At 53.0% G+C, this 220,599-nt stretch overlaps 8 protein-coding genes, 1 long non-coding RNA gene and 2 other non-coding genes across 31 annotated transcripts; 6 read left to right on the top strand and 5 right to left on the bottom strand.

Moving 5' to 3' along the window:
• Window positions 1-12,001: 12,001 nt before the first annotated feature.
• Window positions 12,002-25,016, top strand: QTRT1 (queuine tRNA-ribosyltransferase catalytic subunit 1). Its single transcript, XM_004311183.4, has 10 exons — window positions 12,002-12,281; window positions 12,524-12,592; window positions 12,688-12,826; window positions 19,185-19,263; window positions 19,416-19,531; window positions 22,686-22,824; window positions 23,058-23,133; window positions 23,236-23,345; window positions 23,433-23,520; window positions 23,610-25,016. The coding sequence occupies exons 1-10, from the start codon at window positions 12,039-12,041 to the stop codon at window positions 23,760-23,762; spliced, it is 1,212 nt and encodes a 403-aa protein (XP_004311231.1). The 5' UTR covers window positions 12,002-12,038; the 3' UTR covers window positions 23,763-25,016.
• An 815-nt stretch (window positions 25,017-25,831) lies between these two features.
• DNM2 (dynamin 2) lies at window positions 25,832-120,818 on the top strand. Of its 10 annotated transcripts, none has more exons than XM_073801894.1 (21): window positions 25,832-25,854; window positions 60,212-60,285; window positions 72,874-73,023; window positions 74,387-74,590; window positions 77,160-77,258; window positions 78,870-79,030; window positions 82,444-82,586; window positions 87,155-87,290; window positions 88,516-88,583; window positions 90,433-90,571; window positions 91,719-91,805; window positions 94,047-94,117; window positions 97,988-98,039; window positions 98,983-98,994; window positions 102,808-102,921; window positions 108,567-108,676; window positions 111,450-111,561; window positions 112,107-112,271; window positions 116,165-116,397; window positions 117,493-117,747; window positions 118,333-119,258. In XM_073801894.1, the coding sequence occupies exons 1-21, from the start codon at window positions 25,847-25,849 to the stop codon at window positions 118,400-118,402; spliced, it is 2,463 nt and encodes an 820-aa protein (XP_073657995.1). In that variant the 5' UTR covers window positions 25,832-25,846; the 3' UTR covers window positions 118,403-119,258. The 10 variants fall into 10 exon arrangements, with proteins under 10 accessions (XP_073657995.1, XP_033710209.1, XP_033710210.1 ...); XM_033854318.2 differs by lacking the exons at window positions 25,832-25,854; window positions 118,333-119,258 and adding exons at window positions 26,372-26,700; window positions 119,709-120,818; XM_033854319.2 differs by lacking the exons at window positions 25,832-25,854; window positions 90,433-90,571; window positions 118,333-119,258 and adding exons at window positions 26,372-26,700; window positions 89,197-89,335; window positions 119,709-120,818.
• On the bottom strand, window positions 67,698-67,770 carry TRNAG-UCC (transfer RNA glycine (anticodon UCC)). The gene has a single exon. It is a non-coding gene; the product is annotated as a tRNA-Gly (tRNA).
• Window positions 118,795-123,018, bottom strand: TMED1 (transmembrane p24 trafficking protein 1). Its single transcript, XM_033854321.2, has 4 exons — window positions 122,729-123,018; window positions 121,938-122,035; window positions 121,615-121,798; window positions 118,795-120,863 (listed from the first exon to the last, which is right to left on the bottom strand). The coding sequence occupies exons 1-4, from the start codon at window positions 122,909-122,911 to the stop codon at window positions 120,645-120,647; spliced, it is 684 nt and encodes a 227-aa protein (XP_033710212.1). The 5' UTR covers window positions 122,912-123,018; the 3' UTR covers window positions 118,795-120,644.
• Window positions 123,019-127,910: 4,892 nt separating this feature from the next.
• On the top strand, window positions 127,911-139,470 carry C3H19orf38 (chromosome 3 C19orf38 homolog). 4 transcript variants are annotated; one of them, XM_033854308.2, is made up of 8 exons: window positions 127,911-128,431; window positions 129,108-129,208; window positions 130,292-130,600; window positions 132,791-132,883; window positions 133,845-133,872; window positions 134,610-134,653; window positions 135,858-135,892; window positions 138,832-139,470. In XM_033854308.2, the coding sequence occupies exons 2-8, from the start codon at window positions 129,178-129,180 to the stop codon at window positions 138,976-138,978; spliced, it is 687 nt and encodes a 228-aa protein (XP_033710199.1). In that variant the 5' UTR covers window positions 127,911-128,431; window positions 129,108-129,177; the 3' UTR covers window positions 138,979-139,470. The 4 variants fall into 4 exon arrangements, with proteins under 4 accessions (XP_033710199.1, XP_033710198.1, XP_033710196.1 ...); XM_033854307.2 differs by having other exon boundaries at window positions 130,270-130,600; XM_033854305.2 differs by having other exon boundaries at window positions 127,911-129,208; window positions 130,270-130,600.
• Window positions 139,471-139,819: 349 nt separating this feature from the next.
• Window positions 139,820-182,610, top strand: CARM1 (coactivator associated arginine methyltransferase 1). 4 transcript variants are annotated; one of them, XM_033854291.2, is made up of 16 exons: window positions 140,642-141,318; window positions 165,534-165,659; window positions 167,955-168,061; window positions 169,010-169,114; window positions 170,978-171,088; window positions 172,160-172,337; window positions 174,519-174,609; window positions 174,791-174,872; window positions 179,044-179,129; window positions 179,329-179,418; window positions 179,864-180,001; window positions 180,092-180,181; window positions 180,278-180,390; window positions 180,544-180,621; window positions 180,859-180,927; window positions 181,090-182,610. In XM_033854291.2, exons 1-16 carry the CDS (start codon window positions 141,093-141,095, stop codon window positions 181,230-181,232), a joined length of 1,833 nt encoding a protein of 610 aa, XP_033710182.1. In that variant the 5' UTR covers window positions 140,642-141,092; the 3' UTR covers window positions 181,233-182,610. The 4 variants fall into 4 exon arrangements, with proteins under 4 accessions (XP_033710183.1, XP_033710182.1, XP_033710181.1 ...); XM_033854293.2 differs by lacking the exon at window positions 167,955-168,061 and adding an exon at window positions 148,830-149,002 and having other exon boundaries at window positions 141,223-141,318; XM_033854292.2 differs by lacking the exons at window positions 140,642-141,318; window positions 167,955-168,061 and adding an exon at window positions 139,820-139,946.
• On the bottom strand, window positions 145,149-145,221 carry TRNAE-UUC (transfer RNA glutamic acid (anticodon UUC)). The gene has a single exon. It is a non-coding gene; the product is annotated as a tRNA-Glu (tRNA).
• LOC141278163 (uncharacterized) lies at window positions 145,865-151,989 on the bottom strand. The gene is made up of 2 exons (XR_012330496.1): window positions 151,785-151,989; window positions 145,865-151,160 (listed from the first exon to the last, which is right to left on the bottom strand). It is a non-coding gene; the product is annotated as an uncharacterized lncRNA (long non-coding RNA).
• On the bottom strand, window positions 182,573-187,339 carry YIPF2 (Yip1 domain family member 2). 5 transcript variants are annotated; one of them, XM_073801900.1, is made up of 10 exons: window positions 187,245-187,339; window positions 187,029-187,089; window positions 186,103-186,257; window positions 185,934-186,014; window positions 184,917-185,004; window positions 183,538-183,654; window positions 183,281-183,447; window positions 183,021-183,203; window positions 182,802-182,933; window positions 182,573-182,705 (listed from the first exon to the last, which is right to left on the bottom strand). In XM_073801900.1, the coding sequence occupies exons 2-9, from the start codon at window positions 187,057-187,059 to the stop codon at window positions 182,820-182,822; spliced, it is 936 nt and encodes a 311-aa protein (XP_073658001.1). In that variant the 5' UTR covers window positions 187,060-187,089; window positions 187,245-187,339; the 3' UTR covers window positions 182,573-182,705; window positions 182,802-182,819. The 5 variants fall into 5 exon arrangements, with proteins under 5 accessions (XP_073658001.1, XP_073658002.1, XP_033710191.1 ...); XM_073801901.1 differs by having other exon boundaries at window positions 187,255-187,312; XM_033854300.2 differs by lacking the exon at window positions 187,245-187,339 and having other exon boundaries at window positions 182,573-182,722; window positions 187,029-187,238.
• Window positions 187,340-187,379: 40 nt separating this feature from the next.
• TIMM29 (translocase of inner mitochondrial membrane 29) lies at window positions 187,380-188,464 on the top strand. The gene is made up of 2 exons (XM_004311179.4): window positions 187,380-187,576; window positions 187,653-188,464. Exons 1-2 carry the CDS (start codon window positions 187,483-187,485, stop codon window positions 188,339-188,341), a joined length of 783 nt encoding a protein of 260 aa, XP_004311227.3. The 5' UTR covers window positions 187,380-187,482; the 3' UTR covers window positions 188,342-188,464.
• Window positions 188,465-188,607: 143 nt separating this feature from the next.
• On the top strand, window positions 188,608-218,310 carry LOC117311750 (GTPase HRas-like). Of its 2 annotated transcripts, XM_073801897.1 has the most exons (7): window positions 188,608-189,203; window positions 190,609-190,799; window positions 190,905-191,064; window positions 191,541-191,737; window positions 197,805-197,938; window positions 211,908-212,011; window positions 212,859-218,310. In XM_073801897.1, exons 1-7 carry the CDS (start codon window positions 189,132-189,134, stop codon window positions 212,886-212,888), a joined length of 888 nt encoding a protein of 295 aa, XP_073657998.1. In that variant the 5' UTR covers window positions 188,608-189,131; the 3' UTR covers window positions 212,889-218,310. The 2 variants fall into 2 exon arrangements, with proteins under 2 accessions (XP_073657998.1, XP_073657999.1); XM_073801898.1 differs by lacking the exons at window positions 211,908-212,011; window positions 212,859-218,310 and having other exon boundaries at window positions 191,541-191,591; window positions 197,805-199,937.
• The last annotated feature ends 2,289 nt before the right edge of the window (window positions 218,311-220,599 follow it).

The raw sequence follows: 220,599 nt of genomic DNA, 5'->3' as shown, positions 1-220,599 counted from the left end.
CGGGTGGCTTATCTTTGATCAGATGCCTATCTGAGTCTTTGCCACGGTCAGGACAAGTTTATTGCCAAAAAGAGGGCGTTAACTGGGAAGCAAGCAGGATTTCCCCTTGCCTCTTCCAGCTTCTGGTGGCTCCAGCCGTCCCTTGGCTCGTGACAGCATCGCACCAATCTCTGCCTCTGTCTTCACATGACATTTTCCTGTGAGTCTCTGCGTCTTAAATCTCCTCCCTTATATAAGGGCACCAGTCATTGGATTTGGGGCCCACCCTAGTCTAGGATGAGTTCATCCCAAGATCCTTAAAAACATCTACAAAGACCTTTCCAAGTAAGGTCACGTTCACAGATATCGGCTGTTAAGACTTGGAAATACTGTTTTGGGGGACAGTATTCGGCCCAGTACAAGGCTGGGTGAAGGTTTCATCTTCATTGATGCAGGCACAGCCCTGGGAGTTTGTCGGACACAGACAGGGTTACCGTAGTCAGGTCTGGACGCCACAGAGCCAGCAGCATCTTTGCAGCACAGGTAACTGTCCTGAGGAGACAGCTCGTGAGCCCAGATCCTTGGCACCCTGACTGTGCTCAGGGACCTCACTGGTGGTGATGCAGCTGGCCAACAACAGTATCCCAGCCCTCAGGACCACCCCAGGAAGCTGGGTTCAGGAAGATGTGGCTGACACCTTGAGCATGAAGAAGGCCTTGCTGCTGGTGCGTCACTCCTTCAAAGCTGACTGAGGCCTCCGCCCAGGCCTATTGCTCTCCAAGTCCAGGAGGCCAGCCTGGAGGAGGTCCTAGCAGAGCTGCTTCTCCCAGGGCCATGGTGGGCAACAGCTGGCTTATGAAGAGATGTCTTGGCCCACATGTTGCTGGAGGGTGGTGTCATGCGTCCTGGAGTCACCAGCAGAGAGCACCAGGAATATCAGCAGAAGGGTCGATGGCCCACAGCCTCAGCAAGTTGATCGGGACAGGGTGCTTGGTGGATAGGCCCTGGGGGTCAGTGACCTGGGACTGGGCACCACCCTGGAGGATGTCTTTGGAGGGAAGGTAAGAAGGGAGAAAGCACACGACTGACACCTCATGGCGGGTTGAGATGATGTCCCAGGGAGGGGCAGGGCCTTGCTGGGAATTTGAATTGATCCCAGGGAGAAGTATTGGGGATTAGAGACCTAGGATGAAAGGGGGCTTCTGAGCAGGAATGGGGGAGGCAAATCCAGGATTTGCGCCTCTAGATTTAGCAGTCACTGGGGCCCTGGTTGTCCCTGGGGTCCAGCCTGACCTGAAGTCACCACCCAGCTGCCCGACTACCCTGGCAGGGACCTCCGATCATCAACCAGTCTTGTGTAACCAACAGGGCTGGCCCTGCCCCTAGGGACCCAGGCCTGGACCTCTCTGCAGCTGGGCTGTCCAGCCTCAGGAGTCCATGTCCAGGTGTGAGCGCCACGCCGGCTCTTCCTTCCCTTTGCTGGCCTGTTCCAAGACCTCTGGACACAATTTTGGGCAACAGGGCAGCACGTGTTTTTGGCTGAGAGGCTCATTCTAACCCATCCCGGAATAAATGGAAACTTCATGTGCTCATTTGTTTCATTCACTCAACATGTATTTATTGGGTATTGCTTACGTATCAGTCCCGTACTGCAGGCTGGGAATGTGGCAGTGAACCTGGCCCCTGCCCTCATGGAGCTTCCAGGCACCAAGAGGGCCCTGTCCCAGCTGGGGCAGGGAGTGTCAGGAAAGGTTTTCTGTGTCTCAAGACAGTGTTGAGGGGGTGAGCCAAGGGTATGCCATGCCAAGGGAACAGATGGCTCAAACAATTCTCCTGAGAGGTGGGAATGGACTGCAAGGAGCTAAAGTCAGATGAGTGAGGCATTTGGGTTGCAAAAAGGAAAAAGTGTGGTTTGATGTAATCCTGGAGCCACCCAGTGCTGGGCCTTGACAGGCAGGCAGAGGTCTTCTAACCTTTATCCTGAGGACAATGGGGAGCCATGGAAAGATTCTGAGCTGGGAAGAACCCAGGCCGAGTGATGCTCAGGAACAGTCCCTTTGGCTACTGGGCGAAGAACATGTGTGTGGGAGAGGTGAAAATGGAGGCTGAGAGACCAGGAAAGAGGCTTGAGTTCTGGAACATCTGAGCTGAGGTTCAGAGTGATTTATGTGGCAAAAGTCCACTGGACTTGGTGAGGGATCAACTTCCAGACCCAAGAGGGGATAAAACTGAATATCCCAGACAGCTGACTGGGACCAAGAGATGCATTGCCTTGCCCCAGGACACAGGAAGGAGAGGGGTCCAGACTCACCAGCTCTCTGCTGTGCTGTGGGAAAACAAGCAGGAATGTTTAAGGAGTGGCCACAGAGGTCATTCCGCACAGGTCGCAAGTCCTGGCCCTGTGGCCTTCCCAATGTTTCCCAAAATGCTGGCATCCTGGCACCAGGTCTGTGGGGGCCGAGACTATGTCACAAGACAGCTCCCACCCCCAGCTGGATAAACCAGAGAAAATACCATCCAGGCTTCTGGGAGCCCTATTTCAACATCAGAGGTATTCAAACCCCCAACTCTCATCCAGAGGTTCTGGATTTTCCACTCCACGCCCAGAAACTCCTGCCCTTCTGGGTTCCTGGACCTTAGTACCCACTCCTTAAGGGCAGTCCCCTACGTCTAGTTCTGGGGGGACGGGGTACGCTGCGCAGTTGCGGGGACGCCAAGGAAGGGGAGGTTGGAGAATCTACTGAGAGTACCAACCCCGGTCACGCACCTGGAAAGGTACGCGGGCTTCCACTTGAGGGGCGCAGAAATCACCCGAGGACTCGCTTGTGCAAACACCACCCTTTCAAAAACGACGTCCTCCTTGCCCCTAGGACCGCCTCTTGGCGCACCGACGCTTCAACAGGGCCAATCAACAGGCCCCGCTCCGAATGGGTGCTTTTCACAGGCTCCGCCCCTTGACATCCTACGCTGTGTCATCGAGCCAGCGCTTCTAATTGGACAGTTTCTCAAGCTTCACCCATGGCCCCGCTCCTATGGGATGGGCACTTGCGCAAAGCGCGCCGCTTTTAATAGGCCGCTTCCGCAGGCTCCGCCCCGAGGGCGGCTGCCTCCCTGGTCTCCGGGCGACGTGCGCGGCTCTGTCCAGAGTGCTGAAGCCGCGCTCCTAGCGCTGCCTCAACGGGCGGTCTTGTGGCCCCCCCACAGCCCTCCCTGCTGAGAGGCGCCGAAACGGTAAAGGAGGTGCCACTGCACCCCACCTCCAACCCCGACTTTACCTCTGGTGATAGAAAAGGCTCCCTTCACTCCATGCTTCTATCTAGCTCAGAGGAACGCCGAAGTCCCCACCGCAAACCAGAGGCCTTTCAGGATCTCACGCTGTGACCTTGCCACACTCACCTTCCGCTCCTTCCTTCACTCCCTCCAGCCACACTGCTCTCCCTGATGCACTGCAAACGATCCAGATACATTCCCACCTCACAGAGCCTTCGCTCTCACTGTTCCCACTGCCTGAAATGCTCTCTCGGATCTCATTTGGCCCCTCCCTCATCTCCTTCAGGCCTTACCTCAAATCTCACCTTCTCAGTGAGTCTGGTCCTGACCACGCTACTTAAAATAGTCACCTCCCATCTCCTCTCCTTTCCTGCCCTCTTTATTCCCAACACTCATTACCACCCGAGACATGACGTGTTTTACAATTTTTTCTTGTTCACCCCTCCAGGGAATGGATTTTTGTCTGTTTTTTCACTGCTATGTTGCCCGCTGTGAGAACAGTGCCTGACACAGAGTGGGTGCTCCGTAATGTTTATTCATGTGTGTATGTTGGCATTTACTGTGTACCTTCATAATGACCCTCTACCCCAATTTAAAGATGAAGACACTGAGACTCACAGAGTGGCCATCGCCTGACTAAAGTCACCTGGCTTCTGAGTGGCAGAGCCTGAATCCCCTCTTCCACTTCCTCTGGCTGTAACCCCTTCGCGCCTGCTCTGTGCTGCAATCCCTAACACTGCCTTCTTCAGGAAAAGAAGCTGTATGAGAGGGCGGCTTCACAGGGCTCAGACAGGCCGAGATTTCAATTCCTGTTCCTGGATTACTACTCCTGTGACCAGGAGGGAGTTAGTAAATATCTCTGCCTCAATTACTTTATTCATAAAATGGAGATGATAATAGTACCCACCTCATTGTCCTGTGAGAGTCCAATAAGGCAGTGACAGCGTATGGCTTACCAGACACCAGACACACACTGGCACCTGCTCCATTAGTGTTGGCAGCGTTGGCTCTTAATCATCATAATTTTGGGGGAGAACGAAAAGAAATATTGGAAAATCAGGAGAATGAGGCTAGAAAAGCTATAGGAAGAATGTTTCAAGAAGGTGGGAGTGGGCTTCCCTGGTGGCGCAGTGGTTGAGAGTCCGCCTGTCGATGCAGGGGACACGGGTCCGTGCCCTGGTCCGGGAAGATCCCACACGCCGCGGAGCGGCTGGGCCCGTGCGCCACAACTACTGAGCCTGCGCTCTAGAGCCCGTACGAACCACAACTACTGAGCCTGCGCGCCACAACTACTGAAACCCGCCCGCCTAGAGCCCGTGCTCTGCAACAAGAGAAGCCACCACAATGAGAAAGCCGTGCACCGCAACAAAGAGTAGCTCCCGCTCCCCACAACTAGAGAAAGCCCATGCACGGCAACGAAGACCCAATGAAGCAAAAAATAAGTTAAATTAAATAAATTTTTTAAAAAAGGGAAAAAAACGCATGCTTTAAAAAAAATAATAATAACACAGAGTTACCAGAGTTCTCCTGTTAAGGGGGCAGGTGAAATGGCGTTGGAGAGGCTGTGCAGAAACAGGCACTTCCATATACTCCTTGCTGGTGAAGGTGCAAACGCCACAAACCCTATAGAGGGCATTGAATAGGATTTATTATTCTCTTTGACCTAGTCATCTAGCTGCTGGAAAATCTTCCTAAAGAAATACTTGCTGCCCTGTGAAATGACTTAAATACAAGATCATTCACTGCAGCCTTGTTTGTAGAAGCAAAAGATTACTCACAAGTGAGAATCAACAGGAGACCCCATAAGTGAGAGCTGGTCTACCCATACTTTGGAATACTAGACAACTTTTGAAAAAGAACAAGGATGGGAATTTCCTGGTGGTCCAGTGGTTGGGATGCCTCACTTTCACTCCAAGGGCCTGAGTTCAATCCCTGGTTGGGGAATTAAGATCCCACAAGCCATGCAGTGTGGCCAAATTTTTTAAAAATAAATTAATTAATTAAAAAAGAAAAAGAACAAGGAGACTATGTACTGACATGGGATGGCCTCCAAGGTGTACACAAGAAGGGAAGTGCATGCCCCACGGTTACTAGCAAGCCTCCTTTTGTGTATAAAGGGATAAAAGTAAGTATTTAACTTAATATTTGCTTCTGTTTGCATGAAAAAACACTAGAAGGACGCAAGAATCTGATAAAACATGTTACTAGGAAAGGCTGAGTTGGAAAGTGAGTGTGGGGGGGATGAGTTTGTTCACCTTTTGTACTTTCTGAATTTTTTATACATTCAGAAATGTGAAATATTACAAATACAGAAAAGTGCATAAAATACAAAAGTGCCGTTCATTGAACACTCTTGTAGTTACAACCTCCAAAGACCAATATTTTGTATTTTTGTTCCATATGAAGATTTTATATATATATATATATATATACACACACACACACACACACATATATTTTATTTTATTTTAAAATTTATTTATTTATTTATTTAGGCTGTGCCAGGTCTTAGTTACGGCATCTTAGTTAGTTCTTAGTTACGGGATCTTTCATTCGAGCTCTCAGTTGTGGCATGCATGCGGGATCTAGTTCCCTGACCAGGGATCGAACCCAGGCCCCCTGCACTGGGAGCACGGAGTCTTAGCCACTGCACCACGAGGGAAGTCCCAGTACATATATATTTTAAAAAGGAGTGTTCAGCTCAGCTGTGTTGAATTCTGCTGCCAAATCATCTGAGTAATGAAAGATGTCAGTAAATGGCTCAAACATCTGAAAATGTGTTCAATCTCAGCAGCATAAAATCATGGAATGCACATTAAAGCCAAAGGAGATGCCATTTCTCAGTCACCCGATCGGCAAAATTGAACAGTTCTATAAATATAGTTGGTGAAAACCTGATGAGGAAGCTTATCTACACTGCTGTTGTGGATGTCAATTGGTGTGATCACCTTGAAAAAAGTTGGTCCTGCCTTTTCAAGTTGAATATCCACCTGATCTAGGGTCCTGCAGTTCTATTCCTAGGATTCTTGCAGAAGTGTACAATGAGATGCACACACAAATACTCAGAGCAGCACTGTTTATAATAGCAAAACCAAACACACAAAACAAAAGCTGGGGACTTCCCTGGTGGTGCAGTGGTAAAGAATCTGCCTTACAACACAGGGGACGCTTCGATCCCTCGTCAGGGAACTAAGACCCCACATGCCGCGGGGCAACTAAGTCTGTGCCACAACTACTGAGCTCGCATGCCTCAACTAGAGAGCCCGAGTGCCGCAAACTACAGAGCCCATGCGCTCTGGAGCCTGTGCACCACAACGAAGAGCCTGCGTGCTACAACAAAAGATCCTGCATGCCTCAACGAAGATCCCGCATGCTGCAACTAAGACCGGACACAGCCAAAAATAAATAAATAAATAAATAAATAAATAAATAAATGATGAATAAATCTTTAAAAACAAAAACTGAAGAGTTCACAAGTCCATTGACTGAGAAATTATAAGTACATCGTGGTATATTTATACCAATACATAAAAAAGAAATGAATGGATCACAGCTACATACAACACAAATGAATTTTACAAACATACTTGTAAGGAACATTAAACAAATCACAGGGACTAGATGTGGCATAATATGATTTTATTAGTGGAATAGCTGTGGGACAGACGGCAATTTCTCCCATACCTCCTTTTTGCTATTGAGTTAAAAAAAAAACTACTATGAAACTTATACTAGAGTAAGTTGTAAGGGTTTTGAAATTTTTAGACAATTCCATGAGTCAGTGATCCATGACTAGTGGAAAATGACAGTTCAAACACTCTGTTAGTCTATGAAAGATTCCAGAAGATTAAAAAAAAAAAACTCCACCATTAGTATATTGAGATGAATCAACCCTAAACAAGACAACTGCAACAATAAAGTACATATTTTCTTTTATATGCTGAAAAATATGTAAGTATAGACAAGAGTGAATACTAAGGACTTCCCTGGTGCCGCAGTGGTTAAGAATCTGCCTGCCAATGCAGAGGACAGGGGTTCGAGCCCGGGTCGGGGAAGATCCCACATGCCGTGGAGCAATCGAGCCTGTGCGCCGTACTACTGAAGCCCCCCGTGCGTAGAGCCCGTGTCACCGAAATGGGAAGCCACCGAAATGAGAAGCCTGGGCACCGCAACGAAGAGTAGCCCCCCATTCGCCGCAACTAGAGAAAGCCGGTGCGCAGCAACGAAGACCCAACGCAGCAAAAAAAAAAAAAAGAAGAAGGAAAAGAAAAATGAATGCATACTAAACATCACTTAATATTAAGAGGTTAAAAAAAAATTAAGAGATGAGAACTATTTACATGGGACAGGCATGGGAAAGATAATTCACAGTATACATTTTATGTGTATTTTTTAAGCATGTATTATCTATTTTAAAAACTTAAATCTATTTAATTAAAATGGAATCATAAGTCAAGTTTATTAAATTCCTGAGTTCTCAAAAACTTCTTTGTATTTCATACATTTTTTGTTAGTGCACACGTTTTATTTACATATATATATTTACCATATACTGTGGTAAAATATAAATTTTACCATTTTAAACTTTTTTCATATTTTCTAAAAGATTTCTTTCCCCCCTTTTATTGAGATATAATTAACATATAATATAACACTGTACTAGTTTAGGTGTACAACATAATGATTTGACATATGTATATACTGCGAATATATTTAATTTTTTGAATGGGAAATAAAAACATAAAAAAATATTAAAAAGGTAATCGATCTCCTGCATGCTAGCTTGAGGAGCTTCACAGATCCACTTCTTAGTGAAATGTGAAAAGTATTATAAAACAATCATTTAAAGTCTCTGGAAATAATCTCAAGGGCATACAGTAAATGAGGAAACAACTATTGAAAAAAATCTATGAGTAAATTCGGCTAGACCAGGGAGCTGGTATTTGATATCTCCTACCTCCCTCCTTTATACCAGTTCAGCGAGATGGAAACTCCAGTCCAGACTGGAGTAACCAGTAGCAGGAGGTTGCTCCCCAGTCGGAGGGCTAACTTCTCAGGAAGGGCAGCAAGTCAGTATTTCTCATTCTACTCACAGCTACCTGTGTTGAGGCTTAGTTACAGACAAGTGCAGCTCTTCAAAGAGAGAATAACTGAGAATTTGCCAAAATTATGGAAAGACCACAATCCTCACATCCAAGAAGTCCAGGGAATCCCAAACAGGATAAATTAAAATTATTAGATACATCATGTGAAATTGCAAACTGGCAAAGATAAAGGAATAATTTTTAAAGGAAACCAGAAAGACAAAAACAGATCTCAAGAAATAGCATTTACATTTACATTACAATATCACTTACTATTTCTTAAGTGATAATAGAAGCCACAAGTGGAATAAATTCAATGTGCTAAGAGAAAATAATTGTCAACCTAGAATTCTATATTCGGTGAAACAATTTTTCAAGCACCAGGGCAAAATAAATTTCTTTTAGGTAAACAGAAATTTAGAAAGTTTATCAACACAGGGTTCTTATTATTGAAAAAAGTGTCAAAGAGGTACTTCTGACAAACAGAAATTGATCTGAGATCTGTGAGTAGAAGTTATAAGCAAAGATATTGCTATATATGTGAATATATTTATAAACATTGATTGCGTAAAACAACAAGAACAACAATAACGCCAAATTTGTGAGGAAAAAAACCCCGGTCAAGATATCAAACACTGGACAGACAAGCCTTCTGAGTTCTGAGTTCAACTGTCTAGAAACCTTAAGTTGATTGGGACCATGGTAAAGGTAAAAATCTATAATTTGTTAAGTATGCCACTTAAAATTGCTAGAGCATCTACCACAAAAATATAAAGTGCACAGAAGTTTCATAAAATAAGAGGGAAAATGAATTGAGAAAATTTTTTTTGATTGATTCAAAAGAAGGCAAGAGAGATAGGAAAGAAAAAACAAATATAAGAACCCACAGAAGCTACAAGAATAGAAAGCCTGTAAAAAGATGGTATCAGATCCATTATAAATGTATATTGGTAACCATTATAAATGTAAATCGACTAAACTTATCAATAAAAGGCAAAGATCATTGGAACGGTGGAAAAGTACAAAAATCCAGCTTTTTGTTGTTTTCTAAATATACACAAACGAGACAGAAAATTTCTAAATAGTGGGATATACAAAAATATTTAAGGGTTATCATAACATGAAAGTAATTGGGGAGGTTATTTTATTTTATTATTTATTTATTTATAAAAATATAAAAATATTTATCTATTTATTGGCTGCATAGGGTCTTAATTGCGGCACGTGTGATCTCTCGTTGTGTCTCACGGGCTCTTCGTTGCGGTGAGTGGGCTTCTCTCTAGTTGTGGAGCACTGGCTCCAGAGTGTGTGGGCTCAGTAGTTGCGGCGCACGGGCTTAGTTGCCCCGCGGCATGTGGGTTCTTAGTTCCCTGACCAGGGATCGAACCCTCGTCTCCTGCACTGGAAGGCGGATTCTTAACCACAGGACCACCAGGGAAGTCCCCTGGAGTAGTTTTTTTTTTTTTTAATTTATTTAACGTATTTATTTTTGGTTGCGTTGGGTCTTCATTGCTGTGTGCGGGCTTTCTCTAGTTGCGGCGAGCGGGGGCTATTCTTCGTTGCGGTGCGGGGGCTTCTCATTGCGGTGACTTCTCTTGTTGCAGATCACGGGCTCTAGGTGCGTGGGCTTCAGTAGTTGTGGCTCGCTAGTTCTAGAGCACAGGCTCAGTAGTTGCAGCACACGGGCTTAGTTGCTCCGTGGCATGTGGGATCTTCCCGGACCAGGGCTCAAACCCATGTGCCCTGCATTGGCAGGTGGATTATTTAACCACTGAGCCACCAGGGAAGTCCCTGGAGTAGTTATTTTAATATCAAATAAAAAGATATACACGGGCTTCCCTGGTGGTGCAGTGGTTGAGAGTCCGCCTGCCGATGCAGGGGACACGGGTTCGTGCCCCGGTCCGGGAAGATCCCACATGCCACGGAGCGGCTGGGCCCGTGAGCCATGGCCGCTGAGCCTGCGCGTCCGGAGCCTGTGCTCCGCAACGGGAGAGGCCACAACAGTGAGAGGCCCGCGTACCGCAAAAAAAAAAAAAAAAAAAAAAAAAAAGAATACCATGACCAAGCTGGATTTATTTCAGGAATGGAAATAAAATGTATATAATAAATTAGAAAGTAAATATTATATGATTGGACTTTCTTTTCTTTTCATTGTTTTTTTTTTTTTTTTTTGGCCTCCTCCAAATCACAGCCTGGCCAGTAGTGACACTAATCTCTCCAAACCTTTAGGCCTTTTTTAAGTTCAGTCCCAGAGGTGGAGGGCATGAGCTGGTACTACTGAGAAGGGGAAGACGGAGGTAGGTAGGCAAGCTTGGGAGGACAATCATGAATTCTGCTTTAGACATGTGGAGTTTGGATGTCTACAGATGCCCACTGGGGGTGTCAAGGAGGCATCTCTCAAGAGGAGATGGGAGTTCAGGAGAGAAGACTATGCTGAGAATAAAAATTTGGGTATTGTCAATGTATAGAGGGTTTTTAAAAAAAATTAATTTGTTTATCTTATTCATTTATTTTTGGCTGCTTTGCCTCTTCATTGATGCACGCTGCAGTTCTCTCTAGTTACAACGAGCGGGGGCTACTCTTCGTTGTGGTACAAGGGCTTCTCATTGCGGTGGCTTCTCTTATTGCAGAGCACAAGGCTCTAGGCGCGCAGGCTTCAGTAGTTGTGGCTCGCGGGCTCCAGAGTGCAGGCTCAGTAGTTGCGGTGCACGGACTTAGTTACTCCGTGGCATGTGGGATCTTCCCAGACCAGTGCTGGAACCTGTGTCCCCTGCATTGGCAGGCAGATTCTTAACCACTGCACCACCGGGGAAGTCCTGTATAGAGGTTTTTAAAAGCATCATATCAATTACAGGATATGTGATATACAGTCATCAGTGGTGGAGGGTTTTTAAGATTGGGGGAGTCAGGAGCAACTGACGGTGAAAATATGAGCCAGTGTGGGAATATCAGATGAGTGTTGCTGACAATGGCAATAGCAAGTTCAAAGGCTCTGAGGTGGGCTTCATTGGTGGGCGCTTTCCAGACGTGGACTCAGTGAGGACTCCACCACACTGAGAAACTGGTAGCATTAGCCCAAGGCTTCTAGGTCAGGCTCTTGCTGAGATCAGCCGGGCTTTCGGCGGGTGGTCCCGAAAGGAAGGCTTCTGGGGCAAACGCGCCCTCTGCTGGCCAGGTCAGATATCAGCTCCATTTCCAACCATAAGATTATTAAAGTATTAATATATATCTATACTGTTATTATTATTATTAGTGGGTTAGGACCCAGGTTGTATCCCTGGTCGGGGAACTAGGATCCCGCAAGCTGAGAGGGGCGGCCAAAAAAAAAATTGACAAAAGATTACGTCAGGCACTGTGTAAAAATCTATATACATCCATCCTGTCATTCAGTATTCGCAACGTCCCTATGTCTAGATACTATTATTCGGCCCATTTGATGGAAGATAAAATTATAGCTAGAGAGGCTTTTACTTCGAGGAATTGTCAGGAACGGGCCTCCAAACCAAGACAATTTTAATGTTTCGCAGCAGTGTGCTGCCTGTGGGAACTAACTGGGCGCAGCGCAGAGACAAGCTCGCAGACGTCCGTTTCCATGGTTCATCTGACGCTCTCCCTAAGCTTCGGCCCGCGTCGCGCGCCACGTGACCTCAGCCAACATGGCGCCGCCCAGGGTGTTCCACGGACCACGTGGTTCCGGCAGGCAAGATGGCGGCAGTTGTCAGCCCGACATCCCTGGAGTCGGCTCCGCGCATCATGAGACTGGTGGCCGAGTGTAGCCGCTCTAGGGCCCGGGCAGGGGAGCTGCGGCTGCCACATGGGCCGGTGGCTACTCCAGTGTTCATGCCAGTGGGCACGCAGGCCACCATGAAGGGCATCACGGCCGAGCAACTGGACGCGTTGGGCTGCCGCATCTGCCTGGGCAACACCTACCATTTGGGTCTGAGGCCGGTGGGTGGGCTGTGCCCCGGGCTGGGCGGCGGTGAAGCGTGGGGGAGCCCAGGAGATTCCCTAGACCCGGGCACGCCTCCTAAACTCTATCGACAAAACGCATATCGAGAGTCCCGGATGGCTCAGGCCTTGTGCTGGGCGTGAGGAACCAGCGAGGATGGAAGTTGGCCAACCCTGTCGCCCCAATATGAGCCCCAAGGGTTGCCCTCACCCCTAGCCTGACCCTTCTTCCCCCACCCCAGGGCCCTGAGCTGATCCAGAAAGCCCGCGGTCTCCACGGCTTTATGAATTGGCCGCACAACCTGCTGACGGTAAGGCGGGGTCAGCGCCGGGATCCGAGAGCCCTCCTTGGGCGTGGATATTCCCAGTCCCGTTCTTGTCAGCCCTGCGGTGGGGTTTCCCTCAGGACAGCGGCGGCTTCCAGATGGTGTCCCTGGTGTCCCTGTCCGAAGTGACGGAGGAGGGCGTCCGCTTCCGCTCCCCTTACGATGGTGACGAGACCCTTCTGAGCCCCGAGAGATCCGTGGAGATCCAGAACGCGCTGGGTGAGCGGATACCGGGGAGCCGCCCCTTCCCCTGCCTTTCGGAGGTGGAGGTGAGGCGGGCCTGCTCTTTTCGTGCTGCTCGGCTTTGGGCAAGTCACTCCCCCTCCCTGAGCCTCACCTGAGGGGATAGTTCACAAAAATGACGATGTAATGTCAGTAAATCTCTTATCACAATGCCTGACATGTATTAGTAGCTTTTCGTATTATCTTTCTTGTTACTGTTTCTCTTAAATAGTAAATTAGCTGGGCAAAGATATGTTGAAATAATGGGGGCAACAAGGGAGGTATCGGGGAGGCTTTAGACCCCTCCCATCTCCATCAATATCCCCTATTCCTTGATAAGGACAATTAACATTTCTCAATCTCATAAAGTGCTATGAAAACAGGTTCAAAACTTCCCATCTTCCAAACAGACTGGTGCTTTTAGACCCCTCTATGTACAGATTCTGTGGCTTCTGCTTATAGCAATGGGCCTGGGTGCTGGTGCCGTACCATCCGTGGAACTTACAGTCCAAAAGGGAGACAGGCATTGGTGAAAACATCTTAATTAGAAAGGCAGAAAAAAGAGAAAAAAAAAACCCCAAAAAACAGTGCAGGTAGAGTGCATTGTATATTTCCATTTGTATTGGGAAAAAAAACCCCAAATCCCAAACACATGATTTGCTTACGGTATCTCAGGAAAGAAAAATAAGAAACTAGTATAGGTTCTCGGAGGGAAGGGAACTGAAGAGCTGGGTAGACAGGGAGCATTTAAATTCTTTTCCTTTTTAAAAAATTGGGATATAATTGACATGCAATAAACCGCACATATTTAAAGTGTACCCTCTGGTACGTTTTGACACATGTATACACCCATGAAACCTTCACCATAATCAAGATAGTGAACATGTCCATCACCCCTAAAGGGTTACTTGTGCCCCTTTGTAATCCTTCCCTTGGTGGGCAAGAGACTTTTCACCAAATATCCTGTTGTATTTTTTTAAATTGGGGGTGCATTTAACATTTTGAATAATTATATATTATTATTAAAATAAGTTATTAGGGAATTCCCTGGTGGTCCAGTGGTTAGGACTCTGTGCTTCCACTGCAGGGGGCACGGGTTCGATCCCTGGTCAGGGAACTAAGATCCTGCAAGCCACATGGTGCAGCCAAAAAAAAAAAAAAAATTTGTTTTAAAGGCACAAATAGATATAAGGTTGGGACCCTGACTGTGAAGGCCAAGTACATGGGACTTTTGGCATGATTCAGTCTGTAGGCTCAGGGAATGTTGCCCTAGGCCTAAAACCTATATGGATGAGGAGGAATAAACTAGATGTCCAAAGGGGCGAAGTATGTTCTGGAAAGAGGAAGCAACCAGTGCAAAGGACCTGAAGCAGGACCAAGACTGGCATGGCTGGAGCTGAGTGGGTTAGGGGGAGTGTGTGTGTGTGTGTGTGTGTGTGTGTGTGTGTGTGTGTGTGTGTGTGTGTGTAGGGTGAGGACAGGGAGGTGTTGGGGACAGGTCCTACAGGACCTTGTGAGTTTTGGTTTGTCCTTTAAAGAAAAAACTTGAACAAGAAAACATTTTGTATATATTTCTATATAAAGATGTGTGCAGGAAACAGTGGTCTTCCCATGCCTATATTCTATCCATCTCTTTCACAAGTCACCACTGTTTCTAGTTTCTTATGTATTCTTCCAGAGTTTATGTAAATACAAGCAAGTTCAAATCTATTCTTATTTTTTCCATGATGAGAGCATGCTATTTATGGCACATTCTTCTGTACCTTGCATTTTTATTAATTTTGGAAAATTTCAAGTGTATGCCAAAATAGACACAATCCCATTGACCTGTCACCCAGCTTCAGCAATCACCAGGTCACAGCCATTATGTTTCATTAGTATCATAGCGCACTTTGCTTCTCCCATGTTATTTTCTGTGGGAATTTGCCTAAGATTGGTGTTACGTTTCATAGAATTGTCCAGTAAATCCCCCTGGGCCTGGAGTTTTGTTGTGGTAAGGTTTTTAATGATGAATTCGATTTATTTGATGAATTCGATTATAATGATGAATTCGATTATTTATTTTGATTTGGCTATTCAGATTTTGTGTTTCATTTTGGGTCAGATTTGATAAGTTGGATTTTTCAAGGAATTTGGCCATTCCTTGAACTTTATTTCAACTTTCTTGGCATAAAGTTGATCATTAATATTCTCTTATTAACCTCTTAATGTTATAGTGCCTGTAGTGATGTCTTCTTTTTCATTCCTGATGTTAAAAACTTGTGATCTCTTCTTTCTTGGTGTCTGTTACGGGTTTATTGATTTTGAGTTTGTTGATCTTTTCCAAAAACCAACTTCTGGCTTATTCATTTTCTTCATTTGTTGGTTTTCTGTTTTGTTGACTTCTTTGTTTTTTTTTTTAAATGGCTTTATTGAGATATGATATACAGACAATTCACCCATTTAAAATGTACAGGTTGGGACTTCCCTGGAAGTCCAGTGGTTAAGACTCCATGCTACCAATGCAGTGGGCACAGGTGTGATCCCTGGTCGGGGAACTAAGATCCCACATGCTGCACAGTGTGGCCAAAGATAAAAAAAAAGAAGATCAAAAATAAATAAATAAATAAATATAAAATGTACAGTTCAGTGGTTTTCAGTGTATTCACAGAGTTGTACAACCATCACTACAATCTAATTTCAGAACACTTTTATCACCCCAAAAAGAAATCTTGTATCCATTATCAATCACTCCCTATTCCACCCTCCTCCAGTCCTATGTAATCTACTTTCTGTCTCTATAGATTCGTGTATTCTAGACATTTTATGTAAATGAAATCATACAATAGGAGGTCTTTGTGAATGGCTTCTTTTACTTAACATAATGTTTTTCAGGTTCAGCTATGTTGTAGTATGCATCAGTACTTTATTCCTTTTTATAGCCAAATAACATACTAGTTAATAGAAATGCTTCATTGATTTTATTTTATTTTTTGATAGTTGCAATCTTATGTATCTTGTCTATTTTTAAATTTTTCGCTAGTTTTGCATTGGTTTTCTTTTTCTAGTTTCTTAGTCTCCGTAGATCATCTGTATTATATCAAACCGAATCTCAGACGTCCTACCACTTCACCTCTAAGTATTTTAATTTTTATCTCCAAAACATAGTTTTTTAAAAAAATTTATTCACTATTTTTGGCTGTGTTGGGTTTTCGTTGCTGTGCACGGCTTTCTCTAGTTGCGGTGAGCGTGGGCTACTCTTCGTTGCAGTGCACAGGCTTCTCATTGCAGTGGCTTCTCTTGTTGCGGAGCACGGGCTCTAGGCACGCAGGCTTCAGTAGTTGTGGCTCACGGGCTTTAGTAGCTGTGGCTCGCGGGCTAGAGCGCAGGCTCAGTAGTTGCAGCACACGGGCTTAGTTGCTCCACGGCATGTGGGATCTTCTTTGACCAGGGCTCGAACCCGTGTCCCCTGCATTGGCAGGTGGATTCTTAACCACTGCACCACGAGGGAAGACCCATAGTTCCTTTTTTTTTTTTTTAAACATAATCACAATACCATCATCCCACCTACAAACAATTAACAATAATTCATTAACATCATCAAATATCTGGCCAGTGTTCAACGTTCCAGTCATTTCATAAATGTCAGTTTTTCTTACAGTGTGTTTACTTCAGGATCCAAATAATGTGCAGATACTGCAGTTGTTTGAAAGATCTCTTCTCTTTTAATATATTATATATATTACATATCATATAGTTTTGCCTTCCAATTCCATTTTTTTTTTAGCAATTTGCTTTTTCTTTTTGCTTCTTTTTTTTCATTAAATTTTTTTTTTTTTTTTTTGGCCGAGCCGAGCAGCTTGTGGGATCTTAGTTCCCCAACCAGGGATGGAATCCATGCCCCCTGCAGTGGAAGCCCAGAGTCGTAATGATTGGACTGCCAGGGGATGCCCCAGCAATTTGCTTCTTCTTTTTTTAAAAAAGATTTATTTATTTATTTATTTATTTATTTATTGTGGCTGTGTCGGGTCTTAGTTGTGGCACGCAGGATCTTTCGTTGAGGCGCACGGGCTTCTCTATAGTTGTGGTGCACGGGTTCCAGAGCGTGTGGGTTCAGTAGTTGCAGTACACAGGCTCTCTAGTTGTGGTGCGTGGGCTCAGTAGTTGTGGTGCATGGGCTTAGTTGCCCCGCGGCATGTGGGATCTTAGTTCCCTGACCAGGGATCGAACCCACGTCCCCTGAATTGGAAGGCAGATTCTTAACCACTGGACCACCAGGGAAGTCCCAGCAATTTGCTTCTTGAAGAAACTGGTTCCTTTGCCCTATAGTGTTTCACCGGGTCTGAATTTTGCTGGTTGCATCCCCTGGGTGTCGTGTAATAGTTTTCCTCCACCCTCTAGATTTCCTGTAGGTTGGTACTTGGATCTAGAGGTTAGAGCCAGATTCAAGTCCTTCTTCCTTTTGGCAAGAAGTCTTCACAGTGTGTCTGTCCATCAGGGGGCATCTGATGTCTGCCTGTCTCTCCCAGTGAGCTGTCATGCTCCTCCCCAGGAACCATTATTAGGAATTGCAAACTGGTGATGTTCCAATTCTGTCATCCTTTCTTCATTTATTAGCCAGATTACTTCTGTAAAGAGAAACATTTCTCACCTACTCCTGGGAGAGCAAGCAGTTTAGTTCACACAGGAAGAGTGGGATTCATTCTTTTCCCTCATTTACTAGTTTTTATGGGTTGATTACGTAGCATCTTCTAGCAATGATCAACTAATGTTTAGTTTTTTAGGATCACCATGCACTCATGAGTTTAAATGTATTTGATACATTTCAATCAATTGCAGTTAAAATCCTTATTGCTACTCAAATCGCCCCATCTTTGGCTAGTGTGGTACACTGTGCTTTTTTTCTATAATGATACATCTTGGCAATATTTCCTTGCGATTTCTAACCTATAAGTCCACAGTCTCTAATCTGAAATTCTTGTGGCCAGATAGGTGTCAGAATTCAGAATTCTCACATTTTAGAAAGATAATAAAGGGTACATACCATTTATTACACAGTACCTCAATTGAGTCTGGGGCAGTACCCTGTGGTATTACACTTCACTTTTTTTTGTTTTTTTCGGTACACGGGCCTCTCACTCTCGTGGCCTCTCCCGTTGCGGAGCACAGACTCCAGATGCACAGGCTCAGCGGCCACGGCTCACGGGCCCAGCTGCTCCGCGGCATGTGGGATCCTCCCAGACCAGGGAACGAACCTGTGTCCCCTGAATCGGCAGGCGGACTCTCAACCACTGCGCCACCAGGGAAGCCCACTTCTTTTTTTTCAATTAAAAAAAATTGTGTTAAAATACACATAACATAAAATTTACCATCTTAACCATTTGTTTTTTCTTTTTTTTGGCTGCACTGTGCAGCATGCCGGATCTTAGTTCCCTGACCAGGGATCAAACCCATACCCCCTGCAGTGGAAGTGCAGAGTCTTAACCACTGGACTGCCAGGGAAGTCCCTACACTTCACATTTATTGCATTAACACTTATGAACCTTCACAGTAAATTAGGTTTTTAAAAAGATGACAACTGTTGGGCTTCCTTGGTGGCGCAGTGGTTGAGAGTCCACCTGCCGGTGCAGGGGACGCGGGTTCGTGCCCCAGTCTGGGAGGATCCCGCGAGCCGCGGAGCAGCTGGGCCCGTGGGCCATGGCCGCTGGGCCTGCGCGTCCGGAGCCTGTGCTCCGCGACGGGAGAGGCCACAGCGGTGAGAGGCCCGCGTACCGGAAAAAAAAAAAAAAAAAAGATGACAACTGTCTCAGGTTTTGCTGCCAAATGAGGATGCCATAAGCATAAGAAAAATCCTATGATTTTGAGAAGTTTCTGGATTTTGGAATTGTGGGAAAGAACCTTCCATGAAGGCCTGGACCATGGTTTACTTAACTAGACCCCTGTGACACTTGGACTCCCATCTTGCTATTACCCAACACACTGTGAAGAATCACTTGCTACACATGTCACTTGGTTCTTGAAGGGTAAATCTGCAGAGGTGGGATTTTTGTTTTTGGCTGCACCGCACAGGTTGTGAGGTTTCAGTTCTCCAACCAGGGATTGAACCCGGGCCCTCGGCAGTGAAAGCGCCGAGTCCTAACCACTGGACCGCCAGGGAATCCCTGAGGTGGGATTTTATTCTACAGTAGTACCAGGGCAGGGTTTTAGCTGGGGGGTGGCAAGATCAGATGTGCATTTTGAAAAGCTTCCTCTGGTTGCTGTATAAGCAGATTGGGGGTTAAATGGGAGTCAGCAAGACCTGGAGAGGTACCTGGGGTCCAGCTTGTCCTCAACGTGGGGGCTTTCCCAGTGACTGTGTTCCTGTCTCACTCTCCAGGCTCAGACATCATCATGCAGCTGGATGATGTGGTCAGCAGCACTGTGACAGGGCCACGTGTGGAAGAGGCCATGTACAGGTGTGTGTGTGTGTGTGTGTGTGTGTGTGTGTGTGTGTGTGTGTGTGTGTGTTCGGAGAGGGAGGGGGAGAGGGAGAGGATCCTGGTCCTGCAGCCTTTTCTCCCTACTCCTCACCAAGTCCCTATGGCTTACAACCAGGGTCCTCTTTCAGATCAATCCGCTGGCTGGACCGGTGCATTGCAGCCCATCAGCGGCCGGACAAACAGAACCTCTTCGCCATCATCCAGGGTGGGCTGGATGCGGATCTCCGGGCCACCTGCCTCGAAGGTAAAGCTATGTGCCAACAGGACCAGGGCTTTTCCATTGCAGAGAGCCCCACGTTGGCCTGGCATGCGATGGTGCTGAGAGAGTTGGAGGTTTTTTTGTTTTTGTTTTTGGCTGTGCTGCGGCTTGTGGGATCTTAGTTCCCCAACCAGGGACTGAACCCAGGCCCTCGGCAGTGAAAGTGTGGAGTCCTAACCACTGGACCGCCAGGGAGTTCCCAAGAGTGATTATTATGTGTTGTTGTTTTTTTTTAATAGTTTCCTTGTTTTTTTTGATGTGGGTTGCTTTGTTTTTGTTTTGTTTTTGTTTTTGTTTTTTTTTTTGCGGTACGCGGGCCTCTCACTGTTGTGGCCTCTCCCGTTGCGGAGCCCAGGCTCCGGATGCACAGGCTCAACAGCCATGGCTCACGGGCCCAGCTGCTCCGCGGCATGTGGGATCTTCCTGGACCGGGGCACGAACCCGTGTCCGCTGCATCGGCAGGCGGACTCTCAACCACTGCGCCACCAGGGAGGCCCCTGATGTGGGTTGCTTTGAATTTTATTTTTTTCTGATGTTAATATTGCAACACCTGTTTTTATTTATTATTTTTTCTCTCTTTTTAAATTTTTATTTATTTATTTTTTTGGTTGCATTGGGTCTTCATTGCTGCATGCAGGCTTTTCTCTAGTTGTGGCGTGCAAGGGCTACTCTTTGTTGCAGTGCATGTGCTTCTCATTGCGGTGGCTTCTCTTGTTTCAGAGTACAGGCTCTAGGCGCACAGGCTTCAGTAGTTGCAGCATGTGGGCTCAGTAGTTGGGGCGCGTGGGTTCAGTAGTTATGACTTGTGGGCTCTAGAGTGCAGGCTCAGTAGTTGTGCGGCACGGGCTTAGTTGCTCCGCGGCATGTGGGATCTTCCTGGACCAGCAATCGATCCCGTGTCTCCTGCATTGGCAGACAGATTCTTAACCACTCCGCCACCAGGGAAGTCCAAGAGTGGTTATTAATTAACAAAAGAGCACTCTAGGTGGAAGGAACAGCTGAAGCAAAGGCCCTCAGGCAACATGGAGCAGAGTGTGTTTGGAGAATAAAAATTCCAATAGCTATCAATTTTCGGGTGTTCACCAGGCACTATGCCAGACGCTGGTCATGGACTGACCCATTGAGGTTTCATAAAGATCCTGTAAGGTGGGAACTACCAGGTTCCCAAGGTTATAGGAGGGGAAACTGAGGCACAGAGCTGTTAAGTTACTTACACCCAGCCACACAGCGTGCATGTTGCAGAGCTGGAATTTGAACCCAGACCTTGGGCTCTGGAACCTACAGCATTAACAGATACATGGAGCTGCTCCATCCCTGGGGAGTGAGACATGCAGTCAGTCAGGAGCAAGGGGTTGGGCCCGAGGCATTGTGCTGATGGTGGAGGCCCTGGGACAGCACACCGAGGTGCTGGGGAGCCGTGGAAGGCTGTTGAGTGGGAGAGTGGGAGAAAAATCCCAGTGAGATAGGAAGCGTAAGGCCCATAGAGGAAGCTGGAGTAGTTGCCCAGGGGGAGGGTGACAGTGAGGCCTGAACCAAGACCGTGGTCATGGAGACAAAGTGGAGGCAGAGATGGGGGCTCAAAGGCAGTGAGGTGTCACGGACAAGACTCTGGGTTCTGGAGTCCACACAGCTGGATCCAACCCCCTGATCTGTTGCCTCACGGCTGTGCATCCTTAGGCTAGTGGTTTGGCCTCTCTGAGCCTCACTTTCTTCCTCTGTAAAATGGGAGCATACTCCCAATGTCATGGGATCGAAGTGAGGAATAAATGGGAAAATTTGTTCAAGGTGTCCCACCTGCACCTGGCATCAGTGTATGCTGTTGTGAAGACTGTCCTGTTGTAATTCCTTTTGTCCTCAAACTGCCCACCACCCCCAGTCTCCACCCCCACCCCGGTCCAGTAAGTCTTTTTAATGGAGACCCACAGTCAGAAGTACATTTCGTGTCATGGCTCTGGATGCGTGCACATATATGAGAGTGGAAACCAAGGCTTCCTGAAGCATTTACCATTATACACGAGAGAATCTTTGATACAATATTTTCTATTCTCATTTGAAAAAAAAAACAACAGCAACAACCCTGATCTCATCCCATCAAATCAAATTCATTTCTCAGCCACCTGCAGTTTGACAAGCACTGTCCCGGTGGTGCTTCTCAGTGCTCTGAGTCTCGCCTGCACCAGAACCCCCCAGGCTCTCCCTATGACTGGGTCAGAGTCTGGGGCCAGGGCGGACCTGGGAAGCTGCATTTGAACAACTCATCCCCAGTTGGTTCTGCTGCTCACTCCGGCTTCAAAACCCAGCCCCAGACCAGGCCTGCTTTGTCAATGCTGTGGCCTCCCCCCTAGTTGAACTGGGCAGCTGGGGCCAGAGATAAGTCTTGGTTTTGAGGCTAGACCTGGGTTCGAATCCAGCCTCTGGCATATGTGGCCTGGGGCCAGTGGTTTAAGCTCTGCATGCCTCAACCACAGTGCAGATCTGCAGCTCCTGCCCTGCAATTCTGGAGCCTAATTGCCCACTTCTGTTTTTTCTTTTTCTGGTCTTACTGCGAGGCATGTGGGATCTTAGCTCCCTGACCAGGAATCGAACCTGCACCCCCTGCAGTGGAAGTGCAGATCCCTAACCACTGGACCGCCCAGGAATTCCCCTGCCCACTTCTAATATCCAAAACACGCAAGAATTTGCAATTCATTTGGTGGCAAGATCAGACTTACTGACCCCAGTTTGTTAGGAGTCTTTACACATTTTGTTGTCAAAATGTTACAGCGTTTGATGACAGGCTGTTCTTCAGCATGTAGGATGTTCACTGTTCTAAAACCTAGAAAATTTTGAAACACATCTGGCTTCATCTTAGGTTTCAGCTAAGGGAGTGTGGGCCCTGGGCCTCTCTCCTGAGGATTGAAGAAGAAGCCCTGACATGCAGCAGGCATTCTATAAACGGTAGCTGAGATCACCAGCAGCCCCCAGACACACATACACCACACATACACTCTCTCTCTCTCTCTCTGTCACATTTTCTTTTCCTGATGGCCTGTGGAGGTCTGGGCAGGGTCTGCCCTGAGGGTGAGGAGGAAGAAGAGGAGGAGACTGTGGCCTATTTCCTTTTTTCTGATCACCGCTGACCTTGCCTCTGCACCCCTAGAGATGACCAAGAGAGACGTGCCAGGCTTCGCCATCGGGGGCCTGAGCGGGGGTGAGAGCAAGGGCCAGTTCTGGAGGATGGTGGCGCTGAGCACCTCAAGGCTGCCTAAGGACAAGCCCCGATACCTGATGGGGGTCGGGTATGTGGAGGAGAGGGGAGATAGCCCTGCCTACGGGGAGGGGATTCCTGGGAACCCCTGCCTCTGGGGGTCGGGGAGGGGGAAGGACACAGCCCTGCTTGGGAGGGAACTGAGGAGGACATGGCCCTCTGCTGGGGGTGGTTCTGAGGGTGCCATTCTTGGGGATGGGGGCCCTGGGTATGTGACCAGGGCTTGAGGTTCTCTGCTCCCCTCCCCCACGGCCCCACCCCCAGCTATGCCACTGATCTGGTGGTCTGCGTGGCTCTCGGATGCGACATGTTTGACTGCGTCTTCCCCACACGGACAGCGGTGAGGCCCTTGGCAGGGGAGAGACCGGAGAGGGATTGCGGGGGCCAAGGAGGGGGGGAAGACCTGGTTGACCCACCTTCCGCTCCCCCTGTCCACCCCCAGCGCTTTGGCTCTGCCCTGGTGCCCACGGGGAACCTGCCGCTGAAGAAGAAACAGTATGAGAAAGACTTCCGCCCCATAGACCCAGAGTGTGCCTGTCCCACCTGCCAAAAGTAGGGGAGGATGGAGCCTGGGGGCAGGGGGAGGGCAGGGAGGGGGGCAGGACCCGGCACTGCTGACCCCCCTCCTTCTGTCCCCAGGCACAGCCGGGCCTTCCTGCACACACTGCTCCATAGCGACAACACCGCGGCCCTGCACCACCTCACTGTCCACAACATCGCCTATCAGGTGGGCCTGTAGCTGGGAGGGGTGAGGCAAGGGGGATGGGGGTCTCCCCTATGCTGGTGGCTGATTGCTGACCCCCCTCCCCACTGCAGCTGCGGCTGATGAGCGCTGTACGCGCCAGCATTGTGGAGAAGCGCTTCCCCGACTTCGTGAGGGACTTTATGTGCACCATGTATGGGGACCCCACCCTCTGTCCCTCCTGGGCCACTGAAGCCCTGGCCTCTGTGGGAATCACACTGGGATGACCCCGCTTGGGGGAGGGAGGGAGGGAGGGGATGGGAGATATTGAAGGATTTTTTTTTTTTTTTAAATTATAACATAGAGTGTGTCCGTGTCTTCTTGGGGAGGTGGCCTGTCTAGGTTCCCTTCCTGGTCTGAGTGTCACTGGGGCCCATGTCACCCCCACCCCCAACTGATAATAACAACAAGTAACCATAGCAGCAGCTGTTATCTGGAAACTGAGCATGTAGGAAGTGCTCAGAGTGGGAGCTGCATTCCTTTCCTGTGGCTCAGGCCCCCCAGCCATCCTGGGGGTGGGGAAACAGGTCCAGAGAGGGGGAAGTCACTTGCCAAGGTCACCATCAAGGAAGAAGCACCTGGGCTCCAAAGCTCTGGTTCTTGACCTTGACTCTTCAGACTTAATCTAGTTGTCAGTAAACACAGTGATAATAACATGTGTGATCTAGAAGGTGCTTATACTGTGCCTGGCACTGTTCTAAATGGTCGTCAAGTGTATTTAATTCTTGCAACTTTATGGTTCCCCATTTTACAGATGAGGAAACTGAGAAATGAAGTCACTTGGTCATTATCACCCAGCAAATAAACAGGCCTAGGATCTAATCCAGATATGGCCAATTACAGAGCTGGTGGTGCTCTTAGAAGCTACAGTTTTTTAAACTGAAAAAGTAACACTTGTAGGATCTACAATTCAAATATCATAATTATCAATTTGTGTATTCTTCCATAAATTTTCCATGTGTACATTTTTTCATGAATGTCAGCATCCTATACATGCAGTTCTGTACCTTGCTTTTTTCCCTTCTCTTAGTGTATCTCAAATTGTTTACACGTCAGTACATGAAAACTTCCTCAATCTTGTTTACAGATGCTGCATAGTATTTATTTAATGAGCTCTATGGATGAGCAGTTAGGGTGTTTCCAGGTTTCTGTGATCGTGGTCAAGGCTGCAGTGCCAACCATTGTCAGTCTTTTTGCCTATCTCTGAGACTAATAGTTTTGGGTCATGGAGCAGGCATATACCTTTGGCCACTCTGCCATCCTCCTACTCCTTCTTTCTCCATTCCCCTGTTACCACCCCGCTCTGTCAGACTACTTCCCCACCTCCTTTGCTGCTAGCTCCTTACTGGGCTGTCTCTCTGGCCTATCTATGCCCAGCGTAATCAAATCATTTGTCTTAAAATTGTTCCACCTATTCCCGGCCTCTTTTCCAAGTGGTCAAGAGTTCCCAGTTCCCAGAACCCCCAACGTTACCTGCAAAATAACGTGTTTTTTCCTGGGGAAAGGGTCCGTTGAGTTTCATCGGGTACTCGAAAAGATCCAGGGGCTTCCCTGGAAGAATCTGCCTGCCAATGCAGGGAACACGGTTCGAACCCTGGTCCGGGAAGATCCCACGTGCTGCGAAGCAACTAAGCAACTAACAACTACTGAGCCTGTGCTCTAGAGCCCGCCAGCCACAACTACTGAGCCCGCGTGCCACAACCACTGAAGCCCGCATGCCTAGAGCCCATGTTCTGCAACAAGAGAAGCCACTGCAATGAGAAGCCCACGCACTGCAACGAAGAGTAGCCCCTGCTCGCTGCGACTAGAGAAAGCCCACACGCAGTGAAGACCCAACACAGACAAAAATAAAAAATAAATAAATTTATTTTTTAAAAAAAGATCCAAGATGCGTTGAAGTTCAAGAGGCAGGGGAACAACGTTGCAGCGTTAGCCGCATCAAGACAGGCGTGAGCGGAAGGTATTCCTAGAGGAGAGCACAGCGTTTGCAAGGGCATGGAGACGTCTTAATAGGAATGAAAGTGGGAGCCAGCGAGGCCGTGCTAGACTGCCTCTCCCTAGGAACCATTAACAGCCTGACTCTCACCTTCAAAGTGCATTGGGACCCCGCGCAGGGAGCTGATTTGCAAGCCCGGGCCCGAGACGCATTCTGGGACTTTTAGTTTTCTCTAGAGCCCAGAAACTCACAAGTGAGGATCGCCACTGCATCCTACCAGGAGGTGGCGCGCGTTGGCGAGTACTGCGGGCCTACCCTCTGCTCCGGAAGACTCCAGTAGTCACGACAATCACAAGAACGGGAGGAGGTTCTTTGATGGACAGGTACAGTTTTCAATCAGAGTCAAGATTCGGAGGTTAAGTCCCACTCTCTTGATTTGTTGGCTGATGAAACGGGGTGATATTTATATAAACCAATGGGAAATTTTTAGGGAACTAGGTAGCGTCAAGTGACAGACCGTGGTTAAGAACCGATCCCTAGTATCATTGGCCAGCTTTGTTGACTGGCGGTCTCCCTGCCAATAAGATTGGCGGATGTTCCTGCTATCTTGGAACTGCCCCTAATAGGCGGGGCCAAAATGCCTTTTCCCGAAACACCGCCTCCGGGCCTGGATAACTCGCTTCCCGCCGCTATTGGCTTCTAGCACAATAGCGACAGTTCTTTTGTCCAATGAGTCCGAGAGAAGGTCCCCAGGGGGAAGACTTATTTGGCCGTAGGCCCGTGCTTCGCTTTCATTGGCTTGTGTGCACGAGTGACAGCGCAGCCGACCAATCGGGGGGTGGCGCGAGAGCTTTGGGTGCAGCCCCAGGGCCCGGGCGGGAGGTCGCTTGGGTCGGGTGTTGCCTGAGAACCGGATGAGGCGGCGACCGTGAGGCCGAGCCGGGAGCGGGCGTCGCGCCGAGGCCCGGGCGGGCGGGGAGCAACGGCCGCGGACGCCGCGGGGCCGCATCGTCGAGGGCCAGGGGCGGGCGGGGAGCGCTGGGCTCTCGGGCCGGGGCCGCCGGCGCCATGGGCAACCGCGGGATGGAAGAGCTGATCCCGCTGGTCAACAAGCTGCAGGATGCCTTCAGCTCCATCGGCCAGAGCTGCCACCTGGACCTGCCGCAGATCGCCGTGGTGGGCGGCCAGAGCGCCGGCAAGAGCTCGGTGCTCGAGAACTTCGTGGGCCGGTGAGCGAGCGGGGCGGCGACAGCGGGCAGGCGGCGGCCTAGGGCGCGGAGGGCGGACCGGGAATGGCGCGTCCTGCGCCGCCGGCGTAACTGCGGCGCTTGCGTGCCCGCGACGGGGACGGGGACAGGGAGGCGGGCCCTGTGGGACGCCCTGGGCGGAGGGCTCCCTGCCGGGGCTGGGGGGCGTGGGCCAGGAGGTGCGGTGAACCCCCGCCGACTCTCTGGCCCCCGGCTGTAGTGGGTGAATTATGCCATCTGGTTGTCTGTGGGTCAGGGATAGGTTCCCCTTCTCTGTCCGAAACCTGTCACCTAGATATCTATTGGGCCGATCCCTGCGGTCTGGCTGGCTGTTCATTTATCTGGAGCAGTTTCTGTCGTCTGGTTGGCTGTCTCTCTGTCCTGGATAGGTTTCCCCGCCGCCACCATTTGGCTATCCATCTGTCCAGTACCGCAGGGCAGCCCCCTGCTGCCTGGCTAGCTATCCAGAATGACCTGTCCTGTCTGGTTGCCCATCCGTGCCCTTCCCAGACTTTAACACTTAGCTATTCCTCTGTTGGGTTACCCACCTGGCCTCTGCTGTCTGTCTGACTGGCTGGCTGGACCTAGGAGACCCTGTTGTCTGGCTCTCCTGGGCTGACTCTTCAACTTGGTGCCTGGTGAACGCTGGCTCCTCTCTTCCAAGTGGACCCTTTTGTCTGTCTGTCCTGGTGTCTGTCCTTCTCCTAATCTGCCTGTCAGTGCACTAGCCGTCACCTCTGTGGCAGGGGGTGGTGGGAGCAAGCAGAGGAGAAGGGAGCTGAAGGATGAGACCTGAACTCCTTTCTATTGGAAGTAGGACCCCAGGGGGAACTTCCTCCAGGAGTCTCTCCTGGCCCATGTCAGGGTGCCTCCGGGGCCTTGGAACATAGGGTCCAAACCCCAAGCTAAAGCCTGAAAATTGGGGGCCCTCCTTGGATCCTGGGAAGGAACTTCTTGCCTGATCAGGTTGTGGTGGCAAGAGCTGGTATACAGCCTTCCCTAGGCAGCCCTGAGAAGCCTCAGATTGCCCATCTGTCCAGTGGACAAATTCCACTCTCTGGGCTGTTTCCAGGATTCAGGAAGCTAATGGATGCAAATGGACCCTGTGGCCACTGAGGGCGGTTGGTTCTCCCCTCTCCCTTCCCCCACCTCTTGTCCTTCTGCCTCCCAGATGGGTGGCCACTTCTGCATTCTGGGAAGGACTCCATTTGTGACTGTGGCTGCCAAATAATAACGTCATAGTCATCATTATTATTATTGTTGTTATCAATGTTAAGAGATAATGTTCATCCAGCAGGCCCCAAGCTGAGTTGTTTCTTGGTTCAGCTCAGAAAAGACTTGCTATTTGCCCAAGGCCACCAGGCTGGCACTCAGTGGAGCCCAGCTGGGCACCCAGCCCCGCCCCTGCCTTCCCAGAGGCCTGGGGTTTTGCTCCCAGCAGCACGAATTTCCTCCTTTGCTGCTTTGTCTCTGGCTCAATGCCCTCTGTCTACTGTGGCGGAAAGGTGTGTACTTGGGATCAGCGCTGCGTGGGTTGAGCCTCGGGCTGGGCTGTGGGCCCCCTGCTTGGCCATCTTCCCGTCTGCCCAGGCTTCCGGTGAGCGTCTGTAAAGCTCTGTCCATTTCACCTGCCTTGTGACCTCGCACAGATTGTTTGACCTCTTTGAGCCTTAGTTTCCCCTCTGAAAAATGGGGCGATGGACCCTCAACAAGACTGTTGGAAGGATGCAGTGACATGGTGTGTTGAAAGTGCTCACTTAGCATGGTGCCTGGCACACAGTAGGTGTACTTGGATGGGGCTGTTACTCCCCAGGCTGGTTCCTTACGTATCGACAACAAAGGCTAGTCAGAATTGAAAGTGCTCTTCAGTTACACACTGGACTTCATTTAAGCCTTATGAGACTGGCACTGCTGTGATCCCATTTTCTAGAGCAGAAAACTGAGGCTCAGAGAGCTGCGCATTCTTGCTCGAGGTTGTTCAGTGAGGGATTGAGGGCTCTGGGTTGGAGACCCCGGGTCTCTCTCCCATCCCCACCTCTTCTCGGGCCCCCTGCCCTTCACCTTTCCCTCCCACCCACCCTGGCATCTGGCAACGGCCAACTGCTATTGAGCTGGCTCCTGTGGCAACCTCCTCCTAGAGCCTGCAGCGTGACGTCGGTCGTTAAGCGCATTAATTCAGGGCCCGAGAGCCAAAGCTGTAAAAAGGCCTCTCTTTGGGTATGGGGTGCTCAGACAGGAGCCAACTTCTTTTTATTTCTGGAGTGTGGGTAAGGCTTCTCAGCTACAAAGCCCTGCCATAGGGGGATGGCAGGCAGGCCTCGCTTTGAGTCCCACTGCCTGCTTCTTTTTGTGACTTTGGCTAAACTGTGCTGCAGCTGAAGACCCTTTTCCTCCCTTGCGCCCTGGACCCACACAGAGGGTTTCCCGGCTGGTTTCAAGGAACAAACAGGAGAGCATATCAAGCTCTGTGCCTTGGGGGCAGCACGGGCTGCTCTGTTTCCTTGCCTCCTCCTTGTGGCTTTTCTAAGAACTTGATCCGAGAGTGAGAATAGCCCAGATAGCCCAGCCCCGTACCAGGGGTTGCAGGTCCATGGCCACGGGGGCCGAAGCCTGCTTGCTCCGTCTTTTTTTTCACCAGCATGGAGTTTAAAATGTTTTGTTTTGTTTTTTATAAATTTATTTACTTTATTATTTTTGGCTGCGTTGGGTCTTCGTTGCTGCACGCGGGCTTTCTCTAGTTGCGGCGAGCGGGGGCTACTCTTCCTTGCCGTGCGCGGGCTTCTCACTGCAGTGGCTTCTCTAGTTGCAGAGCACGGGCTCTAGGCGCGCGGGCTTCTGTAGTTGTGACGCGCAGGCTTCAGTAGTTGTGGCTCATGGGATCTAGAGTGCAGGCTCAGTAGTTGTGGCGCACGGGCTTAGTTGCTCTGCGGCATGTGGGATCTTCCCGGACCAGGGCTCGAACCTGTGTCCCCTACGTTGACAGGCAGATTCTTAACCACTGCGCCACCAGGGGAGCCCTAAAATGTTTTGTTTTTAATTAGCTGTCAACATTTAAAAGTGAGATTTTGCATCAAAATCAGATTTTGGTCATGCTAGCAAAAACCCCAAAGATGTTTAGGGTTTAGTGGTGTAGAGCACAGGCTCTGGGCCCTAGGCCTGGCTCTAGCATGTTTGGCTGTGTGACTATGGCCCGATTCCTTTTCCGTAAAATGGGGTGATTACTAGGCCCTCTCTGCAGGACAGGGTGAGCTAACGTGTGTTGAGTGCATGGACCCTGTACCCGTGGCTGCTGCTGTTATAATCATCGTATTCTGGCCTCCCTGGGCCTGTGCCTGGCACCAACTGCCTGGGTCTCAGAGGCAGCAGCCACTGGCTGCCCCATCAGACTAGGAGTGGCCCCTTGAGCTGCCAGAGTCCCCACTACTCCCTAGTGCTTGCCCAGGCCCATTTCATATTTGTCCGGAGCCTCCTGGCCCCGGAAACCTTTAAGGTTAAGGCCCAGGGCTTGTCCTGCCCTGTACCAGCAGATAGACCTGTGGCCCTAAAGAGAGGGGAGGATGTGGCTCCCTGGTGACCCTTGTCATTTAGCCTCAGGGTCTGGCAAAGGGAAGGGCTGTAGAAATATTCCCTTGGGAAAAGAGCAGGAAGGGGAGGCAGAGGTTGAGGCCTCCAGCTTGGAGTCTCCCAGTCTTGGACTTGATCCTGTCAGTCTTTGTCTTCCGAGCCTCAGTTTCCCCTCCTGGGAAATGGGGCTCTTAACATTACCTCCTCATGGGCCCCATTCAGGCCACCAGGTTGGGTGTGTTTCACCTCTTAGGGCATTGAGGGTGGAGTGAGGATTAAATGAGTCTCGGAAGAGTGTCTGGTGTGAAAAAGCACTTAAAAGGTAAAAGGTCAGGCATTTTTCATTCGTTCATTGAAAAGTGTTTTCTGAGCATGTTCACTCTGTGCCCGGTTCTGTTCTAGGGCTGCAGACACAGCCCTGAGCAAGATACCAAAGCCCCTGCCCTGGGGGAGCTGACCTTCCAGCAGGATGCAGATAAAGAAGAAACAAGGTAGAAGATAACCGTTTTATGGAAAAAAAAGAGAAGATTATGGAGAGGGCAGGGGGAGGTTATAGGTTTAAATGGAGGGTCAGGGAAGGCCTCCATGGGAAGGTGACATTTGAACAGAGACTTAAGAGGTGAGGGAGGACCTGTGGAGATCTGTGGGAAGAGCGTCCCAGGCTGTGGGAACAGCCAGGGCAAAGGCCCTGAGGTGGGAGTGTGCCTGGAACACGGTATAGTGGGCGAGTGGGGGGAGGTGAGGTGAGGGGGGTACTGGGGTGGGGCGGGGTGCAGGCCACGTGGAGACTTGGAGGCCAGGGAGGGCCCTGGGTAGAGGGAGAGCTGCTGGTGGCACTGTTGTGATCCTTCTGGATCTGGTTCTGGGCAAGCTGAGGGCTCTTGCCTTTGATGTGCAGCTCCGCCTCGGCGCTCTCAGTGAGTAGTGGCTGTGAGCACATGTAGGGCCCGGTGCCATTTTTCTTTTGACAAGAAGCAGCTACCCACGGACTCTACCGTTTCCAGCTGCGTTTCCATTTGGTCTCGGGTGATGGGTCCCTGCAGGGAGACGTAGCTGTATCATGGGGCCGCTGCGGGGCACACAGTGGGTACTGGATGAATGCGTGTCAGATGACCGTTGGCTCACGTCCCTGCCAGACTGAGGGGTGGGCACATGGCTTGCTCTTTGGGCTGGTTTGTCCCTTAACAGCTCTTCGGTGTTCAAATGACAGCTGCTGTTTCCATGGTCCTTCGTTTCAGGCAAAGCCGAAGGGCCTTTGCCTGTGTGATCTGTAGTACCCAGGCCAGCCGGAGCAGGGAGAGTCCAGAGGCACCTGTGGGAAGGTGGCATCCATCAGCTGAATGACCTCACTTCTTGGGCCTCAGTTTCTTTGTCTGGAAAGCGGGGTTCATGATGGTTCCTCTCTCCTGGGAGCGGGCTGAGCATTCGAATGAGCTAATCCTTGTGAAACATTAGACCTGTGCATTTTGTATAGCCCTGGGTCAGGACTCTGAAGATCAGTTGTTCATTTCTCTTTCCTTAAAGAAAAGGAATTCATGATTGTTAATATAAGTAACGCCTCATTTTAGCACAGACACTCATTGAGCACCTGTCAGTGTACTTTGAGCTCTGGGGATGCAGCTGGAACCAGCTGGTGAACCAGGTCCTGAAATGCTTGTGGGAGCCCGTTCCTGCTGTTTCTCAGTGGGAATGGTGACTGGCCATGAGAGTTTTTTTATGCTCATTCAGCATATGATGGTGGGAAATTGGGAGCAAAAAAGGCCCAACAGTATCGAATTGACTAGACAATGTGTCCAGACAACCAACTACGAAATAACTACTCAGAGTGATCTAGAAGAGAATTGAATGACCCAGAAAGCCTGTGCAAGACCTGTTAGGGCCCAGACCAAATGGACGTGTGAGCCCATCTTATTCCAAACAGTTGTATTTTCATAGTAAAAAGCCTGGAAAAATGTACAGCTTCGAACCCCACATGTGGGTTGTCTCCCCACATAATTCTTTATTCGTTTTGGCTCATTTGGGGATTATGTTTATAACCAGGAAGACAGATTTCTCCAGAGCTCAGCTCTGGGCTGCCCAAATGCTTTTCAGAGTTATTTGTCTGGGGATAATGGCCCTTGCTAGGTACACGGATTGAAATCCTCTGGTAAAAAGTCCAGTTCATTGTGGGTGAGGGCAGAGGATGGCCTCGTGGACAGTTCCAGATTTGGAGTTTTCAAAGGTAGTGCGGGCAGAAAACGCTGGGCATGGCATGGAACCCTGTGTCTCTCCGGTGTTTGCATTTGGTTCAGAGCCACATCTGCCAAGGTTTTGCCCGATTTGAATGAAAATGCCGAAATTACAGGCCCCTCAGCTGCAGAAAGAAATGGGGACGTCGGCTAACCCTTAATTTACTGGGGTTGCCAACCGCATACTGTAATTAAGCCCTTATTGTTAGAGCTTTGGAAAAATGCAAGCCAATAATGAGATATTTATAGTCCATTAGCCCCAGTCCGAATAAAGAAAAAAATTACCCTGCCTCCGAGGCAAAATGGCACTAGAGAGAAAAGGCTCCTGCTTCCAGGTACATTGGGGTTCCTGTTAGTATTGGCAGTGAGGTCCCTGCTAGATGCTGGGGATTTTCCCCTTTGGAGTCACCCTCACCTTGAACAGGGAGCTGGGTGGCCCTTTCGGTTTCACCTGCTGCTGGATGTTTATAACACAGTAAGAGCTGATGTTTGTGGAGAGTCACTGTGTGTCGTGCCCCAGGGACTTATGTCTAAAATCTGACCACATGGTCCCAGCCATCCTTGGGGGCAGATACTGCCCTTAGCATCCCTGCTTCACAGGTAGGGAAACTGAGGCCTCAGAGGTGGACTGGCTTGAAGTCACATAGGGAGGAGGGCAGGAGCGGGCCCTGAGCCGGGCCTGTCTCCTCCAGAGACCACTGCCCAGGGATAGTGGGGTTGGGAAGTTGTGGCCATGGCTTTTGGCTGTCAGGTCAGTAGTGGACACTACGGTGCTTGTATCTGGGGCTGGGGCCGAGGTGACGGATGGAGCGATTTCTGGCTTTCCGGATCCTTGAGGTTAACTCTGTGTCTGACAGCATGCCGGGTGCTGGGGACCCAGCGGGGACCGAGATGGACAGAGGTCAGCAGAATGGTTAAATGAGCAGTGACATTCTGAAGATGGAGAAGTGCAGTGAAAACGATGGGGAGAGTGAGAGAGTGGTTGGGCAGGGGCTGCTTCAGACGGGGTGGTCAGGGCGGGCCTGCAATGGAGCCAGCCCCTTGCAGACGCCAGAGAAGGGTGTCCCAGGCAGAGGGCTCCACAGGTGCCCCCTTCAGATATGGAAAGGGACCTGAGTCGAAGGCAAGACCACTGGGCCCATGGGGGTCAGGAAACTGCCTGTCAGATGCCTATTTTTCCTAAGTTTTTGTTTGTGTTTTTTTGTGGTTTTTTTTGCGGTACGCGGGCCTCTCACTGCTGTGGCCTCTCCCGTTGCGGAGCACAGGCTCCGGACGCGCAGGCTCAGCGGCCATGGCTCACGGGCCCAGCCGCTCCGTGGCATGTGGGATCTTCCCGACCGGGGCATGAACCCGTGTCCCTTGCATCGGCAGGCGGACTCTCAACCACTGCGCCACCAGGGAAGCCCCCTAATTTTAATTACATAAGTAGAACACTGAAGACTGAGTTCTCGGAAAAAGGGAAACCATGACAGATGAAGGATACATTGCCCACCCTGTCCCTTCCTTCCAGCTCCATGTGGAAGCACCATTGTCAGTTTGGCATATATCCTGTCAGAGCCCTCTCGTGTTTACGTACATATGGACACGCTGGTACCTATAGAAAATACACAGCACTATTCGGGGTTGCTTCTTTTGGGGGTACATCTTCTTTCCAGAACTGGGACTACCCTGTTTATATCGTTCAGAAACTTGTTTTCCAACCACGCAGCACATCCTAGGGGTCCTGCTTCGTCGAAATGTTTGTAACTGCTGCTTGGAGCTTCCTGACCCTCCCAGAGCAGTAAGAATGGAGGTGGGGGGCCAGCAGGAGTCACTGCGGCTGTCCCGGTGAGAGAGGACAGTGCTGTCTCACGTGCTGCTTGCCAGGATCCATGCTGGGACCTGGGTACAAGGCGCCTCACCTACTTCGAGGCCAGTGCTTGATCTCCGTCTACTGACGAGGAAACTGAGTCACAGAGGTTTGCCCAAGTGGCCAGAGTTGAACCCAGAGCCTCGGCCTTCATGGGTGGCCCCCTTCCCCCAGGCCTGCTGTCCTGTACCTGAAGTAGCATCCTCACCCCTGGCTCCGTTGGATTTTCCAGCCTCCCTTTTCCCCTTGGCTCCAGCTTCACAGGGTCCAGTTTTCCCTCCCTCTGCACTGCATTTGTACCTCAGAAGTTTCTGGAACAAAGCCGGGTGTTGAGGAATAAGTGAAGCCCTTGTGGGGATTTTTGCAGTGCCCATTGGGGTGCCCGGTGCCATGGCTCAGCTGCTCGAGTTGCCTCCTCTGGTGGCGATTGGGGGGCGGCTCTGGTCTTCCTGTCACACTGAATGGACTTTCCTTGCCCTTGACATACTCACCGTGTGCTAGGCACTGAGTGCTGTCTGTACGTCCCCTCAGCTTGGCCCCATTTTACAGATGAGGCAGTTGAGGGGCAGAAATGGGGCAGGCGGTGAGGGTGAGGCTCTGAGCCCCATCCTTACCCACTTGTTCACTCTACCTGAGAGGCCCTAGAGGTCCTTCTCTGAGGAGGTACTTTCCAGTGAGAAGGGAGTGGAGGCATGTGGGAGACGGCGGCCCCATAGGGAGCCTTGGGGTGGGAATGGTGGTCAGGGAATGCTTCTTGGAGGAGGCAGTAGGTCTTTCTGTCTAGACGAGGACAGGCAGCAGCTGCCTGGAAGCAGGTAGGTGACTGCTACACGAGGACCTTTGTGCCCTCCTGCCTGGCTGTGGGCCCTGGCTCGAGGCTCATGGCCTGTTACACAGGGTGCTTTCTTGTTGTTGTCACGGCTGCATAGTACTCCATGGTACAAAGCCACCTTTGTTTGTTCACCAGCCTCTTGGTGGTGATGGATGCTCAGGCTGTGTCTAGTCACCCACTCCCAGGATTTGCACGTGGACATGGGACACCTGTGTAGAACACGTGTCTACACAGAGGAGGACATGGGGAGATGGATGGCCAGCACTGGGTGTGTGGCCCTCCCCTCCCTGGGTGTGGAGGCCAGGATGCTGCCCGGCAGCTGTTCACCTGGGTTGAATGAGTGGACTTGGGATTGGCCAAAGAGTCCATCCCAGGGCTCCCACATCAGCGTGTCCTCGCCACGCTTCACCCGTCCTGACCCCTTCCACGACCTGGACCAGTGCAGCTGCCTCTGCCCTGGTCCCCTGGCACCCGCCCTGCCTCCCCCACCGCCCACAGTGTCCACAGGGTACCTGTGAACACCTGAGTCTGGGCATGTCCCTCTTCTGCCCACCACGCTCTGCGGCCCCCACACTTGGGCTAAAAGTCCAAGTCCTCCACTGGCCCCCCAACACCCCCGCCCTCGCCTGCTCCCACTGCCCCCCAAGCTCATCCCGCCGGCCGCACAGCCTCCTGGCCGCCCCTGAACCCCCCAGACTCACGCCTACTCGGGGCCTTTCTCTTCCTTTCTCCACATCTCCTCTTTGTCCAGAGTTCTCCACACCCTGCCCCTCTCTCCTTGGGTCCCTGCTCAAACCTTACCCCTCTGAGAGGCCGTCCCTGACCTACCCTGGTTCACACAGGGCCCTGGCACTCAGACCGCGTGCCTAGATGTGTTTTCTTCAGAGCTCATCTTAGGACCGGAAACTGTTTTGTGTGTTGTTTTCTCCCCACCCCGCGGACGGCAGGTCCGCAAGGGCAGGGATCTTCGAGCGTTCCTCGCCATTCTGGCACAGGGTAGGAGCACGCATATTTGTTCCGTGAAGGTACCTTAAGACCAAACTTGGATTAATTTCACTGCACAGATGTCCACTGAGAAGGGGACCAGCGGACAGCCCTGTGACTTGCCTTTAGGGGCTCATAGCCCACCTGGGTTGTGTGGGACTGAGAATAGAAGAGGGTTTTGGGGTGCTCCAGGGGGGACAGAAGCAAGTGTATCCTTTTTATGGGGAGGGCTGTGATTTGCCCTTTGGGCACAGGGTAATAACAGTAACACGCTAAGACCTCGGGGCCGGCCAGGCATGGCTGTCTCTCTGGACCGGCTTCCTGGCTGTGAGATGGGGCCGAGCAGGGCCCCCTCCCTGGGCTGAGGTGACTGAGGTCCTGCACAGCTTCCAGTGAGCCATCCCTTCCGACTCTTGCTTCTTGCCTGGGTACCAGGCAGCCACTCTGTCTGGGCGCTCGCACACTCTCTCAACGGGGACCCGAGGTCTGAAGGCAGCTTCCCTCCCACCCCCACCCCCCTGCCCGAGGATACCCAAGTGCCTGCTTGGACCAAGAACCAAGGAGAGGAAGCTGCTGGGGTCATCGCTTCTGAGTCCTGGCAGCCCATTAGTGTCCGTCACGGGGAGATGCCCAGTGCCAGACCCCTCCCCAGACCAACTTGAAACTCCCAGGGGGATTCCAGTCAAATGCCACAGCATGGAGAACCATGCTCTGTTTGTTCTGGGAGACCTCCTTTGCCTAAACTTGAACCCGCTTGGATCACAGACCCATAACGTGTGGACAGGTGGCCAGCAGAGCTGCCCAGGGCCCCGATGACACCCTGATGCCCAGACGGAGGAGGAGGACGAGGCACCCTGGAGACTCTGCCCCATGACACGTTTTCCCAGCCATAAGAGTCTCTAGGGACTGGCAGGCCAGCAGGCGAGCACAGCAGGCAGGAACAGTCCCAGCTGGGGTTACGTCTGCTTGCCGGGTGATACGCCCTGGCACAGCCAGGCCAGCCCTGGAGGAAGCCCCGGGGTGGACTGGGGACACAGCCCCTACTGTCCCAGCCACGGGGCCTCTGTCTTCTGTGCTCATGGCCAGGATCCTTCTGGAGGGTCACAGCCTGCTTGCCTACAAGGCCCTCAGCAGGCCCTGCAGCCAGGGAGCCAGTGGCTTTGAGGATGATACCCTCAGAGTTGTTCTTTTCTGGCTGGTGGGGCGATGGAGTCCCAGGGATCTATAAGTCAAGATCAGGGGGCTGTGAGCCGCCCACTCAGCTTGAGAGAGGCTGCCTGTGGTTTGGGCTGACACGTCTCCTCATCTTGCGACACTTACCCTCGTCTAGGCGGAAGCCATTCAGGAGGAAGCCCGGCTCCAGCGGCCTCTGCCCTAGTGGCATCTCCCGGTGGCACTGCCTGGCGCAGGTTGACAGCAACTCAGAGCAGGCCACTTTCTGAGGTGGGGAGGCCCCCACCTGGAATACGCTCCTGGCAAAAGGATGTCCTAGCTTGATTTTTTTTAAATTAATTTTTATTGGAGTGTAGCTGCTTTACAATGTTGTGTTAGTTTCTGCTGTACAGCAAAATGAATCAGCTATACATATGCATATATCCGCTCTTTTTGGATTTCCTTCCCATTTAGGTCACCACGGTGCATTAAGTAGAGTTAACATAGTGCTATACAGTATGTTCTCATTAGTTATCTATTTTATACATAGTATCAATAGTGTATATGTGTCAATCCCAATCTCCCAATTCCTCCCACCCTCCCCTTCCCCCTTGGTATCCATACATTTGTTCTCTACATCTCTGTCTCTATTTCTGCTTTGCAAATATCTGTGCTATATTTCTAGATTCCACATATATGCATTAATATACGATATTTGTTTTTCTCTTTCTGACTTACTTCACTCTGTGTGACAGTCTCTAGGTCCATCTAGCTTGATTTTTAATTACAAGAGTTCTTGGACTGTTTACTCGCTGTAAAATACAGTTCTCTCCTATAGGAAGAGTAAGGTGGAGGTTCTTCTTGCCTTTTGCTTGGGACCACCTTCATCAGCTTGTAGCTCTTCTCAGATTCTTTTTCTTTATTTTTTTTATGTGTGAATGCCCCCCCACCACCACATTAAATGCCAGGATTAAGTCTGTCTTTTTGTTTGGTTTTGGTTTTGTGTTCTTCTTTTTTTTTTGACCGTGCCGTGCAGCTTGCGGGATCTTAGTTCCTGACCAGGGATTGAACCCAGGCCCTGGTAGTGAGAGCTCTGAGTCCTAACCACTGGACCGCCAGGGAATTCCCAGGTCTTATCTTTGATAGTCCAAAATCTCGCTGGAATGTGTCATGCCTCACGCCAAGTTCTTTGCTATTTAGTGTCTTGAGGGGTTTTTGCCTTTGTTTTGTTTCTTTAAGACATTTTTTATGCTGGCATAACTTTAGATTTACAGAAAGTAAGCAAGCTGTAAACATACAGGAAAGTTATGGGGATAGCACAGAGAGCTCGCGTATACTCTTCACCCGTCTTTACCTAAGGTTAACCTCTTACCTTGCCGTGGTGTATTTCTCACAGCTAAGAAATTAACCTTGGCATATTATCATTATTAACGAAAGCCAGAATTGATTCACATTTCTGCAGTTGTCCCCAATACGTCCTTTTTCTGTCCCAGGACCCCATCCAGGATCCCACATCGCATTGGGTCATCCCGTCTCCTTAGCTTCCGCCCAGCTATGACAGCGCCACAGCCTTTGCTTTTCATGACCTTGGTTTTTTTTTTTTTTTTTTTTGTGGTAAGCGCGCCTCTCACTGTTGTGGCCTCTCCCGCTGCGGAGCACAGACTCCGGATGTGCAGGCTCAGCGGCCATGGCTCACAGGCCCAGCTGCTCTGTGGCATGTGGGATCTTCCCGGACCGGGGCACGAACCCGTGTCCCCTGCATTGGCAGGCGGACTCTCAACCACTGCGCCACCAGGGTAGCCCTCATGACCTTGGTATTTTATAGACTGTCCCGCAATTTGGGTTTATCTGGTATTTTCTCATGGTTTGAGTGGGGCTGTGGGTTGTGGGGAAGAGGACCACAAAGATGAGGTACTCTTCTCACATCCTATCCGTGGTCCGTGATATCAATAAAGCTTCCCGTGGGTGATGTTGACCTTGATCTTTTGGGTGAGATGGCATGTCTGTCAGCTTTCCTTGCCACAAAGTTACTTTTTTTCTCCTTTTTGTACACTATCCCTTGGAAGCGTTGAAGATTCTTTTTTTTTTTTGGCTGTATTGGGTCTTCGTTGATGTGCGTGGGCTTTCTCTAGTTGCGGTGAGCAGGGGCTACTCTTCGTTGCGGTGCACAGGCTTCTCATTACGGTGGCTTCTCTTGTTGCGGAGCACGGGCTCTAGGTGCGCGGGCTTCAGTAGTTGCAGCATGCGGGCTCAGTAGTTATGAATTCCAGGCTCTAGAGCACAGGCTCAGTAGTAGTGGCACATGGGCTTAGTTGCTCCGCGGCATGTGGGATCTTCCCGGACCAGGGATCGAACCCGTGTCCCCTACATTGGCAGGTGGATTCTTAACCACTGTGCCACCAGGGAAGTCCGAGTGTTCTTTTTAATATAATTGTTTGAATAGGTGGTATTTCCAACATGGAACCAAGTTCAAAAATATCAGAAAGAATGGAGAGAGAGAAGCTTGCTTCCTGTCCTCCTACTTCTACAGCCATGGCTAACCACCCTCGCTCCTCTCCTGCGTCCTCCCAGTTTCTCAATGCAAATGGAAGCAAATACGAATGTGTGTGTATCCACTTCCCTCTCCCGCCCAGCTTAACACCCTGTTGTGAACGATGAGATTGTCACTTAACAGTATTTCTTGGAGATCTTAGTGTATCAGAACACAGAGCATGCTCATTTTTGTGGGTTTTTTCCCCCCACCCTAGAGGTATAAAATTTACATATAGTGAACACACAAAGAGTTACCACCACAAACAATATATAGAACACTCTTATCACCCTCCAAAATCCCCTGTGTCCTTTTGCAGTCACCCCCCCCCCCGCCCCGCCCCACTCCATTCTATCGTTTTGCCTTTTCCAGAATGTCATATAAATAGACTCATGCAGCCTTTTGAGTCTGGCTTGTTTCATTCTGCATAACACCTTTGAGAGCCATCCAAGGCTGTGTGCCTTGATAGTTTGATCCTTTTTGTTGCTGAGGAGCATTTCATGGTGTGTCTGGATCACTGGCTGTTGAAGTGTTCACCCACTGAAGGATGCTGACGGATGCTGGGTTGTCTCCAGTTCTGGGTGCTTATGATCAATGCTGATACAAATATTTATCTGCACGTTTCTGTGTGCCTTATAACTGTGATGCATTTTGAGAGATTTTGAATTAATTAAGTTTTTAAAATTTGGCTGTGCCACGCGTCTTGCGGGATCCTAGTTCCCCAACCAGGGATCGAACCCGGCCCCAGCAGTGAAAGAGCCAAGTCCTAACCACTGGACCACCAGGGAATTCCTTGTTCTTTTTCAGAATTGTTTTGGCCAGTCTAGTTTCTTTACCTTTACATGTAAATTTTAGAATCAGCTTGTTGGTTTCTGCAAAAATGATACTTGTGCCTTGGTACATGGAGAGCTTTGCTATTAGTTGTTTTTTTTAAAAAAATAAATTTATTTATTTTTTATTTATTTATTTTTGGCTGCGTTGGGTCTTTGTTGCTGTGCGCGGGCTTTCTCTAGTTGTGGCGAGTGGGGGCTACTCTTCGTTGCGGTGCACGGGCTTTTCATTGCAGTGGCTTCTCTTGTTGCAGAGCATGGGCTCTAGGTGTGCGGGCTTCAGTGATTGTGGCACACGGGCTTCAGTAGTTGTGGCTCGAGGGTTCTAGAGTGCAGGCTCAGTAGTTGTGGCGCATGGGCTTAGTTGCTCCGCGGCATGTGGGATCATCCCGGACCAGGGCTTGAACCCGTGTCCCCTCCATTGGAAGGCGGATTCTTAACCACTGCGCCCCCAGGGAAGTCCCGCTATTAGTTTTTGTAACCGTTATTATTCCCTCTAACATGGGTGCTGACCTGGACCATTGCAGTCACTTCCTGCTAGGTCCTGCACCTTCTGACTCCACTCACCCCCCCCACCCCAGGCAGTTCTTCCTACAGTGGTGGGAGGGGGCCTTTTAAGAAGGTGCCCCTCCTCTGCTCAGAACCCAACATGGCTCCTAGTTCCCTCAGTGTAAAGGCTAAAGTCCTTGGAAGTTACCTGGTGGCCTAGCGGTTAGGATTCTGGGCTTTCACTACCGTGGCCTGGGTTCAATCCCTGGTCAGGGAACTGAGATCCTGCAAGCTGCATGGTGCGGCCAAAAAAGTCGTCATTATCACCCAGAAGGCCCTGCATGATATCCTTACCCTCCTCCCCCTGCCCCATCACCTGTCTCCCCTCACCTCCTCCTATTCCTCTCTTTCTTGCTCTGTTCCAGCCACACAGGGCCCCACACTATTCCTCAAACATGTTAGACACAGTCCAACCTCAGGACCTTTGCGTGTGCTATTACCTCTGCCTGGAAAGCTCCTTCCCTCAGATAGCCGTGTGGCTCGTGTATCATCTCTATTGGGCCTCTGCTCAAATTGTTTCCTCCTCAAGAGGCCCTCCCTGGCCACCCTGCTAAAATGTCCCCACCCTATTACAACATCCTCTTGCTCTGCTTATTTTTTCCTGGAAGCACTTGTCACTCCGCGTCCTTGTCCTACCTGTTTATTTGGTTTATTATCCTACCACCCAGTAGTAGGTGAGTGCCCTGATGGCGTGGCCTTGCTCCTAGGTGTGTGCCAGCCCCTTGTACTGTGCCTGGCGTGTATTAGATGCTCTCGAAATCCATCTCCCTTTCTGTGTAAACTCACCCATCTGCGTCTCCATCACGAAGTGGGACCCACTCAGCAAAGGTAGCAGAGCCTGTTCGGTGCCAAGCTCTGACCCCAGCCGCTGCTCAGCTGGGGCCAAACAGAGCTGGTCACCACTTGGAGTTAGACTGGTTTGTGTGGGTCAGCAGAAGTTCTTTTTTTTTTTTTTTAAATAAATTTATTTGTTTGTTTTTATCTTTGGCTGCGTTGGGTCTTCGTTGCTGCACGCAGGCTTTCTCTAGTTGCGGCAAGCGGGGGCTGCTCTTCGTTGCGGTGCGCGGGCTTCTCATTGTCATGGCTCTCTTGTTGCGGAGCACGGGCTCTAGGCGCGCAGGCTTCAGTAGTTGTGGCTTGCAGGCTCTAGAGTGCAGGCTCAGTAGTTGTGGCGCACAGGCTTAGTTGCTCCGCGGCATGTGGGATCTTCCCGGGTCAGGGCTCGAACCCGTGTCCCTTGCATTGGCAGGCAGATTCTTAACCACTGTGCCACCAGGGAAGCCCAGCAGTTCTTTTGTTTGTTTGTTTTTTGGCTGCTCTGGGTCTTCGTTGCTGCATGTGAGCTTTCTCTAGTTGCGGTGAGCGGGGGCTACTCTTCGTTGTGGTGCGCAGGCTTCTCATTGCGGTGGCTTCTCTTGTTTTGGAGCACAGGCTCTAGGCACGCGGGCTTCAGTAGTTGTGGCTCGCGGGCTCTAGAGCGCAGGCTCAGTAGTTGTGGCGCACGGGCTTAGTTGCCCTGCGACATGTGGGATCTTCCCAGACCAGGGATCAAACCCATGTCCCCTGCATTGGCAGGCAGATTCTTAACCACTGGACCACCAGGGAAGTCCCTCAGCAGTAGTTTTTTATCTTAAAGCTTTTTAAGATGGACTTTTCCCCTTGTTGGTACATAGGTGGCTCTTGTGCTTTCTGTTCTAAAATGACATCTTTACTGAGATATAATTCACAGACCATAAAATTCATCCTTTTAAAGGGTACTATCCGGCTGATTTTAGTGTATTCAGAGTTGTGCAGTGATCACCAGTATCTAATTTCGGAACATTTTCATGTCCCCAAAAGAAACTGTGCCCATTAGGCAGTCAAGTCACTCCCCAACCCCAGCTCCTGGCAGCTGCTCATCTACTTTCTGTCTATGAATTTGTCTGCTCTGGACATTTCATACGAATGAAATCATATGCTCTGTAGCTGTTTGTGTCTGGCTGCTTTCACTTTGCATTAATGTGTTCAAGGTTCATCCTTGCTATAGCATCTATCAGAACTTCATTCCTTTTTATGGCTGCATAACATTCCACTCTATGGTTATGCCACCTTATGTTTATCCAGTCCTCACCTGATGGACATTTGGGGTGTTTCCACTTTTTGGCTCTTAGGAATAATGCTGCTGTGAACATTTTTGGACAAAGTTTTGTGGGCGCATATGCATTCATTTCTTCTGGGTATGTACCTAGGAGTGGAATTGCTGAGTCATATGGTAATCCTTGTGTTTAACCTTGAGAAACCCCCAGACAGTTTTCCATAGTGACTGCATCATTTTACGCGCTCACCAGCATTGTAGGAGAGTGCTGGTTTCTCCACATCCTCATTAACACTTGTTATTATCTGTCTTTTTGAATTCAGCTTCCTAGTGGGTGTGAAGTGGTATTTTGCTCATCATGGGTTGTTTTTTTTTCTTATTTTCCTAATGGCTAACGGTAAGCTTTTCATGTGCTTATTGTCCGTTTGTATATCTTCTACAGAGAAATGTCTATTCAAATCCTTTGTCCATTTTTAAAAAACATTTATTTATTTATGGCTGTGTTGGGTCTTTGTTGCTGCACTCGAGCTTTCTCTAGTTGCAGTGAGCGGGGGCTACTCTTCATTGCGGCGCGCGGGCTTCTCATTGCGGTGGCTTCTCTTGTTGCGGAGCATGGGCTCTAGGTGCACAGGCTTCAGTAGTTGTGGCACGCGGGCTCAGTAATTGTGGCTTGTGGGCTCCAGAGCACAGGCTCAGTGGTTGTGGCGCACGGGCCTAGTTGTTCTGTGGCGTGTGGTATCTCCCTGGACCAGGGCTTGAACCCGCGTCCCCTGCATTGGCAGGTGGATTCTTAACCCCTGCGCCACCAGGGAGGTCCCCCTTTGTCCATTTTTAAATTGGGTTATTTGTCTTTTCATTTGTTGGTTTGCAAAAGTTCTTTACATCTGGTATCAAGAACAGCCCTTTATGAGATAAATGATTTGCAGATATTTTCTCCCATTATGTGGGTTGTCTTTGCACTTTCTTGTGTCCTTTGAAGCAGAAAAGTTTTAAATTTTGATGAACTCCTGTCTTTTCTTTCTTTTTTCACCTATGCTTTTGGTGTCATATCCAAGAAGCCATTGACCAATCCATGAAGATTTACTCCTATATTTTCTTTTATTTATTTATTTTTTTAAATTTTTATTTATTTATTTATTTTGCGTTATGCGGGCCTCTCACTGTTGTGGCCTCTCCCATTGCGGAGCACAGGCTCCGGACGCGCAGGCTCAGCGGCCATGGCTCACGGGCCTAGCTGCTCCGCGGCATGTGGGATCTACCCGGACCGGGGCACGAACCCGTGTCCCCTGCATCAGCAGACGGACTCTCAACCACTGCGCCACCAGGGAAGCCCGTATATTTTCTTTTAAATATTTTGTAGTTTTAGCTCTTACATTGAGCTAAATTGAGCTAAATTCAATTACATTGAATTAACTTTTATATATGGTGTGGGGTAGAAGTCCAATGTCATACTTTTGCTTATAGCTATCCAGTTGTCCCAGCACCAGTTGTTGAACATTCTTTACTCATTGAATAGTTTTGGCACCTTGGGTTAAAAATCAGTTGGGGAATTACCTGGCAGTCCAGCGGTTAGAGCTCCACGCTTCCACTGCAGGGAGGCACGGGTTCGATCCTTGCTTGGAGAACTAAGATCCCGTATGCCGCAGCACAGCCAAAAAAATAAAATAATAAAATAAATCAGTTGGCCATAAATGCAAGAGTATATTTCTGGACTCTCAAATCTATTCCAGTGATGTTTATGTCTACCCAAATTCTAGTACCCCACAGTCTTCATTTCTGTACCTTTGCAGTAAGTTTTGAAATTGGGTAGCGTGAGTCTTCCAACTGTGTTCTTCTTTTTCAAGCTTGTTTTGGCTATCCTGAGTTCTTTGCATTTCCATGTGAATTTTAGGGTCAGCTTATCACTTATTGCAAAAAATGCTGTTGAGATTTTGAGGAGGATTGCATTGAATCTCTAGATCAATTCGGGGAGTACTGCTATCTTAACAGTATTAAGTCTTCCAGGGAGGAGGGATAAATTAGGCGATTGGGATTAACATATACATACTACTACATATAAGATAGATAATTAATAAGGACCTACTGTATAGGGCAGGGAACTCTACCCAATGCTCTGTAATGACCTATATGGGAAAAGAATCTAAAAAAAAGAGCGGATATATGTATATTTATAACTGATTCACTGCTGATTCACTGATTCACTGCCTGAAACTAACACAACATTGTAAATCAACTATAATTAAAAAAAAAAAAGTCTTCCAATCTGTGAACACAAGCTGTCTTTTCGTTTATTAGGGCTTTAATTTATTTCAACAGTGTTTTTTAGTTTTCAATGTAAACGTTTTGTGCTTCCTTTGTTAAACTTATTTCTAAGTATTTTATTCTTTTCGATGCTATTATAAATGAAATTGTCCCCTTAATTTCATTTTCAGATTGTTCACTGCTGGTATGTAATAATATAACTGATTTTTGTATATTGATCTTGCATCCTGCAACCTTGCTAAATTTATTACCTCTAATTTTAAAAAATTTTGCGATTTCCCAGCGTCTTCTATAGACGTGATCATGTCATCTGTGAATGGTTTTCCTTCTTCCTTTGGATGCCTTATTTCTTTTTCTCCCTGACTGCTCTGGCTGGACCCTCCAGTACAATGTTGAGTAGAAATGAGGGTGGGCATCCTTGTGTTGTTCCTGATCTTAGAGGGAAAACTTTGAGTGTTTCGCCGTTAAGTATGATGTTAACTGTGGGTTTTGTGCAGATGTCCTTTATCAAGGTGAGAAAGTTCCCTTCTATTCATAATTTGTTGACTGTTTTTATCATGAAAGGGTGTTGGATTTTATCAAATGCTTTTTCTGCATCTGTTGAGATAAGCATACAGTTTTGTCACTTACTGTATTAATATGGTGTATTGTATTGATCGATCTTTCCCAATTTTGGACCAACATTGCATTCCTGGAATAAATATCACTTGACTATTGCACGTAATTTTTTTTTTTAATTTGGGTGCGCTGCACGGCTTGTGGGATCTTAGTTCCCTGACGAGGGATTGAACCTGGTCCCCCAGTAGTGAGAACGTGGAGTCCTAACACTGGACCACCAGGGAATTCCTGCACATAATTTTTTTTTTAGGTTGTTGGGTTTGGTTTAATAGTTTTGGTTGTTGATTTGTGTGTGTGTGTCTTTGTTCATAAAAGATGATGGATTTGTGGTTTTCTTGTGATATTTTTGTCTGGCTTTGGTATCAGGGTAACGCTGACCTCATAGAATGAGTTAGAAAGTGTCCTGGTTCGGGCTTCCCTGGTGGCGCACTGGTTGAGAGTCCGTCTGCTGATGCAGGGGACACGGGTTCGTGCCCCGGTCCGGGGGAATCCCGCATGCCGCGGAGCGGCTGGGCCCATGGGCCGCTGAGCCTGCACGTCCGGAGCCTGTGCTCCGCAGCGGGAGACGCCACAGAGGTGAGAGACCCGTGTACCGCAAAAACAAAAACAAAAACAAACAAACGAAAAAACTGTCCTGGTTTAGGGGAAGAGTTTGTGAAAGACTGGTATTAATTCTTTCCATATTTGTTAGAATTTACCTGTGAAGCCACTTGAGCCAGGCTTTTCTTTGTGGGAAGATTTTAAAAAATTAATTAATTTTATTTTTGGCTGTGTTGGGTCCCTGTTGCTGTGCGTGGGTTTTCTTTTAGTTGCAGTGAGTGGGGTCTACTCTTCGTTGCGGTGCGCGGTCTTCTCATCGCAGTGGCTTCTCTTGTTGCGGAGCACGGGCTCCAGGCGCGCAGGCTTCAGTAGTTGTGGCGCATGGGCTTAATTGCTCTGCGGCACATGGGATCTTCCAAGACCGGGGCTGGAACCCGGGTTCCCTGCATTGGCAGGTGGATTCTTAACCACTGTGCCACCAGGGAAGCCCTGTGGGAAGATTTTTGATCAGGAATTCAATCTCTTGTTATAGGTCTATTCATTTTTTTTTTTTGAGTCAGTTTCAGTAGTTTGTGTCTCTCTAGCAGTTTGTCCATTTCATATAGGTTATTTGATTTGTTAGCATAGTATTTCCTTGTAATCCTTTTTATTTCTGTAAGGGCTAGTAATATCCACTTTTTTTTTTTATATCCACTTTTTTTATTCTTAGTTTTAGTAATTTGAGTCTTCTCTCTTTTTTTCTTAGCTAACGTAGCTAAAGGTTTGTTAGTTTTGTGGATCTTTTCAAAGGACCAACTTTGATCTTACTGATTTTCTGTATTTTTCTATTCTCGATTTCATTTATATCCTCTCTGATCTTTATTGTTTTCCCTGTCTGTTCACTGTGGGTTTGGTTTGCTCTTCTTTTTCCAGTTTCTTAAGTGGAAGATTAATTTTTGATTTGAAATCTTTCTTCTTTTTTTATTTTTATTTTTTATTTTTTTTTCTTCTTCAGCTAAGACAGCAAAAGATATTATTTATTGTTACATGTTACATTCAGCCACAACTGAGAATAGAACTAGTCCAGTATGTCAAAGGTCCAGGGCAAAGGGCCAAAAGGGGCCGTTTTGATACGAGCAAGGTGGGTCTCTCAAAGGCGGTCGAGGCGATCAGAATGGCCATCGATGTTCCAGATCCACTGAGACAAATTCTAGACAGTAGGCAAGCAGTCCAACAATTTGTACCAGCGTCCCTGGCCTCTGGCTTCCCTTGTTTCTGCTCCTGTGGCTTCCATGGGTGTACAAGTTTACTTGGACCTCTGCCTCATCTTTCTTCTTTTGCGCTTCAGCCTGCGCATTCGCTTCTTCCTCCACTTCGCTCTCATGGCGCGGAGGTTTCTCCGAAGATGGCGCTAAGGCTGAGAGCTTTCTTCTTTTTTTAGAAAAATTTTAAAATTGTTTTTAATTTTAAAAATTTTATGAAGCTTTATTGAGGTATAATTGATATATAGAAATCTGCAATCTCCTTCTTTAATATATAGGAGCTTACATCTATAAATTTCCCTCTGACCTGCTTTAGTTGTATCCTATAAGATTTGGTATGTTGTACTTTAATTTTCATTCATCTTAAAGTATTTTTCTAATTTCCCTTGTGATTTCTTCTTTGACTCATTCGCTGTTCAGGAATGTATTGTTTAATTTCCACATGTTTGTGAATGTCTCAAACTTTCCTTCTGTTACTGTTTTCTAACTTGACTCCATTGTGGTCAGAGAACCTACTTCGTATGATTTCATTCAGTCCTTTCACAGTTAATGAGTCCTGTTTTATGACCTCAAATATGGCCTATCCTGGAGAGAATGTTCCATGTGCCTTTGATAAGAATGTGTATTCTGTTCTTGCTGGGTGGAGTGCTCTATACATGCCTTCAGGTCTTGTTGGTTTATGGTGGTGTTCATGTTTTCCGTTTCCTTGTTGATCTTTTGTCCATTGTTCTATCATTTTTTGTTTGTTTGTTTTTTTGGCTGCCTCATGCAGCTTGCGGGATCTTAGTTCCCTGACTGGGGATTGAACCCAGGCCCCACGCAGTGAAAACGTGGAGTCCTAACCACTGGACCGCCAGGGAAGTCCCGATCCATTATTGAAGGTGGGGTATTGATGTCTCCAACTATTATCGTTGACTCGGCTGTATTTCCCTTGCCCTGTGCTTTCTTTACGGCTGTGTAGTATTCCTCAGTCCCACTAAATCCGGTCACTCTCCTGCATGAGTTTTTTTTGTTTGTTTTTGTTTTTTAAGTAGAAGTATAGTTGATTTACAATGTTGTATTAGTTTCAGGTATACAGCAAAGTGATTCAGTTATACATATAGTATATATTCTTCTCCAGATTCTTTTCCATTAGAGGTTATTACAAGATATTGAATATAGTTCCCTGTTCCTTGTTGTTTATCTGTTTCCTATAGTAGTGTGTGTATGTTAATCCCAAACTCCTAATTTATCCCCCCCCCACCCTGACCCCTCTCTCCTCTTTGGTAACCATAAGATTGTTTTCCGAATGAGCTTTTAGGTTGTTTCCAGTTTTCTCCTCCTGACAGAGCCTTGGGGGTCGACCAGCTTGCACATCTGCTAGGCTCAGGGCTGATCCCTGGAAGGGGGCTGCTGTGTTGGAGAGGGAGCAGATATAGGATCATCTTGCCAGAGACCTTCTGGGGGTACCAAGGAGGGTCTGTGGTGCCAGGGGGTGACACCCCCCCTCCATCCGCATCACCCTTGTGAACTGTCCTGTGGAACAGGGCCCTACGTGTGCCGGGCATTGGGCTTCATGTGACTTGTCCTAGTCCTGCCAATGACCTGACGGGGTGGGCACTGTTATTAGGTCCATTTTACAGATGGAGAAACTGAGGCCCGGGGAAGTCCTGACCTTCACCCAGGTCCCACAGCAAGGCTGTGGCTGAGCTATCTGGCTGCAGACTGTGCTCTGCACCACCACACTTGGCTCTCCTGTCTCCCCAGGCAGCCGTGCCTGACTGTCCTGCCTTCAGCATTCAGGGCTCCTTTCCATCTTCGTTTCCGGATGTGTGGTATAGTGACTGGGATGGTGCCTGACAGTGGGGACAGGAACGAGTCCAGCTGGATGGGTGCCTCAGTGGTTGGGGAAGAGGGGTGTGCTGTTAGCTGTGAGGCTTTGGTCTAGGTGATGACCTAACCTCTCTCGCCTCAGTTTCCCCATTAGAGAAACGGCGTGGGTGAGAGTGTCCGTGAGAGTGAAACAGGGACTTGCGTGTGCAGAGGCCAGCTCAGGGCCTGCATGTCGTACCCCAGAGATGCCAGCCGGGCTTGCTGTTTGCTCCTCAGCAGGCATTTACTGAGCACTTGCTGTGTGCCAGACACCGGCAGTGAACAAAGCAGACAGGCATCCCTGTCCTCACGGGGCTGACGGTCTGCGGCGGAGGACCAGTGAGCAGGAAGGAAGCGTGGAGGGGTGCAGAGCCCGGCCCGGGGAGGTGGTGAGGGCAGCCTCTCCCAGGAGGTGCCGTCCGGCCAGCGTCCGAAGGAAGAGTGGAGGGCGCTCTGGCGTGTCTGGTGGCAGAGCAGCCCAGGTGGAGGCCTCAGCCAGCAGGGCCTTGAGGTGGGAGAGGAGGGAATGGTAGGGAGCAGTGGGGCGCTGGTTCAGGCAGGGCCTTGTGGGCTGCGGGGAGGCCACAGATTTTGTCCCAGGGTGTGCGGGAAGCTACAGGTGGGTTTTAAGCACGTGACGGGCGGTTTGAAAAGCTCTCCCTGGCTGCTGGGCTAAGAACATACGGGGCCGGGAGAGGGAGACGTGGGTGGGGGAGTGTGGCTGTGACCCAGGGGACTTAGCCTAAGGATGTTGGGACCAAGCAGGAGAGAAGGGGATGCATCTGGGTCTGTTGAAGGCAGTGGCGACAGGATTTGCTGAGAGGTGGGCCCTAGGAGGTGGGAAAGAGACCACCCAGGGAAGGGCGGGAAGCCCGTCCTGTCTCGTGTGTCCCTGTGCCCCTGGTCTGCCTTGAGGGTTCCTCACAGTGTGACACCCCATCATGCTGGCAGAGGCTCTGGGAAGGAGACGGGGTGCGGAGGGGGTGCACTTATCCCCAGAGGCCAATGCCCACCCTCTTGCTTGAAGGAAGCCTGCAAGGAGGAAGGCTCTGGAATGCTGGCAGTGGGCTGGGGCGCTGCCTGGCTTTCCTTTCCACGTATTTACCAACACCCTGCCCCTGCGTTCGGTTGGGCCCCTCTGGGTGGCGATGTATACAGAGCTAGAAATCCACATGTGGCTGACCCACCGTCCAGGGGCTACAGATTCACGGCGAGCGCCCACCACCTCCCCAGCACCTGCGATGTCTCCTCCCTCGCCCAGCACATCCCATTTTACGGGTGAGGACACCGAGCCCAGAACATGAGTGACTTTGCTGCCAAGGTCGCACGGCCAACACTGCGCAAGTCAGGCCACCTGCTGCAGTGTAGAGCTGTGAGGAGGTGTCAGAGGGACGCCCGCGAGGGTGGAGTTGAGAGCTCAGCTCCCCAAAAACTGGTGGTTTCCCCATCACGCTTGAAAATGTGGCTTGGCTGACCAGTTGCTTTGGAGCCTCAGTACAAATGGAAAGTTATGAATTAGTGGGAATTCCCTGGTGGTCCAGTGGTTAGGACTCTGTGCTTCCACTGCCCAGGGCCCCCACAAAACGCACGGTGTGGCCGGAAGAAAAAAAAACGTTAAAGTTACAAATTAATACTTGCCTGTTATAAAAGTTATTTAAAAAGTTATAAAAGACCAAAATCCAAATCACATTGGAGACTGTAAGAAACAGAAGGTTTTCTATTCTCACTCCATAGACGACCTCCATGAAGGGCTCAGGGTGTCACCTCCAAACTTACTGTCCCTACACAGGCAGGAAAAAAAAATGGAGGACACAAACGGTTCTGCATGTCACGCTTTGCTTTCAGCACTACGGCCTGGATTGCTCCCTGGGCCAGTTCCAAGCTTGATTTAGCCAATTGCCTGCTGACGGACCTCTAGGTTGTTAATGGGTTTCACTCTGGAAAGTACTGCCGCAGGGAGTGGCCGTCCTTGCAGACCCACTCAGGAGAATGAAAACCCGGTGACGTGGGGCAGGAAGGGTCAGAAGAGGACAGTCAGGCCTCTCAGAGGAGGTGGCATCTGAGTTGAGTCCTGAGTGACCAGAGGAAGCCAGGATTATGGAGAGGCTCCAGGGAGAAGGTCATTCCAGGCAGAGAATGAGCATGTGCAAAGGCCCTGATGCAGGAATTGCTTCGGCCTGCTTGCTGTACCTTGACCACCAGTGTGGCCAGAGGGAGTGCGCGAAGTGAAGGTAGGGGTGAGGGAAGGGAGGTGATGGGGTGATTGCCCAGGGCCTCGGAAGCCACAGGGAGCACTTTGGAGCAGAGGAGGGATGTGATCTCATATTGTGTTGAGTTTTTCTTCGACTGCATGGGGCAGATGGTCTCTTTTGGGCACCGTGGTAAGAACTTTTGCAAACCTTCCACTCTACCTTACCTCACTTAACAGATGAGGAATCTGAGGCACAAAGATGTCACCCCACCTGCACAGGTTGTCCAGAAAGGATTCCAGCCGGGGTCTGAAAGGCCCAGAGCCAGGGCTGCTGTATACTGTGGGCCACTTCCTGCTTTTGCTCCTGGCCTGGCTGCCAGATGAGACCACAGAGCAAGTGACCCTATGGCTGAGTGCCTGGCGAACCTGCAGGATTCCTGAGCAGGGAGGAGCCTGCTGGGAATTTTGTGAAGGGTGACACCTGGAAGTGAGATGATGAAAGCCGGCGGGGGGCACCCACAACCTATCCCATCGTCCCATCGTCATCCGAGCCTCAGTCTCCTCATCTGTACAATGGCAGGTTTGGTCCTTCGTCCCACAAGCATTGGTCCCCTGCCTCGTGCCAGGCAGAGGACCCTTTCCCCGTGAGGCTGCCACTCTTCTAATGGGCGGGTAGGTGGGAAGGGATAAACCACAGCCATGTGAACAAATCAGTAAACCAGAAGGGGGCGGTTATGAGTAGAAGTGAGAATTGAGCAGGATGGTGGGTGACAGCGGGGAGCTGCTCCATATCAGGGGGTGGGCGCAGGGAGGAGACCGTTTGGCCAGGAGTTGCCAGCTGGCCTTGTGAATGCTGCAGGGAGAGGGTTCCAGGTCTAGGGAGCAGCCCGTGCAAAGGCCCTGAGGCACACTGTGCCTGGTGTGTTTGGAGAACATGGAGGAGGCCAGTGTGGCAGGAACTAAGTCATTGAGGGGAGAAAAGGAGGAGGTGAGGGCAGGGAGGTGACTGGAAAGATCACACAGGGCGGGTCACATGGGCCACAGGGAGGACTTGAGCTTTTTTTTTTTTTTTTTCCCCCTTGGCCAAACTTCATGGCGTGCAGGGTCTTAGTTCCCCTGTCAGGGATCAGACCCGTGCCCCCTGCAGTGGAAGTGCGGGGTCTTAACCACTGGACCACCAGGGAAGTCCTCAGGCTTGGGCTTTTAACCTGAGTGAGGTAGTAGCCCTGGGAGGGCTCTGAACAGAGTGGGTCATGCCCTGACTTGTGGTGGGCAGCCTGAGAGGCAGCCACTGCACTGGTCCAGGCAAGCGCTGGTGGGCCAGGCTGAAGGCCTTGGATGTGGAGAAAAGTAGGCCCATTCAGGCTCCATTTGGAGGTGGAATCTGCAGGACTTGCCGCCTGGCGGGGTGGGGGATGGGAGACAGGAGGACCCCCTGGTCTGTGGTCTGAGTCGGGGCATAATCACCGTACCTGGCCCTTGGGGGGACCACAAGGACACTGTGGCACATGCTAGGGACACTGAGTGCAGGCTGGGCTCCAGGTAGCCGATGGTTACTGTTGGATGGTATCGAGAGGGGATGTGGACGAGGCAGGGACCAGGGCAGGGACCAAGGGCGTGTGCACAGGCCGGATGTTGTGGCCTTGGAGACTGAGCGATGATGACCTCTGCTTCTGTTCTAGCAAAATTACAGAGGAGGGGCTTCCCCGGTGGCGCAGTGGTTGAGAGTCCGCCTGCTGATGCAGGGGACACGGGTTCGTGCCCCGGTCCGGGAGGATCCCACATGTCGCGGAGTGGCTGGGCCCGTGAGCCATGGCCGCTGAGCCTGCGCGTCCAGAGCCTAAAAAAAAAAAAAAAAAACTACGGAGGAGTCCCCCCAGGCAGGTGGGGGTGACTGGGGGCTCTGACTCATTGGTGTCCCACCCAGGTTCCCATCCTGATTCTGCTCCTTCCTTGCTGAGTGGCTTTTGCAGGTCTCGAAACTGAGCCTTAGTCTACCCATCTGTGAAATGGGCGTATTGACCCTGGCATCATTCCTTTGGCGTTGCTAGGGGGTTTACTGAGATGTTACCTAAAATGGGGTTAGAGCTGGGCCGGGTGGGTGGCCAGGGTTCCCTGTATGGACTCTTGTGAGAGCCTGAGAGAGTCAGGCCAGACATGACCCTGGGGCACATGCTTCTGCCCAGGGGCTCTTGCTGTGGCTGGCATTGTGTGTGGTCTCCCAGCCCCACTGAGGCTTTGGGTGACCCTTGAGGAATTGATGAGGAGGAGGGGATCCCAGCGTGGGGCCCTTGCCTGGGCCCTCACAGGCTCTGGCTTTGGGCTGACTCATCCTCTGCCGGCTTTTGTGTTTGTTTTCCCTCTCCTGGGGTTTTAGTCTCCATTGTTCCTGCATCTCTACCCTCCTGGGGACTGCAAGTCAAAGTGCTCCTGGAGAGGCCTTGTGCTCCATTCAGAAGACAGTAAATAAACAGCCTGGGCTTCTGAGTGGCCCACGGTGCCACCTCCTGTTGCGCCCTTCCCCTCCCTGCCCCCTACTGCCTTTCCCGGAGCCCTCATCACCTTCTAGGGAGAGGCAGCCCATTTTAGAGCCTGGAAACTGAGGCTCCAAGAGGGTGAAGTGACTTTTGCCAGGTCACGTATCCCAGTGGATGGGCGGCGTCCTCCCATCCCACAGGTGGCTGGGCCAGTGCCCAGAGAGGACAGAGACCTGCCCAGGGTGGGAGCAGATCTGGGCTTTGAAGCCAGGCCATCTGGCTCCAGCGTCCACGTTCCTTCTGTCCATTCAACATTTAATGAGCACCTGCTGTATGACAGGCTCTGTTCTAGGTGCTGGAGATCCAGTGGTGACCAGTTTAGGTGAAGAGGTCCCATCCTGACACAGGACTAGACCTCCACTGGAGGCCAAGTTGGTGGTAGTGGGAAGGGGCATGCATCTGGGAGGGAGAGGTGCGATCCGCTGCATCTGCAGAGCCTGAGAGGAAGGCAGAGGGAACAGCCCTTGCAAAGGCTTGGAGGCCAGCAGTGCAGGGAACAACCCAGAGGCTGGGGCCGGTGGGTGGGGGGCGGCTACCAGGGGGCAGCCCTGGGGGGGTGGTGGGATGGGCAGGTGGGGGACCCTGTCAAACCTGGGATTGGTCATGTGACCTCTGCAGGAGGGAGGCTTGGAGGCCCAGGTCTCTGTTTTAGGAGGATGACCACATATAGCCTGAGAGGAGGATGGGTCAGAAGCCTGGGACCAGGGGTGGGCCCAATGGCTTAGAGGCCAGGGATGGTGCTTAAATGACCATAGTTAACACTTATTGAGCACTTACTGTGTACCAGGGAGCAGAATAAACCCCAGATCCTGTTCTGGGGAGCTGACATGGGGGTGGTGAGGGGCAGACAAGAAGCAGATAAGTGACATACAAGGGGTTAGTGCTTTGGAGAAAAATGAGGCACGGGAGGAAGATGGGGGGGCGGGTGGAGCAGTGAATGAGGGTGGGAGAAATCTCCCTAGGGAGGTGTCGTTTGAGCCAGAGCTGTGGGGCGCAAGTCATGGGCGGCCTGTTTTGCTACCTAGCTGCCCTCTGAGGTGAGAGGAGTTTCCCCATTACTAACTAGGAAACCCAGATCAGAGAGGCTGGGAAGCTGGCCCAAGGTCACACAGCATGCAGGGCCACCTCGGGGCACAGTGGCCCTTGTAGCAGCTGGGAAGAGAGAGGAGGGGGTGGGCACTTTGAGTCAGAGGGAGGGACTTGGTGACCAGTGGAGTGTGGGTGGGGTCAGGGAGGAGGAAGCTGATGACTGAGGCTTGAAAGTCGCCTCCTGATAAGTGGACAGTCAGTGTTGCGGGCAGAGCTGCTTGAGGGAGGCGGTCTCCTTCCACCACCCAGGCCAGGAGGGCCCCAAGAGTGCTCCTGCTGCTGCGTGCCAGGAAACCCTGTGGGTGGGCCTTACGGCACAGCCGGGCAGGAGCCTCCTTACTGAGCCCCTCCGAGATTTCTGGGGGGCTGCTTTTCAGGGACTGTTGAGGCTGAGGGTGGGTGTTGCAGTCCGGCGGCTTCTGGATACACGTCCCAGCCCAAGTCGCAGCCTTCCCCTGCGAGGGCCCAGAGCTCTCATCACTCTGGCCCTCGTGTTCTTCTGAGGCTCGCATTGTCTGTTGTGTGTGGTGTCACCATCGTGCTCACGGTGCCTGGGCCTCCTGGACATACCCCGAGCAGTCACAGGACAGCACGTGTCAACACCAGTGGCGGAAAGCCTGGTCCTTGCCGGGGAGATGCCTGTAGCTTCCATGGCGGACATGCAGGCCCAGAGGCCGGGGGCCTTGGTGGTCAGAAGCTCAGACCCCATGGGTTTCAGTCTACACTCCTGCCACCCCTGGTTGCCAAGTGACCGTGGGCAGTTGCCCAACCTCTGGGCCTAGTGACCTCCGTAAAATGGAGCTCACAGACCACCTTGTTGGATCTTGTCATGGTTAAATGAACCCATTTAGGGGCACGGAAAGTTCTCAGCGTTTTGCCTGGCATACAGTGAGCTCTCGACAACTGTTAGCTACTCTTAAAAAAATTGTTTTTTGGAGTCAGTAATCCATGCGGATGATGCAGAATTCAGAGATGTTCCAAAACAGTGCAGTGCCTCTCCCCCACCCTAACCCCCTGCAACAGGCCCCAGCCACCCTGGGCTCTGTGTTGAGGCTTTTTATTTACTTACAAAACACACTGTTCCACACGTTTTGTTTTCCGCACTTAATACACCCAGAAGGAAATTCCATGTCAGGAGATAAAAAGCTCTTTTTTGTTGTTGTTTTTGGGTGTGTGTGTGTGTGTACATGTGTGTGTGGCTGCACAGTGACACGAATGGGCCATAATATAATTAGTCTCCCCCATGGGCTTTAAAGTTCTTTACATCTGAGCTATTACTGGGAAACTAGTAAGATTATAATGTGTTTTTTTTTTTTTTTTGCGGTACGCAGGTGTCTCACTGTTGTGGCCTCTCCCATTGCGGAGCACAGGCTCCGGACACGCAGGCTCAGCGGCCATGGCTCACGGGCCCAGCCGCTCTGCAGCATGTGGGATTTTCCCGGACCGGGGCACGAACCCACGTCCCCTGCATCCGCAGGCGGACTCTCAACCACTGCGCCACCAGGGAAGCCCAGATTATAATGTTTTTGTGGGCAAATTTTAATGGAGTGCTTGCTTTCTCTGTGCTTTGTATCTGAAGTCTTCACGAGTGCGTGTTCCTGGGCCTCCTTGTGCTTGTGAGCTTGAGATTGAACTTAGATATGGTAAATTGTCCTAATCTTACATGTACACCTTCATTTTAAAAATAAATGCATGCACTGGTCAGATCAAGATAGAGGGCGTTGTCATCACCCCACAAAGTCCCCTCCTGCCCTGTCTAGTCAGTTCCACCAGAGGGGACCAACTGCTCTGATTTCTATCAGCAGAAACTAGTTTTGCCTGTTCAGGGTTAGGTCTGCCCTGTGACTCAGCAAGAGAAACAAGGGCATATGTCAACAAAAGGCATGGATGAGAATGTTCATAGCAGCTTTATTTGTAATGGCCCCGAGCTGGAAAGACAACCCCTCGCTCCCCACCAAAAGCCGCATCAGCTTGCGAGCAGATGAACAGACTGTGGACCATCCACGCAGTGGCTCACGGGTCAGCTAGGAAAAGGAACCGGCCCTGATCACACACGACAGCGTGGAGGAGCCGCATGGGCGGGACATTGGGGATTCCATTCACATGCTGCTCCTGTCTTGTTTGGTCACTGACCAAAGCCCTCTTACCCCCATGATGTGTCTTCTTTGTCCCCACCCACACCGTCTCACGTGGTTCCTGTCAGGAGGTTGGCACTGGTGTCCCCAGCACCTCCAAGGTGCTCAGTACGTGTGAGTAATACTTGAGTGAACAAGCTTGTGACCTTGGCCAGGTCACAAATCCTTGCTGCTCCTCAGTCTCCTCACCTGCCAAATGGGAGAATGGGAGTCACGCTCAGGGCTTCACGCAGGTGTGAAGTACTCCGAGCAGGGCAGGGTTCTTTGTCATCCTCAGGAATGTGGCTCCATGGGGAGCATCTGAGGCCTGTGGAGGGTTGACCATGCCTGCCGCCAGGGGCTGTGGGCTTTATCCCCCCTGGGGCTTATGTGTGCCCTTGGGGCGTTCTTCCCTCTGTGTGCAGTTGCCTACTGCCTGCCTCTTGGCTCCCACCCTCACCCCTGAAGCTGCCAGAGGGGTCTTTTATTTTATTTATTTTTTATTGTTTTTATTTTTTGGCCGTGCCACATGGCATGTGGGATCTTAGTTCCCCGACCAGGGATCGAATTCGTGTCCCCTGCATTGGAAGCGCAGAGTCTTAACCACTGGACCACCACCAGGGAAGTCCCCGGAGGGGTCTTTTAAAGCCACATACCTTTAAAAGCACACAGGGTTATGATCTGACTGTCCCTTAACAGTGACAGCAAGTGGCCTTGCTCTAAGAATGACGACCAGCCTTCTCCCCGTGACCTCCAGCACCACCGTCACCCCACCCCTCTCTGGGCCCGTTCACTTGTCCACTCCAGCGCCCCACTCTGCTGCTCACAGCGGCACCCCCATAGGACCTCCAGAGCCGATCTGCCCCTGGGATGTCCCTCATCTCACAGGCCGACCTGCTGCGTGGTCACTGCCGTGTCCCTGTGCCCAGCCAGAGGAGGCGCTGCATAAGCGTGGTGGGACCGCCCACAGGCCGATGGGGCGCGACCCTCATAGTGCTTGGCGTGCGGTGAGGGCGCGCCTCCTCCCTCATTCCGCCCACTGGGCTAACAGGTTCCCAGGGGTTCCGACGCCCAGCCCATGCTGAGAACCAGCAACCTCCCCTGGGGCTCTCTCTGGTGTTCCCGATACAGGTAGGGTGCCCCTGAGACACTGGTTGTCACAGTTCCGGGGAGTGGTGTGGCACCAAGGATGCTTGCCTGTATGAAACACACCTGCCCAGTGTTCTGCACAAATTTCAGATAATCCGAATGTTTATCTGGGTGCAAAACTTGTTTAAAATTCCCTGAGCCCAGAACCTTGCTCCATTTTACATGGAACAACAAAGAATCCTTTGCCTGGCTTTGGTGATCTCTGAAAATGTTGCTTCTTTTGTGCCTGCCTGGACCCCTGCTCTTTTGCTTTCCTTTTTTTTTTTTTGGCCGCGCCCATGCGGCTTGTGGGATCTTAGTTCCCCCACCAGGGATCTAACCTGGGCCTTCAGCAGTGAAAACGCGGAGTCCTAACCACTGGACTGCCAGGGAATTCCCTTGCTTTCCTTTCTTAATGGTCCAGGGTGGCTCCCGGCTTTCCCACTTTGCATGAATCCAGGTGTATTAGTGTAAGTCAGTGCAGGTAGTGCCTGTGTATTTCCATAGTGAAATACATAGCATATATATATATTTTTATTAAACAGATTTATTGAGGGCTCATTTACATGCTAGGAAATTCACCCATTTCAAATGCAGTGATTTTTAGTAAATGTATAGTAAGTATTAGTAAACAGCACTGCAGTCCAGCTTTAGGACATTTCCATCACTCCAGAAAGCTTCTCTGCTCTCAGTTTCCCACCCCTGGGGCAACCACTGATCCACTCCACGCCTCTATCGATTTGTCCTTTTGGGACATGAAACACATCGTGTTTTGTCATTAAATATTTTCCTTTTATTTTAGTCTTTATATCATATGTATGGCATTATATTACTTTTAAAAATGTAGGTGGGAAATGTACTGATCTGGGGACTTCCCCGGGCAGTCCAGTGGTTAAGACTCCGCACTTGCACCGCAGGGGACGTGGGTTCAATCCCTGGTCAGGGAACTAAGATCCTGCATGCCACACGGTGTGGCAAAAAAAAAAAAAAAAAGAAGAAGAAGAAGAAATGTACTGATCTCTTTTGGGTCTGGGGGTTCAAATATTTGGCAGGGAAAGGGCTCTTTGGGCATGCTGGGTCTGGAGCATAGCCAGCTGGAGGGAAATGGTTCCGTTTGTCGCTAACCTCCAATCCAGCCCCTCCCCAATTCCTCTGTGGCCTCAAGACCCTCCAAGGCCAGAGCGTTCCCGGGTACCCTGCTGGGGTTGGTGTCTTTGCTGAGATCACCCAGATTGCAAGAGGGGATTGCTCCACTCCATGTGGCCACACTTCCTGCCCCCCCTGCAAGCTGGCCTCGTGAGTAATTTCTGACCCTTTCCCCCTCCCACAGGGACTTCCTTCCCCGAGGTTCAGGAATCGTCACTCGGCGGCCTCTCATCCTGCAGCTCATCTTCTCAAAAACAGGTACGATGGGGTGGCTTGTAGCCCAAACAGGAAGCGAACGTGGATGCGGTGCCCAGCGGGAGCCAGGGGCCTTCTGATGAGTCTCGGGTCCTAGGCTGCCATTTGGGTTTGAATTCACTTTTTCCTTGTATGCAGGGAAGTTGAAGCACAGTTCATTGAGCACCTCCACCCGCCCCCAGCATCCTCAGCTGTGACCAGGCCATCAGGTGCCATATTTCTGGCTCTGTCGTACATGACACGTTTTTGCTGAACACTTTCAGAATCAATAGCAGACACTGTGACACGTCAACCCGAAATGCTTCAGTGCATCTCCCTTTGCAATAAGGACACTCTCTTACACTCACAGAACCACACCCAAGAAAAGTCATCATTTCTGCCTGTTATCTTACACCCAGTCCATACTCATGTTGCCAATTGTCCCCCAGATATCTTCCCTGGCTGGTTCTACAGCTGCTCTGATCAGTCCCACACTACCCTTCATTGTCGTGTCTCCTCTTTTCATTAGAGCAGCATCCCCACCGTTTCTTTTTTTTTTTCCCCCACCGTTTCTTTTTAAACTACAACACTGACTTTTGGGAGAGACCCAGCCTGTTGAATATAGAGTGGCCCACATGTAGATTTTTTTCTGTCTTTCCCTCGGCGGCCTCCGTTCTTCCCACACAATTCTGACATAACATGGGCATCTCTCCCAGCTTGAAACCCACTTGGCTTCCTTGTAAAGCATCTCAGGTCAGAGGCTGGAAGGGGAGAGGGGAGCCGTTGGGGGTGGGGCCTCTCTTCTCTCCAGAGCCCTCAGGGGGTCTCCATGCTGCTTCCCCACTGACCTGGAATGTCAGCCATGGTCGGTTCCGCACTCGCTGTGCCAGCGTCACCACAGGCCATGTTAAACACCCCCACTCGGGGAAGGCAGCTGACATATTCCCATTTTACAGATTGGGAAACTGAGGTTTAACCAGGTTACCTGCCTTTCACCTGGGATGAGTACCCAGGTGGGGTCAGACCTCAGACTCCACTCTCAGCTGGTTCTAGTCCCTTCATCTCACCTTCATCCTCCGGGCCTTCACCCAATCCACCTGCAGGAGGGCAGGACACCAGTGAGAGACGGCAGTTGATTGGTCCAGCGCCCGCCACGGGCAAGCCAATAGGCTGCCTCCTCTGGGTTCAGGTGTCCAATCAGCTGTGCCAGGAAGGGCAGCGACAGGGCCGCAGGTTTTCAGATGTCAGCGGGGTCAGAGTCACATAGGGCTTGGCCTATTGGGTTTCTGTTTCACATTCAGTAGGTTGGTGGGGGGTGGAGGGGTGAGAATCTGCATTTTTAATGAGTTCCCAGGTCATGCTGATGCTTTTGGGAAAACCTCTGCCCTGGTGGGTGGCGGCTGAGAGCTAATACTGCCCAGGTTCAGATCCTGGCTTTGTAGCTTACTGGCTGTCTGGTCCCTGGGGAGGGACTGCTGCTCACAGCTGTGTTTCCTGTCTGGACAGTGAAGATAATAATAGTACTGCCTTTGTCGGTTGCCATGAAGACCGTATTATTCAGTACACGTACAGCCCGTAGAACAGTAGTGGTACCATCCCATTGGCTGTGGGTCTGTGCTTGCTGCCAGCCTGTTTGGGGACAGCTTGCTGTTTGGGGAACAGGTTGGCTGGCTTCCTGCAACAGAAGGTCCGTGGCATTGTCGTGGCGGGAGGGCTCCCCCATCACCTCCCCAGTGGCTGTCACCCAGCAATAATCCAGTGAGGACTTGCTGCATGCCGCAAGCTAGCGCAGGGCTGGGGCACAGTGGTGAGCAGGACCAGGGGTGCTGCCACCACCTGTCACCTTAACTCTTGGTACTTCTTTTGGTGCTGAGGGACAGTGTAGGGGGAGACTTGGGTTGAGAGCAGGAGGGAGACACATAGACATGGCCCTCACCAGATGCGAATATGTGTGGTGCTGGTGGGGTGACGCAGTCCATCGGTTGGGAGCATCACAGGGCTTCTTGGAGGAAGTGATGTTTGAGCCGAGGCTGACAGGTGCTTTGGGGTGTGTTGGGGGAGGGGAAACTCTCCCTCCTAGCAGAGAGTGGTACGCGTGAAGACCGTGAGGCAGCGAGGCCCAGTGTGGCCTGCTGGAGGAACTGAAATTCCTTCTGCTGGGGGAGAGAAGAGAAGCACATGACAAGTGACAGCCCTGTGGGAGCACATCTGCCCAACGCCTGCCCCGATGATGCTGAAATCTCCATTCCTGCCACCCCACTTTACAGAGGAGGGAACTGAAGCTTCCAAGCCCCTTGCCTGAGGGCACATGGGAGGGCCATCTTGAAAGCCAAGGCTTAAACTCATTCTGGGGGAGTGTGGCCTTAGGCCGAGGTGTGGTTTGATCAGATCCTGTGGCCACTGGTGGAGAAGAGACCACAGGGACCAGCTCTGGGGCAGGGGGACCCAGAAAGTAGGGATGGGGTGGCATCCTTGGAGATGGAGACATATAGTTGGATCCTGTTGGGCTGGGCCTGGGGGTGTGGGGTGGGGGAGAGGGGTCCAGGGTGTCCCACGTGGGAGTGCTTCTTGCTGTGTCCCAGCTTGCACAGTCTCCCGCCACCGACCATGGCATTCCCAGTCTCTCTTTTTTTTGGCTGCGTTGGATCTTCGATGCTGCGTGCGGGCTTTCCCTAGTTGCGGCGAGCGGGTGCTACTTTCTTGTGGTGCGCGGGCTTCTCATTGCGGTGGCTTCTCTTGTGGAGCACAGGCTCTAGGTGCGTGGGCTTCAGTAGTTGTGGCATGCGGGCTCAGTAGTTGTGGCACACAGACTCTAGAGCGCAGGCTCAGTAGCTGTGGCGCACGGGCTTAGTTGCTCCGCAGCATGTGGGATCTTCCCGGACCAGGGATCAAACCCGTGTCCCCTGCATCGGCAGATGGATTTTTAACCACTGCGCTCCAGGGAAGTCCCTTCCTAGTCTCTTGATGTCCCAAGCAGATGTGAGCTGGGCCTTGGCCAGATGCCAGGGAGGCAGCGTGAGCACTCTGAGGGTCCCGGCCCTTCCTAAGCTCAGCCTGTTGGGTGCGGCACACGCGGGGTTGCTGTGGTCCAGCTGAGAGGGGAAAGCACAGGGGATTGTGGGAGAGTATACCAGACACTGGATCTACTTTGGGCCAGGGGCCCGGGGAGAATATTCTAGGCAGGGCAACAGCTGTGTTGTGAAGCTGTGAGGTGAGGCTGGGGAGGGCCTGGGAGGCAGGTGGCACATCCTGGCAGGTGTGATAAGGGGTTCAGGCGTTGGGAACCCGAGTGGCATTCAGGGTGTGTAGAGACCGGCTTAGCCCATTGGCTGCCTTGTGGAGGAGGGATGGACAGGCGCAGGAGTGCGGGTGGGGAGGCTAGGGAGAGGTTGGCCTGGAGCCAGGTGAGAGGTGTTGGGGCCTGGCCCAGGGCCGTGCTGTGCTGGCGAGGGCAGAGTCTACAGTGATCTCGAGGTGGGGAGCCCAGGTGACAGGCACCAAGGCACCAGGGCTGAGGGTGACACTGATAAGAGGGAGGAAGCTGAGCGCAGTGTGGGACTTGGTGATGGCTGGGGCTTTAGAGCTTTCTAGGGGCTACACGGGGCTGCATTGCTCCTAGAGATTAAAGTTTTGTTCAGGTGGTTCTCAGGGACAGGACTCCAGAGCCAGGCTGCCACTCCTTCCTATCCGCGACCTCGGGCAAGTAACTTCCCTCTCTGTGCCTCGGCCTCCTCGTCTGTGGAATGGGGTGGTAGTGGTGACTCCCTCGTGGCCCTGGCACCCCATGAGTCTGTGGTGTGGCTGTCGCCTCCTGTAGGGTCTGGAGTCCCTGGTACCATAAGTTCCTAATTCTCTGACTTCGGCAGCGCCCAGTGGCGCCCTGCTTCTCCTCGTCCAGGTAGGTCTCAGTGAGCCATTACTTTTAATTGGCTTAGTTTAAAAATTACGTTAGACCGCAGCCACCAGGAAGTTTGGTGGCTCACGGGGGAACCCTGCTCCTCCTTGGGAACCACCCCTGGACCTCGTAAACCCTGGGTGCTGGGGACTGTTCTTGTGTGGAATGTGCACGAGCCTCCCCTCCCAGCCTTGACCTTGGCCTGTGCTCACAGGAGCCAGAGAGGGGATGTCAGGGCTTGGCTCTCAGCCTCCTTGAGGCTTCGTGGCTCCCACGGGGCCTTGCTGGCCTCTGGGACCTCACCTCCTCCTGGTGCCACAATCTTCCTCTTCATCCTCAGGACCAGCTCGATTGTTCCCACCTCTGGACCTTCACCCTCACTGTGCGTCCCGCCTGGACCACCCTGCCCCATCCTCCTCCTCCCCTGGGTGAGCCCCACCCCAGTCACTGCTGCCTTAGTTCTTCTACAGCGTGCGTTATGAGGCACCGTCCTGTTCTCGTATTTCCTTTTTTTATTCCCTTAATACATATTTATTTATTTGTGCCGGGTCTTAGTTGTGGCATGCGGGATCTTCGTTGCCTCATGCAGGATCTTTGTTGCCACATGCGGGTTCCTTTAGTTGCAGCATGCGGGATCTTCACTTGCAGCATGCAGGATCTAGTTCCCTGACCAGGGATTGAACCCGGGCCCCCTGCATTGGGAGTGCGGAGACTTAACCACTGGACCACCAGGGGAGTCCCTTGTATTTTCTTTCTTTCTTTCTTTTTTAAATTAATTAATTCATTAATTATCTATCTATCTATTTATTTATTTATTCTTGGCTGCGTTGGGTCCTTGTTGGTGCGCGTGGGCTTTCTCTACTTGCGATGAGCGGGGGCTACTCTATTGCGGTGCGCGGGCTTCTCATTGCGGTGACTTCTCTTGCTGCTGAGCACGGGCTCTAGGCACGCGGGCTCAGTAGTTGCGGCACGTGGGCTCTAGGGCACGCAGGCTTCAGTAGTTGTGCCACACGGGCTTAGTTGCTCCGCAGCATGTGGGATCTTCCCGGACCAGGGCTTGAAGCTGTGTCCCGTGCATTGGCAGGCAGACTCTTACCACTGTGCCCCCAGGGAAGCCCCCCTCGTATTTTCTTGATGGTCTCTCTCTCTCTCTCCCCGTGCCTCAACATCAGTGCCACCAGAGCAGGGCCGCTGACCTGCTTTGTCCATCGCTCTCCCCTGTGCCCAGCATGGGGCCTGGCACCCAGTAGGTGCTCCGTCATCATGGGACAGGTGGCTAGCCATGCTCTTAAGGGCGGCTGCTGGGCTCCTTCTCTCCCGTGGGAGAGTATCCACGACTGTGTGTGCAGCACCTTTCCCTGGCCAGCCTGGCCCTGGCAGGGCCCTTTCTATAAAGCCTATAGACCCTGCCACGGTCGGGGTGTGGGCTTGTGTCTGCATAAGGAAACCAAGCTGGGAGCTGGTGAGGGTCAGGTGGGAGCCGGTCAGGATGGCAGGCTGGCACTGTCACCTTCTCCAGTGTGTGTTTTTTCCCACACCAACAGCCAGTTCTCCAGTTGTCAGTGGACACTGGTCCGGTGTGCTCCAGTTTAACTCAGTTCTGACACTCCCTACCTGGAGGCAGCATCACATCCCACAGGTCAAGGGGTCAGTCTCACCAGACTGTACCCCTGTACCTGCTTCAGATGCCGATCCCAGGTCCAAGCTGTCACCTGTGCTTCTGACCGCCCGACTCCAGATCAGAGGTTCCTGTGAGCCCCTCCTTGGGTTCAATCGATTTTCCAGAGTGGTCCACAGAACTCAGAGAAACATTTTACTCCCCAGATTCCCGGTTTATTATAAAAAGATATGTATAACTCAGGAAGAGCCAGGTGGAAGAGATGCATGAGGCAAGTTATGCGGAAGGGACAAGGAGCTTCTGCGCCCTCTCCGAGCTCGCTGCTCCCTCGGTCCCTGCACCTGCTCACCAACCTGGAAGCTCTCTGAACGCCATCCTTTTGGGGCTTTCTGGAGGATGTAGGGAATGGTTGATTAAATCATTCCCATTAGTGCTTGATTCAACCTTCAGCCTCTGTTTCCTCCCCGGAGGTCAAGGGGTGGGACTGAAGTTTCCAACCTTCTAATCACAGCTGGCTGGTTTCCCCGATAACCAGCCCCCATCCTTAGGTGCATTCCACGTCACCTCATTAACATAAACTTAGGTATGACTGAGAGGGGCTTATTATGAATATCACTCTTATCACTAGAACATTCCAAGGATTTTAGAAGCTCTGTGTCAGAAGTGGAGGGAAGACCAAATACATATTTCTTATTATAAATCGTAATGTCATACCTTCCCAGTGGCCAGAACGTGTCCTAGGATGGGAGGTGTTCACGACTTGTCTCAGATCTGGGGGTGGGGGTGGGGGTTGAGGACCACACAGACTCGGAGATGCCACGGGCTTTGCCCCCTTCCTGCTCAGCTGAAAGCTCTGAAGAGTTCCTCAAGTCTGGATCCCTTCGGTTGTGTGGTGCGCAGGGTCGCCCAGGTGTCTCTGAGCCCCAGGTTGTTCCTCCTGGGCTGTGTCGGCCAGACCAGCATGCTTGTTGACAGGTTGGGGAAGGCAGACCCCCATCTCCACTGCCCGGGGTCGGCCTGGTTGTTCTGCTCTTCGTTGGGTTGAGAATGGAGAAGGGATGGGACGTGCTCCCAAAGGTCAGGACAGAACCGTCACACACACCCCTGAAGCACCGAAACCCCAGGGAGCATCGGAAGTTGCCCTAAGCCCGGCAGCTGAGCTATCTGCATGCTGTCTCTGGGCCTGGCACTGTTTGATTGCTTTATCACATCGCTAACCCTGGGCTCTGTGTTGTCCTGTTTCACTGTGGGGAAACTGAGGCGCTCCCACCTCCCTCTCATCTTCCTGTCACCTCCCCAAGTCGTGCTGTGGTGCCTGACTTGTGTTCTCCAGGCCTGTTTTTTTTAAAAAATTTTTAAAAAGGGGCTGTTTTTTTAAAAAATTCGTTTTTTTAATGCTTTATCAAGTTTAAGCATTCTGTATTTTTTTTTCCTTATCAATTTATTGATTTTATTTATTTTTGGCTGCATTGGGTCTTCGTTGCTGCACGTGGGCTTTTTCTAGTTGCGGCAAGCGGGGGCTCCTCTTCATTGTGGGCACATGCTTCTCGTTGCAGTGGCTTCTTTTGTTTCGGAGCACGGGCTCTAGGCGTGTGGGCTTCAGTAGTTGTGGCACACGGGCTCAGTAGTTGTGGCTTGTGGTCTCTAGAGTGCAGGCTCAGTAGTTGTGGCGCACGGGCTTAGTTGCTCTGCGGCACGTGGGATCTTCCCGGACCAGGGCTCAAACCCGTGTCCCCTGCATTGGCAGGTGGATTCTTAACCACTGCGCCACCAGGGAAGCCCCCGTATTCTTAAAGATATCCAGTAAATGTTTTCTTCTTAATACACATCTCTCCTATCTTTTTCTTCTTTCTATATCCTTGGTCCTTTTTCTTTTTTCTTTTTTTTGGGGGGGGGCGCGCCACTCGGCTTATGGGATCTTAGTTCCCCGACCAGGGCTTGAACCCGGGCCCCCTGCAGTGGAAGCACAGAGTCCTAACCACTGGACCACCAGGGAAGTCCTGAGGGCACCTTCTTGAAGGGCATGCCTGGGAGATGCCCGAGGCGGGGTGTTGGCTACTGAACACAATGGGGACCCACATGGGAGTCATGGGGTGGGGGAAGTCCTCCTACACTTTGGCACCTAATGCTTTGTAACAGGCCACCTAGTAATTAAGTTTTATTAAGCAGTTACTATGCACCAGGCACCGTGGAGTACAAAGACCAAAACCAAGTCCCTCGCAGTCCCTTCTTGCAGCTCTGACTTTAGCAGGGGACACACAAGCACAAGGTGGGTCAGTGTGAGGAGTGCCGCGAAGGGCCGGCTGGTCTGGGTGGGCCTCCCCAAGCAGCGTTGTTTAGAGCCAAGACCTGAAGGAGGCAGGGAACAAGTCCTGGGCGGAGGGCAGAACCTCCTTTTAGAAAAAAACTGCAAGTGCGTTCACTGACCCCATGGGACGCGGGTGGGATGCCCTGCAGTGGCTAAGGGTGGCTGGCTCTTCGGAGTTGGCAGCTCAGCTGCTCGCCGAGGGCCCGCTTTATCCTTGACTCCTGCTGTGCCCTGGGCTGGTCCCGTGGAGCCTCCGGGGACTGATCACATGTGGCTGGCCCTCCTTCCAGGGAAGCCTGCTGCCGGGCTCCAGTGGGGTGCCTGTGTGGCCGTCGAAATGCTGTGGCAGGGCCCAGGGACCTGAGGGACTGGCTTTGTTATCTGAGCACAAGGAAAGGAAGGTTTGAAAACGCTGCAGCTGCTCTGGGGATGGATGCAGCGGGGTCCGGGGACCAGGGCAGGCAGAGCTGGTGGTGGCTCGACCTGGGCTGCTGGGGATGAGTTGAGAGGGCGCTCTCCAGGCATTGCAGGCCCGTAGCTCAGCCTCAAGGCCCCTGAATTATTCTTTGAGACCGTACATCGTTAAAAAAAATCACCTCCCCCATCCAAGCACTTACAGGGCTGTGGAAACCCAGGCTAAACACTCCGCCTATTTTTCTTTTTTTTTTTTCTTTTCTTTTTTTGGCGGTACGCAGGCCTCTCACTGCTGTGGCCTCTCCCGTTGCGGAGCACAGGTTCCGGACGCGCAGGCTCAGCGGCCATGGCTCACGGGCCCAGCTGCTCCGCGGCATGCGGGATCTTCCCGGACCGGGGCACGAACCCGCGTCCCCTGCATCAGCAGGCAGACTCTCAACCACTGCGCCACCAGGGAAGCCCATGTCATATTTTAATTTTCCTCACGGGGAAACTGAGACACAGAGGGGGAGCCTGGCCAGTGGGCATCCCCCCCACCTTCTCTCCATCTCCTGTAGACTCCCCTGTGTCCAGAGCATCCTCAGGGCATGGGGAAAGGTGTCCACTTCAGAAAGATCACGCGGCCGTGAGGTAGGCCAGGGCTGAGTCGGGCAGGCCGCCCCTCCAGGAGACGCCTCCTAGTTCCTGGTACGTTGAGTCTCTCTTCTGAGCGCCTCTGGCACTTGCTGTGACATGCTTGTGCCGAGTCCATCTTCCTCGTCAGACCAGGACCCTGGCTCTGGGCTGGACCTGTGCCGTCAAGAAGTGCATTGGGAAGGAGGGAGGGAGGGGGAGATAGCAGGTGGTCCCATCAGACCCTGTTCCTGTCTAGTCTCCCGTACATCCAGCTTGGTGGCCGTGGTGGTGCTGGGCCACCTCACGGAAGCTGGAGCAGGGACCATGCTACCTTTCCGGCAGTCATTTTAGTTGTAAACGTAATTACAGCGCACCTACTGTGTGCTCAGAGTACTGTGCCCCGGGGACACAGAACAACACAGATTCAGATCCCTGCCCCGTGGGGCGGACCTTCTCCTGGGGATCAGAGAAAATACATAGGCTGACCAGGTAAACCATATTAGAAGGTGGCAGGTACTTGGACGATCCTAAGGAAGGGAAGGGGGAAAGAGACTGAGGAGGTTTGTCATCTCACTTTGGGGTCAGAGCAGGCCTCATGGAGAAGGAGAGGTGACATTCAAGCAGAAACCTAGAGGGGGAGAGGGAGGGACCCGTAAGGGTATCTGTAGGTAGAGAGAAGAGTCAGTGCAAAGGCCCTGAGGCAGGAGTGGAGGGCTTGGAGTGTGAGAAACCAGGCAAGCCAGTGTAGCTGGAGGGGAGGGAGTTGGGGTCAGAAGCTGGGGGGAAGGAAATTTTATAGTGACATGTGGTGAAGACTTCAGCTCTTTTTTTGGGGGTGGGGGGCCGCACCGTGTGGCTTGTGGGATCTTAGTTCCCAGACCGGGGATCGAACCTGCACCCTTTGCATTGGAAGCGCGGAATCTTCACCCCTGGACCACCAGGGAAGTCCCAAGACTGGCTTTTATTGGGGTGAGGTGGGAGCTGTGGAGGGTTTCAAGGAGCAGAGGCTGAGGTCTGGCTTTAAGAGGGTCAGTGCTTGTGGGCGGAGAGGAAGGAGGGTTGGCAGAACCTTTCTTAGTTGGTATGAGCCTGGAATCTAGCCCATGGTTCCAAAGTGACGAGGAGCCCAGTAAAGAAGGCAGGTTGTGAGGGATGGGCCTGGCGGAATCCTTGACCTTCCTGTTAGGCACAGAGGGTATGGCTTCTGCTGTCCACTGACCCTCTGGGGAAGAAGTTGTGGCTCTCCAGCACCATCTCCTGCACATCTTTCAGTCACACAAAGGCACAAAGGGTCTGGCAGAAGGGAAGGCTGCCACACACACTAGGCTCTGGGAGGCTACAGCTGGCAGGTCCTGGTCCCATGAACACAATCCAGGGTGACCTGGCTCTGCCAGGGGAGGAGGTCCAAGATGCACAGTGGGGTTCCAGGTGGCATGGAGTCAGGGAAGGCTCCCTGGAAGAGGCAACAGGCAGGCCGGCCTGGCAGGGCAGAGGTTTGCAAGGGACAGGGCGTGTCCTGGTCCGCAGCCCCTTTCCCATCCTCCATTCCCCTGCACTCTAGGAAGGGGGATGGTACCTTGCAAGTGCTGAGCCCAGGGCCTTGAGCTGGAAGAGAGCTGAGGTTTTCTGTGTGGGTTGGAGGACGTTCCATTTTTGGTGGCTGCTGCAGGAAGAGCAGTGGAGTATTTCCTCTTGTCCCTGTGGAGGGCTGGAGCACGACCGTCCTTGGGAACTGGGTCAGCTGAAGGGGTTGGGGTGGTTGGTCCTGTACCCTCCAGCCAGCGTCTTCATTGCCTTGCTCCCGAGTGGCCAGCGCCCACATTGGGTAAGATCCTCAGTGATCTGAGCGCGGAGTCCCCCTGACCCCCGCAGCAGAGGTTAGAGAGGTGAAGAGCCTGTCTGTGGCCTCACAGAGGCCATGTGACTCGAGAGCCGCCATCTGGAGACAGATTATCTGAACTCCAAATCCCAGCTCCGCCACTGAGCTTGAGCCAGCTTGTGTCACCTCTCTGGCCTCAGTTTCCCTGTCTGTGATATGGGCATTATGGAGGTGCCTACCTGCTAAGGTGCTCACTTGTGAGGAGCAAATGGGACCACATGCAGGGCCTGGCCAGAGCAAGCAAGGCCTGACTGTTGGCCATAGTTTGTTTGGTTATGGTGATGGGATGGCGAACCTCTTTGCATTCATTTCTGTCTGCTGTGTTCCACGTCTGGGTAGAGATTCCTCACCTGCCTGGCCTTTCTCTGTCTCAGGGGTCTTTCTCCCTCCTTTCTTCTGCTGCAGCTGATGGTAACACTGTGCTGTGATTTATGTAGCCAGGTCTCCTCCTGGTGGACATTGAGGCAATTTCTAGTCTTTTACCGTGAGAAACAGCGCTACAACGCTGTTTGCAACATCTTTGCATCTCTGCCATGGACCAGTTCTTTAGGCTGTTTGCCAGTGAGACTTACTTCCCTCTTTTTAGCATCACTTGCAGGAGCCATGCTCTCTGGGCCTAGAAGGTCCCCCATCCCCAACATATACTGTGAAAATTCAAACGCATGGAAAAGTCAGGAATTGTACAGCGAATGCCTGTAGACTCAGCACCTGTGTCCTGCGATGAACGTTTTTTCTTCCTGCTTTATCCACATTGTGCTTTGGATTTCTCTGCCTTGATGATAGGACCAGCACTGTCGTTAGTCACTTTTATTTCCCTTCATCTCAGTGTCAGTAACGGCTTTCAGACACCCCGGGCTCAGAAGGCCTGAAGAAGCCAGAAAACTTTTCTCTTGAGGGGTTCACGTCTAGGTTGGGGGGCCCCATGAACAGCCAGGAGGGGAGGAGGGGCAGCGAGATGGGCTTTGGTGAGGCCAGTGGTGCTGCCTGTTCCCCATCCTGTGCGGGTGCCTTGGGGAAGGAGGACAGTGAGTCCCAGGGACATGCACCGGGGATCTCACCTGGCTAGAGGGAGCTGGCGGCTCAGGACCCCACCAGGGCAGCGGCTTGCGGCCCTTTTGACTGAGATTCTGCATCACGACCCAGGACCATCTCATGTAATATAAAACCGAAGCAGAAGCTTCGTCAAACGTACATCACTGCACTCTGGGTGATGCATGCTTATCCTTCGTATCCTGTTCATCAGAAAAAAAGGATAAGTGCTGGTCACATCCACCTGTTGGTTGTTGTCTTTTGTTTTTTGTGGGGTTTTTTTTGTTTTGTTTTTGCTGTACGCGGGCCTCACTGCTGTGGCCTCTGCTGTTGGCCACAGCATGGCCTCACTGCTGTTGTGGAGCGCAGGCTCCGGACGCGCAGACTCAGCGGCCATGGCTCACGGGCCCAGCCGCTCCGCGGCATGTGGGATCTTCCCGGACCGGGGCACGAACCCGTGTCCCCTGCATCGGCAGGCGGACTCTTAACCACTGCAGCACCAGGGAAAGCCCTTTGTTTTGGTTTTGATTTTTTTTTATACTCATAATATGTCATGACGTGTTGTTTTGCAAAATGTTTCATGAAAATGTCCGTTCCACAGAGTCAGGATTTTTGCCAGTTTTGTACCTTGTGGAATCCCTGAGGTCTAGAAGGGGGGCATGGTCTATAGGAGGGCCCCCCTCAAATACTTGTCAAGAGAATTAATCTGTTGCTCCCCAGATTCCTGGAAGGCCTGTAACTGATTCTTCACTTGCTCTGCTTGGCAAAGCACCTGTCCCAGAAGGCCCTCTGTTCCCCCACGCACAGCGAGACCGCTTCTCTTTCTCATTTGAGCATCTTTCTTCCCTCTTCAGAATATGCCGAGTTTTTGCACTGCAAGTCCAAAAAGTTTACAGACTTTGATGAAGTCCGGCAGGAGATTGAAGCCGAGACCGACAGGGTCACGGGGACCAACAAAGGCATCTCCCCAGTGCCCATCAACCTGCGGGTCTACTCACCACACGGTAGGCAACAGGGACCCCTCACATACGGGGGCAGCGGAAGGCGGGTCGGGTCGGCCTCACTCTCAAGAATATGGCCCCTCCCATTTCTCTTTACACACAACACAGCCCTCTGGATCCGTATCTTCCCACGTCTGATCTCAGCTCTAAGAAAAACAGCATGCCAGGGAGACTGTCAGGAATGGTGGAGTCTGGGGTGAATTGCAGCTCGTACGCTCCTTTTAAAGGGGCAGCCACGGCTCGGCTCCCAGGTGAATGGTGGCCACACAGTGATGCCAGCCCAAGGCAGCCAGGTCTTCTGGTTCTTCAAGAGGAGCCAGAGAGCCAGATTTTTCTGCATAACGTCCCGATTTTAAAACTGCATCATTTAAACAAAGCAAGCAGCCTGTAGCCATGTATACCCTCTGACCCAGAGGCATGGATTGCTAACTTAAATGGTATTTGGTGAATATCGCAGCTGACTCCTAACACCTCAGTATGGGTTCTTTGTGATGCGTTTATTTATTTATTTATTGGCCGGGCCATGTGGCTTGCAGGATATTACTTCCCCAACCAGGGATTGAACCCACGCCTTCGGCAGTGAAAGCGCAGAGTTCTAACCACTGGACCGCCAGGGAATTCCCAGTTTATTTATTTTTGAACAAATGATGCCTGTACATGGCTCATATTCAAGTTATAAAAGGGTATATCCAGCGAAAACCTACCTTGCCCCCCCAAATTACAAATATATTTCATGTTCTTGAAATGATACATCATGCCTATGTGGGCAGTTATGAACATGTATGTATATATTGTGTATGTGTGTTTCACAACTTTTACTCAAATCGTAGCATGGTATAAAAGTCGTTGATGCCTCTTTTTTGTATGAGTGCATCTCAAGAGTGTGTTTCTTACCGGAGTATCATCTTTTTGTTTTTAATAGTTCCTTGGTATTGGCTGAATCGATGGGCTGAAATTTATTCAGCCATTGAGAATAATTCTAGTCTGCAAACGCAAATGTCCAGATTTAAAACTGTGTCGCTGATAATAACTGTAAATGGAGTATAACCTTAAAAAATTGTGAATCACTATATTATATACCTGTAACTTATATAATATTGTATTTCAACTATATTTCAGTAAAAAAAAGTAGTCACTTCATTAAAGAAACAAAGTTGTCTCACTGAAATAGAGTACAGGAGGGTGTCTGTAAGATGGGATTCCTAGGAGGGAGTTATGGGGTCAAAAGGTGGGATCCAGTTGGAGCGCAGGAGAAATCCTGAGGCCTGACCCCCAGCACTTGGAGAAGTGGGCCAGGTCCCTGCAGGGCTGTGCGTGCCTCCCTTGCCCTGGCTCTGACAGCCTCTCCCTCTGCTTTCCCTCCCAGTGTTGAACCTGACCCTCATCGACCTCCCGGGCATCACCAAGGTGCCTGTGGGGGACCAGCCCCCAGACATTGAGTACCAGATCAAGGACATGATCCTGCAGTTCATCAGCCGGGAGAGCAGCCTCATCCTCGCCGTGACGCCCGCCAACATGGACCTGGCCAACTCGGATGCCCTCAAGCTGGCCAAGGAGGTCGACCCCCAAGGTACCCCCCCGAGCCCCACGGCAGCAGCTCCCTCTTCCCGGCGCCTTGGAGCATCACGACTTGCCCCACATCCTCGATTCCACGTCACTGGCATTCTCTTTGGCGCACAGCCTCCCCAGGAAAAGGCCTGGGACACAGAATTTCCCATGAGGGCCAGCAGTTCCGGGAGGCATCCCTTGGGAGGCCAGTGTGTGGCAGTTGGCATTGCTCCTTGGAAAGCTGGTCCCTGCTTCGCCTGTGCAGAAAGCTAGTCCAGGGGGGTGGGAAGAGGGCAGCCCTCCTTGGACACAGATGCGAGTCCAAATCCCACCTCTAGAAGTTCCTCTTCCTCCCTGAGGTTTGGTCCCTCCTGTCGAAATGGCAACAGCGGTCCTAACTTGTAGAGCTGTCAAGAGGACTGGAGGTCTCTCCATCACTGTTCGGGGGGTCTGGCAGGGAAGATGAAAGGATGACGAGTTAATGAAGCCAGTTGGGGCAGGAGAGAGTGGTGGAGACTGGGGCATCTCTGGCCCAGGGCCTTCGTTCAGTAAATGTCAGTTAAGCCCCGGCTACATGCCAGGCTCTGTTTCGGCCTTGGGAACCCGGCACGGGACAAAGTTGAGAGGGGCCCCCTGCCACCAGCGAGCTGATATTCCAGTGGGAGCGACAGAATCCCCCACTGGAAATAAGCAAGTGGAATAACTTCTGGTAGTGGTAAGCACTGGATGGAAATAGAACCCACTGAGAGAGGCTGGGGTGGAAGGGGGTGCAGTCACAGGCCTCTGAAGATGTGAGGTTCTGGGCAAGATCAGAATGAGAAAAAGAGGCAAAACCCAGGAAAATGGACAGTGGGTGCTAAAGAGCAGGGGTGCCCAGGACACAGCAGGGGGGCCGGTGTGGCCAGAGCAGAGTGAGCTAAAGGGAGGGCGCGGGAGCGAGGGCTGAGAGGGGCCAGGGCCAGTCGAGCAGGCCCCATGGACTGCGGTGGGGAGCTGGGTGTGCTCTGAGAGCGGCGGGGGGTTAGCAGAGTACGACACATACCGAAATACATTCTCCAAATTGTCCGCTGACTGCCTGGATCCCACAGTGTTTTGGAAGGAGTTGGGGACCAGTGTGGAGTTGGGGGAGACAGGCTCTGTTGCTCACGCTCCCTAGTTTGTAGGCCTGGGGGACAGTCGGCGAAGGGGGCTCCTTTCCCGCCGGGACTGTGAGCTCCTCAAAGCTCAGGGCTCTGGCAGCTCTTCCCCAGGGTCATCCAGGTGTGCTTTCCTGGGTGGGGCCACCCCTGCCCACAGCGCCCCGCTCAAGCCTTCCTGTCCCCCTAGTCCAGTCCCAGGAAATAGTGTGTGACCGTGACTGCAGAGGCTAGATCAGGCAGTGAGGATGTGTGCTTGAAAACAGTTAAGTGAACTTGATGCTGGCATTCTTCCAGAAAAAAGTGGCTTTCTAACTTTGAAAGTATTCCTGATAATTATCCCCAAAATGTCACCATTGTAAAATGTAGGACCTAACATGTGACGGCTCCTCTCCCCCTGCAGATACTGGTGGCCACACTTGGCAAATATTCTTTCAGAGTTTGTTCTTCCACGTAAAGTTACATTTTTAGAAATGGGATGGTCTTTCCTTATTTTTCTGTAGTGGTGTGTGTTTGCCTATTACCACAGGGACATAGGTCCATAGCCATCCACCATGCAGCCCACTGCTGTCTTTGTTTTGTTCTTGAACATTTGGGTTGTTTCTGAGCTTTTAGGAACAGTGCTTCAGTGAGATTGGACATTTCTAATAAAGTAGATGCCCCCAGACCCCCTCCCCAGTCATATCTCTCTACCTTGGGCTGCCTCTACCCTCCCCAAGCTTTGTGGGTGCTTGCACACACGCGCGCGCACACACACACACACACACACACACACACACACACACACACACACACACACACACACACACACACACACACACACACACACACACACACACACACACACACACACACACACACACACACACACACACACACACACACACACACACACACACACACACACACACCATGCATGGCTAGAACAGAGGGGCCCTAAGGCACCAGCATGGGCAGTTGATCGATCTGCAGGGTTCCCTCGATTCTGGGCAACTTGGGACGAAGAGGAATTCCATGGGGTGGTTTCCAGTGTGGAATTTTGGCCATTCAGATGAGAGGTAACCCTAGAAAGAATTGTCACGGGTTAGTGTGTTACGTTGCATGCCACTCAGCACAGCATGGAGATTCTGACCTGGGGTCCAAGTTCGATGAGGTTGCCCCCTGATGCTGCAGCAAGACACCGTCGCTGGTCGTACCAGTGATGACGGTAGCCAGCATTTATTGATTGAACATTGGCCACATGCCAGGTTTATCCTCATGGACGACCCCCTGAGATTGGTGCGTTACTGCCTTCATTTGACATGAGGGAAACTAGGGTCCAGGCAGGTGATGTTATGGTTTGTCCCAGGTCACATGGCCTGGAAGTGGGGGGATCCAGCTGGGCCCCAGGTGGCCCGGGGTCGCCAGCCCGTGCTCCTTCCTCATGGTGCCCTCTGACCTCTGTGCTCTTTTCAGGCCTGCGGACCATCGGCGTCATCACCAAGCTCGACCTAATGGACGAAGGCACTGACGCCAGGGACATCCTGGAGAACAAGCTGCTCCCCTTGAGAAGAGGTGCGGCCCGGGAGGGCCTGGGAGCTACAGGGCAGGGGAGGGCAGGCAAGATGGGTGGGCTCGAGCAGCAGGAGAGCTGGTGCACCTTTGCTTTTGGAAAATGATTTGTTTTTGTTATCTTTACTGAAACCCCAGCAAATGCTCACAGATACATTCACCATCCCATTTCCCCACTGCCCAGAAGTAACTGCTTTTCTGTTCCATTGTAGAGCCTTTCTTCTTTTTTTCTGCCCGAGTGAACACAGGTAGCTTTTTCTTCTGATTTGCGTGCATTTTTCAGTTACACAGTGAATGCCTACTCACTTTGGCAACAGAAAACAAGTGTCCAGAAGAAGGAAACAAATCATCCACAGCGCAGCTTGTCCCCCTATTTAATACTCTGTGGTTCTCCTTCCCAGGAGTTCCCGAGGGTTTGTAACTTTTCTTAATGTTCAATACTTGCTTTCAAACATTCTCTCGAGTGGAGAGAAAAGTGCAAGGAGAACCACTGGCCCAGCCTCGCTGCTAATCACATACAGCTAACCTTCAATGTCCCCAATATCCTCTCCTGTTGTTCTTTCCTCCCTTGGGGGATCACGAAGCAAATCCTAGGCATCCTATCATTTGACACATAAATACCTACGATTCTGTTCAAACAGCTCCTCCTCCGACCCCTTTATCTGTACTGCTTCACTTGGGATCTGGCCATTGTAGTTCCCTATAAACCAGTCATTTGATCTAGACAGAGGCTGATGAGGCTCGTGTTTAAGTTTAGTTTCAGATATTCTGACAAGAGTAGCCCAAGTATTTTTATTTTCAGTAAAATGAGAATAGCAAACATGTATTAAGTACCTGTTACATATCAGGCACGGTTCTGCACTGTTGGTGTGGAAGAACCCATTTAATCCCCGTAACAATCCAATGCAGTGTCTCTGTGCTCATCCCCATTTTATGGATGAAGAAACGGAGGCACCGAGAGGCTAAATCCCTTGCCCCAGCTCGCAAAGCTGGCAGGTGGCGGAGCTGGTTTGGAACGCCAGCTCTCCAGCGCCACACCGCCTGGTGACCTGCTTTTCCATTTCACTTAGCAAAATAGCAGAATGTGTCCCTGTGAACATTCCCTTGAAGGCGAATACTCTTCAAGATGACTGTAAAAGCTCCCGTGGGGTCCCTCCTATGGGGGTACATGGACCATTACTCAGACCCCATTTGTTGGACGCTTAGGTTGGTTCCTGTTTTTCACTGTGGCACAGTGTAGAATAGGTATTAATATCCAGCAAGATTAGCTGTCCCCCATTGCCCTTAATTTTGAAGGTTTTTTTTTCCGTTTCTAAAGCTCGGATTGTGGAATTCATCTTCTCCAGAGCTTTTCTCTGTCCAGCCTCTCACACCATGCTGAATATAACTTCTTCCTCCAAACACTTGGCGTTGCTTTTCAGGACTGTACTCGGTGTTTGCATTCCCCGTGTTGCTTCTGAGTAATGCGTATGGCTTGTCACCTCCTCTGTGAGTGACTTATAGGGCAAGATCCATGTCTACACCCGCACACTGCCCGGTCCCGTGGAAAAAAGGGGACATCTGGGCTCCTTGGCTTGCCTGGCACTGCCCTGACCTGACCCTCTCTCCCCACAGGCTACATTGGCGTGGTGAACCGCAGCCAGAAGGACATTGAGGGCAAGAAGGACATCCGCGCAGCGCTGGCGGCAGAGAGGAAGTTCTTCCTCTCCCACCCGGCCTACCGGCACATGGCAGACCGCATGGGCACCCCACACCTGCAGAAGACTCTGAATCAGGTACGGCAAGTGTTTTGTGCAGTTGCTCAGGCTGCGCACTGCACAACAGCTGCCATGCACAGCGCCATTGGCCTTGGTCTAGAGCAGCACTTGTTTTAGCAAAATGGGTTCAGTGAACATTTGACTCAGGGCCTGGAGAAGAGTGGGTGTTCAGTAAGTCTGTACTGGTACTCTTACTACCATCACTACTATTGTTACCATTATTTTATTTTTATTTTTTAAAAAAATTTTATTGAGGTATATAGTCGCTTTACAATGTTGGGTTAATTTCTGCTGTACAGCAAAGTGGTTCAGTTATACATATATATATTCTTTTTCATATTCTTTTCCATTATGGTCTGTCACAGGATATTGACTACAGTTCCCTGGGCTATACAGTAGGACCCTGTTGTTTATTACCATTATTTTAATTACCACCGTAATTACTTAGTCACGTACCCAGAAGTTTGCATACAGTTCCTGACACTGATGACCTGGGTTACGAATGCCTCGCCTGAACCAACACCGGGTGGCTAGCAGCGCTCGACAGTAGCCAAGTGGGAGGACTTCGGAGTCTGGCCTTCCTTGGTGCAAAGCCCAGCCCCGCCTCTCCGAGCCTCCCCGACCATCAGGCGGGAATCATCCGCATCCCTGCCCCCAGGGCTGGCGTCTGCTCCATGAAATGCAGCACAGAGCAAATGCCAGCAACTCTGGTATCTCACTGCTTTTCTAGTGTTATTTTTTCCCACAGGTAGTATATTCACAGGGCTCATAAAAAAACCCAGTGTTTATAAGTATATAGTGGGGGGGCTTCCCTGGTGGCGCAGTGGTTGAGAGTCCGCCTGCCGATGCAGGGGACACGGGTTCGTGCCCCGGTCCGGGAGGATCCCACATGCCGCGGAGCGGCTGGGCCCGTGAGCCATGGCCGCTGAGCCTGCGCGTCCGGAGCCTGTTGCTCCGCAACGGGAGAGGCCACAACAGTGAGAGGCCCGCGTACCGCAAAAAAAAAAAAAAGTATATAGTGAAGCACCCCCATCTGCCCCTGCTTCCCACCCCTAGGGCACCACTGTTAACACCACCTGAGTTTCTTTCTGTTCATAAAAGCAAAAAGGACTTTTGAGAATCACATTTCTCTTTCTTGCATAGTCATGGATAACCGCCCCTTGGTTTTTGTTTTTTTTTTTTTTTTGCTCAGCAGTATCTCCTGGAGCTCTGTCCCTACAGAAAAAGCTTCCTCACTCTTTTTCGTGGCCCTGTAGTAGTCCCTGAACACATGGGTCTTAGTCTGTTTAAGCAGGCTCTTTTTGGAAGGCTGGTTTCTGATGTTCCTAGTCAGTAAAAGGCTGCTGTTTAGTAACATCGTTTTGCATGTGTGCCACTTTCTACGAGAGTAAAATCCCTAATGTGGGATTATGTAGCTATATCTTAGCAGGCAGTGTGGTCCTTAGTGGCCCCGGGGTTACGAGGAATTCCCCCTCAGTGCTATATGGTAGCATCTCGGATGGGGCAGGGCCCGACAGCCTGAGTCCTTCATGACTGCAGTGGGACACAGTGGCAACGTGGGAGCTGGGCCCTGTCCTTAGGGAAGGGATGTTTCTAATTGGGGGCACCAGGTGGGGGCACCAGGTAGAGGCACAGTCGAGTGTTAGGCAGTGATGGGGCCGGGAAGAGAGCTGGCGCAGAGCAGGAAGGCAGAGCAGGCAGCTCAGCAGAACAAAGAGGGAAGTAAGTGTCTGGTGGGAGGGGCCCTCCAGGAAAGGAAGCAGCGGTCTGCCTGGGCAGGGGGTGGAGGGAGAGGAAGGGAAGTAAAACTCCCTGCCAGTGCCTGGGGCCCCCTCTGAGAGCCGCAGGTGAGCAGCCCAGCTCCACATCCTGGTCCCCCCACCCCTCCTTTGCCTCACGAGCTAAATGGGGCCACTGTAACGCCCCAGGATGCTGTCGGGGGCCGGAGTGGACTGCCACCCTTAGGGACCAGCAGCTCCCACAGGGAGGGGCCCCAGCTCACATAGGGCTTTGGGGTGACCATCAGATTTATTCCGCGGAGTGTGAGGCTCCTTCATGTGTTTTTTTCTAGCTTGATGGAGAGTTTGTCATTTCTTTTGTTTTGTAGGACAGATGTGGCCACAAAACACTGCTTTGCACTTTGTGGGTTTTAGCTGATGTCATGGCTATTATTCTTTTCTTCCCTTCTCTCTTTCTCTTTTATCATAGCATTAAAAAAAGTCAGACAGTGCAAATATAGTGAATGTCCCATTTCCTCCCATCCCGCGATGGCTCTCTTCCCCTGAGGCGGCCAGTGTCACCACTTCCTGGGCTTCCTTCTCGAGACGCTAGACACTGATGTGTCTGTACCACCAGCCTTCCTTTTCCTCCTGCTTCTCTTTTCCTTCTTTTCCTTTTCCGCCTTCCTTTTCACCACCTGAACAGTTAAGATATTTACCCACTGCTCTGTAACTAGCTTTTTCTTGAACGACCCATCTTGAGGCTCATTGCCTAACTTTTTCTGCACTGCTGCCCCCTTTTAAAATTTGTGAATAAGGAACAAATCCCCGTGGTTCAAAGGCAGAACAATAGGGCTTCCCTGGTGGCGCAGTGGTTGAGAGTCCGCCTGCCGATGCAGGGGACACAGGTTCGTGCCCCGGTCCGGGAAGATCCCACATGCCACGGAGCGGCTGGGCCCGTGAGCCGTGGCCGCTGAGCCTGCGCGTCTGGAGCCTGTGCTCCGCAATGGGAGAGGCCACAACAGTGAGAGGTCCGCGTACCGCAAAAAACAAAACAAAACAAAACAAAACAAAAACAAAAGGCAGAACAATAGAGGAAAAGGGGGCTGCAGGGAAGGGTCCTTCCACCCACCTGGTCCATTCTGCCCTTCTCTTGTGAACCATCCTTCACTCTGTTCGTGCAAATGAAAATGTGTTCTTACTTTCTCCCCGTCTTTACAGAGGGGAGCACATCATAGGTGTCTTCCGTGCCTTTTTTGGCAAACTGTTTCTGTTGTAGTTTGTAGGGCCCGTCCCCGTATCTGTACGTTCCCCCAGCATTCTGCAGAGTGGATGCACCATCGCCCGTCTGACAGTCCTTCCGTACCTGGGTCCTGCGTTGGCTTCTAGGCTTTTTCCCCCCCCCCCCCACCGAGTGGCACTTGTGGGAGGCTGTTCCCAGTCAGCACTTGGGTCCTGCTGCCTGGTCCTTGCGAACAGTTGCGTGTACTCTTTGGTGTGACAGCCTGGTTGATCTGCCCTCCCAAGGCCCCGTGGGCTTTTTGCAGCATCTCGAGCTGTGGACGGAGCTGTGCCACCTCTCCCTGCCTCTCACGCCAGTGTGACTCCAGCTGGATGTTTCTGTTGGACCCTCGAGGCTGGGGGTGGAGCGGGCCCGCCCCTTCTCAGCATCCTGCCTGTGCTGACCTCTGACCTCTAGCCTCTCTCCTGCAGCAACTGACCAACCACATCCGGGAGTCACTGCCGGCCCTGCGTAGCAAGCTGCAGAGCCAGCTGCTGTCCCTGGAGAAGGAGGTGGAGGAGTACAAGAACTTCCGGCCCGACGACCCCACGCGCAAGACCAAAGCCCTGCTGCAGTATGTGCCCCTCCCCCCGCCTGGCGCTCCGGGGCCTCCACCTGGCCTCAGGCTCCCCCACTCATCCGTCCGTCTGTTCGTTCAACAAACACTTGGCCAGAGCCCCCTGTGTGCTAGGCCGTGTCTTGAGCACTGGGGTCTCCCCAGTGTGCTGGGCAGACACACCATATGCTCAGAACGGGGAGGGGGGAAAGGATGAGGCAAGATAAATAGATGAGAACATGTGTACTCTGTGAAATGGCCAAGTATCGAAGTAGGGAAGGGGCTAGAGAGTGCCAGGGTAGTTATAGAGGTGCCATTTAAAATAAAGTGGCCAGTGAAGGCCCCCCTGAGACAGTGAGAGTCGGGAAGAGACCTGAAGAGGTGAGGAAGGGGGCCACGCAGAGTCCTGGGGTTGGGGGCCCGGCCAGTGCAAAGGCCCTGAGGCAGGATTTCATCCAGCATGTCGGAGAAGGCCCATATGGCTGGAGCAGAGTGAGCGAGGGGAGAGTGGGAGGAAGGGAGGGCGGGGAGGGAACAGGGTAGAGCCTACAGGGCCTTGTAGACCATGGGGAGGGCTTTGGTTTTTGCTCTGAGGTGGGAGCCATGGAGGGTTCTGAGCATTGGCAGGACGTGGCCTGACTCAGGAATTCACGGGCGCCCTCTGGCGGCTGCAGGGAGGACAGACATGGGGGGAGGGAGCCGAGCCATGCGTCAGCTACTTCTGCTTGCTTTCTTGGAATCCTCACCCTGACTCTAAGAAGGTGCTCCCGGCAGCCACCCAGCTGTGAGTCGGAGGAGTGGGTGTGCCCCGTGATCTCAGCTTCTCACCCGGGTCTTCTCCTGCCTCCGCACTCCAGGTGTCTGCCCTGCCGGGGACCCTTAGCTGGCTTGGCTAGAATGGGATCCAGAAGCTCCTTGGCACCTCAGATGGCAGATGGTGCCGCGTACAAGACCCCTCCCAGAGGGACACTGTCCTGTGTGGCCGTTATAGCCCTGACGTCCCCCTACCCTCTCTGCCAAGTGGCACTGCACACTGGTTGGATCGGGGGTGAGAATGCTTTTAACATCAGACGGCCTCAGCCCATTCCGAAAAGCTTTCTGCAGCGCCAGCGCTGGCCCCTTGCAGGCTTTAGGAGATCTGGTGTAGCGCGTGCTGCAGAGGCCACGGCCTGGGGCTAAACCTGGGCCTGATGGGCAACCACAGGCAGGTGGCCACACCCCTCTGAGCCTCATTTTCTTCGCCCCTAAAATGACGACCGCAGCCCGCAGCGGCTCTCAACGTCACGTGGCCATTGGGGAATCTTGTGAAGACGCTTTTGGGGCCCTTGGCGGGGCGGGCCAGGGGACACCCTCCACGACAGCACCCATCCCCCAAGGTTCGTGTCATCTTTCACCAGTGCCCTGAGGCCCGGCCCGGGCCCGGGTGGTTTTGACATCACAGCCGAGGTGCACTGCTATCATCTGTGGCCCCTCAGCGAGGGCTGGTGTTCCTTCTTTAGCGTCTTATCTGCAATCCCAGATCCTCCTGCAGGCTGTGGGCCACACAGACCAGCAGTCAGCAGAGGCCCTTGCTTCTTCCTTCCCTGCTGGCGGGCGTCCCTTTGAATGGCTTGTTGCGTGACCTCCTCCTCGGCCTTTATTATAAAATTGACTGCCTTCACGTGTACAGAGGGTGAAAACTTCCCCTCCCTCCTCTGCACCACGGTTCCTGTCTCCAGGCTCTTGTCTTACCAGAGAATGAGAACAGTGGCATCAGACTAGCCCCCAGTTCTGCTCTCTCGCAGCTGATGGAAGTGGCATCGAGAGCCTTCCATTTCCCACGGCCGCCTGGAGTATCCCATACGCTCTTCCCGTGACCCCATGCCCATAGGGGACATTCGGGTATTTTTTTGCTTCTTCGATAGATGCTTCTCAAATTCATTGTTGAGCTCACAAGCGAGGATTCCGCAGGGCAGACTCCTAAAAGAGGGATCACTAGCTTGAGGAGAAATTGAATTTGAATCAGTAGCGCTTCCGTGGCCTCCAGGGGGCCCCATGCCCGCTGGCCCTCCCGGCCTCGTTCTGGGCACCCCCTCAGGTCCCACACAGGTATATATGGTATGTGGCTCACTTGGAGCCAGTGATAGGAAAGCTAACTGTCTACTTTAATCATCCTCGTTACCATGATCGATTGTTCTGGGTCGAGCTTTTTCCTCCCAGGCACAGCTTGGTCCTTGCTCCATGTCGGGGAACCAAGTTATACAATGACCTTCACCTCAGCTCCATCCTGTGCATAGAACACAGATCACTTAAAACCCTGGCAGGTTTTTTTCCCCAAGCAGAGGTGATCGGGGACATTTTTCAAACCAGCCCTTGTCCCTCAGCTTTTGTGTTTTGTGCCTGGATCTCTCTCCTTCTAGAACTAGGATCAGGAATGCACGTTCCCTAGACGTGCAGTTGTGGCTCTAAACTCAGGACCATTCATCTCTAGGGACCGCTGGTCAGTTTTAGATATCTTACCTGCCCTGTACCTTGGTGTATTTATTTGCTGTGGCTGCAGCAAAGTACCACGAACTGGGTGGCTTAAACTGAAATAGAAGTTTATTGGGAATTCCCTGGCGGTCCAGTGGTTAGGACTCTGTGCTCTCACTGCCGAGGGCTTGGGTTCAATCCCTGGTCAGAGAAGTAAGATCCCACAAGCCCCGCAGTGTGTCCAAAAAAAAAAAAAAAAAAGAAAGAAAGAAAAAGAAATGTATTGTCTCATAGTTATGTACACTGAGTGTCCAAAATCAGGGTGTTGGCAGGGTTGCTTTCTTCTGTGGACTTCGAGTGGCTTGCTGGCAACTTTGGGGTTCCCAATCTCTGTCTTATCTTCACATGCCGTTCTCCCTGTGTTGTGTGTCCAAATTTCCCCTTTTTCTAAGGACACCAGTCACAGTGGCTTAGGGGCCCACCCTTCTCCAGTATGACCCCATCTTAACTAATGACATCTGCAAAGACTCTTGTTTCCAAATAAGATCACATTCTGAGGTCCTGGAGGTCAGGACATCAACATGAATTTTGGGGGGGACACAATTTAACTCATGACACTTGGTAAGTATGCTCTCTGCGTGCAGCACGGACTCCAGGGCCCCTGGGAGGCTGATGCTCACGCATGCTGCGTCTTTTCCCTTCCGAGTCTGGCGGCAGCTGGCGTGGTCTTCATCCCGCTGCCTAAACCACTCCCTGCTCCGTACTCTGTCCTTGCTGTAGTGCTCAGCCTTTTACGACCTTGGCCCTGATTTGGCCACCGTTCAAGGTCCCCATTCCAGGTGCAGCATTAACGTAGGCCTTTTTGTGTCTCTGGGAAGGAAGTCAAGCGTGGGCGCTGTCTGCTTCACGTGGGCAGAGAGCTTCTGGGGATCTGGGACGCCCTGTGCGTGACCCCCTGGGTGTTCTGGAAGAACCCCATCCATTGGTGGCCGAGGCTGGCCGCCCTGGCAGCTTGCAGGCATCAGCTGTATTTGCCCGTAAGAGCCGGGCTTCTCTGTGCCAGGGAACTGCCAGCTCCCTGCTGCCAGCCCAGTGCGGGGCTGGTCCCGATTGGAGCAGCTCCTCTTCTGGGGAACCTCCACACAGTACTTGAGGAGATCCAGAATTGGGGGAATGGAAATGAGGAAATGATTCAGACAGACAGTGCAAGGGACTGGGGAAAATAATTAGAAATGCTAAAGAAGACCAAAACACTGATAAATATCTTGGTTCTTTACTGTTCACTTCTTCACAGCACTAATCAGCAATACTCTGAGACACTGTTTTTTTAAGGGCTGGGCTGGATTCTAAGGGGCCACGCGTGGCGTTTACCACATTTCATCAATTAGGTGTGCACTTAAAAAAATTTTTTTTTAACTTCTCAAACCAGATGATTCAGATGAATTACCATTAATTGGCAACATTTTTCTTTTTGGCGGGTGTCCAGGGCCATTAGTGCATTTGGGGACCAATGCCTGCTTTGAGTTGATGAAATCTAGAAACTCCTTAAATCCTTATTACAGTGACCCTGTGTGGAAGTGCTGTTACAACCAACCCACTTTGCAGATGAAGAAACTGAGGCTCAGAGGGCAGAGCCACCTGTCCAAGGCCTCTCAGCCCATCAGTGGTGGAGTCCTGACCCAAACAGACTGGGAGGTGGCGGGAACCAGTGGAAGCCACCTGAATTGTGTGCAGGGGCTCCCTTTTCACGTTATGGTCCTGCTGGATCAGGCCAAACCTCAGGGCAGAGATTGCTAAACTGTGACCCCCGACACACACCCCGCACCTCCCTCTTGCCATCTGCAAAATGGGAGTAATAACTGCCCCCCCCCGAGCCCCCAACTCAATGAATGAATAGTCGTAGCAGGCCTATAGAGCGGGCCTGGTGTGTAGCAAGTGCTTGCCACTGGCTGCTCCTGGATTTTGTCTGGTTTTGCTGCTAAAAAATAAAAAGATGGGCGTTCCCTGGTGGCCTAGTGGTTAGGATACAGTGCTTTCACTGCGGAGGAAAGTAAGCCACGGCTTGACCAGGGACGTAATTCCGGAGCTGTGTTAAAACCTCTGCTTTGACCTTCGGGTCTTCTGTTTCCTCATAGGATGGTCCAGCAGTTTGGGGTGGACTTCGAAAAGAGGATCGAGGGCTCCGGAGACCAAGTGGACACGCTAGAGCTCTCCGGGGGTGCCCGGATCAATCGCATCTTCCACGAGCGGTTTCCCTTCGAGCTGGTGAAGGTAGCGCTGCCCGGCCAGGCCCTCTGGTCAGCCTTGACCCTTCTGCTCAGTCCACCTTGAACCCGGCCTCCTCCCAGGCCACGAGGTCTCGAGCTCCCACTTCCAGGCCCGGGCCTCCTTCCCTGAGCTTAGAGATTTCCAGCAGAGCTGTAGGAAAAGTTCCATTTTCTTCCTCTGAATACATGTTCTTTGCAAAGTACATAGAAAATATAGGTAAACTCACACGGGAAAATGTCCCCAGCATGTGGTTGAAAGGGAGAAAGCAGATTATGGAGCCAGCATGTACAACAGAACATACAGATGATAGTTACAACATCCTTCATATGAAATCATACACGCATGTCTAGATGTGTGTCTTTTTGCAGAGACAGACCTGCAAGAATATTCACAAAATGTCAGCTCTGGGTGCTGGGATTGGAGGTTTTCTTTTTGTTTTAATTGCTTGAAGTTTTATACTTTTTTACAGTGAGCACGTGCCATCTTTGTAAAAACCAGTCATGTTCTTTTCAATAGAAGAGCAACAGCTAAAAGGAAAAAAACACCCATAATCCTAACACCTACAGACAACGCCTCTTAGCACCTGGATGTGTGTCCTTTGAGAATTATTTCTGTGCAAATGCAGGCAAAAAGCCTCCCTGCGTCCACAAACACAGTACATATATTCATCCACACCAGTGTGTGCATATGTATTTTTAAAAAAATTAATTATGCACCTTTGTATTCTTTTTTTTTTTCAAATGATTTGCCATCTTTCCAAACTAGTAGATACATTTCATGCGTTGTCAATGGCAGAGCACTATCTTATTTTATGACTGTCCCATCGTTCATTTAACCAGTCTCCCATTTCGCGGCATTTAGGTTCTTTGCACATTTTTCAGCAGTTATGGCTGGTTTTGTGAATGTAGCTAATCCTTGATTAATTCCTCAAGATAAATTCCTAGAGCTCTTAAAAACGACCTTGTGACAGTATAGGTATGTTTTGATTTTTACTGTCACATAGCCCGGAAGAAAGTTTGAGTTGATTTTCCTTCCAAGAGAGCAAGAGTGTTAGTTTCAGAGCATCCTTGCTGAAACTGAGTTTCAATGTTCTTGAAAATTCTGACCAATTAAACATTCTGCCCTGTGAATGTAAATGGTACACAGGAGGTGACATTCCCTCGCTACAGACCTGATGTGGCGGTGCCTCAGGCACCTCCTTGCATGTGTTTGGTTTGTCTCTTCTCAGATGGAGTTCGACGAGAAGGACTTAAGACGGGAGATCAGCTACGCCATTAAGAATATCCACGGAGTCAGGCAAGTTCCACGGGGGGAGGCGCCGTGTTCCCTTCACCTCCATGGTGCCACCCTGCAGCGAGTCAGTCCCCACAATCCTTGGGGTGCCCCAACTGTGGGGGGGCCTGGAGAGGGCTCTGGGATGGTTTGCAGTAGCTGTCAGTCTCTCCCTCTGGGTCTCCAAAGGCACTCGAGGGTGGATGTGCTTAGTTCTGTGTGGATCTGTCGTAAGCCCTGCGGCTGTCCGCTGCCCTTGGGTTAAACACGGGTTAAAGGGCCCAGTTACCGTGGTCAGCCAAGTCAGAAAGCTCACTGCAGATTTGCCCTGGGGGGTGGGGAGGAAGTCAGACCCAAGGCACGATTGCAGGAGCCCCAGCGTTTGTCCCCGTCATGGGTGCCCCGGACTCCTCCTGGGTCCCCACCGTTTTGCTCCCGCCCTCCACGCTTGTGTCGCCGTGGGATCCTCACATCGCCCTGGGGGGGTTCCAGGTAGCGGACGCGGGCGTCCGACCCCCAGACTTGCTGCAACCTTGGCTCTCTCGGGAACCCAGCCCGTGCCTATGAAATCGCTGACCGTGCTTTGTTTCTCTCTGACTTATCTCCCTGCCCCCTCCCCGGGTACGGATGGTTTTAGGACCGGGCTCTTCACCCCGGACTTGGCATTCGAGGCCATTGTGAAAAAGCAGGTCGTCAAGCTGAAAGAGCCCTGTCTGAAATGTGTCGACCTGGTTATCCAGGAGCTAATCAATACAGTTAGGCAGTGTACCAGTAAGGTATTGGACCCTCGGCAGGGTGACTCCTGGCCTTGTGGAAACGGGGCTGTGGGAGTTTGGTATCAGGCTCCCGATGGCTGCTTGGCCTTTGCCCCGCTGGTCCCCCTCCCTCCCCCTCCCAGATTGCCTCAGTTTCCAAGAACGTGGCCTCTACCCAGAGGCTGGGGCAGAAGCGTTTTGGCCTGGGTGCAGCCTGGGGGTGCCAGGCCTCCAGATTCCAGACTGGTGGGCAGGGCTCCCTGGGACCCTGATACCAAGCTTAGCATGTGTCTGATGGGGGTCTTGCTGGGCTGTCGCTTTGCTGTCTTCTGGGAAGCAGAGAGGGACCTCGCGTCACCTGCTGGAGGCCAAGCTCCCTGAACCTCCCTGCCCCTCACAAATGCCTTCTTGACAAATGCCTGGCACCCTCAGGCTGTCCCGGAGCCAGCCACTTCTCTGTCCCCAAGGCGCCGTGAAAGGCCCAAACGCCAACGGCCTGAGGAGTGCTCGGCCCTGGGCTCGCCCCTAACAGCCTCCACCAGCTCCCGCAGGAGCAGTGCTGTCCCCAGGCAGTGGCCCTCGACCCCCGGCCTGGTTCCCGGGGCAGCACGTGTTGGCCAAGGTGCTGAAGCGCTTCCTAGTGGCCAGTTTGTGCTTGCACGTCCCCCATGGCCGTGGAGCTCTGGGTCGGCCTTCCAAGGCAGGAGTTTCTGCTTCATCCTTCTGTTCTCAGTCTGGAAAAGCCCACATTTGCTTCTTAAGCTTCTTCGATTGGAAAAGGGAAGGGAAAGAAACCCAGGTGGTTTGGAGATGTTCGTCCTAGAGCCCATTGTCACAGATACGAAAAGGCAAGGCCTCCCCAAACCTTTAGCTGTTCGTAGGCTGACTCCCACCCGTAGCACTTTTGTAATTAAACCCCAGACTGAGCCCACCCCTTGGACCCAGGTCGCCTCTTGATCCGAAGCAGCTTCCGGGGCAAATGCGGGCGCAGGCTCCTCCATGCATGTCACTAACCAGCTGACTCTCGTTTCTTCTTTCTCTGTCTCCCGTCCCGCGTGTGTGGCCTGCACTGCCCCCTGGGTGTCTTTTTACCTCATCCCGCCCTCCGCATGACCCAGGACGGGGCTCTTCACCCCCGACATGGCCTTTGAAGCCATTGTGAAAAAACAGATTGTAAAACTCAAAGAGCCGAGTTTGAAGTGTGTTGATCTCGTGGTCTCAGAACTGGCCACGGTCATTAAAAAGTGTGCTGAGAAGGTAACAGAAGGTTTCATTATTATCACCTATGCCTCTGTCCCCCATCTCCTCTTTCCCATCGTGAGTCTTAACCCAAGCATCTGGGAAACTCTGCCTCGGCAGGAACCCCCTTCCGTGGGCCAGTGGTCGCTTGGAGACATCTCAACTTTGCCTTGGCTGACACAAGGGGGTGGGCCAGTCGCACTTGGGTTCCACCTTTGCATCTTGGGCCTCTGACGGGGATGGAAGGCCTTTGATGTCGCCAGATGCACTTACTAAGCAGGCAGCAGGGATGAGTGTCCATGCCCATCCCTGGAACGCTTTGAGAAAGGTGGTTTCCAAACTGCCACCAACGCGGTGAAACGCTTCGCCCGTGTGCTGGTCTGCGTGTTCTTACATCACAAGGCATCTGAGAATTTTTCAGAGTTCCTTGGCGGTCCAGTGGTTAGGACTCTGCAGTTCAGGTTTTGACCCCTGGTCGGGGAACTAAGATCTCACAAGCCGTGTGGTGTAGCCAAAAAAGAAAATGGAATTTTTCCTCTAGTGATTTTGACCATTGGCTCAATTTTTCCCAACTCGTGGTCTTTCCCCAAACCATGGAAGGTGGGCTTCTGTGCGTTGGGTTGGTTGCTGCTGCAAAGGCTGGGGCAGTGGGGGTGCCAGAGGAGTGGATCCCAAAGATGAGATGATTAGGAGCAGTTTCCCACCCCCCCGCAAGGGAGTCCCTCCGAGGTCGATGGCCCAGATGCTGGCCCTCCCCCTATGCTAGAACGGGCGTTGCTGCGCACTCCTGAGCTGTGCTCAGGCCCTCGCCCTGGCGGCCCAGGGGCTTTAATTACACTGTGTCCTTGCTCTCACCCAGCACTTCAAGGGAGGGGGGTGGCTGTCACCCGCTTTCTCCACTTTCTGCCACTTTCCACCTCCGAGACGCATTCTCGAAAAGCACCTCTGCTTGTGTGCGGACACCCTCTCGGTCTCTCCGGCCCACCGTCCCCTCACCGTCCCCTTCCTGTCTCCCGGCTGGAGCAGCTCTGAGACAGGAGCGGGGTGGGGAACCGGTGGGCACACTCCACGCCACCCCCCCCTCCTCCCATGTTCTCCGTTTGGCTCACTTTGCTGCCCAAGCCACGAGGACCCAGCCGACGCCGCCACTCTGCTCTCCCTCCAGCTCAGCTCCTACCCCCGGTTGCGAGAGGAGACCGAACGAATCGTCACCACTTACATCCGGGAACGGGAGGGGAGGACCAAGGACCAGGTACTGGCTTTTTGTTTCATTCTTCAGATACAGTTTATGTGCAGTAGATCTTGGTCGTGCAGTGTGAGTTTTTTTTGTTTGTTTGTTTTTTGCGGTACGCGGGCCTCTCACCGTTGTGGCCTCTCCCGTTGTGGAGCACAGGCTCCGGACGCGCAGGCTCAGCGGCCATGGCTCACGGGCCCAGCCGCTCCGCGGCATGTGGGATCTTCCCGGACTGGGGCGCGAACCCGTGTCCCCTGTATCATACGGCAGGCGGACTCTCAACCACTGCGCCACCAGGGAAGCCCTGTGGTAGCCTTTTGATCCTGTGTCCCATGCATTCAGGACTCATCCCTGTTGTTTGTGGTGTAGCCAAAGTGTGTCTCTTAGGACTGCCAAGTAGTGTTTCATGGTGCACGTGGACCACAGCCTGCTTATCCATTCACCCACCAGAACATGTTTGAGTGCTTTCTGTGTTTTCACACTGTCTTATGAAGACTGCATAAGCATACCCAAAGGTAGAGAGTGAGATGCCCCACACAGCCACAGTTCAAGTCTCACCTGTCACCTGCTCAGCCCAGGGCTGTCATCCTGCCTTCATGTGGCCCGACACCTGGTTTGGGTTATTTCCCCCACGGTGGTCCACTGTGTTCTCTCTCTCTCTCTCTCTCTTTTTTTTTTTTTTAAATTGAAGTATAGTTGATTTCCAGTGTGTGCCAATCTCTGCAGTACAGCAAAGAGACTCAGTTATGCACATATAGATTTGTTTTATATATATATATATATTATTTTCCATTGTGGTTTATCCCAGGAGATTGGCCACTGTTTATTCAAACTGGAACCGAAACAAGCCCACCTGTTGTATTTGGTTGTGAGATCACCTTGTTTAGAACAGCTCCTCTCCCCTTGACATTGACGGAGAAGAAACTTACTCATTTGTCCTTCACAGGGTCCCCCATTCCCTCGAAGCTTCTGTAACCTGGAAGTTTTGTGAAAAGCTTGAGAGATTCTAATTTGTTTTGTTGTCATGGTTGGCAAGAATGCTACTGTCCCTTCCATACACACCAGAGCCCCCGGTTGCCCCACTGTTGTCATGGCTGGGCTCTGGGGCAACAGGACTCAGACCTTTTAAACCAGTGACAGTGTCTCCCGTGGACGGAGCACCCCAGCATTTTCCAACAGCCCCCCAAGATCCGAGTGCCTGGCCCGCTTTATGCTTGAGGGTTCAGAGGCACAGTGAAGTGACAGGGCTGTTTAAGGGCCCGTGTCTTATCTGAGACGACATCCTGGCTGGCTGGTGTGTGCCTTTGTGCCCGTGTGTTTCATTTTAATGTCCTTACCTGGCCAAATTACTTTTGCCAGTTTTTTGTTTGTTTTTAATTTTACCTAAGTATAGTTTTTCTGTTTTTTTTTTTTAATTTTATTTATTTTTGGCTGCGTTGGGTCTTCGTTGCTGTGTGCGGACTTTCTCTAGTTGCGGCGAGCGGGCGTTACTCTTCGTTGCGGTGCGCGGGCTTCTTATTGTGGTGGCTTCTCTTGTTGCAGAGCATGGGCTGTAGGCACGCAGGCTCAGTAGTTGTGGCTCGCGGGCTCTAGAGCAGGCTCAGTAGTTGTGGTGCACGGGCTTAGTTGCTCTGCAGCATGTGGGATCTTCCCAGACTAGGGATCGAACCCGTGTCCCCTGCATTGGCAGGTGGATTCTTAACCACTGCGCCACTAGGGAAGTCCTTCACTGAAGTATAGTTGATTTACAATGTTGTTTAATTTCTGCTGTACAGGAAAGTGATTCAGTTCTCCATGTATATACGTTCTTTTTCATATTCTTTTCTGTTATGGTTTATCACAGGATATTCAATAGTTTCCACCTTTGCCGTTTTAATGAGGCACTTATAGCATGCCAGGCACTACTCTCAACGGGACATATTGTGACCTACGTAAGCCTTTGCAGTGAGGCCTTACTGCCCTACTCCAGGCCTCGGAGGCCGCACTTGTGGCTACCACATTGGGCTGCCTCACTCTGCTCTTTTGGCCCAGTCTTTCTCACTTGTGAGGCCTTGGTGTCTGGAAGCACCCACGCCCCCTTCCCCCTGCAGATGGACCCCAGGATATGGGAAGGAGTGGGTGGGTGATCCCTCTTCTAACTGGGAAACAGTGTGGTTGTTCCGGGGCACCCCCTGCTGGCGGGTGCGGGAAGTGCTCTGGCAGCAGCCCCTCCCTGCCACGCTGGGCTCTGTTCTCACCATGACCCCCGCTTTCCCCCAGATTCTTCTTCTGATCGATATCGAGCAGTCCTACATCAACACGAACCACGAAGACTTCATTGGATTTGCCAAGTATGTACTTTTCAAGATAGCGGCTGGTGGGGTGGCATGAGTGTCCACCCTCAGAGCCACTCCTTGAGAAAGGCGGTCAAGTTGGGATTCCGCTGCTGGGCCGGGGCACGAAGGTCTCTCTGTCATGGGTCCCCAGGTGAAGCACGGGGCCATCGGAGAGCATCTGGAAGCTTTGCTGGGTAGCAGCGACCCCCCAGCCTCCTTGTCCCCAATGCACCTCCTGTGGGGCACCCCCATGGTTAGTTTAAGGAGGAAAGGGCGGTCCAGTGGTCAGAGACTTCAAGAAAGGGCAAGGCTAACTAGCGTTCACTGCTTCCTTTCCTGCAGGGCTTCTCAGAGCCTTTCGTAGACTCAGTGCAGCTTTCCCAGTCTCCCCCACGTGCACTGGGCCCTTTCACTGAGCCTCTCAGGGGCTCAGGGCTCCAGGGGCTGCTCTTGGGGAAGTGCTGCCAGGATTTGCATGGCTTCTGTCCATATGCTGTAGATTTAAAACTAGAACCTTCCACGGCACCCGGATAAGGGGCCAGAAGAGCAGGGCGCTGATTTCAGCAGGATATAAATATAAATGCTGGTGGCCTCCAGTGTCACCCGCTGATGCCATCAGCCCCCCGCCTCGGTGAGTATCACACAGATTGTTCTGATGGCTCGCGAAGGTCCTCTTTCCGGAGCCTGATAGAATAACAGGCGGTTGGTAGCCAGCGTCCTTGTATTTGTTTAGCCGGTATCGCTGGTGTGCTTTCATTGCACCAGGCCCTGTGATAACAGCAGTGAGCAGGCCCAGACCCAGGTCCCCACCCTGAAAGGAAGGTCCTGCGCCAGGGACAGAGCTGCCCCCAGGCAGTTAAGACACAGTGTGGTCAGTGCCGGGGTGGGGCTGTCCACCGCCCGTGGGAGTCCGGAGGGTGGCCTTGTGGCCTGGCCTTGGGGGTGCAGGGAGGAAGGGGCTAGCAGGCTGGGCATGAGGGTCTTCCCGTCCAGGGTCTCTGCTGGCTGAGTACTCAGCTCTTCTGTGCTGGACACGTGGTTGGTGAGTGGAATGAATGAATGAGTGAACGAATGAATGGGGGGCATGATTAGAAGCTGCTGCCCCAGCCCAGGTGAGCTGAGGGCCCCGGCCGGACTGTCCCCGCTGTGGGGAAGGCTGAGGGGCCCTGGCCGGGCACTGCCCCTCAGGCTGGGCTCGCAGCCCCACTTGCTCCTGCTCCCCCAGCAGCTGGGTGTGTGGGGCCTGGAAACGCCGGTCCCCCTTTTCACGTTGCTGCTGTTTTCCTCACCTTGATGTCTCTGCTTCTCACACTTCATCCACAGTTCCTTCTCACAATCTCTCCTGTTTTTCCTTTGACCACTCCACTCTTTCCTCTGGATTCCTGGGCCTTCCCACTTCCCCCAGCTGTTACTATACTGAGCAGCTGGTGACCGGGTGGGTATTGCCTGCTGTGTGCCTTTTCCCTAGTGTGTGAACGGGGGACGCCCTGGCTGGGGGCGGGGCCCAGGGTGCCAGGCTCCACCCGGCCCAGGCCCAGGCCCAGGCCCCGGCCCTGGGTGGGATGTCGCAGGGGCCCCCGGAATAGCCACGGAGCACTGCCTTTGTCCTAGGACGGTGAACAAGCCAGACTTGGGCCTTGCCTTTTCAGAACCCCGAGGCTGAGAACCCACACGCTGTCGTTAAGCCAGTTCTCATAAGGAGGATGACAGTGGGAAAGGAAGGCAGGTGGAGGGGCTGTGGGAGAGGGCAGTGAGGGATGAGGCTTGGAGAGACCTTCCCAAGGAAGTCATGACAGCCAGGCGGTGGGGCCGGAGCGGAGCGGGGTCAGAGAGCACTGGAGACAGGGAAGGAAGGCTGAGAAGCCGGAGCATGAAGGCCAAGGCAAGGTGGAGGGGTGAGGTCACGGCCTCGTCACAGGAGGGCCTCAGGCCAAGGGGAGCACTTTGGATTTTCCCCCCAGCACACACCACACACACACACACACACACACACCACACACACACCACACAGACAGACACACACACACACCACACACACAGAGACACAGACACACACACACATGGGCACACCATACTCACACAGACACACACACACGCGCACACCCCACACACACACACCACCACCCCCACACACATGCGCACACCACACACACACACACACAGACACATGCGTACACCACACACACACACCACATACACACACCACACACACACACCACACACACACACACATACACACACAGACACACATACACACACCACACACACCACACACATAGACACAGACACACCACACACACAGACACAGACATACACACGCGCACACCACACACAGACACACATACACATGCGTACACCACACACACACAGACACACACACACACACACACACACACACACACACACACACAAAGGAGGCAAGGGAAAGAGGGGCTGCGAGTCATGTGTGAGACCCAGGAAGCCCTTAGGAGGTAGAGCATCTGGGACCTCACCAGACCCAGACATCACTGTGAGTGGCTTAGCTCTGTGTCCTTCAGACACTATTGATCCACCTCCTTGCTGTGCATAGAAGTTCTGGGGTGTTTTCTCACTGCCCTCAAAACACTAAAAACAAGGCCCAGAGAAAAAGTCCTTGTAGTGAATATATTGATCTTAGGGAAATCAGTGGATAAATTCCACTTCCATTCTTTTCTTTTTTTCCTGAGCCACACGGCATGTGGGAATCTTAGTTCCCTGACCAGAGATTGAACCCATGCCCCCTGCAGTGGATGCGCGGAATCTTAACCACTGGACCGGCAGGGAAGTCCCTCATTTCCATTCTTAATGTTCCACCGTTTACTGATCTAGGAACCGAAGCCTACTTCCTTAACATACATACACACACACACACACACACACACACACACACACACACACTACCTTATCCAACAACCAGCTTGAACTTAAGCCTACTTCCTTAACATACACACACACACACACACACACACACACACTACCTTATCCAACAACCAGCTTGAACTTTAAGGTAAAATCCCAGAGGCATTCAGTAAAGGGATTAAACAAGATATTTTGCCTTTTCATGTTGTTTCAAAAGTTCCAGCTAAAACAATATGATAAGAAAAGACAATATGACCCCTAAGTAACAGGAGTTAACAGTTGGTTGCCGGTGGTGATAATGATGGTCCGAGTAGAAAATATATTAGGACAAACAAGGGAGCTGAGTAGGTGCCCACGTACAAAATAAAGGAGACTTCGTCTGTCTGTTGTGAACTAGCCAGGAAACAACATAGATGAAGAAGTAAAGAGATCTGGGACTATAGGTAAATAAGGGGCCTTGCAGAAACACATTGACCTTGACTGTCCTCTGACTTGGGTCAGGAGCCATCCAAGATGAGTAGCGTTTTCATGGCGAGCAGCTGTCCCATAGCCTCATCTCCCAGTCTGGATGGCCCTGTGGTCAGAGCCGCTCTGGGCCTCGTGCCCGGGCCAGGATGGGAGGAGAAAGCGGGAAGAAGCCTCAAGTTTGAGCCCCCAAACACTGAAGGTTACTCTGAAGCCAGCATGGCTACCTCCCAGCCACTTGGGAATCCAGCTTCCCATGCCCCCTCTTGGAAGTACCAGGACCCAGTGACTCCTAGAAATAGCTGGCGCTCTCAGGAGTGGCCGAGATCAGGGATGAGAAGTCAGGGTTTAATTTGGTATCTCGTTCGTTCCATGAGCCCGCTCTCTTTCCCTTGGGCAGCCCTTCGTACACGGGGGGCTTCTCTCTGCCTCTGCCCTTGGCCCGCACTCAGGAGAGAACCCCACCTGGGCCACGAGGGCCTCTTGCTCCTCGTCCCTCATGGGCTTCCTGCCGCATGAGCTCTCTCTGTGCTTTGGTTTCAGCGCCCAGCAGAGGAGCACCCAGCTGAACAAGAAGAGAGCCATCCCCAACCAGGTAACTGCCCACCCCTGCACCCTCCGCGGCCCGCAGCTCCACCCTCGGGGGTGGGAGGGCACTAAGGGACCACCAAGCCCAGCGATGGCACCTGGCTCATAGCATGTCCCGCCAGAAACCCCCACCCCCACCCCTCCAGCCTCTCAAATCCACTTAGGTTTTAATATTTTGGGAAACCGGTCTTTGAGCGGCAGCTCTGGCAGGGCCTAGGGGGCAGATTTGCAGAAGGCCCTGTCTGACATCCAAGGCCACGGCTAGAACTTGACACTAAGGAGGGGGGCAGCCCAGTCCCTCTGGTGTCTGCAGCCACATTGGGTTCCCGGGCCCAGCCCTGGAGACTCGGAGCCTGGGGGGAGGCTGGTTGTGACAGGCAGGTCTGGGGAGCCTGGGGATGCTTTGATCCCCATACCTGGGGAAACCCAGAGCTGTATGGGGGGTTCTCCACCTTGATGTCATGCCCCAGCCAGAGGCCTTGTGAAGTAAGAACAGCTTTATATAGGCCAGTATTAGGTGCCCTTTTTTTTTTTTTTCCTGCTTAAGAAAACACATCATCTTTGCAAAAATTTCTGCCGGTGTCCCCTGCCTTCTCCACATCGGGCGGGGGTGGGGATGGGGGCTCTGCTCTTTATCTTGCACGATGACAGAGCCCTCTGGAAAAGAAGGGTGTAACCACTGCATGATTTTTTTTTGCGCTTGCCATAGGTAATACATATATTGTTGCTTTTTCATTTCGGGAGATGATAATGAATTAAATATTAACACCATGAATATAATTAATAGCATGTAATTTTTTTTTCTTTTGCTGTTTTCTCCCCCTGCTCTTCTCTCTCCTCATTTTTGTGCCTTTCCTGCTTTTTCTCCATCCCCTCATGTCCCTTACGTCTCTTTTCCTCCGCCTGCTCTTCTTTGATTTCCCCACAACCCTAACTTTGCATTTTCAAAGGGGGAGATCTTGGTAAGTACTCACTTAGTGTGGTAGCAAACATTAGAGAACTTGGTAGTGGTGGAGACCATGCCACCCCATAATATCCCCTCCCCCCGCCCCCGCCAAAAATAAATAAATAAATAACAGAACAACTAAAAATCCAGCTAACCTTTAAAAACCTCTGCCGTGGCTGCCGCCTGCCAGGCTTCGTGTTGCCCTGGGCTAAGCTGACTCACACAGACACTAACCTGACCACTGCCCCCATCTGGCGCCCACCCCTCCAGCCCATTCCTGACACGGTTTCCTAGTTTCCTGTAGGTCAGGGATGGCAAATACTCAGCTAACACCCCAGGCCTTTCTCCCTTCACCTCCCTGGCCGGGGATGATTTTGCTCAAGCCCTGCAAGAGCTTATTCTTGCCACTGCCACCACTCTGTCTCCAGACAACACCATGCAGAAATTTTCCCCTCCTGCACTCAAGGCAGACATTCTTAATTGATCCAGCACTCTTTTCCTTGTACCTCTCTCCTGTCCTGTGCCCCTGGCAGACATCACTAATTGATCCTGGCATTTTTGTTTCCTAAGCATTTCACTACTCCCCATTCCGTGGCAGATGTGACTAACTGGTCAAGGAATTTTTTCCCCCATGTGATAGCTTTGCACGTGATACCCCTACTGTACCCGTGACAGACATTGATCAGGAGACTCTCTCCTGGATGCTGCCACTATCCTCCTGCCTCCATAGCAGATACGATGATTGATTAGGCTGTTCTGTTGCACTTGCCCCGTCCCTTTGCCAATGGCAAACATCACTAATTGATCCTAGTGTCCTTTCCCACAGTGCCCAGAATTCTCACCACAGTGCTATCCATTGATTGGCGAATGGTATTTGCCATCCCTGTTTTAGGTAACACCTCCTCTCTGTGTGTGGCCCAGCCCAGCCCGGCAGGGAGCAGGCAATGCCCACTTCTGAGAGTTGAGCTCTTTTCAAGGTGATTGCCTTTGGGCAGCTGGCTTCCGCCCCAGCTCTCCACCTTGGAGACCATGGCCTGCGCCACCAGCCCTAACCGAGGCCTCCTTCTCCCGGGTTCTCTCCCCCAACACTGGGCGGGCCCTACTGCTGCCCTCTGGCAGGGATCTTCTGGTGACCCCGGGATCTTTCCAGTAGCTGAGCTGAACCCCTAACAGGACCTGGAAGATGCAGAAGAGGCCAAAGCTTGCCATGGTTGGGGGCGGTTGCGGGAGGAATGGATCGTCCTTGGGCCCATGGTTCCCACTTTCCCATGTGTCACCCCAATCCCCTTTGAATGGTTTCTTTCCTCCAAACAGCCCAGAGGCATGTTTCTCCCCACACCCACACCCTGAGAAGTTTAGTCATTCTTTTCCTGCCAGATTCCACACCCCTAGCCACGAAGCCCAGCCCTGCTGTGTGCGTGGCTGTGGCTCCTGGGTCTTCCAGCCATGGTTTCCATCCCTGCCCAGGCGACTCACCCAGGGAGGAGGAGGTGGGCCCCAGCTGCGTCACTTCTCCTGGCAGCCCTTCCTCCCTCCCCCAGCATGCCTGCCCCCCGGAGCACGGGAACTCCGCCTGCCTCTTCTATCTCCCCAGCTGACCCTATTCCCGCCGCCCCTGCCCGCCTTTTCTAAGCCCAGTCCCTTGGGCACAAATCTGGCTTTTGGATGAGAAGGCCCGACCACTCCTTTTCCTCTAGACTCAGCGCCTGTGTCTGCCACCGGCAGCTTGCCCCTCCCCAGGGCGGGATTTTGTCTCTGAATCCCCTTGGGCTCCCATACAGGCAGCTCTCTGGGTGGCTCAAGGGCAGAGGGACCTGAGGAGGGCAGTGCTTCTCCAGGCCTAGCTAGCAACCTCCTGCCCCAAGGCTCAGAGGTGCCATTTCCAGCAGGGCCGCATGCCCTGGAGCATGACAAGGGCCCCATCTGCTAGCTTTGACCTCTACCTGACCCAGGGTGGAGGCAGGCGAGCCAGCTCGGCCACCAAGGGGTGGCGGTGGGGGGCACATCTGCCCCCTTGGGAACGAGGCTGGGCCTGGAAGCGTGGAGGCCTTGCCATGTGAGGACTTCTTCTCTGGGGAGCACCCAACACACACAGCCTCCCCCCTGCCCCTGGCTGTCGATCAATGACTGAAGTTTAGAAGCACCCACTTTAGACCTGGACTAAGACAAGGCAGGCCCTACCCTGCCCCTGGGGGAGCGAGGAACAGGAGGGGACAGGCACCCACGCAGCTCTGGAGATGCAGGGGCTCCTTCCGCCCCCGGCCTGACCACCCGTCCCACTTTGCCCGGGACTGAGGGCATTCCCAGGACTTTGAGGACTAAGCCTAGGGACCTCCTGGACAAGCCAGGGCGGGTCGGTCACCCTGCTGCCAGGACTGAGACCATGACCTCGTTGGGGCTGACAGTCTCTGCCTGCTGCCTGACGGCCACAAGACTCCCAGGTGCTGTCTCGTCATCTCAGGGAGGGAGAAGCCTTAGCACGGGCTGCCAGGTGGCATTTCAACGGTGGCACAGCCTGGGCAGGGACTTCTATGTGGTGCAGAGGTCCCTGGCCGCTCTGTGGCCGTCTCTGCCTTCCTGGTCTCTGAGACTTAAGAGCTCATTTCCAGCCACAGGCGGGTGGTGGCCCTGTGAAGATTTGGTGTGCCCGGGGGCAGGACAGAGTAGACAGGATGAAGGCCCTCTTGAGCCGCATCCACTAGGGAGGCATGTGGGCCCCAGAGGCAGCCCCAAAGCCCTACCCCACCCTGGGGGTACAGCGCCAGCCCTTCCCCGCTGTCCATGGCCACTGGCAGCCCACCTCCTGCAGCTTAGCCCAGTTTGTCGCTGCCTTGGCCCCGGGTGTCCCTGCCTGCGCAGACTCGTGCTTCCCGCCACCCCGGGATCCCCAGTCCAGAGTGGTGGGAGGCTCCATCCCACAAGCGCCTCCATGGCCCGGGGAACATGGGAGTGTGGCCTCCCCCAGGCTACCTGCGTTTAGCTGTCAGGTGAGTCCCCCACGCAGGCCTGGGTTCCGTCTCCTGCTCAGATGACAGCAGTGGCCAGACGAGCCCCATATAGGGGGTCTCACAGCCCAGAACCCGGATGTGCCAGTCAGAGAAAAAGCCAGAGTGGGGCATGATCCTTGGCGGGTCCCCTGGGCTCAAACTTTTGTCCCCAGCCCTCTGGGTGGAGGAGTCTCTTCATCCTCGTATTCTGAAAAGAGCCTGTGGGGAGGGGAGCCCTGGGGCGGGGGCTGGCCTCGACTCCTGGTCAGAGCAGGTCCCTGTGCCCACCGAGCGCCTGCCTGGGTGAGCCGGGCAGCAGAATCAAGCCTCTGCCCGTTGCCTGGGCGACTCCTCCAGCTCTACATCCACAGCCGCCTTCCACAGGGCACGAGGGGCAGGGCCCAAGGGTGTCGCTGGTACCGCGTCTCACCAAAACAAGTGTGATTCCTTCAGTCACATCCAACGTGACATGCCCCCCCCCCCACAAGCCTGGGATGCCCTCCTCTGGGCCCCTTCCAGCTGGGAGTACCTTTTGCCACCTGTGCTAATTCAACCTAACACCAAGCGCAGAGGGGCTCCCCAGGGACCCAGTTCCCAATCACCCTGGGGACTGTGAGTGAGTCCACGTCTGCCCACCCGAGGGCCCCACGTTGGTCTCCGTTGGGAAGTGCTTGGGGCAAGGTGGCCTGGAATCGGGGTGCCTGGCTTTGGGCTGGAGGTGTCTCTGCCGTGGTCCCCGTTTTCCCGCCTTGCTAGGGGCGAGGGTGCTGGCCACCGCGCTGGGGCAGGCCGGGCTGGGTGGTGGCCGCTGTCCCCTGCTGAGCCCCGCCCTCCCCCCCCAGGTGATCCGCAGGGGCTGGCTGACCATCAACAACATCAGCCTGATGAAGGGCGGCTCCAAGGAGTACTGGTTTGTGCTGACGGCCGAGTCACTGTCCTGGTACAAGGATGAGGAGGTGAGTGGCTGGCAGGGGTGGGACGGTTGGGCAATGGTGGGTCGTGCTCTCCACACCTCCCTCCTCTGGGTGGCGCTCCCTCAACTTACTGCTCGTTCGGGAAAGGCTCCCTGAGCGCCACCATACCCCGAAGCTTACCATTAGGATGGTATCAGCCAGGGCCGCAGGGTGTCCAAAGGCACTGTGCATCATATCCGAGCCCCTCACGGCCCCCCGTGCGGTCGTGCCTCGTGGGGGCTGGGCTCCCTGAGGAGGAAAGGGGCACGGGGGAGGCTCCAAACTGATCCCACCCTTCAAAATCATGGCAAGGTGGAGGCTTTCAGAGGGGGCACGGCCGGGGGTCGGGGACTCAGGTTCACGCTGAGGCTGCTGGGGTTCCATTTTCTACAGCTAACCCAGGCTCAGCCAGGCCCTTAGCCTCTCTGGGCCTCAGTTTCCCCATCCGTGAAGTGAGGTAGAACGGCCCTTGCATCTTTGAGGTGCTCCGTCACGGTGTCTGTCTTGAGATCATTCCACATGTGCTTGGCCTCCTCAGAAGGATGAGGGAGGCCTCTGGGAACAGCACCAGGAATAATAAGCACAGGGGGTGGTGTTGCACGTTGCCTCGTGCCATGGTCTCCCTGAGCCTGTGGACGGGGCTGTGAGTGAGTGCACCCCTGTTCCCTGGCCCAGCGGGCAGCCCCACCGGGTGTTGCCATGCAGGTCCCTCCTCCGCCTCGGCCCATCCTCCCGTCCTGAGTGGCCCATTTCGTGGCTTAGTTCTCTTAACAGAACGACAGTACTGTGGCTTAGTGGCCTGGGAGTGAAGCCACTCCTCTGGTGTGACTGCCTGTTGCCACTCTGACACAGGCTTCCAGGGGCCACCAGCGAGGGCCAGTGTGTTTCTCTGGGCTGCCCTGTGAGAGATAACACAGGCGCTCCCTGTCGTCAAGGTGGTGTTAGGTGGCTCTCGATTTGTGTCTGTGACAGAGGTCCCAAATGAAGGCACTTACAGAGGTGGTCTGTTTCTTGCCCGCCCGGCGAGCTTGGCAGCCCTGTGCCGTGAGGCTGGCCAGGGCCCTGGCTCCGCCTCCCCCATGGCCATCGTAACACATAGCTCCTCCTCGTGGTCCAGGATGGCTGCCCCGTGCCCATCACCACGTGGCCACAGGAGGGAAGGAGGTGCCTGACAAGGAAGGCACACGCATCCCTCTGCACACATGCTCTGGGATCTTTGCTTCCGCTCTGTGCTTTGCCCACATGGGATGGCACAGCCTCCAGCCCGGCCCAGGTGCCCCCAGAGGAGAGGCCGGGCTTCTCTGGTCGCCCCTGGAGCTGCCCTACCTGGCTCTCCCCCCTTGGGGTTTTGGGGTGACCCCCACACCTGGGGCTTCACCGGCAGCTGACCCCATCCCGGGACAGGCAGGCCTGTGCCCAACCATGTGTATTTCCACCCAGGCTCAGAGACAAGACAGGTAGAACTCTGTTGGCGCCCCTGGGTAGCCCTGTCTTGTTTATGAAGCCCCTGCCCTGTGCCAGCCTCACTGGCTGGGAGAGCCTGCCGTGGTCCCACACGGAGAGCATTGTCTTCTTCCTCCTCCTCAGTAGATACTCACATTCCTTTTGTCAGGGAAGGAAACTGAGGTTCTGAGCAGTGACTTGCCCCCATGTCACGGCGTGGGGAAGTGTCCCCATGCGGTGGGTACAGAACACAGGCTCCCTGACCCGAGGCACCTCAGCCCCACACCTGGACCACTCCCCACTGCCCAGGCAGGAAGCGGTTCCCACAAGTGGCGGGTGTTTAAGAGTAGAATGTCATCATCCCACTCCCCGTGAGGCCAGAGCTCACCGCTGGAATGTCGTGAAGGCTTGGGAGCCCCGAGTCCCCCAAGGGACCTTGTCTGGGTGGCTGCTTCTAAACTGGGGTTGTCCAGGACCCTGGCGCCTTCCTGGGTCGAGATGCAGAGGGAGGGTGGGTGGGACTGGGCATTTCTCAAGGAACCTGCGTGGCCAGATCCGCTCCTCAAAATGGCCGGGGTGCAGTGTGGGTGGGGATGACGCTTGCACTTTTTCTCCCTCTCTTTCCTCCCCCGCAGTCTGAAGCTCAGTCTGCTCTGTGCTGCATCAGCTGTCAGATAAGCTGAGAGCTGGTTCGCACCTTTGGGCTTTGGGGGTCTCCGGGGCAGGAATGCCGGGCCTCGGGCGGTTGGAGAGGGGGCTTCTGGGCCCAAACCCTAGCCTGGCGATTCGCTGTATGGCATCATCGGGAGCTCAGTTTTTGACTTAAGGAGGGGCCCTTCGTTTCTTCTTCATCTAGGGGTTGAAAGCAGGAGCCCCAGACCCTCCCTCGGGGCCCCAGAGCAGAGGCAGGGGCAGTGCTGGGAGGAGGGTCGAGCGCCGCCGGCGGTAATGAGAACCAGCAGACCTGTGAATGGGGCCCTGTGTACACCCCAGACACAGAGCTGCCTGAGATTGGGGAGGGGCAGTCGCGAAATCCTGTCTGTCTGTCTGTCCGTCCCCCGCCCTCCCCCCTCCCCGCCAAGTTAGGATCCCAGCAAGGGCCCTGAAAATCACACAACAGGGTGGCCACCCCCGGGGTCAGGCCACCATCGTAGAGAAGCCTCAGAGAGAGGCAAGACACCATATTTCTTTATTAAAAAAAATAAACAAGAGGAGGTGGTTACTGGAGGGTAGGAATAGGAGACTGATTCCACCAGAGCCCCCGACCCCTCAGCCGGTGTCGGGGCTCTCTTTGCCTCTGCCCGGCGCCTCTTTTCCTCCCCGGCGCCCGCCCCCGCCCAAGCCCTTCTTCTTTATTCCAGAATCTTCTGTCCAGGCCTCCAGCCTGTGGGGAGGAGGGCGGTGGGCAGTGGCACTCACCTCCTGGTCTGCCTCGCTGCGTGGGTGGCAGCAAGTTTGGGTGGGGGGCCCATCCTGACGCGCCGCTCGCCCGAGCCCAGCCTAACCAATGTGCAGACTACTGTACACATTCAGAGCCCCCTGAACAGGTAGTCTGAACACTGGGTTGGCGGGGCCGGCTGTCTGTCCTGCGGGCCCCCTGGGCAGCAGCAGGGCCACAGCGCCCCAGCACCTCCGAGCAGGCGAGGAAGCCACTGGTCCGCCCGCGACGATCTGCTTCGTCTCTTCTGACGTGGCACGGCCGGGGCCAGCGCGCATCTGGAGAAAGTTGTGGGTTTTCAGGAAATCCTAAGGAGGCGGGGTGGGGGGGCGGGGGGAGGGCGGGGGGGTTGGGAGGGAGGGTTTGGGTCCGTGGCCTCTGTGTGCAGGAGAAGGTCTCTTTGGGGGTGGGGGCGGGGTACATGCACGCCTCCGTGTCTGTGTGGTGTGTGTTTGTGTCGTGCGTGTGTGTTTGTGTGTGTGTGTGTGTGTGTGTGTGTGTGTGTGTGTGTGTAGAGAGAGAGTGTGTATGCGTGCGTGCGGGCAGCATCAGGAAGGCAGCCTCTGTGCTCTGGGCGGAATCACGCTATAAACACTTCCAGATGTGGTGTCTCACTCGGGGCCCAAAAGGACTGTGACTCAGTTACTTGGCCTTAGCCGGCCAACTGGAAGCTTCCTGCCTCATGACATGATAGGGTGGGAGCAGCAGAGGCTCTTCACAAACTTCCGGGCCGGGAACTCCTGCCCTGGCCCTTTCTAAAGCCCCCCGCCCAAATTCTTCCCTGAGAGGTTGGAGGGCCCCGGGCTCCGCATTCCCTGGCCTGCCTGTACCCTCCTCCCCTGCCCTGGCTTCCAGCATGAATGGGGTTCCCACCTCCTTGGCTCCTCTCCTTGCCCAGAACCCGGTGGACTGACTGACCCTGGAGCATAAGAGTGACAGACAGACAGACAAAAGAAAACCCCTGGCGCCTCGCAAGCACCAGCTCTGGGGTGGGCATGTGCTGGGGACTTTCACAGTGTCCGTCCTCACCTTGCACCAGGAGGACGAGACTCCTACCCATCTTTGACAGCTGAGGAAACTGAGGCAGACAGGGGCAGTGACTTGCCCAAGGGCACATGGCTGGGGAGGGGCCAGGCCCAGCTGAGCTTCTCGCCTCAGTCAGGACTGAGCCCACGCACCGAGCCTGCCACTCGCTCCTGCCTCCCGTTGAGTAGTCCTGAAACTCCAAGTGGCCCTCCACCCTCTGGGAGGGCCCCTGGGCCCCTTCCCCGCCACCACTGTGGCTGCTGTTGATTTGGGGAGGAACCGCCACGTTGGGTTTTGTTCTGAGGCCTTCCGGAGGTCAGGGGTAGGATGGGTGAAAGGAAGTGAGCTGCTGTGTGAGGGGGGCAGGTCTCTCTTCTCCACAGATGCCCAGGAGGTCAAAGACCAGGAGGGCCGTGGGGAGAACCTGGCTTCTGAAGTCCCACCGCGGCCCAGTCCACCCGCTGCGTGGCCCAGGGCGGCCCACTTCCCTCTCTGAGCGCGATGCTTCCCTGGCAGGGATGCGTGAGAGGGCTCCATGAGCTGCTGGATAAGCAGCATTTCCCATCAGCCCTTGAGAGCTGCTGTGGGTCGAGTGGGAGTCGGGGAGGGGTGGGGGGGTACCCTGATGCTGTGCTTTGGTTTCCTGGTGTAGAAAACCCAGTGAATGCACTGCCACCTCCTCCCCCCGCCCCCAGTAAAGGTTAATAGCAATGCATCTGCACGGGCCTAGGCGTATCGTAGGTGCTTAGCTAACAGGAGGTGGGCTGCGGAGTGGGACTCCCAGCTCGGAGACTCACCAGGCCCGTGCCCTTGACCAAGGGACGCGTCCTCTCTGAGCTGCTTTCCCCAGCAGCCGTCAGGACTGCCATGCCCAGCACTCGGTTGGCACTTTCTGAACAGGGCCACCCCGGCCATCAGCTCACGGGGGCCTCGCTTTCCAGCTCCCTCCCCCGCCCCCACTGCCTGCCCCTCTGTGCCTCTGTCTGTCTCTTTCTCTCGAAAATGGGATCATATTGGTAACTCACTTGCAGGCTCGTCGTGAAGAAGTAGTCATGTTAATGGTTTCATTCACTCAGTGGTTGGAATCTGGGTAGAGTCAGAGTTGGCCAGTTTTGAGCATCCACTGTGTGTCAGCAGTAAACCAAACAGACAGGAGTCTCCACCCCCCGAGGACCCAATGAGTCGGTCTAGGTGACCCTAGGTCAATAAGCAAGAAATGCGGGGTGGCGGGGGAGACTTCTCTGGTCCAGTGGTTGGGACTCCGTGCTCTCACTGCCGAGGACGTGGGTTTGATCCCTGGTCAGGGAACTAAGACCCTGTAAGCCGCGCAGCACAGCCAAAAAAAAAAAAAAAAAAGATACGTGGTGTGTTGTGTTACATGAGGGGAAGCGCCAAGGGGAAAAGTAGGGGGAGAGTTTGGGGTGGGGTCAGGGCAGGCCTCTCCTGGAGGGTCCCTCTGTACAAAAGAGGCAAGGAGGGCACCAGGCCGGTGTTGGCGGGGGTGGGGGGGGCATGCTAGGTGCAAAGGCCCTGGGGTAGGAGCCCGCTTGGGATGTTCAGAGGCTAGCGTGGCTGGGGCAGGTAAGCGAGGGGGAGGGCGGTGCCAGACTAGCTCACCCGAGGAAAAGCAGCATGGGAGGCGTCAGGTGTTGGCGGTGGTCCTCCTGGTAGAGTCCAGCCCAGGGCAGCCTCAGGGCCTCAGTTAAACAGCCCAGGGTGACCCCTCCCCTTTCACCCTCAGGAGAAAGAGAAGAAGTACATGCTGCCTCTGGACAACCTCAAAATCCGCGACGTGGAGAAGGGCTTCATGTCCAACAAGCACGTCTTCGCCATCTTCAACACGGAGCAGAGGTGAGTGCCCCCGACCCCGACCCCCATCCCCCAAGGTCCCAGGGAGACCAATGGCCCTCGTTCAATCATTCTTCAGTGTCCACCGAGCACTTGCTGTGAACAGTCCCTACCCTGGGGTCTCACATTCCAGAAAGGGTGTCAGTCAAGAAACAGAAAAGTGCTTCTGTGGGGTGGTCAGCGGGGTGGGGAGGCTGAAACAATGCAAGAGCCGTGGAGGGTTCTGAGCAGAGGAGGGATGGGACCTGGCTCTGGTGCTCACCGGCGCCCCCTGGTGGCCACGAGGGGAACAGGCTGAGGAGGCGAGCGTGGGAGACGAGGGAGGAGACGCCTGCACTGGCCCAGGTGGGAGATGGTAGGGCTGGACCCAAGTGGGGCTGAGGACATAGAGGAGGAAGGGGTGGATTCCAGTAGAGCGACTGAACTCCTGGCGGGTGTGGGTATGAGAGCAAGAAAGGTGTCGCTGAGGGACTGAGCTGCCATTGGCTGACATGGGGAAGGCAGAGGCAGAGTAGGCTCGGGGCCAGTCGGAGTCTGGGTTGGGGTGATGCTGAGGGAGAGGGGCCTGTGAGACACCACGTGGGGCACAGGGGAGCCAGCTGGGTAAGTATGAGAGACTGGTGTTCAGGAGTGCGCTCCGGGCAGGAACGTGAATTTGGGGAGTTGTTGTTGTGTGGAGGTGTTTCAAGTCTAATGGGATGAGATTCCCTGGGCCAGTATAACAGAGAAGAGAAGGGCCCAGGAGGCTCTCAGTAAACCCACGCCAAGGGGCGTTGGTGGGAGACTTTAGCAAAAGCAAAGATACTTCTCTCAGCTCAGGAAGAGACCCAGTTGGCAGGAGGTCTGAGAGCAGGCGGAAGGGCTGAGCATGGACCCAGGAGGGCCCCTGCCCAGACTCACACCCTCATCCAGGGAACCCCCAAGTCTGGGGTCAGCTGTCAGCCAGGGCCTGATGGTTCTTCATGACTGGCCAGCAGGCAGTGACATCCTCCCTCTTGGCCCCAGGACCACCTTCCCCACTGCCCATCCACACGCACCAGATCCAGCTGAGCCACCTGTTTTGTGCAAGAATCGTTCTATCCTGCTTTGCTCTGGGCTGGCCTAAAACTCTTGAGACCCACTTTGACCATCAGCTGGCTCCAAAAACCTTTATAACCCTTTTAGGCTCATCTCTCCCTACCCCCCACCTCCCCTGCCTAAGAAACCCTAGGGTGTGTGGGAGACCCTGGGTTCTGCGATGGGACAGGCCTGCTGGGAAGCTCTTCCTGGCTGTGTAACGCCAGACAGCCATCCCACCTCCCTGGCCCTGTGATCCCCTGTGCAGCGGGCGGTGGCGAGGGGGGCGGTGAAGATATTACCTAATGTATCATTTAGTGGTGAGTTCGGGAAACCCAGATTGATAGTAGCAGAAACAAGATAGAAGTTGGGGTTTTTTATGTAAATCAAGTCCAGACTTTACCATCTGGTGCAGGTTGGACAACCCCACAGGCATCCAGGCCCAGGCCCTCCTTCTTATTTCTCAGCTCCCCTCCTCTTTGTCCAAGATGGCTGCTCAAACTCCAGCCATCATGATGATGTTCCAGGCAGCAGGAAGGAGGAGGAGCAACAAAGACATGCTCCCTTTCCCTGCTCTCAGCTCCTTCCAGAAGTCTCAGGGCAGCCACTCACTGACTGCTGGTTGGCCTGAGCACTGTTGTGAGGCCATCCGTGCCTAACCTCAGACCCAGATCTCACTCGAAGACTTTGGGACAGCTTGGCCGTCTCAGTCACACCTGCCCTGTGGGACAGGATGGCATGCGTGTAGCATGGATCCTGGCCTATATATGGAGAACACTGCCCATAAACACTGGTTAGTGTCTGTCCGTTGTTCCCCCAGCCTTTTGGCTCTGCACCTTCCGCTCACAGACCCACATTTGCCCAGCAGTTCACAAGCCTTTGCTGGGAGTTTCAGTCCTGCCCTGGCCAGTTCCACCTCCCTCCCAGGAATCGGGGCACATGCTGGACCTTTACTGTCCAAGGCAGCAGCCACTGGCCACATGTGACTGTTTATTTATTTTTATTAATTTTTATTGGAGTTTAGTTGTTTTACAATGTTGTGTTAGTTTCTGCTCTACAGCAGAGTGAATCAGCTATACGTATACATACATTCCCTCTTTTTTTGGATTTCCACATGTGACTATTTAAATGTAAATTGATGGAAATAAAATAAAAATTTACATTCACTTTCTCGGCCACGCTGGCCCCATTCCTGACGCTCAGAAAGAAGCCACCTGTGGCTCGTGGCTGCTGCGTCAGGCCAGAACGTTCTTTTGGATGATGCGGCTGTAGCTTCTCTAGAAAACACCTTGACGGGAGCTCCCCAACTGGCGGAGGGTGTCGTGGGTCACTGCCCACTTCTGGAGGGGTCGTTGGCAGCCTTTGGCTCCCCCAGGAGAGCATAAAGGAGGGGATGGGCAGTTCCCAGGGGAAGGAGAGGAGTAGCTGAGCCCACAAACAAAACACTGCAGATGCCGCTAGATGCAGACTCTTGCTGAGCACACGCCCTGCTCTCGGCACGGTTTTGGGTGTTACAGGCACGAATTCACGGTACCTCCATCAGCCCAACGGGGTGCAGGGGCTGCTGCCATCCTGGGGCCTCTGGTCACGAGTGCCCCCGGTCAGGGGTGAATCCTGGTCAGTCAGGCCAACCCCAGGGCCTGAGCTCCAGCTCACTGCACCCACCGGGCCCACGGGCAGGGTCAAGCATGCGCCTTTCCCTCCCTCCCTCTCACCGCAGGAACGTCTACAAGGACCTGCGGCAGATTGAGCTGGCCTGTGACTCCCAGGAGGACGTGGACAGCTGGAAGGCCTCATTCCTCCGAGCCGGGGTCTACCCTGAGAAGGACCAGGTGAGGAGCGCCCTGCCCGGCCGGCACACCTTGGGCTGAGCTGACCCCACCTGGGAGAAGGGCGGCCAGCATCTCACGGGATGGGTCATTTCAGGCTGTGTTTGCCAGCACTCTCTGAGGGCATGTAGCCCATACCCTCTTGAGCAGACAAAGCAGAAAGGGCTGGGGAGGGTTCTGTCATCGGCGCCCAGAAGGTTCTCCAACTAAAGTCAAGGACAGGGACACACGTGGACCAGGATCCTGTCTGCTTTGTTCTCTCTCCTTTTTTCCTGTCCTTGAGGCGGAGTGAACATGGCCCCCAAATTAACATGTTCCAATCCCCAGGTGAGAGGCACTAGCCCATCTTTGGACTGTGGTCACCCCCAGGTCCGGGCAGCTCAGCCCAGGGGCAGGCAGGGCCACGTGGTGCCAACGCGGCCATGAGGGGCCAGCCCCAGAGGGTCAGCTGCGGGTGGGGTAGGGCAAGCAATCCCCAGAGGAGGGGTGCTCCCCACGCTGGACTCAGGCTGCAGTCACCCCTCATGGCCTCCCCTCCCCGCTTGCAGGCAGAAAATGAGGACGGAGCCCAGGAGAACACCTTCTCCATGGACCCGCAGCTGGAGCGGCAGGTGGAGACCATTCGCAACCTGGTGGACTCCTATGTGGCCATCATCAACAAGTCCATCCGTGACCTCATGCCAAAGACCATCATGCACCTCATGATCAACAATGTGAGTGCCTGCCCCTCCAGGTCCCCCTTCCCCCAAGACGGGGCGGCCACAGCCAGATTTGGGCTGATCACAGTCTGTATAAAATCAGAAATGAGAGTGAGGGCTTCCCTGGTGGCGCAGTGGTTGAGAGTCCGCCTGCCGATGCAGGGGACACGGGTTCGTGCCCCGGTCTGGGAAGTTCTCACATGCCGCGGAGCGGCTGGGCCCGTGAGCCATGGCCGCTGAGCCTGCGCGTCCAGAGCCTGTGGTCTGCAACGGGAGAGGCCACAAAAGTGAGAGGTCCACATACCACAAAAAAAAAAAAAATGAGAGTGAGTCTCACCACCTTTTAAACATCACAGTCAGGATCCTCAGCCTCTCTTGGGAAATGAGAAGGTACAGACACATGGGGCTCACACCCCCGTTTAATCGGGTCATTGAAGCTATCACCACGCTTGTGCATTTGCTCTAAAGTTTTCCAGCCTTACAGTAACCCTGGGAGAGGGCCTGCTATCATCCCCATTTTATAGACAGGAAAACAGAGGCCCAGAGAGGTCAAGAAGCCTGACCCAAGTCACTCAGAAGAGTGAGGGGTGGGATTCAAACCCAGGCTGAGTCTGTCCCCAGCTGTGACCTCCTGGTGGCCTGCAGCCCGGCCTGCCTTCACCCCAGGGTGTTACCTGCTACCTCCGGGGCTCCTGAACCTCTCAGGGTATCAGGCTTCTCTTCGGTGAAATGCAGCTGTACTGATGTCTCCTGCTCCAGGCTGCTGGGAGGGTTCAGGCCTTGGGCTCAGCACTAGGCACTCAGAAAGCTATGTAACCCAGGTTCAGTTTATGTTGTGACTGTAAAACCTCTAAATACGACAGAGTCTAAAGCAAAAATCCCATGTCCCTTCCCTTTCACTCCGTTCTTCCCAGTCTCTTCTTCAGTGGTGGTCAGTGTTAAGTTTCATGGGTGTCCTAGTACCTTGTTCACGTATAGATGGGATTTGCTGCAGCTATGAACTTTTAAATTCATGTATGCTTTGACCCAGCAGTTCTCCTTGTAAAAACGGAAGGGAAATTATCTATTTGTCTATCTGTAATATGCCTAGAAATCTGGAAGTTTGTACAAGGACCTAGTGACCAGTTGCTCCCTAGAGGGAGAACTCAGGGGGCCTAAGGAGGCCAGAGTGGACAAAGGAGTTTCCACTGTATCTTTAGGTTATATTTTATTTTCCCTTTTACTCATTTTTCAGAATTTAAATGTTTGACTAGCTAGTGTATTTACGTGGTTCGCAAATGAAAAACTATCCAGCACTGTCATCTTTGTATGTGTTGAAAGTTCGAGAAAATTCATCCATCCATATATGTATTTTTTTATGTTCTTTTCCATTATAGTTTATTATAGGATATTTAATATAGTTCCCTGCAGTATACAGTAGAACATTGTTGTTTATTTTATATATAGTAGTTTGTGTCTGCTAATCCCAAACTCCTAATTTATCCATCCCTCCACCCTTTCCCCCTTTGGTAACCATAAGTTTGTTTTCTGTGTCTATGAGTCTGTTTCTGTCTTATAAATGAATTCATTTTGTATCATATTTTATTGTTTTTTGTTTTTTTTTGTGGTACGTGGGCCTCTCACTGTTGTGGCCTCTCCCGTTGCGGAGCACAGGCTCTGGACGCGCAGGCTCAGCGGCCATGGCTCACGGGCCCAGCCGCCCCGCGGCATGTGGGATCTTCCCGGACTGGGGCACGAACCCGTGTCCCCTGCATCGGCAGGCGGACTCTCAACCACTGCGCCACCAGGGAAGCCCAGTATCATATTTTAGATTCCACATATAAGTGATACCATATCCATTCTTCTTTATGGCTGAGTAGTGTTCCATTGTATATATGTACCACATTTTCTTTATCCATTCATCTCTCGATGGGCACTTGGGTTCCTTCCATGTCTTGGCTATTGTAAATAGTGCTGCTGTGAACATAGGGGTGCATGTATCTTTTCCAGTTATAGTTTTGTCTGGGCATATGCCCAGGAGTGGGATTGCTGGGTCATATGGTAATTCCATTTTTAGTTTTTTAAGGAACTTCCATACTGTTTTCCATAGTGGCTGCACCAATTTACATTCCCACCCACAGTGTAGGAGGGTTCTTTTTCTCCACACTCTCTCCAGCATTTATTATTTGTAGACATTTTGATGATGGCCATTCTGACTGGTGTGAGGTATACTTCATTGTAGTCTTAATTTGCACTTCTCTTATAATTAGCGATCAACATCCATTTTTTAAAATTAATTTATTTATTTATTTTTGGCTGCGTTGGGTCTTTGTTGCTGCGTGTGGGCTTTCTCTAGTTGCAGCGAGTGGGGGCTGCTCTTCATTGCGGTGCGCATGCTTCTCATTGCGGTGGCTTCTCTTGTTGCGGAGCACAGGCTCCAGGCACGCGGGCTTCAGTAGTTGTGGCTCGCAGGCTCTAGAACGCAGGCTCAGTAGTCGTGGCACACAGGCTTAGTTGCTCCGCAGCATGTGGGATATTCCTGACAAGGGCTTGAACCCATGTGCCCTGCATTGGCAGGCAGATTCTTAACCACTGCGCCACCAGGGAAGTCCCCGACATCCATTCTTAAAAGGACAATTGTAGAAGGAGACTTCTCTTATGAGATCTCATACATCCATTGAATTGATATTTCAGTCTCAAAACCACTCTTGCCCTTAATGGGGAAGCTCTGGAAGCATCCCCTCCAAAATCAAGAACAAGTTGGCTATTTCCACTTTTATTTAATCTTCTTGTAGGGTGACTAGGCAATGAAGTTAGACAAGAAAGATTATTTATTTATTTATGGCTGTGTTGGGTCTTGGTTACAGTGCACGGGCTTCTCATTGCAGTGGCTTCTCTTCGTTGCAGAGCACGGTCTCTAGGCGTGCGGGCTTCGTTAGTTGTGGCACGCAGTCTCAATAGTTGTGGCTCGCAGACTCTAGAGCGCAGGCTCAGTAATTGTAGTGCAGGAGCCCAGCTGCTCTGCGGCATGTGGGATCTTCCCGGACCAGGGATCAAACCCATGTCCCCTGCATTGGCAGGCGGATTCTTAACCACTGCGCCACCAGGGAAATCCCAAGAAAAATAATTTAAAGCTGTGAACGTCAAAAAGAATAGGAAAAACTGTTTGTATGTAAACATGAACATGTATACTTAGAAACCCCAAGAAAAGTAACTGAGGGATTTCCCTGGTGGCACAGTGGATAAGAATCCGCCTGCCAATGCAGGGGACGTTGGTTCGAGCCTTGGTCCGGGAAGATCCCACATGCTCTGGAGCAACTAAGCCCGTGCATCACAACTTCTGAGCCTGATCTCTAGAGCCCGCGAGCCACAACTACTAGAGCCCGTGCTCCATTAGAGAAGCCACCGCAATGAGAAGCCCACGCACCTCAACAAAGCGTAGCCCCTGCTCGCCACAACTAGGGAAAAGCCCACACACAGTGACGAAGACCCAATGCAGCCAAAAAAAAAAAGATATAATGGGAGAAAAGATAGCAATAAAAGAGATAAGATTCAGGAATTCCCTGGCATTCTAGTGGTTAGGACTCCGCATTTTCACTGCCAAGGACCTGGGTTCAATACCTGGTCCAGGGACCAAGATCCCGCAAGCCATGTGGAAGGAAAAAAAGAAAAAAGATAAGATTCTAGGAATAAGTTTCACAAGAATCTGATGAAATGGGTTGGAAGAACACTTGCAAGCACCCCTGAGGGACTCGGGAGACAACTGAGTGGAGAGCTCACCTCCTTGTAAGTATCTCCCACGTTCTGCAGTCAGGTGAAAGACGAAGCCCCGCCCAGCATGCTGGGTGCTCTTCTGGCCCTTCGCAAGGCTGGCTGAGCTCTTGGCTGGTGTGGTGGGAAGCCCTGACCTCTCCAACCCTTGTCCTCAGACGAAGGCCTTCATCCACCATGAGCTGCTGGCGTACCTGTACTCATCGGCGGACCAGAGCAGCCTCATGGAGGAGTCGGCTGACCAGGCCCAGCGGCGGGACGACATGCTGCGCATGTACCACGCGCTCAAGGAGGCGCTCAGCATCATCGGGGACATCAGCACCAGCACAGTGTCCACACCCGTGCCCCCGCCCGTTGATGACACCTGGCTCCAGAGCACCAGCAGCCACAGGTCTGCGAGGCCTGGTCGCCTGCAGGCTGCAGAGGCTGCTGCCTGCGGGATCCCAGCTCCACCCCCTGCCACGCCCCCATGTGTCCATCAGGGCACAACCCACGGGTGGGCGGGGTGCGGGGGCCCCCGACCACCGATGGCTCAGCACCCAGGGCTAGCCACAGTGTGGGACTGCCTCCTCGCCTAGGCCTGAAGGGACTGGAGACAGAGGGTTAAAGGCCTGCCTGTCTCCTGGTGCCTTCCATTGGTTAAGCCCCAAACAGAAGCCAGAGAGGGCAAGGGGCCTGGGCAACCCCGGCCATACGGGTGAGCCTCCTGGGGCATAGAGCATAGCTGAGAATGGCGGGCGGGGGGGAACTGGAGGGACACGTGGAGGGTGTAACCAGCATCCCCCGCCCTGTCCACCCTGGAGCTGAGATGGAAATAAGGCCCTGGCATGGGCAAGTCAGAGCAGTGGGCAGGGACATCTAACCAGTGACAGGACAGATAGTGGGAGGAGAGAGGATTGGTCAGGGAAATCTCAGAAGGTGCCAGCCCTCCTGAGCCCTTGGGGAGCCTTGGAGTTCCTCGGGGAGAGGGCACAGCAACCAGCCTGAGGGGCATCAAGTGCTTGGCCCCAGAGGGGAGCCTTGGGCAGGGTGGGGGGGGGGCACCTGGGACAGAGGCCTTTGGGCCCTGCAGCCTCTGGAGGCATTTGGACCTGATCTGAAGGGCAGGGCTGGGCTCTGAAAGGATCTTTGGCTATAGAGGGGGGATTAGAGGAGCGGGGGAGGCCCGAATGGGGCCAGTGAGAGGGGAATGCCCACGGGAACGAGGCCAGAGGGAAGCAGGAGCCCTTCGCAGCTGAGGACAGGTGCTGCGCCCTGGCTCAGGTCTTGGGGCTGGACGGAGGGGCCCAGTGTATCTGCGCTGCCCCACACCCAGGACCGGGCAGTCACCTGCATCTGGCTGGGTGGTAGCTGGTGCCAGCCCATGTTACAGAGGAGGCCACCGTGGCCAGCACCCCACGCCCCGCCTCGGGCTTCCGCGGCCACACGGATGCGGCCAGTGCTGCCACCCCCCATCTTCAGCTCACACCCTCTCCTTCCTCCACAGCCCCACTCCGCAGCGCCGGCCTGTGTCCAGCATGCACCCCCCAGGCCGGCCCCCAGCAGTGAGGGGCCCCACCCCGGGGCCCCCCCTGATTCCTGTGCCGGTGGGGGCAGCAGCCTCCTTCTCAGCGCCCCCCATCCCATCCCGGCCCGGACCCCACCCCAGCGTGTTTGCCAACAATGACCCCTTCTCAGCCCCGCCTCAGATCCCATCTCGGCCAGCTCGGATTCCACCCGGCATCCCCCCTGGAGTGCCCAGGTAAGGCTGGACCCCCTCGCTGCCTGCCACCTAGAGCCACCAGCCTGTGCCCTGCAGGGAGCAGAGGAGTCACTGGCATCCCCATTGGGCTGGTGGGGAAACTGAGACTCAGAGAGGCCAAATTCACGGAGTGGTGGAGTCAGGGTGACTCCCAGGCTCTCGGGCCTGTCCTCTTTGTGAGCAAATGGGCCCACCACGTAGCTTGGGTCCCCTCCCACGGGGCCCCTTCCGGTTTTCACCTGTCCCCTTTCTGAGGATACGCACGTCAGTCACTGCGCCCGCCCCAGCCCTGCCTCTCCCCACCCTGCAGGCCAGGGTCTTTCCTCCCTACTTCTCCTGTGAGTAACCTGAGGTCCAGGGCGGGCGGGGGACTTGCCCAGGGTCACAGAGTAAGGGAGTAATGGCAGGGGTACTGATGTCCAGGCTTGGCACACTCCTTTCCAGCACCCGAGCAGCCTTTAGAGGAGCAGCCAGCTTCGGGCAGCAGCCTGGGGCAGCGGTGGTGGGGCCTGGGTCCTCCTCCTTGCCCTGCTTCCGGCCTCACTGCCCTCTCCCCTTCCCCGTCTATCTCTATTCTCTTTGCAGCAGAAGACCCCCTGCTGCGCCCAGCCGGCCTACCATTATCCGCCCAGCCGAGCCATCCCTGCTCGACTAGGCTGCGGGCAGCATGTTCTCGGGGGTCCTCGAGCAGGACCCTCGGTGCAGGAGCTTCGGTGGTCCGGGCCCATCCACCGCCACCCCTGGCCTTCCAGTCCCCACGCGGGACCAGGCTCCCTGCAGGCAGCCCCTGACTCTTCCCTAACCCTGGCCCCAGTCAGGGGCTGGCCTGGCCCCCATCCCCAGCTGGACACAGCACTGAATGGAGGGGCCCTGGAGCCCCAGGATGAGGGGAGCCGGGGTGTTGCACTTTGGGGGATGGGGTCTCAGGTAGCAGAGGAGGCAGCTGCGTCCTGAGTGCCATCTTGAATGAGGGGTCCAGGCTGGGGTGGCGGTGCTCACCCAGGGGCTTCTCTGGCCAGGAAAGCCTGAGTAGGCCAGGCTTTCTAGAAACGGCACCGAGGGTGTCCATACCCCCAGTCCTTGCTGGGGCACAAGGAGTGTGTCTGCTTCTCAGCAGTGGGAGCTCCCAGCGGCGAGCCAGGCCCAGTGGGCCCAGCGCTACCCGCCCGCCCAAGTTGTACATATTCCTTCCTTGGCCGTATTAACTGCACGGCCCAGCCTCGGCTGCCGGAGGTGCCTTTCCCAGGTCCGGAACACTCGGCCCGGCCAACCTCGCTCTCTCCTCCCTGGGCCATCTCCTCCTCCTGGGTCCCCGGGGCAGCCTGGGCTCAGGGCTGAGTGGGTGGGGAAGCTTCGGGGGCCTCTGGGCTCCCACTCAGGCCTCCCCCACGGGTCGGGCCCAGGTGGCCTCTCTGTGAGCAGACCTTCTCGCTCGCTCGGTTTGACCACTGTAAGTGCCTGCACTCTGTATCCTATTAATAAACTAAAATAAAGGGAAGACGCTTCTGGTGGCTGCTGTGTGGGCCTTTTGTGTTGACCTTCAGGCTGAGGACGGGGGCTGCTGGCCTTCCCCCTTCCCCCTTCACCCCCAACGGCACTGCTCTTGGGGAGAGGGTTCACTTCTGGAGGGGAGAGCTTTTACTTGCCTTAACACTTCAGGAGTAGGAGCAGACATTCACACAGCCACACACACAGGCCTGGCTGTCCCCCCACCTGCACCCCAGACGGCACTGGTTACAGAGGCCAGGACGGGGGCCTGCGGCAGGCGTTGCAGTTACTGAGGGGAGAGGGCCTCCTGGCCCTGCGCCCCAGACTGTGCCGCAGTCAGGCCCCCTCCCCACCCGCAGTCTCCTGAGGACTTTCCCCAGAGGCCCCCTTCGCCCTCTTCGGGGCACAGGCCTTCCAGCCCAGCCGGGGACACAGTTAAGCTTTGCTTTTTCTGATTTTTCTCTTGTGCCCAGGCGACCACCTCCATCGGTTCCTGCCCGACCTTTCTTCTGAGCTTCGTGGGAGACCCCTCCCGCCTGCCTGGCTGCCCCCTTGGGGGCAGGTCTGTCCCGGCTGGTGTCCCTGAGCCCCAATCACCAGGCTCTGTGATTTTTCTGACCATAATTTATTGACTCTGGTGCCCAGGCCAGACTGCCCTTTGTTCCATGAGGCTCCTGTGCGGGCCTTGGCCGAGGCCACCCCTCAGCCCTGTCTGGGGCCCCTGCAGGGACAGCGGGAGGGGCAGGTGGTCTTGGAGGCCCCGCTCCTGGAGTTCTGTTACCAGACCTCACACCCAGCCTGCCCCCAGCTGGGCCGAGGGGCCGGGCCCCTTCCTGTCAATAAAGTGACTGTTCTCGCAAGAACACTGCGGCCACGTCTCCTTCCCGGCCCCTAGCACGAGCAGGCCACCCCCAGCAGTAGCACAGCCCTCAGGCGGAGCCACAAGGAGAAGAAGGGAGGCATGGCATCCCACAGCAAGCCCCTTCCTACCGGGACCTGGCTTGGAGAGCCAGTGGGGAGGGAAGGGGGAGTTTGCTTCCTGGGCCCCGTCCGTACCGCGTAGGGCTGGCGCAGGCTGGAAGGCTCCGGCTAAGGCACGTTTTACAGTAGGGGACAGAGGCAGGGCCAGAAAACGCAAGGGTTGCATTCGAACGCTGCAGTGCCCCCCCATGCACAATTTCCGGGTGCTAAGCCACCCCTCCTGGAGCGTCCATGTCTGCAAGCCAGCTGGTATTCCCTACCCAGCCCCTGAAGGGAGGAGATGCAGGGGGACCCACACCTCAGGCCCGAACTGCACAACCTCCCCTCCCGTAGAAAACTAAGCTGGGGAAGGGACCCCACCCCCGACTAAGTCTCACACGCATGCGCCTTGCTGCTCTTCCTTTCGCCTGTTCTTCCACGGCAGTGGGCTACGTAGGCACGGGCCGCTTGTCTTGAAAGAAGCGCTTGAGCGTGCAGACTTGCAGCACAGCCACGAGCAGCAACACAGCCACGTTCACAGCAGACCAGAAGTTGACCCGCTCCAGGTTGCCCTCTTGCAGGTTGCGGTCACGTGCCTCAAAGGCCCGCAGCAGAGTCAGCATTTGGATGCTGCGCTCAAGCCGGATCCTCATGGTCTCGATGGACTCCTATGGCACAGAAGGAGAAGGAGGTCAAGGTTTTGTCCTGCAGAACGGGGTGAGAGTTCATGTTTGGGGGGAGAGGGAGAGGCAGCTGAGAGCACAGACTCAGTGGCCAGGCTGCCTGAGTCTAAATCCCTCTGCCACTCAATGGCTGTGTGACCATAAGCAAGTAAATAACCTCTCTGGGCCTCAGTTTCCTCCTCAGAATTAAACCTCAGAGTTGCCATGAGAATTGAAGGCCTAATTTTGTTTTTGGCCGTACCGCATGGCTTGCGGGACCTCGGTTCCCCAACCAGGGATCAAACCCCGGCCCCTGGCAGTGGAAGCTTGGAGTCCTAACCACTGGACTGCCAGGGAAATTCCTGAGTGCCTAATTAAGTATAAAGAACATATTAGTGGTTAATAAATAGCAGTAGGTGAAGCCAGACTGCTTGGGTTCAGATATTGGCTCTGTCAGTTGCTGGCTGTGTGGCCTTAGAAGAGTTACTTAGCCCTCTTGTGCATCAGTTTCCCCAACTGTAAAATGGGGGATAATTAGAGCACACTCCCTACATATAAGGTGGTTATGGAGATTTAATAAGTTATTTAAGCCCTTAGAACAAGGTTTACACCTAGAAATGTTCTACTGTTACTAGGTTGGGGGCACCAGTATGTAGGAAAGGCAGGGTCAGGCCAAGGCGGACCCCAGTCAAGGTGAGAGGGTAGGGTCCAATGCCAGAGATCTGGGAGGAGTGGCCCCAGCTTGGCCTGGGCGCACCTTGATGTCCTCCATCTTGACATCCAGCATCTCCTCGGGCTCCACAGCCTCTGCCCAACCCTCCACCTCCTCATCATCCTGCAGGCTGTCAAAGATGAGTTCAAAGAACACCAGCTTCTCTGAGATGGTGCTGAAGGAGTTGTCAAAGCACAGCTTGTAATCCCCGGCCTCCGTGGGCTCCACCCTGGGCAGACAGACACACAGACATGACCCTGAGTGGCCGGCCAGCCAGACTTTTCAAGGCAGGCAGGGTGGTAACCCGAGGCCGCTGGTGAGGGGCAGGGCTGTAACTGAACCTGGGCAGCCAGCAGGACTTAACTCACGTGTGCACACCGTCTGCCTTGCGGGACTCACTGACCAGCAGCACTCCCTGAGGGCTCTCCAGAGTGAAATCCACGTCCAGCCCAGCACCTCCGATCACCTGGGGGGCAGGTAAGAGCGGGTGGAGGGCTAGGGGTAGGCCAAGGGCACCTGCCAGAGAAGGCCAGGGCTCGGCCGACCCGCACAGACCCGTACCGACCACCACCAGGGGCCTACCTGAGCTCCGACACCTACACCTGCAAGCCAGTCCCGCCCCTCTCCCGTGCCTCTGGCCGCGCCCCTTGCCTTGGCTCCGCCCCCATTGATTTGATGGCCTCAGGACCGGCTCTTTTATCTGGTCACGCCCCCCCTAGAGACCACGTCCCGGCTTGGCCACACCCCAAATGAGATGACGGAGCCCAGCCTTCTTCTCTTAGCCCAACCCCCGAGAAATTCTCAGGTTGGCCACGCCCTTTCTTGTACAGCATTCTGGTCTCGCCTTGCAACTCCCGCAATCGACCAAACCCTTTTGGCCACGCCCACCCTTGAGGGTCCTGCCTTCTGAAGGGCTCCCTCGTTCTCCCGATGGCCCCTCCTCTCCGCTGCCCCACTCTAGCCCCGCCTTCTTCCATTCCCATCTCTTCCGCTCCCACGCGCTGTCCCCGCCCCCTCCGCTTAGCTCTCCCTGGCTCCGCCCCCGCGCTCCTACGCACGGGCTCCTCCTCCTTCCCTCTTCAATGCATGCATTGCTTGGTCTGTATGGCCACGCCCTCTCTCCCTGGCTCCGCTCGCTCTACGGCCCGGGACACTCTACCTGGTACTCAATCTCAAGGCTTGCATTGGCCGGCGCGGACTGATAGAAACATTGCTTCCGCCCCGCAGGCAGTAGGAACGTGAACTCGCCGTCCTGGATCGGCGGGGGCCCTGCCCCTCCCACCCCCACTGGCGGCAATAGTAGCCACAGGGCCAAGGCTAAGGCCGCGCCGGCCGCCATCATCCGGGTCACCCTCTGGTCTGCTAATAGGTCGCGGTTCCTTTAAAGAGTTAGCCCTGCCCCCTCTGCTACTCGGCGGGACTCATTGGCAGCCGCTTCTGCCCGTTGTCCGAAGCCCGCGGAGCCAGGAGTGAAGGACCCCCTGAGAGCATAGCTGCCCGAATGAATGACTGATGCGCCTGAAAACACTCGACTTTCTACAGACGTTTTCTTTGCAAAGTCTCCACTTCTAGTCTCAAATGCTGGTGGGGGGGGCAAAAGTACAAAAGTAAGACACGATGGTACATTCTTCTCAGGCAAAAGTTAAGACAACTGTAGTGGAGGTGGCCGGGTCTTTCCTGCGGTTTTCCCAGAGTACCCCGCGCGCGACGAGGATTGTGCGATCCAGCCTGGGTGTAGCGGATCGGAAATAGAGATAGGGCATGGCCCTGCACGCGACCCGTAGGGCTCGTCTAGAAAGGGTCAGCTAGGGTGGGCGGAGACCCTTTTATGTTAACGTGGGGGGCGACTTGTGCCAGGTCTGTGAGTTTGGTCCCGGGTCGGATGCCTAACCACTCATTCCTTGGCGCCTTAGAACCGTCACTTTATCAGTGTCCTCGTTTGTGAATTAGAGGTGATGAGAATTGAGATGAGACCTGGTCTATAGTGAGCGCCCCGCATTTCTTGCATATAGTTAGCACGGCGGCTTGGCCCCGCCCTGCACCCCAATGGCCTCAAACTCGAGGGCTAGAAGGTAAACAGTGATTGAAGTAGCCCAGGGTAAGAAGAATAACAGCCGAGGTGCTTAGCGTCAGAAGAGAAGAGAGGAGAAGAGACTGTGGGTTTGGGAGGCAGGTTGCCTAGTTCAAAGCACGCCTCACGCTTTACTTGAGGCATCACTCTGCTGAGCCTCACTTTTCACATCCATAAAAGGGTTGTGGGGACTTCCCTGGTGGCTCAGTGGTTAAGACTCGGCGCTCCCAGTGCAGGGGGCCCGGGTTCCATCCCTGGTCAGGGAACTAGATCCCACGTGCATGCTGCAACTAAGAGTTTGCGTGCCGCAACTAAGGAGCCCACCTGCCGCAACTAAGACCTGGCGCAACCAAATACATATTTAAAGAAAAGGCGGGGGCGGGTGATACTAGTCCTCCTTCACTGGGCTGTTGTGAAGATTAAGTGAGATGCTTGTTTAGTGCATGGCATATCATAGGCCCTTAGTAAATATTATCCGTTATATTCCAGGTTTATCGCCCTTCCTTGGGCATGCCGCCAATTAACCTCTCCCTCAGTCTGGCTTAGATGATTTGGAGGCGACCTAAGCAGATAATCAAAGATGTCGCTGGAGAAGTGGACTCTGGTGATTCCATCTAAACATAAGAAAAATGCTCAGATGGAAATTCTGAGTCTTTCAAGATAGGCCTGAGAGAGGTTGGCAGGTGGTGGTAATTACTCTTCGAATACAGCTGGTGGCTGTCAACTGTTTTTGGCGTTTGGAGAGCTTGGGGAAGTAACACTTTGTAATGTCAAAGTTTATGTATGATCACGCTTCGTACTCCTTTTCGTTCCAAGTTCGTCTATCATTCAGACTCACTACTTGGACATTTTGAAGTAGTTGTGGAGAACGAGTGATAACTTTTTTTTTTAATGAGATGAATTTCACATTGCATTAGATTAATAATTTTAAGTGAACAACCCAGTGGAGTGGCATTTAGTATGTTCACAATGTTGTGCAGCCACTACTTCTACCCACTTCCAAAACATTTCATCAGCCTAGAAGGAGACCCTGTACCCATTAAGCAATTATTCCTCATTCCCCCTTCACCCCAGCTTCTGGCAACCAATCTTCCTCTATGGAATTAGCAATTCTGGGTATTTCATATAAATGGGATGTGTCTGGCTTCTTTCACTTAGCATGTTTTTAATGTTCATAATATCAGTATTTAATTCCTTTTTATAGCTGAGTAGTATTCCATTGTGTGGGTATCTGTTGGACACTTGGGTTGTTTCCACCTTTTGGCTGTCGTGAGTAGTGCTGCTAAGAACATGGTATTTTGAGTATCTACCTTCAGTTCTTTATGGTGTATTCCTAGGAGTGAAATTGCTGGGTCATATGGTAATTCTATGCTTAACTGTTTGAGGAACTGCCGAACTTTCCCACAGTGGCTGCACCGTTTTACATTCCCACCAACCATGTACGAGGGTCCCAATTTTTCCACATCCTCATCAACACTTGTTATTTTCTATTTTATTTTTAGTATGTCCCTCCTAATGGATGTGAAGTGGTATCTCATAGTGGTTTGTTTGTTTCTTTTTGGGGGATGAAGCCATTTTATTGAGGGGCATCGGGAGAGGGCCTTAGAGCTGGGAGGACAGTGATATCTGACATCCTTCTCCCGGCCCTGGGATCTTCTCAGCTTCACAGTCTCTGAAAGCTCATAGTGATTTTGGTTTTTTGGGTTTTTTGGCTGTGCCAAACAGCTTGTGGGATCTCAGTTCCCCGACCAGGAATTGAACCCTGGCAACAACAGGGAAAGCCCGGAATCCTAACCACTAGGCCACCGGGGAACTCCCGAAAGCTCATGGTGGTTTTGATTTGCATTTTCCTAATGATATTGAGCATCCTTTCATGTGCTCATTGGCCACTTGTATATCTTCTTTGGAAAAATGTTTGTTCAAGTCTTTTGTACATTTTTAAATTGGGGTGGTGTTGATTCATATATTATGGAATGGAAAAGGAAGAAAGAAAAACAATGAAAAACCTCTCCCACTCTTTGCCAGTCTCTGCTGGGGCACATCCATACTTCACCTGTTTATAACTCTGCCTTAGTCTTCTCTTCCTGTTTGCACCAAGTTTAGAAATCAGCCAGAGATGAAAGGGTAGGGTCTTCTCAGGTCTTTTCTGAGCATTTGTCCTGCCCTGGGCATGCACATTGCTCTCTAAGTTACCCAGTGTGTATGGGTACTTTTGAATGCCTTAATTACCCAAAGAAACTCTCGCCCCAGCTTTTCCTCCCAGCTTTTGGTAAGTCAGTTGTAATCTTGTGCCCCAGAGAACTGTGTTTTCCAAGAATGTGTTCTGAGTTAAACAGACAAGCACCTTGAGGCAGTCCCTCAGGTAACCCCCAGACATCTTAGAACAGACACACACAATACTGTGAGAACGAGGGCTGCTCTGCTCCCTTAGAAACTGGGGACCAGGGCCCTATACTTCACTTGAAGACACAGGCTGCTGTCTTCAAGTCCTCCACTGTGCTGGGAAAGGAGATGAGGAAGGGCAGGGAAAACACCATAAAAAGCTTTCCTGCCATGATCAAGTTGCCTCTTCTTGATTCAGCATTTCCTTGGTTGGCATCAACATTGAGCTGTTTTCCAGAGTTTGGATAAAGTTAATTCTTACCACTTCTGCTCAGTTGGTCGATGTTTCGGTGGAGGTAGAGGCCCATGGAGCTACGAGCTCTGCCATTTTCACTGTTGTCTGGGGTGAGTGGGTGATTCTTGTTTCCCTCAATTAAACAAAACCATCCCCCTCCCCAAGTATTCAATAAAATTTACTGAGTGACACTGTGAATAAAACAGACAATGTCCTCATGGAGCTGTCATCCCAGTGCTCCTCCACTAAATGATTTCAGGAAGTCAGAGGCACTGAGAAGTAAATGCTAGGTGGGTAGGTGGGGATGGTTCATCTCACCTGGATGGAGTCGGAGAGATTCCCCAAGAAGGTGGCATTGAAGCTCAGGTTTGAAATAGAAGGGAGAAGAGGCAAGCAGAAAAGAACAGTGCTCTGAGGTCAAAGGCTCTCAGAGACTTCAAGAGGCAGAAGGGAGATGAGGGTGGGGTGGGTGAGAGAAGTAGCCAGAGAAGAGATGGGAGCCTTCGGCAGAGGCCACATCATACAGAGTCCCTCTTCCGTTTGTAATGTTGGCCTAGGATCTTAGCCTGGGGTTCTTATAACCATGGGGAGTTAGCAGACTGGCTTCTGGAGGTCAGGAATCCCCTGAAATTATAACCAAAAGATTACAAGACCATGTGCTGGGCAGACTCACTACTTGGACATTTTGAAGTAGTTGTGTTTGTTTGCCCCACCAGAGCTGTTCTCTACCATTCCCTGTACTGTTTCGCAGTGGGAGGCAGGGAGCTGATATCTACGCACCGGGTCAACTTGGCTTCCTTTTCCTCTTATTTCCAGTTGGGTTCAGCCCTGGTAGGATATCTGAGGGCCGAAGGAAAGGAAGGTCTAGGTATCTATTCCCTGGCTCCTACCCTGTTGGTCTGCATCTTTCCACCAAAGCTTGTAACTCCAGCTCTCTCCAAGTTCCAGAACTGTTTTCTCCCCAGCAACTTCAGCAACCCAACAACTGGCTGCTAACAGTTCCCTGACCCCAGGGAGTCACCATCCGTCATTGCTTTCCCTTCACCCTGCCCATGACTCCTCAGTCCTGTCTCTTAAGGGCATAATCTGTGTGTCAGCTGACCAATACAGGTATGTGTGGCTATTTCTGAATTCAAAATTCCAGGTTATAGGGACTTCCCTGGTGGCGCAGTGGTTAAGAATCCGCCTGCCAATGCAGGGGACACGGATTTGAGCCCTGGTCCAGGAAGATCCCACATGCTGCAGAGCAACTAAGCCTGTGCGCCTCAACTACTGAGCCTGCGCTCTAGAGCCCGCAAGCCACAACTACTGAGCCCGTGCTCTACAACTACTGACGCCCGTACGCTTAGAGCGCGTGCTCCGCAACAAGAGAAGCCACTGCAATGAGAAGCCCGCGCACCACAACGAAGAGTAGCCCCCGCTCGCCGCAACTAGAGAAAGCCCACGTGCAGCAGTGAAGACCCAATGCAGCCAAAAAAATAAATAATAAATTTTAAAAAAAAGAAGCTAGGAAAAGAAGAGCCAATTAAACACATGGTAACTGGAAGAAAGAACAAAATAATGAAATAGAAAACTGAAGACAGAGAAAACAACAAAGCCAAAAGTTGGTACTTGGAAAAGATTAATAAAACTGATTAACCCCTAGCAAAGCTAATCAAGAAAAAAAGAGAAAAAACACAAATATCTATCATCAGGGATGAAAGAGGAGACATCACTACAAACCCCACAGATATTAAAAGCCTAACAAGGGAGAGTGAACAGGCTTATAGCAATACGTTTGATAAGTTAGATGAAATGGACAAACATGAAAATACAAGCATGCTAGTTGGAATCAAAGAAAATTACAAGGTACTATGGCAGGCTTCAGCAAAGGCATTTTTCTAAGTCCAGAGGAATCTGGAAAGATTTCCTAAAAATGGCACTTAAACTGAGACCTGAAGCAGAAGTGGGATTTGACCAGGTCTATAGAATTGTGTTCCAGGCAGCGATGATGGAACACATGCAAAGGCCCTGAGGTTGAAATGAGCTTTGTGTATCCAAAGAAAAAAAGTCCACGCTAATGGCCCTTTTTCGTATTTGGCAACTACATGCTTACATCCTTCCTGGGTGTAAACCTCCAGGTGGACCTACCTGCTGGACTTGACCAGAAATGTTTGGAGACCAAAGCAAATCTGGTAAGACAGACCTTTGGAAGTTTCTGGGCTATCAACGGGAGGCAATTTATGCTGCAAACAATGTCATTTCCTCAGTTCTGCAGCTAGTGTTTCCTTCCACCTGGTTGGTGAAGCCCCTGAGGCTTTCCTCCCCTGTGGCCTCACACTGGGAACGCTCACACTACACTAGGCATTGCACTTCATGACATGAATTCTTTGGAGCTAGTGTCCACTACTCTTAGCCCCATTCTTCAGAGCAGCAAGCTGAGGCTTCCAAGAAGGACCTTGTCTTGCCTGAGGTCACAGAGGCCAAGCCCTAACCACCATGCCCTACCAACTTCCACCCCACATGTTTCAACTTCAGCACTGGTTGGGCCACATTTTGTGACTTGGGCCTGGGTTTCCCAAAAAACCTATGTTCCTTGTGCTTCCTCATGCCCAGGAGTTCTCAGGGGAAAAACAAAAAACAAAAAAAACCACGCACTGGACCATCTCATTCATTTTTCCCCTCCCATCTGCCGAACCTTGGCCCCTAAGGAACAGTGAGGTTCCAGGGTCTGATGTGCGTGCATGGAAGGGGTGGGGAGGGGAGAGAGTCCCTTTCAGCGCCCAAGTGTGTGTGTGCAACTTCCTGCCAATGAGGAAACACTCGGCTTAAATCAGCCCTGGTTCTTCTTTCCTTGCTCTGGCCTCACAGGAGGAGCTGGCAGTGAGCCGTGGGCCGCGCTGGTCTCAGCCAGATTTCCTGGCCAAACGCGCGAGGAGAGATGCCCTGGACCGTCCTGCTCTTTGCAGCCGGTGAGCCTGGTGCCCCTGTGCCACCCCTGCTCCGCTCCCTCCACCTCCCCAACCTTGCCTCTGCTGGGGGGTGGCAGGGAGGGTGTGTGTGTGCAGAAACCAGGTGCTGGAGAAGCTGAGCCCTGACCGATTTGCCCCAGAGCCTTGGAAATGCCCCAGGAGCACGGATTTCTCTTGTCCGGTCTCATTATCCCCACCCACATCAAGGGTACCAGAAATGCCAGCCCACCAGAGACAGCAGTGCCCACGCCCCATGACTCAGCCCTACTTGACCTCTGCAGGCTCCTACCTCCAGGGCTGGGGCAACAGGAGGATCTGCTGGGGGCTCAGAGGGTGGGGCGGGGAAGCTAGATAAGGGAAGGCTTGTGTCGACCTCACCTGAGCCAGGCACTCTGCCCGGGAGCCTGTGAGCAGCTGGGGAGACACTGGTCCCTCCTGCAGGAAGTCGTGCCCCCAAATCATATTCTTCACCACAGCCTGGAAAACAAGATAGAACCCCTCTGCCCTCCCCTTCTCCCCTCGGTCACCCTCCCTCCTGCCACCCAGGCTCCTTGAACACACCGCATCCCTTCCAGCCTGTGGCCTTTGCCCCAGACTGTCCCTCTGCCTGGAATGCTTGCCCCCAGTTCTTCCTGTGCCGTGTCTCCATGGAAGCCTTCTGTGGCTACCCTACCACCCTTGTCTCCCTGAGAAAGTCAGCCCCCACCCCTCCCCGGGGCAGGCATACCTTATCTGTCCGCATACCTTATCTGTCCCTCTATCTGTCTATCTCGTCTGCTGCTCTATCCCCAGCACCTAAACAGGGCCTGGCACGTAGTCAATTCTGTTGATCGAAGTAGTACGAGTATAATTGCGCTGCTGTAACATCCACGGCTATTATAATAAAATGACTCAAATGCAGCGATCTCTCACCATGTGCTGGGCACTCTACCCCTTCAACATCACAGTAGGGTAGGGAAGACTAGCCTCCGGTTGTACATGAAAGCCAAGGCCCAGATAGGGTGAGCCACTTGCCCAAGGCTACACAGCCAGGCTGGCCTCTGCTCTAACCACCCAGACAGCCTCCCCTATCTTGCTTCGCAGGCTCCTTGGCTATCCCGGCGCCATCCATCATGCTGGTGCCCCCACATCCCAGCAGCCAGAAGGACCCCATCCACATCGCATGCATGGCCCCCAGGGATTTCCCGGGGGCGAATTTCACACTGTATCAAGGGGAGGAGGTGGTGCAGCTCCTGCAGGCCCCCGTGGACCAGCTCGAGGTCATCTTCAACCTGAGTGGTGGCAGCAGGGAGGTTCCAGGGGGACCATTCCGCTGCCAGTATGGCGTGCTCGGCGAGCTCAGGCAGCCTCAACTGTCGAACCTCAGTGAGCCCATGCACGTCTCCTTCCCAGGTAAGGCCCTTCCATCATTCCTCACTGCCCCGGGCTCCATTTTCTCACCTCCGAGGCTTTGTAGGTGCTGTTCCCTCCACCTGGAAGTCATCACAGGACGAGCCACCTCTTGCAACTTGCCAGGACTTTCTCACTTTTCCTTGTTTAATCCTCACAGTCACCCCCATGCAATGGGTACAGCCATTCTCCCCATTTTCCAGATAAGGAAACTGAGGCACAAGAGATGAAGAGACTGGCCCAGGTCACCCAGCCAGCAGGTGGCAGAGCGTTAAACCTGGCATGCGTTCACCCTCCCTGAAATCCAGGCGTTAAACCTGCATGCTCTCCTGCACCCTCCCTTGAGCCCCTGCTATGTACCAGGCACTGTCCTTGGCACTGCAGGTTCAGCAGTGAATGAAACAAAGTCCCTGATGTCTCACAGTTGACATTCCGAGGGATGGGGACAAACAATAAATAAGGAGTTTGGCAAACATTCAGTCTGCCAACAGGGGACAAGGAAAGTGGCAGGGATGAAATATAGCCCTGGCAGTGAAAGCGCCAAGTCCTAACCACTGGACTGCCAGGGAATTCCCAAGGGTGTCATTTTTTTTTTTTTGTGGTACGCGGGCCTCTCACTGTTGTGGCCTCTCCCGCTGCGGAGCACAGGCTCCGGACGCGCAGGCCCAGCGGCCATGGCTCACGGGCCCAGCCGCTCCGCGGCATGTGGGATCTTCCCGGACCGGGGCACGAACCCGTGTTCCCTGCATCGGCAGGCGGACTCTCAACCACTGCGCCACCAGGGAAGCCCCCCAAGGGTGTCATTTTAAATAGAGAGGAGAGTGGCCAAGGAAGGTCTCTCTGAGGAGGAAACGTTTGAGCAAAGACCTGAAGGATGAAGAGTCAGCCACGTGAGTGTCGGGGGCAGGAGTGTTCCAGGCAGAGGAAGCAGGCTGTGCAAAGGCCCTGGGACTGGAGCGTGCCTGGTGTGTTTGAGAGACATAGAGGCGCCCCATACGGCTGAAGCATAATGAGCAAGGGGGAAAGGTGGGGGAGATGAGGGCAGGGGGGAGGCGACGAGGACTGTGCAGGGTTTTGTGGCTGCAGCAAGGGCTCTGGCTTTTCGTCTGAGACAGAAGCCCTGGGAAGGCTGATGTCTTCCTCTGGTCTTTCCAGGAGAGGGGGCTGGGCCTGGGCTCTGGATCAAGGAGCCGGAGGGAAGGAGGAGCCTCTGGGTGGAGTCTCTGCTTCACCATCAGTCAGAATTTTCCTGCTGCAAAGAGAACTTTGTTGCCAGCAGAGGCCCACCGGCTGTGATGACAGAACAGTCTCTGTGTCCTTCCCCGGCCTCAAGTTCCACAATCAAAGGCCCCCTTCTCTCACCTTGGTCCTGTGGTCTCAGAGTGGGGAAGTGACACCCCTCCTGCCCCAGGTGAATGAATGGACAAGGGCTAACACTGAGAACACTAAGTGTGTGCCTCTCCTCCCCTCTGGGCTAGTTCCTGACCTCCACTGGGATCAGGGCATCTCCTGCTGGCTTCCCTCTCTCTCCAGGGAGGGGCAGCCGAATCTTCTGCAGAGACATTAACTGGAGCTGGGGCTTCATGCTTTTGTGGCTGACCTCTACGTGGGCCTCAGGGTCCACCATGTGGCTGGGGGTGGATGTTGTCTGACTCACTATTACCCAGCCAGCAGGACTCTTCAGGCCACAAGTAACTGAAAACTTGACTCAAATTGGCTTCAGCGACAAAGGGGATTTGTTGGTTCACTGAACAGCACTGACTTCAGGCATGGCTGGATCCAGGTGCTCACTGATGTCAGGAATCATGTGCCACTTCTCAGCTCCGCTTTCTTCTGTGTCTTATTCTCAGGCAGGCCCTCCCTCTCAGGGTGTCAAAATTGTACCTTGGAGCCCCAGGTGTACATCCTACCAGCTTTGTAACGCTGGCCTGAGGAGTAAACCTCTCTTCCCAGTGGTCTAGCCAAAGTCCAGAAATTACTTTCATTGGCTCAGCTTGGGCAACATACCCCTCCCTGAACCAATCAGGTTGGCCAGGGGGAGGGAATATGCTAATTGGCCAGAAACAGGTTTGCTAGATCCCCAGGGTCTAGCAACACCCAAACCAAATGGAGGAATGACAGGAGTCCCACCTTCTCCCTGCAACCCCACAGTTCCATGACCTGCCCAATCTCTCTTTTCCCATCTTCCTCTAGTGCCCACCTGGATCCTGGCACTCTCCTTGAGCCTGGCTGGAGCCTTCCTCCTCCTTGCTGGGCTGGTGACCACTGCGTTGGTCGTCAGGAAAGGTAACGGCAGGCAGAGAAAGCATGGCCCACCAGAACTTGTGTATGCACTCCCACTCATACCCATTTTTAGGAGCACGGTTGGGAGTCCTTACTACAAAGGTTTAGCAGTGAAGAACCTTCCAGAATTTCAGTGATGGTGGTGGGCAAGGGCAATTTATATATGTATATATACATGTATATGTGTATATATATATATATATATATATTGTTGTAAAATATACATGGCATAAAATTTACCATTTTAACCCTTTTTAAAAAATTATTATTTTTTTGGCCACGCTGCGCAGCTCGTGGGATCTTAGTTCCCTGACCAGGCATCAAACCCGGGCCCTGGCAGTGAAAGTGGATCGCCTGGGAATTCCTTTTTTTAAAAAAATTATTTTTAAATTTTTAATTTTTTTCATTTTAACCCTTTTTAAGTGTCCAGTTCAGCACCATTAAGTATATTCACTTGGTTGTACAACCGTCGCCACCATCCATCTCCAGAACTCTTTCATCTTCCCAAACTGTAACTGTCCCCTTTAAACACCGACTCCCCGTTCCCCCTTCCCACAGCCCCTGGCACCACTGAACTCAGTCTTTAAAAACAAAATTAAGCGGGAATCCCCTGGTGGTCCAGCGGTTTGGACTCTGTGCTTTCACTGCAGGGGCCATGGGTTCTATCACTGCTCGGGGAACTAAGACCCTGCAAGCCACATGGCGTGGACTTAAAAAAACAACAACAAAAAACCCAACAATGTTACATGCTCATACCTTGTTTGAAGTTTTTACCAACCTACATTGATCATGAAATTGGGGGGAAAAAAGTGTCTTCAGTAGCTCCCCTGTTGAGTGGGAAATTTGCCAGCGAAGAAGGAAAGGCTGGGCTACAAATGTATGTGGGCCTTTTGGTTTCTTGGCTTTTTGCAACCAGGATGCAACCAGGACCAAAATCTAACAAACGCTTTTTTTTCTCTCCCAGTTAAAGTAAAAAACTTGCAGAAGAAACGGTGAGACCATCCCTGGAGACCCTCAGAGGGTGGTTTTGGGGAAAGAAAACTTAGTCCCAAGGCAGGAGTTCCTGATGGCCATTAAAGACTCTGATAGCTGGCCGGGTTCTGGGGAAAGAAGGGTCCTTCCAGGGCTCCACCCCAAACAGCGTCTTCTGGTGGGAGGCTGGCTTAATAGAAACAGGTGCTATTCAGGAAGCGCCTACGGTGTGCCCAGCATTGTGCTGCGGGACTCTGGACCCTGAGCTCACGTGATCCTTGTGGCAGCGCTGGAAGCAGGCACTAGGAATGGCCCCATTTTACAGATGAGGAAGCTGAGGCTTCCTCGCATCCCTTTACGGCCATTTGCCAAAATTTGCTAAGTAATCATTCTAGAAATCCACAATTGTGGGAGAGGCGAGTGGCGCCCCCTGGGGTTGTGCAGCACCCAACTTGTAGCCTGTAGACAGTGGCCCTGGTTCCTGGGCATCAGAATCTACTGGCTCCAGCCTCGGTTTCTCCCCTCTGAGAGAGGGGTGGACACCGTGCTGCCTAGTGGCAGAGAACTAGCAGTAGCCCCGGTGATGGAATCCTGACTTCACCTGGCTGTGGGGCTCCTGCGAGAGAATTTCCATCTGAGGGGATTCAGGGAGGATGCGGAGGTGGGGTGGGGAGGAAGGGCCAAGTTTGACCAGGGCTACCTGGAACGAGCCTCCTGCCTGAGACAAGTCATCACTTTCTCCCGAAACCCTCTGCAGGGAGCGAGAATCCTGCTGGGCCCAGGTTAACTTCGCCACCACAGGTCTGTGCCTCCCTGTTCCCGTCCCTCACCGGGGTAGGGTCACTGCCTCAAAATGCCATCGGGTCTCACTACTCGCTACTGAGCCCCTTCTATAGCTGCTCACTTCCCTTAGAGTTGAGAACACACGCTCCCCTCTTTCTCCCCCATCCCCTGCCGTTTCCCAACCAGGTTCACCTTTTTTTTTTTGGTGTGAACATCTTTCACCTCTTACCTCTCCTTGCCCCATCCTCATGCCTTTCACTCATTCTGCCCTCTGCCTAGAATACTTTTCCTCCCTGTGGTCTGTCTAAAGGTCGCCTCCTTCGGGAAGCCTTCCCTGACTTCCTAGGCAGGATCTACTCTTTCTACTTACATGCCCCCAGAGCCCTGTCGTTCTTCTTACCCCCTCAGTAGAAACACAATTAAGTAATCATTGCGTGCTTGGGTGTGTGACACTCGCCTCCACCACTGGACCATCAGCTCCAAGGGGGTGGGGAACTGCATCTGTCTTGTCCACCATCAGGGCACCCGGCTTTCACAGTGCCTGGCACCGTCCTTAAATGGAGCCCCACTTGTGGTCCAGAATGTGCTGTTCTGCTGGGGGGGGGGAGAGGGACCCAGCCTGTGAAGTGCGATGCCCAGGAAGGGGCTCCAAGCAGAGAAAACTCCATTCTCTGTACTTCTTTCACTGTCTCACGTATTTATTGAGCACCCCGACTATGTGCTAAGGTCTGGGGTCTCCCAAGGTAACCAAGACAGAGGTGGTTTCTGTCCACAAGCCCATACTCCGGTGGGGAAACAGCCCATGGCGGGCCGGACCCTGTCTGGGCTAGGAAGCTAGTCCCCAGAGGAAGTGGTGTTGAATCAGAGACCTATAGGGGGGAGCAGGGAGTAGCTGGGTGAAGAGCGGGCAACCCAGGGTGGGGGAGGAGCTGAGAGGTGTTCTGGAAAGTGGAAGTGAGACAAGGCACCATTTTCCCAGAGGTCAGCCAGAGGTCCCTGAGGGAGGGTTCTGAGCAGTGGAGGGACACAGTTCAGTTTGTAGCTGTGCACAGTGCACCCTGTAGAATGGGCTGGAAGGGGGCAAAGAGGATGAGGGGTGATGGACCTTACGCCCTTCCTCATGGTTGACTTGGGGCCTGTGGGCTTGCGGGGAGGGCCTGGGGAGGGCGGTGAGCAGGAAATCTGAACCGGCCCCCATCCTGGTCTTCTCTTTCTGTTGCAGACATGTCCTTCGATAACTCCCTGTTCACCATCTCCGTAAGTCGTCCTGTTTCTCGGTCCCGATTTTCTACTGACTGTCATGACCGTGGGAGGTTTGGGGCTACCACCAGGCTGGGTTGACCTGTTTGTCTCTGAGCTTCTGGGGTCTGGGAAAAGCCCAGAATCACTGAGCAGGGATTGTTTGTGAGCTGAGAGTTGGCACTGGAAAATGCCAGGGGATTGGAGGTAGGCATGTTGTCCAGGCCTTCGTGGGGCAGTGGGCGGGCCCCTGGTTGTCAGCACTGCCTTTGCACTCAGAATGGTGACAAGGGACTCAGGGTGACCTGGTGGCTTCTTTGGGGTCATGGAGCCTTGTGACAATCTGGTGCACACTGTGGTTCGCTCCTGGTATAAAGAAAAGCCTACTTTTGTGTTCAGTTTCGGGAACTTCAGCTTAGCTGTCCCAGACATGCGTCTCCCTTTCGAGGGGGAGGGTCTCAACCCTCATTCCCATCCCCACTCCCCACCCCCTGCTTAGCAAGGGGTGTTGCTCCGCCAGATCACACAGTGTCCTGGCTGGGATTTGCACCCAGGTCTATGGGACTCTTCTACACAGCTGCATCTTGTGATGGCCTTGGGGTACTTATTATTATTAGTTTACTAAATTAGAGATATCCGACCCCTGGACACGATGGATCAAGAAAATGTCCAGCTAGGGGAATTCCCTGGTGGTCCAGTGGTTGGGACTCCACACTTGCACTGCAGGGGGCCCAGGTTTGATCCCTGGTGCGGCATGGCCCGGCCAAAAAAACAAAAAGAAAAGAAAATGTGCAGCTAGCTCTTCTCCATGCAGAGAGGGGTACAGGTCTGGGGTGCAGGTGGTCCCCCTTGAGGCGGCCTCAGAAGTTCCATCTGTGTAAGTGGACGCTTTGGGACTTCAGTCAGGGAGCCTGGGGTGGAGTCAGTCTGCTCGGGGCACCATGGTGGGGAGGGGGGTGGGGGGAGGTTTGGATGGGTTCAACATAGCCTTCCTGGGCATCTGGACAAGAACAAGATGAGGCCCTTCATCCCTCAGAGCTTCTTAATTCTACAGGGGGAGACAGACAATGCCATGTGGGGTAGGAGTGACCAGGAAGCTCACTTAGGTGGGAGATCCGGGAGGTCTCTGGGATTAGCGACAAGCAGGAGGTAGCTGCGGAGGATTGATCCAGGCTCAGGACACGTTCTTGGCACGGCCCAGTAGGGGTGCAGCGGAGTGAGGAGTAGAGAGGGGCGCCGCGCGGAACTTTGACTTTGACCCCAAGTGAAGGGTGTGCCATGAAAGGTTCAGGGCAGAGGTGGGACTTGACGTGATCTATGTGCTCACGGGCGCCCTCTGGCGGCTTCGTGAAGGATAGACTGTGGGGGACCGTGGACGGACGGGAGCTGGGGGACCCGGCAATGGTTCAGGCGCCAGACGTGGCGGGTAGTTTGGGCCAGTGTGTTGGCAGCGGAGGTGGAAGAAGCGAACAGATGCAGGTCAGGTAGATTCAGGGGATGGGAAACACGGCACTGATTTTGGAGTGGATGAGTGGGCCGAGGGAGAAGGAGGCGTGGCGGAGTTCCGGAGAGACAAGAGACAGGTCACCTCACTCAGTGCTGCCACAGAGCAGATGGAGACTGGACCCCAGTCACTGGTATACAGATGGTGGGAAGGAAGGGGCTTGGCACCGGCCTGTTCAGCCCTCTGAGATCGCAGCTCAGGGAACAAATCCTGAGCTGTTAAGAAAAGCCTGGCAGGCGGGGCAAGTTCTGAAACCTTCTGTGAGAAGTCACACCGCTCAAGGCACTAGCCTGGTGATTACTGCCTCCCCCGTCCCCCCCCGCACCCTTTTTTTTTTTTTTTTTTTTTTTAAGGCATTTAAAATGAAACGGTGGAAAACAGAGAAAAGGAAGGAGAAAAATAACTTATTTCCGTCCTGGTGACATTAAAAATATATTTTTTTTAGTTAAATTTTTTTTTGACTATGAAATACATCCAAATGTAAAAATTATATACATAGTAAAATTCTCTTCTCTTTCTTAATCCCTCTCCACCCACTGGTCTCCCCCTCTGCACACAGATGTACAGGTAAATCACCATTAGGAGCTTCCTGCACATACAAGCAAAGGCAAAAATAGCAAGTCTATATCCTCACTCTTTTTAACACAAATGACAGCATGCTAGCCACACTGTTATGAACGATGCTTCTTTTCCTTAACAGTAAATTCTAGTGATCTTTGCTAGTTTTTAAAAAGAATCATTGTAAAATAGACATAAAATTTACCATTTTAGTCATTTTTCAGTGTACAGTTCTGTGGCATTAAGTGTATTCATATTGTTGTACAACCGTCACCACCATCATCCCCAGAACATTATCTTGCAAAACAAATCCTGTCCCGGGACTTCCCTGGCAGTCCAGTGGTTAAGACTCAGCACTTTCACTGCAGTGGCCTGGGTTCAGTCCCTGGTTGGGGAACTAAGATTCCACAAGCCGCATGGTGTGGCCAGAAAAAATAAAACTCTGTCCCTATTAAACACCAACTCCCTGTTTCACCCCCACTGCAGGCCCTGGCACCCACCATTCTACTTTCTGTTGCTTTGATGGATTTGCCTATTCCGGATTTTACAAAGAAATTATGCCATACAGTGTTCATATTTATGAGTCGTAGCCACCCCCGGGGGGGGGGTGTTGGCATTCTCCCCCATTGTACAAAAGGGGAAACTGAGGCACAAAGGGGGCCATCACACCTCATCAGGGAGAGGGGGAGCTGCGATTCGATCCCAGGCTGTCTGGTTCCCTATTCAGCAGAGAGGAAGGCAGGACAGACAGCAGGATCAGGGCGCTGAAGCTGTGTGTGTGTGGGGTGAGGTGAGACCCAATGGACTGGGGGAGTCTCGGGCTCAGAACATGGGGCAACCCGAGATCCTGAAACCCCAAATCACCCGGTTCTCTATTTTTCCTCCACGGACAAAGAAAATGACTTCAGAAGAAGACGCAGCCACCCAGGATGCTCCCTCAGGCTCTGCTGCGACACCTGGCAACTCTGGGACCCGGAAGAGGCCCACCTCCACGTCATCCTCACCTGAGCCCCCAGAATTCAGCACATTCCGGGCCTGCTAGGGGAGCCCTTCCCTCTGTCTGCGTGCCCTCCGTTCAGCCCTCCCCCTTGAGCTGGCTGGGCTTTGCAGGGTCTCAGTTCCCTCCAGAACTTCTCGCTGCTGCTTCCTCAGGGCAGTGAACAGAGGAAATGAAGGGGACCCCCTGGCCTTGGACCTTCCTTGCAGAGGAGCAGGAGTGGGAGAGGGGATGCAAGCATCTGCCTGGAGGCTGGACAGAAAGCAGGAAGCCTCTCTGGATTGCCAGCTTTTCAGACCACCACGGAAGGAGCTGTTAGGATCCCTCAGCCAGGCCATTATGAAGTCTGAGCTCTCCACACACCCCTCCGCTTTCCTTCGTCCCATGCATAACATGGTGTGGACACCATGCACACTGTCCCATGCAAAAACCCAATTACACCTGACTTGGGTTTTTGGAGCATAGGGTACCTGGGGGTTATATTCTATGTGCCCTGCTGGCATGCCTAAGTTATTAATTATAATGCTTGGAGCTGTTCCCAAGGCCTCTGTGGAGTGTAATCCTTCAAGCCCAGGACCTCTGGGGTCCAATCACTGATTGCAGGGTGGGGGGGGAGGGGGGCAGTACCCCTCAACTGCATGCAGTCAGGGTGGTGTATTGGGAGGCCCATGGGGGTGTAGGGAGGGGGCAGTGCCATGTGGGGTCTCTGCTAAAGTCCTTGCATTGGTGAATACAGGAGGTGGAATGATGGAATGCTTGAGGAGAATGAGTAGTAAATGAGCAGGTCCAGGGACTTCCCCGCCGGATTAGTGGTTAAGACTCCTCCTTCCCAATGCAGGCGGCACGTGTTAGATCCCTGGTCGAGAAACTAAGATCCCGCAAGCGGCACGGTGGGGCCTTAAAAAAAAAAAAAGCAGGTACCGGGAAGAGTGGCAGCTGGAGATAGCGGGCGGCAGCAAGCACCTTTGGAAGCCACCAAAGAGGAGGAGAATGGGGGCCTTGGAGCAGTGGAGGTGGGACTTGGAGGGAAGATGGGTGTGTGTATCTGTGTATTGAAAGGGGCACTAGGCCCTAATCTGCTGGATTCACTGGTCAGCCATCACTGCGGGAAGGGTGAGTGAGTTGGGGTGGGGGGGAAGGGGCTAAAAGAGAGGTCTAAGAATTTTTTTGTGGGGGCAAAGACAGTGAAGGGCCAAGGATGGAGGAGGAGGGCACTGGGGGAAGCGGCTGGAGATGATGGGGAAGAGAGAAGGAGAGGTTGAGTGCTCCGAGAGGGGGCAAATGTGGCGTGCAGAGGCCAAGTCCATGCTCAAACTGCTTTCCCAGAGGGCGCGCTGGGGGTGGAGCCACAGGCTGGGGCGTGTCCCTACGTCCTGTCCCCGCCCCTCACTCCGGCCCTCCCCAAGAACCCAGAGATTCACAAAGCGAGACCAGTGGTGGGGTGGGGAGCAGGACCGGTATAGGGGCGGGGCCTCTTCGCAGCTGGACCCCGCCCCTCAGTGAGCCGCCGTACAAAGCCGGGCGGGACCAGGGGAAGAGCACACCCTCAGGGGCGTGTTAGAGACTGTCGGGTGTCAGGCCCGCCGCCACCGTTCCCCTGGCTGGGGGAGCCACCTCACACAGCACGGCCGCTTGCGCGGGGCGGGGCTCCAGCGTGTGTCCGCACGGCCGAGCACCGCCCTTTGACGCGCGCTCCGAGCTGGGCAGCCGCACCGCCTTACAAAGCGCGGCCATTCGGGCCGCGCCGGGCTGGAGGCGGGGCCCAGCCCTAGGGGCGTGTCCGCGCGGCCGAGCACCACTTCTGACGTACGCTCCCGCCCTCGCTGTTCCTGCCAAGGAGTCACCTCACAAAGCTGCGACCGCTAGCGCGGGGCGGGGCGGGGCGAGGCGGGGCCGGCCCGGCCCCGCCCCCCAGCGTGCTTCCTCCCAGAGCCCAGGGCCGCCGGCAGGGGGCGCTGCGTCACGGGGCTGGACCGCAGCGGCGGTGGCGGCGAGGCGGCGCGTGGCCATCAGGCGGCGCTACCTGGCTCGGCCTCGGCCTCGGCCTGTGCGGCGGCGGCGGCGGCGGCGGCGGCGGCGGTGGCAGCGGCGGCGGCCTGGGCCCGGGCGCGGCGGCGGCGGCGGCGGCGGCGGCGGCGGGGCCTGGAGCCGGATCTAAGATGGCAGGAACGGCGGCGGCGGCGGCGGCGGGGCCGGGCGTGGGCGGCGCAGGGGCGGCCGGCCCGGGTGTCACGGGGCCCTGCGGGGCAGTGTCCGTGTTCCCCGGCGCCCGCCTCCTCACCATCGGCGACGCGAACGGCGAGATCCAGCGGCACGCGGAGCAGCAGGCGCTGCGCCTCGAGGTGCGCGCCGGCCCGGACGCGGCGGGCATCGCCCTCTACAGCCGTGAGTGCGGGGCCCCAGGGCCGGGCCGAGGGCCGGGCTGCGCGCGGGGGCTGCGCACGAGGCCAGACGGGCGGGGGGCCCGGGGTGGACCGGACGCAGCCGCGGTGAGGGGACCGGGGTCCCGAGGGTGAGGGGCCCTGATCCTTGGGGGCCTGGTATGGGCTCCGTGGGGCCGGGCCGAGGGAGCTGGATGTGAGGGGCCCCCGAGTGAGGGGTGTGGAGGAACGGTGTCAAAGAGGCAGAAAGAGAAAAGAGGGCGTGAGTGGTGGCCAGAGGTGAGGTGCCCCGAGCGGGAAATGGGGGAGTAGTGAGGGCCCTGAGATTGGGAGGGGGTGGGCAGGAAGTGGGGGGCCGAGAGTGCAAAGTAAGAATTCGGAGGAAGCCGGGGGTGGGGGGGGCTGGGTGGGAGGGGAGGGGGCCTGGGCGTGGGAGAGGTGGGAGTCTGTGGGCGGGTGTGGCCGCTCTAGCGGGGAGGAGGGAGGAGTGTGGGCAGCCTCTGGCTATATCAGGGGACCCTATGGACTGCCAAGGACGGTTGGAAAGTGGTGCCCAGTCTGGAGGGACCTGGAGCACCCTGTGCCACTCATCTGGAGGGCTTGGCGTTCCGGACCCCCGAGTGGGAAACTTCTAGATCTGGGGAGAGGGGTCCTGCGAGGGTGGTGCGAGCTTCTGTGTGTGCGCCTCGTGGAAACGTGGACGGGGAGGGCCCTTATCTGGATGCCCAGCTCCGAAGTAAGAGGTAACACGGACTCCTCCCTGGCCACGGACCTCCGATCTTCCTTTCTGGGGATGTGAGAAGCTGGTTACATTTTCTGAAGCTAGTTTCAAAACTGACATTAAGGTGGGAAAAAAAAAAATCACAAATGTGTTTGCCAAGGACCTCGCGTCTTTGTAGTTCATCCTTTTTCTTTCTCTTGTTACTCTTTCTTATCAGTTCTCTCTGGTCACGATTCCTCCTTCACATTTAAAAATTAATTAATTAATTGTTGGCAGTGTTGGGTCTTCATTGCTACGCGTGGGGTTTCTCTAGTTGTGGTGAGCGGGGGCTACTCTTAGTTTCGGTGCGCGGGCTTCTCATTGTGGTGGCTTCTCTTGTTGCAGAGTGCTGGGCTCTAGGCGCGCGGGCTTCAGTAGTTGTGGCACGTGGGCTCAGCAGTTGTGGCTCGCCGACTCTAGAGCACAGGCTCAGTAGTTGTAGCGCATGGGCTTAGTTGCTCCTCGGCATGTGGGATCTTCCCAGACCAGGGATCGAACCCGTGTCCCTCGCGTTGGCAGGCAGATTCTTAACCACTGCCCCACCAGGGAAGTACCTCCTCCTTCACATTTTGTTATTCTGTTACACTCAGCTTGGTCTCTCCGGGTTTCTTGCACTGATGCTCTGTGGAGTCACTGAGGGGGCCTCTACTGGCTTTGGCCTGTGTGAGTTTTTTGCCACTTCGGGAACGGGGATTTTCTGAAGGGAAGTGTGTGGAGCAGTTGGTTCCCACACAGGATTCTCTCCACACCTCTACTTGGAAAACCCAAAATAAAGGAGCTGTGCGTCTGTCCCCAGCGTCGCACCTCTTTTTGCTGGGGCAGAGCTGGGTCTTCTTGGATCAGATGAGGAGAAAGAAGGGTATCCTCGGTGGGCATCGGAGCTCAGGAAAGACACTTAAGCTCAGCAGGATCCCCCAGATCACAAGCATGGCCATTCATTCAACTCGCATTAATGGGATACAGAACAAAGAAGGGCAGTGTTTCTCAAACTAGGGTTCCAGGGCTGATCCGCAAAGGAGTTCCAGGGGAGGTGGTTTATCTTTGGTAAATAAACTTGATTTTAGAACAGTTTTAGATTGATAGAATTACTAGGAAGATAATACAGAGCGTTCTCATGTACTCTATACATAGTCTCTCTTTACATGTTTCTCCAGGAGAGTTTTTACTTCTGTGTTTTTGTTTTGTGGATCTACTTGGAATTGTTGCTAGTTACAAAGGGAACACTTCCCTTTTTAGAGGTCATTTATAACTGAAGCGATCGTCAAGAGGAGAAAGTCCATGTTTCTCAAACTGAGAGCCTCAGTCTGAAATTATTTCAGACCCCTGATGATAAAGTCTCAGAGGTCTGAAATAATTTTTTCCTCTTTAGGCTCAAGTAACATTAGTGTGAGGTATGAGTGTGAAAGTATGGGTTCTGGAGTTGGCCACAGCTGGTTGTATTCGTTTTCCAGGGTTGCCGTAACAAACTTGGTGGCTTAAACCAACGGGAATGTATTCTCTCATAGCTCACGGGCAGAAGTCCAAAATCAAGGTGTCGGCTGGGCCACACTAGCTCCACAGGCTCTAGAGGAGGATCCTTTCTTGCCTCTTCCAGCTTCCAGTGACTCCAGGCGTTGGTTGGCTGGAGGCCACAGAAATCCAGTCTCTGCCTCTGTCTTCACATGGCTGTTCCCCTGTGTCTCTGTGCCTTTTCCTGTAAGGTCACCTGTTGCTGGATTTAGGGCCCACCCTAAATCCAGGATTATCTTAGATCCTTAATTATGTCTGTAAAGACCCTTTTTCTAAGTAAAGTCATATCCATAGGTTCCGGGGGTTAGGGCTTGGACATATTTTGGGGGGCATCCACTACGTGGGCTAGACTGGTGCCCTGAGGGTAGTTGTGGGTCTCTGTGCCTCAGTTTCCTCGACGGTAGAATGGAGGTGATGACAGGACTGTGGCACAGCGTGTTTGCTCTATGAACGAACACTTCTTCTTTGGAAGCAGCACCTGCTCCGGTAAAGGCCTGGTGATGGCCTCAGAGTTGGTCGGGTTACTGCTCAGGGCGGGGCAGCCCTGGTTCCTGAGCCAGCTCCGCCTGGGGAGCACGGGCCTCCAGGGAAGAACTTCTCAGAAGTCTGCGGGGGGAGTGCAAAGTCCTGGATCAGAGATCAGGCCCGGCCTGCTGGGTGTGGAGGGCTGGCTGACGGTCCCTGGAAAAAGGCAGAGATGGTCCAGCCACTGGGGGGACTTAGGGGTGAACCACGCTGCTGCTGGGAGCTTTAGGCTTTCTCTCGGGATGAACTTCGTCCCTGGCTTCAGCATTTCCCAACCTGGACCCTTCTGGGACCCGAATGCTTTGGCCAGGTGAGAAGGCTTCAGGAACCCTGTTGTGCTCACCTGTCCCTCGTGAGGCGAGGTCTTGCGAGCCACTGGTGATTCCAGATCCCGGGCATTCGCCTCTGTGGGTGGAGCTGGGGTGGGGGCGGGTGGGCGGTCGACCGAGACATCCGCCCGAACCTCCCAGTGTCTCACATCTGGGAGCTGAGGGTCCTGAACGTGGAGTGTGACTGGTGTGAGTCACCAACTACGCGGCCTTGAACTAGCCATTTCACCTGTAGCAGCCCTGTAGCGACACCTGTACACGTCTTCCGTTTCCTCACCTGCGATGGGAATAGTGCCACTGGGGTCCCGGGCATGTGGGGGAGGTGCAGCACGGGGTTGTGGAGCAGGGTGTCCGGCGGTGAAGGGTAGATCTGTCTATAGATGTTATCAGTCGTGGTGCTACTGGCGTGGAATGGTGAAGAGCTGGCTTTTCTAGGAGGGAGTCCCTTATGCTGTGGGGCTGCCCAGCTGCCTTGCACCCCCAGCAGATGGGAGGGGGGCCCCTGGGCTGCCACCTCTGTCTCAGGCAGCAGGACTGGGAGATGGGTGTGGGTAGCAGGACAGCCAGCCCCTTTCCTTGACGTTTGCCCCCTCCCTGTGGGAAAGAGGACAGCTGAGGAAGATCCTGTCCCAGTCACCCTGCAGTGAATGGTGACCCCCCCCACCCCTTCTTTTTTTTTTTTTTTTGGCCTCGTGGCTTGCAGGATCTTAGTTCCCTGACCAGGGTTCGAACCTGGGCCCCCGGCAGTGAAAGTGCAGAGTCCTAACCTCTGGACCACCAGGGAATTCCCTCCCCACCCCTTCTTGCCAGTTGATGTCAACCTGGCCCGCGTCCATGAGATTGGCTAAATGGCAACTACCGAAACTGGGCCGTTTTCCTTGGGCAGAGTTGCTGGCTTCCCGGGCCTTGAGGAAGCTTTGGCACAGGCTCTGGAGCCCTTGGACATGGGCTGCCATCCCCTTGGAGGGAGGCAGCTCCTCGGAAAGCCCATCGTGGGGCGGTGGGGCGGCGAGCAGAACAGACTCTCAGTTCCTCAGCCCCGTGGCGGCCTTTCTGGAGCTGACTGTGCTGCTTTTCTCTTTCAGTCCTCTGACCTGTCCCCGCTGCATTGGCTAGGAAGGGATGTACGGCAGGGCTGGCTCTGAAGGGCTAAATTTCAGTTCGTGGGGGACGTGCCAGGGGTGGAAACCCCAGAGAAAAACCCTCTGTAAAAGCAAGGTGAAGCATGACCTGCTGTTCTGGAATCAGGACCCTGTGACTTCCTTCAGTCACCCTCCTGGTAGCCCACACCCCCGGTAGCTGCGGCAGGGGGGTGGTAGTGAGAGGGTTTGGAAGAGTTTGTCCTCCACCCAGCCTTGAGGACATTCAGTGTCAAGCTGGGGGGAAGACCCAGAAAGTTACACCAAAAGGCATTCACGTTTCAGTGGTGCCTGCTAGTTGCTGCTGGCTGCAGTCATTTATTGAGCACTTACTGTGTGCCAGGCCCTGCTTAAACCAGTGTTGACAGACTCAAATGCTTGACTTTGGGGGCAGCTGGGGAAAGGATAATAATATAAAGCAGGGCCTGTGGGCAAGCTATGGCCCGTGGACCTGATCGGGCCTGTGGCCAATTTTTTAACCGGTGATAGCTAAGGGCGGTTTGTACATTTTAAAAATAATTAATTAATTAATTAATTAATTTTTGGCTGTGTTGGGTCTTCGTTGCTGTGCCCGGGCTTTCTCTAATTGCGGCGAGCGGGGGCTACTCTTCGTTGCGGTGCGCGGGCTTCTCATTGCGGTGGCTTCTCCTGTTGCGGAACACGGGCTCTAGGCGCGTGGGCTCCAGTAGTTGTGGTGCACGGGCTCAGTAGTTGTGGCTTGCGGGCTGTAGAGTGCAGGCTCAGTAGTTGTGGTGCACGGGCTTAGTTGCTCCGTGGCATGTGGGATCTTCCCGGACCAGGGCTCGAACCCGTGTCCCCTGCATTGGCAGGCAGATTCTTTTTTTGCGGTATGCGGGCCTCTCACTGTTGTGGCCTCTCCCGTTGCGGAGCACAGGCTCCGGACACACAGGCTCAGCAGCCATGGCTCACAGGCCCAGCTGCTCCGCAGCATGTGGGATCTTCCCGGACCGGGGCACGAACCCGTGTCCCCTTCATCGGCAGGCGGACTCTCAACCACTGCACCACCAGGGAAGCCTGCAGGTGGATTCTTAACCACTGAGCCACCAGGGAAGTCCCAGTTTGTACATTTTTGAAGTGTTGATTAAAAAGAAAAAAACAACCCAAGGAAGAATATTCAACCAAGACCATAGAGTCCTGCAAAACCTAAGATGTTTACTTACTGGCCCATGACAGAAAAAGCTTGCAGACCCCTGGGATAAATGAATGAAACAGGCAGGAGGAGGGGGGACTTGGGGACTCAGCCCCAGCCAGGGTTGGCAGATCTGCCACAGCTTAAGAGAAACTGAAAAGCCCTTCTTTGTGTAGATCTGTTTGTTTTGATTGTGAAGTGTCCTGATTGCTCAGGCCAGATAGAGTACACTTTCTGGACTGTGTGGGTCAGTTAGACTAATAGGTGTGGCCCTTGCTGTGTGTTACCACTGGTCTTTAGAACAGTTCTGGGAGGTCGGCACACCACTCCCATTTTACTGCTGGAAAAGCAGGGGTGAAAGGGCTTGACCAAATAACATGGCTGGCAGGCAGCAGAGCTGGCTTTGGAGTTCACAGCTGTTGGACCCTCTGCTCACTGCAGAGTGGTTCAGTGGAAAAGGGTGGTCAGGATTCAGTTTATCTGTGCATAACAGAAACCCAAAGTGGCAATGGCTTAAACAAGATGGCAATTCATTTCTTGTGCTTTCGTCCTGAAGCCTTGGAGGTTGGCAGACCAGGGCTGGTGTGGAAGCTCTGCTCCAGGACGTCCTTGGACCCAGGTCCTTCCAGCTAACCCCTCTCCCACATCCGGGGTTTGGGTCTTGTCATCATGGATCAACATGGCGGCTGGAGTCCAGCTATTACACCCTGGTTTTCAGACAGCAGGATAAAGAAAGGGACAAAGGATGCCAAGAGCATTGCCAGGTGTCTGTTAGGGAAGGTTCCCAGGGCTGTGCTTCTGCTTGCATCCCATTGGCTAGAATGCAGTCACATGGCCACCACTAGCTGCAAGGGAGCCTGGGAAATGTAGTCTTTAGTCTGAGCAGCCCTGTACTCAGCTAATTTCGGGGTTTCTCTTTCAGTGGGAGAAAGGGAAAACAGACATTGGGAGACAGTCACCTTGGCCACAGTAGGTAGGATGTGGATGTAGCCACCAGTGTTGGGAAGGATACTCCTGGATTGTGGAAAGATGCTCAAGTGGGGGGTGGGGACAGTAGCCTGGTGTGGAGCAAAAGGGTCCCTTGGAGGAGCTAAAGGATGGGTAACAAGGTTGGGCCCAGGTCACTTTCCCGAGTGACAGGGCCTTTTCCCTTATGCGGTCAGGAGCGGCCTGCCATTTTTCACGGGGGCCTAACATGATAAGAATGGTATTTCTGAAGATTACTCTGGCAGCAGGTTACGCTGTAGACGGGAGCAAGGAGAGAGAAGCCTGCAGAAGCTTCCAGGCGAGAGAATGCAACAGAAATGTAACCGAATAGTTTCACCTTAGTCTGCCCCTGAAGCGTGTCAGAGGCCAGGAATCATGTTATGGAACAAAAGGTGAATTCTGCCCAGGGCAAAGGCAAAGGGCAGATGGCAGAGGCCATGACCCATGGCCAGGGGTCGTGAGTGACCTGCCTGCAGGGTTAGCTCCACTGTGTGGTTAAAAGGAGACTCCCAGTATTTTAAAAATCAGAGGATTTCACATCAAAATCTGGCTTTGTACTTCTGAAAAAGCAGAAAGGCTGGCAGTCCTGGGCCTTCACACCCCGAGGCTGAGTTGGATGGCAGTGCCGCCTTCAGAAGGGGCAGGCACCCCACATGGCTAGAGTCCCTTCCCTGCTTGCTGCTTGCAGCACAGGCCTCGCACCAGGAGCCATTTGCCCTCTCACTCGCAGCGCTTTGTCTCCTTTCTTTTCTTTTTTTTTAATTTCATTTCTGGCTGCGTTGGGTCTTTGTTGCTGTGCGCAGGCTTTCTCTAGTTGCGATGAGTGGGGGCTACTCTTCGTTGCGGTGCGCGGGCTTCTCATTGCAGTGGATTCTCTTGTTGTGGAGCATGGGCTCAAGGCATGCAGACTCAGTAGTTGTGGCTCATGGGCTCTGGAGCGCAGGCGCAGTAGTTGTGGTGCACGGGTTTAGTTGCTCTGCGGGATGTGGGATCTGTGCAGTGGTTTGTTTCTTAAAATAGAGAGGCATTTCTCTGAACCCAGGTTTCCATCGGGGGTGGGAAAATGTTTCTTACCCTTAGCCCACACCCTTCTTCGTCCCCCATCCCTTTCTCTAGGCCGCTGAGTTGGAGCCCCGTGGAGCGGGGGGCTTGTTGCCCCAGTCCAAGTTGACCTGGCTTCCAGTCCCGAGCCCCGCCCACTGCCCACCTCCGAAGCCCCTCCCCTTCCTCACCTCTCCCTGCACCTGTGTAGCCCACAGGCCCTCACTGGCAATTTGGAAGTCTAAAAGGTATGAAAACCTAACTTCTTACTCATTTGACAGCAAGCTCTAACCTGACCCAAACTGGGGCACAATTCCCCCCTGAGCTGCCATGTGGGGCTCCCTGTAATCTCTGGGTATCCAGTTTAGAATGACCGTTCCCGCTTTTGGCTGCAAGACTGTGCTCGGTTCTGGACGTTTCCTATAGTTTGCTGGGGATAATCCATGTAATCTGAACCTTGTTAGCTTTCTTCAGATCTGAAGAGTTTGTAATCTGAAACACACCGGGCCGCACGTGTTTCAGGCAGGGACTAAGGACCTGGTACCCCCGTTGGGGTTGTTTGGGCCCATACGTGAGAGCACGGGTGGAAAGTGGCCGGCGTCGTGAGCAGCACCTGGCAGGAAGCACAGGCATTAGGTGTGGGGGCCTGCGTGAGGTGGGCGTGCAGGGCCTTTTGGCAGAAGGAGGAGTATGGTGTGAACTCAGGTGATTCTGTGCTGCCTTCTGGGAGCAGGTCATATCTAGCAGAATGGGGGAGGCAAGAGAACCCTTGGCGGCAGGCGAGGCTCCTTGCCTGGGGAGCCTGAGGAGGCACCTGAGGAGGTGGTGTGTTTGCCAGGACGTCGGGAGAAATACCCATCCCAGATGGGGGGAGGGGGGGTTGGAGGGCCAGACCTGGGCCAGACTTGGCTGCTCCCATGGAGAGTGGAGGCTGGGAGGGGCTTCAGGCAGCTCAGAGCTGAGGCTCTCAACCCGAAGTCCTTGGATGGCCCCTGGGAGGGGGTTGTCCCATGATCCCTTGAAATTATATGCCGCTTGCATAAGGGTAGAGGAACAAGAGTCCATAGCTGGGACCTCAGAGGAGCCTCGCCAGAGGCAACACTTCTAAAATGCCTATTACGTCTGTGTGCTCCTGGTAGACTGTGGCTGTGACGCTGTAGTTGGTTCTCTGTGCATTTTTGGGGGGAGAGGCTCCCTTGCTTTTGATCCTCCTCAAAGGGATCTGTGACCCAAGAAAGGCTGACAGCCACTGAGTTCAGCAGCAGATTGGGGAGTGAAGTGGATGCCCCTGGCTTGTAAGGGATGGTCAGTGGGAGAAGCGGTGTGTGTGTGTGCGTGTGTGTGTGTGTGCGTGTGTGTGTGTGTCCCGTCCTCAGACAGGGGGAGTGACTTTGAAAGGCAGGAATGCCAAGGGCAGGTCACTGGATTTCAGGAGGGGCAGCCCCATCCGAGGGCTGGGGTGGGGGAGGGAACCCAGGCAGATGGCAGGTCTGGGGAAGGCTGGGTGGAGAGTGGGAGGGCGACCCGGGACAGCAGGGCCCACCAGCAGTTCTCTGAAAATGGGGAGACCTGAACTTTCATTCTTTCAACCAGAAGCGTATTCAGAGTGGACTTGCTGTCGCATTGTGGTCGTTACCATTTGTCTAACTTTAAACAGCAGAGCTTTACTGAGCATCCGTTGTGTGCCAGGTTCTGTTTTAGGAGCTGGGGTTAAGCACGTGGGCCCACACCTGTGGGTCTTGGGGGGTGTGTGTGACAGGCATTAAGTCAGCAGGCACCCGCTAGTGGTCAGTGCCTTGGAGGAGGTAAAAGGCACTGAGGCTTGCGAGTGCTCGGGGCGGGGCTGCTCAGAGTGAGGGGCAGGAAGGGGTTGGCCACAGATGGTCCCTGCTCAAAATGGGGCGTTAACGCCACCAGGAGAAGCGCAGGTGAGGCAGTGCCTCACCATCGGCATGACTGCTCTGTGCCTCAGTTTCCTCGGCTGTAAAACGGGAATCTTGGTATCCTCTACCTTGGAGGGTTGTTATGAGTTGTGAGCTAATAGAAGAAGTGCTTAAAATAGTGTCTGCTGCTCAGCAGGCAGGAAGAGCTGCTGGGGAGTGAGCCTGTGGGCCCGCATGGCCAAGGACAGCCGGGGGCCAGTGTGGCTGGAGCAGGGTGCGTAGGGGGAGGGCCGGGCCCCAGCAAGGGGCTTGGCGTTTATTCCCAGAGTGTTGGGGAGGGAAGCGACACCTGTGGTTGTGTCTGGGCTCAAGCCCAGTTCTGTCCCCTGTCCTTTCCTGGCAGGGTGATCCTGGGCGAATGACTCAGCCTCACAGATCTCAGCTTCCTTGTCGGTGGGGAGGTTCCACTGAGGGGCTTGGCTGGTGCCAGGTGATCACCTGTGCTCGGACTGTAGGCACGCTCCTAGTTTCGGGGAGCAGAGAAAAGGCGGAGTAAGAACTCCTCTCATTGTTGCGGGGGGGAAGTGGCCCAGGAGCCAGTCTGAAGAGAGTGGGGCAGGAGGCCACCAACCGGAGAGAGTTGAGGTGGGAAGGAGGCAAGTCCCGGGGCAGGGGGCAGTGGCTTAGCTGGGGTCTGCTGTATCTCTGGGTCAGTCCTGCTCTCCTGGGTCCCTGTCTCTCGGCCAGGCCAAGGGACGGGCCTGCTTTGCATTCCTGGGTTGGAATGCCCGCCCTTCTCCCTCCTGGTCTGCAGCAGTCCTCTCGAGCGTCAGAAGCAGCTGGAGGTCATGATTAGCATAGGCCGTGGAGCCTTATCTGACTTGACCTTGTGACCCTGGCCAAGTGACCCTAGTTCTCGCTCGTTTCTTCCTGGAGCATGGAGAGTGGTCTTGGGGGCTGGTATTAGCCCCACACACACAGCAGGTGAATGACATGGTGTAAGATATCATTGGTCTCCTAAACCTGCTGTGTGGTCTGGAAGAGGTGATGGTGAAACCCCCAGACAGGTACAGGAGGAGCTGGGAAGGGCACAAGGAGGTGGCCTTGGAGATCCCGCCCAAGCTCCTCCAGGTCCCGAATGACTCACTCTGTGCGTTCACCCTCCTGTTTTCTCACTTCCGGGACTTGCTTGGGAAGCTTCAGGATTCGGGGTCCCAGGAACAGTGCCGGCCGGGGCTGTTGGCACCCTTCACGTCTGCCCGGAGAAACCATGGCACTTGCCCTGACGCTCGTTACGCTACACAGCTCCGACCTTTGGTTTAAGAACCCCGAGTCCCTGACTTCTCCCACACCCACCTCTTTTGTTCCCTGAAAACCAGTTCTGTGAAGGAAGTTGAGACCAGGCTTCACCCACGCCTGCAGGAGTTGGACATGGAGGCTCTGTGGCCCTCGTGCGTCTCCCCTGGTGGTTATTCTTTAGATCACTTACTTTAATGGTTGTTTAATCAACACACACAGACGCCTGGGCCTTAGGTGCACTTGACAGTGTGTGCATCCACGTAACCGCCACCCAAAGCCAGACCTAGAACTTGTCCCCCAGCCTCTGGGTGGGTTTTGTTTGGTCAGGTGGGTCTGTCCCCTGACGCCAGGCAGTGCATACTTGAAAACAGGTCCAGACTGGTGGGGCGGGGCGGGGGGGGCCGGCGGGTGTGCTCCGTCTCCTACCACCCCCCATTCCTTGCGTAGTGAGAGGAGAACCCCTTTGCTTCCCTCTTTTTGTCTGTCTCTTTCAATTGATTCATCGCCCACAGCTTCGGTAAGAGCGGGTCTGAGCTGTTTTCCTTTAAGATTGTTTGGCGTATTTGCTCCCCCGCGAATTGTGTTCCCGTGGCTGGGGTTCCTTTTGGCTGGATGTGTTACTCGTGTAACGGTTTTGTGTGTAGAAACCTGCCTGCCAACACAGGAACTGGTGAGATTCTGGCCGGGTCGGCCGCAGGGACCCTGGCAGATCCGTGCTCTAATGAAAAAAGGATGCTCTTTTAATCCCCCCACAGGGGGCACGTGAGTAAATACAATCAAAGGCAGACTGGGGGGCGTCCTGCAGACCCAAGAGGGACATTCCAGGAGCTTGCCACATTCTTCTCTGAGCTGGAGGGGAAAGCAAAGGCAGGCTGGGGCTCCCAGACTTCTGTTGTGTGTCCTGGAGGCCACCTCCGCACAGCCTGGCTCTGCTCTGAGCCCTCTGTGTGACCGGAGGTTGGCGTCCCTAGGGATGGATGAGCCCTGGGTGGGGGATGCTGACGGGTCACCTGGCCTTGACTCCCTTCCACCGCCACGCCACCCCCGTGCCCTGCCTATTGCCGCTTTGAGGCCCTACCGTGGCTGACGTGGGCTGAGCCCAAACATGTGGCGGGCGGGCGCCGTGCCAGGCACTTTACGTTCACTGACTTGCCTCGCCGTCAGAACAGACCCTTGGGGAGCCACCGGAGCCACAGCTCATCCCCGTTTCCTAAGGGAGGAAACTGAGGCACTCAGTGGTGGGCGGCAGTCGGATGCCAACCCAGCTTTGGCCCTGACGTCTCGACTCAGCCCTGCCACCCCTTGGGCGCAGGTGAGGAGTCAATGCCGTAAAGGAGAGGTAGCACCTGGCCCTTGTGGTTTCTGTCCTGTGTCGGGGCAGTGGCCCCGGTGGATTCTTCTGGAGCCTGAAGCCAGTCTTGCCTCATTCCTGCCTCGTTGCCGATTCCGTCATGGTGTCAGGCAGCCTCTGTCCCCTCTCGCCTGGGCCACATCTGGAGTCAGCATCTGGTGAGGCAGCCTCGGGTGGGCGGGAAGGGGCCCTCCTACCTCAAACATCCTGTTGTCTGAGGCCGGAGGGGCTCCCGGAGCTCCGGGGGCCTGGCGGAGGCCCTTCCGGCAGCCGTGAGGCCCCAGGACATCCTGTTTCACCTTTTTCTTTGTCGATGGGCCCTCCACTGGGACTGCAAGTGGGCCTCAGCCCCCTGAGCTGGTTTCCTCCATCACTCCACCGCCGAGGCTGCCTCTGCCCCGTCCTCCGGCCTCTTCCGGTTTGGCCTCCCTGGAGCCACCCTGACCTGAGGGTTGAGGCCCCTCAGCTGGCCAGAGGAGGGACATGTTTGAGTTCCCCAGACAGCAACTGGCTCAGCTGCCTATGCTGGCGCAGCGTCCCCGGCAGCTGCGGGAGCCAGAGCGTGGAGCGTACCAGCCGCTCTGAGGGGGTCCTGCAGCTGCCCTTGACAGAGCTCGCCCGCCCACCTCCGTCCTCACGGAGCACTGCCAGCCCAGCTCCTGCCGGCACAGGTGGTGGCCGCCGTCAGTGATCCCTTCCAGCCCTGGGAGGCAGGCTCCAGCGGGCTCAGCGGGGTGGTGCCTGCCAGCCATGGTCAACCAGCCAGGCCTGGCTCTGCCCGGGCCCAGGGCCCATGTCCTTCCCAGGGCCTTGAGCGTGGTCCCCACAGCCCCCCAGGGCCAACTCTCCTCCCAGAGGCTGGGATGGGCTTCGGCTCTCTTTCATGAGCTGCTGAGTCCCCAGGCTGAGCCGCTCCCAGCATGTCAGTTCTCTGTGCCTTGGTTTCCCCTCTTGAAAGTGAGCTAAGTGTGCCCAGGCAGGTGGGTGGGAGCATTAGCTGAGCTGCTGCACTGCGTTAGGTGTTTGCCTGGTACCACATATAGCAACAGCTTCAAAGTCATGGCCAGAGAAGAAAGGCCCAGCAGAGGAGGCTGGCAGAGGAGGCCGGCAGCCCAGCGCATGGAGTGAGGGGCTGGGCTGCTGGTTTAGTTGCCTCCACCCCCCGCCCCCCAGCCCCCAGTTATCCGCTAAGCCCCCGTGCTTTCATGGGCCAAGGAACAGGCGCACATCTGCTGTTCCTTTTGTAGCTCACAAAGCCCAGGGCTGCAGGCTGATTAGCATGGAGGGGGCAGACATTTGCATGTAATGGCTCCTGCCCAGTCGGAGCCCCTAGTATTCTTTTCAGAAAAGCCAAGCCCTTTCTTTGGTCCTTCTTCTCTTGGGGTTGCCCTTCCACACACCCCACAGTTAGACTCATCTTTGGGCCCCTCCAGACCAGGCCTGCAGGACCAAAGCCTCCAACCCCTAAAGGCAGATATCGCCCCCCAGCCCCCACGGACCAGCCGTTTGAGAGGAGTCCCTGCTGACACCCCCTCCCCGGCCCCTGACCCCCTGAAGCCAGAGCTGACTTAGGAGGTTTGGGTGTCTCCAGTGCGGGGCCTCTTCTCCAGCCTGTGGTCAGCCCCACTGGAAGGCGGGGAGAGGTGACAAGGGGCGGGCCAGCAGAGGTGGGTGGCTATTATATTGTGAAATATTTTCGAAGAATGAAGGAGAATACAGCCAACACCAAGAGCAGTCACTGCCACCTTAAGAGATAAAACGTTGCCCATAGAGCAAAGGGCCCCCTAACTTGTCTCCTCCCAGGGAGGTAACCTCCTGTTCAGCCAACACCGGTGGTCAGCCTTCACACGAGGCCACTTTGACGTGGCCTAAAGACCCAAGCTGGCACCTCGGAAACCTAGGAGCAAGACTCCTCCAATCACGGCATGAAGCTGGTGCCTCTCAGCCTCGGCCAGATGGCTGCTCTGGGTCTGAGTGGCCTGCACCAAGCCTGGCTGGGTGCCCAGTCGGGCTGGTCCAGTGGCCAGATGCCTGGTCTGGGCCCAGTGTGGCCTTGTGTCCAGAATTCTCTCTGGGATTCCTTCTCTCCAGTCTTTGCGTCTGGTCAGAGTGCCATGGGGATATGGGGCCCCGAGGTGGATGTTTTGTGCTCAGAACCCCTGCTATGTGCCTGTGGGTCTTGGGCTGGGCACAGGGTGTGTTGGTCCTCATGACGGTGCTGAGCGATGCATTATTATTTTATTTTCCTCGACCTGAAAGGTGGGGGGTGGGGGGTGGAGCCCCAGGTGGCAGAGCCCAGATTCAAAGCTGGGTCTAACGGACTCCAAAGCTGGAGTTCTGGGATCTGCACGTGCCGTGGCCTCCCTGGCAGGGAGGCTTCAGGAAACCCAAGTCTATAGTGGCCCCGGGCACCCCAGCCTGGCCCCGCCTGCTGCTTCGCCTCCATCACACCCAGTAAGGGGGGGAGGGTTGGGTGCAGGCCTGTGCTAGGCAAGACGGTCACCGGCTGAGAAGCCAGTGTCCTCCATCCTCCAGCCCTAGAGGTCACTTGGGTCACAGGACCTGAGGCTGCAGAGGAGGGATCAGAGCCATTCCCACTACCCTCCCCCCATACCAGCAGGGTCTGACCTGCTCACTTCGGAGAGGGCCCAGGCGACTTGAGTGGGCACCAGGCCTCCCCCGCTGTCACGATTGCCTTTTGTCTGCTTATCCTTCAGGAACGTGGTAGAAATTCAAACCGCTCAGGAGGGTGTAACATGAAAAGCCCGTCTCTTCGTCCTGCCTGATCCTGGCCTGCCCCCCGCGCCGCCGCTCGTCTTCTGGTGCGCCCTTGCTGCGCGGTGTTTCAGGCACACACGGGCTCACGTGCACACATCTCCCCAGGAACCCACTGGGCTCAAGGTTCTGCAGGTTTAAACCATGCAGTCATTTCGTGGTGTTTCTTTCTAGACAAGCCCCAGGCAGGCAGCACGCCTGGCCCCTCCCCCTCCCCGGCCCCCGCTCATTTTTGCACCTGTGGTGTGTGTGTATTTTACACCATCTGCCCCTAACAGTGCGGCTTGGTCATCTTAACATGTCAGCGTCTGCAGACAGAAATCTATGCCTTTCCATCGTCTGTACCTTCCTTCACTCATTCAGTGGCTCTTTAGGTTTTCTGCTGCTTTGGACAGTGCTGTATCTAGGTGTATCCTTGCAGACATTCAGAAGTAGAACTGTAGGATAAGGCCCCGCAAGGGGACTTCTGGGTCAGAAGTCTTAGACAGAGATGCCCAGATGGGGGCTGGCCCAGTGCGCCGGGGTGCTTGGGGGAGGGGTTGGGATTCACCCCGGGACAGGGCCAGGCCAGAGGAGCCCAGGGTGACCTCATGGTTCTCAAATACCCCAGGGCTGGGCAGTGCGGCAGCAGCTGCTCGGAGCGTCTGCGAGGACAGCACTGGAGCAGCCGGCTTAGGTTACAGCCAGAGAGGGAGGCCAAGCCGGGCTAGGATTCCCCGGGGTGGGATTCTCTTCCGAGACCGTAACCATGGCTGCTCCTGATTATGCAGTGCATAGGACACTTACTAATGCCTCCCTTATCTCATGGAATCCTCACGGCAGGGAGGGTTTTATCCTCACTTTATCCCCATTGCACAGATGGGGCTCCTGAGGTTCGGGGTGAAGGCAGGTGGTGGGGCCCTCCAAGTGGGCTGTGTCCTCTCACCCTGCAGGCTGTGCCACGATCACCTTTGGACAGATGAGGAGACTGAGGCCTGCAGTCACATCTGGAGGGCGGCACGGTTGGCCCTGAGCCCAGGTCTCCCTGGATGCCCATTCATTTTGACCACTGCCCTCCTGGCCTTCCCTGCTGCGGAAGCAGGGCAGTGGGGCCTGGTGCCTCTGGAAGACGGGAGGCCCTTTGAGGAAGGCGAGCCCTGCATCCCCCCGGGACCTGGCTCGGCCTGGATGTCGCCGCCTAGGCAGCCTGCAATCTGTATTGCACAGGGCATCGTGCGTATCAGACCCCCGAGTCCCTCCAGCCCCTCTTACCCGGCCTTCTCACTGGTGTCACCTGCCTTCCTGTGGTGCCCGGGAGCGTGGGAAGGCAGGACCTGGCTGGCCTGTTCACTGTGGTGCCCTCGTGCCCGTGCTTGGCACCGAGCGGGCTGCAGGCCGAGCCACCCAGTGAGCCGATGGCCCCGAGCAGAGGGTGGGCCGAGGAGAGCACCCTGATTTCTCCACGCCTCGTCCTCCTCTTCACCCAACCCTCCTCTCTCCTGTGGAATATTTTCCTCTGGAAGGTGAACAGCCTGCGTTTTATTTGGCAGTAGGAGGTGATTTAATAAAAGACCTCACATATGGACAGGCGTCCCCCCACCCCCAAGTCTGCCAAGGTAAATAGCTTTAATTATGCCTTGCTTGTGGCTGTAATAGTTTTTCTGCTAGAAAGGCAAGGACTTGAAATGTGGCCCTTTTTTGGGTTGGTTGCTTTTCTTTTCCCCCTGAGCTGGTGGCTGCTCTCCCGTCTTGCCCTCCACCTCTCTGTTGTCCAAGAGGCAAAGAGATGCTCTCATCTCACACGAGGATGGAAGGTTCTACGGGAGGAGAGAACTTGACTCCAGGCATTTATCTCCATTCCACTGGGTCCCTCTGACACAGGTTTGTCCAGCCTGAAGGGCTCAAGGACCCCCTGCTTGTTCCAGAGCAAAGGGGAAGGGGAACCTCCAGAGCAGAGGTTACCGTGGGGCTGCCCAGTGCCCAGCGTCTTCCAGTAGTTAAGTGACCTTCCCCAGGCCACACACGCCCTCGGCCTGGGCAAGTGGACCCCCATTCTGGCTGCCTCCTGCATGTAGGGAAGGGGCCTAGTCTCCCTGACCCCAGGCCCCGGGGTGGGGGCCGTGCAGGTCAGCATCCCCAGGTGCTGGGCTGGGCACTGGGCCAGCCACGTGCGGAGCTCTGGATTCAATAAGGAGTCAGCCTGCGATCAGGGCTCGTCCAGGAAGTGCTGGAGAACCTTCCTGGTCTTCCTCCACCTGGAGGAGGTGACAGGGATGCAGGGGAAGAGAGGCAGGGTGCCAGGGAGGGTCTGCGGAGCCACGGAGGCTGGAGAGAAGGCCTTCTGCCCATGGTCTGGAGGGTGGTGAGGTCAGCGTGGCTTGACAGGGCGGTGGAGGGGCTCTGTTGAGGTCGTCTGTGTTAGCAGGGGCTCACGAGCCCCATAAGGAGTTTGGACTTGTTCCAGAGGGCTCCGGGGAACCACTGAGGGGTGCAAGCAGGGAAGAGAACACAGCAAATCAGCCGCGTTAGATGCTGTGACTGGGACATGCCTGGAGGCTGAGCACGTCCCCCGGGGTCTTCTGGTCAGTGTCCCCGAGAGAGGATGCCTACCCCTCTCTGAGGCCGCCAGCTCTTTTGAGGCCCTCCTGGGTGCCAGGCCCCGCTTTGGGCCCAGGAGTGAGGGTGGGGAGCAAGGTGTTGCCTTCAGGCCTGGGATCGGGGAGCCCCTGTGCCTCAGTGTCTGCCAGATTCTGCTGCCCTGGGTCCCACGGTGCTGTCCAGGGAACCGACTGGGAGGGACATCAGGTGGCGCTGTGCTGGGTGGGGGCAGGCAGCCTGTCCCCGAGAGCCGCCTGCTTCCCAGCCTCTGTCGTCTCCTGCCGGGACGGCAGCTGCCCTCCAGCCCTGGCCCTCTCTCGGCACGGGGTCCCTCTCGGTACTGCCCGTGGCTCTGGGGGAGCCAGACTTCTGAGCCCCAGGTCCACCGGGGCCTCTCTCACCTCCGCCACCGCCTTCCTACAAATTGCCCGTCTTGCCTGGGAGCCTCTGCAACCTCTCTGGGCTGCAGCCAGGAAGTCCCAGTCGCCCCCATTCTCCCTGCTGGGCCCCTGCAAGGAAAAACACTGCGCCTGTGTGTGTCCCCTGCTCTCAGCACTCACACTGAACACTTCTGATCCCCAGGTGTTGGGCAGGTGTCCCCACACACCCAGCAATTCTCCAACACCAGCCGGCTGTCTGACAATTCAACTCAATTCTGAAACTGTCTGCCTGGAGGTAGTGTCAGATCCCACAGGTTGAGGGCTCAGTCCTACAAGACTGTACACACCCCACTTCAGACGCCAGTCACAAGTTCGGCTTGGGTCATCTGTGCTTTCCATCAACCTGCTATAAATCAGAGGTTCCTAGGACCTCTTCCTCAGGTTCGATTAATTTGCTCCCGCAGAGCTCAGGAAAACAGTTTACTTACTAGATGACTGGTTAATACAGAAAGATGCAACTCAGGAACAGCCAGATGGAAGAGCTGAACAGGGCGAGGCGTGTGGGAAGCAGTGCAGGGCTTCCGTGCCCTTTTCGGGGGCGCCAACCTCCCAGCACCTCCACGTGCTCACCAACCTGGAAGCTTTCCTGAACCCTGTCCTTTTGGGGTTTTTTGGAGGCTGAGGAGGGGGGCACTGAAAGTTCCAACCCTCTAATTACTTGGTTGGTCCCCATATGCCTTTCTAAGTTCTATATCCTGGGGTGGTTGAAGGGGGCTTCACATGAATCATAAAAGACACCTTTATCGCTCTTATCACTTGGGAAACTCCAAGAGTTTTAGGAGCTCTGTGCCAGGAACAAGGACCAAATAACATACGTATTATAGATCACCGTATTACCACCCCCCTTCCTCTCTGCTTTCCCACATGCTGTTTCCTCTCGCTGGAGCATTTGTTCCCAATCTCTTTCCCTGGCTGGTCAGGTGCCATCTCTAGCCTCCCACAGTGCCCCTGTGCCCCTGGCCTCAGTGCCCAGCACCTGGGGGTCCTCGTCACTCTGGCCGCCTGGCTCTCCTCACCCGCTCTGGGATGGGGAGGGTGTCTCCTCTCACGCCACTGCCGGGTTTGTAATAAAGTTTTATTGGCACATAGCCATGTTCCTTTACATATTTTCTGCAGTGGAGTTGAGTCACAGTAGCAGAGATTAAATGGCCTGAAAAGCTGAAAGTATCTATGTTCTGGTCCTTTACAGAAAGAAGCCCAGAGGGGTGGTGCGCACACTGGCTAGGAGCACAGACCTGGAGCCAGTCGGCTCAGCCCCTCGCCCTGTGACCTTGAGCGAGATACCTAACCTGTCTGAGCCCCCTTTTCTCATCGGAGCCAGTGGGGGTGGTAGCAGTAGATACAGGGGTGCTGTGAGGGGTCCGTGGATAGCGCAGGAACAGAGCCTGGCACCTGGGAAGTTATTACTCACAGTTTGGCCTCCCAGCCCCATCGTGGTCTCAGCAGGGTGAGTGGGTGGGTGCTGGGCCACGCCGCCTGTGGAAGCTCAGTGTTTGTGACTTGGATATTCAGGGGCCTTGCTCCCCAGGGAGCAGGACAGGTGGGGTGGTTTTCCTAGCTCCCCCCGCTGCACCCTGAGCGCTGCATTGCCTGTGGATTTGTCCCTGGCTATTCCGGCCCCTCGTCCCCTGGCCCCAGAGCCTGGGCGGGACAGACTGCAGTGTGGTGGCTGGGAGGCCAGCCCGGGGTGGCAGGCCGGGTCCAGGAGCAGGGTGGACACGTTTGTGATGGCTGCGGCATGACTAATACTCCTTGGGCCGAGTTCGTTTCCCGTTCAGAGCCCGTCTTGGGTGAGCCTCTGCGGAGCCTGTTCACCGCTCAGCCCTCCCGTCCCATCACTTCAGGGAAGAGGGACACCGGCTCTGCCTGACCTGGCTGCGGGGGGAACCCAGCACAGCCTCCTGGTCTGCAGCCCCCTTTGTGGTCACCCCCAGTTAGAGCGACGCGGCAGTCTGCCAGCCCCTCTCCCACTTCCTGTCTCCACCTCTCCGGGGCCGCGTACATGCAACAGCCCCCGAATGTGCCGGCTGGTGTGACCAGGGTGGCGCTTTCTGGCTTCGTTTCTGGAGGCAGGGCACAGAGCAGTTCTGCCTCTTGCACCACATGCCCACTGCTGGGTCTGGGCCCTGTGGGCTCCGGGCCCCTTTCCTGGGGGGAGAAGCCCTCTCCCAGGAACCCCTCCCCCGGGGCCCAGGAGGCAGGCTTCACCACCTGGCTGGGATAGGCCCAGCGCCACCACTTCTGCCCACTGTCCTGGGGGCCCCCTCCCAGTGAGGGGGCGGGGAGGGGAACAGCGATCGACCAAAGGTGCAGAGCCCTGCCCACTGGGGACTGGGGCGCTGAGCGTGGCCATGGGAAGGGGCTGGGGAGGGGAGGTCCTTGACTGCCAGTCCGAGAGCTTGGACTTCTCCTGAGACTTTAAAAGAGGTAGGCGCCTGGTCCGGCTTTTTAAAATTATTTTTTGGTTTGTCATATATTTACCTGGCATCCCCTGTGTGCCAGGGACAGGCCTGTGGGTGTATAGCTGTGACTTATACAAAATGCTGGCACCATGGGCTTTGGTGGTCCCACCTGTGATGGGACAGTTCAGGTTGCCCTTAGCCCTGGCTTCCCTGGCCCGAGCCTCTGGATGCGGCCAAGCTTCCCTTAGCCACAGGTCCCTGTGGTCGCCTGCCTGGCGCCAGGTTGCAGGGGCTGCCTAGGGCAGCTGGTCGGGTTGCCAGGCTGCTTTGTAAACAGGCCCTCCCTGGTCTGCTCGCTGCCACACAGGAGTAGCTGACAGATCGGCTTTATTTTCTGCCCCAGGAGTGGGCATGGGTACCACGTCAAGGTTTCGGGTCCCTTCCTGAGACCCATTTATAGCTGGACTTGGGAGCACCTCGTCTTGGGTCCCCTGTGGGTGCGGCGTGGCTGTGAGCCTGGGGCTGGCCTCCCAATCCGTTCTTCCCTCCTGCCCGCTGTCAGGAGGCTGCCTGTGCCCTGCTCCCCGCTCCCTCCAGGAGGGGTACCTGGCTCCAGAGGTGGGAGGTCATCTGGCAGAAACCCAGGCTGTGGCCCCAGGAGCCTCCTCCAGGCTGTGGCCCAGGCTTAGGGCTCACACTAAACAAGAGGAGAGCAAGGGGCTCAGCGGACACCCGTAGGCCCTTCACATCCAGATTCACCCATTGGGAACATTTTTCTTGTTCTATTGAGATGAAATTCACATAGCGTAAAACAATTGAGTTGCATTTAGTGCACTCACAGTATCAGGTAACCATCACCTCTATTTCCAAAATATTTTCATCGTCCAAAGAGAAAAACCTTGTTTCCATTAAGCAGTCATTCCCCATTCTCCCACCCTCAGCCCCTGGCAACCACGAATTTTACTTTCGGTCTCTATGAACTTACTGGTTCTGGATGTTGCATATATATGGGATCATATTACCTGTGAGCTTTTCTGTCTGGCTTCCGTCACTCAGCACAATGTTTCTGAGGCTCCTCCGTGGGTTGGGACCTTATTTCTTTTTATGGCTGAGTGATATCCCATTGTATGGATGGACCACATTTTGTTCATCCAGTCATCAGTTGATGGACATCTGAGTTGTTTCTACTTTTCGGCTGTTTTGAATAGTAACACTTTGAATATTTGCATCAAGTATTCATTTGAATACCAGCTTTCAATTCTTTGGGGTATATACCTAACGAGTGGGATCCCTGAGTCAAATGGTAATTCTGTGCGGCTGTACCATTTTAAGTTCCCACCAGCAGGGTCTGAGGGATTCAATTTCTTGCCAACACGTGTTATTTCCCCCTTTTTTGTTTAAAATTACAGCCGTCCTGCTGGGTGTGCAGTGGTATCTAATTGTGGTTTTGAGTTGCAGGTCCCTGATGACGTGCACCTTTTCACATGCTGGTCATTTGTATACCTTTGGAGAAACATCTCTTCAAGTCCTTTGCCCGTTTTTGAATTGGGTTATATTTTTGTTGTTAAGAGTTCTTTATATATTCTGGACAATAGATCCTTATCAGGTATATGATTTGTAAATATCTTCTTCCATTCTGTAGGTTGTCGTTTCGCTTTTTTTTGTGTGTGTGTGGTATGTGGGCCTCTCACCGTTGTGGCCTCTCCCGTTGCGGAACACAGGCTCCGGACGCGCAGGCTCAGCGGCCATGGCTCACGGGCCCAGCTGCTCCGCGGCATGTGGGATCCTCCCGGACCGGGACACGAACCCGTGTCCCCTGCATCGGCAGACGGGGACTCTCAACCACTGCGCCACCAGGGAAGCCCCCGTTTTGCTTTTTTGATACTGTCCTTTGATGCAAAAAGTTTATTTAAAATTTTTTTTTTTTTTTTTGGCCGTGCTGCATGGCTCTCAGTATCTTAGTTCCCCAACCAGGGAGCGAACCTGGGCCCTTGGCAGTGAAAGCACCGAGTCCTAACCACTGGACCGCCAGGGAATTCCCCCAAAAGTTTATAATTTTGATGAAGTCCAGTTTACATAGTTTTTCTTTTGATACTCTTGCTTTTGGTGTCATATCTAGGAATCCATTGCCAAACCCAAGGTCTCAGAGATTTACCCCTCTGTTTTCTCCTAGGAGTTTTATAGTTTTCACTCTTACGTTTAGGTCATTGATTAATTTGAGTCAGGTTTTATATATGGTGTGAGGGTAGGAGTCCAGCTTCATTCTCTTGTACAGGGAGACCCAGCTGTCCCAGCACCATTTGTTGAAGAGACTATTTTCTGCCCCTTGAATGTTCTCAGGACACTTGTTAAAAATCAGTGGGCTATACGGGACTTCCCTGGCGGTCCAGTGTTTAAGAATCTGTGCTTCCAAGGCAGGGGGCATGGGTTCGATCCCTGGTCGGGGAATGAAGATCCCACATGCCGTGTAGCGGCTGGGCCCGTGAGCCATGGCCCACATGAGGCATGGCCAAAAAATAAAAAACAAACAAACAAAGAAATCAATTGACTATAAACATAGGGTTTATTCTGGACTCTAATTCTATTGATGTATGTGTCTCTCCATTTGCCAATACTATTCTGTTTTGATTACCATACCTTCGTAGTGCGTTTTGAAATCGGGGAGTGTGAGTCTTCCAGCTTTGGTTTTGTTTTTCAAGATTGTTTTGGCTGTTGTGAGGGTGATTGGGAACACTTTGCACATTTGTACTCATGCTTCTCTCTATAAATATATTTTGTCGTTGTTGTTGATTTGGTGAACCACTTGAAAGCAAGTTGCAGACATCACAACAATTCACTTTCTTTCCATATGTATCTTTCAATAATACGAACATTCTTCTGCAGAATAATGCTCCTGTCACATCCAGATCATTTGAAGTTATGGCTCCTGCAGTCCACACATTTCCCCACTTGGCCTTTGTAGCTGTTGAACAGCGTTCATTAGGCTGCAGTCCAGGACCACACCTGGCATCTGATGGTCACGTCTCTTTAGCCTCCTTCACTCTGGAATACTTCCCAGCAATTTTTGCCTTTCCTGACTTTGGCCGTTTTGAGGCAACCAGGGAGGTTGTCTTGCAGACTGCCCTGTGATCTGGCACTGTCTGTTGTCCCCTCGTGATGGGACCAGGGTGTCTGTCCCGCTGCCCCACGTCAGGGCTACAGCTTCGGGTCGGTTTGTCTCCTGGTGATGCCGTGTCTCACGGTTCGGCTGAGGTGGGGTGCCCCATGCTTGTTGAGTGAATGACTAGTAACAGTAGTAGTGGCGGGTGCGGGGATGCAGTGCTTCCTGTATGCGTGTGTTGGGCCTGACCCCTGCCCCACCGTTAGTCCCGCTTGACAGATGAGAAAACTGAGGACTCAGACCTGCCCTGGTGACACACTAAGTGGAGTAGGTGGGGTGTGAACACAGACCGTCTGGGTCCTGTGGCCACACTCACAATACATGCAAGAAGGAAGGGGCTCAGCGGGAGGAAGCAGAGGCGCCACTGGCATTTCTTTCTTGACCCCCGCCCACCCCTGCTCAGCTCTGAAGGCCAGCGACGCCCCCATGTGACACGGAGGGGCTGGTGGCTGAAGGCCCGACTCCCTCAGCTGGGCCTGGGCTGCCCGCTGGGTTCCCGTGACCCTCTGACCCTGCCAGGCTTGGCCTTCTCTCCCCTGTGTCTTCCCACCTCAGTGCCCAGGAGTGACATGGGGCTGGCACCAGCAGGTGCTCCGTGAGGGAACGTGCCCCCTGGGCCCCCCAGTGCCTTGCAACTCCCCGTCCCCTCCCCTCAGCCCCGGTTGCCCTGTGGACACCTGTCCTCTCCTGCTGGACAGACTGCATCCTGTGTCCCCGCTGGGGATGCTGACCAGCCAGCGCCTCGTCCTCAGCGTAGGCTGGGCAGGCAGGGCACATGGCAGCGCTTGTGGGGCGGGTGTTGTGGCACCCTGGAAGAATCTGGGGTGCCGTGAGGGGGGGGGAAGGTGGCCCCAGGACCTGGCGGCTCACGCCCGCCTCCCTCCTCTCGCAGATGAAGACGTCTGTGTGTTCAAGTGCTCGGTGTCCCGGGAGACGGAGTGCAGCCGTGTGGGCAAGCAGTCCTTCATCATCACCCTGGGCTGCAACAGCGTCCTCATCCAGTTCGCCACGCCCAGCGGTACGTCTCCCTTCTGTCCCAGCAGCACACGGAGCGCCCAGAGCCAGGGGGCTTAGGCTCTCAGCCGTGGCGGGCGGGGGGCCTGGAGCCCGGGTAAAGCCCATTCATCTGACCCAGCGAATGCCCCACCAACATCAGAAATATTCCCAAGTAGAAATATGTCCACGGTAAGAGTACGTGCTCGCTGCCTGGACTCTGCCCCAGGCCTAGCTGGCTCCTTTGGGTCCTTCTGGGCTCTGCTTATATGTCCCCTCCTCTGAGAGGCCTGTCCTGACCTGCCCACACCCCAGGCCTCTTGGAGGAGCCGGTCACATGGGAGTCAGGGGCCCAGCCCTCCCGCAGCAGTGGATGGGGTGAGACAAGGTCCCGAGGTTGGCAGAGGCTTTGTTCCGAGCGCAGAGGAGACTCTGGAGGGTTCTAAGCAGACCCATCTGGGGGACACATGAGCAGGGCTTGCGGAGCCCCAGGCGAGTGCTGCTGGTGGCTCTGGGTGGGGGTCAGCAGTGGAGGTGGTGAGCCGCCCTGGGCTGGAGACCCCTCAAAGGGTCCAGCAACCGGGCTTGGTCCCTGCAGAGCCGAAGTCAGTGGGCCTGGTGGTCGGCGCAGGGGCTGGGGCAGGAGAGCCCAGGATGGAGAGGCCGCCTGCCCACGGCTGCCCCCAGCTTCCCCAGAGCCCTCTTACTTGTCTCAGTGCCCCCGTTGGAGAGAGGAGGCTCCCCCAGCCCAGACCCTCAGGACTACCCGCCCTCAGGTGGCCTGGCTTCAGAGCTGAGAGAAGGCCGGGCTGGGAGAAAGCAGCCAGGTGGCTGACCACCTCCTGCCAGAGCTCCACATTCCATTTCCTTTTTTATCCAAAATCAATCCCAATTCAATGTTTAAAAAAATAAGTTACAGAAACACCACCAGGGTTGTCATTAAGAGTTGATGTTTTAGATCCGCCTAGTCTTTTTCTGCTTCATGGATAGTTATATTCTGATTTTTTTCCTTTCAATCGTATCAGTTTCTTAAATTATGGTCAAGTATACATAGCAACAATTCTACCATGTTAATAACCCTTTTTGAGTGTACATTTCAGTGGTATTAAGTGGTATTAAGTATATTCATCGTGCACATTGTGCAACCATCCCCACCATCCAGCTCCAGAACTGTTTTATCTTCCCAAACTGTATATTTTTAAGATATTGTCTTTTAGGTGTTTTTTTTTTAAATTTATTTTTGGCTGCATTGGGTCTTCATTGCTTCACGTGGGCTTTCTGTAGTTGTGGTGTGCAGGGGCTGCTCTTCGTTGAGGTGCGCGGGCTTCTCATTGCGGTGGCTTCTCTTGTTGCAGAGCACGGGCTCTAGGTGTGCGGGCTCAGTAGTTGTGGCGTGAGGACTCAGTAGTTGTGGCACGCAGGCTCAGTAGGTGTGGCGCATGGGCTTAGTTGCTCCACGACACGTGGGATCTTCCCAGATCACGGATCGAACCTGTGTCCCCTGCATTGGCAGGCGGATTCTTAACTACTGCGCCACCAGGGAAGTCCTGTCTTTTAGTTAATTGTGTTAAAATACGCCTAACGTAAAATTTACCATCAACCATTTTCAAGTGTCCAGGTTCCAGAGATATTAAAGCACATTCACGTTGTTGTGCAACCATCTCCACGCATCTCCATCGCCCATTTTCATCTTTCTAAACTGAAACTCTGTTCCCATTAAACACTAACTTCCCCTCCCCTCCCCCCTCCCCTCCAGCCCCTGGCCCCCACCATCCTATCTGTCTTCATGATTTTGTTTGCTTCTTTTTCTTGATGCAATTTAGTGGTCTGTGTTCATAAACATAGTTCATTTGCCACGTAACACCTGGTCCTGCAGACCCCTGCTGACTGGTTCTGTCATGTGCTTCTCAGTGTCCACTGGGGTCCATCCAGTCCCCTCTGACCGGACACTGGGGTGGTGTCCCTGTGTCCACTTGCCACCCACAGACACTGCCGTGAGCTGTGGGTGGACCCGCGGGTGTCTGCTGGGGTGAGTCCCAGAGACTTGATGCCCGGGTCATCCTTTGAAGGCTTTGGCCAAGCTGCCCTCTGGCGAAGCAGCGCCAGCCGCGTGGAGCACACTCGCCCCTGACACCTGCCTTCTCCCGTGCCAGTCACCAAGGGCAGGCTTGGCTGCCCTTCTTCTTTTCCTTCAACTTCAACATTTGTGTGTATGTGTGTGTCGGGGAGGCGGTTTCAGATCACTCGTGCTCAAGGTAGAAAAGTCGGGGTGCACGCCTAGGCAGAGCCCGCCACCCCTGAGCCGGCTTCCCCCTTCCAGATTTCTGTTCCTTCTATAACATCCTGAAAACCTGCCGGGGCCACACCCTGGAGCGGTCGGTGTTCAGTGAGCGCACGGAGGAGTCCTCTGCTGTGCAGTATTTCCAGGTGGGTACATACTGCCTGGGCCAGGCTGCTGCCCCCGGTGGCCCCCAGAGGCCATGCGGCACAGGGCAGGCCCACCCGGGTTCATGTCCTGGCTCTGCCCCTTACTCGCTGAGTAACCTTGGGCAGGTTTCCTCCGCTTGCTGGGCCTCAGTTTCCTCATCTGTGAAACAGAGATGCCAGTGCCTGCCTACGAGGGTTGCTGGAAAGATTTGAGTGCAGGTGAAGCTCAGGTCCACAGGCATTTTGAGTAATGATAGCATAGTTACAATGTCCTGAACACGTAGGGCATGCCAGCCACTGGCCCCAGCGCTTTGACACGTACGGAAGTACTTGAACCCTCCCAACAACTCTAGGAGGTAAGTACTATTGTTGTCCCCATTTTACAGATGAGAAAACTGAGGCTCAGAGAGGTTAAGTGACTTGCTCCAAGTCACACAGCTATTATGCAACAGAGCCAAGATGGGAAGCCAGGTCTGCCTGATGCCAAAGCCTGTGCCCCTGCCCAGGTGCCACGCTGCCTCCCGATCGCCTGTTGTCTTACAAAGAGACCCCACAGCACCTCACCTGCCTGGCGCTCTGAGTTCTAGGGTTCTGTTTGACCCACTCCTCCACTTCTTTGGGGCCCCTAAGATGGGGCAGGTGGCCCTTGATCCCAGAACCCTGCGTGTGGCATATCCTGAGTTCTCCTGGGTGGCTTCCAGGACCAGGTATCAACCAACTGTGTCCTTTGGCCACAGTGACGGTGGTGGTGTCCTCCCTGGGGGCTGCCTCTAGCTTCCAGCTCCCTCTACTGGAGCAGGTAGCCGGGGAGTCCAGGCCAGCAAAGGGGGTGTGGCCTCCCCAGGGAGATCTCTGCCCGAAGTGGACCCTCCTCTGTCACAGCGTCGGCCAGGGCCTCGGCCGTCTGTCTGCTGCGTGCCCTGTGCCATTGGCATGTCTCTGTTCCAGTTTTATGGCTACCTGTCCCAGCAGCAGAACATGATGCAGGACTACGTGCGGACAGGCACCTACCAGCGCGCAATCCTGCAGAACCACACGGACTTCAAGGACAAGGTGAGCGGGGCCGGCTGCATCCACCCTGCTGCCTTCCTCCCTCTCCCTCAGGCTCCGTGCCCACCTCACTGGCTCAGTAGCCTCTATTTTTTTCCCCCCTTTGTTCATTGATTTTATCTTTAATTTTTTCAGATTGCAAAAGCAAAATCTACTTTTTGTAGAAGCCCAGTGTGTATCAGATGGGCGTGAAAGGCCTCTGTCATTTCCCTCCAGAATGACCACTGCCAACAGTAAAGCTCTCTTCTTCCAAAATTTTCCCCATGCGTATACCAGCATATATATTTTAGGGTTATAGTCTTTTTAAAATACAGATATACAAAATAGGACTATTCTACATTCGCTTCCTGCAAAATACTTTTCCCCCAATTAATGTTGTGTCGTGGCATGTACTGTTAAGTTACGTGGAGGTAGTGTAATCTAGTCACTTCCCTAGGTGAAGTCACTTCCCTAAATATATTTAAAATATATTTAAATCTTTTTACTGTTACGAAGTAGTGAGCAGTTGACCCTTGAACAGCATGGGTTTGAACTGCACTGGTCCACTTATATGCAGACTGTTTTCGATAGATAGGAGCAACTGTGCTACACGGTCCACAGTTGGTTGAATCTGCGGCTGCAGACCCGTAGATATGGCGGGCCAACCGTATGGTTATACTCAGATTTTCTACTGGGTGGTGGGGTTCGCGTCGTCCCCGACTCCCGCATTGTTCAAGGATCAACTATATACTCGTGATTAAAAAGAGACTAGAGTATATATATTCGGAGGTGAAATTTTATTCTGTTCTCTTCTCACGGCCTAGAGTTTGTTTTTCCCTTTTAACCACATGAAAGCTTGTGGTTTTCTCGACATATCTAGGGGACTCTCCACATGATCCACGTGGATCTATGTCATCCGGCGCCTTGGTGATACACTCCCCCAGCATTGCTGAGAATCCCCTCAGGTGACTGAGCCTCCCGGTCCCAGGGCCTGAGCCCCACAGGCTGGGGAGGAGTCATCCTCGACACAGAGGCCATCCCTATGCCCTGGCGGCTGGCGTGGGCAGCACTGGGGCAGTGTTTGGGGCCCGGGAAGCCCGTGTCCCTTCAGCACGGCCTCTTCCAGCTCTCCCAGGACGCAGATCCATTTCCTAGTTCATCCAGAGCTCTGAGAGGCACCCGAGGCCCTCCCACCCGACAGCACCAGCCCCCCTGCTGGGCGCTCGCCCTGTGCCCCACCACCGCGCCCAGAGCAGGTCTCCTTTAGCGCGTGCGCACCAGAAATGTTTATCCTGATTCCGCTTGTGTGCGGAAGCAGTCAGACGAATCCAGACTGTGGGACAGTCTACCACACACTAGCCGGGACTCCTCCCAGAGCCTGTGCTCTGGGGCCCAGCAGCCCTGGAGAGGGCACCCGAGTGGGAGCTTTCCCCGGGGCTCTTCCCAGGTTGCGGGGTTGCCCTGTGGGGCCTGGGGTGGGAGGCTGCCCTCCTCCTGCTGGCCGCGTGGCCCTGGCCAGTCAGCCCTGCGTCTCAGTGGTTCTGCTGCGGGGCTCAGAGGTGTCCTTACCCAGTGAGCACTCATTCCCACGTGCTGCATAGACAGCCCATTCCTTCTTGAATCGGGTCTGAGAGTGTGTACTGGTCTTAACATCCTAGCTGTCCTCAGAAGTCCCACTCTACCACCTTCGGATCCAAACTGCAGGCTCCTGTGGCTCTCAGAAAGCACCCTCGTGGGCAGCTGTTGGTGTAGAGGGGAAGCAGGCCGCAGGCCGGAGAGCGTGCTCCGTGGGTGGGTCTGCGGGGAGGGAGCGCCCCGTGACACGCACATCTTTACGATCACGTCACTTTACCACTAATTTGTCCTCACTGCCCCCTCCTCCCTCAGATTGTTCTTGACGTCGGCTGCGGCTCTGGGATCCTGTCGTTCTTCGCCGCCCAGGCTGGAGCGAGGAAGATCTACGCGGTGGAAGCCAGCACCATGGCCCAGCACGCCGAGGTCCGTGGCCCTCGGGGTCCCAACCTGTCTCTGTGCCCCAGCTCTGTGCCTGCTCCAGCCTGGGGAAGCCAGCCCTGCTGGGAGCCCCCAGGAGACCTGACCCCCGGGTCCAGGGGAGCCTGGGAATATCATTCTCTACTTTGGTCTCTTGTCCCCGAAACTGAGTGGTTTCGGGGGGAGGGGCTTGCTGGGCCTGAGGTAGTCTCCCTTCCGTGACGGATGGCGGCCCACCGGGTTCAGGGGTGATTCGGGGCCTTCAGGAGCTTGATGGGCTGGTGCTTCAGGGGTGGACTGTGCAGTCACACAGACCAGGGTGGGATCTCGGCCCGGGGCAAGCCCCCCACCTCTCTGAGCCCCACCTGAGAGGTGGATGACAACAGGATTTCATTCTGTCAGTTGATGCTTTTTTGGCTCTGAAGCCCTCATTCACAAAGTTGAAAACCTAAAAGCTACAAAGGTAAACAGTGAGGATGCTTCCCTCCCTGACCTCTGGCTCCCAACCACCTAGATCCCCCCCACTGGAGGGAGAGAGATGTATGCAGAAGCTCCCCAGAGCCGCTCCATGAGCCCCCATGGGCTTCTCCACCCGCCAGCTCCCACACGAATGTACACGCCACCGTCTTGCACCTGGCTCTGCTCTCTTTATGATACGTCTGTGTCATCGTGTAAAGAGCTTCCTCACTCTTTCGAGTGGCTGCAGAGCATCCCTCTGCCTGGACGAACCATTGTGTGTGGAGACACAGGCTGTAACTGACACTGAGGCTGCTTCTCAGTCCGTAGCACGAACGCTGCACCGAATCCCCTGTACACGTGTCCCCTCTCCGTGTGAGGTCACGTCTGTAGGGCAGATTCCTAGCATTGGAATCGCTGGGTCGGAAGGTGTGTCCAGCTTTAGCTTTGGCGGCTGTAGCAAGGCCTACTTGTCCTCGTCCCCAAGGTGACATCAGGAGGCTGCGGAGCTGCAGGAGGGGCGACCTGACAGGGAGGCAGAGGGGAATCTGGTGGCCGAGTGTGGACGGAGGCCCTCCCCCGCGAGGACCCCCATGACCCCTGTGGCTCGCCCGCCCTCAGGTCTTGGTGAAAAGTAACAACCTCACGGACCGCATCGTGGTCATCCCCGGGAAGGTGGAGGAGGTCTCACTCCCCGAGCAGGTGGACATCATCATCTCGGAGCCCATGGGCTACATGCTCTTCAACGAGCGCATGCTCGAGAGCTACCTCCATGCCAAGAAGTACCTGAGGCCTGGGGGTGAGTGTCCCTGCTGGTGCGGGCCACTGCCCGGGTGGGCGTTCCCTGGGCCCGAGGCCAGGGGTGCGCACCTGGGGGCCCCTTCAGAGAGCCCCTGGCTGCCGCTTAGTCAGCACGGGTGTGGTTCAGCTCCCCACTGGCCTGAGCTGGCGGCCTGGGGTACAGAGGGCATCTGGGCCTTCACCCCCGCTCCCTACCCAGACCTGATCTCAGCTGGCTGGGCCCCAAACGAGGCCACGTGTCCCCTTGCCCGGTCTGCTCGGTCAGGGTACGGAGGGGCTTCCCTCAGGCCCGCAGAGAGCCACTGGGCTGCCTCTGGCATCTCATGGCCCATGGGGGACAGTATCTGGCTGGGCTGTGGTCGGAGCAGGACATGTTCTGTGGCCGGCACCTTCCCCGAGGAACTGCCCTGTCGTCTTCATTCCTAGCGTTGTAGACCCTGCCCTCAGCCTGACAGACTCCTGCACTCATCACCATGGGGTGGGGTTGTGTGTGTGTGTGTGTGTGTGTGTGTGTGTGTGTGTGTGTGTGTGTGTGTGTGTGTGTGTGTGAGAGAGAGTGGGAATGGGGGTTGTGTGTTGGGGGGCAGCTGATGGCTGTGGTCTCCTGTCTGTGTCACTACCTGCCTGTCTGTGCTCTGGGGTCATTGGGTCACTGTTGACACCTGCTCATCTGTGTCACTGATGGTCTGCTCTGTGCGTGGCCCTGAACATCTGCCAATGTGTCCGTTTCTCTGCTCAGTTCTGGGCACGTTCTGAGTAGTTCTGTACAGGAAAGGGGCTGTGTGTGTGTGTGCGTGTGGTATAAGACGACCCCCGCCAGGGCAGAGCACGGGAGGTCCGTGCACTTGCGGCCCCATGGAGGGCAGGGGAGGAGTTGGTCTGTGGGGAAGGACCTGCCTCAGGCTCCACTCCGAGAGGTGGGAGGTAGGAGGTGGCTGCCATTCCCCACAGCTCTGTCCTGCGATCCAGGTGTGTGGGAAGCCAGGCTGCCCCAAGGCTTGTCCTAGACCTGCTCTCATGCTCTGCCCTGTTGATGGGCCAAGCTAGCCGGGGGTGGGGTGGGGGGGAATTGGGGGGGGTGGGAGTCGGGGGGGGTGGGGAGCAGCAGCCCTAGCAGGATGTGGACTCCTCCTTATGGGACGGAAGGACAGACAGGAGTCAGGCTCCAGTGGGCAGCTGCATACTCATCCCACTGGTCAAGCAGCCTGTCCGGGATGAGGCCTGGGGCTAACCTCTTCCCCTTCAGCCTGCATGAGTGTGGCTTCATTCCATCTCAGGAAGCTCTTTTGGGGGATTAAGGGAACCCTCCCCGCAGCTGCACAGTTTTAGGTGCCTTCAGGGCTGGGGGCGCTTTTCCATGATGCTCTGGGGGGCTGATGGGCTCCTCCTGGGCAGGGGGCCTGGCTTGTGGCCTCTGGGCCAGTGAGCCCCTCCCTTCCCCACCCCAGTGGCTACAGCTGAAGGAAGGCTTGAGAAGGCAGATTTGCAGCACCTCAGGTACTCTTCCCTGGAATAAGAGGAGGGAGGGAGGCCCACATCTGGAGGCCAGGTGACTTGGGGCCCTAGACTCTAGAAGTAGGCGGGGCCTCCTGAGCCCTGGCTCTCCTTGTCACTGGCTCTGACTCATCTGTCTGTTCCTTGAGTCCCCCTCTCATTTCAGGCCATGCAAGTGGTCCACCCTGCCTGCCAGAGCCTGGGCAGTCCTGCGGTGGGGATTCAGCTGGGGCCCATGATGCCATAGCCTGGGGCTCACCCTTGCTCTGTCCACAGCACTTTCCTTTGCCTTCCCTGCTGCACGCCTTTCCAAGAGACACGGTCTGGCTGACGGAGCAGGGCCCCTGGAGGCCTGGCCACACCCCAGACACTGCTTACTTACCCCTGAGGCTCTGGCAGGTGCTTTCCTGTCTCCCAGCCCTTGTAATGGGACTTGAGGCCAGGCCCCCCTGCCTCCCTGGCTAGCTGTACAGGTTTAGTGAGGAGGTGTACGTCAAGTATTCAGTGGCCGCTGGCAGAGTAGGTGCTCAGTATCTCTTCATTGCCTGAGTGCATGAATGAGTGAATGATGAGTGAGAGGCTGGGAAGGCCCAGAGCTGGGGTCCTGGGGCCCTTTGGAGGCTCTGCCAGGTCCTGCTGAATGTCCCACCCTGACGCCAGCACCCCTCCCTGCCCCCACTCCCAGGAAACATGTTCCCCACCATTGGTGATGTCCACCTCGCACCCTTCACGGATGAACAGCTCTACATGGAGCAGTTCACCAAGGCCAACTTCTGGTGAGTGTGCCCCTGGGTGTCCTGCCTTCTCAGGGATGGCCCCACCTTTCTCTTATTCCTTATCCTCAGTAGGACCTAAAAGACTTGGGCTGGATGAGGGCCAGCTGGGAGAGAAGGCAGGCTGCCCCAACTGTGTCCTGCTGCTGGTGACCTTGCCATGGGGGGCGGGGGCTTTCTGCAGGTACCAGCCATCCTTCCACGGAGTGGACCTGTCAGCTCTTCGAGGTGCTGCGGTGGACGAGTATTTCCGGCAGCCTGTGGTGGTGAGTGGGGGCACCCAGGGCACTCACTACCACAGTAGCACTGGGCATGGCCCTCCTCTGGGGGGACAGGAGAGGGGCATGGGCTTTCCTGTAAGGCCTTATGCAAGCTGTGCAGCACTAGGCAGGCCACCGTTGCTCTCTGAGCTTCTGCCCCTGCACGGAGCTCTCACACAGGGATGTTGGGAGTTAAGTAGCAATGCATGTAGAGTGCTTAGCGCATAGTAAGCACGCAGTAACGTGTTTACTGTCATTAGATGAATTGATCCTTGGTGAACTGATTTTATTTGATTGATTTTAATTATTGAGATTTTTGAACTGATGTATAGACCCATGGTTCAAAAATCAAAGAAGTATAAAAGTGGAAAGCCTCCCTACGTCCATCTCCAGCCACAGTTCTTTTTCCTATAGGCAAACAGTCTTTGTTGTGTGTTTTTCTAGAAGTCTTATATCTAAATGTGCGTATACAAATATACATATATTTAACCTTTTCTCCTTTCAAAGTATAGCATAACCAACATATTGTTCTGCCTTAGTTTGTCTGTGTTCAGAGGATATACACTGTATGATTTTGGTCCTTCGAAATTTGTTGAGAGCTGCTTTATGCCCAGTATGTGGTCTCTCTTGGTTTATGTTCCCTCTGTGCTTGAGAAAACTGTATACCAATCACTTGTTGTGTACATTGTTATATTAATATCAGTTCGGTCACATTGGTTAATCATGTTGGTCAAGTCTTCTCTCTCTCTACTGTTTTTTTTGGTCTGCTTCTCCTATCTACTACTGATTGTAGATATATTTTTCCATTTAGTTCTGATAGTTTTTGCCTTATTTTTTTTGACATTACTGTTATTAGGTGCATTCAGGTTTAGGATTATTTTTATATCTTCCTGTTGGATTGATCCTTTTGTCACTATAACAAGTGTCTTTTCTTATCTCTAGTAGTACTTCTTGCCTTACAGTCTTTTTTTTTTTTTTTAGTTTATTTATTTATTTATTTATGGCTGCATTGGGTCTTTGTTGCTGTGTGCGGGCTTTCTCTAGTTGCAGCGAGCGGGGACTACTCTTCGTTGCGGTGCGCGGGCTTCTCACTGTGGTGGCTTCTCTTGTTGCAGAGCACGGGCTCTAGAGCGCACGGGCTCAGTAGTTGTGGCGCACGGGCTTAGTTGCTCTGCGGCATGTGGGATCTTCCCAGCCCAGGGCTCGAACCCGTGTTTGCTGCGCTGGCAGGCAGATTCTTAACCACCGTACCACCATGGAAGTCCTTACAGTCTATTTTTTTCTGACAATAGTTTAGCTACTCAGGCTTTCTTTGGTTAATCTTTATAGGATACATACTTTTCATCCTTCTTCTTTCAGCCTTCTTATAACCTATTACTTAAGGTTTACCTCATGTAAATATCATATATTTGGGTTTTGTTTTTTAACCAGATTGACAGGTTTTTGTCTTTTAATTAGAATATTTAGACCATTTGTATTTAATGTGATTACAGCTCTTTATGGCTATAAATCTATCATTTTACTATTTTTCTATTTATCCTGTTGTTTCTTTTTAACTCTTTTCTTGCTTTCTTTTGTTTTAATAAGGTATATATTATTTATCCCCCTCTTGATTTTCACTAGTTTTGGGAGACTCTAGGGCAGCATCTCTCTCTTTTTTTTTTTTTAAATTAATTTAATTTATTTATTTTTGGCTGCGTTGGATCTTTGTTGCTGCGCGCAGGCTTTCTGTAGTTGCAGTGAGCGGGGGCTACTCTTCATTGCGGTGTGCTGGCTTCTCTCGTTGCAGACCACGGACTCTAGGTGCACGGGGTTTCAGTAGTTGTGGCTCGCGGGCTCAGTAGTTGTGGCACACGGGCTTAGTTGCTCCGTGGCATGTGGGATCCTCCCAGACCAGGGCTCGAACCCATGTCCCCTGCATTGGCAGGAGGACTCTTAACCGCTGCGCCACCAGGGAAGCCCAGCATCTCTTTAAACACTACCTCTGTCCCATTCTCTTTCTTCTTTTGGAACTCTGATTATGTATACATTAGACCTTTTCACCATTTCTCAGATGATTCTTATACTCTTTTCTATACTTATACTTTTCTATCCCAATTGCATAATTTTCATGTTTTCTCCTTATCCATCTCCCAGTTCCAATCCTCTCATCACTATGTCTAATCTGAATTTTTTTTGTTGTTTTTGGAAAAAAAAATTTTGTGTGTGATGAGAACTTTTAGGATTTACTCTCCTAACAACTTGCATGTATAACGTACAGCAGAGGTAATTATATTTATCATGGTGTACATTCCATCCCTAGTACTTATAACTAGAAGTTTGTAGTTCCTTTTGACTGCCCATCCAACTCCTCCTCCCCCATGGTTTTCTAAAATTTCAGTTCTAGAGTTTCATTTTGCTTATTTTTTTTTTTATTATTTCAGTTCTCTGTGAAATTTGTTCACCTTTTTTCCTTAAACATGTTAATTCTAAGTCTCTGATCACTTTTAGTATCTGGATAAGTGGTAAGTGTATTTCTGTTTTTTCTTCTCCTGGTTTTTGGTACTTTGGTTCTGTCTCTTGGTATGCCTGGTCATTGAATGCCAGAATGAAAAATTATAGAGGCTCTGGATGATGTTTTTCTTTCCAAGGATTCGTTTTTGTTCAGGCAAGAAGCCATAATGACAGATTACCTTGGTCCTATGAGGCATTTAAGACATTTGGAGGTTGCTTTTCAGACTCTGCTTAACTGGCATATCGCCCGGTTTCCCTGTAAGGCAGCAGTTCTCAAACATTTTCGTCTCAGGACCCTTTTACATTCTCAAAAATGTAGGATCCCAAAGAAGTTTTGTGTGCATTGTATTGATTGATGTACCGTCAATATCTATTGACATTGAAAACTAAACCCAAGAAATTTAAAAATACACATTAGTTAATTTAAGGATAACAATAAAAACCCATTACGTGTTAACATAAATAGCATTTTTAAAAAGAAAACTATATTGCAAAACTTTCCAGCAAGAATTAGCGACATTTTAAATTTGCAAATCTTTTTAATGGCTGGCTTAGCAGAAGACAGTTGGATTCTGCTTTTGCATTCAATCTGTTGTGGTATCACAGGTGAGTGAATGAATGAAAAGGGCAGAAAACAGTGTTATATGGTGAAAATAGTTTTGACCTTGAGGGTGCTCTGGAAGGGACCTCATTTTGAGAACCGCTGCTTTAGGGCATAGTCTTCATGGTCTCGGTGAGCCTGGTGGTTCACAGGGCCCCTTGTTCCATACTCCGAGCACCAACATGGTGCTGAACCTTTCATTAGCTTTTTAATCTCATAGAAGTAGCTTTCTGCTTGATTTCCCTACCCCCATCCCACATGTAGCTCAGGAATTGGCAAATGCCACGAAGTGAAATCACGGGCAGACTGTCCACCTCAAATTTCCACATTTCCGTTTTCTTTAGCATCTTGGCCCCTTGAGTGCTAGCTGCCTTGGTAATCCCGAACCCCCATTTTGCTTTCCCCACCCAGGGAGGCTGCTGAAAGGCCCCGTCCCAAGGGGAAAGGCACAGGCCGAAAAGCATCTCTCCTCTCTCTAGGATCTTGGCCCCAAAGCTGTAGCTGCTGTGGTCGCTCTCCAGTGATTTCAGACAACTGGGGTTTTTTTCCTTTGTTTTTTATTCAGTTCGTATAGTTCTTGGCAGCAGTGTTAGTCTGATAAGAAATCTCCGTCATGGCTGGGAGTGGACGTCAGTGCACAGTTCTCTAACTTTTTCTTTTTCTTTTTTTTGTGAACTTGTTTAACAGTTTACCTTAGAGATCTTTCCCCATCATAAACAGCCTCTTCATTCTTTTTCATGTACATAATCTTTTATTGTTGGGCCATTACTTGTTTCATTAGATGGTTTCCAGCGTGTCGCTGCTATAGGCAATCTGTAACTCCATGTGTAAGTTTGTACATGTGCACGTAGATCCGTAGGTTAAAATCCCAGAAGTGGAACTGCCAAGTCTTTAATGCAGATGAATGGTTGTCATTTTGCGAGCTGTCACCTAATTTCCCTCCATTGTGTTGTACCAATTCCCCCTCCCCCCAGCATGTCTGAGAAGGGCAAACTGGTTTTAGCTGAGTGGCCTAGGCGCCGTGGCCAGACTCAGGACTTCACCCCGTGCCTGAAGTCAGGTCACACCTCTGATCTCTCCCAGGACACATTTGACATCCGGATCCTGATGGCCAAGTCTGTCAAGTACACGGTTAACTTCTTAGAAGCCAAAGAAGGAGATTTGCACAGGTACTGGCACCCATGCCCTGTCCTCCTGGGTCTGGCTCCTGCTGGAGGTCAAGGCCGCAGCCGGCTCCCTCAGGCAGAATTCTCCTCCCCAGGGCAGGCGGGCAGGGCCCTCGAGACTCAACACCCGAGTACCCCTCTTCTCTCCTGGCAGCCCCTGTTCAGCTAGCTTCCCCAGCAATCACTGCCCTTTGCCTTTCAGGATAGAAATCCCATTCAAATTCCACATGCTGCATTCCGGGCTGGTTCACGGTCTGGCCTTCTGGTTTGACGTCGCTTTCATTGGCTCCATGTGAGTGTAACAGGGCAGAGCAGGTGGCCCCTGCCCCTGGCCCCAGGGACTTGCCTGCAGTTGGGAAGCCCAGGCCTGGCTGGCTCAGATGATGAACTGGGGGCTGCGAGGGCAGGACCCGACTCCTCTGGGTTCCACTGTTTCTTCCAAAGGCAGCAGGCGCTGGCCTTCAAGCAGTAGGCTGTTGTGGCAGGGTGGGTGTCTACCCTGTTCTGAGTGACTGTTCTTCATGGGACCTGACTGTGTCTCTTGGCATGTATGTCAGGGTGAGTGGGTGCCCCATAGCTGTGGGGCTGTGTGTTAACTTCCTGGACAGCCAACCTGTCTCGGCTCCAGGGCCCCAGGGGACCCCTGGGTGGCAGGGCACAGATGCCTGGGGAGAGCTCAGGGTGCACAAGGTGGGGGCTGCAGCCCGGGCAAACGCATGCCTCTTCCTGCTTGGCAGAATGACCGTGTGGCTGTCCACGGCCCCGACGGAGCCCCTGACCCACTGGTACCAGGTCCGGTGCCTGTTCCAGTCACCACTGTTCGCCAAGGCCGGGGACACGCTCTCAGGGACATGTCTGCTTATTGCCAACAAAAGGTGTGAGCTGCTGGCCGGGGCTAGGGGAGGCAGGGCTCCAGTCCATCCATGCAGCCGGCTCATGGCCGGCCCCTCCTGCCTTCTCTACAGACAGAGCTACGACATCAGTATTGTGGCCCAGGTAGACCAGACAGGCTCCAAATCCAGTAACCTCCTGGATCTGAAAAACCCCTTCTTCAGGTAGGATGGGCCCTTGGCCTGCACGTGGTGGGAGGGGGCGTGCCCCTCCTCGCCTGCAGCCCCTCAGCCCCGTCGACCGGTCCGTCTCTGCCACAGATACACAGGCACGACGCCCTCCCCGCCGCCTGGCTCCCACTACACGTCCCCTTCGGAGAACATGTGGAACACCGGCAGCACCTACAACCTCAGCAGCGGGATGGCCGTGGCTGGTGAGCAGGCCCGTGTGTGGGTGGGGCAGGTGCCAGTGTCACTTCCTGGACACACCTGCCGGTGCTTCCTGAGTGAACGCTGGCAGTTCTGGCCCCTCGAATCCCTGCCCAGGACACTGTCCCCCGCCCCTGACATGTCCCTCCCCGGCACAGGGATGCCGACCGCCTACGACCTGAGCAGTGTTATTGCCGGCGGCTCCAGCGTGGGGCACAACAACCTGATTCCTTTAGGTGAGCGCATGGGGGGTGGGCGCGCTGGGGCGAGCTCAGGCCTTCGGCCTCACCCCCTTTTCTTCTTCCCGGGGGCTGAGGTCCCCCGCGCCGTTCCTCTCTGCCTCGCTCTGCCAGCACCGCGCCCACACTCCGCACATCCGAGTGTGAGCACCCACTACGCCAGGCACGTGGGCCGGGCGGGCTGGGGGCGGTGACGCCATCTCCTTTCCTTCCTTCCTTCCTCTTGCTGCGCAGCCAACACGGGGATTGTCAATCACACCCACTCCCGGATGGGCTCCATAATGAGCACGGGGATTGTCCAAGGTAATGGTGGGCGGGGGGAGCAGGGTCCCGCGGGTGTGAGGGTGCCCACCGCCGGGCGCCCGCCTGCCCTCTCGCCTGCGCTCTCTCTCTCTGACTCTGCCGTGGGTCTGGGCGGGCGAGGGGGCAGAGCTGGCTCCTCAGTGCCCACACCCCGCCCCACAGGGTCCTCCGGTGCCCAGGGCAGCAGCGGCGGCAGCTCCAGCGCCCACTACGCGGTCAACAGCCAGTTCACCATGGGCGGCCCCGCCATATCAATGGCCTCGCCCATGTCCATCCCAACCAACACCATGCACTACGGGAGCTAGGGCCCTCCGGAGTGGAACGGACTGACAGCACCAGGAAACCAAATGAAGACCCTGCCCACCCCCCCTCCACCCGGGTGGCTCTCACCCTTGTACCGGAGAAGCCCAAACACCCGCTCACAGCCCTCTTTGCTATGGGAACTTGAACACTTTTTTACACGATGTTGCCGCCGCCCCCAGCCCGCTGCCCGCCCACATCATCTTGGCCCTGAGCGCGTGTCGCTGCCATATTTTACACACGATCGTGTCGTGGGAGCCCTGTTACCCGCTCCTGCCCTCTCCACCCTGACCTGGGTTTGAAATCTGTAACAGGTGTGTCCGGGCCTGACAGCTGCAGGCCTGGCAGGGAGGGAGGGGAGCAGCTGCCGCCCGCGCCCCCCCCTACCCCCCGCCATCCCCCGGCCCCTCAGGCCTGCCCCCTGCCTGTCTCCAGTGGGAAGGCAGTCCTGGCCAGGCGGGGCCTCCCCTTCAACTACCAGGCCTTGGTCACAATGGGCGTGACATGCTGCTTTTTTTAATTTTATTTTTTTACGAAAAGAACCAGTGTCAATCCACAGACCCTCCGAGACATCAGGCCGGCCGGGCCGAGCCAGCAGCCCCTCTCCCCGACTCAGAGGCTCAGTGGCGAGGGGCAGCCCTGCCGAGTCTTCAGGATGGGGCGGGGCCGGGCCTCTGGAGCCCCTCGGCCCCCTCCCACCAAAGGGTTCACCTCACACTTGAATGTACAACCCACCCGGCTGTCGGGAAGGCCCTCCGTCCTCGGCCCCTGCCACTTGCTGCTGTCCTGTCCCTGAGCCCCTGCAGGTCCCACACCCACACCAAGAGCTAGAACAGGTGGCCTCGTGGGCCCTGGGGGGAAGGGTCACTGTCAGCCGCTTGAGCAGACACAGAAACCTCAAGGGTCTGTCGTGGAAGGCATCCTTTTTCCTTGTAGCTAACGTTAGGCCTGTGTATCCCCTTCAGTATTTGTAGATGCTCCAGTCCCTACTACTATGATGGCATTTTGGCCCCTCCCCAGCCTGGGAAGGGGCCTTGCAGGGACCTCTCCAAAAAAAAGAAAAGAAAAAAAAACCTAATAAACAAGGAAATGTATGTTTCAGCACAGGCAATTTTCTTCTACTTCTGCTCCCCGTTTCTAACACCCCAAAACTCGGATGTGGTGGAGCTCAGGCTAGGCCCAAGGCCCACTAACTGGGCCCCCCAGGAAGAGCAGGCACAGCCGTGGCTGGGGTGGCCCCCTGTGCTGCCCGCCCATCCTGGCAGGTGGCCTGTGGGGCAATGGCTGCCCTGGAAGCTCCCTGTTCTGCCCCTCTCCCGCCTTTATATAAATTCTTTGAATCACCTTTGCATAGAAAATAAAAGTGTTTGCTTTGTAAGAAAAGTCTGGAAAGTAGCAAAATCATCTCGAGGTCTCAGGGGAGCCTTCAGTCACCGTCTGGGGGGCAGGGCAGGCAGAGGCACCCCCTTATGTTGGGCCTGAAAGAGAGAAACTCCTAGGAGTGGCCCCATGACTTCTAACCTTGGGATGGGGGCCGGAGACCCCCTCAGCCACAGCTGGAAATGGTTCCTCACCTGCGGGCTCCAGTCTTCCTAGGCTGCTGCGGACCTTGGTGGGGGCGGTGACAGTAGTACGGTTGGGGGCTGAGATGTGGCCTGGTGGGGAGGTGCTGCGGGCTCCAGAGGTAGCGGCTGGAAGAAGTAAAACTGAACCGAGAGAAGCCTGGGTGAGCATCAGAGCCAGCAAGCCAACCCCTACCCCAGGCCCAGCCTGTGCCCACCCCAGCCCGGTACCTTACAGCCCGTGGCCAGGAGGGCGTGGAGCAGCACCACCACGGAGAGCAGCAGCACAGCCGCCCACCGGGTGTCCTCACGGACAACGGGCCAGAGGGTGAACACCAGGCCCGCGGCTGACAGGGCCAGGGCCAGGGCCCCGGAGAGCCACTGCAGCCATGGGACAGGGATGAGCCACAGGACCTGGGGACGACACAGGCAGCTGCTACCAGGTTGTCCCCGTGGTGCCCGGGGCCCACCCGTCCCTGAGCCCCACTCACCACAGTGGGGATGAAGACAAAGAGGGAGTAGCCATAGACGCACACCGTCTCCAGGAAGGTGTAAGGCCCCATGCGCTCCCGGACACCCTTGCGCCACTGCAGGAAGCCCCACAGCGCCAGCGGCACGAGCCACGCGTAGCAGTAGATGGCGGTGCCGGCCACGGTCACTGCGGGCAAGGCAGGTAATCGCCCCTGGGCCACGGCACCGCCCCCCCCCCCCCCCCCGCCCGGTACCAGGCCTTGCCCACTTCACTTACCTTTGTGGAACTGGGGGCTGTAGTGGATGGAGGGGTCCCTCCTCTGGGCCAGTACCAGGGTCAGGTTGCCGGTGACAGCCAAGACAAAGGCCAGTGTGGCACAGATCCAGAAGGGGCCTGCGGGCGGGGCATGCTCAGGGTCCCAGGGTGGGACCTCCCAGGACAGGTGCCTCGTCCCATCTTGTCCCAGCCTCTTCCCAAGCTCCGGGCTGCCTCCACCCCCTCCGCCCCCCCATCGACCCGACTCATCGACCCGGCGTCACACCAGCAACAAACTGGCAGCTGAATCCAGTGCTGGCGCCCAGCACTCATCGATGGCCTTTGACATAGCTGACGCCCTCCTTCTGGAAACACTCTCCATGTGGTTCCCAGGACTTTACGTTTTTGCTTTTGTCTCATCTCACTGGCAGCTCCTCAACCTTTTTGACTCCCTGAGCTCTTTAACAGCGGGGAGCCGGCCTGGGGCCCAGTCTTCAAACCTCTTCTCTGCATTCATTCACCCCTTGTGTGATCTCGTTCAGCCTCAGGGCCTTATGCCACCTCTGTGCCGACGACCCCCAAATGTCTCAAGTCTGGGCATCTGCCCTGAACCTGCAGCTCCTATTCAACGTTCCCACTCCACCCCACCACACTCACCCTTTCCCCCCGAGTCGCACGCCTTTCCGCATCAGTAAATAGCAACTCCCGCTTTCTGGTAGTCCAGCCAAAAACTCTGGAGCCTCCTTATCTCCTCTCCTTCCACCCCACATCTGACGTGCTGGCTTCATCTTTGACGTGTGCCAGAATCCAACACCCGGCGCTCTCCACCCCAGGCCAGGCCCATCATCCCACGCTGGACCTCAGCAGTCGCCTCCTCCCTGGTCTCCCAGCTTCTGCCCTCCCCCCACTCCGCCCCCGCCCCGGGCCCAGAGCACCTAAGGACACTTAACTAAGATCCCTTCTCACCACAGCATAGGAGGCCTGTGTGATCTGTCCTGTCACCTCTGTGGCCTCCTGGCAGCTCACTCCAGTCCAATGACAGTGCTGCCCTGCAGTGCAGGCCTGTTTCCACCACATCCCACTTCTGTAATGTTCTTCCCCGGGGTCTCCCCACACCCCGCCCTGACACCAACCAGGCTCATTCTCTCACCCTCCTCAGAGGGGTCTTCCCTGACCAACCCGTGCGAAATCACAGTTCCCATCCTCTAAACCCTGTGCTGCTCTCCCTAGCCCCAACGCCCTCTGCAGCCTCATTTGGCTCTATCTCCCTGAACAGAGTGTAAGTTTCACGCTCTCCGTGAGTGATTCTGCTTTGTTCTCAGCTGTATACTGGGGCCTGGCACTCAGTCCACATTTGCCCAATGAATAATCAAATGAACTGAATGCACAACCTCACTCACCATACAGGTCTGGCCGATTCCGCAGATGGTGCCGTACAAAGTTGTGGCCGGGCCGGGGCAGCAGCGAGCCTTTGATCCGGTCCAGGACCTGGGGAGCAAGGCCGGGGCCTAGGATGGAAGCCCGCCTGGGGCTCTTCACCACCCAGGAGGAAAGGGGTCAAGCTCCTCAGGGGCTCCTGTCTTCCTATGGCCTGGAGCCCGCCCCTTCCTCGGGCAGCCCCCACTCAATAGCCCAGTGTCCCACCACTCTGAAGGACGCTTCAGGGCCTGCCATCTTCTTCTTTGCTTCCTCTGCCTCCAGCTTGGCTGCCCCGGACTCCCCTTTTGGCTCTCTCCCCCCTCCCCATTAACAGTCGTCAACAAGTCCTAGTCCTGGGCGTTCTCCTTCCCCCATCTCTCCCAACGTGTTCCCTACTCCGCAGCCCTGGTTTATTACCATCTCCCACCCTGGCCTGGGGCCTCCGATCCATGTTCCATGCTACTCAAGCGTCTCCTGCTCTAAACCCTTCCATGACTCCCCAGCACCCTTAGGATAAAACCCAGACTCCTTAACATAGCTCATGAGGCCCTTGGTGATCTGGCTTCTCTCCGCCAGTCCCCCACCTCACTCTCCAGCCTGAGTGACAGGTAGCCTCTGCAGTAGTGTGTGCCTTCTCTCACCTTTGGTCCTCCGCATGTGCCGTTCCCTGTGCCTGGAACATACTTATGCTTCCCTCCACTCTTCCTGGCTAGGTCTGCCTTCTCCTCTAAGTCTCAGCAAATTCCTCACCTCCTCCAGTGGGCCCTTCCCTAACCCACCATATCACTTGTGTCCCCCATGTTCCCAAGAGTCCTGGTCATGCCACGTCCTTGCAGCACACACAGTCACACCTACCAGCCTGGGTAGGAGCTCTTGTTCTCCCAGGTGCATATTGCCAGCACTTGCCCAGGGCCTGGTGCACAAGAAGTGCTCAGTGACTAGTGGCTGAACCCCAAGCGTGACTCCAAGTCCCATCCCACCAGCTTTCCCGGCCTGACCTGTGAGGTGTCCACGTCAAAGAAGCTCTGATAGTAGCTAAAGGTCCAGAAACCAGGCTGCTGCTTCTCCTCCTGTAGGAGCTGCACAGTGCAGGCTTTCAGCACTTGGGGGGTGGCAGGGGTGGGTGGCTGGGACAAGGGGCAGGGCACGGGGACTTATGGGACTCACCGCGGTCTTGTCACTCTCCTCCACCTCGTCCTCAGCTCCGTAGCTGCCACCTGAGTCCACGGCCACAGCCACGTGCTGCTGGGGAACCAGCTGATCACCTCTGGTGGTGGCCTCATTTGGGGTCTGGGCCAGCAGATCAGTAGCTTCCTCGAACTCTGTCAAGAAGGCATACGGGACACAGGCATATTTGGGAGTCAAGACAATTTGGTTTCGGGGCTTCCCTGGTGGTGCAGTGGTTAAGAATCCGCCTGACAATACAGGGGACATGGGTTCGATCCCTGGTCTGGGAAGATCCCACATGCCGCGGAGCAACTATGCCTGTGCGCCACAACTACTGAGCCTGCGCTCTAGAGCCCGCGAGCCACAACTACTGAGCCCATGCGCCACAACTACCGAAGCCCACGGGCCTAGAGCCCGTGCTCTGCAACAAGAGAAGCCACCGCAATGAGAAGCCTGCGCCCTGCAGCGAAGAGTAGCCCCCGCTCGCCGCAACTAGAGAAAGCCCGCACACAGCAACGAAGACCCAACACAGCCAAAACTAAATAAATAAATAAATTTATCAAAAGCAAACAAAACAATTTGGTTTTGCCCACTGCTCATCTAGGGGCCAACGCTAACCGTAACCACCTGGGTGTTCACCCCCAACTCAGGGCACGTCTTCCTCAACTCTGGTGAGTGGGAAAGAGGTGTGTCCCCTCCCTTCTAACATGGGCCCGCAATTGAGGGCTGATCCTGGAATGAGGTGGCGGCTCGGGTTTGAGGCCTGAGTTTAGGGCGGGAGCGGGATTCGACTTAGGGATGGGTTTCATGCCTGGGCCGGGGTTCACAGCTGACTGGGGTTCGGGTTAGATCTGAGTTGGAACCTGGATGGGAGGTTCAGGCCAGCGGAGGGGGCAGGAGTCGGGCCCGGTCGCGGATGCACTCACCGTGGAAGGCCAGCTCGTCTGCCGCTGCCATGGTCGCTCAGGGCCGTCACCGCATCCCGCTCTGAGGACAGAGGCCAATCAGGCCCGCCCCCGACCTCTCTCGGGGCCCCTCCTGGAGGCTAGCCTCAGCCCCGAGCCCGGTCTGGCGGCTAACCGCACCCACCGGGGCGTGAACTCGCCGCTCCTGCCCCACAGGTGCACCCACAGCCCCCTCACCTTCGGCTACCTCAACCGGCGGGGCCCCGGCTCTCTGCGCCTGCGCAACCCGCCTGCCAGCCACAGACGACCGTACTCCGATCTGACAGGAACATCCGGCGTCGGTCCGTATTCTACCCTCTTCCGATGGGAATCCACTTCCGGCAGTGTTGACGCTTGCGCAGAAGAGACTCCCCGGGCCTTCTGCTTCGCCTACCTGGCGTTTCTCTTCGGAGTACGGACGCAAAGCCGGAAGACAATGGCGGCGGCCGTTCGGAAGAGATTTTGGCCCCGAAGCCGTGCAGAGACTGGTGACACTGCGGCCGCAAAGCCCGGCGTGTGGGCACGGTTGGGTGAGTAGCGGCGGGAGGCGGCGGGGTGGGCGGCCGCAGCGGCCGCACCGCCCTCACCGCGCTTCTCTCCCCTCAGGCGCCTGGGCCCGCGCGCTGCTCCGGGACTACGCTGAGGCCTGCGGGGATGCGGCGGCGGCGGCGAGGGCCCGACCTGTGCGGGCGGCCGTGTACGTGGGGCTGCTGGGTGGTGCGGCGGCCTGCTGCGCCCTCGCGCCGAGCGAGGCGGCCTTTGAGGAGGCGCTGCTCGACGCGTCGGGGACCCTCTTGTTGCTGGCGCCCGCCACGCGCAACCGCGACTCGGAGGCGTTCGTGCAACGGCTGCTCTGGCTGCGGGGTCGCGGCTGCCTGCGCCACGTGAGCCTGGGTCTCTGCTCGCTGGTGTACGAGGCGCCCTTCGACGCCCAGGCCAGCCTCTACCAGGCCCGCTGCCGCTACCTGCAGCCCCGCTGGGTCGACTTCCCGGACCGGATCCTGGATGTGGGCTTCGTGGGCCGCTGGTGGGTGCTGGGGACCCGGATGCGCGACTGCGACATCAACGACGACGAGTTTCTGCACCTGCCGGCACATCTGCGTGTCGTCGGGCCCCACCAGCTGCACTCGGAGGCCAATGAGCGGCTCTTCGACGAGAAGTTCAAGCCCGTGGTGCTCACCGACGATCAGGTGGACCAGGCGCTGTGGGAGGAGCAGGTCTTGCAGAAGGAGAAGAAGGACCAGCTCGCCCTGAGCCAGGCCGACCCGCTGGTGCCGTCGGAAGTCGCGAGATGAAACCCAGACCAGCCTGGGTCCCGATCGGGCTCTGAGCCCCGGCAGACTGTTGGCCCGGGATTGTGCAGTTGGTGCGAGTGAGCCTCAAACGCGGAGTGACGGAAATAAATTATTTGCACTGTTCTCTCCCTGCGTTTTCACAAAATCGGGGGCCTCCCTCTCACCTGTTGCTTGTGAGCTGACGCTAATTCAGAGCCTCCTTGGTCTAGGAGTTGGGGAGAGCAGAGCGGCATGTCATGTCATGTTCAGCACTGCCAGAGTTAGCAAGGAGCATTAGACTGAAATAAGCCTTTTTTCACTGGGCTTCACAGCCTGAGGTATCACAGGTGTTAGGTAACTCCCAAGTTCTACTAAGAACTTTGAGACTGACCTGGGATAGGTCAAGTGCCCTCTCCACACCTCAGATTCTTTTTCTGTAAACGGGAGCACAATCTGCTCGGGGTGTTAGCAAAATCAGAGACCACCAGAATGCACTTGGTACCTAGCAGGCCCTCGCGGTGTGCAGTGGGGCTGAGTGGGGAGGATTGCAGCTCTGACTCCACACCCTGCCTGCCTGCCCCTGGGAAGGGAGCACAGCTCCCCAGCTTCACCTGCAGCCCCGCAGGGCCGCCCCGGGAAGTGCTCAGTAAACGGAGGCCCACAGAGCCGGGAGCCTGGGTTCGCTTCTCTCTCAGAACAAAAGGATGCTTGGCTATAACAGGAACGTTTTCCAGTTCTCTCCTTTTCTTTTCATACTTAAGTAGCTTAAATCACTTCAGCTTTCCAGGCCAGTCCAGGAGTTGGCCTCTAGATGTCCTCAGGGGCTGCAGGAGCCGGGCCGGGCGAGGTGCCTACTGTCCTCGCCAGGCACGCGGGGGCACAGGTGAGACACGGGCAGAGGTGCTCTGGTCTGCCTCACCCAGGCCAGCCCCTCTGGCTGTGTGTCCCTGGCCCTGTCTTCCGGGACCCCACAAGTGTGCTGGTGCCCCCGAGAGGAGGCCCGCCCGTGACCATGGGGCAAGGCAGGCCTCCCACCCGCCAGAGCCCCATGGACCCCTGCGAAGAGCTCGGGCACCGCATGGCCATGACACACACCAGGCGAGCCTGGAGTTTAGAAAATCACTGCCCACTGACCCTGCAAGGGACCCCCTTCTGTAAGTATCACAGAATGGGGACACCCCAGCTAGGAGCGTTGGCCCCAGGCCCTTTTCCTTTCTTACCTGTCCCCTGTTGCCACACCTCCTTTGAGTCTTTTCCTGTGATCACATTCTGCTTCCTGGAGCTCTGGCCCCCGCCTGCCCACCTCGTCACCTGCCTTATGTTTTCCAAACTTCTTCTGGCACTGGGGCCTCGTGGGTTTCCCTTTATTTCCCCTTTATGTAGATCTTTTCCTTGGAGCAGAGCCCCATCCTGCCAGGGCAGGGATTCTTTCTGTCTGCCTGTCGCCCTCTGCCTGGAGCAGCACCTGGCGTGCAGTAGGCGCTTAGTGAATACTTGTCAGATGCACCAGCATGCCAGGTGGGGGGTGGCTGCAGCTGCTTGTCGGCTGCCACTTGCCAGTCCCGGCACACTGCTGTGCCCTCCACTGTGGCAAGGCCTGTTCTCGTGGGGACACTGGTATCCTCAGCCCGCGGCACCTCCAGTTCAGGCTTTTTGCCTACCCAGCAGCTTCTAATTCAGGTGCTTGCTTGGGAGATGCTCTCGGCTGTCTGCCCTGTGTTTGGGGGGGCCGGCTCCCTGCTTCTCTCACACAGTCATTAAGTGTAGCTGGAGGTAGGACCACCCCCCCCACCTCTGGGCTGGAGGTGCCACAGATGAGCGTCTGGGCCACCCTTCTGGCTGGGGCCCCTGTTACCTGTCTGGGCACAGAGGGCAGGCCAGGCCTGGGCATGCTGGCGCAGGGAACTCAGTGGGTGTGCCCTGCGTGGTCTGGCCGTGGTGCGTGAGGCTTCCTTGGCGGACGGGACAGGAGACCACTGCAGTGCCTTGTGCTGTGGTCCCTTGAGGACTGATGACGGAGTATGAGCTCATGGTGGTGGGTGCCAGAGGCGTGGGGAAGAGTGCCCTGACCATCCAGCGCGTCCAGAACCACTCTGTGGATGAGTACTTTCCCACCATAGAGGTGAGCCGGCCCGGCTCCCGTCCACAGCCCAGCTCCTGACACGGGCTTGTCTCCCACCCACACTGCAGGAGGGGTCTCCTTGTCATTGGTCCTGGGGGCCATGAGAGGAGCGAGGGAGGGTCCCAGCCCTGGAGGGCCGGCTGTCTCTAAGCAGTGTCCTCCCCAGGACTCCCACCGGAAGCAAGTGGTCATCGATGGGGAGATGTGCCTGCTGGGCATGCTGGACACGGTGGGCCGGGAGGAGTACAGCGCTATGCGGGCCCAGTACACGTGCACCCGGGAGGGCTTCCTCTGTTTGCCATCAACGACGCCAAGTCCTTCAAGGGCCAGATCCTTCGAGGACATCCACCAGTACAGGTGAGCTGCCCGGCAACCCTCGGGGGCCCCCCGTCCGCTCTCTGCGTGTCCCGGGTGCAGCCGAGCCCACAGCCCACCGGCCAACTCACACCTTCCCCCTTGCAGGGAGCAGATTGAGTGGTTGAAGGACTCGGACGACATGCCCAGGGTGCTGTTGGGGAACAAGTGTGACCTGGCCACGTGTACCGTGGAGTGTTGGCAGGCCCAGGACCTGGCCCGCAGCTATGGCATCCCCTACATGGAGACTTCGGCCAAGAAAGGCCAGGTGAGCCGGAGCTACCCCCCGCCCCGCCCAGGGGCAGCTCCCTCGACGCAGAGCAGCCGCTCTGGCTCTGGCTGTAGCTCCAGGACCCTCTGGGACCCTCTGTTGCCCAGCAGCCCCTCACGCTGTAAGTCTCCCTGGACGTCAGGACAGCGAGGAAGGCCAGCGTCTGGGTCTGGGCCGACACAGCTCCCGGGGGATGTGGAGGTCCCTAGAGAGAGCTGCCCTGACCAGGCTGGAGCGGTGACCCTGGGGCCCCAACCCCTGTACCCCCAGAGCAGCAAGGAGGTCCCAATCGGCCCAACCCCCCAGGAGGCCGTGGGGGAGTTGCGGAGGACAAGCCTCCCAACAGGGTGGCCCTGGGGATCAAGACGGGCAGGGCCCAGCTCCCCGTTTGCGGGGCGGGGTGAGGAAGGGGCTGGGGTTCCACTTGAGGCCAAGGCGGTGGTCCCCACAACGAGCTGGCCCCCTCTTGCCAGGGCGTGGAGGATGCCATCTACAAGCTGGAGCACAAGAACCGGCAGCACAAGGTGAGCAAGCTGGGCCCACCCACCCCACAGGGGTGGCCTGGGCTGCCTGAGCTGCAGGGCCTGCTCTCCCAACTGAGGCACAGGCGACAGGCGTGGAAGAGGCACCCGCAGGGAGGATGCAGGGAAGGAAGCTCCGGCCCGCCCAGGTAGGTGACGGAGGGACCATGGGTCTGCCGGGACCCCTTGCGCAGACTGTCGTGAACTGATGCCACTGGCCCCCCAGCTATCACTCTTCTCAGCCCCATACTGGCCCACTGGGCACATGCTGAGTCACTGTAGAGAATCTGATGGGCTTGACCCTGGTGTTGAGCTGAGTCTGGGAGGCCGTTGTGCGTGTGGCCCCCCAGGAGGCATGTGGGAACCTCAGCTTGGTCCTGCTGGTGGCCCCTCTGTCTCTGGGGGCCCCGGGTGCGTCCTGCAGAGACCCCCTGGGTGCTGCAAGAATGGGCCAGTCTAGCACGTAACACATGAAACTTTATTCACCTTCAACCAGCAAAGGGGGAAACTAAGACAAAGGGTGTCCCTTCCTCTGGGAGGGAGGCTTTCATAGGGAAGGGCTCTGGGGGCGGGGAGCTCATTTGGACTCCGGCTGGGGTCGTATCTCCTGAGTTTTGGGGACCCTGAAAGGCAGTAACTGACTTTGGCAAAGGCAAGGGTGCAGCCTGTTGGGTCCAGCCCGCCCAGAGTGCCCTCTGCTCTGCCTTGTGGGGCCCAGATGGCTGCGTGGGCTCTGGTATCGGGCCAGCCCTGCCTCCTTATGTGTATGGGGGTGCGGTCGGCCCACCTGCCCCTGCCACCCCCTCGGTGGAGGTGGCCTGTTGCTCCCAGAGCCACCTCAGGTCACCGAAGTGTCCTTGTGGGGCATGTCTAGGCCCCAGCTGGTCATGTGCGGCTCCGAGAGGGCCCGCCTAGCGTTGGGCCAGAATTCTGGACTGGCCCGGGTGGCCCCTTTAGGCACCATTCTGGCTGGCGGGGTGCTCATGGCGCGCCTGCCCTCCCGGGGCCCAAATGCAGGCCAGGCCAAGCCCTTCAGGGTCAGGACCTTGTGCCGTGCAAGGGGGGCACCGTCCCGCGGGAAGGCCAGCGTGAAGCAGCAGGGCGTGTCGCTGGCTTCCCGGGGCCTCGGGGTCACTGTGCTCACAGTCACCTTGTCTTCTGGAGGCCCCTGTGTGTCCAGCTTCTCTGGGGACACAGACGTCAGGGGTTTGTAGGCACGTGCGCGGCCTTGGGGCAGCTCTTGGGGCGCTGCCCTGGCTCCGCTGTGGCCGTGCTGGTCACTGCCCCGGGAGGGGCGCTGGCTGCAGGTGCCACAGGGCAGGAGGAGCGTCCTGGGCCTGGCAGCGCTGTCTTCAGCAGGCTGGGCAGAGCCAGTGGCAGGGGGCCTCAGTGGGGTTGCAGGGCCAGGCCTGTCGTACGGCCCTGGGGGTGGTCCGGCCAGGCGCTGCAGGGGAAGGGACCCAGCCTTCTGGCTGAAAGCTGATGTCCGCGGGCCACTTGCCTGTGGCCTCATGGTTCACTGGGAGGTTTGGGAGGGAATTCCATCGCCGTGGCAACAGCCAATCCTGAGGGCTGTCCTGGGCTGTGGACCGGCAGGCCAGACGTGGAGCTGATGTTCCTTGAGGGAATGTTCTGGAAAGAGCAGATGGGGTGGGGGCTACCTCCCTTGGGGCCCCACAGGAGTCTGGGTTACTGGAAACGTTCATCCCTGCTAAGATTTCGATTAATAATGTGGCATCTTCAGGATCAAAACTCAAGTTTCATGACAACAGCAATGCTTGTTAGGCCTCGAGCTAATTGTTAAAAAATCTTTCCGCTGCGGCGAGCACCTGGCAGCCCCATCAAGTGCGGGTCTCATCAACCCAGGAATTAGGTGCTGTTTCTGTCCTGAAACGTGGAGTCTGCACCCCAGCCTTTCTGCTCAGTCTAAGATTGGGGAGCCCCCTACATCATCTCTGTGACCCTGTGCGCCTGCATCCTTACCATCGCGTAGAACCCCCTGGAAGGGGCCGGGCCTGGGCGCGGGGATACTCACGGTGTCATACACGGAGTAGGCTGCCAGCACGTGGAACAGGGCTTGCTGCCTGGGGAAGGGCACACAGGGGTGCTTGTTTCATGCTGATGCTCTTGGTTTCATATTGTCTGACAAACCCTCATGACAAAACAGGTGTGCTTAAGAAATAAGGAAAAAAAGCAGTGAACTCTTCAGGACACCTCAGTGTGAAACATTTTTCATGGGTAAAGTGTACATGTAAGGAAACGCATAGATTCCAGGTGTACCGTGTGATGAGCTTTGATTTTCTTTATTTTTTCAGTTTGCACACGTAACAGCTCAGTCTCTGGGATGCACGGCCTGTGGGTTTTCACACAGGGTGGGGCCGCTGCATCCGCCCTCCAGCGTCAGCCCCCAGCCTCGCAGCCCCGGCAGCCACTGCTCCTTATCCTCCCGGGGTTGCGCCTTTTCCAGAACGTCCTGTGAATGGAGTCATACATGGGTCTGGATTCTTTCACTGAGCAAAACAAGTCTAAGACTCACCCGTGCTTTGAGTGAATCAATAGCTGGTTCCCTTGTGTCCCTGAATCGTAGTCCGTTTCATGGAATCCCACGGTTTTTCCATTCCCTCTTTGAAGATCATCTTGGTTGCTTCCAGTTGTTAACGATCATGAGCAGAGCAGTGAAGATTGCATGCAGGTTTTATGTGGGTGTATGTTTTCTAGTCCTTTGGGTAAATCTGAAGGAGCATGATTGCTGAGCACATGGTGAGGGTGTGTGCGGTTTTGTAAGAAACCGGCAAGCTGTCTCCCACGGTGGCTGCGCCATATGCATCCCCACCAGTGCTGGACGGGAGTTCCTGTTGCTCCACGTCCTCGCCAGCGCTTTGCTTCTTATTCTGCACGAGGCTTTCATTAGGTATACGATTAGCAAATCTTTTCTCCCAGTCTGTAGCTTTTTCATTCTCTTAACTGTGTCTCTTGCAGAATGACAGTTTTACATTTAGATACGGTTGTACTTGTCACTGCTTTCCATCATGATTTTATTGAAGTTCCTTACTGATGGGCACTCGTGTTTTTCTGATCTGGCAAATGCACAAGGGCCAACGGAGGGCTCCAAGCTCATGCTCTTCCCACCTGTAGAGGATGCTGTCTGTCACCTCCATGCTCTTAGCTTTAACAGTGTGTTCATGGTACCTGATGACCCCCAGCCAGAACCCCCTGAGATTCCTCGACCTTCCTTCATAGCTGTGACCTCCCTGCTGAGGTGAGACGGACACGGTGACATTGATTTGGTGCCAATGTGCACATCTCTTAGGAGCGAGGTGAACAAGCATATTTTATCATTCCTTCCTTTTTTTTGTGAACTCTCCCTTATCATTTCTCATATTTTTGCCTTGTAAGAAATTGATTTGTAGAAAGTCCTCATCCATTAAGGGCATTAGAACTGTAAATATTTTTCCCCAGTTTCATAGTTTCTTTGAGTTTGATTAGGGATTTTCCCCCATGCAGATACTTGATTTTCATGTGGTTGAATCAGCCAGTTTTTAAAGTGGAATCTAGGATTTTGTCTGACTTAGAAAGGCTTTTGGTAATTACGGTAGCATTAGTGTAACCTTTATCTATGTCTTGTAGCTGGCGTGCCTAGTCCCTCTTGCATGCTTTTACAGGGTTTTCCCAGCAGTTCTCGCTTAGTTACTCTGCATGTGAACTTTCGAATCAGCTCCTCTAAGTCCCGAAACAGCTGGCACGACATCTTCTTGGGGCTCCTCCATGTCACCGACTCAGGTCGTGCACGTCCTCAGGGCACGGCACCCCGTGTGGTCTCTGACTCCCCCCCACACCCGGTCGTGGGGAGGGGTCGGCAGGCTGGGCACATGGTCAAGTTCCTGCAAGGAGGGCCCTCGGGGGTCTGTAACTTCTCAGAACTAAGACCCCACTAAAGCACAGCAACGTGAATAAGGCCCTGCGTGGGCACCACACCAGCCTCCCTGTGCTGTCGGCCTGGTTCCACCACGTCACCTGGCGCCGGTGTCCCCCTCCAGCTCTGGCTCCCGAGGAGGCCTGTGCGTGCCTGGGGTGGGGTGGGGGGCGTCCCACTCCTCCTCTGCACCCAGAGGAGCTGGAGCAGATGGGTGCTCCCCAGATTTGTCCCCCAACTCCGTCTAGGAGTGGCTGGGGGTACAGACTGAGGGGCGGGGGCACGGGCTCCAGGACTGCCCAGAAGGGCAGGAATCAGCAGACTTTCCCGTCCGTCACCCCTGCCTTCCGTCCTCATGACAGGAAGGGCCGGAGCCCAAGCCAACAGGACTGGGTGGACCCTCCGTGCCAGGTGCCCCTGACCAGTCCCAGCGGTCGAGGTGGCTGGGGACCGGGGACGTGAACTCACCACTCGCTGTCAGCTTCTGCCCCACAGTCAGGGTGTCAGGTGGGGCCCCATAGGACAGGAAACAGGACAGAATTGGAAATGACTGTGGCCTCAGCCGGTTCTGCGCCCACGGCCCTCCCTCTGTGCAGCCCCCGACCCACAGGGACGGGACAGGCAGTGACAGCCCAGGCCCTCACTCCCCAGGGGCAGGGACGAGGGGCGGCACCCCCAGGGCCCGGACCCTGCTCAGCCGGCCCTCTCCTGCCCCCTGCTCCCGCCCTTGAACCCCGGCCCCAGCACAGCAGCCACCCTGGCCTGGAGACCCCACGGGCCATGGACCCCGTCCATCCTGTCCCACCTCTGGGCGTCTAAGCCTCCTCCCTGGAGGGAAGGAGAAATAAAACTCCCTGTTTGCATAGGACATGGTTGACTTCAGAAAATTACAGGATATCGACAAAAACACGTGTAGAAAGACAGAGAGGGCTCAGCAAACCCATATATGTGTCAACGGGTGCCTCCCTGCTGACAAGGATCAATGGCGTGGAAACCAAAGACACCGTACCGGCTACAGTCACTCCCCGGAAAATAAGATATTGATATATACATATAACCGAATCACTTTGATGTATACCTGAAACATTGTAAATCAACTATACTTCAAATTTTAAATAAGAGCAAAAAAAAAAAACAAATCTAAAAGCCAGCAAAACCCAATTCTCTGTGGTGATATACAGGGAGTCAGGGCATACTAAACACTGGTGTGATTCATGACAGACAGCCACTGTCTCTGGCCTTTGGGGAGGGGCGGGCTGGAGACTTGAGCTCTCTTGGAAAAGCTTGGGGGGCTGGGTATGTGGATGTCTGTTGTGTGAGTCTTCATAGTTTTGCATCTCTTAAATTTTGCATAGTGAAATGTGGAACATCGGATGAAACTGGGAGTGGGTCAAGGGAACAGCAGCCGAGTAGCTGGCTGGTCTTTCATTTTTCACCGGATGAGGTCACCTGCTGCCTGCTCAGTACTGCCCAGGCATAGGGTCTCTGGGAAATCACAGTTTGGAATTAAAGATGAGCGTGAAACTACCTCTATTCCCTTTTCCAAAATGTTCAGCAGAAGTTTGGGCCCAGGCACCAAAGCTCTATTACTTGGGGGAAGAGTTTGCAGAGACGTACCGACTGTACAGGAGCTCTCTTGTAAGCACGGTCTGAAAGCAAACAGCCCACAGACTCCAGTCTTTCAGGGGTGCTTAGCAAATTAAGGAGTGAAAGCTGGGTTTTTGGAAGTAGGTTTTAAGGACTGTATTTCTTGGAGTAGTCCCATAAAGTGTATATTTGTTGCAGTGTGGCAGTGTCTAAAAATTGAAATCAGTGTAAATGTCCAGGAGGAAACAGTAGTTAACCCCAGGCCCATCCTTCTTAGGAAATAGCACAGTCATCAACAGGAGGGCGAGAATTATATGCACGACATGGAAGGATGGCCAGGTTATGTCATGAACTAACAAAAGCAAGTTTGGAAGAGTTTAAATTCCCCAAAGTAGAATTGCTGGGTTAAAAGATGTGTGCATTCACATTTGTTTGGGTGGCTACAATTTAAAAAAAAACTTGAAAATAACAAGTGTAGACAAGGGTGTGGAGAAAATGCAACCCAACAAAATGCACTGTTGGTGGGAATGTAAAATGAAAGCTAAGTGTCAGAAAGCTAAGTGTAGAATTACTGTATGAGCCAGCAGTTCCACTCCTAGGTGTGTATCCAAAAGAACTGATAGCAGGGAATCCAACAGATACTCATCCAACCATGTCCATTGCAGCACCATTCACAATAGCCAAAAGGTAAAAACAACCCTCGTGTCCATCCTCAGATGTACGTGGTCCATCCATACAATGGAATACTATTCAGCCTTAAAAAGGAAGGACATTCTGACACCTGCTACACCGTGGATGAAACCTGAAGATATGCTGAGTGAAAGAAACTGGTCACAAAAGGAAAAATACGGTATGATTGCATTTATATGAGGTCCCTAGCGTAATCAGAGTCATAGAGACAGAATGTAGATTAGAGGTTTCCGGGGCAGGGGGGGCGGGGATGAGGAGTTAGTGTTTAATGGGGACAGAGTTGCCCTTTTGCAAGGTGAAAAGGAACCTGAGGATGAATGGTGGGGATGGTTGCACAACAATGTGCATGTACTTAATACTACTGAACTGGCAGCTTAAAAATGGTGAAGATGTTAAGTTTTATGTTATGCGTATTTTATCACACACACACAAGCTACTTATTTTTTTTTTTTAAATTTATTTTTGGCTGTGTTGGGTCTTCGTTTCTGTGCGAGGGCTTTCTCTAGTTGTGGCAAGCGGGGTCCACTCTTCATCGCGGCGCGCGGGCCCCTCACTATGGTGGCCTCGCTTGTTGTGGAGCACAGGCTCCAGACACGCAGGCTCAGTAGTTGTGGCTCACGGACCTAGTTGCTCCGCGGCATGTGGGATCCGTCCAGAGCAGGGCTCGAACCCGTGTCCCCTGCATTAGCAGGCAGATTCTCAACCACTGCGCCACCAGGGAAGCCCTACACACAAGCTACTTAGAGGAAAAAAGGAAATCATACAGTTATTTGAGGAAACCATGGGATTATCCCTTTCTAAGCTTTTCTGAGGAAAAGCCTTCCTAAGTATGGCTCTAAAGCCAGAAGATGAAACACTGATAATTGACTCCATAAAATAAACTTCTTTGTGGCCAAAGTCAAAAACTTACTAGGAAAAAATATTCACATCCCAGATCCCACAGGTTCAGGGCTCAGTCCCACGAGGTTGTCCCCACTTCAGATGCCAACTGCAAGTCCCAGGCTGCCCCTGGTACTTCTGACTCAGTGGCTAAAGAAAGGGTTTCGGGCTTCCTTGGTGGCGCAGTGGTTGGGAGTCCGCCTGCCGATGCAGGGGACACGGGTTCGTGCCCCGGTCTGGGAAGATCCCACATGCCGCTGAGCCTGCGCGTCCGGAGCCTGTCCGGAGCCTGTGCTCCGCAACAGGAGAGGCTACAACAGTGAGAGGTCCACGTACCGCAAAAAAAAAAAAAAAAGAAGAAGGGGTTTCCACGACCTCTCCTCAAGTTTGATAATTTGCTAGAACAGTTCACAGAACTCAGGGAAACACTTACTCATGCCTACGAGTTTATTATATAATAAGGGATACAGATGAACAGCCAGATGAAGACATACATAGGGTGAGGTCCGGAAGGGTCCCGAGCACAGGAGCTTCTGTCCCCATGAAGTTGGGGTGCACCACCCTCCTGGCACGTGGACGTGTTCACCAACCCAGAAGCTCCCTGAACTCCAAACCTTTGGGATTTTTATGGCGCTTCATCACGTAGGCAAGATGGATCATTAGCTCAATCTCCAGCCTCTCTCCCCTTCCCAGAGGATGGGGGTGGGGCTGAAGTTCCAAGCTTCTCACCATGGCTTGATCCTACTGGCGCCCAGCCCCCATCCTGAAACTATCCAGGGCCTCACCCAGAGTCGCCTCATTACAACAAAAGGGACTCCTGTCACCCAGGAAATGACAACAGGTTCAGGAGCCAGAGCAAGAGACCAATATATTTTCTGTTATTTCACGTATGCCAACACCATTTATTGAACCCTCTGTCCTTTCTCCACAGTTTTGAGATGCTGTCTTTTTTTTTTCTTTTTTTTTTGGCCGCACTGTGCGGCATGCAGGTCCCCCAACCGGGGATCAAACCCACCCCCTCAGCAGTGAAAGTGCAGAGTCCTAAGCACTGGACCACCAGGGAATTCCTGATACCGTCTTTTTAAATGAAAATTTATTTTATTGAAGTATAGTTGATTTACAGTTGAGATGCCGTCTTGATGATCTATTAAATACCTGTATTACAAAGTGAGTTTTACATTACAATTTACTTAATCTGTTATCGGCTAATTCTTTCTAGAGAAAGCTATAATGAATATTCTTGTACATATATCTTTGCTTCCCGCCCCCCCCCCCGCCCCCCCCCCCGCCCCCCCCCCCCCCCGCCCCGTCCACCTAGAATTGCTCGTTTAAATGGGGTGACTTTGGAAATTGATTTAAACAAAAAAATCTAGCAGAGTCTTCAGTTCTGTTTGCTTTCAATTCCAAACGGGAAAAGGGAAACATCGAGAATCATCTTAAGGTTTAGCAAAGAAAACTCAGGAGTATTTAAACACTTCTGAAGCTACCTGATGGTTTTAATATGACCAGGACAACAACTTAAAAAGATAAATAGTCTGAATTAAATTTTTTTGTTAAGTGATTAAAGATACTTTCATGGGACGTAGAAATAATCTTTGTGGTATGGGTGTCTTACAGGCCTCCCTTTGTAAGATACATTTGCAAATTCATATTTCCGAGGCAGCCTGCTTTTCTACAGCTGTGAAAAAAAGGGATAGTGAGAGAGACAATTGTCTCCTTATCTTGCTAGGAGTTCTGTTACTAGCAGTTTGGAGATGGTATTTTAAGGCCCAAACATGAAATTCCTTTATTTAGCCTGAAGCCAGTGAAAGCGTGTAGGCTTAAGAAGCTCAGAAATTTAAAACAGGGAGGGAATTCCCTGGCGGCCCAGTGGTTCGGACTCCATGCTCTCACTGCCAAGGGCCCGGGTTCTATCCCTGATGGGGGAACTAAGATCCCACAAGCCGCATGGCACAGCCAGAAAAAAAAAACCAAAATTAAACAGGGAAAAAAGATAGCTGGGGTTGTAAATGACACATGACTTGAGGGATTTATGTCCTATGGCTCTGCATTCTTTTAAGACATTTGATGCATTATTGCCAAATTTCAAGGACTTCTTGTCTGAAGGCAAAGTGGTAACAGCCCTCTCCCCTCAGGAAAGGCTTCACCTACAAGGTGTTTAAGACTCAGGAGGGGTGAGAGCAAAGATTCTGGCCAGAACTAGAGAGCCACAGGGGTGGCAGGATGAGGGGCTTGGCACTAGAGTCAGCCTTGGGTATCCACGGGTTCCACATGCTGGGATCCAGCTGATCTCGGGTGGCCTCAGCCTGCAGAGGCTTGAAGCAGGATTTCGGTTCCAGGCCAGAGATTGAAGTCAGGCCACAGCAGGGACAGCGCTGAATCCTAGCCACTAGACCAGTGGCCGGTGGCAAGGCCCTGGCCCATCCGCTGTGTAGAAATGAATTTCCACCTAGAGACGGAAAGTAGTGAAGCAAGTAAAGTGTTTATTAGGAGGAAAAAGGGTATGTGTGGATAGACACATGGGCGGGCTCAGAGCAAAAGTCGCACCCTAGTGGTAGTTTGTATCACTCATATGGGGCATTTCTTCTGGGTCTCCTTTGGCCCGTCATCTTGCTTTGCCTGGTTCTGAGTCCAAATTTGGTTTATCTCAGGGTCCTCCCATGCGTGGGCGCACATCTTAGGCCAGATGGATTCTGGCTAAGTGGCCTATGGGTAGGTTGACATCACCTACTATATCGGTGGCACTCCCTCCCTTTTTGACCTTCAAGGAGCGTTTCTGTGCGTGTGTAGTCAGGAAGGTATTCTTGACCTCGAGAATGAGAAATACGTGGTCTCTTATCTGGGCAGTGCTTAGCTTCTCCTCCCTCCTGCTATTTTGGAGTGTCTGTCCACAGGGGACAAACTCCACCAGCCCAGCCGGGGACCCATCTATCTCCTGCCTTGCAACCAACCATGGATGGAAAATACTCAGGAGAAAAAAAATTCCAGAAAGTTCCAAAAAGCAAAACTTGAATTTATAACTATTTACATATCATTTACATTGCATTTACAACTATTTACATAGAACTTCTACTGTATTAGCTGTTGTAAGTAATCTAGAGATGATTTAAAGTATATGGGAGGGCTTCCCTGGTGGCACAGTGGTTGAGAGTTCGCCTAACGATGCAGGGGACACGGGTTCGTGCCCCGGTCTGGGAGGATCCCACATGCTGCGGAGCGGCTAGGCCTGTGAGCCATGGCTGCTGAGGCTGCGTGTCTGAAGCCTGTGCTCCGCAACGGGAGAGGCCACGACAGCGAGAGGCCCGTGTACCGCAAAAAAAAAAAAAAAAACAAAAAAAAGGAAAGTATATGGGAGAGGGCTTCCCTGGTGGCACAGTGGTTAAGAATCCGCCTGCCAATGCAGGGGACACAGTTTCAAGCCCTTGTCCGGGAAGATCCCACATGCCGCGGAGCACCTAAGCCCATGCGCCACAACTACTCAGCCTGCACTCTAGAGCCTGTGAGCCACAACTGCTGAAGCCTGCACGCCACAACTACTGAAGCCCACACGCCTAGAGCCCGTGTTCCGCAACAAGAGAAGCCACCGCAATGAGAAGCCCGCGCACGGCAAGGAAGAGTAGCCCCCGCTCACCACAACTAGAGAAAGCTCGCGCACAGCAATGAAGACCCAACGCAGCCAAAAACTAAATTTATTTAAAAAACAAAATAAAGCGTGTGAAAAGGAGAGCAGGGGATTGAGTCAGTCACCATCCACCTGTGCCGGGTCAGGCCAGACTGTATGTTAGATCTTGGGGACACCAGGATGATATAACACTTGCCTTGCAGAGTATCAAGGCAGTCAGACACCGTCACAGAAAGGACAGCACATCTGGGGGGATGGGAACCAAAGCTAACAGCGGCCCTTTGCCTGTGGTGGGAGAATGAATTAGGATTTTTTTCCTTGTTGCTTACCAATATCCTTGTTGCTTACCAATATCTCCTAAGTATTTTACATTAAATATGTAATTCTATAATTCAAGTTAAATAAATATTAAAGAGCTGGCAGTAGACTAGAGGATGCTTTGGTAACAAGGGAGGGGGCTGGGGACACAGAGGTACAGTGGACAGGATGGAAGGTGAAAGGGGAGGAGAAGGGTCCAGAGCTGAGGGATGAAGCTTCTGCTCCAGCCAGGGGAGTGACAGGGACCGGATTTCCTCTCCCATCTGACACAACTCCCAACTTGGGCAAGATGTATGAAAGAAGGTTTTCAAGACACTGGACATGTCTTGCAGGGACAGTGGCTCCTGAGACCCACGTGACCGCACCAGTGTGCTGCTTGAGAAAGTTCCAGGCTGTGGTGCTGGGGACCACGTGCTTCGGAGCCCGTGCGTCACAGCTACTGAGCCTATGCACCACTCTCTCCCTGAGCGCCCAGGGAGCTGAGAGTCCAAGCAGACCAGGGCAGGCAGACACCACCCGAGTGGCCCTCGCAGGGAATGCGTGAACACAGGGGAGGATGTCCCCGCAGGGGCATACCACGTGGCAGTGAAAAGAAACCAACTCCTGATCCAAGCTGCCACCTGTCTGAGTAACATGGTGGAGTGAAAGAAGCCGGAAGAAAACGGTACATAGTGGATGATTCCCAGCTATTTAAAAGTCTAGAAAACGCAGCCGGTTTTAGTGACAGAGAGCACATCAGTGGTTGTCTGGAGGGAGAGGGGAGTGTGGGTCACAGATGCTTCATGGGTATATACACACGTCACAATGAATCAAACTGTGCACCTTAAGTATACACAGTTTACTGTATGTCAACTGTACCTCAATAAAGCTGTTTTAAATAAAATTAATAGGCTTCAGTTTTAGGTTTACAGAAAAACTAAGCATACAGTAATGAAAGTCTCCACAGACTCCCTGCCAGCCCCCGTTCCCCCACCCAGTAGTTTCCCCTATTATTAACATTTTGCTTTAGTCAGGAACATTTGTTACAATTAATGAACCTACAAACAGATATATATATATATATATATATATAAAAGTATAGTTGCTTTACAATGTTGTGTTAGTTTCTGGTGTACAGCAAAGTGATTCAGTTACAAATATATATTCTAATACATTCTTTTTCATATTCTTTTTCATTATGGTTTATCACAGGATATTGAATATAGTTCCCTGTGCTACACAGTAGGACCTTGTTGTTTATCCATTCTTTACATAATAGTTTGCATCTGCTTATCCCAAACTCCCAATCCATCCCTCCACCATGGCTCGTTTATTTTTATCATTGAATATATGCCATTGTCTGGATGTACCATCGTGTGTGTATCCGCTCACCTATTGAAAGACATCCTCAGAGCTGACTGGGCAGGTTACGGCAGACACCACGGAGCGGCACAGCAGGACGAGTTGTGGCGCGTGGTGACCACCAGAGGGCGCCAGATCCCCCCTTCTCTCTCACCAGGACGGCACCAGCAATTTCCCCCCTGTCCTAACCCCACTGTTCCCTGTGCTAGGGTTGATCGGGTCTTTTCCTTGAACTAGGGTTGATCTGGAAACCACTTGTGGGAAAAATTAAGTTGGACTTGTTTCCTTCGGATTAAAAACCAAGGTTTCATGACTAGATGCATGACAGGGGGCGGGGAAGGGGTGGTACTTTGTTGAGCATTTATGGGGGCTTGTCCAGAATCTCTCCCCCAAAGAAGTTAACTGAAGAGTCAGCTGGATCTGCCCTCTGTAGAGATGAACTTAGCTGTTCGGGGGCGGGGGAGGGGGGAGGAAAAGCAGCCCCGAGCCTGATTTCCCATGACTGCAGTGCCAGCAACCCCTTGCCCAAGGCTGCTTGCATCTGGTTGGATGAGAAATCAGGGGCCCAGCAGAAGGGGTGATGGCCTGGAATCTTTGGTCCGAGGGACACCCCCCGTTCCTCTATCTATTGATTACGTTAAACTGCTGTTGCTGGCTGCAGACAGAGCTGCCTTCCCGGGTGTGTGCAGGGTTCCCCGCGTGGATTCAGGGCAGGTGATGCGTGCCTTGTCTTCACCCTGTGTTCTCAGTTCTGGCTCTTTAGGGAAGATAGTGCCTGTTCCAGAAACACAGATCGATTTTTTCAGAATGTATTATTAAGGGCTCAGAATAAGGAATCTTATGCCTACAAATAAGTTTTTAATTAATTCATGATAACTTATTACACACTGAATCGTATTGAGGGACGATTATGCATTTAAAGCCATGTAAGTGTTCCCATGAAAACTTGAGTGAAGCTGGAACTTCTATTATTTATTTATCAGTGTCTCAAGGCATGAGGGATCTCAGTTCCTCGACCAGGGGTGGAACCTGTGCCCCCTGCAGTGGAAGCGGGGATTCCTAACCACTGGACCGCCAGGGAATTCCTGAAGCTGGAACTTTTTTTTTTTTTTTTTTTGTGGTACGCGGGCCTCTCACTGTTGTGGCTCTCCCGTTGTGGAGCACAGGCTCCGGACGCGCAGGCTCAGCGGCCATGGCTCACGGGCCCAGCCCCTCCGCGGTTTGTGGGATCTTCCCGGACCGGGGCACGAACCCGTGTGCCCTGCATCAGCAGGCGGACTCTCAACTACTGCGCCACCAGGGAAGCCCCTGTATAGCTTTTTTGTCCCTCATTTCCTGCATTACAGTTTTCTTCTGTTTAGTTTTTTTTTTTTTAAGTGAAACGTTTAAATGCCTCTCCCGTTTCCTTTTGTGTATATTCTACAGCTATTTTCTTTGTGGTTGCCATGGGATTGCATTCAACATCCTAAAGTTATAACACTCTAATTTGGATTTATACCAGCTTAATGTCAATAACACACCAAACTGCTCCTTTACAGCTCCATCCCACTTTTTTCAGTTGTTGCTGTCACAAAATCGTATCTGCATACATAGTGTGACCAAAAACATCAACAAATAATTTTTAAAGTACATTAGTTTCTTAAATTATATATAAACTGGCTTTTAGACTAGTAATTGATTTATTTTTAAAAAGTGTATCAATCTCTTAAATCACATAGAAAGCAAATAGTGGAGTTACAAACCATTATTTACAATATTATTATGATAACAATAGCTTTTATAATTGCCCATGTATTTACCTTTATTGGGCTCTTTATGTCTCCATATGGCTTTTTTTTTTTTTTTTTTTGCTGTGTTGGGTCTTCGTTGCTGCGCACGGGCTTTCTCTAAGTTGCGGCGAGCAGGGCTACTCTTCGTTGTGGTGTGCGGGCTTTCTCATTGTGGTGGCTTCTCTTGTTGCGCAGCACTGGCTCTAGGCATGTGGGCTTCAGTAGTTGCAGCACGCAGGCTCAGTAGTTGTGGCTCTCGGGCTCTAGAGCACAGGCTCAGTAGTTGTGGCGCACGGGCTTAGTTGCTCCGCGGCATATGGGATCTTCCCTGACCAGGGATTGAACCCGCGTTCCCTGCATTGGCCGGCGGATTCTTATCCACTGTGCCACCAGGGAAGCCCCAGGGTCCATTCATTTATTTTTAACATCATTATTGGAGTATAATTGCTTTACAATTTTGTGTTAGTTTCTGCTGTATAACAAAGTGAATCAGCTATATGCATACGTATATCCACATATCCCCTCCCTCTTGGATCTCCCTCCCACCCTCCCTATGCCACCCCTCTAGGTGGTCGCAAAGCACTGAGCTGATCTCCCTGTGCTATGCAGCTGCTTCCCACTAGCTATTCTACGTTTGGTAGTGTATATATGTCCATGCCACTCTCTCACTTCATCCCAGCTTACCCTTCCCCCCTCCCCGTGTCCTCAAGTCCATTCTCTACATCTGCGTCTTCGTTTCTGTCCGGCCCCTGGGCTCTTTAGAACCATTTTTTAAAATTAATTCCATATATATGTGTTAGCATATGGTAGTAGTTTTTCTCTTTCTGACTTACGTCACTCTGTATGACAGACCCTAGGTCTATCCACCTCACTACAAATACCTCAATTTCGTTTCTTTTTATGGCTCAGTAATATTCCATTGTATATATGTGCCACATCTTCTTTATCCATTCATCTGTCAATGGACACTTTGTTTGCTTCCATGTCCTGGCTATTGTAAATAGAGCTGCAATGAACAATTTGGTACATGTCTTTTTTTGAATTATGGTTTTCTCAGGGCATATGCCCAGTAGTGGGGTTGCTGGGTCATATGGTAGTTCTATTTGTAGTTTTTTAAGGACCCTCCATACTGTTCTCCATAGTGGCTGTATCAATTTACATACCCACCAACGGTGCAGGAGGGTTCCCTTTTCTCCACATCCTTTCCAGTATTTATTGTTTGTAGATTTTTTGATGATGGCCATTCTGACTGGTGTGGGGTCATACCTCATTGTAGTTTTGATTTGCATTTCTCTAGTGGTTAGTGATGTTGAGCATCTTTTCATGTGTGTGTTGGCAATCTGTATTTCTCTTCTTTGGAGAAATGTCTGTTTAGGTCTTCTGCCCATTTTTGGATTGGGTTGTTTGTTTTTCTGATATTGAGCTGCATGAGCTGCTTGTATATTTTGGAGATTAATCCTTTGTTAGTTGCTTTGTTTGCAAATATTTTCTCCCATTCTGAGGGTTGCCTTTTCGTCTTTTTTATGGTTTCCTTTGCTGTACAGAAGCTTTTAAGTTTCATTAGGTCCCATTTGCTTATTTTTATTTTTATTTCCATTACTCTAGGAGGTGGGTCACAAAGCGTCTTGCTGTGATTTATGTCATAGAGTGTTCTGCCTATGTTTTCCTCTAAGAGTTTTATAGTGTCTGGCGTTACATTTAGGTCTTTAATCCATTTTGAGTTTATTTTTGTGTATGGTGTTAGGGAGTGTTCTAATTTCATTCTTTTACATATAGCTGTCCAGTTTTCCCAGCACCACTTATTGAAGAGGTTGTCTTTTCTCCATTGTATACTCTTGCCACCTTTATCAAAGATAAGGTGACCATATGTGCATGAGCTTATCTCTGGGCTTTCTATCCTGTTCCATTGATCTATATTTCTGTTTTTGTGCCAGTACCATACTGTCTTGATTACTGTAGCTTTGTAGTATAGTCTGAAGTCAGGGAGCCTGATTCCTCCAGCTCTGTTTTTCTTTCTCAAGATTGCCTTGGCTATTCGGGGTCTTTTGTGTCTGCACACAAATTGTGAATTTTTTTGTTCTAGTTCTGTGAAAAATGCCATTGGTAGTTTGATAAGGATTGCACTGAATCTGTAGTCATTTTCACAATGTTGATTCTTCCAATCCAAGAACATGGTATATCTCTCCATCTGTTTGTATCATCTCTAATTTTTTTCATCAGTGTCTTATAGTTTTCTGCATACAGCTCTTATGTCTCCTTAGGTAGGTTTATTCCTAGGTATTTTATTCTTTTTGTTGCGATGGTAAATGAGAGTGTTTCCCTAATTTCTCTTTCAGATTTTTCATCATTAGTGTATAGGAATGCAAGAGATTTCTGTGCATTAATTTTGTATCTTGCTACTCTACCAAATTCATTGATTAGCTCTAGTAGTTTTCTGGTAGTATCTTTAGGATTCTCTATGTATTGTATCATGTCAACTGCAAACAGTGACAGTTTTACTTCTTCTTTTCCGATTTGGATTCCTTTTATTTCTTTTTCTTCTCTGATTGCTGTGGCTAAAACTTCCAAAACTATGTTGAATAATAGTGGTGAGAGTGGGCAACCTTGTCTTCTTCCTGATCTTAGAGGAAATGGTTTCAGTTTTTCACCATTGAGAACAATGTTGGCTGTGGGTTTGTCCTATATGGCCTTTATTATGTTCAGGTAGATTCCCTCTATGCTTACTTTCTGGAGAGTGTTTATCATAAATAGGTGTTGAATTTTGTCAAAAGCTTTTTCTGCATCTATTTAAATTGTCATATGGTTTTTATCCTTCAATTTGTTAATATGGTGTATCACATTGATTGATTCGTGTATATTGAGGAATCCTTGCATTCCTCGGATAAACCCCACCTGATCATGTTGTATGATCCTTTTAATGTGCTGTTGGATTCTGTTTGCTAGTATTTTATTGAGGATTTTTGCATCTATGTTCATCAGAGACATTGGCCTGTAGTTTTCCTTTTTTGTGACATCTTTGTCTGGTTTTGGTATCAGGGTGATGGTGGCCTCGTAGAATGAGTTTGGGAGTGTTCCTCCCACTGCTATATTTTGGAAGAGTTTGAGAAGGATGGGCGTTAGCTCTTCTCTAAATGTTTTTTGTTTTTTTGGCGGTACGCAGGCCTCTCACTGTTGTGGCCTCTCCCGTTGCGGAGCACAGGCTCCGGACGCACACGCTCAGCGGCCATGGCTCACGGGCCCAGCCGCTCCGCGGCATGTGGGATCTTCCCAGACCAGGGCACGAACCCGTGTCCCCTGCATCGGCAAGCGGACTCTCAACCACTGGGCCACCAGGGAAGCCCTCTAAATGTTTGATAGAATTCACCTGTGAAGCCATTTGGTTCTGGGCTTTGGTTTGTTGGAAGATTTTTAATCACAGTTTCAATTTCAGTGCTTGTGATTGGTCTGTTTATATTTTCTATTTCTTCCTGATTCAGTCTTGGAAGGTTGTGCTTTTCTAAGAATTTGTCCATTTCTTCCAGGTTGTTCATTTTATTGGCATAGAGTTGCTTGTAGTAATCTCTCATGATTCTTTGTATTTATGCAGTGTCAGTTGTTACTTCTTTTTCATTTCTAATTCTGTTGATTTGAGTCTTCTCCCTTTTTTTCTTGATGAGTCTAGCTAATGGTTTATCAATTTTGTTTATCTTCTCAAGGAACCAGCTTTTAGTTTTATTGATCTTTGCTATTGTTTCTTTCATTTCTTTTTCATTTATTTCTGATCTGATCTTTACGATTTCTTTCCTTCTGCTAACTTTGGGGGTTTTTTGTTCTTCTTTCTCTTTTTTTTTTAAAAATAAATTTATTTATATTCTTTTATTTATTTTCGGCTGAGTTGTGCCCCCGTTACTGCACGCGGGCCCTCTCTAGTTGCAGTGGGGGGGAGGGCTACTCTTTGCCGCGGTGCACGGGCTTCTCACTGAGGTGGCCTCTGCCATTGCGGAGCACGGGCACTACGCACGCAGGCTTCATTAGTTGTGGCTCGTGGGCTCTAGAGCGCACCCTCAGCAGTTGTGGCGCACGGGCCTAGTTGCTTTGCGGCATGTGGGATCCTCCCCGACCAGGGCTCAGACTGTTTTTTGTTTTTAATGGGTGGTGCTGTATTCCTCTCTTACTGCTTGTTTGGCCTGAGATGTCCAGCACTGGAGTTTGCAGGCAGTTGGGTAGAGCTGGGTCTTGGTGCTGACATGAAGACCTCTGGGGGGCCTCACTCTGATTAATATTCCCTGGGGTCTGAGGTTCTCTGTTAGTCCAGTGGTTTGGACTTGGAGCTCCCACCACAGGAGCTTGGGCCCGGCATCCGGCCTGGGAACCAAGATCCCACAAGCTTCATGGCGCAGTTAAAAAAAAAAAAAAAAAAAAAAAGGAAAGAAAGAAAGAGAAACAGAAGCGGTACAATATCAAAGAAAAAACAAAATAAAATTAGAAAGATAAAAAATATATTAGGAAAAATAAAACTATAAATTGAAACAACTGCAACAAGGTAAAATAAAACCACAACAGAAAAAAGAAAAAAAAAAGGAGGGGGGGAGAAGCCAAAAGGAGAGAACAATAACAAAGTATAAAGAATAAAATAAAATTAGAAAAATAAAAGATTCCATTCACTTTTCATCACACTCTTTTATCTCTCTGTTACTCAGACTCAGTAATTACTATCGTCCTATCTTCATTTATGCTGATTCTTTTTCTACTGGCTCAAATCTGCACTAGAATTTCTTTTCTGGCTTTTTTTTAGGTTTTATATCTCTTTATTGATATTTTCTTTTTGTTCATACGGGTACTTTTGCTGTCCCCTTGTTCCCAATTTATAGGCAAGTGGCAGGACCTGAATTCATCAGACCCGGGTAGTTTGGCTGAAGTCCGAGGTCTTAACCATTGCCCCTCCTTGCCCTGGCCATGACTTCTACATTAGTTCACCTCTGTGGAGCACATCACCCTGGGACTTCTTGGTTAGTTACCTAAGAGGATACAGGGGCCAGGGGGCAGGAGACCCTGTAAGATGACGTGCGTTAAGTGAGACCATGTGCTTTAGCCTAACCATGCCCCCCCAAATAAAAATACAAAAACAGAAAACTCTCCATCTTGTTCAGAAGGCATTTAAGGTAACTAATTTTTAGCACATACCACATTGGAAGAGGAAACAAGATGGCCTTTTCTTCAGCCCTCAACACTTGCTAAATGGTTTCCAATGCCTATGAGGACAACATAGGTTATCTGTTAACCATGAAAGTCTTCACACTGTCTTGTACACCCCTCCTGGTTCATCTTCGACTTCTCCCTCCTTGCTCACACTGTTCCTAGCTCTTCCCAGGCTTGGTTATACCTCAGGGTCTTTGCACTTCCTGTTTCTTCAGCCTTAAAGCTTTTCTTCCCCACATGCCTGCCTGGCTCCATCCCTTCATCTTGGCTTTGATCCACATCACCTTATTAAAAAGATTTCTCCTGATCACCCTGCTGAAATCCCTCTCTAGCCTCTTGTTCTACTTTGTCTTTCTCCCAAGTATTTTTTTTTAAAACATAAATTTATTTATTTATTTATTTTGGCTGCATTGGGTCTTCGTTGCTGCTTGCGGGCTTTCTCTAGTTGCAGCAAGCCGTGACTCCTCTTCGTTGTGGTGTGCAGGCTTCTCATTGTGGTGGCTTTTCTTTGTTGTGGAGCACTGGGCTCTAGGTGCTCGGGCTTCAGTAGTTGTGGCTCGCGGGCCCTAGAGCACAGCCTCAGTAGTTGTGGTGCACAGGCTTAGTTGCTCCGCGGCATGTGTGGGATCTTCCTGGGCCAGGGCTTGAACCCATGTCCCCTTCATTGGCAGGCAGATTCTTAACCACTGCGCCACCAGGGAAGCCCTCTCCCAAGTATTCAGTGATGTTTTCTGTGTCCATTTCCCCCATTGGATGAAGGTCTGAAGGAGCAGGGATCTGTCTCTCTTGTTCACTACTTCCTCCCTGGTGCCTGGCCTGTAGTGCACACTCGGTCCATGTTATGGACTGAATGCTTGTTCCATCCCAATTCATATGTGCAAACGCTAACCCCCAGTGTGATGGTATAGTAAGTGGGGAGTTTGGGAGGTGATTAAGTCATGAGGCTGGAGTCCTCAGGAATGGGACTTGTGACCTTATAAAGGGAACTCAGGGAGCTCTCTTGCCCCCTTTTTCTACCACAGTGAGAGGACACAGTGAGATGTCCCTCTATAAATCAGGAAGTGAGCTCTCACCAGCCATCAAATCTGCTGAAGCCTTGATCTTGGACTTCTCAGCCTCCAGAACTGTGAGAAATAAATTTCTGTTGTTTATAACTGTTAAGTCTATGGTATTCTGTTCTAGTAGGCTGAGCAGACTAAGACAGTCATTATCTGTAGTTAAATGAATGAATTTACATCCTGCACCTTACATTCTGCAGAGAAGGCTTTCTCTACAATGACCTCACAATGACAACAAATGGAAAATCCCACCCACTCACTGAGCAATTATTGGCACTTACTGATGTCAGGCATTAGGTCCCAGTGGCTATAGGTTATATTTAGGTTTCCTGCCATCATAATGCTACATCTTTTTCAAAGACCAAGATTCCTAATTGTCTCTATTCTTCAGACCATAGGTTGGAGGCTGCTCCACTTCAGCATGTGGTCACTGGAATATCCCTTTACCTGTAGGGTTTCAGGCCATTACTCCATGTAGCTCTGCTTTGAAATGCCACCTTGCAAAACAGTTGAGACCATTATGAGCCCTTCTGCTCTTAAAACATTGTATACTTGATCTACAGAGATGGAAATAGTTTAAATGGAGATTTAAAATGTACCAGTATCTTTTCCTCTCCCAGGTCTGCCTTGGTCCCTGGGCAGCCATGTTCCTGGGGGGATGAAGGTGATGTTGATAGGGTACAATGTTACAATGGAGATGACTGGGACTGATCCTATGGACCGTGTTCTTGGAGTTATGCAAGTGACATTGATAGGGTATAATATTACCATAGAGACAGCTGAGCCTGGTGCTATTAGCTGCAATCATTCTAGCTATTATCCTGGCAAAAAGGGTGTGAAGAAATTAATTTGCCAGCAGCTCCAAGGACATGCAGCTGCTACAAATTCTGTGTTAGTTTGTGTTTCTACCAACAGATCCACGAATATCACCTGGAACCACTGTGAAGATGGAATATGCAAAATCGCCAGAGAGGATGCCAGAAAAACCTTCCCATGTACCCTTTGTTGAAGGTTTGTTCCAGATTAATTGCCTGATAAAGCAGAGATGTTTGTGCCATTTGTTTTAAAGCATAAACAAAAGAAGAAAGATAAAGAACAAAAAAGCCCACCTTGAAAGTTCACAGTGGGTCTACAAATCAACAAGAGCAGCTGGGGGTTATGCCTCTATATGCTTTCTTTTTTAAATATTTATTTATTTGGCCACGTTGGGTCTCATTTGTGGCATGCAGGATTTTTCATTGTGGTGAGTGGGCTTCTCTCTAGTTATGGGGGACAGGCTCCAGAGCATGCAGGCTTAGTAGTTGCAGTGCGCAGTCTCTCTAGTTGTGGCGTGCGGGCTCTAGGGTGTGCGGGCTTCGCTGCCCCGTGGCAGGTGGGATCTTAGTTCCCCCACCAGGGATCCAACCTGTGTCCCCTGCATTGGAAGGCGGGTTCTTAACCACTGGACCACCAGGGAAGTCCCTCTACATGCTTTTGCACCTAGATTTTTGAGCAGATTTTTAGTTTTATTTCGGTGGGCTCACTGTTTCATGTACTGAATTTTCGCAAAGTAAATTTTCTGTCATTAGCATATGTGGCAGCTAGTAACACTTGCTCTAATTAGAAGATAAGAGTAAAAACAGATGTGATGACAACCACTATGGAAATCGGCATGGCAGTCCCTCCAATTGTTAAAAACAGAACTACCATGTAATCCACTTCAGGGCATGTTCGCAAAAGAACTGAAAGCAGGGTCTCCCCTACACCTGTGTTCACAGTAGCATCATTTACAACGTGAGGGCTCTCTTCTGGATTGGATGTCTCATCCAATCCACACACAGCATAAAGAAGGTGAGAAAGCTCTGCGGGGTCTCTTTTACAAGGCAACTATTTCCATTCACGGGGGCTCCACCCTCCTGACCTAATCACTCCCAAAGGCCCCACCTCCTAATGCCATCACCTTGCATTCACACCCTGACCCTTGACGATAAATAACCCAAATGCCTCAATACTGAAAGAGAACTTTTTTTTTAAAAATTTTTAAAATAGTCTCCACTCTTGGCATCCAACAAAATCCCTGGCACTGAGAGGCAGCAAAGATAGTTTTAGTCCTGCCCTCCTGGAGTTTACCATTTTCTGGAGGAAACGGACTGGGAACCTGTGTAGTAAAGAGTTTAACTTTGCCCCAAAAGAGGTCTGGCCTTTGTCTCAAGCTCCTGGAGATAATCGCTAAGTGTCTTTGTTTCCCTGGGGGCCTTGGGTCCAATGGATAGTCTTTTTTTTTTTTTTTTTTAAGATTTTTAGAATTTCATGTAATCAATGGATAGTCTTATGATGTGACTTAGGCTGGGGGCCAGAAAGACCCACGGTGTGATTTAAGGTGGGGGGCTTTGGGTCACACGGTATCAGTGGACCTGTAGACTAAGATCGACCTTGTGGGCTACCAACCAATCAATCAATCGCGGCCACGTAATGGAGCCTTAGTAAAAACTCTGAACCTGAGCCCCAGGTGAGCATCCATGGTTGGCCATGCTCTGTGTACCTCATCACACATCGATGACGGGAGAGGAAATGATGCCTCCATGGGGAGAGGGCGCTAGGGGCTGTGCACTTGGTGCTTCTCCTGGACTCTGCCCCATGCACCTCCTTCCCTCGGCTGATTTTGATCTATATCCTTTCCCTGTGATAAACCATAACTGTGAGCATAACAGCTTCAGGTCAGTTCTGTGAGTCTTTCCAGCAAATTACCAAACCTGATGGTGGTCTTGAGGACCCCTGACCTTGCAGTTGATATCAGAAAGGAGGGGCGGTCTTGGGTGGACCGTGTCCTCAAGTTTCATAGGTGGCTGTAACCCTTTATGGCAAATAATTAAATGAAAAATATTTATTTGTAATTCTCATAGTCCTTTGAATTAAAAAAAAATCCAACAAGGAGGGTTGCTCTGAGAACCCAGCTCTTCTAGATGTTATTCATGCTAGAATTTTTAGAGTTTTTCACTGTTTGAGTCCAGCATGGGCTGGTTTCAGTGTAGGCAGAGTGCTCTGAAGGTTGGGTTTGACTCCACCTGGGGACAACTGCCTTTGGGAGGTTCTCATCACCCCTGCAGGGACCCCACTATTCTTGGTTTAGGTGCGTGTAACATCTGCAGCTCTGATTTCTCCCGGCTGGGTTTCTGACCCGTGGCCTTGATGAGGGAGCAGTCCTCTGAAAAGTCTCCCCACTTCTTCTGTAAACAGCCATTTGGGTGTTGAAATAATCCTATAAGGCTTACTCTTTGGGGGTTCTATAAAAGCTGCTACAGAGTTAAAACACTTTTGGTGACTGAGTCAGTTTTCCTGGGTCTCTCCCATGCATATGTGTTATTAAACTGAGTTTGATTTCCTCCTGTTCATCTGTCTCATGTCAGTTTAATTCTCAGAGCAGCCTAGAAAGGTAGGGAAAATTTTCTTCCTCTCCAACAATACTCTCATGGTGAGATACGTTTGTCAGAATCCACCAATGTACAACACCAGGAGTGAACCCTACTGTAAACTCTGGACTCCGGGTGATCATGATGTGTCCACGTAGATTCATGGATTGTGACCAACACACCGCTCTGGTGCAGGATGTTCATGGGATAGTTGGGAGTGGGTTCTAGCTCGTGTGTGTGTGACTGGGGGGACAGAGCAGGGCACATAAGGGAACTTTCTGCTCAATTTTGCTATGAACCCTAATCTGCTCTAAAAAAGTAATAAAACCTATTTAAATGAACAAATGGAGTTAAAACACTTTTGAAATATCAGGAGGATGACCACAGTGAGATGTCACCTCACACCCATCAGGATGGCTAGTATAAGAAAACAACAACAAAGAAAATAACAAGCTTTGCTGAGGATGTGGAGAAGTTGTGGACTGTAGGTGGGAATGGAAAATAGTGCAGCCACAATGGGAAATAGTATGGTGGATCCTCAAAAAAGTAAAAATAGAATTACTATGTGATTCAGCAAGTCCACTTCTGGGTATAGAACCAAAATGATTGAAAGCAGGGTCTTGAACAGGTATGTGCACACCCACATTCACAGTGGCCAAAAGGTGGAAGCAAGCCTAGTGTCCATCAAACAGATGACTGGATAAACAAAAGGTGGTCCATCCGTACAGTGGAATATATATCTATTTTTATTGAATTATAGTTTATTTACAATGTCATGTTAGTTTCAGGTGTACAGCTCCATGATTCAGTTATATATATATATTCTTTTTCAGATTCTTTTCCCTTATAGGTTATTACAAAATATTAAGTATAGTTTCCTGTGCTATACGGTAGGTCCTTGTTGGTTATCTATTTTATATATAGTAGTGTGTATATGTCAGTCCCAAATTCCTAATTTATCCCTCCCTCCCCTTTCCCCTTTGGTAACCATTAGTTTGTTTTCCATGTCTGTGGGTCTATTTCTGTTTAGTAAACAAGTTCATTTGTATCTTTTTCTTTTTCTTTCTTTTTTTAAGATTCCACATATAAGTGATATCATATGATATTTGTCTTTCTCTGTCTGGCTTACTTCATTTAGTATGATAATCTCTAGGTCCACCCATGTTGCTGCAAATGGCATTATTTCATTCTTTTTTATGGCTGAGTAATATTCCATTGTATATATATACCACAGCTTCTTTATTCATTCATCTGTCTATGTACATTTAGGTTGCTTCCATGTCTTGGCTATTGTGAATAGTGCTGTTCTGAACCTTGGGGTGCATGTATCTTTTTAAAAAAATTTTATTGGGGTATAATTGATTCACAATGTTGTGTTAGTTTTGGGTATACAGCAAAGTAAATCTGTTATACAAATACATATATCCACTTTCTTTTAGATTCTTTTCCCATATAGGCCATTTTTAGATTCTTTTCCCATATAGGCCATATAGGCCATTTCCCAAATCTGTTATACAAATACATATATCCACTTTTTTTTTAGATTCTTTTCCCATATAGGCCATATAGGCCATTTCCCAAATCTGTTATACAAATACATATATCCACTTTTTTTTTAGATTCTTTTCCCATATAGGCCATATAGGCCATTCCCATACAGAGTATCAAGTAGAGTTCCCTCTGCTATACAGTACAGGTCCTTATTATTACATATAGTAGTGTGTATGTGTTAATCCCAATCTTCCAATTTATCCCTCCCCTCCCCTTTCCCCCCAGTAACCATAAGTTTATTTTCTACATCTGTAACTCTATTTTGGTTTTGTAGATAAGTTCACTTGTAGCCTTTTTTTTAGATTCCACATATAAGCAATATCATATGATATTTGTCTTTGTCTGACTTACTTCACTCAGTATGAGAATCTCTAGGTCCATCAATGTTGCTGCAAATGGCATTATTTTGTTCCTTTTTATGACTGAGTAGTATTCCATTGTATATATGTACCACATCTTCTTTATCCATTCCTCTGTTGATGGACATTTAGGTTGCTTCCATGTCTTGGCTAATGTGAATAGTGCTGCAGTGAACATTGGGGTGCATGTATCTTTTCAAATTATGGTTTTCTCTAGATATATGCCCAGGAGTGGGATTGCAGGATCATACAGTAGGCTTATTTTTAGTTTTTTTAAGACTCCTCCATACCATTCTCCATAGTGGTCTGTACCAGTTTACATTCCCACCAACAGTGTAGGAGGGTTCCTTTTTCTCCACACCCTCTCCAGCATTTATTATGTGTAGACTTTTTGATGATGGCCATTCTGACCAGAGTGACGTGATACCTCTTTGTAGTTTTGATTTGCATTTCTCTAATAATTAGCGATGTTGAGTGCTTTTTCATGTGCCTGTTGGCCATCTGTCTGTCTTCTTTGGAGAAATATCTATTTAGATCTTCTACCCATTTTTTGATTGGGTTTTTTGATTTTGAGCTGTATGAGCTGTTTGTATATTTTGGAAATTAATCCCTTGCATTTGAAAATGCAAATATTTTCTCCCATTCTGTAGGCTGTCTTTTTGTTTTGTTTATGGTTTCCTTTGCTGTGCAGAAGCTTTTAAGTTTAATTAGGTCCCATTTATTTTTTTTTGTTTTTATTTCCATTACTCTAGGAGACAGATCCAAAAAGATATTGCTGTGATTTATGTCAAAGACTGTTCTGCCTATGTCTTCATCTAGGAGTTTTATAATATCCAGTCTTACATTTAATTCTTTAATCCATTTTGAGTTTATTTTCATACAATGGAATATTATTGGGCCTCAAAAAGGAAAGAAATTCAGACACCTGCTACAACATGGATGAACCTTGAGGACATCATGCTCAGTGAAATAAGCCAGATGCAAAAAGACAAATAGTGTATCATTTCCACTTATATGAGGTCCCTAGAGGAGTCAGATCCACAGAGACAGAAAGTAGGAGAGTGGGTGCCAGGGGCTGGGGGAGGGGGATGGGGAGTGAGTGTTTAATGTGGAGAGAGTTACACTTTTGCAAAACAAAAATGTTCTGGAGGTTGGTTGCACAACATTGTGAATATACTTAACAGGACTGAACTGTACACTTAAAAATAGTTAAGATGGGCTTCCCTGGTGGCGCAGTGGTTGAGGGTCCGCCTGCCGATGCAGGGGACGCGGGTTCGTACCCCGGTCCATGAGGGTCCCACGTGCCGCGGAGCGGCTGGGCCCGTGAGCCATGGCCGCTGAGCCTGCGCGTCCGGAGCCTGTGCTCCGCAGCGGGAGAGGCCACAGCGGTAAGAGGCCCACGTACCGCAAAAAAAAAAAAAAAAAAAAAAAAATTAAGATGGTAAATTTTATATTATATGTATTACAATTTTTTAAAAAATCAGGGATATGAAATTGTTGAAAATGGAGCGATCTCAGAGCTGCCCAAAAGGAGTACAGCCAAGGCTAAAGGTAAGGATTCGCTGCTGTATGGCCTGGAGCTGGCGATTTTGTGCGGGACCTGGCCTGGCAGCTCAAGCTGCAAGCAAGGACCCTCCGGCACCCAGCTCCCTGTTTGATGAAGGAAGGTTTAAGAGAACGGGCTCCTGCAGGGCAGATGCTTGCTCTCAGCTCATGGTCGTTCCTGTTTGTCCTTTGATATTTGTGTCTGCAACCTCTGTTTGTTTGGCAGCACTGAGTGGTATTCGGGATCTTAGTTCCCAGACCAGGGATCGAACCTGTGCCCCTGGCAGTGCGCGTGCAGAGTCTTAACCACTGGACCGCCAGGGAAGTCCCTGGTCTGCAACCTCTGGGCAGAGAATTTTGCCTGAAAGGGACTTTGGAGATGACCTGGATGAAGCCCATTGTGCTATGTCTTTGCATGCCAGCTTTGCCTTCTTCAGATTTGCAGGCTTTTTTTTTTTTCGTATGGCTCACAAATTGTAGTTTATTGAATTTTTAGACACATATAGAATAATTAAGCATGGCAAATTTGTTTTAACATTTCTGTTGAAAAAACTTTAAAGTGTATTACATACATTCTTTAGTTTCATAACCACAATACACTCTATGATGTTTAATTTTTCATGGTAACAAAGGGCTTTGAATATTAATCAGTATACTAAATATTAAACTATTATAATACGTACAAGAGATTTCCTAGTACAGTATTCGTACTTTAACCCAATAGCGCCCTACAGATGAGGAAGATAATGTATAGAGGTTATATGACGTGCCCAAGGTCCCATGGCTAGTAAACAGAGCCAAGTCTCCTGTGAAGTGCCTTTATCCATTATACTGTGACTTCTATGCATACAGAAGAAATGAGAGACGAGATCAGCTTCTAATCCTAGTAATGTTGCTAGACGAGCTGTTTTGAGTAGATTCCTCATAGGTCTCACTATCATAAAATCAGAATGAAGAAAGCACAAGTGTACAAACCATAGAATTTTTTTTTTAAATTTAAATCACGGCGTAGGTAGATGGAGGCATGGGTCAGGGACTTAATTAAAGAAGAGTGAAGGCAGGGACAGAACATTCCAGCCACACAGCCATGTCACTTCCGAAACAGGTTTACCTGCGGGGGTCTCCGAGTGCAGCTGGAGGGAGGAGGTGTCTTTTGTTCACAGTGAAGATGGATTAAATACTCAACCTGGGGACTTCCCTGGTGGCACAGTGGATAAGACTCCACGCTCCCAATGCAGGGGACCCGGGTTCGATCCCTGGTCAGGAAACTAGATCCCGCATGCATGCCACAACTAAGAGTTCGCATGCCACAACTGAGGAGCCTGTGAGCCGCAACTAAGGGGCCCGCCTGCTAAGACCCGGTGCAACCAAATAAATATTAAAAAAATAAAACCTCAACCTGGTGGCTTCCCCCTGCAATCCTCACCCCCAGGGCTACCTGCATCAAGGCCACCCTTCCATTGCTGTGGGGGACTTACAAGCTGGTGCGCTGACATGTCCAATGAGAGGAAAATCACTTTGATTTTAAGTGGTCAGGTGGTTAAATGGAGAACACAGGAAACCTGCAGGCGTGAAACCTTAAGTTAATAATATCTCGGGATTTCCCTGGCAGTCCAGTGGTTAAGACCCCACGCTGCCACTACAGGGGGCGCGGGTTCCATCCCTGGTTGGGGAACTAAGATCCCGCATGCCATGTGGTGTGGCCAAAAAAAAAAAAAAAAAAGAAGAAAAAGAACATATCTCACCAGTATCCTAGTCTGGAAATTGCTGTGAAACAAATGTTTTTTAAATTTTTTTTACTTTTTATTTTTT

The sequence above is a fragment of the Tursiops truncatus genome, chromosome 3, assembly GCF_011762595.2.
Source record: "Tursiops truncatus isolate mTurTru1 chromosome 3, mTurTru1.mat.Y, whole genome shotgun sequence".
NCBI classification, from domain to species: Eukaryota; Metazoa; Chordata; class Mammalia; order Artiodactyla; family Delphinidae; genus Tursiops; species Tursiops truncatus.
Note: the sequence above shows the minus strand (reverse complement) of the source record. Positions and strands in the feature narration are given on the sequence as shown.

Bases quoted from the DNA above. Each gene is read 5' to 3' on its own strand.
- QTRT1 (XM_004311183.4), top strand. From the start codon at position 12,039: ATGGCGGCAGTTGTCAGCCCGACATCCCTGGAGTCGGCTCCGCGCATC. The intron at 22,825-23,057 runs GTATGTGGAGGA...CCCCACCCCCAG, and splicing joins CGATACCTGATGGGGGTCGG to CTATGCCACTGATCTGGTGG. The intron at 23,346-23,432 runs GTAGGGGAGGAT...TTCTGTCCCCAG, and splicing joins GCCTGTCCCACCTGCCAAAA to GCACAGCCGGGCCTTCCTGC.
- DNM2 (XM_033854310.2), top strand. From the start codon at position 26,540: ATGGGCAACCGCGGGATGGAAGAGCTGATCCCGCTGGTCAACAAGCTG. The intron at 60,286-72,873 runs GTACGATGGGGT...TTCCCTCTTCAG, and splicing joins GCTCATCTTCTCAAAAACAG to AATATGCCGAGTTTTTGCAC. The intron at 111,562-112,106 runs GTGAGGAGCGCC...CCCCGCTTGCAG, and splicing joins TCTACCCTGAGAAGGACCAG to GCAGAAAATGAGGACGGAGC.
- TMED1 (XM_033854321.2), bottom strand. From the start codon at position 122,911: ATGATGGCGGCCGGCGCGGCCTTAGCCTTGGCCCTGTGGCTACTATTG. The intron at 122,036-122,728 runs GTAGAGTGTCCC...CCTGCCCCCCAG, and splicing joins GCCTTGAGATTGAGTACCAG to GTGATCGGAGGTGCTGGGCT. The intron at 121,799-121,937 runs GTGAGTTAAGTC...CTGTCTGCCCAG, and splicing joins AAGGCAGACGGTGTGCACAC to GGTGGAGCCCACGGAGGCCG.
- C3H19orf38 (XM_033854305.2), top strand. From the start codon at position 128,981: ATGGAAGGGGTGGGGAGGGGAGAGAGTCCCTTTCAGCGCCCAAGTGTG. The intron at 129,209-130,269 runs GTGAGCCTGGTG...CCACCCAGACAG, and splicing joins CGTCCTGCTCTTTGCAGCCG to CCTCCCCTATCTTGCTTCGC. The intron at 130,601-132,790 runs GTAAGGCCCTTC...ATCTTCCTCTAG, and splicing joins CATGCACGTCTCCTTCCCAG to TGCCCACCTGGATCCTGGCA.
- CARM1 (XM_033854291.2), top strand. From the start codon at position 141,093: ATGGCAGGAACGGCGGCGGCGGCGGCGGCGGGGCCGGGCGTGGGCGGC. The intron at 171,089-172,159 runs GTCCGTGGCCCT...GCCCGCCCTCAG, and splicing joins CCATGGCCCAGCACGCCGAG to GTCTTGGTGAAAAGTAACAA. The intron at 180,928-181,089 runs GTAATGGTGGGC...CCCGCCCCACAG, and splicing joins GAGCACGGGGATTGTCCAAG to GGTCCTCCGGTGCCCAGGGC.
- YIPF2 (XM_073801900.1), bottom strand. From the start codon at position 187,059: ATGGCAGCGGCAGACGAGCTGGCCTTCCACG. The intron at 186,015-186,102 runs GTGAGTCCCATA...TGCACTGTGCAG, and splicing joins AGGAGAGTGACAAGACCGCG to CTCCTACAGGAGGAGAAGCA. The intron at 182,934-183,020 runs GTACCGGGCTGG...CTCTCGGTTCAG, and splicing joins TCCTGGCCACGGGCTGTAAG to TTTTACTTCTTCCAGCCGCT.
- TIMM29 (XM_004311179.4), top strand. From the start codon at position 187,483: ATGGCGGCGGCCGTTCGGAAGAGATTTTGGCCCCGAAGCCGTGCAGAG. The intron at 187,577-187,652 runs GTGAGTAGCGGC...CTCTCCCCTCAG, and splicing joins CGGCGTGTGGGCACGGTTGG to GCGCCTGGGCCCGCGCGCTG.
- LOC117311750 (XM_073801897.1), top strand. From the start codon at position 189,132: ATGTCCTCAGGGGCTGCAGGAGCCGGGCCGGGCGAGGTGCCTACTGTC. The intron at 189,204-190,608 runs GTGAGACACGGG...TGTCCTCCCCAG, and splicing joins CCAGGCACGCGGGGGCACAG to GACTCCCACCGGAAGCAAGT. The intron at 191,065-191,540 runs GTGAGCCGGAGC...CCCTCTTGCCAG, and splicing joins CTTCGGCCAAGAAAGGCCAG to GGCGTGGAGGATGCCATCTA.